This window comes from Mytilus californianus, unplaced genomic scaffold (assembly GCF_021869535.1).
Source record: "Mytilus californianus isolate M0D057914Y unplaced genomic scaffold, xbMytCali1.0.p SCAF_15, whole genome shotgun sequence".
In the NCBI taxonomy this organism is placed as follows: Eukaryota; Metazoa; Mollusca; class Bivalvia; order Mytilida; family Mytilidae; genus Mytilus; species Mytilus californianus.
In genome coordinates, this window is record NW_026262637.1 from 19,557,241 (window position 1) to 19,794,163 (window position 236,923).

At 32.5% G+C, this 236,923-nt stretch overlaps 5 protein-coding genes and 3 long non-coding RNA genes across 15 annotated transcripts; 4 read left to right on the plus strand and 4 right to left on the minus strand.

Moving 5' to 3' along the window:
• The first annotated feature begins 27,778 nt into the window (after positions 1-27,778).
• On the plus strand, positions 27,779-83,908 carry LOC127725586 (trithorax group protein osa-like). Of its 6 annotated transcripts, none has more exons than XM_052232663.1 (18): positions 27,779-28,855; positions 38,845-38,994; positions 40,301-40,597; positions 42,740-42,817; positions 53,360-53,483; positions 57,910-58,005; positions 58,276-58,413; positions 59,614-60,663; positions 61,742-61,923; positions 62,897-63,007; positions 69,304-69,498; positions 70,636-70,858; positions 71,325-72,615; positions 74,248-74,819; positions 75,191-75,268; positions 76,110-76,276; positions 78,233-78,359; positions 80,981-83,908. In XM_052232663.1, the coding sequence occupies exons 1-18, from the start codon at positions 28,124-28,126 to the stop codon at positions 83,002-83,004; spliced, it is 7,635 nt and encodes a 2,544-aa protein (XP_052088623.1). In that variant the 5' UTR covers positions 27,779-28,123; the 3' UTR covers positions 83,005-83,908. The 6 variants fall into 6 exon arrangements, with proteins under 6 accessions (XP_052088623.1, XP_052088626.1, XP_052088624.1 ...); XM_052232666.1 differs by having other exon boundaries at positions 27,780-28,855; positions 40,424-40,597; XM_052232664.1 differs by lacking the exon at positions 75,191-75,268 and having other exon boundaries at positions 27,780-28,855.
• LOC127725621 (uncharacterized) lies at positions 63,014-67,095 on the plus strand. Its single transcript, XR_007993043.1, has 2 exons — positions 63,014-64,608; positions 64,818-67,095. It is a non-coding gene; the product is annotated as an uncharacterized LOC127725621 (long non-coding RNA).
• Positions 83,909-99,489: 15,581 nt separating the features above from the next.
• Positions 99,490-126,627, minus strand: LOC127725590 (DNA helicase B-like). Its single transcript, XM_052232673.1, has 14 exons — positions 126,610-126,627; positions 115,881-116,090; positions 113,983-114,289; positions 113,025-113,152; positions 112,234-112,403; positions 110,624-111,009; positions 109,845-109,985; positions 108,581-109,326; positions 107,644-107,716; positions 106,304-106,549; positions 105,553-105,691; positions 104,509-104,667; positions 103,713-103,910; positions 99,490-101,688 (listed from the first exon to the last, which is right to left on the minus strand). Exons 2-14 carry the CDS (start codon positions 116,086-116,088, stop codon positions 100,963-100,965), a joined length of 3,627 nt encoding a protein of 1,208 aa, XP_052088633.1. The 5' UTR covers positions 116,089-116,090; positions 126,610-126,627; the 3' UTR covers positions 99,490-100,962.
• A 178-nt stretch (positions 126,628-126,805) lies between these two features.
• Positions 126,806-145,724, plus strand: LOC127725607 (cilia- and flagella-associated protein 298-like). The gene is made up of 8 exons (XM_052232694.1): positions 126,806-126,879; positions 133,329-133,510; positions 134,041-134,208; positions 134,805-134,872; positions 138,514-138,672; positions 139,480-139,611; positions 143,223-143,318; positions 144,134-145,724. The coding sequence occupies exons 2-8, from the start codon at positions 133,372-133,374 to the stop codon at positions 144,242-144,244; spliced, it is 873 nt and encodes a 290-aa protein (XP_052088654.1). The 5' UTR covers positions 126,806-126,879; positions 133,329-133,371; the 3' UTR covers positions 144,245-145,724.
• A 6,273-nt stretch (positions 145,725-151,997) lies between these two features.
• On the minus strand, positions 151,998-227,028 carry LOC127725880 (uncharacterized). Its single transcript, XR_007993250.1, has 2 exons — positions 226,524-227,028; positions 151,998-153,241 (listed from the first exon to the last, which is right to left on the minus strand). It is a non-coding gene; the product is annotated as an uncharacterized LOC127725880 (long non-coding RNA).
• LOC127725597 (protein eva-1-like) lies at positions 155,155-224,110 on the minus strand. Of its 2 annotated transcripts, XM_052232683.1 has the most exons (8): positions 223,851-224,110; positions 192,859-193,070; positions 171,751-171,874; positions 167,561-167,707; positions 164,533-164,676; positions 160,127-160,318; positions 159,042-159,248; positions 155,155-158,537 (listed from the first exon to the last, which is right to left on the minus strand). In XM_052232683.1, the coding sequence occupies exons 1-8, from the start codon at positions 223,930-223,932 to the stop codon at positions 158,131-158,133; spliced, it is 1,515 nt and encodes a 504-aa protein (XP_052088643.1). In that variant the 5' UTR covers positions 223,933-224,110; the 3' UTR covers positions 155,155-158,130. The 2 variants fall into 2 exon arrangements, with proteins under 2 accessions (XP_052088643.1, XP_052088644.1); XM_052232684.1 differs by lacking the exons at positions 192,859-193,070; positions 223,851-224,110 and adding an exon at positions 179,678-180,383.
• LOC127725877 (uncharacterized) lies at positions 185,741-189,958 on the plus strand. 2 transcript variants are annotated; one of them, XR_007993245.1, is made up of 3 exons: positions 185,741-186,126; positions 187,594-187,733; positions 188,833-189,958. It is a non-coding gene; the product is annotated as an uncharacterized LOC127725877 (long non-coding RNA). The 2 variants fall into 2 exon arrangements; XR_007993246.1 differs by having other exon boundaries at positions 185,741-186,032.
• Positions 227,029-228,440: 1,412 nt separating the features above from the next.
• On the minus strand, positions 228,441-230,468 carry LOC127725611 (uncharacterized). The gene is made up of 2 exons (XM_052232700.1): positions 230,202-230,468; positions 228,441-229,631 (listed from the first exon to the last, which is right to left on the minus strand). Exons 1-2 carry the CDS (start codon positions 230,284-230,286, stop codon positions 229,117-229,119), a joined length of 600 nt encoding a protein of 199 aa, XP_052088660.1. The 5' UTR covers positions 230,287-230,468; the 3' UTR covers positions 228,441-229,116.
• Between the last annotated feature and the right edge of the window lie 6,455 nt (positions 230,469-236,923).

The window sequence follows — 236,923 nt, forward strand, 5'->3', positions numbered from 1 at the left end:
CAAAAGAATACACCATCGGGATTTTGTTATTACATTAAATGCTTTGATGAAAGTGTCTTTACTAAAGAACTGGTACTTTACACCATGCAAATGGAAGGAGAAAATGTGGCACAAATTTTCGTTGAAAGACTTGAGAAAGAAATCAAAGCCATTTACTCCCAGAACGACTTCAAAAAACCGATGGTAATGACGATGGAGGACAAGAGTAATTACAAGGCTTCAACACAGTGTTGGCTTTGTGACAATGCTTTAGGAGAGGAAAAAGTCAGAGATCACTGTCACTTCACCGGTAAGTACAGGGGCGCAGCACACAACGAGTGTAACTTGAAGAACAAGGTACCCAAGTTCATACCCGTGTACTTTCATAATTTAGCTGGGTATGACAGTTATTTGTTCATTAAAAATTTGGGTGTAACAGAAGGACCAATTACATGTATTCCCAACACCGATCAGAAATACATTTCATTCACCAAAAGAATTAAAGTAGGTGAATACACATCAAAGAAGGACGGTGAAAAGAAACCACTGTACCAACATTTAAGATTTGTAGACAGCTTAAAATTTATGAGTACAACTTCAGAAAAATTAGTGAAAGCAACCCCTCGTGAAGGTTTTAAAAATATGGAAAACGTGTTTGGTGACCTACCGTTAGATCCTGAATTGTACAAGGTTAACCCATCTACCTCAGAAAACAATCGAGTCATTCAACTACGTGAAGTTATTGACAAACGTAAAATGGAATACATTGTGTCTCACCCTGATAATTTTGAATTGGGAAGTCGATGCATTAATGGGGGTTAACTTGGAAAAGAATGCACAATTAACATTAATGAAGGATTACTTTTCAAGGGTTAACAAGCAAGGTGAATGTGTGATGAAAAATTACCAAAGACATAATTTTGGTAGATACTGGACTAGTGAAAAACTAGGTATTCAAAACATGAGTCGAAAAATTAGGCACACCTTGTGTTCAGACATCATGTATGACATTGACATGAAGAATGCACATCCCATATTGTTATCATGGTATCGTCATGACAATGGTATTAAATGCGATGGGCTTGATGATTTCATTCAAAACTGGGAACAGTACATGGCAAATTGGATGACACGAACTAATGAAACACAGGATAAAGTTAAGGCACCTTTATTAGCTATTATTAACGGAAGACGTGTGCAACTAACACCTGATGATCCAAGTTGGTACAAAGAATTTTATAGTGGAATGAGACACATTATGCAGTCAATTGTTAAACTACGACCAGAATTGTATGCATTAGCCAAACAGTCAAAGGATAATAGAGGTACAAACTACAACATTGATGGTACTACGGTAAATTATGTGATGTGTAGTTTAGAAAACAAAGCATTGATGCTTGCTTTTGATTATGTAACTGAACAAGACATTGAAGTAGGCTCCTTTGTGTTTGATGGACTTATGATTTATAAAGACAACTGAACACCAGAAAACCTTCCAAAAATACTTAAGGGATGTTCACAAAAAGTGAAAGAGGTTATGGGATGTAACATTACATTTACCAACAAACCTATGGATGAAGGTTATGATATACCTGTAAACACCGTATCAACAACCCTTTTTGAAAACGAAGCATTGATGAGTGCTTTTGAATATTTAAGTGAAGAAGGTATTAAAGTGAATTCCCTTGTATACGAACCAACCGCATCTGTAAACATTGTGTTGCATTTACGAAAAGGTGTATATCCTTATGATTACATGGATGGGTTTAACAAACTTGAAATAACAGACTTGCCTTCAAGGGAAGATTTTTACAATACATTTAACGAAGAAGAAGTGAGTAAAGAAGATTATGAACATGCACAAAAACTATGGAATGCCATGAAAATGACTAGCATGAGGCAATACCATGATTTGTATTTAAAAATAGATGTATTACTACTATATATGTGATGTGTATGAAAATTTTAGAGATCTTTGTTTGAAGAATTACCAACTCGACCCTGCTTGGTACTTAACATCACCAGGACTTGCTTATGATGCAGCATTGAAGATTACTAATGTCAAGCTTGACCTTCTTACTGACCCAGACATGCTGTTGATGTTTGAGAAAGGAATTGGGAGAGAAATCACCGTCGCAACTCAACGCTATGCCAAAGCCAACAACCCCTACATGGAAGAGTATGATGCCAACAAACCAACAAGTCACTTGATGTATGTAGATGCCAACAACTTATATGGATGGGCTATGAGTAAGTCCTTACCTACCGATGGGTTTCCATGGATTACACCTGAAGAGATGCCAGCTTTGGATACACTTACAGCTGAAGACGTTCAAGGTTACGTGTTGGAAGTAGATTTGGAATATTCAAGAGAACTTCATGATTACTATAATGATTACCCCTTAGCACCCGAAACCTACTTATTAACAAGTGAAGAAGTTAGTGCCGAATCTTGGAAACAAAGAAAAGTATATCATTCACTATGTGAATTTGAAACAATACCTTGACCATGGACTTAAACTAAAGAAGGTTCAACGTGTTATTAAGTTCAATCAAAGACCATGGTTGAAAAAATACATCGGGTTGAACACCGCATTTCGAGCCAATGCCAAGACGGATTTGGAAAGGGATTTCTTCAAACTCATGAACAACTCGGTGTTTGGCAAGACAATGGAGAACATTAGAAGGAGGGTGGATGTTCGGTTGGTAAACAATGAAAAACAAGCGCTAAAACTCATTGCTAAGCCAAACTTTGATCGTCGGGTTATTTTTATCGAACACCTAGCAGCTTTTCACATGCGAAAAACAAAAATAGTATTTGACAAACCGATCTATTTAGGATTTTCGATTCTTGACTTATCGAAGATTTTAATGACAGACTTTGTTTACAAATACTTGAAACCTACCTACAAAGAAAAGGCAACCATTTGTTACAACGATACTGATAGCATCATTTGTAAAATAGAACACCTGATGCTTACAAGGACATGAATGAACATGAACAACAATGGTTTGACACCTCTAAAATTCCTAAAGATCATCCATCTGTAATAAGCACGGAATTAAACCCTGGTATTATTGGAATGTTTAAGGATGAAAACAAAGGTGAAATTATGACTGAATTTGTTGGGTTACGTGCAAAGTTGTATGCCTTTAAGATGGGTGACACCGAATCAAAGAGAGCTAAAGGGGTGAAAAGGAGTACTGTGAAAAATGGACTTACCTTTGCCGACTACAAGACATGTCTAGATACTTACAAAGATAGTTATCGAACCATGAATATGTTTAAAAGTCGTGGGCATCAAATCTATACGCTTGTAATGAGTGTCATAAGAAAGCTCTCTCAGCTGATGATGACAAACGTTACATCTTACCCGATGGAGTTAGTATTCTAGCACATGGAAATTAAAAAATTGAAAAATCACCTTTAAGACGTGTGTTGGTAAAGGTAAGAATGACTAGCCCACCTATAATATCGAAATGTCTTAAAACATCAACAGCTGTAGAACGACAGTACTTCAACGCATGTAAACATATGATGTAGGCTTCTGAAAGACGATTGCAACTTCGCGCTCGTTTGGAAGCTAGAATACTTAAAATAAATGATACGAGTACACAACATTCTACTTCCTAACACACACCTATCGAACGGAGAGTTGGAGAAAGCGGTCAAGACTCTTAAGATACCCCATTTTAGAGGTGTATTCATGCGGGATACCCTACCTTCCCAACCACACCATGAAGAGTGTGGTATTTTAAACCATGATACCTTAAGGGGACCGGAAACACATTGGACGTGTTGGTTTAAGAATACAACCACAAACTGTACTTTGATTCTTATGGATTACCACCCCCAAGGAAATGGTAAATTACTTAAAACCTAAGATCTACTACAACACCGATGAACTTCAGATAAGAGGAACAGTGGTCTGTGGACACTTTTGTTTGTATGTGTTGAAATTGTTGTCGGAAGGTCAACCTTTTGATGAGGTCGTGTTTTACATTGGATGCTATAAATAAATGACAGACAGATTTGGATTTTATGGGAAGAGAGACATAAATAGAGATCAATTGCTTGAAGACTTAAACATGAACGACAATCGTATTTATTTTACCAACTGAGTCTTTTGCAAATACATGTACAAAATCCAATCCTTGTATCTATGATGAGTTTATTGAAACATCCAAATCACGTTGCGGGTGCTACAACGAAACGATGGGTCATGCAACAAGTGAAAGACGCGACAAGTATAACCGAAGCATTACAATCCGAGTGTAAACGGGTAGAAATAGGATATGATGCAACAATCAAAGAACTCGAGAAAAAATGGTTAAAGTCTAAAACCACCCTGCAACAAGAACTTGTGAAAAAAGTGGATAAGATTAAAACCTCCACACAACAAAAAATCGATAAATTGGTAGATCGCATGATGGCGATGGAAGAGCAAACCAAAGAGGACTTGGATGGTATAAGGATGTTCATGCAATTGAAACATCCTGCTGGAAGATTAAACCATAAAACTGTGAGTGGTTCGGTATCTGGTAAAGACACAGCTCAGTTGTTTAAACATTCACCACCATGATATCAATAAAAATGACAGACAAATTTGGAATGTATGGACATGAAGACATCAATAGGGATAGTTTTCTCGAAGATCTGAACATGAACAACAATCGTATCACTAACTTAAAATCTCCGAGTCACGGTATGGATGCTGCAACGAAACAATGGGTCATGCAGCATGTGAAATACAATACGAGACAGTTACAATTACAATTACAATCCGAGTGTGAACGGTTATCAAACAAATGGAAAAAGAAATATGATGCAACCATCAAAAAACTTAAGAAGAAAGTGGATACTATTTAACCAGACTGCAACAAGAATTCAATGGAAAAGTAAATGAGTTTAAAAATATCTTACAACAAAAAGTCGATGCATTGGAAAAACGTTTGTTACTCGTGCAAAGTATTACCATGTCAAGAATCGATACATTGGTGGAACGTTCGTTGGTGATAGGAGAGAAAAACAAGAAAGATATACTAGTAAACGATTTAAGGATATACCTTCAATTGGTGAAACGTTCTTAAAGGGGAAGAGTTAACCTTTTTGTTCTTGGGACTCAAGAACAAAAAGATTACATATTCTTATTGCAATTCTGATTTTTTGATCCAAGAATTAAAGGACTTAGGGTACCCTTTCCATTGAACAAAGACTCCTTTCACACCACCCTTGGTTTGTTTTCGTAAGACATTTTCCATGCGGTACATGTCTTGATCCGTCTTTTTAAGTTCGGGTTCGTAGGAGGAACCTTGTATTTCCTCATCATTTAAATCCTTGATACGATACGTTTGAGGTTGAGTGTTTAACACGTGGGACACCGTAAAAACTTTTTCAGTCCTCCTAGGGGTGTATCCTTTTCCTAACACGCCTTTCTTTTAGTGATTCGAACTGTATTCCCTACTTTAAATTTACCCTATTTTAATGGAAGAAGGTTACCATACAAGTTCCAGTACACCTTGTTTTAATGTTCTGTTTGACTTGCAGCGATATGAGTCATTTTGATAGATCTATGTTTGGATGTATTGTACTGATGTACGAGACCATCCATGACATCGATGTAAGTGCGCGTATAATTAGCCGAAAGGTATTTAAACATTTTTTCTTTCATGGTACGGTCCCAACGTTCAACGACACTCGACTTTTCTTTGTTCTCGGTAGAGTAAAGTTCAATGTTGTGCTTTCGAAGTAACTCATTAATCTGTTTGTTGTAGAATTCAGTACCTTTATCTGTCCATAACTTTTGAGGAAGTCGTGATGATGATGTGAAGACCGTTTGAAAGGCATCTTTGACCGTCAACCCTTTCTTGTTTTTGAGAGGTATGAGCCATCCGTATTAAATCGTCTTTTAGTACCGATGAGAGGTTTAACGATACCACGATCCATTTTCTCTCTGATGGTTGGATGGTGGATGGAGTATAATTGTAAGAGCATATTTTTATCACACACGGAATTACGTGTCGGTGTATCTTTATGTCGAGCATAACAGATGTCATGACGATAGGCAGCTTCATCGACTCGATTGATAGGTTTAGACCAAGATTTAGGTTTTTATTTGCATTGAGTCGTTGATGTAACTTTGTTCCATGTCCCGTAAACTGATGTCCCGGAAGATGCATTTCTACGGGTAGATGTTTAATGAGTTTGTTCATAAACACCTTACCGGTAGACCTTACAAACTGGGATTTCTTTGATCTACACACGGTGCAGATTCCACCTTTTCGTCGTCGTCCGTTGCTAGTCGTCTCTTCGAAGAGACTTTTTGTTTCTGTCGTCTTTTACATTTCAAGCAATAGAGTGTCATTTATTTAAATGAATGGACGTTGAAGACATCTCATACAATGAAACGACTGTGAACAGAAAGAATCACTTCCTTCTTCCACAGCGTTCGATTCGAGGACTGATTATTGGCAAGTCAGTAAAGAGGACTGGTTAGATTACGATTGCTTGCACGTGTTTAGGAAATCACTTCATCAACCCATCTATCAACTGTTGCAACACGCATTGGAAAAGGGATACACAACAAAAGACATACGATCTTTGTTATCCGCGAAAGGAAAATGCCCTCACTCTTTAATCGATGTTGTAAAAGACTTACCCCCACCTCAATATCCTAGTAGTATCAAGGCCTTCTTTTATGAACAAGAACACGATGTACCAGACCCTCGACAACTGGATTCCCATCGTAAAAACTTAACGGTGTTTGATGATTTGATGTTGAGCAAACAGAATAAATGTGAGGATTATTTCGTTAGAGGTCGACATAACAACGTGGATTGTTTCTACCTATGTCAAAACTTCCACGTCAAACGATTCGGGCAAATAGTAACTTCATTTTGCTTATTTCCACAAGACGCTAAAATCATAGTCATCGTGATCATTGCTTAGACCTCACATTTCAAGAATTTAAAACATTCATTAATAATTGTTGGAAAGAGGCTTACGGATTTGTGACCCTCGACCTAACTAGCCCTAAGGAAAATGGTAAATACAGATCCAAATTAAGACTTCTATGTCGTTAAATAAAATGGACTCCATTAGGGATTTTGAACCTTACTTTGAACTGTTTAGTCATAGTAGTAGTAGTAGTAACAATGATGATGTGTGTGACCATAACTTTGTTCTGTTTGACGACAAGGTAAAACAATGTTTAACATGTGGTGTTGAACACATCTACAATCGATTTAGTAATGGTGATGACTTTGAGTGTTGGAATTAAGGTAAAACCTTCCACAAGTCAAAACGTCCATCTCAACAACCATAATGCACTTCAACAACGATCAGAGGACATCAATGCACTCGTCCATGTCAACCTAAAAAAAAATTTGTCTTAGACACTTGAATTTGAAGAAAAAGAATACTATAACTATGTATTACCTTCGTTGTTTCAATGACTATTTAAACGCTAAACAACGTTCGACGCTTAACAGCATTCAACGTTCAACGTTCAACAACGCTTAACTGCGTTCAACATTCAACGTTCAACGCTAAAGAGCGTTCAACGTTCAACGCTCTAAATAAATGACGTTTATTAACATTACCGATCCTAAACAACGTGAAGCTCTTGCTAAGGAGTTGCACGATATCAAACGTAGCATTCAAGCTAGCAACTTACACTCGGTCCTCTAGCCGAACATTATTTACACCTTATGACTACTCATAACGCTGACCATACCTTTGGTTTGCGTTCTGAACACAAACAATTCTTCATCGGGAACTCAGAGGTCATGATCGATGAAGATGATCTCCTTGTAGATGGAGTAAGGTACAAAAGAACCCCTGGTTTGTGGGAACTCATGGTGATGAAGGTACCCACGGATTATGAACCTGATGATTAGAGTACTATGGTGAGATCTTGAAAAACACTGCTGCCATGTACCATGGAAACTCAGTCCTTTCTAAAACTCCTAAAGCCATGTAAAGTAAAGCCATGACTGCTGTCACCAATGCAGCTCTTAAAGGTGTAGAAAAAGGAGCTACCAAAGTTGTGGATCATGTGGTTCGTAGGAAACCAAAATCAAGACTCCTCATCAACAAGCCCGTTTGAACAACATCATCTCATATAAAAGAAAAAATCAGCAGAAAACCCGTTTAAACAACATCATCTCAGGCAGTGGTATTGCAACCATTCTCGACTTCGTCAAACGTTATAAATAAATGAATGATGTACTTAGTATCACAGAAGGTTTGTCTTTTGATGAAAGTATTCAGGAGTATCAAGTCCATGAATACGAACCCCAAACTGGAGCATCCTTAAACAGTTCCGGTGCTGAAATACGAATCAACATCGAAACCCAGGATCGATCTGTTTGTTCATTTATCTGAAAGTTATCTCTTGGTGGAAGGACAACTTCTAAAAGCCGATAATAAAGCGTATGCCGATGCAGATCTGGTCTCCCTTGTCAACAATGGTATCATGTATCTCTTCAAAAGCATTGGATAAAAACTGTCCGATCAGCAGATTGAATACCTAAATGATTCAGGTATAGCGACTACACTCTTGGGGTTGTTGATGTATCCCGACGACTTTAGCAAACCACAAGGTCTCAACCAATTGTGGTATAAAGATTCTACGACTGACGCCAAGGCTGAAAACACCAGTTTTGCAGCTAGACATGGTTACATTATTACCAAATAGTTATTAAAGGTACCAGGATTATAATTTAATACGCCAGACGCGCGTTTCGTCTACATAAGACTCATCAGTGACGCTCAGATCAAAATAGTTATAAAGCCAAACAAGAACAAAGTTGAAGAGCATTGAACTAAAATTCCAAAAAGTTGTGCCAAATACGGCTAAGGTAACCTACCCCCAAAGGAACGTTTTCGTTTACCCTACCTTTAAAACATATCTTTGGTTTTGCAGTAGATTATACCAAAATCATATATGGGTTTAAACATGAACTCACATTGGTACGAGATTCTGATGAAAACGTGGTGTTCAGAGCAGCAGGAACAGATCGAGCAAAAATTGTATTAAGTAAACTATCCTGGTTCGTTCCTCATGTGATCCCATCCGATGACAACAAAATGACACTATACAAAACCATTCAAAGCAAGACTAAACTCGACTGTGGTTTCCGCATGAGACAGTGCGATTCCATATTCGTTTCCCAAAGTAGAGAATTCACTTGGCGACTCTCTGCTAAAAGTGGACGGGAAAAACCTAGATACATCATCATAGACTTCCAAACCGATAAAAGTAACGACCAAGTAGAAAACGCAGCACTATTCGATCACTGTTTTTTTAAGGAGCATTTATGTCACCTTAAATGCACAACGATATCCAGCTGTAGACGTTAACACCCAATTTAATCAGTGTAAAATATCTAGAATACAAAGAAGCCGCCGTTTTTCGTAACAAATTCTTCAAGATGGATCATCTCATAAGTAATAATAAAATCAACCCTTCCGACTTTACAGACCTCTATCCTTTGTTTGTAATCAATGTGAGTCACCAGTCTGAAAAGCTAAAAGAGTCAGTGGTTGACATTCAAGTTAGGGTAGAGTTTGAACTCAATGTACCAGCGAACACTGAAGCCTTTGCACTGGTGATCTCAGATAGAGTCCTACAGTTCGACTCTGATGGACAAAAGAGGAACGTTGTGTTTTAAAGATAAATGGATCATCACTTGTTACAACGCATCGTTGAAAATACTGCACCTAGGGAGGGTTTCTCTTTCATTGTGTCAGCCAATAACAACAAAATCGATACCAGGTTCAATACACCCATTCACTTAAAAAATGGAGAGTTATGAAATTGCTCTGGTCAAGATGGAGACTTACTACTCTTTCCCAAATATTCATGCAGGGAACAATACCTTTCGTTATTCTAATGATAATGGTGCATGATACCTGGTTTATCGTTGCGTTAAAAACTGGCTCTTACTCTATCGAAAACATCAACAACGTGTTACAAAGGAATCTACAACTCAACAAACACCTCACCAAAATCCAGATCGGTGCTAATCACAGTACACTAAGGGCAACACTTACTTTAGCTAGAAACTATCAAGTCGATTTTAATGTTGACAATAGCATCAATACAGTGCTGGGCTTTAACAAAGAAATCTACACGTAAGGTCGAGCAATACAAACGGTTTAACAGAGGGTGTGACCATTGTCAACATCATCAGCACCAACAGCATTCTTGTCAATCGTGATATCATCAGTGGTAGCTATGTCAATGGATCACAACAACCCACCATCTACAGTTTCTTCCCAAATGTATCCCCTGATATGAAAATCATTCAAACCCCTAAAAACTTAGTCTATTTACCAGTCACACCGAAAACCGTCAATCGCATGAGTACTACTCTGACGGGAATGCCATCGATCTGAGAGGTGAACATCTAAGCATACGTTTTCATCTTAGTGAGATATAAACCACCTTAAAGCTAAAAAGGTAATGACTTAATATGGAACACAACAAGAGATGTTATTGGTGTGTGTGTAAATTAAACTCTGATGTTGACTCAGTGTTTTGTCCCCTAGACAAACATTACCAATCCACATTTTGTAAGAATTGGAGTAACATTACAGTAAATGATTACACGTTACAGAATCAAAAGTATGTGGTGCTTTTTTACCCCTTTTGTTCGTTTGAATTTTATTTAGCCTTTATTGAAGACAATACGCATGATTACACGTTTGTTAGGAGTAAAGCGTTAGTGTAAGATATGTTTAAACAAGTCAGTAATGAACCCTTACCTTGTCGTGCTAGTCATCGGTCGGTGTTAAGTGTGTTTGGAGGACCTTATGGGGTATGATGAATTTAAAAAAACTGTTCGTAACTAAAACGTATTACATGCAACGTGCTTTACTTCTGAAACCCCTTCAACACGAGTATGCTGTAGTGGAAAAACCTAAGTAAAAAACGGTTTTGTTTTTTAGGGAGTTAAACCAGTTCCCTTAAAAAGAAATCCTCGTTAGGTATAAATAAATGAACTATCATACGCATGGTTTAAATTTGTCAAGCCCATAAATTACAAAAAGCAGTCAAGAATGGTTGTCTTGTTAGTATTCGTTTATCGCATGCTAATTTAACGGCGAACGATAAGATGTTGCTCACTCAGAGACAAATTCAAAAGATCGACAAGCTGTTAAAAAGTAGTAAAGGTGGTATGGTCTTGGAGTTGAGTGTAAAACAACTCAAACGAAACATGCAAAGGGAAGGTGTTTTTTTTGGGAATATATGTTAGCCAGATTAGCCATGCGAGCTCTTCGAATGTTAGCTAAAACAGTACTCCCCGCTTTAGGTGTAGGTACTTTGAGTGGTTTAGGTAGTGCTGCCACGAGTAAAGCCGTTGGTTCTGGTCTCTACCTTAAACGTGGAAGTAATGTTTGCATTTGTAAAAAACAAGGTAACGGTTTATACCTCACCCCAGGTCAACTCCCTAACACCTGGATGAGGATGGGTTGTATTTAAAACATGGAGGTACATTTTATAAAAATGATAATCAGGATAGTGTTTTGCTTTTAGATCCCAGTCAAGTTCCTCTTCTAGGTTGGTTGTTATACATAAATGGATGACGTAGACTCTATCTATCTATGACATCGGGAAGACATAATTATATCTGTTGAACACCTTCTAGAGGTAGAGATGCTTAAATACACCAATATTTTAAAAACATACAATAAAATAGACAAGGTGCTTTCTGTTGCATTAGAAACCTGTTCTGTTCTAAACGTTATTTGAACAACCAGTGCACTCAGCACTACTGCAACAGGAATCGGAGCCATTGCTTGCATTCCTTTAAGTTCAAAAGCGGTCATTAATGCGTTAGGAATGATGGGGTTAACGGTATTATCCAAACGTTTGGCTATTCATAAAAAATGTAAAAAACATAATGATACCGTATAACTCATTAGAACCTCTAAATCTAAGATTAAAGATGCAGTAAAGCTTTGGATGATGATGACATTAGTGACATATAGAGTTTACAGGTATTGTCACATGCTTAGACTCTTACTACACTGAAAAACAACACTTTATACGACTCCCTAAGAAAAACACAAACTAGTAACACACACACACCAATTTTTTTTTTAATCTAGTGATTGCTAGATTAAAAAATGAATTGGTATTCACTTAGGGGTGGGACTGTTTGCTAGGTCACAGTTACATTCTAACCAGGTCGTATGAAAAATACTCTTGTTTAGATTTTTTACTTATTTTAAGACCAGTACTTCTTACATAGGCTCCTTCCAAAATATCCTTCTCTTTGTTTAACCCACTACATGCCCTCAAGTTAGTATACAACACTGCTCACTTCTATAATTTGGTACACCACCCTAATGGGAAGGTCTCTCCATTTTATTTTCCACCAGAAATCTGTACAAAAAACTATACCTGATTACTTCAAAAATAAAGCTACACCTGTAATTTCATATACTTACACCAAGTCTATTGCATCAAAGATTTTCAACCATAAGAGGGTTTTAGATGCCTTTAACCTAAAAGATGTGAAATCCAAACCTCCGGATTGCTCATGTGCATTGTCAAAATACAGTTATAGTCCAGCTGGTCATGTTATTACTGGCGACCTTAGCATCGTTACCAATGAACAACTAAGAGGGTTGTTAGCAAAGGGACCAAAATATAGAACCCCAGCCCATCAACTGGAAAAAGAACTTCAGGTTACTGATGGATGCAGTTGAGGACTATGCTAGAAAATGGGTAAATCGCAAACCAGACGAACCAGAACTGGACACTTTGTCTGAATGGATCAAAGCTATTTGATCATGCATTCAGATGCGCATTCAGAAAATACGATGTACAATGAGCACAAGGGTTTCTAACCCATTCAAGAATCCGGGGGTTGTGGATGCTTTATCCTCTTTCCATGACAAATATGCCGTTGTTCCAGCAGATGAAGCCTCCAATGATATTGTCTTCGTATGTAAAAATCATTATTTGCAATGTCTCACAAAAGAAATTGGAATAAACAACTCAACTGGTAATCCTATATATTCTTTAACATCATTTACAAAGGATGAAATTTTACAAAATCACAAATCTGTCCTTCTTTCATTTGGTATTAACATCAAAGAAAATGACGAAAATCTACCGTCATTATACTGGATACCAAAACTTCACAAAACTCCGTATAAAGAAGGATACATAGCTGGATCATCAAGATGTTCGACTAAACATCCTTCTAAAGTGTTGACTACTATTCTTTCTACAGTAAAAGGTGGCCTTCAAAAATATTGTGACGAGATATATTCAACCAGTGGTGTCAATAAGATGCGGATTCTCAAAAATTCTAAATATCTACTGCTTAATCTTAGATCATAATCTCTGCAATTTTGTACCAAGACCTTTGATTTTTCTACGCTTTACACTACTATACCCCATGCTCAATTGAAAGATCGACTTCACCATCTCATTAAACAGAGCTTTGTCTATAAAAATGGGAATCGTAGATATAAATTTCTTGTTTTGGGTTATAGTAATTCTTATTTTGTGAAGAACCACACTGATTCTATCAGAAAATACAGTGAAGATGATATTATCAAAATGCTGGACTTTTTAATCGACAATATATTTGCCGACTTATTTTTGTACTCGTATGAAGCAGAATTCATTCAGAACCTTATAAAAGACAAAAAGAAAAAGCACCTTGCAAAATTCTTTAATTTTACTTTCAGATATATTGATGATGTTCTATCACTGAATAACCCATATTTCAGTCAGTACTTGCATCTCATATATCCCAGTGAACTTGAAATTAAAGATACTACTGATAAAAGAAGGACTGCTTCATACCTTGATCTTTTCCTCAATATTGACACAGATGGACGACTTCACACTAAAATCTATGACAAACGGGATGATTTGAACTTCCCAATTATCAATTTCCCATTTCTTAGCAGTAAAATACCCTCTGCTCCGTCGTATATGGTGTTTACATATCTCAATTGATACGTTATGCTCGTGCATGTTCACACTATACTGACTTCATATACAGGAGTGTGCTTCTTACGCAGAAACTGCTCTAACAGAGTTATGAGGAGGAAAGATTAAAAATGACACTCCGTTAATTTTATGGACACCATCACGAATTCGTTGGTCTATACGATGTGTCTGTGTCTAAACTAACTAATGACATTTTTTACCACGTCTTAGATTTTGGTTTAACATCTATGTCGTCTGTCTGCTAAGTACCGAACGTGACCTATTCCCGAATATGATTGTTATACCGAGTGTGAATTTGCATTGCTATAAGACGTTTCTCGGGATTTTGTATATCCAACGTTCATGTATTTATTTTTGATGTTTCCGTTATGGTTTCGGTTGGATAATGTGTTATGTCTTATCGTTTGTAGTCCAAATAATTATAAAATAGCCTTTCAATACCATCATTGTCATGAAAATTGATTGGACTGGTATTGTGAAAATAATTGTATAAAGTTCGAGATGGCATGTTTGTGATGTCCTGTGGTGTCTGTCGTTGATGGAAGACGTTCGTTGTTGTTCTGCAGTTTGCATGTTGTGTCGACTATTATATTATTTGTTTGTGCGTTTCTCTTTGATGAGTGTTCTTGCGTGTGTTTGTGTTGTATTTCTGTCACGTAGTGCTGTCATTTTAGCGATATTGTTTTAGCATTGTCATATAAGCGGGAAGTTTGGCTAGCCATAAAACCAGGTTCAACCCACCATTTTTTTCTTAAAATGTCCTGTACCAAGTCAGGAATATGGTAGTTGCTATCAAATAGTTCGTTTCTATGTATGTTGGAGTTTGTTTTTGTTGCACTTCAGTGTTACTGTTGTTCTTTTGTTTTCCTCTTATAGTTGATGTGTTTCCCTCGGTTTTAGTTTATAACCCGGATTTGTTTTCTCTCAATCGTTTAATGACTTTTGAACACCGGTAAACTACTGTTGCCTTTATTTATGGTTTGTTCATCTTGTTCTTCTACCTATGTGTCAAAGGCATTCAGATCAATGAAAGTAGCCATCGTATTCTTAGTACTTAACATACATACGTCTTTATGATGGTTTTTTTTTTTTTAATTTGACGTGCTTAAAAAATGTTTAAACGTGAATTATTAATTGTCGAACGATTTTCCGAATGAAATACCGTTCTAACCATGTGGTATAATTGCACATCTTCGATGTCCTCTTCTTCGTAATTACCCAACAACACGTTGACCATCTCATTCATGGCCGGAGCAGTAAACCGGCTTTGATATAAAATCTCATTCAGTTGGTGAACTCTGGGGCCTCGGTGGCCGAGTGGTCTAAGCAGTTACTACTGTAATCACTATCCAGTCAACACTGAGGTTGTGAGTTCGAACCCCGCTCATGCGGGTGCACTCGACTCCAATCTTAATTGACTAGGATTGTCAGTTTTCCTATCGAAGATCGGTGGTTTTCTCTGGGCACTCCGGCTTCCTCTACCAATAAAAACTGGCCGCCACGAAATAGCCCAAAGGCGGTGCTTAAAAGTGGCGTTAAAACACCAAAAATCAATCAAATCAAGTTGGTGAACTGCCATGTTAAGTTTCCAATTTTCAATCGTACACTCAATATCAAACCTAACGTCTTCTTCTAGATTAGACTTACTGACTTCAAAGGTATCAATGATTCTGTTACTTAGCGGACCTATAAAGTGTGTCTAATGTCATGCTGTATGTCGTCTACCATATTAGTTAATACTGATCCCAAATTAACCATCATTGCACCCACTACGGCGTATATATACTACGTTAGACATGACTATTAACCAAAACACACATCTTTCATGGTATGTTTTTTTTTCAATTTCAACACCTCTCACTCCTATTTGAAAAAACACCTAAATTTCTGTATAGTATGGCAGAACTGTCACTAGGGCAAGGACGTATAACTAACATCTAATATACGTCCTTGACTAGGGTTAAGGATGTTAGGGGTTAAGCTGGTTGGAACTGGATTCTTACTTATTCTATAAATAGATAGATGACCTACTTTCATTTTCAATTTTGTAGAAAAAATGGTCGAAAGTGAAAGTGTGACAGAACTGATAAAGTTGTGGTAGAAGTCATCCATTTGTACATGCACAATCTTTAAAGTATGTTACTCTCGTGTAGACGCCTGTTGTACACTTCTTCAAACTTCGAGATGTCAACAATGAATACTTATTTCAGATAATCTCAACAAATGAATAATAAAGACTTATTTCTGATACATGGAATATCCGAAAGATGGAAATTAAACACATATATACACAAGATCACATAGTCTTTTCAGTTCACTTCCCTCCGAAGAATTGAAATCGTGATCTTCTTTTATCAGCACTCCGAAACGCAATCGTAAATTGTGTGAAAAATACAGACAAACACCAGTGGCGGATCAAGAAATTTTCATAAGAGGGGGCCCGCTCCAGTCATGCTTCAGTGATTCCCTATATAATCAACAAAGTGAAGTAGCAGAATGAACAAGTGGTAAGCGTAACCGATAGTCAGAGTAGTGAAAGTTGTGAAATCGAATCAGAAAGAGATGACAATCAACTGATCGTAAATGTTATATTGAACTGTACAAAATCGATCTCGAGTATAGCTTTATCACCTACAATGAAAAAGCGCTGGAGACCAAAGGGAATTACACAAACTGTAATAGGATTACCCCAAAAATGGGCACGAAAGACAAAGTGCATTTTTTTTTACCGAAAAGCGTCTCAAGAGAATGACTTGATTATCTTAGCATGGTTTGTGGGAAAAGAAGTCAGCAGTTGATGACGGTCTGGTGATAGAGGAGGAACACGTAGAAACACGCCTTGAAATGGTATCAAGTTCATGTCTAGACAAACTAGTGAATATAAAGTTAATACAGAAATATTTTACAGACGATGCATGGCAATCTTTTGACAGCATTTATTCTGTAATGTATATATCTGCAATATTTGCAAAAGTGATGCAGACGCAAAAGAAACATCACAAATTGTCTATTCTTGACAAACGCAGCATTACACCCAACATTGACTCAGGATACAATTTGCATTTAAAGATGGTCTATGTCCATTGATTGCCTGGCAGTCTTATTATATCAGAATGTAAATGTGATCAGAAAAACAACAGCGCTTTATTTGGCTGCCGTTGATCGACCTTCGATGTAGTGCAGCATATAATACTACCTGATAAACTACTAGATAGGGATATCCACCAAGATCTGTGGCTAGTTACTACAGATCTGTATTCCAGTCAGGGCTTAATACCTAAGTCAAATGGCAAGAAGATCACAGTGATAGCATTGATATACTCATAGGAGTCGCAGAGCGGAATATTATCAACTCGTCTGTGTAAGCTATTTGTAGAGAGCCTGAATGGGTTTTTGTTCATTTCTGTATTAATTTTTTTTTCGACCATTTTGCTCTATATTCATAAATTTTGCCTGTTATTCTCTATTTCTCTATTCTTTATATTTTAGCACCCAATTTTTCTCTTTTCTTTAGTTTTTTGGCCTATTTTTCTCTATTCGGTATTTTTATTTTGCCCTTTATTCTGCACATCTTGACCATTATTCTCTATTCTGTAAACCCCATCCACATCCCAATTAAAGCAAACTTCAATAGGCTTTAATCTATAGGAAATAATGTGGAACTCCTACCTGTGATGATGACATTGCCCTATTAAGATCAAATCAAATCCATCAGAACTGAAAATAATAAATACGAAAAGAAGGTATGCAAGACATCATCATTACAATATCCATCCAACAAAATCTAAAGTCATCTGCTGTGGTTCCTCTAAGAACCATATGGAATTTATCAGACAACACAATTCATCAAGAAACAACCTATCTAGGACAGAAAAGATCAAACAAAAAAGAAAAAGAAGTCAATATAGAAGAAGGATAAAATCTGCACGAAAAATAAATTATTCATGAACTCAGGACTTCGCAATATAATTATCATTGTCAAAATATAATCTACCGGACATTCTATGCAAGAACAATAATATACCATCTAAAGTATCCTTGAACAAAAAACCAAGTATAAAATCTGAATTTTCACCATTCTGGACTTTGAAACTTAAAGTTGAAGCACAACATGTGTCTTAAAATATCTTACCCTTTTATTTTGGTACCACAAAAATTACACACCCTCTTTTGGATTCAGTAGGACAAAACCTTATGGGAGAAGACTTCATAAGTTTGATTAACTTGTGTCTCATCCCTTTTGCATATTTAAGCAAATTAAATATGTTTAAACTAACTAAACAAAACCTATTGGAAGTTAGAAAAGCGACAACGAAAGTAAAAATGCTGACAGGGACATATGTGGTGCAGGCTGACAAACACAAGTTGTGATCCAATCTGCGTGTTGTGCAACAGGGAAATAGGATATTTTACACATATAACAACCTGTCCTGCTCTTGGAAGTGCGAGGAAGGAATATTGCGTTCACATTAAACAGTCAGTTATGCAAAGAATCACCCCAACCGGAACGTGGAATATACTGTTTAACAAGAAGCTAGAAATTACAATACTTCTACTAGTCTATATAACATATACTAAACAACTAGGATTCGAAAAGGAAGTTATTCGTCAACTAGAAAAAATGTTCGTTATATGAAAGGGTATGAACAATCACTTGAAGATGTTATTCCTACAAATAGAACAACTGTTTCAAAACACTGAATTTTAGTATACTGGTTTATGTGATTGTCTTCATATGATATCCAGGGGCGGATTCAGTCGGGGGCGTGGCGGGCGTGCGCCCCCTTAAATTTGCAAAGCATGGGTTGTCCTCAGCTTAATAAAGAATATTTCGATAATTTTACCTCAAAAAATTTTTCGACTCGCTCCGCTCGGCGAACATTTAAGTTTGCGCCCCCCTAACCTAAAATCCTGGATCCGCCCCTGATATCTACTTTTTAAAAAAAGGTTATACTCCAAATTGTGTAAACAGCAAGACACAATATAGAAGTTTTAAAACTTTTGATGTTGAAAAATATATAAATGATCTTGGCAATATTAATTATTTACACGATTCAGATGAATGCATAGATGCTATTAACTTAGTATATAATGATTTTGAAACTAAAGTTTCTGAGGTGATAAAATGTCATGCCCCCGCATGATGATTAAGTACAGATATCCTCGTAAATAACTCAATACCATATATACATGATATATGAACAGAGATCCGAGAAAAGCTTTTTTTCACAAACAAATGTTGAGATCTAAATTTGAAAAATATAAAAAAAAACATGGGAAGCATATAAAGAAAACAAAGACATTTGGTAACAAAGTAGGAAGAAAATCTGTGAATATTCATTTTCAAGAAAGATGTGCTGGAGGGCAAAAATCAAAAACACTTTTATAGTACAGTTAAAACTTTTCTCTCTTACATGTATACCTTTTTTTCTTTTTAATATAACCCAATATATGAATGAATAATTTAATTTTGGATGTAACACGTCTTCTGATTGGCTGAAATTTTTTGGCTATCAGCTCATTGACATGATTTTGTCATATGACCGTGACGGCATCAACGTTTTTTAATGATTTACTCCTTTAAAATGGAACTTAGAATTTAATTATAAGGAATGACTGTAATATTTTTTCTGTCTATTCGAAATAACCTCAATAATGTGGAGCAAACTTCTAAATAACCCACTATGCGGGTTATTCAGTGTGCACCACATTTTTGATGTTATTTCTTCATAGACAGAAAAAAATATTACAATCATTCCTTAAATATGATATAGGTAAACAGCATTTCTACTTTATATATATACATCAGTTGTTCGACCTGCTAGTCAAATGCGTTTTGTTAAAATATACTTTTTCACTCATTTGGTCTTTTGGAAAATGTTGTTTGTGCTGTATTTAGACCCCTCTACCAAGAAATTTGTTTTGCATGCACACGTATAAAAATTGCGGTTTTTATCCAACGCAATCATAGGTTTAAACGTTGTTTTTTTTTAATTTAGACTTGTTTATTTTTTTCTCATTTGGGCTTGTATTATATTTGCCTTCGGGTTTATATGATCCGTTCATCCTATTTTGACTCTTTCAAAATTCAAGAGTCTATCCTAAATTGAGGTAAATCATATGGCCTTCAAAATACCGTTTCGATTCCTAACATCACTGAAGAGACATTAATTGTCGAAATCCGGATTTGGTGTACAAATTTTTGCACCTCATGTTTGCGGTATACCATCTTTTCCGCAAGTTTATTTTTTTCTGTTTGGAAATGAATTAATAATAAGATCTATTTTGTTACATCTTGTGATTCGTTTACTTGGCAATCGCCAATGGCAGTCAGCAGGGTTTAAGAACATCAGTTGTTCGACCTGCTAGTCAAATGTGTTTTTTTTAAATATACTTTTTCACTCATTTGGTCTTTTGGAAAATGTTGTTTGTGCTGTATTTAGACCCCTCTACCAAGAAATTTGTTTTGCATGCACACGTATAAAAATTGCGGTTTTTATCCAACGCAATCATAGGTTTGAACGTTGTTTTCAATTTAGACTTGTTTATTTTTTTCTCATTTGGGCTTGTATTATATTTGCCTTCGGGTTTATATGATCCGTTCATCCTATTTTGAATCTTTCAAAATTCAAGGGTCTATCCTAAATTGAGGTAAATCATATGGCCTTCCAAATACCGTTTCGATTCCCAACATCACTGAAGAGACATTAATTGTCGAAATCCGGATATGGTGTAAACATTTTTGCACCTCATGTTTGCGGTATACCATCTTTTCCGCAAGTTTATTGTTTTCTGTTTGGTAATGAATTAATAATAAGATCTATTTTGTTACATCTTGTGATCCGTTTATTTGGCAATCGCCAATGGCAGCCAGCAGGGTTTAAGAACATCAGTTGTTCGACCTGCTAGTCAAATGCGTTTTGTTAAAATATACTTTTTCACTCATTTTGTCTTTTGGAAAATGTTGTTTGTGCTGTATTTAGACCCCTCTACAAAGAAATTATTTTTGCATGCACACGTATAAAAATTGCAGTTTTTATCCAACGCAATCATAGGTTTGAACGTTGTTTTCAATTTAGACTTGTACCAGATGTAACAAAATGAATCTTAATATATAACTATCTAAAGAAAGAATCAGTAAAGAACAAACAAACTTAAATTTTTTTTGTAGCCTGTTGTTTGTCTTTAAGTCGTTTTTCGTTTTTGTTTTTTTTTTGCCATGGCGTTGTTGGTTCGTTTTCGACTTATGGTGTCCCTTTGTTTTCTTCTGTCTCTCTCGATCAGTGGACTAACACAATGTACATAAAACAACATACAATAAAAATCAGTTTTATAGGGAAAGCACTAAACTCTATACTATAGTAATAAAAAACACACGTTTAAAAAAGGAGCACACACACACACACACACACACACACACAAAAACCAATATTAAACAAATAGTATACCGTATTAAAGGATATTTTTGTTACTTACAGCATCATCAAAGTACTTAACCTGCTTGACATGAAATCAATTAAGTCGTCCTATACTCTAATATCGATAGCTGCATGTACTTAATAGAAAATTTCATACAGGAACGTCAGTACAGAACCATACGATCTTGTGTAATGTAAACTGTAGCAGAATTTCAATGCAAGAAATCAAAAGTAACATATCAATTAGTATTGATTCAAACTATAAATGAGAGATAACAATAGTTGACCGATGTTCAAATCTCATAAATCCATTAAGAAGATACGTGCAAATCAAGGGGGAAATAAAAACTGAGGGAATAGGCATATGGATGCTCATCCCACAAAATTACTAGACTTCTTAACAAGTTAACTGATCCTCACTGTTAAAATCCAGATTTAGTATGAAGCAGACCTACCTGTATCTGTTGGTATCCTTTATTTCAGATGGCATCAACAAAGTCCCTTAGCTTCAAAAAAATCAGTGAAAGGACTTCGTTTATATCACGAATCATTGAGTTAAGCGTATTGAGAGCTGCTTCTTATCATTTTCTCATGTTTGAGTCTGCCTTTTAACAGAGTAGGTTACCATGGGAAAGTCGACTGTTTGTCATCAAACACAACCTAAAATTGAGAATGGAAACGGGGAATGTGTCAAAGAGACAACAACCCGACCAAATAGGGAAAAAAAACAGCCCAAGGCCACCAATGGTTCTTCAACACAGTGAGCAAATCCCGCACCCGGAGACGAGCTTCAGCTGGCCCCTAAACAGTAATGTATACTAGTTCAGCAAAAATGGACGTCACACTAAACTCCGAAACATATAAATTGACCAAAATTTAAAAAAATATATACAAGATTAACAAAGGCCAGAGGTTCCTGACTTGGGACAAAAAAAGGCGTTGTGGGGTATATGTAAATGAAACAAACAAACAAACACAATGACATTAAAAATAAAAAAAAACATCTACAAGTTTATATACAATCATCAACAAAAAATACACAAGCAAGTGTTTTAACAATATGTCAAGTTCTAAAATCGCCACGATTATATTGATTAGAGATTTCTGATAATGACAGTTTGAGAAAATTCTTTGATAGAATCAGCGGTAAGCAATTTCTTGATATTAACAAAAAGGATATGTTGAGTTCAAACAACAATGAGGCAATCTGACTCTCGTTATGAAACGCAGCTTATTCAAGACTCTAAAAGAATCTTTAACACATAGGAAATAGTTATTCCGTGATTATTTTGGTTTGTTCGTCTTTTTCCTTGACTTTCAAATATTCAGCTTAGAGCGTTCCTGATGAAGGTAAATCCAGAAAATCGCTTCGAACGCATAACATTTATAAAGGCGGTTGTTTTCATATTTGTAGTTTCTGGTCACAGTTTTACCTTTGGTGATTTTGATTGTCTCATTGGTATCTTCTTTTTTATTTGGTCATGAAAGTATTATATTGCAATATAATACTTCCATGGTTTGATGTAAGTTTTGCCACAAAAACGAATGAGTTCCATTAATAATGACTGTATAGTATAAGAGCAAGTCAGCAGAACAGAACTGATAATTATTTCCGTACTCCATGTATACCTTACAACAAAATCATTTTTATTTACCTGTGTACGTTATTTTATTTGGCGGCATTTTGTCCAAGGTTATGGTTGTCTTTCTGATATTGTTTTATATCTAACCCCCTTGTTTTATTAGTTTTGTATTTACATTGTGTCATAGATCAAAATTTATTCCTTCAGTGTATGTTCACTTGTTTTTGTTAATATGTCTTTTGATTGAGTTAAGCCATTTCAATTGATATTTTATAGTGTGTCTTTCTATGTTGTGATGTTAAACTATTGTTTCAGGTAGGGTGAAGGTTGGCGCTTATTAAAACGTTTAAACCCGCTGCATTTGTTTGCACCTGTCCTAAGTCAGGAACCTGATGTTCAGTGGTTGTCGTTTGTTGATGTGGTTCATAAGTGTGTCTCGTTTCTCGTTTTTTATATAGATTACACCGTTGGTTTTTGTGTTTGAATAGTTTTACACTAGTCATTTTTGTTGCCCTTAATAGCTTGCTGATCGGTGTGAGCCAAGGCTCCGTGTTGAAGGCCATACTTTGACCTTTAATGGTTTACTTTTACAAATTGTGACTTGGATGGAGAGTTGTCTCATTGGCACGCATGCCACATCTTCTTATATCTAGTAAGTAAACGTTTATAATTGATGACAATATAATTCGTAATTACAAACATTCTTGTGTCATCTAGGAATAATAAAACATATATGTTACAGGGATTTTTTAAATTTAGGCATTTTCTAAAATGACTGAATTTTCAGGCAATTTACAAAATGCCTAACCTTGTATTTGTATTTCAGCTTGGACTTACTTTGTATTTCAGTTAGTAATATTATGATCTTCTTGTGATGGTGACAGAAAGACAAATTAGTCTTACAAAAACGAAATTTACAAACGATCTTTTGGAAAATATAGATTCAAAACAAAAGAGTGAAATATGAAACAAAGAAAAAGAAGGATGTTGTTTGTTTGACGATTGTTGTATGTTTGCGTTCAGTAGCAAATATTTCATGCTTATTTAGGACGAGCACAAATTGATCATAAATCAAAAAGGTAAGTTCTGCGATGAATTGATCGGATAAAGGACAAGAATTTGTTGACTGCCGCTTGAAAAGAAGGTATGTTGGATAGGGTAAGTTGAAACCTTCCAAACAGGCCACATTTGAAGAAGAGTTTGGCACTTTTCTTACATAAGGCATCATATTACAAAATGCTCCCATTCAGAAAGAATGCAAATTTATATGCTGCACGGCAAAACGAATTTCCCTGTAAAGCATAGGTTTCACAATACTATGTCGTGCTTGGTTGTGGAGTAAAGATACGAGTATCTTCATCGTCACTATTTAATGCACTAACCAAAGGACATGCTTAGGTCTTTACAATCTGGTGAATTAAGAGTACAGTAGTTTCCTGATGATAAAATTAAAAAAATCAATCACGAAGAGGCAATATAAATAAGAAAATGTGGTATGAGTGCTAATAAGACAACTATCCATCCAAGTCACAATGTGTAAAAAGTAAACAAGTACGGCCTTCAACACGGAGCCTTCGCTCACACCGAACAGCAAGCCCAGGTGAATCGAAAGGTTGAGCTGTCCTTTCTATACATGCATCACCTACTATGCGAATAACTGATTCAGTCTGGTGAATGCTCTAATAAACCAAAAGATGTAAGTCAACCTAATCATGCTAATAATGTATACTTGGAATCTTACGGAAACACATGAAAAAGAAGGTATTTATGTGAGTGCTGTTTGCGAAACCTCAATGAGTCATGTTTTCAAACGTTGTTAAGTGTTGACAGAGCTGCAGGTGTCATTGTCCAAGTTTCACCAAATGACCAGCTTTAACGCCATTTGCCAAAAAAAAAATTAGGACATATATGTGCAACGGAACATGCCATCCAATTATTTTATGAAATAACAAATAATTGTCAAGTTCAGTAATTTATTTTTGATAATTAAATCTCTTTAAATGCTAGCATGAAAATACACTTATGCCAATGAGACAACTCTCCACAATTAAGAGACCAAATGACACAGAAATTAACACTATATGTCACCGTACGGCCTTCAACAATGAGCAAAGCCACTACCGCATAGTCAGCTATAAAAGGTCCCGAAATGACAAATGTAAAACAATTCAAACGAACTAAAAACAAATATGATATACAGTAACAAACGACAACCACTGAATTACATGCAGGCTCCTGACTTGGGACAGGCACATACAGAATGTGGCGGGGTTAAACGCCTGTAACATATATATATATACTGGGAACCTTGCGATGTTTAGTAGATCTAATGCATCGTCAATGTATCATTGAGTCGTAATCTCAAAGTTAAAATTGGTGTCTCATATAAAGTCCCGATATCAGTATAGTACCCGCGTCAAACTACAACATTGTAGGCTTGTAAGCTAGTACAAACACGGTTCGTCTTCCGAAAAATCCAATTATGATACAACAGGACTATACAGACCTATAACTAAGTTCATTTCCGTCATATCAATAAACATCTAACTACAACGTCAAAGTCGACACACACAAGACAGTGTCGTGCGTTGTGTTTCATTTGCATAACCAGCAGTCCAGAACTACGAGTCAATGACTCAAATTGTTTCAAGCAAGAGATCAAATTTTCTATGAGAATACGTCAAGTCGAGTCTGCTGTGTCCAGTCGTGCTTTAATGTGATCACATGAAACGGGAAAACCAACTAGCCATGGTAAAATACCACACAACTAAAAAGAGTTTGAAGATACTACGGGGACATTTTAAACTCATAAATCGAGAGGAACTGACAATACTAAGGCGAAACACAACGAAAATACAAACAAGTTTACAAAACACTACATAGAAGACTTAAGATTGAGCAAAACGAACCCGATCAATAAAAAAAACTTGGGGTAATATCAGGAGCTCCGGAATGGTAAGCATATCCTGCTCCACTAGTGACGCCCGTCGAGTTGCTCATGGTAAATATAAATTTGATGATGAATTGGAAATATGATTATGGTCAACCTATACTCCGTTAAACTTTCGAAGGGATGACTGCAACTTTACCAATTTGAACCCGTTCAATAGCTTCCTCGTAAGCAGCAACCCTCTATCAAAGAAATCATGATAGGATACGCAAACTCTGGAATATCGTATCATCAGGGTGATATATAAACTCCATATACAAGCGCTGCTAGGATGTTGCATAATGAAAATGGAGTTTGAAGTCACAATTTGAAAGCTGAACTCATTCCTTTTGTTGTAATGTTTTGTTTTCAAACGACCCTCATTGTCAACTTCTAGATTTAAGTCAAGATATTAGACTGACTTACCTGTATCCGTGTTATCCTTTTTTATCAAGTTCGATGTGATAGATGCGTCAGTCAACACTCATCAACCGGCTTTTGAACGATTAAGTAAGAGGACATCACCTATATAGCGGAACGTGATGTGAAATGGTAATGCTAGCTTCTTTTCATTCTTCCTGAAGTCTACCTCATATGAATACAGGATCAACTTGGCTAGAAGAGGAGCGCAGTTTGTTCCCATAGTAATGCCGATTCTTTGTTGAAAACGCGTCTTCCAAACATTACAAAAACTTGTCATTTTGAAATCAAACATATAAAATTTTCTTGATCCCCCCATAATATTTCACTATTTTTATTTACCCCCTCTATTAAACATGCCAAAATTTTAACATGCAAAACACTTACCTTTGACACACATGATATGTAGGATATACTTGAAAATTCAAAAGTTCACAAATGTTTCATTAGAGATAAAATTGATCCCACTTTGAATTTAAAAAAAAACTTGAAACCCCCCTTTTCCACTTACAGAAAAAAAAGATCCCCCTACATTTTGACCAGAACCCTCCCAGGTAAAAAATGATAAGTCCCGAATATGTCTAATACAACTTTTTAATAACTTGTTTATTTCATTTGGACAGAATCAAGACATCTTTCATATAAATATTACTGTATACAGCTATACTTTTCTCAGAAAATCATATATCATCATGTAATGATAGGTCGTATATTTCTGCTAGAGTTATTTCCCGTGCAAAATAAATTTTGAGACGTAAATGCAGAGGGTGGACGTTTTATAACGGGAACAGCCTTGTTAAATATTGCAAATAGAATTTTATCTCTTAAAACTGCTCCAATTTTGCTTTGTTCGAAAATTCTGACATTTTACTTTATCTTCGTTAGTTTAACTTTAGTTTAAAATTTTCAAAGTCAATAAACTGCTACATGCGATCTATGCACCAATACTGTCAAGGAAAAAATGAAAACAGATACATTTGCATGCTCAATAATATCAGATTTTCCCGTCTGATTGACGTCAATAGAAAGCCTTCAGGCAATCAAATGCTGTTCTGTTCATCTCCCCAGAGTAAAGGTCAAATTTTTGTTTTTACAATATATAACCCATAGAAACGCCTCGAATATATAAGAAAAGATGTTATTCGGATTTTGAAGTCGGATTTGAATTACATTTGGTGCAAAATCAAGCCACTCCATCGTGAAATTGTCATTTTTTGTAACGACACGTGGGAGGTAAAGCGATCAGCTAATTGAACAAGCCGTGTTGAAAAGAAATGCCTCGGACGCTTCACAACTCAATATTAGTATATCTGCGCTCAGTGGACAATTTACGTAAAAGAATTCCCGAATTTGATAGAAGTCATGCTCCGTGTTCAAATTGTATATTTTGACACAGGAAATGATTGTTATTGTTTTTAAAGTATACATAGCACCCATAACCCATAATTTCACGATCCCTATAGAGGCGTATGAATCGCTATTCTCGTCCGATATTCCCGCTTATTGAAGAGAACAACATAATACACTGTTTGATAAGACCATGCTGCCATCTGACTAAGATTTACCCTATTGCAATCTGCCTCAGTTCGATACATGCGTGTTTATTGACAATCTAAGGACGCACCGCAATTCAAGAAAAGTATCCCGAAACATGTGAGTTGATTATTCATAGGTGTCACGGTCAATTTCTCGCTCTAGAAGGGTGGGTAAATAGAATAATGCTGAAGAAACTCTTCTGTGTATACAACAAAGACAGGAAACTGAAGCAACTGGAGTCGACCGGAGGGTCAGGAACTTTTCGGTAAGTGAAGTATGGAAAATGCTGGCCCTGGTAAAGGGCATAATAGACAAGTAAAGAGCAAAAAGCTCAAATCACCGAAGAATTTACGGGGAAACACAATGGACTCGTTTCAAGATGGAGGCCAACAAAACATGAGCAATGAACAAGGCGAATATTTTAATCAAATTGAAGGGCCTAACATGAACGTTGATATGAATAATTATCCCCCATCACCTAGGGAACAGATGATGGGGGTTGACAACTACGGAAGAATGAACCCAATGATGCATCCAGGGCAAATGCAAGGGTACAATCCGTATAATCGTGAAAACTTTAACCCAGGCGATCAACATGGCGGAATGGCAGGAAGTTCAGAAATTATTAATCAAAATACTTTTCAGGCTCAGTATATGCAGCCTGGAATGAAGAGTGGACATCCAGGCAAACCGAACATGATACCTATGAGGCCACAGATGGGCCCTGGTGGTCCAGGAATGCCACAATCCTATCCACAAGGGCAAAGATCAATGTTGTCAGGACAAAGCATTTCACAGCAGTCTGGACCAACACCAACACTAAATCAGCTTCTGCAGACACCAAACACGCCAGGGAGAATGCAGGGAAATAATTATGGTGAATATCACCAGAAAGTGCCACCCGAGATGACAGCGCAGGGAACACCATACAACATGCAGCAAGGTTGGGCTGGAAATAGACAACCAGCTAGTTTTCCACCAGGTCCAGGGACTCCTTACAGGGGTCAGGTAAGTTGTTTTTTTATCTACTTTCACTTTGACTAAAGGAAGTCATTAACTGCCATGTGACATTAATCTATTGATCATGTTTGTATTGCCCGCCAGAGTTGTAAATAATCTTATCAATCTAGTTACATAATTACTTTTTCTTCCAAGTGGTTATTGATAAGCTATACTCAATTATTAAAACATAAATTGAGAGAAATATTGCATTCATTATTACTAGGATTTATTGGTAATGCATTTTTATCACATGAATGAAAAATCAATTTTGAATTTGGAGGCAAGACTATTGTGACCTTTGTCTGATTGGCTGGGAAGCCCATAAAGCAATCAATTAATCTCAGTCCTGGGATAATCTATTTTCATTTGTGTAGATAATAAAAGCATAGATGTTGGAAATCCCCTAAATTATTGAATGACATCCAAGAAAATGAAAGTAAATTTATTATTGACAGATGCTTTGTAATTGTTTACCTTTCTGTATGCATGAGTAATTTTATGGAATTTGATATTTCATGCAATAAAATATTATTGATTTTGATATAAGAATTTAAAATGATTCAAAATTTACTGTGACATATATGTTTAGAAATTGAATTAGTATTTACATCTACCTTTGCGTTTTTTTATTGTTTGTATTATGGATATTTTAAGAGTTTGGTGCTTGTTTTGAACTCATTTTTACTAAACATTATCTTCTGTGCATCTTTTTACATATAGATTCTATTTGCCTGTAGTCGAAATTCACACACACCTGATCGCATGTTTACAAGCCTAGACTGTTGGGTCTGTGGCCAAGTGTAAAGATTGATAGAACAAATTTAAATCTAGTATATATAGTGTTCTGCCCAGAATTTTTAAATTAGGAGTGATTTTCCCTTAATGGACAAATTTTTCTTGCAAATCCTGTGTAAAAGGGTGATTGTTAAAGTTCTTAAACACTACTCTTGATGAAATAAATAATACAAGATATTATGATCAGGGGTCGCAACACCAGTGTATTGAGTGAAAAATTCTCCATCCAAATGCACATGATTCCGATATTTGACGAAATAAACATGTAATCATCTGAATTCAGTCTTGAAATGTGCAGTCATTTACTCTTAAATTAATATAGCCAGGCAACGGATTAGAGTACTACTCAAATGCTAAAGACCGCCTCAGTGGTAGCGTGTGCGCCTCTAGTGCGGGAGGTTGTTGGTTCGAACCCTGGCCCAGTTAAACCAAAAACTTTAAAATTGGTATTTGCTGCTTCTCCACTAAGCACACAGCATTAAGGAGTAAGAGCAAAGACTGGCTAGAAGTCAGATTAATGTGTCTGGGTAAGGTGTCTATCTGCAGACTGTTACCATGTGAACTAGCATGTTAAAAGCCTGGCTAAAACAGGGGTCTTACTAAGGCGAGTCCATGAGTCCTGGACTCATGAAAATCTGTCTGGACTCACCATTTTCAAAACTGGTGAGTCCAAAGATGTATCAAGATTAAAATATTTTGTATAAACTGAACACACATCATCATTTTATCGCAAAAGTTTAATAGAAATCTGAATTTAATGTCATTTCATTGCTCTATTAGGTCATGAAGACTAAGATGATAAATTATATTGCAATAAAATATCTTCTTCTTACTGTTGGACTCACCATGGCCAAAAATCCTCAGTGAGAACCCTGCTAAAAGTGTCGGTCTAGTACAAAGCAGGTTTAGTATTCATATTACATTAACATATTCTCGTCCTGAATATGCATATTAATTTGCTGCTGGACGTTAAGCAGCCATCCATCATCATCAAATGTTAAAGCAAGAAATAAGAGAAAAATTTGATTTTGCTGTGTTTGTTTAAATTCCACCATGTCTGTTAATGTTTTAAAGGGCGCCCTTAATTCAAAACTCTCATTCTGGTTACAAGGTTCGAACTAGGTATCATTGATAATTGTCTTTCTGACTTTCATTACCAAGGACTATACGAACATTGGCAAGATGGTTTAAAATGAAAAATTAAGATATTTGTACATCCAAGACTATTTAAAACACAATTGATTCTTCACGCTCAATAATTCATTTGGTTGTATATATATTAGCCAACAATTGCCTTAATCTTGGTTGTACAAAATGTCTAACAGCTATGATTGAATATACTGTGAACAATTACAGAATCAACTGGTAACCTATTGATAAAATTTTAAGTTATATTTAACTTTCGTTTACTTGTCGGATGCCTAAATATAGATGTGAATGTGGATACAATCAAATCCAACTATTGAAGAATAAATTAAACAAAATATGACATTATTTTTCAGACTTCTTTAAAAACTGTCGGTCCTGACTGCCAAAATTTCACCAGGTCAGCTTTTTTCAAGTGTGAGCCTGTCCGATTTTCTGATAGAGAAAAAATGGTTTCCAGCTTAACCTTTCTTTATTGTGGTCAAAAATCATAAATTTAGAACCAGTTAAAGTAATTTCAAATGTGGAGCTGCTGGTTAAGTTTGACGTAGGCATGAGAAAATGAAAACATCTTTGCATATATGATCATGTGTTCATGATTTCCTGACTGACCACATAGTATGGCTCCAACTTTAGTGTTTTTGTGAGGATTTTTTTTTCACAACCTTTTGGCAACAAATAATTTGTTGCAACCGCTAACATATTTAATAGAAATTCGTGACGGACTATTTGACCAAAAGTGCATTCATTTTGTTCATTGACAAGTTTAATGATTGAAAGAAAAGAAAGTAGAGTGTTGTCAGACCCTTGAAAACAAAGTGTGAGGAGTGCTGTTGCAGAAACAAGTGCACTTTTAAAATATTTCTACTGATACAATGCATAAAAAATGAATTTTTGTTTGCATAGTATTCAAACAGGGTTCACCTGACTTGGACCATATTTCATGGAACAGTGATTAACTTTCCTGGTTAAGTTAGTTTATTAAATACTATAAGCAATAGGTCAACTTTATTTTGTATGTTGAAGGGTTTAAAGTGTAAATGTCAGGCTCCCACTGACCTTGACCTCATTTTCAAGGTTCATTGGTCAAAGTTTAGTTTCCTGAAAAAGGCGGTTTCAATGAAATTAAAATAAGGTCAACTATATTTGATTATGGAATGATTGTAAGATTACATGTCTGTCTGGCAAGGTTCATCTGACCTTGGCCTTATTTTCATGGAACATTGATTATATTAAGTTTATAATGTGAAATGTTATAAAATCTAGACTCTAAATAAACTATCATGACAAACAGATCAACATATAATTCAAAGCAGGCAAGATGTGGAATGGTTTTAAGGTGTACATGTCTGCGGCAGGGTCCAGCTGACCTTGACCTCATTTTCATGATTCATTGGTCAAAGTTAAATTTTTGTCTCGCCTGTGACAAATATGAGACAGGGATAACTATCCAGTGGCGGCCTAAACTATTTGTATAAAGCTTTATATTTAGAAGATCTGGATGCTTCATATCTTGTTTGCAGATACCTTATATATGCTACAAAGTTTCCTTGACCTCATTTTCATAGTTCAGCTACTGCTTGAATTTTTTAAAAAGTTTTATGTGAAATTCTCACTTATTATGAGTCATATGATAACTGTATTTGGTAAGTGGGTTCATTGGAATGTCTACATGTCCGTCAGACAGGGTTCACCTGACCTTGACCCCATTTCATGGATCAGTGATCAAGGTTAAAGTTACATGATTAGGTACATTTCTCAGATACTATAAGCAGAAGGTCAACTATATGTGGTGTATGGAATGATGGAAAGTGGTTCATGTCAGTCTGGCAGGTTTCATCTAACTTTGACTTCATTTTCATGATTCATTGGTCAATATTATACTGACTTTTTTTCTAAACGCCTTCACATATTGACCTAAATTTTAGTATGTGAGTCAACTATGATGAGTTATAGATTGAGTTTAGGTTTGATAATGTTAAGTTTATTTGATACTTGTAGTAAAACCTTTATTTTTAATAGACTCAACATTAAATCAATCACGGTCAGTAAAGCAGGGGAGACATTTCAATGTGTGCACTTGCGTTTCATAAAAAAAACAAAACACAATAGGTCAGCTACAGTTGATTATGGATTTTAAGATAACATGTCTGTCTGGCAAGGTTCCTCTGACCTTGGCCTCATTTTTGTCGAGCCTTCGACTTTTGTCGAAAAAGCGAGACATATCGATCCAACATTCCGTCGGCGTCGTTGTCGTCGGCGGCGTCCACAAATATTCACTCTGTGGTTAAAGTTTTTGAAATTTTAATAACTTTCTTAATCTATCCTGGATTTCTACCAAACTTGGACAGAAGCTTGTTTATGATCATAAGATTATATTCAAAAGTAAATTTTGTAAAAAACAAATTCCATTTTTTCCGTATTTTACTTATAAATGGACTTAGTTTTTTTGCCAGGAAACATTACATTCACTCTGTGGTTAAAGTTTTTGAAATTTTAATAACTTTCTTAAACTATCCTAGATTTCTACCAAACTTGGAAAGAAGCTTGTTTATGATCATAAGATAGTATCCAGAGGTAAATTTTGTAAAAAAAAAAATCCATTTTTTCCGTATTTTACTTATAAATGGACTTAGTTTTTCTGCCAGGAAACATTACATTCACTCTGTGGTTAAAGTTTTTGAAATTTTAATAACTTTCTTAAACTATCCTAGATTTCTACCAAACTTGGAAAGAAGCTTGTTTATGATCATAAGATAGTATCCAGAGGTAAATTTTGTAAAAAACAAAATCCATTTTTTCCGTATTTTACTTATAAACGGACTTAGTTTTTCTGCCAGTTAACATTACATTCACTCTGTGGTTAAAGTTTTTAAAATATTAACAACCTTCTTAAACTATCCTGGATTTGTACCACACTTGGACAGAAGCTTGTTTATGATCAAAAGCTAGTATCTAGAAGGAAATTTTGATAAAATTTTGTTCCATTTTTTCCGTATTTTACTTATAAATGGACTTAGTTTTTCTTCCAGTTAACTTTACATACAGTCTGCAGTTAAAGTTTTAAAAACATTTATTAGATTCAAAAACCATCCTGGATTTTTACCAAACTTGGACAGAAGCTACTTACAATCAAAAGATAGTATAGAGAGGAATATTTTTATTAATTTTTTTTCCTCATTTTTGTTGAGCCTGCGATTAACAGCAAAAGTAGGCGAGACACTGGGTTCTGCGGAACCCTTACGAATTTTTATGGAACATTGATTATGTTAAGTTAATGTGAAATGTGTAGTGAACCTACTTAATCATATAGACTTTCAACATAAGATTCAATCATGATTGTTTGAGCAGGCTATATATTTTAGCTTGTACACAAGCACACTTGTTTGTATTGTTTATGGTCAGAAAAATGTTTTGTTAACCAAGTCCAGTCAATTGGAAAAGGATGATTGCTCTTTTTGTTCTTGAAAATAAAAATTAATTGTCTAGATCAGCTTTAAGTTGTTGTGGAGGAGTGTGAGAGCATGAATTTGCATCTCTTTTTTGTTAGATTTGTTTTGCTGCTGAATTTCTTGAAATTGTGTACCTTCTTTTCATGGCCATATTCGATGTCTGTTTTGAAAGGGTCAATGTTGATTTTTAACTTTTTTCAGTAATTTTTGTGGAGCAACACTTGATGGATCACTTGTGTTGTCTTACATTGTTGTGATTGTCAGGGTTACACCTTGTTATTCCCCAACTTATTGAAAACGCCTTCAGTGAATTCTACCAAACTACAATGTAATACAGATTCTGATACAAAGACACTCACTTGGCATTTGTTAATTAGCAATTTTTTTAAAACTGCTTGACAAAATTCAACCGAAGTTGCCCAGATACTTGACATTAAAGGGATAGTAGCTACAACTTTCATTTGTATGACAAAACAATGCTGATAATGTATACACGTATTTGTGAATTGAATTGGGGACATCTTGAAGGATACTCTGGAAGAAGAATATTTAATTGTAAGAAGTTGATTTTTAATTTCTGCTAAGTTGAGAGATCACTGCTCGTAAATTTATAAACATATTTTGGACCATAACGATTTGAGCATGTCACAATTTGTTTTCATATGATCTGGAATAGTTTAGAAATGTAAACATCTTGCAAACCTTCCTATTGCCTGCGTGACAGGTTTTTTAAGTGATTCTAATGACCGATCTCTTCGCCTTTATTTATTTTCAATTTTCAATAACTTGTCTGCACCTCTTTTCTGTTCCTTTTTCTCAAAGAAACTGTAAATACACGTTCCATTACTGCGATAACATTCCTCTGTTCGACATTTTCCCTTCAAGGGACAACGTGCAATTGCGCATTGAGAACTGCTGAGTTAAGGTCAACATAGGTCATATGAATAAGGGTTGGCTTAACATCGAATTTTTGTCTGGTAGACAAAAATTAAATTCAGTTATAAAACGTTAAAAAGCTTCTAAATGCTAAAAGGAAAGAAAACAGTGATGGTTTTATTTATACTTAATTAACTTTTTGTACAAAATCAGGCATATAGATTAAAAAAATATTTTAGTGAAAATCGTAGCTACTATACGTTTTAAGTTTTGGTCTGCTATTTGATTTTTTATCGGAGAATTTTTAGGGGGTTTACCATTCCAAAAGATGGACTGAACCATTTCTGCTTATGTTATCAAGATTTTGACTGCAGCCAACCATTCTAACTTGGAAGACTCATAGTTTTATCCAAACTTGCAAGTTTTATTATCTTAAGTTTTACTTAAACATGAAAAAAATTATTTCTACAGGTTGCATTTCTTTTAAAGCTTGAAACAAAACAGAAACCAATGAATATTTATTATGAGATTTGAAGGAATGCATAATGCAATACTTTGAACATGTTGGACAAAGATTCTCTTTGACAGGAAATTTATGTGAAGGGTCAATGGAATGATTCAAATGTTAATTTTTTTTTATTTAATTCAATTTTTTTGATGACCTCCAAATGTGTATCTTATATGTACATACGGACTAGTCAGAACTGTCTTTCAATAAGTACATTTTCCCACCTTAAAATTTAAGTTATTTTTAGCCAAATATATATTCTACACTTCAGTTCTGTTTCATTAGGTTATAAGGACCAAAAAAAAAAGTATGAAGATTTTCAAAAGATGCTAAAGTGACATGTTTCCATAATAAGCTTTATAATTTGCTTCTTTATCCGTCAGTGTTGTTCAGTATCCAAGATTTGTTTCATCACTAAGTAGAGTCAGATAATAATTGAGATTATATACAAGTTATTCACATCCCGTTTGCCTAGTCTTTAGTTTCTAAAACTGGTAGCAAATTTGGGATGACTTTCTTTGCATTAGAATAAAAAGCATTAGTTACAAGAAGACAAATCTTCAGATCTATTTTCCACTTGCCATGACATACTCATGTACAGGGTACTAACATATGTTAAACCTTACATTTATCTTTCTAAGATGAAAGGGAAAATACGATTAGGAGCCATAAATTATAAAAATCAGACATGAATGAATTAAAAGCTTGCATGATTGACTTGTAAATATTACTTTATTGTTGTACCTGGATGAACTTTGGCACTACAGATTATGCTGATTAGCCATGTGCTTTTGTCTAATTTTGATTGGCCATTGAAGGATGTCAACATACTCCAGTGTAAATACCTTGGGAGATTATTGTCATTGAAGATAATAGAAACTGATATGTTCCACTTTGATGAATGGCTTTGTTAACATATCCAATATATTATGACATTAAGGCAATAAGATTACATGCCCTTTGTATACAGTATAGTAAAAGCTTAATCTTTTGTAAATTTTGCAATTTAAACACAATATACAAGTTCATCTATTGGTACGATCCATCTTCAGTTTTTAAATTTTTTAAACAAAATGATTCTGCTCTGTATTTAACCGGGGATTCCCCATCTGAAAAAAAAGCAGTAATCCAAGGGTAAGTGGGTTTTCATAATTTGATTGTTTCTAATAAAGTCAGTAGTCCGATTTATTCATAAAATTTTACTACTGAAAGAAAATAAGAGAAAAGTAATAAAATGGTTCCATGCACATTAATGGCAATTTGTATGACTGGACATTAATGTAAGGAGACATATTTTAAACATTTTATACTTGAAATATCTAAGAAATAAAATTTTTGATTTTAAAAATATCTAAGAAATAAAATATTTGATTACACAACTGTTCATGTGGATTGTGCTTCTCCCTTGCCAATGTTGTCAGCCAACCAATGTCCTTGCAAGCATGTGCCCGGAATACAATTACTGGAACTGAAGTGAACTTGTTGTTTTTCCTGCAGGCTAATATACATTTTTAATAGTCCAAATTTAAAACTTTTATTTATAAATTTATATTTCAAACTTGTATTGACTATTAGTCACCAACCATGTTACATTTTAATCATGTGGAAGGGAGAGAATGGGTTTTTATATTGAGAAATATATTTTTGTGCAAGTGCATGTATAATGTTTATCCCTTTCAACAAAAACTGCTGCATTTTTTTTTTGTCTCATCTGTGACCCGCTAATCAGGTGGCAAAAGCATGATATATTTGTTCAAAGGTTTACATGTCAGAAGGTAGAAGACCTGGATGCTTCATACCTTGTAAATTGATGCCTTGTGTTACATTATTTCCATCCTTCCATTTTCATGGTACAGCAACTAGCTTAAAAATATATTGTTTTATAATCATGTGAATTTGTTATGAGTAATAAGATAGTATATTTAGTACATAGGATCATCTGACCTAGACTTTATTACATGAATCAGTGGTAAAGGTTAAGTTTTCATAATGAGGTCCTTAAAAACCAACAAAAAATTAAAGATGCATCATTATATATGCTGAAATGAAATTAGATAGGACTAAAACCCTAACGTCCAAACAACAAGGTACCTCAATGTAACTACATAAAATAAAATATGAACTGAGTCTATGACAAAAAGAATAAAAAGCAATTGTAATAATACACCATTGTACTTTTTGAGAACAATTCATCCGATTCTCAGAATTACTTAATTTATAAGTGGACATCATGAATACTGTAAAATCAGAAATTTTGACATGATTTTATTATTGCGAAAATTATAATAGGAAAGGTTTTGCAAGAAAGTCTCATTTTCGATTTTGATAATATTTCTATGCATTATTTCCTGATATCACAATAATTAGTTTTGCATTTGTGTCCATTGTTCAATAAAAAATAAATGCATGCAAAAATTTCTGAATTTATATTATTGAAGTTGACATATATATAATCCAATTAATATCCCTAATATTTTGATTTAATAAGAGGTAATCCAGGAGATATTGATAGTCATCATTAATTTACCGATCACCACCACTGAAGGTTGCACTTCTGTAAATATAGACAATGCGAATTCCCATAGGAACTCCCTTTGCGGCTAAAGCTGTGCCACTTTTACTATGAAGTTTCGTAAAAAAATTATATCCTAGTATGGAAAGTTGATATGCACTACTTTTTTATTCAAAGGTCAAAACATAGGGCTGTGTGGCATATTTTCAACGTTTATAACCCGAACTTATAAGAGTTTAAACTTAAACTAAAATTCTGTACTACCCCTACCTTCATTTTGGGTCTTTCTGAGAATTCAATGTGTTTTTATACTGGTAACATTCCCAAGTTATTTCTCTATGAGATGAAACATAGAGATCATATCTGGGAACCAGTACGTAAACAAATCAAAATATCTATGAATATTGTATATCTCCCCAAAAGAGGCGGGGCTTGTGAAACAGCTGTATTTCCAAAGTGTACCGTAACCTGAAACTATTACTTATTTAGGTTTGAAACTGTAGAACTGGGGCATTTCTTAGGGATGTTCACCAGTTAGTTAGCGTAACACCAATGTCAATTATTTGTTAGAAATAACTGGACAAGCTGAAAAGATGTAATGTCCAGCATAACTAGAAGTAAATGTTGTGTTGGACTTCATGTAGTGATGCCAGCAGACATTGTTATAGAGTTTACTTTTAATTTATGATTTAATTCTTTTATATAGGGTGGACCTGATGCAGGTCAACAAAGGTCAAGTTTTTCTCCGAATTATTCCATGATGCCTAACCAATATAGCCCAGGACAGTTTTCACCCAACTCCAGATTTGGTATGACAGGAACGCCAAACAGACAGAATGCTGGTTACAATAACCAGGTATGTATTGCGTATTTAGGTTGGCATGTCAACTGATTGTTTCTATTATTAGATTTACAGAATTGTCACACAATTTAGATAAATTTTATTTGACATGTATTTTTAAAGAAACAAATCATGTCCAAGTGAAAACAGATTTATGGAAAGCATTGAAAAATTCAGCTTCAACTGATAGAAAATTTGTACATGTAACTCAATTGACTGAATTTTATTTATTATTGATTTGTCATGTAGATCATGGAAGTACTATTTAATGTGTCTTGGTCATGTATGTTAGCTATGGTGACAACAGAGAATAACAAATGCCAAGTATCTCTTGAGGACTAGTACTTTAATTTTAATGTTAATTGACTGTCATGTGCAAGAACCAAAATAAAGTTCAGTCTCATTTTTATGCCCCACCTTGGGGCATTATGTTTTTCGGTCTGTGCGTCCGTCTGTCCCTCTTCAGGTTAAAGTTTTTGGTCAAGGTAGTTTTTGATGAAGTTGGAAGTCCAATCAACTTGAAACTTAGTACACATGTTCCCTATGATATGATCTTTCTAAATTTTAATGCCAAATTAGAGTTTTGACCCAAATTTCACGGTCCAATGAACATAGAAAATGATAGTGTGAGTGTGGCATCCCTGTTCTATGGACACATTCTTGTTAATATCAAAATTAGGATCAGTCTCTTCTTTATTATAAAAATTAGGCTCAGTCTTAATTTTACTATCAAAATAAATATTTTAATTTTCCTTTCTATAAGAGGCTGCATATGACTTGTATAGCAGATTTTCAAATGTGCCTGATACACTTCTGGGTTATTTTGTTGAAAAAAATCATATTATGCCCATATGAAAAAATTGAAATAATATTTATCCCTGCCCGGTTTGATTTGCAAAATTTTCTTGGTATATTTGTTATTCTCTGGTTACATGTGTCATGTCATTGATTTTAAATATGTCAGTGGACTCTACATATGAAAATCTAAAAAATACTAAAATGTTTTGAATTCTCGAGCAATACGAATTTCTTCAATCATTCCTGCAACTTTTCAATAAGCTCCTTTTGATGTAACCCATATATGCATATAAATTTTAAAGAAATAAAAGATCACATTTAAAAAAAAAATTTGGGTTGCTATTTCTAATGCAGTGATGACAATACTTAGGACACCTAACGAAAAATAATGATTAAACTCAAGCGTTACCATATCTGAGCATTAGGAGTAGAATAAGTGGCATGATTAGATGCACAAAAAACATAACATTTAAGAACAAAAAAAAAAAAAGAAACAAATTGATAAGGTTTTTGTTGTGCGTAGATGGGACCACAATATGGTCATCAGCAACCATCCTCCGACCAATACGGATATGCTTCTACGCCATCACAACAGTATCTTCCTCCGTCTTCTCAATCGTATATGCCTCATACTCCATCTCGACAGCATACTCCATCCGGACCCACACCACCACCATCATCAAGAATATCACCAGCACCATCAGACTCATCAAACTCTCAACCACCAGCTCTTTCACCAACTCCATCCAGACAACAGACCTCACAGACACCACCAAGTTCAGGGCTGCAACAACCCACCAGTCAACAACCTAGTCCAGCAGTAAGTTTTTTAAGTGTATTAATTAAGAACCTTAAGAAGTTGTAAGTTGTGACTTCTCATTTGGAGGGGGAATCTGGGTTTAAGGTGTTTTCTTCTGATATAATTAAAAACCATCATAAGAGACTAATACCATATCAAATAATGTATTGTATTTTCAGGCTGAAAAGTTACACATACTTAAACAGTTTCCCTGGCAAAAATAAATCCAGTAACCCCTAGAGATTTTCATAGTGAAATGTTCGCCTCTATTTATTTACATGCTTTACATTTAAAGATGTAGTTCATAAACTTTTAATTGATTGGATCTTTGATAATATAAATCCTACATATATCATTTTCTCACTATTCAGATGCAGCTCAACATTTTCTCACTATTCAGATGCAGCTCAATGAGTTCTTAATCATACCAAATTTCATAAAAATCAGAAATTTTACCCGATTGAATTATGTATACTTCGCCTTAATGACCAATATCACAGTGTATCATAGTTTAATGATGACTTGATATAAAATAGGCCATAGTTTGAAATTTTCACATCAGCATTCTTTTTATGTCAAAATTAGGGCTGTTCCACAAAAGACATACATGTACAGTTGACCCGTGGAAGGCATTTTAAAATCTCAAATATGGGTTGATTCTTTTTGTTCAGGTAAATTGCAAGTGATGTTCTAAAATTGCCTCTATAGGTGGTTATCTGATTTTGAAAGTGCCTTATCCTGGTAACATGTATGCTTTAATGGAACAGCCCATAGCACTTATTACACTTTTCCACCAATTTTAAGAAATAAGACAAATTCTCCTTGGTATATAAAAAAAAATGAAGCATGACTTCAAAAAAGATCTTTTTAAACAGTATGTTTGTTATAAAAAAAAATACCTATCTAATGTTTATTTTGGTGAACCCTGTGCTCTATATTTCCTAGGCCTAAATGTGGTTGAAATCCCAAAAAATTTTGTTCAACTTTTTCCAAAATGTCTATTTTTGGCATATTCCTGGGAGAATTGCAAAGCTCATGAAAATAATGACAAAAATTGTTCTTGCCTCACTTTTTCGCATGTTTATGCATCAACTTGAACTAATGGTCTTAATAAGGGCTCAGATTAGGGCCCATACTGCCCCTACACCTGTTTGGTTCTGTAGCAGTGTGAGCCTAGGTACTGTAAACCAACTTATTTTCTCAGATATTTTTATTTAAGAAATTTCATGCCATGCTCTGTGCTCATTTTAACTTGATAATATCTTTATACTGAGTGAGCGTCAGCGAGGTGTAAAATGTTCAAAAATATAATGCCTACTGATGTTACAGTTAAAACAAGCATTTAGCATGGCATGATAGATTTATTACAATTCTTCAAATGAAATAGGAAAATTCAGAACTCTAGTACTTGGAAGGGGACCTATAAACACATTCGAACGGCAGCCATTTTGATGTGATGGAAGCCTAAACAACTAGAAAACAAACTGTTTCATGATTTAAGAATGAATTGGAACATGAAAACTTATAAGAATGATATTATTTAATTTCCTACTTAGCAACACCAACAAAAATGTCCAATTTGATCTATAGCATTGTTCAAAATATGATTGTGGTTGCAATTTTTGTTGTGATGTCAAGCACATGCAACCTAAGTTCTATTGGAATGAGAACATGGCTTTGTTATCAAAGTGTAAGACTTTGCTACGATTAATTTCACGATTTTCCTAACAATGTTGATGTATTCTTACAAGAGAAGATCCTAATTTTCAATATTCTGTACAATTTGGTTAACAGTGATATAAATTGAGCCTGATTTTAATGAGTTTAGCAATTATCTTAACCTTTCTTATGAGTTACCAATATGCATGAGCATTTTGAGAGAATAATGGACTATTCTTTCCTTTTCTTATCATTTAAATTTTGATATATTGTTAATTTTAACACCATTTTCATTAAAAAGTGCTTTCCTCGGCAAACAACCAGATAAAGTATGAACAGCAGAAAAGTTGTCAAAATAGCTTACAATTTCCTAGATTTTGAACACCCCCTCCAAGTCAAGTGGTAGGAATAGTTTCTTTGTCCATCCTCTCAGACGAGTTAGTAATGTTCAAATGTCTGAAACCATCCAATGAATTCCAGGCTCACCGTTGTACACTATTTCAGGGGAGTAATTCAAGTTGGAGTGGAACTAACAACAGTAATACAAGTAAAAGAAATGGGGAAGACATTGAAATGACAGGGGTAAGTTCCTTAAAATCTCTTTACTAAAACATCTTAAAAGGCAGGTTGGTAAACTAGTTTTTCTTTTCTTATTTAAAAGCTTGCATGCAAAAAATGCTGCTTAGTTCACTAGGTCAACAGACATGTATGTATTTTACCTGAGAGCAGTAGATTGACTTCCCCTCTGCACTAAGACAAAAACAAATCTTCCTGACTGTCAAACTGAATTAAAAAAACACCGTTGGGTAGACAAAAGTCAGAGAGATGCAGAGTTTTGAAAACTGACTTCATGAAAGATGTATTTATATCTTAAAATGGTTGAATGACAGAGTATATGAATTGCAGATTAAACAATTGAAATACTGGCGAAAAATACTGAAAATAAAAATCCAAGTTGTAGAAAATCTTCGAGTCATATTTTGCTGACAATATGTTTTAAATGTAATCTATTGTTGTTAGCATATTGCCTCCTCATCAACTGTTGACAGTTGTATGGAACTTGAAGGTAAGAAAATATGAAAATAATTCCAAAATGTAAAATGGAGCTAGTAACTTGGAAGTGAAAAAAATTCATTGGTACGGAAGGCCACACAAAAAATAAATTTCCTGGTTCTTAAGGAAATATTTGATCATAATGGATCAGAACGTTTGTTTAAGTAAGACAATTTATGACTGAGGCATTGAAAATAACTCTTGTAGCCTCTGTTATGTGTTGGTTCAATAGATTTGTAAGTAACAAACCATTTATAGAAGAAAGTGCTCTTGATGCCCTTACCAAATGGTTCAAGCACCACTGTGGTGATCTTCATTATTACTTGAAAAAGTATTTATTACCATAAAAAAATATTGGCCAATTATGATAGATTTAAGACCTCTCTGGAGACAAATGATTAATCTGTAAAGTAATTTGGGCAAACCATCTCATTAGCATGATTGTTGGTTTGCAAGCCACTTTCAGCACTCTGGGTTGTATCATGTCCACCAGTTTTATTGGTGGAGGAAGCTGGATTACCCAGAGAAAACTTCCTACCTTCAGCATGATGAGCAATCTCATTCGATTTTACATAGGAGTCAAATCAGCTATACCACAAGTGGGATCTAACTCATAAGCTTAGTTTTGACTGGCTCGTAATCACTATAGATGAACAACTTGGATAACTCAGCCACTGAGACTCCCTTAGTCTCGTTACTTGTTAAAACCAATGCTTTGATATCCTGCAGTACACAGTGTCCCTGCTATTGTTTTTGTCCTAGGGTTTCTCTGGTAGTTCATCATTCCCATGGACTGCTTATCGATCAGATTTCTTTTTAAAAAAAATTATCAAAAGGTTAAGGTTGTTTTTTTGGTTGACACAAAAAACAAATATTGAATTTTGAAATTGCATATATTTTATAATCCATTGTACTCAGTTGACATCAAAATTTCCTCAGAGGACAAGATTTATTTTCAAGATGTCATTAAATTTATATTGTTATTGAAATGCACGCTGTAAATTGCATAACTAATAAAGCTGTAGTTGATATGATTAAATATAGTTTTAAGGTAGATGGGGGGTCTATATCAAAATCCATAACTTTTTTAATAGTTGGCCAAAATGTAGTTTATATCATGCTTTTTATGCCCCCGCCGAAGCGGAGGGGGCATCAAGTTTTACCCTTGTCCGTACATACGCCCAGAAATTGGTTTCCGTTCTCTAAGTTTAGTTTACCTCAACCAAATGTTATAAAACTTATACACAATGCTTATTACCACAAAACACAGATCAAGATTGAATTTTGGTGGCTTCACTTTAACCGTTCTAGAGTTATGCCCCTTTACAAATGGAAAAATTGCTGAATTTTTTGTTTCCGTTCTCTTACTTAAGTTTGCCTCAACCAAATGTTATGAAACTTGTACACAATACTTATTACCACAAAGCTCAGATCAAGTACAAATTTGGGTAGTGTCACTTTTACTGTTCTTCAGTTATGCCCCTTTATAACTTTATATGATATGCAAGCGGGGGCATCATCTGTGTCCCATGGACACTTTCCCCATTTATTTCAAAAAAATATAATGAAAAGTATGGTTCAAAGGGCTTTTATTCAAGCTACAAATTGGGCAAAATTGTCAGATTTTGTAAAGATTATACATGGCGAACCAAATTTTGTGTGATATAAAGAAAACCAAATGATAGAATTTAATCAATAAAATTATGAGAAGGTTGATCTTATTATGTGCTTGGGACTAGTTTTCCTGCTGTAAAACAAAATAGGTAAATTCATAAAACATTCCTTTATAAAAGTTACATTAGCTGAATTATCTCCCCTTATATGGCAAAGTTGAAAAGAATTGAATCAAAGGAAATATATCCTCGTCTCATGGGTTTTCCTGCTATTAAGAATGCATTGTGATGTCACAATTTCCATTGAAAAAGCATGCATAGTACGATTTCATATGAGGTACGAAAACATATGATCTGACCATATTCTGTATTTAAAAAAAAAATAATTTGATAAAAAAAGGTTGCACATAATTTTCATCTTTAAGATGAAATGTCTTACAAATTAATTACATTCATCTTTCAAAAATTTGCACATTTCATTAAAGATCTAGACCAATTGTTTTCTGCTATTTTACAATCCAAGGTGGCAGAAGACACCAGATCTACCTTAATTACACTTTCCTTTACCCAATATCAAGTTCTCAAAAAGTACCAACCTTTTGTCAAAAAATAGAAAACCTCATGCATCTAGTGTTTAAGGGAGTTAGAATTGAAAATTAAAGGCTTCTACTTACAAATCTAATGATGTTCCTTGTTGCCCATAGAAAAGTATTCTGAACCTTTCAATTTCTACCAGGCGCACTGACAAGCTAGTAATTACCCATCATGGTATGTCTTTAAATGACACTTTTAAACAGGATTTTACTGGAAATCTATACTACTAAAGGAAGAGAACGATTTCATTGAGCCGCAACTCCTCTGAAACCATACAAAGTCGGAAATTTTTGTGATATGACGTATAAATGTAGTATTTTGTACTTCCTAAATTTGTCTTTGAAACAATCTTTTTTCCACAGAAAACGCAAATTTTTGAGAAAATATCCAAATTCCGAGGACTGTTATCGATCTGTGTCTTATACGCTTTCGGGCATGCTCAGTCGACGTACTGCCCGTGAAATCCAAGTGAAAGTAAGAAGAAATGATAGAAAATAGGACAGTTAGGCCTATAAGGATCCTGTATTGTATTGTAAGGGCATCATTTTGCTAAATTAAACGACCAACCCTTTTTACTCAGGTGCAGAACTGTCCAAAAATGAAATGGGCGTTGAACATGTCGAAGTGATCCTCCCCCCTTTTTATGTGTAATCACAGGCCCCCGACATCCAGACCCCTCCCCCCTTTTTATGTGTAAGCACAGGCACCCTTGACACTCACTTGCTGAATTGTACCGTGATTTGGCGTGCATCTTCTAATACTTCTAAACTTGAGCACTTTGTGACTTGTATTTAAGACAACTGTTGTTAGTGCAGGTAGCTATATCCTGTGGATGTTGGCCTCTTCTTTGTTCCCTTGGGATGGTACTTCTTGAAAGTGTAAAAAGCATGTTTTTTACCTTTGTTATTTGTATGCCCCTACCGTCACAGGAGGGTGCATTAAGTGTTACCCCCGGGGTTTTTCTAGGTATTTTGGGAAAAAGGACCCAGGCCAGTTTTGGGAATTTTTTACATGATTTTCAATGAAATTGGGAAAAAACAAATATTCCAGATGTGAGTTTTAGTGTGCTTAGTTTATTAGAAATTATCTTTTTTTGAAAATAAAGTAAGAAACTACATGATTGCTGTTTATAATTTTATTTTCTGTTCTTCTTGTTTTTAAACTTGACAAGGCAATCAAGTTGATTTTAGTATCAAAATATGTAATTCTTAAAGCACACATATGATAAAAATTTACCGCCTTTTTTATCTTCAGAGGCAGTAACAGTTAATATAATAAATAATTCAGGGATAGAAATAAGATTTATTTAAATGGCCAAGCGGGCTAACACTTTTCTAAATTCACTTGCTCTTCCAGATTTTTATTTGTCCTTCAAAATTGAGAAGAAATTACCTCTTGGATCTGTATTTATATGTTTACGTTATAAAAACATCCAATATCAACATTTTTTAGTGATAAATAAAAGTAATGTCACATTTTATTGGATTTTGACATGAAAATTTTTGAACTAAAATAATTTTTGTGTTTCTGTATAGAATATTTCCTGTTTCTTCTTTTTCATATATCTTTTGGTTTTCAATTCTAGTGTTTATATTTTATAGCTATATTTTGTCACCTGCCTGGAATTTTTTTTTTTTATTTATTTATTGTATTTGATCGGCAAACCCAGAATTAGCCTAATCTGATCCGGTATTGTATTATCTACATTTCCGGTTTATGGCGGCCATTTGTCGCAGTTGTTGTTGTCAGTCAGATGTGTTTTTACTCAGTTTTACACATTACTTGTTGGCGATTTTCAGCATAAAGCTAGCGAACATCAGTCATGAATAATATAGATGAAAATGAATTTGAGATTGTTTGGGAATTTTTCCTCCCAAAATTGGGGAAAATATAGGGTTTTTGCTATTGGGAATAGGTCTGAATACCGGACCCTGTGGAATGCTAGAAAAATCCATGTACCTGTGTCGTCCCGAAATTGGTTTCCATTCTCTATAACTTAAGTTTGCCTCAACCAAATGTTATGAAACTTTTACACAATGCTGATTACGACAAAACACAGATCAAGTTGGAATTTGGGTGGCGTCACATTTGTCGTTCTCGAGTTGTACCCCTTCATAAAGTTATATGGAAGCGGGGGCATCATCTGTGTCCCATGGACACATTCTTTATTTATTTATTTTTTTAGAATAATCCCCATTTTGTTAATGAGCTAATAGGATGTCTGACAGCCTACAAATAATAATAATATGCCTGGATCTATAGCTTTTAAAACCTATTTTCAAATTTCATATCATACATCAATTGATTCAAGTTTCTGGTTCAAGAAATGCAAAAGTCTGACTGTAAAAGACTTTGTCTTTATTGTTATTGGTTGCCCTTAGTTTACTAAAAAAATGAATTCTGTTACAGTATTGTGAATTATTATCCCCTGGTATTTGACTCATTTTACTCAATAGGTTGCCAGAACAAAACCCACTTAAATCCAAAATGTTCATACATGTATATTTTTGGCTTCACATTATCTAGGTGTTTACACTTTTGTCCTTTGGTCTCATGTGGATAGTTGTCTCATTGGCAATCATACCACATTTCCATATTTTATATTATCTATATGTGTTAGTTAGAAGAATTTGAGACAAAAAAAATATTTTAAAAGAAACTTAGAATACTAATGTGGAAAAAAATGGATGAGTTGTTCTCCTTTATGCATTACTGAGAATGAAAATCACTGACCCATTTGCATACATTTGTATTTTTTATGGAATGTGAAAGTATACAAAGAAAGACCTGCAGATTAATAAAAAAAAACTTTCTCTTTGTTTGTTTTATGTCAGATGTCAGAACTGTAGGTTGACATAAAAAAAAATGTGAAAAGTATGTAATATAAGTATAATCATCAAATAAGAGAATAAAAAGATTCCATAACCTTAAATGTAAAACCTTTTTAAAAACTATTGTAATCATAATGATGTATCAGAAGAAAATTGACCTACAAATTGTCAAGGCTTTCATATGTACTGGTATATTTATGAAAGTGTATTAATTGAGAAGGTGTTAAATGATTAGTTTGTCAGTTCAGTTACCTTTAATAAGTTGAAAGAAAGAAAACCATGAAATTTAAGATTAAAATTATACTCCTAAAGATAAAAAGTTGTTTCTTCAGTATTTTCTATTATTAAGAACGGAGATTTCTCCCTGAGGCAATTTAATTACGTAGATCAATAATGTCAATTCATTAATTGCAATTGAACTTCAAATCAATTAGGTTGTAATTATTTTTGTCTACAATTTTATCCAGATTCACTTTGACTTCAAAAGAGACCAGAATTTACATTGGTAGGGGCAGAAATCTGCTTGTTTTCTCAGTTAAAACTGTAGCTATGGCGTTTAGTGTGTAGAGAATATTATTGAACACTACACAGCTAGCTGATAACCAAGCCTGGTATTCATACAACACCACACATTCGCCAAGCTGACTGAATTGCTATTGATTTTCTCCCCTTGAAGTTAAAGCTGTTGTTTATCTTTCTACCAATACAGAGTTTCATGTGTTTTTCTAAGTCTTTTCCACTTTTAGACTCTTGTTTAGAAAATTTGCTCAAATTTAAAAGATTTTATTGAAAAAATTAAGTTAATGAAATGTGAAAAGAAATTTTTGTATAAAAATATTTTAAAGAGGTATTGATTTCCTTTGTTTATTGAATTTGTAATTTGAAGAGCATTAGAAGATTTAAATTAAATTGATTTGGACCAATTTAAAAATTAACATCTTTTAATCTTCTTGCTAAGTTCTATTTCAAATAAGAATCTTATCAGGCAAAGGTAATTAAATTCTTCTTTTCATTTCCCTTTGTGTTGTACAAAGAAGATTACTTAAGATTTCTGAAATAGACTATAAACTTTAGCTGATCTGACACACCAGCCCTACAGGGCCGAGCCCATAATTGACAGAGGTTGATAAATGCTAGAAGATTCAAGATTGTATTATGTCCCTTGTTGCCTGTGTACTTGATTTTTGAAGTGAAGAGAAGTTGGACCAGTCCATTGTTAAAAAATAGGGGTAAGATGATTTATTTTTCCCATTAATTACACTAATATCAAAGTATATTTTACCTAAAATTAAAATCCATAGAAAATGTAAATTTTCTCAGATAAAACAGACTAGGTTTGTAAATATCCACTGAAGGAAATTAATATCTGATTACTTAAATTCCTTTTACCTTTTGGGCTATCATGTATTGAGCTGTGTAGGGGAGATATTTTTGGATTCTTTTATTCAGTTGTTAGTAGGCACACACAGCTGAATATACATAGCTCTGGTATACTGTAGTCTGAGGGGAAATACAGGTAATGTCTCTGTTGTGTTGTCTTTTAAAATTTGTTATATTGATTAACATATTTAAAACTTTGGTTACATTTGATTTAAATGCTTAAAAAGATATTTTATGAATTCATATTCAGAACAATAACCTTTTAAGATTTTCAACAAAATTTGTAACATAAGTCAAAAATTCTTTGTACATTTTTCATAATAAAAACAATTTTCTAATTTCAAGTTGACATTAGTTAAAAGTTTTTATAATTGGTATATCTATTTTGAATTTTAAAGATTAATTGAAGTAATTTAATAATTTAAATATTTTATGGTTACCTGTTATATGGGGAGACATGTGCTAATTATACCTGTGAGTCAAAGTGAAACTAGCCAGTGATGTCAGCTGTCTAATCACTCACACAGCTGTTTATTTCTGGCACAGCTAAACTTGTTGACATAAAACTGATCAGATATCTCATTAAACCAGAACATTTGGTGCATTAATCTCAGAAATCCATTAGTGGGAAAATATAAACAGATTTGTGACAAACACTTGATTTCTTATAATTGTAAATTTTAAAAAAATAGGATTATGATAAAAGGGAACCACATATATTTATTTCAATAAGAATTACTTACTTACTATAGAAAATTTTTTTCAATTCCTAATTAACTTTTCTTCATAAAGAAAGAAAAGGGTAAAAATGAGACACAATTACCAAACATCAAATATTCTTTGTATGGTATGGGTTTTGTGAACCATTTACTTGTCAAAAATGTTTTTTCTTTTTTCTTTTTATTTGTTGTTGTTCCGAGTGAAAGGTTAATCTGTTCTCTTAAGTTGGTTAACATGAAATAGATCAATTCAGTTAACTTTTGGTACAAAATGGCAAAGAGGAGACTAGATTTTAAGATATTATGCCGAAATCTTATTTAGGTAAGGTCAAAAGACTTGCATTCAATTCATTTTGTACAATTGTCAACTATCTGTATGTCCTTAAGTATATAAAAGTGTGTTTGATATCATGTGATAAAAATAAAAGCTATTTGTTGTGCTAGATTGTGACCATACAATGTTTCTGGGGGCTCTTAATTATTATAAAGAAAACGGCAGGATGTAAATAGTGGATTTCTAATAATGGGATTACATAATATATACTAACACATTATATGTTTCTTTTATATTGGAAGTAATGAATATGAATTATGATTAAACGATACAAAAATAAGAGAAAACAGGAATATTTCAAAGACTTGCTTGGAAAGAAAATTTATTATTCTGAAATATGTTATTCCAAATGTGTCAGAGGGCGAAAAGTGAAGTAAAAATTAAGACACTGCTCAGTTTTTGCCTTCTTGACATGAAAGAAATCTTAAATGTCCAGATCTGCATAAATTTCCTAGAATTTGTAATCTGACTAGCCTGCTGGTTTCCTGATGACTGACCATGGAACAGGGAACAGGTGTTGGAGCTTTCCAATCAATATCACTAGCTTTGTACAAAGGGCTTGATATAATCAAAAGTGGAAAACAGATGTGTAGAATGGTAGAAACAATATCTAATAATAAAGAAAATGAAGGGAGGTTTTGTAGTCAATGATCTTTACCTTTGCTTGTGAGATGATCAGAATAAGAATTTTATACATGAAAGAATGTCTCAAATAAATGCAAGATACTGCAGTTCTAAAAATTACTGACACCCTTGCACATAGCCTACACATGGAAAAGACAGTTTTATTTTAATTCTTTGAATTATTTAAGTTATAAATTAGATTTTGAAACTAAAATTTGTAAAAAAAAGTTTGAATGTACAACAGTGTTTGACTACGTGTAAAACAACAAAAAAAGAGAAAAAATAAGGAAGAAAGTGATGAAAATCCTTTATCAGAAATATTTCCTTATAAAATGATTTAAATCAAACCTTTTGATTATGTAATTACACAAGTTATTTCTAACCTGATATGTGATATTTTATTTGAAAAGATTTTTGTCATGTAGATAGTCTATAGTAAATGTTAAAAATAGTAACTTTTTCAGGTATATAAATAAGATATTTTCCCTGATATATTTATGTTTACATTTCTGATATCTAATATGTGATAAGTGGAGATCTTTCTTTATTGGCTAATGACTAATTAAAGAGAAAGAAATCAATACAATTAATGTAAATAATTAACTAGTCCCAATATTCAAAGCCATTAACATCAGCTGGCAAATAATTACTGAAATATCAATTTAATTTACTCTGAAAAATAAGTTGAAGACTGTTTATAGAACAGAAATGGGCTAGACATACAGGCCTTTTATGAAATACCTGGCATGTTCTACCTGACCAATCTTTGTACAGGTAAAAACTTCATAGCTAGAATACAAGTAGTGTGTGCTTCATATCAAGCCTTTGATAAGCCTGTATTATAGTCTGTTTCACATTTTATTATTAGTTTGAAAAACATCATTATTTTAATACTTTTCCTATGAAATAAATGCTTCTAAAGTTTATGAAACAAATTAGATATCTTCTGAGGAAAATAGTAAAATGTGGACTTTGTTTATCATCTGAAAAAGGGAATTTCTCATAATTGATTTTCAGCTTGCCTTTGTCTGAACCTGTTATACATTATTCATTGTTGACACATTGGGAAAAACACAGGTAACACATAGCCAAGTTGAGATATATTGGACTTGTAATTCCAGTACTTAGGTAAATTTTTGTCTTCTCGCATAAGGTTATTTGAAACTGTATTTAATTTAATGATGATTGGGAAGTTGTGACCTATAATCGAAGTAAAACTTTGTTAGTTAATATGTTGTTAAAAGTGGGAAAAAAGATGAACTGTGTGAACTACACAAATAAATTCAGCAGTTTTTTTTGTGTTTATCCATTTAGAGAGAAAATTAAAGAAAAAAATTTTGAAATGACAATATTCAGTAATTTAATAACATTTTTAATGAATTTTGTTAAACTTCATCTGGGGCTATCTGAGGGGGGAATTTTTTTTCTATTTTGATAAAGGGAGATTGTGGTTTTGATTTTAATGATTATATAATGACTTTGTAACATGTTAAGGGGACGATTAAAGCAATGAAGTAATTATTACTGTGCACTAATTTGTGAAATTTGATCTAGCAAATTATATGAATCACTAAAAAACGTAATGTAGGGAGAAATGTACATCCTGTTTACCTTTTGTTACCTGTTGTGCAAAGTTTAAATTGAGAAAAGCTTACTGCACTTTTTTTTAAAGGGTCTTCATAATTATGTTAGTTACATATTGAAAAGGGGGGGGAATCAAGTAATAAAATGTGATTGAAATTTTAAATTGTTAGAAAATAAATAAAAAGACAGAAGTAGTGGTTGTGATGTGTACAAGAGCAAATCTCTAGGGACAAATATTGTTGTAAAAAAACCTTGTTGGACAAATGAGTTGGAAAATTTAGATGTTGGATGTTTATACCACCAAGTAACCAAAGTGAACCTGCTATGAGAATCTTGTACCAAAATGATTTGTTGACAATAAATTTGTTCAGAGTCTTTTATTTTGATTTCAGGATTTACAGTCTGAAGAAACTTGTGTCGATGGTGTCCAACATCCAGCAGTATCAGCTTTGAGACCAATCCCATCACCTGTAGGGTCCTCAGGGTCAAGGTCAAATACCCCAGCTTCATTACCTGGTAAGTAACATACTTAAATACAGATACTTTTACCTATTCCTGCAAGTAAGCTGTATAACTGGGTAAGCAGTTAGTACTTTAAAAATGTTGTTTTTGAAAGAAATGATCCGTAATCCATGTGTTGTAAGTATGGAGATGTGAAATTAAACAGTTAATTTTTTTATGAAAGGTCTACATAATTATGTTAGTTACATATTGAAAAAGGGGGTGAACCAAGTTTTGTTAACATTAAACTCGAGCATGTTGTGAGAGACTGCTATGTTATTAGAAGGTAGGTTAATGATCTTAAATTTTTTTTGATTTAAATCAGGGTTATTCCTTAAGGTAAGTACTTATCAAATTGTACTGGTCTAGTACCAGTAATGGTAAGACATTTACAGTTTTTCTCCAGTACTTTTTTAACAGGAATTCCATTTTGAAATATTCTTGTAAGATTTAAAGGGTTTCCAAAATTAAGGTTATGTAACATATACTCCGACTAGGTTACTGTTGTGGTGAATTTACATGGAATTTTACAGATGAGAGGACCAGTTACTGTCACTTAATAATAGTAATACCCCCTTAATCTCAATAAGAATTTCATATTTTGCAATTTATGGCAAGAATAGGAGGAGGTATGTCAATTTAACAAAACATTGTAATTCTGTCAATAGTTTTCAAATCTTTTTTTCTAATGTCTCAATCGGAACTGATCATGAATTTATCTCACTTGAAATCAACAAGATACATTGTGTTGAAGAGGAACATAGAATTGGATATTAAATTGTATAAACCTTATAATTTCTTTTGAAAGAAATTTGAGTTTTAAAGCAAGTTTAGGTATTACTTTGTCTGAAAATGGTTTGTAAATTTTCTTAAATTCTGAACTTTTAACCTTTTATGGTAATAAATGCTACACTAATGCACCAGATTGATTTCAGACACACCCCCTCCTGATATTCCACAATTACTAGGTTTTGCCAAAAGTGAAAGTGGAGTTCCCATATTTAATGAATTTATGGATCCGCTTAAAACTTTTTTTATGCCCCATCTACAATAGTAGTAGGGGCATTATGTTTTCTGGTCTGTGCGTCCATTCGTTCGTCCGTCTGTGGGTCTTTCTGTCCCGCTTCAGGTTAAAGTTTTTGGTCAAGGTAGTTTTTGATGAAGTTGAAGTCCAATCAACTTGAAACTTAGTACATATGTTCCCTATGATATGATCTTTCTAATTTTAATGCCAAAGTAGAGTTTTGGCCCTAGTTTCACGGTCCACTGAACATAGAAAATGATAATGCAAGTGGGGCATCCATGTACTATGGACACATTCTTGTTTTTAAGTCTAACAGAAGAAGAAACTGTTTCATATAGCAGTTTTAGCAACAAAAAATATATGTACATTTACTTGTCTTAGGAGTCATATTGTTTTGTCATTTACCTGTTGGGCTTATTTGTCAAAAGATTTTGGTACAGACTTCATTGCACATGGACACCAAAAAAACATACAATATATGTAGTTCAATTTTTACCAAGGAAATCAGACAATATTACTGGAAAATCAAATGAAAAACAACCATTGGGTGAAGGAGAATTAACTGGATTGAAAGTTCATAAAAGCCATTTGATTGTATATTTGAATCCTGCAATTATTTAAAAGATGAAAGAGTTCTCTACCTCTTTCATCTTTTAAACAATTGCACAGTTGTGTAAAATGAAGAGAACTATGTTCATACAAATTTTTGTTTTGGTTGTCGATACATTTTACAAGTGAAGATGAGGGAAACTAAATAAGTTTTAAATATTTTTAGTTGGCCCAATAAAAACGGTTAAAACATGTGAAATTATGAATTCAAATACTGGTTTGGTTGAAGGGAAACAACTCTTGGTGTGAAAAAAATGCTTGCTTTTATGTACACATTCAGGTACAACAAACAGAAACTGTACTAAGTAAATGGATTATGACCCCAAAAAAATGTATCAAACTTTGTGTAAAAAATCGGAAGAATTTTTCATGTCAGAAAAACGGTTCTAATATATATATAAATACTTGTGTACAAAGAATAGTTGTGTTAAACTGTTAAGTCTTGCAAATGTTAATATACTGAAGTCTTGTAAATGTTGATATACTGCAAGGTGATTGCACTAGCTAAGAAGTAGATAGAGAAGGTTTTACAGAAAGTGCTGACAGATTTGTAGATAAGAATACAGTAAAATTATTTTTAATCATCAGGGATGTTTACATGTATTTATATTAAAAGGTATTTTTGAATGGAATTACTGCTTACCTTTAATGAACTCTGATCCTAATCTATAGGTTATTAGAGACATAATATATACATATTTATTGACACAATTTTTATTTTGTATTCAAGTCATTCACATTGCAACACCTGAAGCATGAATTAAAATAGGAAACAATATATACTTGTAACCAGACACTTATAAAAATTGTTTACGTTGGGGGCGTGTATTAGGTCATTAGGTTATCAGAACACATCTTTATTATGTCTTGTGAATCTCTTATTATTAATCCTGTGTTATCTTACAAAATTGATCTATTGAAATTGTCTACAAAAAGTCAAAGACATCAATTGAAAATGGAACAAAAGAAAGATTTTCTTCTGTGCCAATTTAAAAAAAAGAATAACACCATGACCTTTTCTAGATTCAAAAGTCAATCAGGTGTATATATTATGTGGTTTTCACAATAGAGAGCTATTGAAATCTTACATTGTAATTCATAAGTAGGAAACATCTGGTTTATTGTTTACTCAAGGTGATAAGTACTAAAAAAACAGTTATTTTAAAAGTCAGGGGATTTCCCACTGTTTATTATCATTAGATTAATGGTTTCTCCCTTCAGCTAATTATAGACAATAATGTGTTGCTAAGTAAAGCAAGGTCATGATCTGGCACCTGTTTGATGATTTATTGTTTATATACATACATTATGACATCACAGGACTAAAAGCTAAGACTCACTTGATAGTTCACCTGTGCATGGCATAGAGAGATAAAATTCAATTATAAAACCACAAATCCAATTTGTTACTGTCTTATTATTGCAATTAAATTAATTGTTATTGGATGACTGTTTTAGATATAAGTGCACCAGATGCAGAATAAAAAAATCAATAAGACCCATTTAATGATGAATGTAGTTATAATTACTGCAGATTTATTAGATCATTTCACTTTTTATGATTGTTTAATACAAAGTGCTTTAACAGGTCTCGTAAAAATACCATAATACAGTATCCTAGAGTGCAGATTGATCACATTATACTCAAGATGTAATGTTTCATTCACAAACAATTAAATCAGTGATAGTGAAATATAAACCATAACTTCTTGTGCAAGGAAAATTATTTGTTTGTACAGCATGAAATCAAAAGCAAAATATCTGATTTTTTTGTCATGATTAAAATCTTGATTTTAACTTTAACACCTACAATATCATACAAGTCTTTAAAACTAATATTTGTTATTTAAAGTTATTATTTAAATAGCAAGATTTTGTTTTCAAGAATGACTATGCATATTTAAATAGCACTGTGAAAGGTTTTTTTTAAAATTACATTCAACACAATCATAAAGCTTTTTCTAATAGAATTGGAAGTAAACACAGTAGAATCAACATGATCAAGTGTTTTCTATAGTTTTATGTTACAAATGATTGTAAACTATCATTAACATGCAGAGTAACCTTTTGAGTAGTAAATGTGCTTGCATAATACACATGCAGCCTTCTAAAATTAGTTCATATGAAAAATATCAGTATGCAGTACCCACAGACTTAAGTAAACAAATAAACTTGGATAATTCCTGATGTTGATGAGCTTGTAAGTTCTTATGAATCTGAGGTCACTGTTCATGAGCTTATGTCTAAGATTTTATGAATCTTATGTATAAGGTCTATGTATAGGACCATATGAAACTGAGGTTTACCATGATGATCTTGTTTTGTTCTTGATATTACATTAGATCTTTTTTACTTCTTCAAATTTTCGGTATTAAGTTCTCTTTCAGTCTCAATTATTTAGGTTTCTTTCATTTTGGAATTTTCATTAGTCTGTCTGTTTAATTGATCTCAGGTTTTTTTTCATTCCACCTTTCTACTGTATTTATTAGATAATTATGACAATGATCCATTGACTTCCAAAAAAGCCAATTATGCCACAATTGATGGTCTACTGAAAAAAGACCAGTATTCCTAAGCTAGCTGGTTAGTGCCAACCAACTCCACCAAGATTGATTGATGGTCTACAACATCGTCTACCTAACTTAGTGAGGTAATTCCTGTACACTCCATTGGTCATTAGCAACTTGAAGCTGTATGTGTCAAATGTGTTAATATGTTTTTCGATTTCTGTCATCAATGTATAAAAAACTTCTAAATATCTTTATGATATACACAAGGTAGAAATGTAGAAATTTATTATTCTTTCAGGTAATGCTGTTGGGAGTCCAATGCAGCCTCGTCCTTCATCACAACAGATAGATGGACAAAATACTCACATGAACCAATCACCTATGGCAACTCAAGGTTTGTTTAATGCTAAGCTTGTTGTATTTAAAAAAAAAAATGTTCTGTAAAAGTTTGCATTAACAATAAAAAAATGTATATTAAGCAATTAAAAATTTCTTAGGATGATTGAAAAAAGCTAGCAGTTTATATAATGCACTTGCAAACAAAACCTGTATCTTGACAACAAAATTATCTTCTCTAGGAAAAGAAAGATAACTCTTACTTTATTTTACAATAAATATTTATATTTTATAAGACCTGGCTTGATAAATGTGAGATATTTTGCAGGTTACAGTCAACAAATGATGCCACCCCCAATGGGGCCCAACCATATGAACTATGGCCCAGGTGGCAAGATGCCACCAAACAATATGTCTGGTCCTGCAGGAAATTACCAGCCATACAATAGTCAGTATCAACAGCCTGGTAAGATTACTTTTATAAACTTCACAAGTCAAGAAAGATTAAGTAATCTCATTGAAAGGCATAAACATGTAAAAATGTTTCTGACTCGTTTGTTTGTTTTTCAGTAGTCTTGTCAGTTAATCTATCATCCTTTTTATGTTATGATTGAAAGGAGATGTGTTGTAATTGCCAATGAGACAACCTCTCAAAGACGCAACTTAGTCTTGCCTTTTACACCTTCTTATATCACATATTAAAACTAGAGAAATTGCTAACAAAGCTCTCGAAACATTACCACTGCCTCTGCAAAGTCCATGATTTGCTTAGGGAAACCCAAAAAGTAATTTGCATCAAAAACAATATAGGAGATGCACAATGGTATTATATGGTGAAGATTTTAAGATAGTTTCAAAAACTTTGGATCTGAGTTTAGGAGGAGAAGCAGATACAAATGTTGACTGAAGTGTGCCAATATGCTCAAGTCCATGCGCCAAAGTAAACCTCAAAATTTATATCCCATTCATTCAAATTTGAATAGGTTGACAAAGGACTATTTCAGACAGCAAGAATAACTTTTCACAATTGACAAAAGAGTATTGCAATAAAAAATATGGTTCCCCAATTCTGTGGAAGGAACTTACTGTTTTGAGATTAAACCACCGTACAAAAAAGTTTAAAAATTATTTGTATAAGGGCTTTTACATTAAAATGGATGTGGGAGGGAGGAAAATACATCTTCCTTTCTTACCCATCCAAATTACATTTAGATGGAATAGCCTTAAATGAAGGATGGATTTTTCAATTAAGAAAGTATTGCAATGACAATATTACATAATGAAGGTTATCCCTTGTCTTTTGGAAGCACAAAAAATATTAATAATTTTAAATGTTTCTGTATAATTTCAGTTCAGTTTGAAATTTCTTGTGTAAATACTATTACACAATGGTTGTCCAACATGATAAGGACTGTTAAGACCGGTTTTGTAGTCAATATTCACTGCTGATGGATTTATTTGTTGTCTGGATATTATTGGATTTTGATGTGCTAGACTACTCTGTAATATGTCTATTTTAAATCCTAAAGGTATTTTGTAGGGGATTATTGATTTTGTTGATATGAGTATCTTGTATAAAAATGATGTTACAGATGCAAAAGAATTTTAAAAGCAAAATCAAAAAGGTGATAGAATATACATAAACATGATATATACGTTTTTGTAGGTTTTCCGAGTAGGCAAGGAATGGGAATGTCTCCCAATTCTGGTGGAATGCAGAATTATTCTCAAAATGTATATAATGGACCTTCACAGCCACCGATGAGTAGCAGTTCCAATATGTATAGTGGCAATATGCAGATGAATAGAAATATGAATAATTCAAATTTTATGTATGGCCAAGGGAATGCCATGAATAGTCAGTATGGAAACATTAATCATATAAACTCTACTGGACCACAGGCCCCTCCTGTAGCTCCTCCATCAAGTGCAATGAATTCTGCGTCTGGAGTTCAGTCCCCAGGAATGCAGAGTACAACGCCCGTTAAAGGTGCACATGCTGCGGCTCAGGCTGCACTTGCAGCAGCAGCTGCCGCTTCTGGTCGGCCACAGCCAATCAGATCTAATATGACATCACCACAAAGGATGTTTTCACCTCAGAATGTGAATCACAATGCCTATGGACCACAAGTGAACAATAGTATTCCAAATTCTACAAGTCCTCTTCCTAAATCTCAATCTCCAGTGCCTAGTTCGACATTTGGACCTCCGCATAATAGTATGCCAAATAATGGTGAAGACAGTAATCTTAGTGATTCTAGTAGATTGTCACAGCCAACAAACTCATCTCATATACCAACTTCATCAGAAAGTATGCCTTCATCACATAATGCGTCAGAAAAGCCTAGTATGCAACAAGATTCAAACTCGTGTAGCTCAACTTTGTCAAATACATCAATTCCTGGTGGTGATCACAATGTAGACATGTCAAATAGTGCTATTAACTCTGGAATATTACCAGATTCAAACTCGGACACAAATATGAGTGAACCAACACTTGAAAATGGACCTAGAAGTAGTACTCCTGATCAAAGCTCTCAAGCTTCTTCTAGTTCAGAACTGAAGAAACCAATTTCAGAATTAGCAGGTCTAATTGCTGATGATAGTGACAGCCATAGAAATAGAATGGTGTCAAGACCCTCAGAACAAAGGGGGTTTCCCCCATCACCAAAAAATGAAATGCCTATTACAACTACAGCTACTACAAATAATACAGGTAATTAATAAATAATACAGGTGATTAGTAAAATACTCTTTTTCAACAGTTTTTATGACCCCGCCGTAGCGGAGGAAGCATTAAGTTTTACCCTTGTACATCCGTACATACATCCCAAACTTGGTTTCCATTCTCTAACTTTAGTTTGCCTAAATCAATGCTTAATACCACAAAACACAGATCAAGTTTGAATTTTGGTGGTGTCACTTTAACGGTTCTAGAGTTATGCCCCTTTACAAATGGAAAAATTGCTGAATTTTTCGTTTCCATTCTCTTACTTTAGTTAAATGCCTCAACCAAATGCTATGAAACTTATACACGATGCTTATTACCACAAAATACAGATCAAGTTTGAATTTTGGTAGTGTCACTTTTATTGTTCTAGAGTTATGCCTTTAAACAAATGGAAAAATTGCTGAATTTTTTGTTTCCGTTCTCTAACTTAAGTTTGCCTCAACCAAATTTTATGAAACTTATACACAATACTTATTACCACAAAGCTCAGATCAAGTACAAAAATTGGTTAGCGTCACTTTCACTGTTCTTCAGTTATGTCCCTTTATAACTTTATATGATATGCAAGTGGGGGCATCATCTGTGTCCCATGGACAGGACACATTCCCCATTTATCTAAAAAAATATTTTGTTCAGTGTTCTACAATTGACATTTTTGAACATGTGATATTTTAACTGATATTTTCCATTATTTGGTGTTTAGAATTTGGTTTATCCAGATGTTTAACAGTAGGATGCTTTTTGAAAATTACACTTGTACCTGGATGGTATTTAATTTTTAGTGGGGCGAACATATATAAAAACTAAATTTAGTGTTAATAGTCTGTTTAGTTTGAATAAAAAAAGTGTTATGATTTGAACTAATCTCTCTGGAAGTTATTGCTTGATTTTTTGTAAATACTATAATCTTGTTTATATTTGTTTGTTTCACTCCTTCATTTGAGATAACTTTGATGACACATGAGAAATAAGCACATATATATATATAGAATAGAAGGTAAAAAAAAAAAGTCCCTGTTAAACTGAATTGAAATAAGAAAACATTAAATTGTTCTTAATACAGAAACAGAATTTACCCAAAGTATTACAAGTCCAGTAACAAGTATCTCACAACCAGGTCAGCCTATGATGGAAGGTCAACATAATCACATTCCTCCCCACAACTCTGCACCTATACCACACTTGATGTCACAGATTGAAGCTCAACAAAGTCAACCTCAGACTCCTGCTGAAAAGAAAAAGAAGGTTTGTAACGAACACAATACAATATTATCCATCTGTCAGTTGTCTTGTATTCTATAAACCAGGTTTCATGTGTTATGTTTATCTTTAGCGATGAAAATACTTTTCTTTACTAATTTATTCCTTTAGTGACCTATTTCAGTTATAAATCATCACTGGTTTGATTATGCTTGGCAGTTGTTGGCGGAAATTAATTCTGATGATATATTTCTGTGCTGCATTAAAACTTCATGGAAAAATGTTACCATGACTGATTAAATTCCACAATGTAAGAGGCACATGGTCGACCATCTGAAGAAAAAAAGTTACAGGAATATAAACATTATTCCTCTATTCTTGATTTTGATTGGATAGTTCACTTTCAAATCCTTTCAGATTTGAAAATTTCACATAATTTTTATGAAGTAAGATCAGTCCTATTCCAACAGATGAATTAAAAGAATCAAAATGTGCATTGTAAAAATGTTAAAGGTTTGACACATATCCATGAAAATTGGTTTAAAATGATTATGAGTGAAATGACAGAATGTATCTATTTATTACTATAATTCATTCATTACATGCAGTGCTTAATGTATTTTGTTCTTTTGATTTAGCTCCGTCCGTTTTCAAGCTGTACCAAAGAAAACATATTTTAACCTTTTATTTTTAAGTGTAAATGTAAAAAAATGTTTTGATACATATATATATATAGAATTGATTTAATTTTTTTTTGCACTTTTATTTCTTTTTTATTTGGTATATGAATTTAAAAGTTTACGATATAAGAAAAATGTATAAGCTACATTGATTGGATAGAACATTATGGAATAGTTTGATGATGTTCCTTGGTAAATTTAACAGTTTTGTACAGTAAATTCTACAAATGATTATAATTAATATTTTATCAGTGTTAAACAAAGGTTAATTTAAAAAAAACTAAAATTCGCCATTAAAATGAGATAAGTATATAGAGGTTTGTGTTCATTTTGTTCAGGAAGTTATAACATCGCAATCCTCAGCACCATCTCCAGGTGGAGCCAGTAACACCTCGTCATACCTGGACGATATAGATAATATCAACAGTCCTACGACGTGGACATCATCAGTAAGTCGGTCGCTGGGCGTGGTGTATAATGTGGGTTGTTATTTGTCTGTGTCAAATACCTGGTGTTATGGCGCTCCTTGTCAACCCTGCACCTCAGGTGACATCGGCACTTGTTTCTTGTTATATTGTATCGTTCTGCACTTAGAATCGCTTGTGACTTAGCTTCATATGGTTGCAACAAACAAAATCGGTATACGGAATTTTGTTAATATATCAGACTAGCTTGTTATGGGGTTGCTAAAAGGTCCTAGGGATTTTGTTATTATTTATATCTTCTGTTTTTAATTTAATCCTTCGTTTGTTTGTCTATATTTTAATTTTTCTTTTCAGTAGCATTTGGTTTGCTTTATGATGTACATACAACTCCTAATTTCTTGTCAAATCAGATATAAATTAATCACCTGAAATTTATTGTTATTAAATGTAGGAATGATTTGAGTATTATTGTATTATATATGTGTATTTATTCTCTGTTATTTATGTTGTACTTCCTTTGCATTTCCACTGTATTGAACATAGACGATGCATTTGATCAATGATTATTCTTCAGTTAGCGAATTCCGTTAGAAAAAGACGAAGCTTGAACGCCAAAATTTCATTTGATGTTAAAAACTAACTATTTTCATTGTTTTCTATCTTGTCCTTTAAATCCTGTAAAATACAACAAAAAGTTGTGTTCTAGCGATGGCCACTTAGACTAGAGTTTCAGACAAACAGATTTTTCATCTTTTTGAATCAGGCAGCATAAAACTCAGAATAACACATTTGTCTTTTGAATTGAATAAGTTTACACGTCATATTTGAAATCCATTTTAATATAGAAGATCAAGATTATAAAAACAAGAGCATAACATTTTAATACTTGCACATGAACAATTTGAATGTGAAACAACTTTTATTTGAATTGGTTTTAATGGTTTTCCTAGAAAAATTATTTTTTGTTTTTAATGGTCTAAAGTCTTGTTTTTGCAAAAGAGGGATAATGTCCAAAAACTTGTGACTTTTAAATCTAAAGTGTTTCAGTTGTCCTTTGAAATATTAGTGAGAAATTTATATCATAATATATGGTTATATACATCAGTCAACAAATTGATGAAAGTTGTTTTCAGAGAACATGAGATTTAGCAATGCACAGCATTAATCATCAATATAAAAACGATGTTTTTTCACGATGTTTTTCAGTATACTTGCTTATTAACCTTTGAAGTAAAACATCTTTGTTTGTGTGTATCTTTTCAATTGTGGAAGCAATTCATTCAGATTTGGATGGTTTCATGTGATGCCTACAATTATTGTAATAATGAAGTCCTTGTGTTTGTGATATTATATCATTTAACAAAAAAATGATAATAGAATAAGAAAAATCTTTTACTGCCATTGGAAAAGAATTCAAGGCAGGGAAGGGTGTTAGAAATTTTAACAGACTGGATGAGCATTTGAAATGGTTTTCCAATGTGCTGATATTGAAATTGTAATAATATGGAACTTAAAACATAAACAGTCTCAGTAAAACTAGATGTGGACAGAAAGGATCACAACACTAGGTAGACAGTTATGTGTTATAATGATGACCACTTTAGGCTAGAGTTTCAGACAAGCAGGTTCACCACCTTGTTTGAATGAGGTTTAATACCATTCTGAATGACACATTACATCAAGTCTACATAGGACTCTTAATTTCAGTAGTGAACCAATACTATATATCAGATATTATTTTGCTGAAGATGGAGTTGTGCTGCTGTATCTTTGAATCATTATGTTAATCATGTTATAATGATGACCACTTCAGGCTAGAGTTTCAGACAAGCAGGTTCACCACTTGTTTGAATGAGGTTTAATACCATTCCGTTTAACATACCATATATTAAGTCACCCTTCCTCTTTGGACACATTATTCTAACTCTGAGACAACCCGTCTTGTATACACTCGTCTATGCTGCATAGTTAGAGGAGAACCAGGTAATGCCAATTTTATAAAGTCTATGATTATATCTGGTCAAGACATTGTTTTGAATTGCTTTGTTATGTGTTATAATGATGACCACTTTAGGCTAGAGTTTCAGACAAACAGGTTCACCACCTTGTTTGCATGAGGTTTAATACCATTCTGAATGATACATTATATATCAAATCTACACAGGAATGTCCAATTCAATAGGATTCTTTGGAATTTTCTTGTACAGTTATGCTAATAATAAAATAAATCTTATAACTAGAGCTTATTCAGTTATCTTGGTTAAACAGCTGATCTTTGGTAAAAGAAAAATTTGATTGATTGATAGGTGGATGTTTAATGTCCAACAGCAAATATTGCATGAATTTCCAGGATGATAACACTGAGTATATGATATAAATATGAAATCTGCTTTGTACAAAACTGACACATTCAGCAATATTCTTTTTAGCATCCTTGTTCACAAGTTTACAATCCTAAGGAAGAAATGTGACATCATTCAGACTCGAATATAACCAATCTTTTCTCTCAATCCTATATGCTGCATGCTCAGCAGAGTAACAGCTAATACCAATTTTTATAAATGTGTGGTTTTATAGCTATGTTGTGTGTTATAATGATGACCACTTTAGGCTAGAGTTTCAGACAAGCAGGTTCACCACTTGTTTGAATGAGGTTTAATACCATTCTGAATAACACATTATATATCAAGTCTACACAGGAATCTCAATTTCAATAGTGAACCAATACTATATATCAGATATTATTTTGCTGAAGATGGATTTGTGCTGCTGTATCTTTGAATCATTATGTTATACATGTTATAATGATGACCACTTTAGGCTAGAGTTTCAGACAAGCAAGTTCACCACTTGTTTGAATGAGGTTTAATACCATTCTGAATAACATACCATATATTAAGTCACCCTCCCTCCAAGGGGACATTATTATGACTCTGAAACAACCCGTCTTATATCACACTCCTCGAGCTTTATGTTGCATGTTAAGTGGAGAACCCACTAATGCCAATTTTAAAAAGTCTATGATTATATCTGGTTAAGACATTGTCTTGAATGGCTTTACTATGTGTTATAATGATGACCATTTTAGGCTAGAGTTTCAGACAAGCAGGTTCACCACTTGTTTGAATGAGGTTTAATACCATTCTGAATGACATACCATATATTAAGTCACCCTCCCTCCAAGGGGACATTTTTATGACTCTGAAACAACCCGTCTCATATCACACTTTTCGAGCTTTATGCTGCATGTTAAGTGGGGAACCCACTAATGCCAATTTAATAAAGTCTATGGTTTTATCTAATCAAGACATTGTTTTGAATGGCTTTGTTATGTGTTATAATGATGACCACTTTAGGCTAGAGTTTCAGACAAACAGGTTCACCACCTTGTTTGAATGAGGTTTAATACCATTCTGAATGACACAATATATATCAAGTCTACACAAGACTCTTAATTTCAGTAGTGAACCAATACTATATATCAGATATTATTTTGCCGAAGATGGAGTTGTGCTGCTGTATCTTTGAATCATTATGTTAATCATGTTATAATGATGACCACTTCAGGCTAGAGTTTCAGACAAGCAGGTTTACCACTTGTTTGAATGAGGTTTAATACCATTCCGTATAACATACCATATATTAAGTCACCCTTCCTCTTAGGACACATTATTCTAACTCTGAGACAACCCGTCTTATATTACACTCGTCTATGTTGCATGGTTAGAGGAGAACCAGGTAAAGACCAATTTAATAAAGTCTATGGTTTTATCTGGTCAAGACATTGTTTTGAATTGCTTTGTTATGTGTTATAATGATGACCACTTTAGGCTAGAGTTTCAGACAAACAGGTTCACCACCTTGTTTGAATGAGGTTTAATACCATTCTGAATGACATATTATATCAAGTCTACACAGGAATCTCAATTTAAATAGTGAATCAATACTATTCAACAGATATTTTTTTCCCAGAGGTTGTATTTTTTGGTGCTGTTGTATCTTCTAATCATTATGTTAGTCATGCTATAATGATGACCACTTCAGGCTAGAGTTTCAGACAAGCAGGTTCACCACTTGTTTGAATGAGGTTTAATACCATTCTGAATAACATACCACATATTAAGTCACCCTCCCTCCAAGGGGACATTATTATGACTCTGAAACAACCCGTCTTATATCACACTCCTAGAGCTTTATGTTGCATGTTAAGTGGAGAACCCACTAATGCCAATTTTAAAAAGTCTATGATTATATCTGGTTAAGACATTGTCTTGAATGGCTTTGTTATGTGTTATAATGATGACCACTTTAGGCTAGAGTTTCAGACAAGCAGGTTCACCACTTGTTTGAATGAGGTTTAATACCATTCTGAATGACATACCATATATTAAGTCACCCTCCCTCCAAGGGGACATTTTTATGACTCTGAAACAACCCGTCTTATATCACACTCGTCGAGCTTTATGCTGCATGTTAAGTGGGGAACCCACTAATGCCAATTTTGAAAAGTCTATGATTATATCTGGTTAAGACATTGTCTTGAATGGCTTTGTTATGTGTTATAATGATGACCACTTTAGGCTAGAGTTTCAGACAAGCAGGTTCACCACCTTGTTTGAATGAGGTTTAATACCATTCTGAATGACACAATATATATCAAGTCTACACAGGACTCTTAATTTCAGTAGTGAACCAATACTATATATCAGATATTATTTTGCTGAAGATGGAGTTGTGCTGCTGTATCTTTGAATCATTATGTTAATCATGTTATAATGATGACCACTTCAGGCTAGAGTTTCAGACAAGCAGGTTTACCACTTGTTTGAATGAGGTTTAATACCATTCCGAATAACATACCGTATATTAAGTCACCCTTCCCCCAGGACACATTATTCTAACTCTGAGACAACCCGTCTTATATTACACTCGTCTATGCTGCATGGTTAGGGGAGAACCAGGTAATGCCAATTTAATAAAGTCTATGGTTTTATCTGGTCAAGACATTGTTTTGAATTGCTTTGTTATGTGTTATAATGATGACCACTTTAGGCTAGAGTTTCAGACAAACAGGTTCACCACCTTGTTTGAATGAGGTTTAATACCATTCTGAATGACACATTATATCAAGTCTACACAGGAATCTCAATTTAAATAGTGAATCAATACTATTCAACAGATATTTTTTTCCCAGAGGTTGTATTTTTTGGTGCTGTTGTATCTTCTAATCATTATGTTAATCATGTTATAATGATGACCACTTTAGGCTAGAGTTTCAGACAAGCAGGTTCACCACCTTGTTTGAATGAGGTTTATACCATTCTGAATAACATACCATATATTATTAAGTATGTAATTTAAAAGTCAAATAACTTACTAAAGGAATTCATCAAGATGCAGGTTTGGGTATTTATTTCCTGGGACAAATGATTGGAATTTATTAAGATTTGACATAAAAGTTATTAAAACCAGATCATTGTCACATTAGCAGGCAACAAAGGCAAATTTTGCTTTTTCAGCATCGATTCTAAAAGAGAATAATAAATTAATAATTTATTGAAATAATTTTCCAAAAATAGCAAAATATGTGCTTTCAGTATGACGCTTGCCTGTTATGGTTTCTTTTTAGATGAGTGTTGTACTCCTTAAGTGTCAGTTTTTATAAGGTGTTTATCTTTTATCAGTCAAAGAGGAACAATCTGTGAACTTAACTATAATTGAAGGAACTTGATCACCCATAAGTCTGTAAAAAATAAAGTTTAAAAAACAAACAGGTCATTCATTAAAAAAGAGAGAAAAATATAACCTTACAGCAATAAATTTTTTGTTACATGTATTTAACTATTAAATTAGAAGGTGCCTGCTTGGAGAATTTTATTTGAACCAATATTATAAACCTCATAAGCTATCATTCCACAAAATTTGTGAATTTGGAAAGCCTTCAGATAAATAATAGTCTTTTTATCTTTGTATATCATGAGCATTTGGAAAGTAAATCTTTTAAGCATGCAGTATATATGCAAGAAACTAAACAAACCTTTACTAATGCAGTCCATTTTGATGGGTGTTTTATTTTGTCAACATTTGCAATTTATTTCTATTCTTCTTTTCAATACAGCTGAAATTTTATATTATTTATTTTTGTTGAAGAAATTTTATTTAAATGTTTTAATTCAAACAAAGTTATTTATTTCATAAATTTAGAAAAAAGTATGTAATGTATTTAGCTCCATGGAATATAGAAGAAACAGAAATCAGACCTGGGATCTGGATGAATTATGGTCATTGACATTTACATGAAAACTGTTGTACTTTTTCAGAAGGGAGGCTATGGAGACATACAGAAAATGTATGAGATGGGAAATGAGCCAGATAGAAGATTTTTCCTTGACCGACTGTTCATGTTCCTGGACGATAAGAACACACCACTGACATCAACGCCCTCTATCAGTAAACAACCACTTGATCTCTACAAATTGTATTTCCACGTTAGGGAAAGAGGTGGTATGCAAGAGGTAACCAGATAATTATGTACCTGTAATCCTTTTAAAAGATGATTCATTTACAATTTGAGCATAAGAAAATGGGACTCTTGGATATAGTGAAGGGATTTTTTGAATGTTTAAAAGATTAGATGTGATTGATATATTTTACAACAACTTGAAAAATATTATGAAGACATGACAAAACAAAGCACACAACTTTTGTATTCCAAAATAACAGAATGAAGGACAAGGCTAGACTCCATTTTACCTCCCCCACTCCCTTTAAGTATGTCAAGAGTTTAAAAGGACGTCTTTCCAAGACCAAAAAATAAAAAAATATACGGATAGAACCTTTGTGGTAGTGGCATAGAAAATGTTGTCATGGATTTACAGTAAATAATCTTGATTATGTTGTTTTTTGTTTTTTTAAAAAATAATAGTGTGATTTTTATACGCCCGTTTACGGGATGTAATATGGTATACTGTTGTCTGTCCGTCGTCAACATGTCGGACAATAACTCAAAAATGCTTGAACCAATTTGTATGAAACTTTGGTGAATTGTTTATATCTACTAACATGAGCTCCCTTTCTTTTTTTATAAATTTTAGATTTTAAGTTTCCGAGTTGTGGTTTTTTTTTCATTCAAAAAAAGGGAAATTTCCAGTTTTCGGACAATAACTCAAAAATGCTTTCAGCAGTTTTCATGAAACTTATGTGAATTGTTTATATCTATTGACGTAAGCTCCCTTTTGATTTTTATAAATTTTAGATTTTACGTTTCCAAGTTCTGGGATTTTATTCATAAAAAAAGGGGGATTTTCCAGTTTTCGGATAATATCTTTAAAGTGCTTTTAGCAGTTTTTATGTAACTTTGATGACTAGTTTATATCTATTAAGATAACCTCCCTTCAGTTTTTCATAAATTTCTGATATGACATTGAGAAGTTATTGAACTTTATTCCTTGAAAACGTGACGGGCGTATCATGCGCTCATGGCGCAGCTGTTTATTTTTTACATTATGGACTTATTTGTTTGATAAAAGTTGGTTATACCATGATTGATGGCAGTCTTGTCACTTCCAATTGAGAAAAAGATGCTCTGAAATTTGAAGAAAGTTATAGAGCAAACAATAATTGAGACTTGAAAAACAATGTTATTATTACAGGTTACCAAGACAAAAAAGTGGAAGGAAATTTGTGGTGTTATTAGTATTGGCTCATCTGCGAGTGCTGCTTTTACATTGAAAAAGAACTACATCAAATACCTTTTTGCCTATGAATGTCAGTTTGATCGTGGAGGAATGGACCCTCAACCTGTACTTGCTCAAATAGAGGCCCAACTTCAGCAGAAACGAGAACAAAAGAACCGAGGTAGAGCACCTTCTCCAGGTAAGAAATAAAGCTTCTAACACGTTGAATGTAAATTTGTATGCAAATGAACTATTTTCATATTTATATGCAAAGTAAAAAATAAGAGATAAGCACATAATTCCTAAGGATAGTCTAAACAGGAAAGCCAAACTGATCAATCTTTTATGGAAACACATGCACACACACACATATCATTGATTTAGGCTATTAAGTAATGTCACATATTGATAAAAGAATGTTTAGTGCAATTTGACAGTTTTAAACATATTTTTGGAAAGGATGTGCAGAAAGATTTAAAAAAAATCTTTTTTTTTAATAAATATTTTGGACTCTAGCATCACAGAAGATACATTAATTGTTCAATTGTGCATCTGGTGCAGTAAAATTGGTACCGTGTATTTTATTAGTGAACAATTAAAACAATTTCAGAAATATTTCGAACATAAATATATTTTTCTTAGGAATTAATGTTTGTTTATTTTAGCAAATTCCCAGGGTTCTCAAGATGCATTCCGACCACCAAGTACACCAAACAGTAATCAAGGCATGGATGGATATCCCCATGGCATGAACCCAAACTACATGAATGACCCCCAGATGGGACCAATGGGAGGAGGAATGATGCCACCTAACAATATGATGAATAATATGATGCCTAATGCTATGGGTATGAATGCTGGAATGTCACATGGTCATGGTCCAATGCATGCCATGCAGGGTAATATGATGGCTGGCAACATGCCACAAGGAGGTGTGATGGGAAACAAGGCATATTCAATGATGCAGAACCCACCACATGGTCCTGGAATGATGGGAAACAGCATGATGCCACAGAATAGTATGATGCCACAACAAGGCATGGGAATGCAGGGTAACCCAAATATGATGCAGTCCATGCAGAATCCAATGTCATCTGGTGGTATGCCTAACAATCCAATGGTGTCTGGTGGCATGCCAAACAATCCTATGGTGTCTGGTGGCATGGTAAATAATCCTATGGCAAGTGGTGGCATGCCAAACAATCCTATGGTAACAGGAGGTATTCCAAACAATCCAATGGCAACTGGTGGAATGCCTAATAATCCTATGGCAACTGGTGGAATGCCTAATAATCCTATGGCAACTGGTGGAATGCCTAATAATCCAAACATGATGTCATCTGGATCCATTACAAATCCAAATATGATGTCTGGTGGGGCTATTATGCCACAGGGTTCCATGGGGAGTAACCCTAACATGATGTCTGGGCCAATGACTAGCAATCCAATGATGTCAGGGGGACCAAATACACCAGCTATGATATCTAAGCCTGGTAAAAATGACAGTGTTAGTTGCCAAGATCCATTTGCAGATGAACCAAGTTTTTCACGTCAACAGAGGGGATCAAACTCTCCTATGCCCAATTTCTCAGGAATGCCTCAACCACAAGCTGCTGGTATACCACCACAACCTGGAATGCCACCCAGCAGTAGCAGTAGTTCCTTCAACAGCTACAATCGTCCCAGTATGCCACCACAACAGAATTTCCCTATTGGAAGTCGGCCAAATGCATCCGAAACGCCAACACCACCCACATCCCAGCCAATCGATTCATTTGGTACAGAACCCATCAAGTCCAGCTCAGATACAACTGCTGCCTCAAGTTCACCACCAATAGAATCAATGATTTCATCTACAACAAGTACATTTACTTCTAGCCACTCAAATACAATGCCTCAGCTGTCAACGTCTGGAAAACAATTCCCGTTTGGTGACCAGTTTTCTCAGCCAGAAAGGTAAATAATATACTGGTACATAGATCTTTTTATGCCCCCACCGTAGCGGCGGGGGCATTAAGTTTTACCCTTGTCCGTCTGTACATCTGTCCGTTCGTCCATACGTCCCAAAGTTGGTTTCCGTTCTTTAACTTTAGTTTGCCTCAACCAAATGTTATGAAACTTATACACAATACTCATTACCATAAAATACTGATCAAATTTGAAATTGGGTGGCGTCACTTTTACCGTTCTTGAGTTATGCCCCTTTTTTCAATATATTGTAATTGTATTAACATCAGCTTCAAGTTACACATGTTCATTATGATGTAAACTTTTGAAATTATATACTGTAAATTCAGAAATTATTGCGTGCATTTATTATTGCGATTTTGTCATTTTAGACTAAAATGCGATTTTAATTTTTGTGATATTGAGAAAAATCCTGTTTAATTCATACAAAAAATTAAAAAATGCGTGTTTAAATTATTGCAATTATTACCCTGTCGCATTTTTCGCAATAATAAAAACATCGCAATAATTTCTGAATTTACAGTATCATATTAGGGTTTTGACCCAGATATTGTGGTTTACTGATCATGGAACTGTGATAGTGTGATTAAGGCATGGTCTCCTATGGATACATAATCTTGTATAGATATTATATGAGATTTAACAAGGGAGTTGAATGAAATACCAAAGTATTTGGCTACTCTTTATTTATTGGGTTTGATTCAACACAGGTTTTACATGTTATTTTGAAAATCTATTTTATATAATTATCACATACAATTGTCATGATAAACTACATAGGACAAGGGGTGGTTGGAATGTACTTCTTTTGTTCATACTATAAATAGATAATGTATGAGTGATAATAATTTACATAGCTTTCTAGAAAGCCAATATTTCTTATGAAAATTGCATGTTTTTATGCCCCGCCACACCAGAGGGGCATTAAGTGTTACCCTTGTCTGTCTGGACGTCCATTGGTTTCCGTTCTCTAACTTTAGTTTGCCTCAACCAAATGTTATGAAACTTATACACAATGCTTATTACCACAAAACATGGATCAAGTATGAAATTGGGTGGCGTCACTTTTACAGTTCTAGAGTTATGCTCCTTTACAAATGGAGAAATTGCTGAATTTTTCGTTTTCGTTCTCTACCTCAAGTTTGTCTCTACCAAATGTTATGAAACTTATACTCAATGCTTATTACCACAACACTCAGATCAAGTTCGAATTTGGGTGGTCTCACTTTTACCGTTCTTGAGTTATGTCCCTTTATAACTTAATATGCAAGCAGGGGCATCATCATCTTCGCTAGCCAAGGGTTACGATCCAGTCATCTCCTCTCTGATGTAGTAGGAATGAGTGTGACTTTTATCTACCGGGAGATGGCGCAACATTGTTATCACAAATGTTGGCTTAATCTGCCAAGGGTGGAGAGGAAGGGACTGGATCGTAACCCTTGGCTAACGAAGATGGGGCATCATCTGTGTCCCATGGACACATTTATTTTTTTAATTTAGTAGTGCCTTCCAATTTATTTATTTTATTTTAAGGTATGTATACACCTTTAATTATTCTTAAGGACTTTTAAAGTTTTTTTATATTGTAAATGAAAATATATTGAGGATTTTTTACTGCAGGTTTGAATCAACAAGTTCACCTTTGCTGACATCATGTTCTTCTCAGCCAGTGCCACCTATACAGCAACCACCATTGCCATCACACAACTCTATATCCCAACAGATGGAGTATTCTCAGAGTCCGAGCTTTAGTACCATGCAGTCTAAACCTGCCATGTCACAATCTATGGACCCCATGATGTCACAAAGATATATCGGCCAACAGTCACAGTCAACGCCAACTTCACAGAACATGGATACCATGTACTCACACCAAAGGATTGGTAATCAGCAGGCACCACCAACACAGTCATCAACACATCCTATGGATCCCATGTATAGTAATCGATATGGTAATCAACATTACCAACAGGGGGCGCCATACAGTGAACAACAGCCTCCAACTGCCCAGCAGCAACCAGGATTTGGTACAGGATATGTCCAGAAACCTATGATTGGCCAGGATTACCAGAACTTTCCAAATCAACAGGGTGCATATTCTGGTCCAAGACCACAGATGTCACAGGAAATAGGCAGTGTTCCTCAGATGTACAATACTCCAAACAAAAGATATCCAAATACCTATGATCAAGGTGAGTGTTGATATGAAAACGAGGACATGTGTATTTAATGTAGATTATGTTACCTGCATGAGGTATATCTTTAATTTTTTGGTATTGAAAAATATTTTATGAAAACTGCAAAATGAAAAATATCTTTTTTGCTTCCAAGTTGTAGATTGAAAAAAGAAAAATTGCATGAAGTTTAAAGAACTGTTGCTTATTTCTGACAATATGAAACCCAAATTATAGTTTGAGGTTTTAAGTCATTTAATGTTGTTAGCATCAATGTTATTGGTTAAAGTTAAAAGGTAGACTTTTAAGTAATAATAGGGCTTGTTTAAATTGACATTAAATATACAGAAATATACGCTTCATTTTGGAGTTGGTATTTTTTCTGTTAGGTGGTTATTACCCTGAGCGACCTTACCCTGGTCCTACGTATTATCAAGGAGAAGGGATGATGGACAACCAAACATTTGGTAGGTTGTCTCTTGAGTGTCAGTAGATATTATAGAAACTTTCTGTATATATCATATCTCTTTGTCTTCTTGTGTGTTGTGTTGTATATAGTCATGTTTTGTTACAGAGTCTACAGTCACTTGTTGCTGGGTTGATCACTTTTTAAAGTATTTTTATTTTAATGTTAAATGATGGACTAATTCAGAAGTTGAATTGTTATTATATGGGAATTTCGCTTGTTTGGACATTCTAAATTGTCCAGAATAATTTGGAAAGATTGAAGTTGAATTTCTGAATTGCTCCATCACCTAAGGTATTATGTAGGAATAGAAAATTCAGAAATGCTTAGTTGTATTTTGAAAATCAGACAATATACTTCATTTAAAGAAATGCTTTAATTAGATTTCAATGAACTTTGACAATAAAGAGGTTAAATATTGATTTGGTCCATGATAAATTGAATAGTGTATAAAGGTGTTCATCTTACATGTTTTAGTTTGTTACTGCTTTAAATAAAAAAAAACTCACTGCATTTGTATAATTATAAGCTTGTCACACCACAGTAATGGTATATATACTTTGATGAAAGTAGTTGGGCATTGCATATGCACTTGATATGAAACACATTTAAATTTTAGTGATTTGTAAAACCAATTAGAAGTTCCAGAGTCTATTGCATGTTTTTCAAACAGAAACAGTACATATAAAAAACCTGTATTATACAATCTATTATTCACAAAGTAGTAGCATGAAAATTTCTTATCTATTTGTAAGAACATTTTATATATCACTTCCAGATTTAATATAATATTTTGAACATGTATTGAATAAACTTTGTCTTAAATAACATGTTGATTTCAGAAAGTAAAGGTCATCCCCAGTGGTCACCAATGGGCCCTCGTTACCCTGCACAGCATCCTAACTACGGACCTGCTGGTGGAATGCATATGGCAAGTCCATACCAAAGAGTGGCCAGCATGAGAATGTCGCCAAACAGGGATAAACACATGTCTCCCCAAAGAATGCAGGTAAGAGTAATGGACCTTTCTTCGAGGTATCACAATATAACTCAATAGTTTGTCTTAACTGATGGCTCAATTTTTATGCCCCCGCCGTAGCGGACGAGGCATTACCGTAGAAAGGCTTGTATAGTTCGCAGTGGTACATAGTCCGCACCCCCTTCTCCCAACGAAATTTTAGGTAAAAAAACTTTTTGTAACTGTTAGAAAAGGTCTAATGAAACTCCGGTAATTTCAAATCCTGTGCGGTCGTTTGCGGTATTTTCTTGGAAAAACATGTTTTCCATCATCAAACAGAAGCTGAAACTGCTTGTAAATGATTCTAGAACGCTTCATGATTGTTAAAATAAGTTTAATTCACTTAAAAAACAATTTAGAAACTTGTGTATGTTTAAACAGGAAGTTTAAAAAGCATGTGTAAAAGAAGAAATTAACCGGTGAGAGTCGAAATCCGTACATACCACAGATATCACTATAATACGACTTTGAAAGTAAAACAGTTCCATCCTTTTGTAAAACAGTCTTTAATATATCTATCACATTAATGTTTGAAGGGTCTTAAGCTAATACAAACCATATTAGTCAGTATGAAACACCAAAACGGAACGAACAATAACCGATTACGTTTTGTAGTTTACAAATTCTAAGCTGGTTTACGGTTGTCTTTTTCACTATGTTTGTATCGTTTCAATCAAGCAGATACCAGTTTATTTCAACAAATGCATTGAAAAGAAACGAGAAATTTGTAATGAAAGGTTTAGTTTTTATATTTATCAGTATTAATTTGATATTGAATAGGAATAACTTATTAATATGGATGAGTTAAAATTATTAGTTTGAAAAATGATAAGAGCGCCCTCTACAATAGAAATAACAAAGATGGCGGAACGTAAACAAACCACCTCGACCGCGAAATTGAAATTTTTCTCTTATTTCTTGCTTATTGTACTCTATAGTCCGCACCCCGTCTGGAAGGTCAAATTTTGGAGAATAAAACCGCGGACTATACAAGCCTTTCTACGGTAAGTTTTACCCTTGTCCGTCTGTACGTACGTCCCAAAATTGGTTTCCGTTCTCTAACTTGAGTTTGCCTCAACCAAATGTTATGTAACTTATACAAAATGCTTATTACCACAAAACACAGATCAAGTTTGAATTTTGGTGGCGTCACTTTAACCGTTCTAGAGTTATGCCCCTTTATAAATGGAAAAATTGCAAAATTTTTAGTTTCCGTTCTCTAACTTAAGTTTGCCTCAACCAAATGTTATGAGACTTACACACAATGCTTATTACCACAAAACTCAGATCAAGTTCAAATTTGGGTAGCATCACTTTTACTGTTCTTCAGTTATGTCCCTTTATAGCTATATGATATGCAAGCGGGGGCATCATCTGTGTCCACATGTGGACACAATCCACATTTATTTTATATGGAAAAGGCAAAGCTTTGAATTATTGGGCATATCATGAGGTGATGGTCCATTGGTTTATTTCATTGTGGTACAAATACCTTAAGCTTATCTTTTTAGTCCCCTACTGGCAAAGCTGAAGGGGACTATAGGTTTTTCACTCTGTCCGTTCGTCAATCAGGCAAATCAGTTTTCCACACTTTTTTTCTTCGTGCTTGGAGATATTTAGTTTGATAGTTACTTCCTTGTTCACTGGACCTTGAAATGAAATATTACATTTGTTTATTACCTGTTGATAAAACAACAAGACAGTATCAAATCAATGAGCAGGTGTTTAGTTGATTGATTATTGGTTGTTTAACTAGCAGGTGTTTAAGGATGCAATGAAAACATTTTGTATGTAAACAACAGCTTCAAGGTTCACCTAACAAACACACAAACTGGAGTTTTAAAATTTAAAGAATAATTAGATGTTATATTATAAGGATGTTTAAAAAATTGTCTAGATATTTAACATCCAAGCAGAAGTTCATTATTGTATGATTGTCTTTTGTAGAAGTCTGTCAGCATGGGACAGAATTCAGCCTACCCACCAAAGAAAGAAATGATTTTCCCTCCAGAAAGCATAGAATCCATTAGTCCAGTTCTTACTAAAAGGAAACGTCTTTCAAAGGCTGATGTTGGTATGTGTTTTACACCATGTAAATAGCATAGAATGGTATTGGATATGCTTGTTAAAGGGAAGAAAGAAGTAATAACATGGTTTATTACATTGCACTGAGTTAAAGCTTGTATTTACATGGTCTACTTGTATGCTTTAGTAATATTATTTTGAATTTATTTTACCATATTGTTATAAATTGTTTTCTGTTGATATTATCAATTAATTGGAGATTTGCGAGGTTTATTTGGAAAGAAATGATATAATCTAGTTTGAATATTTTCTGTGACAATTGATTTCTCTGAAAAAAAGGAGAATTATCAAAATCGTAATGAAATAGAAATATTGAGATTTTTGTAATACAAGCTTAAACTTGGTCAATTTGATTATTTGCTGCATTAAATAATTACTTTGAGAGTAGTATTTTCTTGGGACCATTTTAGTACACCATTCATACACAAAAAGCATGGATAGAAATTGTTGTTTGCATAAAGATGGATTAGTGCACTCTTAGATTAATGTGTTATCATTTAGAATTGGAAAGTTAGAAAAATAAATGATCCAAAAAAGTGTGCAGGATAAATCTGAAACGCTATGATGTACTTTTGATTTTCCGTTACCTGTAGATTTATGTATTTGTCCTTTTCAAGTGCCTTTTAATGAAAGCCATAGATTGGATAGTACCAGTAAATAAAAACATATTCACATTTTAATACCTATATCTCCAGCTAAGCAACAGGACAATGTTAGATTTAATTTTTTGCATAACTTACAAAGAAGATGACAGCGAAACAACACTAGGAAAAAGAAAATATGTCCAATGTTTACATGAGAATATGTAATTTAATGATATCCAAATTAAAGATTATTACCTGGTAAATAAATATCAATGAATATACGGTTGACTATCCAAGAAGATTATCCGATCTATGGTTTGTTTATATGTATATACTAGTTATCATTTTCATATATAACATGTGTTTTTGCACTGTGTCTGGGTTTACATCTATAAGCCCCCTTACCTTGCCCTTCACATTCATTCTGTTGGCAAGTGTACTTGCTTGACGACCGTTATTTTTTTTCTTCAAAATTTTGACATTTTTAATGTACTTAATTTACAAAAAGATATTGATTATTAAGTAAATACAAGTACATATTTTTTATTAGAACAGTGTTTTGCTTATGAAGTACAAATTTGAAAAAGCAAAAAAATGTAAATAACAAATTAAATAAAGTATAATGCTTGCTTGAAAAACCCTGCAGTTGAAAGGGGGCTTTTAGGATGCAGTTGTTAACTATAAGTTTCTATTTTCTTCAAGCATTCCAAGATATATAATTTGGTCCTGGGAAACAAGCAAGTACACTTTAGAGGTATCACAAGTTCATTGTGGTAGTTAGTGGCTTCTGTCAGGACGCTTTTTTTTCAGGGCTTGAAATTATGATGGACACAGAAACTTTTGAGGCACTACAAAGTTTGGAAGAAGAAAATAATTAGATTTTTTTTAAAAGCAGAAAATTAAATTATAATGCATAGCTAAAAATTTATTAATATCATAAAAAGAATATATTATTTTGTAAAGTTAAAAATGTTGAAAGTAAGAAGAGGAAAAAATCCACAGTTGAAACCAAATTCCTATTTTTATGTACAAAACGATAATTTCTTTCAGCTGAAATATTTCATAAAAGGATGAAAAAAATGGAATCATAAATTAATTTTTTGAGTGTCATCAGTTTTAGCCCTTGCAATTCTATTTTCTCTATTTTTGCTTTGCCTTGTTGTAATCTGTCGATGTTGTAAAATTAACAAAATCATTCTTTAACATCTCATTATACACAGATTTTGTATTTAAATGTATATACACTAACACAGTAACTGTCTTTTCAACATATATCCATTAGTAAACTTTTTAATTATTCACCAAAACAGAGAAGCAAGTTAATTGCAGTTGATAAATAAGCATGAAACATGTTTTTGATCAGAAAGTTTGGCCAAATATATTATGATTTAAATAGAAATAGATATATGTAAATGATGTACTATTTCTTACCAGTGACCGTATTCTCTTTTTCTAGTATTTATTCAAAGGGTTAGTGATTTAAACATGGAATTAAATTGAAAGCTCTCATTTTAGATATAATAAATGGGATTCTCACATTAAAAACGTCAGATAAGTTTCAATAATTTTCAAATTGGATCATTAGCAAAAAAAGCTTAAGCAAATATTTTGAACGCCTTTTCCTTAAAAAATAGCAGGCAGCTTTAAGCTTTACACATTTTTATTTTTATGTATAATTTTCATTTCTATTATTTATTTTCAAAATTAAATGTCATTTGCAACAGAAAACTCTCAAAATTGTTGGTGCATTTCTTTTGTTGTTCAGTGTAGTTTTGTTGTCTTGTACAGCAGTGTTGTTTTTATTGTAAACTGTTGTATAGTCTTGTGTGCATTGTTTTTCTGTCGGTTTAATAATTCATTTGAAATTAAGACCTCACGAGTAAATATGCAGGAAAGAAAAGTATTTTTTCCAATTTTAAGTAAAATGTTTGTCTTGTTTTGTTTATAGGCATTATACAGTAGAAATAAATTGTTATACAGTTGATTTGCAGATTAAATATATTTAATCATTTCTGTCTACTTGCAGGTCAAGTAGAAGCTTGGAGGATAATGATGGCGTTAAAATCTGGTCTACTTGCTGAAAGTACATGGGCCATTGATACATTAAACATTCTATTATTTGATGACTCTACTATAAGTTACTTTAATTTAAGCCATTTACCAGGACTCTTGGAAGTTCTCCTTGAACACTTCAGGCGCTGTTTGATAGAAATGTTTGGAGAAATATTTGAAGAAAGTGAACGTGGAATGTGTGATCAATATAATGAATCATTTGATTCAATTAATTCTGAAAAAGACAAAAATGTTCTAAATGAAAATGGTGCTAAAGTGAAAGTAGAAGGAGTTTTCACAGACTATACTAATGTTACACGGAAAGGCAAAACTGTAAAATTCGAAGAAACTAATGATTTAGGACCTACTGATCAAAAACGGTGGGATGTATACTCTGGTTACAGTTGTAAATTTGGGCATTGGCAATTGGGAGGTGGCGACACAAGCATACACATAGTTCCACTTTTTAGTAATAAAAACGAAAATGAAATAAGTAAAAAAATGTTCCTTAGAAAACCCATGGAATTGAAAGAGGAATTTTCAGATGACAAGGAGAATTGTGATGAGAATGAAAACAATCTTGTTGACAGTAAAGATAACATTAAAGTTGAAATTTCTGAAGAATCAAACAATTGTCAATGTGAAAAGAGTGATCTCAAAATTGAGCATAACTGTGACATTCAGTATAACAAAGTGCTTGTAAAGACAGAACCGAATGATGAAGAGTGTGAAGAAAATTCCCGAATAAAAGATGAGGTGGATGAGGGTAGGAGTAACGGTTGTGATGAGCACAGTGATACTAGTGAGAAAGAAGGTGTTGAACATCTCAAAGAAGAAAAAATGGAATCTCAGAGTGAAGAGAAAATCAAAGAGGAACAATCAGAAGATTTACATGAGAAAAACAATACATCACTTTCGGAAAACTTTTACAATAGTCCTCAGACAAATACAAAACGCAAAATAATTGAACTTGAAGATGAGTCATATCAAAAAGATGAACATCCGTTAAATACTGCCTGTAATAGTAAAGATGAAATTGGACGCAAATGTGTTTGTCTTTCAAACGTTTTCCGTAGTCTGTCTTGTGTCACTGGAAATACAACCGAAATTTCTAGAAATGCAGGACTTATGTTCACTCTGGGAAAACTTTTGACATTACATCACTACCACCTACCTCGAAACACTACTCGTAGAAAATTTGATCGTGAGGATACTGAGTTGGAAGATCTAACAGACAGTCATTTACTTCAAAGTGAAGAGGAGTGGTGGTGGCAATACCTATCGCTAATACGGGAAAACGTTCTTGTCATATTTGCCAACATTGCAAGTCATTTAGAGCTTGCCATCTACCCTGAAGAAATATGTTTACCAATTTTAGATGGACTTGTACATTGGGCTGTCTGTCCATCAGCGTGTGCAACAGATCCATTTCCTTCATCAACCTCATCCGTCCTTTCACCGCAACGTTTAGTGTTTGAGGCCCTGTCAAAACTTTGTATACATGAATCCAATGTGGACTTGTTGCTTGCTACTCCTCCATTCAGTAGAATTATATCATTAGTAGGCCAATTAGTAAAGGCTTTAGCAAACAAGAGCGAGCCTGTCATGATGGAGTTTTCTATCGTGTTGTTAGCTGAACTAGTTCAAGGTGACACCAGTGCTGCCCGGGCAGTCGCAATGAAACATCCGTCAGTTTCATTGTTGTTAGACTTTTTAGAGATGGCAGAACACAAGGCCATGCAAGTTGCCAACATGCATGGGATAAATATGTTAAGAGACAATCCTGAAATGATGGGTACCAGCTTGGACATGTTGCGGCGGGCTGCGACTATCTTGTTACACATGGCTATGGTGCCAGATAATCGTCCAGTGTTCTCTCATCATCAACAAAGACTACTTTCTCTAGTGATGTCTCAAATCTTAGATCAATATGTGGCACAAATTCTTTCCGATGTTTTATTTCATTGCTTTAGAGAGGATGATTTGATATTGTCCTAGCATATTTTCATTTGTATCTATTGACTTCAACACAAAGTGTTCAGAATAACAGTAGCTGACCATGTTTCATTTATTGTATATTTATTTCATTAAAATTTGTTGTCATTCCTGTTTCAAGGAAATTTTTGTTTTGTGTATAATATTATATTTCACTTAAAGCATTATTGGGAGTTCAATTGTTTTCCTCCTAAAATGCTCCGCAATTTCATCACTTATTTTTTAATTCATAAAGAAAATTTTAACTGCCATTTGATGAAATCATTGAATTTAAAATTGTGATATATGGCAGCCTATTTAATAGAAATCACATTTCTATTTTTGTACATTATACAGTTTCATGTACCTGTATTTTAAGCATTTATTCATGTTTAATTGAATTTATCTCTCTGCAGCCTTTCCCAAAGTTTGAATGTAAATTTATATGAAGGTTTTTTAAATGCATTAAATAGATGAATTTCTTTGCATTGGCTTGAGGTATTAATGTTGAATTTTATTACTAATTTATTAAATGAAAATTAAAAAATATGTATTTGAAGAGAATAAAAACAAGTACAAAATGAACCTCAAAATTTTGAACTTTGTGAAAGGCTGTGTCTAATTAGTTAATTGTGCATGTGTGTAGTTGTGGTTTTTTCTTTGGAAGGTGTGTGTTGTTGTGAAATCATGAAATTTGTTAGTATCTTCCTCTCTATTATTTAACATTAATTAATATATCTATTCTGTATATAAAAGTTATGTAACAGTTGTTAATTTCAAAGGCACTTTGTCTGTGCCATAACTGCACACATATGTCAAACATTGTGTACATAGCACACTTATGTTAAAACATGTGTATAGTTCATCTTTCATTGTGCAGAAGCTTTATACATTTATGTCAACATGATCCAAATAAATGTAAATAATTTGTCGTCTTGTATAAAGGTTTCAAACACATTTACAAAATGAAAACAAAAGAATAGAAAGAGAAAAAGATTGCAGTTAACAACTTTCCCCTACTCTAAAAAACAAATGTCCTCTACTCTAAAAAAACAATGTCCCCTACTCTAAAAAACAATGTCCCCTACTCTAAAAAACAACTCTACTTTAAAAAAAAATAAATACTATGGATTGTGTAAAAAATATTAGTTCCTGTGGATTCATTTATTTTGATGGGTATTTGATTTCATGGTTATTGTTAAAGTCTACATATAAGCCTACAGAAAATTTGTATTTCATTTAAATTAGTGGTTTACCTTTACCCATGAAAATGAGTATCCCACAAATAATGATGAACCCACAGTGATACTCAATATAGTTTGAAACACGAATTACATATGGAAAACTAGAGAATAGAAAAAATTTGCAGCTTAGTAGATGTCCAACCACTTCTGATTGTTTGGTACACAAAAATGTTTGAAATCAATTTACAAAAGGAAAAACAAGAGAATAGAAGAAGATTCCAGTTAAACAGATGTCTTCTACTCATAGAACAAAAGGAAAACAAGAGTATAGAAGGAAATACAAATGTCCCCTCCTCATAATAATGAACAGTACTGGTTGTATACACAAAAAAGTTTGAAAGATTGAGAATAGGAGAAAAAGTTTGCAGTAAACCTGGTGTCGATTGTTTTAAGAAATCAATTTTACACATAAAGATTTGGCGCATAATAACGTTAGGAAAAAGAGGGAACAGAAAATTATTTTGCTGTAAACATGTTCCATTCATAGATGTAAGTCTACTTGTTGTTTTGGAAAATCAATACAAAAAATTATCTGAACAGTTGAAGCATAAAATTTTGGTTATTGAGATTCAAATCTTTGGGAGCTGGTTCAACCTATGCGAGAAAACCAGGAAGAGCAAGGTATTACTTAATGCTTGAATAAATGATAAAGGTACACAGATATATAAGGATGAAGAAAAACAGAAGCCAGCATAGTAGCATACTTTGTAAAAAAAGTGGTGCAGAACAAGTTGGGTTATAAGATTAAAATACAGAAAGTTCACCTCTTTACCCAGCCTATGATAGTAGAGTGATATTGCAAATTTTTGAACCTATGAAAAGTGATAGATTTATTAATGCTATTTCTGTACATGTGGTAGCAGAAAACTAAAATAAAACATTAAAAGAGCACTTTTTTCACATTTTTAAAACTAAACACTTATTTCTGAATAAGAAATGTAGAAAAAAACAAGAATCAATAAAAACTACCATTGTTTCTGAACATGTGGGATTGTATTATTGGGGGTTATAGGAGCAGGGTCTTAATTACATATGTGAAGGGGGATTTTTTCCAACCACAAAAGTTCTAACACGTATGTTGAAATTAATGGTTTACCAATAACGAGATGTATAGCTGGTAAATACTGAACAAGAACGTGTCAGAAGAAAAGTATTTCTGAAATGCACAAATAAAAACTGTTGTTCTCCTTTATCTATTTGCAAATGTATAGCCAACTGAATTGTTAAACATGCAGGTACTTAAAATGCAACAGCGGTCATGTAAATAAAAAAGTTGTCGAATAATGAGTGCACACAATGAAATGTCTTGCCTGCTTTACTGATCATGATAAAAAAAATTTGCTTAACAACTTTGAGATAAAACAAACTTAACATTATCATTGATCCAGGTCAGGATGAGCACTAGCAGATGTTCACCTTCTAATAATTCAAACACCGAATCCTAATATAGTTGACCTATAGGCTATGTACCTGAGAAACAAACGCCATAACAAAAACTAACTGACCACTAAAACATGAAAATGACGTCCAGTTCGGATGAACCACAACAGACAAACATGTACACCTAACAATCATTCAATAAACCAAATATATTTTTATCTGTTGCTTATAGGATCTAACACAAAAACTTTCTTGACCAATGAACCATAAAAATGAGGTCAAAGTATGACATGTACACTTAAAAATCAGGCCATTTATATACATGTTGCCTATAATATGAACGATACTGACCTCCTCATGAAAACTGATCGTATATCACTGATCTATGAGTATGAAATGATGTCAAGGTCAGGTTAATCCTGTCTGACTAGACTAAAAAAGTTTCTATGCGAGTGTTGGAACTAGAGAGGGTGTCACAATTTCTTTTCTGTATTTTGTAATCTTGAACTGAGTAGAAAATGTCAATTGAGTATGTTCATTCACAGACATGATTGATTGAGCTGGTTCAATAAACTGGCCTTCATTTGTTCAATACATGAGTCACTGCACACTACCAGGTACTTTCAAAATCAAATCAGAAAAAAAGCCCATTAAAATCATCATTAACTCTGGAAAAATGGTTTCCAGTTGTTATCTTGAGTCTTCATGGCTTGATTGGAATGAAATGAATACAGTTGAAATCTAGAGGGAGAGGAAAAAGGCCTATTGTTTTTCGGGCATAAGTTCAAGGTCCTTTACTGGTAACTAGTTTACTTTAACAATATATTGCTCACCCCAAGAGATTGTGTCTAACTTTAAGTTATAACACTATTGTGTTAGTTTTTCTTCCTAACTATATGCATCATAGGACTCCGAAAAGGAAAATTTAATAAGAGATTGGAGCATTATTGAAGGAACATTGAAACATTGTTACAATTAAGATTTCGAATGAATAAGATAATACTAGACTAAAACGTGCCCCCAAAAGACGTAGCACACTAAATAACTAAACACTAGAGCTAGCACATTGAAAAACAAAACACGAGCCAGATCACCCAACAACAACAAAACACTAGAAATAACACTCAATGATAACAAAATCCTATTACCAGCAGACTCAATAACAATAATGCACTAGAACTAACACACTCAATAGAAACAAAACACTAACAAGCACACTCAATAACAACAAAACAATAGAACTAGCACATCCAAGTCATAAAACACAAGAACCAGCACACTCAAACACAATACACGAACAAGTACACTCATTTAAAAATACTAGATCCAGCACATTCAATAACAAACACACTGAATAATAATCAAACACTAGCACCAGCTCACTTGATAACAACAAAACACTAGAACAAGCTCACTCAATCACAACAAAACACTAGAACCAGCTCACCCAATCACAACAAAACACTAGAACCAGCTCACCCAATCACAACAAAACAGTAGAAACATAACACTAACCAGCTCACTCAATCACAACAAAACACCTAAAACCAGCACACTCAATGAACACAAAACACAAGAACCAGTTCATTCAATAACAAAAAAACATTAGAACCAGCACACTCAAGAACAACAAACCCTTAGAAGCTGCTCATGCAATATTAAAACACTAGAACCAGCTTCCTTATTAAAAAACACACCTAATTACATCTAAACACTAGGACAAGTGACCTTAATGATAACTAAACACTTGAACCAACACCGTCAATAACAACAAAACACTAGAACCAGCACACCTAATTTCAGCAAAACACTAGGACCAACACTTTCTTTAAAAACAAAACACTAGAATCAACAAGCTTAATTACAACAAAACTCAAAGACCAGTTACCTCATTAACAAGTATGATCAACACTTGAACAAACTCACTTAAAAACATCAAAACACTAGAATCAGCACACTCAATAACAACAAAACACTAGAACAAGCACACTTAATTAAAATAAAAGAGCCAGCACATTCAATAACAACAAAACACTAGAACCAGCTCAATCAATAACAACAAAACACTAGAAAAGCACACTTAATTAAAATAAAAGATCCAGCACATTCAATAACAACAAAACATAAACAAACACTCAATAATTACAAAACACATCCAATAACAACAAAGCACTACGAAAACACCATAAATAACAACAAAACACTACAAAACAACTCGATAACAGCAAAACGCTAGAACTAACACACTCAATAACAACAAATCACTAGAACCAGCTCACTTAATCACAATAAAACACTAAAATCAGCACATTAAAAAACAACAAAAACACTAAAACCAGTGCAATTAATAACAACAAAACACTAGAAAATGCTCACTTAATAACAATAAAACACTGTAACCAGAATACCTAATTACAACATAGCACTTGAACTAGAACACTACAATAGTAACAAAACACTTGAACCAGCTTCCTTATTAAAAAACCCACAAAAACCAGCTCACTCAATAAAAAAAAACACTAGAACTAGCACACTCAATAACAACAAAACACTTGAACCAGCACACTCAATAAAAAAAACCACTAGAACTAGCTCACTCAATAAAAAAAACACGAACCAGCACACTCAATGACAACAAAACACTAGAACCAGAACATTCAATTAAACAAATAACTAGAACCAGCTCACTCAATAACAACAAAACATTAAAACTAGCACACCTAATAACAACAAAACATTAAAACCAGCACACCTAATAGCAACAAAACACTCGAACCACAACACTAAATTACAACAAAACACAACTACCAGTTACCTTAATAAAAACTAAACACAAGAATCAACATATTCAATAACAACATAACACTAGAACCAGCCCACTCAAAGATAATAAAATACTAGAACCAGCTCAACCAATAACAACAAAACACTAGAACCAGCCCATTCAATAATAATACTTAATTACAACAAAACACCAGGACCAGTTACCTAAATAACAACTAAACACAAGAATCAACATATTCAATAACAACAAAACACCAGAACCAGCCCACAAAATAACAATAAAACACCAGAATCAGCTTCCTCAATAAAAAAACCGCACTAAAACCAGCTCACTCATTAACAAAAAAAAAACACTAGAACCAGCACACTCAATAACAACAAAACACTTGGACCAGCACACTCAATAAAAAAACCCACTAGAACTAGCTCACTCAATAAAAAAACACTAGAACCAGAACATTCAATTAAACAAATAACTAGAACCAGCTCACTCAATAACAACAAAACATTAAAACTAGCCCACCTAATAACAACAAAACATTAAAACCAGCACACCTAATAACAACAAAACACTAGAACCACCACACTAAATAACAACAAAACACAACGACCAGTTACCTAAATAACAACTAAACACAAGAAACAACATATTCAATAACAACAAAACACTAGAACAAGAACTCTCAATAACAACAAAACACTACAACCAGCCCACTCAATAATAATAAAATACTAGAACCAGCTTCCTTAACAAAAAAGCACTAGAACCAGCAAACTCAAGAACAACAAATCATTAAAACCAGCACACCCAAGTACAACAAAACACCAGTACCAGTTACCCAAATAACAATTTGACACAAGAATCAACATATTTAATAACAACAAAACACTAGAACCAGCTTCATGAATAAAAAAAACCCAATAACTCAATAACTAAAAAAACTACTAGAACCAGCTCACTTAATAACAACAAAACATTCAAACCAGCACACCATATAACAACAAAACACTCAATAAAAAACCACTAGAACTAGCCCATTCAATAAAAAGCACTAGAACCAGCACACTCAATAACAACAAAACACTAGAACCAGCACACTAAATATAACATCATAACATTTGAACCAGCACACTAATTAAAAACCCACTAGAACTAGCTCACTCAATAAAAAAAAATTCGTAAGGGTTCCGCGGAACCCAGTGTCTCGCCTACTTTTTCTGTTAATCGCAGGCTCAACAAAAATGAGGAAGTAAATCAATAAAAATATTCCTCTTGATACTATCTTTTGATTGTAAGAAGCTTCTGTCCAAGTTTGGTAAAAATCCAGGATAGTTTATGAATCTAATAAATGTTTAAAAACTTTAACTGCAGACTGACTGTAATGTTAACTGGAAGAAAACAAAATTTCCTTCTAGATACTAGCATCTGATCATAAACAAGTTTCTGTCCAAGTTTGGTACAAATCCAAAATAGTATAAGAAAGTTATTAAAATTTTAAAAACTTTAACCACAGAGTGAATATGTTGTTTCCAGGCAGAAAATCTAAGTCCATTTTAAAGTAAAATACAAAAAAAATGGATTTATTTTTTTACAAAATTTCCTTCTAGATACTAGCTTTTGATCATAAACAAGCTTCTGTCCAAGTTTGGTACAAATCCAAAATAGTATAAGAAAGTTATTAAAATTTTAAAAACTTTAACCACAGAGTGAATGTGTTGTTTCCTGGCAGAAAATCTAAGTCCATTTAAAAGTAAAATAAGGAAAAAATGGATTTATTTTTTTACAAAATTTACTTCTAGATACTATCTTATGATCATAAACAAGCTTCTTTCCAAGTTTGGTACAAACCCAGGACAGTTTAAGAAAGTTATTAAAATTTTAAAAACTTTAACCACAGAGTGAATGTAATATTTCCCGGCAGAAAAACTAAGTCCATTTATAAGTAAAATATGGAAAAAATGGAATTTTATTTTTACAAAATTTACTTCTGGATACTATCTTATGATCATAAACAAGCTTCTGTCCAAGTTTGGTAGAAATCCAGGATAGTTTAAGAAAGTTATTAAAATTTTAAAAACTTTAACCACAGAGTGAATATTTGTGGACGCCGCCGCCGACGACGACGACGACGACGCCGACGGAATGTAGGATCGCTATGTCTCGCTTTTTCGACTAAAGTCGAAGGCTCGACAAAAACACTAGAACCAGCACACTCAATAACAAAACATTCAAACCAGCACACTCAATAACAACAAAACATTCAAACCAGCACACTAAATAACAACAAAACATTCAAACCAGCACACCATATAACAACAAAACACTCAATAAAAAACCCACTAGAACTAGCCCATTCAATAAAAAGCACTAGAACCAGCACACTCAATAACAACAAAACACTAGAACCAGCACACTTAATATAACATCATAACATTTGAACCAGCACACTAATTTAAAACCCACTAGAACTAGCTCACTCAATAAAAAAACACTAGAACCAGCACACTCAATAACAACAAAACATTCAAACAAGCACACTCAATAACAACAAAACATTCAAACCAGCACACTCAATAACAACAAAACATTCAAACCAGCACACCATATAACAACAAAACATTCAAACCAGCACACTCAATAACAAGAAAAACATTCAAACCAGCACACCATATAACAACAAAACACTCTCAATAAAAAACCAACTAGAACTAGCCAATTCAATAAAAAACACTAAAACCATCACACTCAATAACAACAAAACACTAGAACCAACACACTAAATAACATCATAACACTTGAACCAGCACACTCATTAAAAACCCGCTAGAACTAGCTCACTCAATAAAAAAACACTAGAACCAGCACACTCAATAAAATAAAACACTAAAACCAGCACATTAAATAACAACATAACACTTGAACCAGCACACTCAATGAAAAACCCACTAGAACTAGCTCACTCATGAAAAAAAACACTAGAACCAGCACACTCAATAACAACAAAACACTAGAACCAGCACACCCAATAACAACAAAACACTAGAACCAGCACACCCAATAACAACAAAACATTCAAACAAGCACACTCAATAACAACAAAACATTCAAACCAGCACACTCAATAACAACAAAACATTCAAACCAGCACACCATATAACAACAAAACATTCAAACCAGCACACTCAATAACAAGAAAAACATTCAAACCAGCACACCATATAACAACAAAACACTCTCAATAAAAAACCAACTAGAACTAGCCAATTCAATAAAAAACACTAAAACCATCACACTCAATAACAACAAAACACTAGAACCAACACACTAAATAACATCATAACACTTGAACCAGCACACTCATTAAAAACCCGCTAGAACTAGCTCACTCAATAAAAAAACACTAGAACCAGCACACTCAATAAAATAAAACACTAAAACCAGCACATTAAATAACAACATAACACTTGAACCAGCACACTCAATGAAAAACCCACTTGAACTAGCTCACTCATGAAAAAAAACACTAGAACCAGCACACTCAATAACAACAAAACACTAGAACCAGCACACCCAATAACAACAAAACACTAGAACCAGCACACCCAATAACAACAAAACACTAGAACCAGCACACTCGATAACAACAAAACACACTCAATAAAAAACCCCACTAGAACTAGCCCATTCAATAAAAAACACTAGAACCAGCACACTCAATAACAACAAAACACTAAAAACATCATAACACTTGAACCAGCATACTCAATAACAACAAGTCACTAGAACCAGCAAATTAAATAACAACATAACACTTGAACCAGCACACTCAATGAAAAACCAACTAGAACTAGCTCACTCACTAAAAAAACACTAGAACCAGCACACTCAATAACAACAAAACACTAGAAACAGCATACTCAATTACAATAAAACAACAGGATCAGGACATTCATGAACAACAAAAGTGCTAGCAAAAAGGCAAGGATGGGCAAACTCCAGACAATTAGCACACTAAATCATAATAATATGCATGCAACAATGCTAAAAAAGTGCTAGCAAAAAGGCAAGGATCGGCAAACTCCAGACAATTAGCACACTAAATCATAATAATATGCATACAACAATGCTAACACTGAAACTAGGACAATATGAACTATCATAAAACTCTGTGTTCTCGTGCTAGCCATAATTGCGTGAGATTGTAGGTAATAAACTGCTTCGCTGAGCGCAGCTAGATACGCCCCGCAGAGGTCCAACCCTGAACAGTTGGGGCAAAAATGGACACAATATTCAAGCTTGATTCAGGTCTGAATTTGGATTGTAATTAAATATTTGGCATGTTATAGGTTTCTGAATAAATGTATTCAAAGAACTTGAAATTGGTTATATGAATTGAATTTATGTTCAATTAAAGATTTCTTGCTGTTGTGCAATACTTAGTAAATCTGTTGTCAGACTATAAACAAATAAAGTTCAATTAATTCTCAATGTCATAATAGAAATTTATGAAAATAAAAAGGGAGCTTACATCAATAGATATAAACAATTCACCAAAGTTTCATGAGAATTGGTGACAACATTTTTGAGTTATTGTCCGAAAACTGGAAAATCCCCCCTTTTTTTATGAATAAAACCCTGTAACTCGGAAACGTAAAATCTAAAATTTATAAAAATCGAAAGGGAGATCATGTCAATAGATATAAACAATTCACCACAATTTCTTGCAAGTTGGTGAAAGCATTCTTGACTTATTGTCCGAAAACTGGAAAATCACCCTTTTTTTAATGAATAAAACCCCATAACTCGGAAACGTAAAATCTAAATTTTATAAAAAACGAAAGGGAGCTCACGTCAATAGATATAAACAATTCACCAAAGTTTTATGCAAATTGGTTAAAGCATTTTTGAGTTAATGTCCGACATGTTGACGACGGACGGACAGACGGACGGACGGACAGAGGTATACCATAATACGTCCCGTAAACGGGCGTATAAAAACCTGCTGGTTCAAACCAAAGATTTGAAAATTGGTATTTGCTGCTTCTTCCTTGGCAAGTGGCATTTAGGAGTTACAGCAGACTGGTAGTCTCAGATTCAGAATAATTCGTCCACGTAGGGTTACATGTTTTCCTGGGGAATGTTACCTTGTGAGCTAGCATTTAAAAAAGTGTGTCGGTCTAGTACAAAGTAGGGTTTATATTTCATATCACATAATCATGTTCTCGTCCTGAATATGCATATAATTTGCCACTGGACGTTAAACAACCGTCCATCCATAATAAAACTGTGAATATTGCATGCTTTTCTAGGACAGCATATCAAAATGTAAAATATTTTGGTAGATTGTCAGGTATAATATGCTCTAAATGACATTTCAAGGTCAACAAAGAGATCAAATCTTGTTAACACAATACAAATATAAACTGTTGACACAGAGATACGACTGTATGTATATTTCGATAAAATCATGCAAGCGTTGAAATTAAAATGGAATTACTTTAATATAAAATTGAGAATGGAAATGGGGAATGTGTCAAAGAGACAACAACCCGACCATAGAACAGACTACAGCAGAAGGTCACCAACAGGTCTTCAATGCAGCGAGAAATTCCCGCACCCGGAGGCGTCCTTCAGCTGGCCCCTAAACATACTAGTTCAGTGATAATGAACGCCATACTAAACTCCAAATTGTACACAAGAAACTAAAATTAAAAATAATACAAGACTAACAAAGGCTAGAGGCTCCTGACTTGGGACAGGCGCAAAAATGCGGCGGGGTTAAACATGTTTATGAGATCTCAACCCTCCCCCTATACCTCTAGCCAATGTAGAAAAGTAAACGCATAACAATACGCACATTAAAATTCAGTTCAAGAGAAGTCCGAGTCTGATGTCAGAAGATGTAACCAAAGAAAATAAACAAAATGACAATTATACATAAATAACAACAGACTACTAGCAGTTAACTGACATGCCAGCTCCAGACTTCAATTAAACTGATTGAAAGATTATGTCTTCATCATATGAATATCAGGCACAATCCTTCCCGTTAGGGGTTTAGTATCATACCATCATAACATATATGAGAAGAACATAACCCGACAACTGGTTTTTAAATAAATGTGTTTAGTGCCGATGAAAAGACCCTATAAGTGAATCAATATTAACGCCAAAATATGCAATCTTTAATGACCTGACAACAGTATCGTAACTATATCCCTTCTTAATAAGTCTATTTAAAGGTTTTGTTAGCTTCAGAGGTGAATACTGACATTTTTGTGCTTTATAAAGAATATTTCCATAAAAAATTGGATGTGACTGCACACTTTTAAAGTCAATAAACCATCAGTGAAGGTGCAGTGAAATAATTTCCATGAAAATGAGACATGCCAATGGTAAATACAACTGCATACCAAATATCATTGACTTACCATTTATGGTTCATCTTATACTGACCTTATAACAAACTTTAACATGCAAACTATGCATAAGTTTTAAAGTCAATAAACCATGACTGATGGAGTGTGCCAAATAATCTCCATGGATATGGAATGTGCATTGCTTATACAAATCAGACTTATCATTAGTGGTTCCCCTTAAACTGACCTTATCACAAACTTTAACATGTGAACTAAGAAAAAGTCAATAGACAATGACTGAAGGGGCAGGGCCAAATACTCTCCATGGAAATGACATGTGCCAATGCTAATACAACTGCAGACTAAATATTATTGACCTAACATTTGTGGTTCTTATTCAACTGACTGGTATTTTTCGCAAATATCCCTCCTGAACATGATAAAACTGTTCATTATATTGATATCATATATAAAATTGTTTGTAAAGTTTCTAATTTTCAGGCTTTTGCAAAACGAAAAGGTCCCAACATTTTTGAAAAAACAAGAAGAGCACCACTGGACAGCAACTTCCAGTTCTTGTTTCTATCCCATTATACAATGTGAAAATATATGCAAAACTGGTTGAATATCAACCAAGCAATCTAATCTGTATTAATTTTTGTAAGAACAGGTGGTTATGCACAGACAAAAAACTCATTTGGTCTCTTGTGGAGAGTTTGTCTCATTGGCAATCATACCACATCTTCTTATTTTTATATCTACAGAAATCCAGAATTATAGCTCTATGACTTCAAATCTATGAACTACTTAGTTAAAACCATATGATAAGAAATTTCAGCATTAAGAATACTATGTCCTTTTCAGATACTGTGGATTCATTATTATTCGTGGGATACCAATTTTTGTTGATTTTGGGAGAATAAGGAAGCCACAAATTTAAATGTTCAACAAATTATAAATATTCCATGAGCTTGTATACAGATTTTTGAAAAACCACAAAATTTAATATCTACAAAAAAATACATTTTTTCTGTGTCAATCCATGAAAATTGGTACCCAACTTATAAAAATAAATGAACTCACAGAAGGACAAATCTATATCCGACAGCCGTCTATACTTTAAAAGTACTAAGAGAAGTAGTCTTTTTTATTACTGATTGTGGCAGACATATTTATAGGCTTCTAATAAAACTGAAGACACTACATAATAAAACTTTATATTCTTGTAAATATTTGTGGCAGACATGTTTAAAGGCTTCTAATAAAATTGAAGACACTATGTAATAAAATTTTATATTCTTGTAAATATTTAACAATGTATATAAAAAGAAATCTGAACACATGCATTTTACTCACAACTTTTCAGAAGTTTACAACAGATCTTTTTTTTCGATAAAAATCTAATGCTACATTTGTATTTTTGAACTCGAATCTGAGACTTGGATAAAATACAGCAAAGGTAAAATTAATAGTACCTGACACTCTGAACATAGCTGTCAAAATCTACTAAGTTTTAGAATTGGAATGAACTGAAGCTTCATAAAACAAAACAACTATGTGGTAAACTGGATTACCTATATTTACTACCCTTTGAAATAATTTTTCACACAACTTGGGAATCTGTCATCAGAATACCAACTTCTGTCTTAAGCCACAATTGTTTAGTATACATTTCTTGCATTAAGATCATAAATAAACTGTTATCACAGAGATATGTCTCGCCTTTTTGTAATTTTGATAATGCAAATGTTGAAATTAAAATAGCAATACTTTAACATGTAAGTTATGCAAATATTCAAAGTCGATGAACCATGACTGAAGGTACATGGCTAAACAATCTCCATGGGAATGAGATGTGCCAATGCTAAAGCCAAATACCATTGACTTATTATAAGTTGTTCCCTTTAAACAAACCTAAACACAAACATTAACTTGTAAACTATTTAAAAGTTTCAAAGTCAATGAACCATGATGAGGGGGTGGGGCTATATAATCTCCATGGAAATGATACTTGCAAATGCCAATAAATTTGCATACCAAATATCATTGACTTAACATAAGCAGTTCATCTCAAACTGATCTAATCACAAACAAATACATGTAAACTAAGCAAAAGTTTCAAAGTCAATAGACCATGACTGAGGGGGCAGGGCCAAATATTCTCCATGGAAATAAGATGTGCTTATGCTTATACAACTGAATACCATTAACATTGGCCTACCACTAATAGTTCCCCTTGAACTGACCTAATCACAAACTAATACATGTAAACTAAGTAAAATTTTCAAAGTCAATAGACCATGACTAAGGGGGCGGAGCTAAATAATCTCCATGGAAATGACATGTGCCAATGCTAATACAACTGCACACCAAATATCATTGACCTACCACTTGTGGTTCACCATAAACTAGAACTAATCTCAAACTATACATACATTGTTGACGCTGCCGCCGCCACCGGAAACAGCATACCTATGTCTCGCTTTATGACTCCATCAAGGCGAGACAAAAACCTTTTACAGAATATTTAAGTCCCAAAATATACAATATCCCTCTTACAAAATTTTAATTTCATAGGTTATGTTAGATTTATATAGATTTCTGATACATTTATAAGAAAATATGTAAAAACATAAACACCCTCTGAAACATTAAATAAAAACAAAATGAAAATCACCAAAAATATATTCTTGACTTTTTTAAAAAGTCATATGCCAAAAAAAAAGAAGATTAAACCTTATTTTCAAAAATATTTTAAATATATATACAATATATGTATATTGTCTCAAAATATAAAATTTATTTGTACTAATTTTAGAAGCTGGAGGAAGAGTGATGCTTTCCAAAATTTTCTCCTGTTTTAGAGCAAGTACAAATAAAGTTATGTTTTCAACAATGAACATAAATGTTAACTTTTATGTCATTTGGTCTCTAGTGGAGAGTTGTCTCATTGGCAATCATACCACATCTTATTTTTATATATATTTATTTTTATCCTGGAATTTAATCCTGACACTTTTGTACAATATACAGTTGGCTGGATGCGGGATAACATAATTTAAAATCTTCATCAATATGTCATTGAAATAAAGAATATAATGACCATAAAAGTCACAAAATTCTGGATTCTCAATTTTATTCCCAAACTTCCCACTTATATACGAGTACCTACAGTTAACAATATGTATGTAATAATACCTAAACAACAATTTAACAATCATTGCATTTATTTTAGTACTGAACAAAAAAAATTTTCCCATGAAGGTAAATTTGAAGAAGGAATGAGCTTCAATATGAATCATGATAAGAAGATTTTACAATCATTTAATTACTTAACAAATATAAAAATCATTTTGATTATTGCACTACTTCTGATTTGATGATGATGCCCAAAATAAAAGATTTTGAAATCTTAAAAAAATTTGATATGGTTAGATTTTTTTTCATTCCAGTAATGTCTGTATGATAGTTACTAAAGAATATATAGAAAACCCTATAAGTAGTTTAAAAGAGCTATTTAGAAACCTTTGTTAATAAAATGCTCCGCAGGGCGCAGCTTGATACGACCGCAGAGGTCGAACCCTGAACAGTTGGGGCAAGTATGGACACAACATTCAAGCTTGATACAGCTCTGAATTTGGATTGTGATTAAATATTTGACACAGCATAGGTTTCTGACACAGAATGAATGTGGTCTAAGAACTTAAAAATTTTAAATTGGACATTCACCTATTATGGTCCAATATCCAAAATCTAAATACATGGTTAGATTCAGCATATCAAAGAACCCCAAGAATTCAATTTTTGATGAAATCAAACAAAGTTTAATTTTGGACCCTTTTGACCTCAATGTGGACAAAGTTGATAACGGGACCCAAAAATCTAAATACATGGTTAGATTCAGCATATCAAAGAACCCCATATATTCAATTTTTGTTGAAATCAAACAAAGTTTAATTTTGGACCCCGATTTGGACCAACTTGAAAACTGGGCCCATAATCAAAAATCTAAATACATGTTTAGATTCAGCATATCAAAGAACACTAAAAATTCAATTTTTGTTAAAATCAAACTAAGTTTAATTTTGGACCCTTTGGACCTTAATGTAGACCAATTTGAAAACGGTACCAAAAATTAAGAATCTAAATACACGGTTAGATTCGGCATATCAAAGAACCCCAATAATTCAATTTTTGATGAAATCAAACAAAGTTAAATTTTGGACCCTTTGGACCTCAATGTGGACCAATTTAAAAACAGGGCCCAAAATCCAAAAACTTAATACACGGTTATATTCAGCATATTAAAGAACCCCAAGAATTCAAGAATAAAACCCCATTGAAATTGATCAAGAAATAAGCAATTTATAAGAAGTATCTTCTTTTGCACAATACTGTGCAATTGAATATTTCTTGCTATTGCGCAATACTGTACAATTGACAATTTCTTGCTATTGCGCAATATTGTGCTATTGGATATTTCTTGCTATTGCGCAATACTGTGCAATTGAAGATTTCTTGCTATTGCGCAATACTGTGCAATTGAAGATTTCTTGCTATTGTGCAATACTGTGCAATTGAAAATTTCTTGCTATTGCACAATACTTATTATATAAAAATTTACACATCCTGTTTGGTGTGTATCTCCTACCATATCATTATTATTTACTTTTAAATATAAATCAGAAATAACCAACTTAAAATGGAAAATTTTAAAAGAAAAAAAAAGGAAAAATAGAAAAAAAAAAGGAAAAAAAAAAAATCCCCCACCCCAAATTTTTTGAACCCCCTTATGATTCATCACCCCCAAACTCAATCCCAGCCTTCCCTTTGTGGTATGGTACCTTGTAGTACAATTTCAGAGAGATCCATACACTTGAACACAAGTTATTGTCTTGAAACTAGAAAAATGCTTATTTTTGGCCCCTTTTTGGCCCCCAATTCCTAAACGTTTCAGGCAATTACCCCCGAACTCAATTCCAGCTTTCCCTTTGTGATATGAAACCTTGTAGTACAATTTCAGAAATATCCAAACACTTACACACAAGTTATTGTCATGAAACTAGAAAAATGCTTGTTTTTTGCCCCTTTTTTGGCCCCTAATTCCTAAAATTTTGAGGCAATTACCCCCAAAATCAATTACAGCCTTCCCTTTGTGATATGGAACCTTGTGGTACAATGTCAGAGAGATCCATACACTTACACACAAGTTATTGTCTGAAAGTTACAAAAATGCTTATTTTTGGCCCCTTTTTGGCCCCTAATTCCTTAACTGTTGGTACCATAACCCCCAAAATCAATCCCAACCTTCCTTTCGTGGTATTGAACCTTATGGTAATATTTCATGGAGATCCATTCACTTAAACTAACGTTAGAGTGCGAAAACCAATGTGTCTTCGGACGACGCCGGACGACGCCAGACGACGACGACGCCAACGTCATACCAATATACGACCAAAAAATTTTTAATTTTTGCGGTCGTATAAAAATTGTATTCTGGTGTAAAAATAGATAAGCCATAATTACAAAATTCATCTTGTTGTTATAGTAACAATATAAATAAACAGTTGTACCATGAGCGCATGCTACGCCCATCGCTTTTTCTATAGATATAAACCAGTCACCAAAGTTTCATGAAAACTGCTCAAAGCATTTTTGAGTAATTGTCCGAAAACTGGAAAATCCCCCTTTTTTTAACGAATAAAACCCCACAACTTGGAAAAACTGGAAAATCCCCCATTTTTAATGAATAAAACCCCATAACTCGGAAATGTAAAATTCAAAATTTATAAAAATCGAAAGGGAGCTCACATCAATAGATATAAACTATTCACCAAAGTTTCATGAAACCTGTTCAAAGCATTTTTGAGTTATTGTCTGAAAGCTGGAAAATGTCCCTTTTTTAATGAATAAAACCCCATAACTCAACACTATATTCAATAATGTGGTATATCATAACTTATTTTCATATCATTCAACAAATTGCAGTTACTTTGAATAAACTAGAATGGTTTCAGATCATATGTTCTAAAGTTTTTCAAAATCTTAGTAAACCAAACATCAGATAGATTCTCTCAATTATTACATACATTAATTGAGGCTTAACAACTGTATGAATTCTTCAGCATGCAGTAAACCTAAAGGTAGATAACAAAATGGCTGTAATATTCTTTTCCACAGAATTCATAAATACAGGACGTTAATTGACATTGATTCATTTGAATGCAAGCTGAGTCAGCATCTTCCTAGTTGGTGATACGTCTGGTTTTGTTGGTTTTTGTTTCTTTGGTGTAGTAAACAAATCCTCTCCATGAGATCTCTTTTTGGGTGATCCTGGTGACGAAAAACTGTCAAACTCCTCAATACTAAGAGAATCTGCAGATGAATTACTCTCCTTTTTAGAACCTTTTGTCTGATAGTTTGAAAAAGAGTCTTGAAGATCTGTATTATGAGCTTTTGACATGACTGATGTTATTTGACTGTTCTGGGCCATGGAGGCTTCTAACAAGTCACAGGCAGCAGTTAAGTCACCGTTTATTTCAGAATTTTCTGTCATGTCTAAGGAGTTCATCAGATCAAAACTGTTGTCATTTTCAGTACTACTTATGTTATTGTGATTATCCGTATTTAGACATCTTTTGTTGTCTTGGGTTGCTTCAATGTAAGTATCATCTCCATAATCAGACCACTGGCTGTCCGAAAGTGGTGACCGAGGTGCCACATCATCAGAATCCATTATACGGTCTAAATGTGGCTTCCTTAAGAAGTTTTGGAGTCCATTTCTTTGACATAAAGGTGTTGAAGTAGAAGGTTTTATGCTACTGATATTGAGTGATGTGCTAGGTCCAGCATATGCATTTTCTTTGTCTTTCAAAATGGTGAACTTTGGCTCTTTAGGGCTTTCCTCCATTGAAACTAATTCATCTAAAATTTCCTCCACCTACAAAAGACATGTGTCTTCTGAATAGAGATATACATAGTCAATGTTGTAGTTTATTATAAAACATTTGCTTTTGTAAAATAGGTAATTTTGTACTTATTTGTAACATATTTAGTCTCTAAAAAGAAATACTGTTGTACTAAATAATCTCCCATGAGGGCTCAAGTTGTACTAAATAATCTCGCTAGAGTACACATGTTGTTCTAACTGGTAACAAGTGTAGTCTCAAGAGAGGCACTGTTCAACTAACAGGTACTATGTCCTCAATGGAGAGGTACTGTTATACTATGTCCTTAATGGAGAGGTACTGTTATACTATGTCCTCAATTGAGGGGTACTGTTATACAAACTAGTAATAAGTCCTCAGTATACAGGTACTGTTCAACTTAAGGTAATTTTTGTCCGTAAAAGTGAAAAGTAATGTTTTACTTCCCACAAAGATCAATTATACTTACTAGTAACATGTGTATTCTTAAGACAAGTACTGTTCAACTTAATGGTAGTATGTCCTCAATGTAAAGGGTTGGACTTGCTGGCAATGAATATTAGAAACTAGAGGCTCCAAGGAGCCTGTGTCGCTCAATTGATATTTTTGTTTACAATTGATGCATGAAATAATGCAACCATCATACTTTTGCTTTAGTTTCAGAGATATAAGCCAAAAACTGCATTTTCCCCTATGTTTTTAGCCATGTCGGCCATGTTGGTTGGCAGGCGGGGTAATCGGACACATTTTTTAAACTAGATACTCTAATAATGATTGTGGCCAAGTTTGGTTAAATTTGTCTATGTAGTTTCAGAGGAGAAGATTTTTGTAAAAGATAACAAAAATTTACGAAAAAATTGTTAAAAATTTATTTTAAAGGGCAATAACTCCTTAAGGGGTCAATTAACAATTTTGGTCATGTTTGACTTATTTGTAGATCTTACAAAAATCAAACTTGATCTGTATTTTGTGGTAATAAGCATTGTGTATAATTTTCATAACATTTGGTTGAGGCAAACTTAAGTTAGAGAACGGAAACAAAAAATTCAGCAATTTTTCCTTTTGTAAAGGGGCATAACTCTAGAATGGTACAAGTGACACAACCAAAATTCAAACTTGATCTGTATTTTGTGGTAATTAGCATTGTGTATAAGTTTTATAACATTTGGTTGAGGCAAACTTAAGTTAGAGAAAGGAAACGAAAAATTCAGCAATTTTTCCATTTGTAAAGGGGCATAACTCTACAACAGTAAAAGTGACGCCACCAAAATTCAAACTTGATCTGTGTTTTTTGGTAATAAGCATTGTGTATAAGTTTCATAACATTTGGTTGAGGCAAACTATAGTTAGAGAACGGAAACGAAAAATTCAGCAATTTTTCCATTTGTAAAGGGGCATTACTCTACAACGGTTTAAGTGACGCCACCAAAATTCAAACTTGATCTGAGTTTTGTGGTAATAAGCATTGTGTATAAGTTTCATAACATTTGGTTGAGGCAAACTAAAGTTAGAGAACAGAAACCAACTTTGGGACGTACGGACGGACGTACAAGGGTAAAACTTAATGCCCCCTCCGCTACGGCGAGGCATAAAAACTGCAAAATTTCCTTAAAATTACCAATTCAGGGGCAGCAACCCAACAACAGGTTGTCTGATTTGTCTGAAAATTTCAGGGCAGGTAGATCTTGACCTGATGAACAATTTTACTTTGTGTCAGATTTGCTCTAAATGCTTTGGTTTCAGAGATAATAGCCAAAATCTACATTTTACTCCTATGTTCTATTTTTAGCCATGGTGGCCATCTTGGTTGGTGGGTCTGGTCATCCGACACATTTTTTAAACTAGATACCCCAATGATGATTGTGGCCAAGTTTTGTTAAATTTGGCCCAGTAGTTTCAGAGGAGAAGATTTTTGTAAAAGTTAACGATGACGAACAACGACGACTGACACCAAGTGACGAGAAAAGCAAAGGGCCAAGTGAGCTAAAAAACGGGGAAAAGTGATGTAATATGTCCCACAAAGAGCATCTACACTTACTGGTAACATGTTATGCAGCTGATGGTATAACGTTGTATTTCTTCTCTCTGGGTCTTTCTGTATAGCTTTTTGTAGATGATATTTTGTTCCTTCAATATGGACGGCTTTCTTTCCCCTTGTTACAGCAGTATACACATGCTGCCAGTTTTGATACTGATTGAACCCCAGTACATATACTAATGTCTCACACTCTGATCCCTATATAAAGAAATTCAAAGAGCGACTTATTTATTTCTGATAATGTTGAATAAAAAATAATAATGGCATACATACAACTGTCTCTTAGGTCTCTAATAATTATTTCAGCATTATTTTAACCTGTATCAGTTAAAACAATCCCAATTATGTAGTTACATTAATTATTTGAAGTGAGAATAAATGCCAATACATAGAACCTATAGATTTGTTATGCTTATCTATAATAGGTTATGTATATATAAATAAGATGATGTGGTTTGATTGTCAATGAGACAATTATCCACCAGAGACCAAATGAAGTAGATGTAAGCAACTATAGGTCACCATATGTTCAATGATGGGCATGTCGCTCAAATATCTCATAATTAAAGGTGTGCATCTATTTGCCTTAATTATTGTATGAAATCCTACAATTTCTCTTTTGTGAGGATTAATTCTGACTACACTCAATTCCTTACATTGTAAGGTGCACTCAATTAGGGTTTGTCAGTCCTAAGGTAAGTGGTTTATAAAATGGAACCCAGTTTCCATAGCTGATAAAACAAACTAGCAAAAAATTGCATAAACAAACTATGGTGTACATATTTTCTTTACCTACCTGAAACGTATGAATAGTACGAGCCCAGGAATGTTTCATTTTGCACTTCTGCATGACTTCTTTGTAATTTACCCATAATTCTCTAGGACATTCACGATCTTCATCAGAAAATTTTAAAAATCTGTCTGCTCTTCCTCTGTTGCTCACAGAATTGACTTCCTGATAAATAAAACAATCTGTTACATTTATACAGTATTCATATAACTGTTCTTTTCATATCAGTATGGCTATTTTATTTTTTTTATAAATCTTCAGTGAGGAGGGTAGCAAATTAAATCTCTGTGATACTGTACTGTAGAAAAATTTCCTGTATAACAGTGATTTCGATTCAAACTGCTTTTTATTTCAAACTTAAAATATTTTGTAAGCAGTATGTTTCTAAATTAGGCTGTCAGTTTTCTTGTTTTAATTGTTCACATTTTTCTTGTCGGGGCCTTTATAGCTGACTATTCAGTATGAGTTTTTCTCATTGTTGAAGGCTGTACAGTGACCTTTATTGAATACTGCCATGTCATTTAAACTCTGGCGGATAATTGTTTCATTGGCAATCATACCACATCTCCTCATTTTTATATTGATAGTTATATTGAAAAATAACGTTAATCAACAAAAATAAATGAAAATAAAAATAAGCTGTCCTTGACGTTAAGGAGAGGACCAGTAAATATTCTTCACTTCAAACACACAATTTCCAATGGAAACTTAGTTATAGAAATACGGTTACATGGACTAATCCCTTCTGACTGTAAGACCCATGGTGAGGCGACATATCAGTTTGGCTGTGGGCAATAAACAGATATGCAGCCAAGTATGGTCAGAATGGGGATGTTAATCTCCTTGCTAGTGTTGAGAATCATGCTATCAGCATATGTAAACTCTATGAAAAGTTAAATTTCTGTCCTATCCCACATTCCCTTTTTTGCCACCCTCCATTTCAGTTGGAGCAAAGGGTAGACCCTATTGGTATGCTTAATTGTTTTTATAACATCCTGAATATACATGAAATATTTATAAAACAAAATTCAATCAGTCAAATGCACATACATCTTTAATGAAGTAAATCTCTCCATTACAAAGTCTGATGGTGGCAGCAGTTTTCTTCTTCTTCTGTTTCTTGTTTGATTCATTTCTTTCTAGATTCCCTGTTGTGTTTGCTGCATTCATTGTTTCACATAGACTTGTTCTAAAATTTATACACAAAACTGATTCTCTTATTTTTTATTTTGTTAAATTTCCAAGAAATTTAAATAAAACACACCAAAGTTGCATTACAAAGTTTGAAAATACTTTTAAAAGTGAAACATCTGATCATTTGAAAGATACCATAAAATATAATTGCAATGTAAATCCTTCTTGAAAAATTCTCTTAAATACAAACAAGCATTTAATATTTACTGAATTTTTCTTATTTTTAATCAACATTGGCAATTGATGGAACAGATGTTAGTTATTAATTTAATGATGAAATCTTTTTCTGAATTAGGTAAAACTGTGTTCTATTAAGACACTGTAAAGTTGGTTTTTGTTTTTGCCACTAATTCATTAGATAGTGTTTGCAAAAAGAAAAATCGCATTTTAAATATAACAGTATTGTCTGTATGTAGAATAATGAAATCTAAATAATTTATCTCGCATACCTGTCAATTGGTCAACAATAGCAATAATAAAAAAATGCATGCAAAAATTTCTGAATAAACAATTAATCAGTTTTAAAATTTCTTTGTTTTTTCTGTGACCTCACTCAAAATCTAAAAAGATGAATACATCCTAACCAGAATATAATTACAAAACAAACCCATCAAGTGTTTGAGACATGAGTGTTATTTCCATTGCGTCTGCTGCTTGTTCAGGTTCTAAGTCTCCCTCTAAATATTTGACATCAATTTTACCACTTCCATCATCCTCATAAACCACAACCATACCATTCTTCTTCAGACAAATCTTATCACCAATTCGGAAATCCAGTTTATTTTTGTGATTCCTTGTGGTATGATTGTTGTACTTTTTACATGCATGTTCATTAATCATCTCACAATATTTACTGTAATGTAGAAATAAAGTAATTAAGTTTATATCCTGTAAAGATGAAAAGGTTTTGTTGGTGTCCATCTGTTTATCTGCCACAAATTTTCGAAATGAGTTTTTAATTTTTAATAATTTTTTAGTAATGTTGAAGAATGTACCAGATGAAGCTGACTACAGACATGGTGATATACAGTTAAAAATATAAATTTATCTAACATATGACCTCACAAAATGTTGCTACTTGTCCAATCAGAAAAAAAACCCACTGGATATTTTAATAGAAGGTATAATAAGGCCACTTTTTTGCCCATTGAATTTAATTGATTGATTGATTAATCGATTGATTGATTGGTGTTTAACGCCACTTTCAGAACTATTGTATTATTTCGTGGCGGTCAGGTTTTATTGGTGGAGGAAGTCAGAGTGCAGAGAGAACCTCCAACCATCGTTAGGAAAACTTACAATCCTAGTCAACTAAGATTAGTCAAGTGCACCTGCCACCTGTGGGATTCCAACTCACAACATCAGTGTTGACAGACTAGTGATACAGTAGTTCAACTACTTAGACCACTCGACCACCGAGGCCCCCCCTTGAATTTGAAAATGAAAACGTATTATAAACCTCCAAAATAAACCTACCAAATAACATCCTTCATATGTTGATAAGATATTAGTCTGACAGGTATCAGTATTGATAGTTTTCTATTTTATCTTACACATTTGCATTTAGGCTTTAAACTTCTTGAATTTAGTACAAAACTGCACAAAATGCCAAACAAGTCTCAATTTGAGATATTGTCATTAATATTTAGATATAAGCCAAGGCTTTACCCTAACAGATATTTTGCAATAAAATGTATTTTATAAAGATGTTAATATGTGTAAACTATCTTTTTGGGTAAAGCCTAGGCTCATATCTATTTTGTTTGAATATGTTAATCTCAACATGTTTATGACATCATAGGGGCATCACAAGTGACTCCACAATATTTTTTTGGAAAAAAATACTAGTATAAAATAATTATATGAAATATCAAGCAAAAAATTGTACCTGTAGATGATGAATACTTATGGCCATGCACTATATTTGTGTTCAAAAATAAGTCTTACTTTGTAAATGTAATAAACTGAGATCTGGTGTGGTCTTGAAGTGTGGGTTCATCTTTTAACATTCGTTGTACAACTGAAAAATACAAGAACTGACTGTAGTTACAGTTATTAAGACAAACAGATAGACAGAACTTATTTTTTTTTGTGGAAATCTCCCTTTTTAAATGAAAACTGAATACTCAAATTTTTCCAAAAAAATAGCGATGGTTGCTTTATATATTTCTTACATATGTGGCTTATTCATTCTTTTCCTGACAAGTTGTTAATTGTTTGATATACTGGTAATTAATCTGGGGTTCATAAATTTTAAGCTCTTCTTTGATCAAAACTCAATAGTGATGTCTTTTCTTACTGTCAACTATTATGACAGCATGAAAAGAGGCAGCCATGCCTGTCATTGAACTAAATGTTTTGCAATCACCAAAAAAATCGTTAAAGTTTGCCTACACATCAACTTAAATATTAAGAAAAACAGATTCTAACTTTGCTAAATGCTCATTATGACATTTCTACATTGCCATAAATTCAAGTCACACTTTGCTAGCCCCCTGTTTTAAAAACTTAATCTTTTTCTGTAGAAAAATTGGACATCTTATATATATATATATATATATTTGATTCAGTGTTACATGTTTTGCAGGTTATTTTAGTACAATGGGTTTGAAATTCATTGTTTTATGATCTTTTTGTGCTTGAGGCTTATTATTCATTGTGTTTTGTGCAAATGTGTAAAAAAGCAATGTGTAAGCTATGTTTTTTTTCTTCGTTCATTATGAAATGGACATTTTATTTCCTTTTGGTTTGTGCACTTAACTCCCCATTACAACCCTCCTTTATATATTGAAAAAAGGTACTTCACTTGGATAAATTTACTAAGAATTACTTTACAGATTTGTTATTAAAAGAAATAGGTATTTCCATAATTAATATATCTTACCTACATCATGCATATCATTACCCTCTTTGGGAACTTCATGTAAAGCAAAACTATGCTCCGCAGAAAAGATTGGGTATCTCTTTTCAGAAATGTATGTGGCATTTTGTATGATAAGGTTTGATTCAGCTCTGTGATTTGTCTTCAGTTCAACGGCAGATTTTATAGGATATGTTGACTTAAAGATGTCAGCAAGTAGATTTCCAGGTTCAATGGAAGGCAACTGTCTTACATCTCCTAAGAGAACAATTTTCCTTAGTTTTGAATTTTCCATCAGTGTTGTAAGAAGTGTTGAAAAAGTAGAAACTGCTACCATACTGCATTCATCAACAACAAGTGTCTTAACATGTCTGAACTTCCACTTAGCGTCTGGATCCTTCTGTGTTACATAAAACTTATAGCTCCATATAATCTGATGTAATGTATAACCATTTGTATTAGCTCGTCTGCCCAATAAATTAGCAGCTTTGCCTGTTGGAGCAGTGTATATGATGATAGGTTCAGAACTGTCCCTAGGATCTTCTTCCTTTGATTCTTGTGTGCCATCTTGAGGGCTACATAACATCTCAGAATCTGGTATCCTATCTTGAGGGCTACAGAACATCTCAGATTCAGGACAGTCAGGATCAATGATGTTTTCTCTAGTTTTCTGTGAGTATTTGAAGTCTTTCCAGTCCAATTCATCTCTTCCATCTATTTGTGACATTTCTTCTTTCCCATCTTCCTTCTTATCTTCTTCCTTTTTCTCTCTGTAAAACATCACTGATCATCAATACCAAAGACTAAAAAAACTTTGAAAAATGACCAAAGGTGCATGCAAAAATTTTGAGACTGTTTTATTGCTCAATTTGTCAATTAAAAATTGTTGTCCCAATTTAGAGCAAGTATATCACATCCTATTTGAATACTTTCAAATTTTCAGGTAGGGTTGATTTTATAAAATGTCTTACATTAATGCAACGTTCAGTTTTCAAGCATAGAATTATGAGATAACATATTGTTAAAATCAAAAGATTTTATGACTGGATTGTTCTGAATTCATCATGTGAGAATAAATCCTTGACATGGATTTCAAGACTTTCATAGAGCACAAGAATACAGTAATACTGACAAATAAATAATATCAAATCCTGAAAAATCTCTACGATACAAAGAGAGAATACCTCTTATCCCTAAACAAGGTCTATAAAACTGGCTATTTCCCATGTTTTCATTAGATTTTTTTCCATTATTTTCATCCCCTATCTTCAAAACATGTTCTACTTACCTTTGTAAAGACATAACTTTAGTGACAACTGTTGTTTTACCACAACCTCCTTTTCCTGATATGACAACTATCGGGTACTTTAGTAACATTTTAGCTGCTTCTAGTTGCTCTTTGTCTCCTCTAACTCTATCAAATTCTTCACTGAAAACAGTCAGATAAATGTAATCATTCTGAATTGATTTATTAATTGAGATACAAAAAGAAAAAAAATATAAGGATTGCATATTTAAATTCAGTGTGCCAAATTCCTCTTGAGATTCTTATGGGAAAATATGAACGTTTCACACAATCAATCCCATAAACTTAAAAATATCTTCAAGAATAGCGGAGGTCATGGGACTTGCTGACCATATCAAGTTTTCAGAGGATTACTATTTCTTCTCTCATAATGTTAACAAATACTTTAAGTGTCAGCTGATTTACATGAGTAAAATGTACAAAACCTTTAAAACAAAAGTAGTTTATTAGGTCTACTCTTTGTATATATAGTATTTTTTTATGAAAAATAAGCATATGTCAGTCAATGCTAAACTGTCCTGATTTTCCTTTAAGGTTTGGACTTTATATATTACTGTTAAAGATCTCCCAGTTACACTCTAGATGAAGAACAGCAATAGAAATTTGTTTCTTCAAGTTTGTCAAGAGATTGTTGTCTCATATGTACATCCATATCCTTCTTTTATTATATTATACAGACAGACACCAATGAATTATGTACACTGATTATTGGTCATAAGTTCACTGTTTTACTGATAACCAATTTATCTATTATAACAAACCTTTCCAGATCAACATCAAGTTCCCAAGGATCTTCTAACTGCTTTTTATACAGAGTATTAATTCCTTCACTTATTTTTCTTTCATAATTATATAACTGTTGTAAACACACTTTCAAGTCATTATCTATCTCAACCTCCTTGGTTATTTTGTGCCTTTTTAAGAATTTCAGTGCTTCATCAAATACTCTACACTCATTCTCCATTTTCTGTTTCAACTTGACCAATGAAATCTGTGTATGGCCATGTTGTCTGGAGTCAGTCTTCAGAAAGTCATAGATAATCAGAGCTTCTTTATTTACTTGGTCTAAGTCATCAAACAGGCCAGCTCTTTGTATTGACATCAAAGCGGCCTCACAGCCTACCAAATCATAATCTTTGTTCAGTAACTGAAAATAAATCAACAGAAAATGAAAAGATATTCCATTAAGTAAGACATATCAACTTTCTATGTGTTTGAACATCCCTGACTTTCAAATGATTAGGGTTGAGTTTTCCTGATGAAGGTAAATCCACAAACATGCTTCAGTTGCACAAAATTTATATATAAAGTGTTATTTTCATTTATCAGAACATAATATATCATAGTACCAAAACCAATAAAATGCTTATCTGAGCGCAGCCTGATAAGACTGCAGAGGTCGATCCCTGAACAGTTGGGGCAAGTTTGGACACAATATTCAAGCTTGATACTGTCTGAATTTGGATTGTGATCAAATTTTTGACATAATATAGGTTTCTGACACAAAATAAATATGGTCAAAGATCTTAAAAATTTATTGCACAATACTGTGCTATAGTGCAATACTTTCAATTGAAGATTTCTTCTTGAAACTTTTCAAAAAATTTGAAATTTCAAAAATTTTGAAGAAAAAAAATCCCCCACAATCTTTTTGACCCCCTCTTGGAGTAATTGCCCCAAACTCAATCCCAGCCTTTCCTTTGAGGTATGGAACCTTGTAGTACAATTTTAGAGAGATCCATACACTTAAGTTATTGTCTTGAAACTAGAAAAATGCTTGTTTTTGGCCCCTAATTCCTGCATGTTTGGGGCAATTACCCCCAAGCTCAATCCCAGTCTTCCCTTTGTGATATGGAACCTTGTGGTACAATTTCAGTGAGATCCATACACTTACACACGTTATTGTCGGGAAACTACAAAAATGTTTATTTTTGGCTCCTTTTTGGACCCTAATTCCTAAACTGTTGGTACCATAACCCCCAAAATTAATCCCGACCTTCCTTTTGTGGTATTGAACCTTCCTGTAAAATTTCATAGAGATCCATTCACTTAAACTAAAGTAATTGTCCAGAAACCAAATGTCTTCGGATGACGACAACGACGACGCAGACAACAACATCATAGCATTATACGAACTCAAAATTTTTTTTTGCGGTTGTATAAAAATGAAAGTATACAGATGGATGACTCCAATGAAGACTTGGACAACATTGAAAGCTTTTACATGAGTAATTGATGAGCATTGTAGTTGCACTGAAAAGCAGTATTTTTGCCTATTCATTTTCAAAGAAAACAAGAATATTGTTTAAGTTAAATTTTTCAGTATAATATGTGCCACAATATCTCACTTATGTTTTGATAGTTCACAAACCTTTTTGAATCCAAAAACCCATGGTTTAAGGTCTAAAGCCCTGCTGAGATCTTTAACAAGACTGTCATTTTCAGGGTTCTCCATGATGGCTTTGAACTGCATGGGCAGCAGTTGTGACAAATAAGATACTAACTTCGGATATTTTAAAGCCTTTGATATACATGCCCACTCTGAAAAAATATATATCTTATCATATTTTTCATACAGCATCAACAAGCAAAAATAAACGAGTGGGTCAAAAAATGCTAAAAAACTGGAATGCAGTTACAAAAGTAATATAATGACTTTTGCAATTTTTGGCAGTATAAAGGGGTATTTTTTAATGACAGATTTTTCACATTCCAAACACTGGATAACTCTTTTTCTTTACCCTAACATAGCTTCCTTCTTAAAAAGATAAGTATAGTGCAAACTTTTTATGACTGAAACTTATAGCTAAATGAGCTGTAGAATTTTATAAATTTATTGTACATTTACTTAGTGTTGTTACATCTGTACCTGATGGATAGTGTCATATCCTTATCCAAGTTCAAAAGGAAATTATTAGATATGAAAATTGGCATATCATTCAACGTTGTTTATGAAAAATCTATCCATCATAAAAATACCTTCAGAGATTGCTTCCATGGTTAATATTATGAGAATACATTTAATAACATTTTCCCTCTTTTTCAAAATATGTCTTTAGAACTCCAAATATTGTACTTACAACTATTTGCAGATTAAATCCCTCAAAAATTGCAGACTGACTAAACATTTAATATTCCTTGACTTATTCTAATAAAACGTACCAGTTGTCTTCAATGCTGTCAATACTTTTTCTGCTGATAACTTTCTATCTTCTGGCAGGAAGTTTTCGAATTCATATATTAACTCTTCAAGTTGTTCAAATTTCAATCTTCTGTTATTTCCACTGTGTCTGAAATAATTTTTACAAATAAGATGCATCTCACTATATTATTCTGATTCTGTTAGTTCTTCATCTTAAACTGTTCTTAACCAAACATTAACCTTAACCAAAACATGTATTCGAATTTTTCATCGCACAGATGCACTATACCCTTCTGTTAAAATGCTACATCGAGTAAAATATTATTACAATTCTTAAGCCTTGTTTTACAAGAGGAAATCTTTATACTCTCCAACAGTTAGCAGTTTTCATCTGAAATCAATCACTAAAACCATGGCATTTAATATTTTGTTGATAAAGAAAAATAAGCTTATTTAATTGTAATAATGTAGTTTATTGATTACCCCTTCACATGAAGTATCAATGAATATATGATGACTTCAATCTTTACAATGCTTGACATATTGAATAGACACTTCTTTATCATTGAAGACTTTCTTTAGACCTCTGTCTTTAGATTTTTGGGTTATTTCGGTTGCAGTCTCATTGACTTATACCCAACATCATTCATTCATAGAAACTTCCTAATGTAAGATTATTGTTCAAGACCTTTCAGAAACTGACAGAACAGAAGGGCCACAATAAAGATCTGTTCCTTAGATATATGTTATTTTTCATCAATTCATGAATTTTTTGTCTGGTTTAATTTCACACCCATTTAAATTTGTCTTCAAATTAGAAATGCATGACAAATATTCTTACCAAAATCTAATGAATAAATCTATAACTTGCTCAAGAGTTTCATTCATTTTTATCATCCCAAATTCATAAGTTTTTAAACTTCAAACTGACATTTTAACCATTCCTTTGCTATATAGCATTCTAACATGAAAACTTACTCTAAATATTGTAAAAATTCATCAATGTAAATATATGAATCATTGCCATTTTGTCGGTTTTCTTGGCCCTCTTCCGCTTTACTTAATGTTTTGCTTAGAAACATGTTGACTAGTTTATCTCTGACTACTTTATCGTCCTGTCTGATCTGGTATGTCAAACTTGTGCCATCTTTAGGATATCTTGTACGTTTGTCTCCAGTTAAAAACCTTGTGCGTAGTATAGAAATTTTCCACCATGGATCTATGAAGTGAAATGGAGCTGCAACTTTGTTGCTTATGTTAGGTCTGTCAAGATCTTTCAAAATTCCTGAAAGAATACAGATACTAAGCATTTTAACATTAATTTTACAGATATGACAAACGTGTATTAAAACTTAATCTAGTAACAGATTATATGCTAAAATAAATTGTTATGACTATCCATGAAGTTAGTTGCCCTTAGTTTCAAGTGTTCATAGAGGTTTCTGCACATAGAGCATAACCACCCTATTTTAAAAAGTAATCCTTGTTCTTCTTAGAAAGTTTTCAAGTCACAAAATTATTTACAAAACAAGGTTTTTTTCTTTTAAAATGTCAAGCATGCTGAAAAATATTCAATCTAAAATTCTGTTTAGTATTTACCCTATTATTTTATATTTAAACATGTACAATACATGTGCCCTACTTGTAGATAAAACTGAAGCAGTATGACAAGAACTTAAGAGGGTACAAACTGTGACAAGAACTTAAGAGGGTACAGACTGTGACAAGAACTTGAGGGTACAAACAGTGTGACAAGAACTAAAGAGGGTACACACAGTGTGACAAGAACTCAAGAGGGTACAAACAGTGTGACAAGAACTTAAGAGGGTACAAACAGTGTGACAAGAACTTAGAGGGTACAAACAGTGTGACAAGAACTTAAGAGGGTGCAAACAGTGTGACAAGAACTTAAGAGGGTACAAACAGTGTGACAAGAACTTAAGAGGGTACAAACAGTGTGACAAGAACTCAAGAGGGTACAAACAGTGTGACAAGAACTTAAGAGGGTACACACAGTGTGACAAGAACTTAAGAGGGTACAAACAGTGTGACAAGAACTTAAGAGGGTACAAACTGTGGCAAGAACTTAAGAGGGTATAAACAGTGTGACAAGAACTCAAGAGGGTACAAACAGTGTGACAAGAACTTAAGAGGGTACAAACAGTGTGACAAGAACTCAAGAGGGTACAAACAGTGTGACAAGAACTTAAGAGGGTACACACAGTGTGACAAGAACTTAAGAGGGTACAAACAGTGTGACAAGAACTTAAGAGGGTACAAACAGTGTGACAAGAACTTAGAGGGTACAAACAGTGTGACAAGAACTTAAGGGGGTACAAACAGTGTGACAAGAACCTAAGGGGGTACAAACAGTGTGACAAGAACTTAGAGGGTACAAACAGTGTGACAAACTTAAGAGGGTACAAACAGTGTGACAAGAACTTAGAGGGTACAAACAGTGTGACAAGAACTTAAGAGGGTACAAACAGTGTGACAAGAACTTAGAGGGTACAAACAGTGTGACAAGAACTTAGAGGGTACAAACAGTGTGACAAGAACTTAGAGGGTACAAACAGTGTGACAAGAACTTAAGAGGGTACAAACTGTGGCAAGAACTTAGAGGGTACAAACAGTGTGACAAGAACTCAAGAGGGTACAAACAGTGTGACAAGAACTTAGAGGGTGCAAACAGTGTGACAAGAACTTAGAGGGTACAAACAGTGTGACAAGAACTTAGAGGGTACAAACAGTGTGACAAGAACTTAGAGGGACAAGAAGGTACAATACAATACATATTTGTCCTTAGAAGAACCCTACTTATGAAATGATATGTAGCCTGATGACTGCAATGAAATGAAACTGACTAATTAACATACCCTGACAACTTTTCATCTTTCTTCCTTCATAGAGTTGTTTCCCTTGTCCAATACCATTCATCTCCTGATAGCTTAAGAACTGAATGTCCTCTTCTTCCTCTTCAAAATCGTCCTCATCATGTTCTGGTAAATCATCATCTTTCATGAAATACCCACAAACCATGTGACAGAAATGATCAGTATTTCTCTCCTTTCTTTTGTTGTACATATCTACAGAAAATAATAGTTTCTTTAAATACATTTGTATGGAGGACCTTAGAACATTTCTTCTTGTCATATCAGTTTAATGAAACAGTACCATAACATGTTTATCAATACTGTGAAATACAACATTTGAGGTATGTTGTATGTAAGTCAATGTTTACAACAGAACAACAAGTTTAAATACTTTTGCCAGAAAAAGTTTTGTCGGTCTGCAAAGAAAATGAAAATTATTACCATTTTTTACTAACATGCACTAACAACACTGAAATATACAAGCTACTACTTCATCTTCAAATAGACAGACACATACTAAGACTAGAAAGTTTAGGAACTGGCTATAAAATATCTGATATAACAAATTTGACATAAACAACTTAACAGTTAAATTCCTCTCTATATATAAGACATATTTTATTTCAAACAAAAAAGAAACAAAAATAGATGTTTTCAAAATTTTCAAATTGGAATTTAACAAAATCATAAAATGAAATGTGATCAGAAATATTGAAACTTTATTAAAAATATCAAAATATTTCAACTCATTGTAAGTTATATCTGTAGTGTGTAACAAACAAAACTTAACCCATGCTATTTTTCATGAATATAAATAGACCACAAGGTCTATTCACTATTGTGCCAAATATTCATTGCCTAAAAATATAACCTATTGATATGCAATTAGCATATTTTTAGACTTTTACCTTTGTATTTTATACCATTTAGCATGGTCAAACACTTTATAAAATAAACTGTTTATGTAATAAGAAGGGTAATCCTTGGTCAATAGGTATCCTGTGAAAAGTAAACATCCTTATATAATCACCCTAATTGTAATGGTGAAGATTTGTTTATGTAATTGTTCATATATATATATATATATATTCACTGTATCTTTGTTATTTGTAGTTAATGAGAAATAAAATTTATTCATTTATTCAGATTATCTAACTGTTAAAATTGTAACCAATTAAAAGAATTAACCTATTCATTGTTTTAAGGGCATGCAATACATAAAAAATCCCTCTATCATTTTCCCTAAAGATTTTGACACAAAGTCAATTTTGTTATGCACTTGTGACCAAGCTAAAAGTCACTTCTCATATTATTTTTTACTTTTACTTAAAATTAACAATTTTGGCATTTAGGACTTATATTATTTGTGTTTGATATTATATTTGATATTTTGGTTTCAATTTACATTTCTCACATATAACTTTTAATCAACATATTTTGATGTGTCAAATTTACTATGCACTCTTTTGATATGAAGTTTTCGTGATTAATTAGGATTGTATCAAATTATGGTGTTTAGAAGTTGTTCATTACAAATACATGCTATGTAAAAATGTATGATATATCTCTTTTGGGAATAATTAATATATGAACATCCAACTTAGTGTTTTATTGACTATCAACTGTATTGCCAAAGGAAGCTGGACTTAATGCTCTACCAACCCAAAGCTCTGAGTTAGTTCCGTGCAAAATAATATGATCAGAGCTGGGCCACAGAATGACATCTAGTACCCTTACCAATTGACTTGCCTGGTCATAGAGACCTGACAATCATGAAATATTTAAGGACTGTCCAATCAGATTTAGTCCTTCATCAAAAAACGTTGAACTATTTCCTTTTTTAATCCCACTATTAACAACATAAAATCTAGTGGGTTACTAAACATTAATTTGAAACACAACATTACATAATGGATCTCTTTTATTTAATCCTCAAACGAAATACAGCTTGCCTTAATTAAAAGGTGCTAATTCAGCTTATTTATCAATTAGTTTCAAACTTATTGATACAGACCAAATTTCTTGGATGATTACAATTTCAGAAAAAGATCTTAATCCTTAATCTCAGACAATAAACAAAATCTAATCTTGGCATGTTTGCAAAGAGAGTAAAAGCTGACACAAAGAATTCTGACTTTTAATTCTTAATAAAATGCTTCGCTGGGGCGCAGCTTGATACGACCGCAGAGGTCGAACCCTGAACAGTTGGGGCAAGTATGGACACAACATTCAAGCTTGATACAGCTCTGAATTTGGATTGTTATTAAATATTTGACACAGCATAGGTTTCTGACACAGAAAGAATGTGGTCTAAGAACTTGAATTTTTTTTAATTTACCTATTATGGTCCAATGTCCAAAATCAAAATACATGGTTAGATTCAGCATATCAAAGAACCCCATATATTCAATTTTTGTTAAAATCAAACAAAGTTTAATTTTGGACCCCAACTTGGACAAACTTGAAAACTGGGCCCATAATCAAAAATCTAAACACATGTTTAGATTCAGCATATCAAAGAACCCCAAGAATTCAATTTTTGCTAAAATCAAACTAAGTTTAATTTTGGACCCTTTGGACCTTAATGTAGACCAATTTAAAAAACGGGACTTAAAATTAAAAATCTAAATACACGGTTAGATTTGGAATATCAAAGAACCCCAATAATTCAATTTTTGATGAAATCAAACAAAGTTTAATTTTGGACCCTTTTGACCTCAATATGAACCAATTTGATAGCGGGGCCCACAAATAAAAAATCTAAATTCATGGTTAGATTCAGCATATCAAAGAACCCCATATATTCAATTTTTGTTGAAATTAAAAAAAGTTTAATTTTGGACCCCAACTTGGACCAACTTGAAAACTGGGCCCATAATAAAAAATCTAAACACATGTTTAGATTCAGCATATCAAAGAACCCCAAGAATTCATTTTTTGTTAAAATCAAACTAAGTTTAATTTTGGACCCTTTGGACCTCAATGAAGACCAATTTAAAAAACGGGACCCAAATTAAAAATCTAAAAACACGGTTAGATTTGGCATATCAAAGAACCCCAATAATTCAATTTCTGATGAAATCAAACAAAGTTTAATTTTGGACCCTTTTGACCTCAATATGAACCAATTTGATAGCGGGGCCTACAAATAAAAAATCTAAATACATGGTTAGATTCAGCATATCAATGAACCTCATATATTCAATTTTTGTTGAAATCAAACAAAGTTTAATTTTGGACCCCAATTTGGACCAACTTGAAAACTGGGCCCATAATCAAAAATCTAAATACATGTTTAGATTCAGCATATCAAAGAACCCCATATATTCAATTTTTGTTGAAATCAAACAAAGTTTAAATACTGGACCCTATCTTGGACCAACTTGAAAACTGGGCCCATAATCAAAAATCTAAACACATGTTTAGATTCAGCATATCAAAGAACCCCAAGAATTCAATTTTTGTTAAAATCAAACTAAGTTTAATTTTGGACCCTTTGGACCTTAATGTAGACCAATTTAAAAAACAGGACCCAAAATTAAAAATCTAAATACATGGTTAGATTTGGAATATCAAAGAACCCCAATAATTCAATTTTAGATGAAATCAAACAAAGTTTAATTTTGGACCCTTTTGACCTCAATATGAACCAATTTGATAACGGGGTCCACAAATAAAAAATCTAAATACATGGTTAGATTCAGCATATCAAAGAACCCCATATATTCAATTTTTGTTGAAATCAAACAAAGTTTAATTTTGGACCCCAATTTGGACCAACTTGAAAACTGGGCCAAAAATCAAAAATCTACATACATGTTTAGATTCAGCATATCAAAGAACCTCATATATTCAATTTTTGCTAAAATCAAACAAAGTTTAATTTTGGACCCTTTGGACCTTCATATGGATTTTTTTGTAAAAAAAAAAGATGCAACATTTGCAGATATTTTTACTGGTCTCCCTTCTTAAATATGCATTTCTTTAAACATAATTTAAAAGCAGTGTAAGGGAAGCAACCAAAACGTTGTATTTGGATTACCTCCCTTACACTGTTTTAAATTATCTTTATTGTTCATTAACCATTACTTTATACATAATTTAAAAGCAGTGTAAGGGAGATAATTTCAATGATGTATTTGATTTATCTCCCTTACACTGCTTTAAATTATGTTTTGTACTAAAGTATTTGTCCATTAACCAGGACAACTTGTTTTTCCCCCTTTTTTGCCCCTAATTCCTAAACGGTTTGAGCCATAACCCCCCAAAGCAAATCCTAACCATCCCTTTGTGGTATGGAAACTTGTAGTATAATTTCAGAGAGATCCATACACTGTTCCACAGTTATTGTCTGGAAACTATAAAAATGCTTATTTTTGGCCCCTTTTTGGCCCCTAATTCCTTAACTGTTGGTACCATAACCCCCAAAATCAATCCCAACCTTCCTTTTGTGGTATTTAACCTTATGGTCAAATTTCAAAAAGATCCATTCACTTATACTAAAGTTAGAGTGCGAAAACCAATGTGTATTCGGACGACGACGCCGGACGACGACGACGACGACGACGACGACGCCAACGTCATACCAATATACGACCACAAAATTTTTTTGCGGTCGTATAAAAATGACACTGAAATCTAAATCCTAAAAATATTTTGAATATCTTGAAATTATAACATAAATAAATAAATATGAATTTTTCTAAGGGAGACAATTATCATAAAAATATTGCAAGTGAAAAGGATGCCACTTTTCACTGGTGACACACTATCGAAATATGCAAAGTAAAATATACCATCATGACTTACTTTTCATGATTCATCTAAGAACACAAAATTTCATTTTTCAATAATTTTGAAAAAAAAAACACAACTTTCAATTTTTAGCTAGAAATAGAGCACCTATTTTTTTAAATGCTGGATATCCAATTTCCCTTTTTTTTGTGCAAAATTATGTTGCAGTGAATTTTTAATGCAACATAATCACTCAGTTTTTCCTGCCATACATAGAAACACAATGGGAATTACTGTCATATACGATTGTATTGATGATAGAATAGTAAACAATCTTTTATTTGCCTCAAATTTTATGCCCCTGCAGTAGATTTTGTGTGCTTAAATATATTAATGTTGGTTTTCCATTGCAAATACTTTCAAAGTCATGTAATTGATTTGATGACCTTAGATATTTTTCCCTGAGTTTTGTATTCTTATCATTAGCAACCTTGGTAAAACAACTTCCTAAATTTTGATACATAATTATCTGCCTTTACATTGCATTGTATCGTATGCCCTTACTGCACTTTGAACTTTGAATTTTCAAAAAACTAAGAATTTTCTACCTCAGGAATAGATTACCCTAGTTTTATTTGGCAAAACTTTTAGGAATTTTGGGGCCTCAATGCTCTTAAACTTCTAGTATATTTGGCCTTTTTAACTTTTTTTTATTTGAGCGTCATTGATGAGTCTTTTGTAGTCGAAACGTACGTCTGGCGTACAAAATTTCAATCCTGGTATCTATGATGATTTATTTACAACCACTGCGTCGCTGCCATTGCTGTTGGAGTTTTTCTCCCTGAGGGTATCACCAGCCAGGTAATCCGCACTAGTGTTGACATGAATTATCATTGATATGGTCATAATACTCTTGATTCCAATCGTAATCTTTCCGTCAGTGTTTTGTTTTAGGTGACGTTATTTGACGTCATTTGTGCGTTTGTTGGGCATAAAATCTACGTCAGTACGTTGAGCTAAGGGATGAATATTCTAATGGGGATAACTTCTTTATGACTGCTTTGATAACTGTTTTTAAACGATAAAATTAATATATTTCTTTAGGCAGGGTTGGATTATGTACATAATAAAGATATTTATTTTTAAAGGTATTTGGAAAATGTCAAGCATTTACTTTATCAGTTCAAAGATGCAGGGATCCAGTTAGCCCATAAAACAGTTAAATGATGTGAGAAATCAGAGAAAAGTAAAAGAGTAATTCTGGTAATGGAAATGATATGAATCAAACGTATTATAAATTAACTGTTTACAAAACTTTGAATTTTTGAAATTCTAAGGATTTTCTACCCCAGGAATAAATTACCTTAGCTGTATTTGGCAAAACTTTCAGGAATTTTAAGTCCTTAATACTCTTCAACTTTGTACTTTAATAGGCCTTTTTAACTTTTTTTTATTTGAGCTTCACTGATGAGTCTTTTGTAGACGAAACACTCATTTGGCATACAAAATTCTAATCTTGATATCTATGAAGAGTTTATTTGCATGTAAATTATTAATTAAAAATAGCAAGTACAATAAATTGCTTCGCCGAGCTCAGCTGGATACGACCGCAGAGGTCAAACCCTGAACAGTTGGGGCAAAAATGGAGGCAATATTCGCGCTTGATACATGTCTGAATTTGAATAGTAATTAAATATTTGACACATAAAAGGTTTCTGACACAGAATAACTGTAGTCAAAGAACTTAGAATTGGTTATATGATTTGAATTTATATTCAATTTTTAGCTTTTGTGCACTTTGCTGTTGCGAATTGACCCCCCCTCCCCCCACAAAAAAAAATAAAAAATTTACCCCCCCCTTTTTTTTTTGCTTTTGTGCAATACACTATGCTGTTGTGTATTAACCCCCCCCCCCCCCCCCCCCCCACACACACACACACACTTTTTTTTTGCAAAAAAATAATATTTGAAGAATTTTTCTTTTTAATTTCTGAAATCTGAAATGAGAAAAAATTGACTCCCCACAATTTCTTTTTTAAAATATGATCATATCTTTCATATGGATTTTTTTTGTATAAAAAAAAAGATGCAACATTTGCAGATATTTTTACTGGTCTTCCTTTATAAATATGCATTTCTTTAAACATAATTTAAAAGTAGAGTAAGGGAGGTAATCAAAACGTTGTATTTGGATTACCTCCCTTACACTGCTTTTAAATTGTCTTAATTGTTCATTAACAATTACTTTATACTAATTTAAATGCAGTGTAAGGGAGGTAATTCAAATGATGTATTTGAATTACCTCCCTTACACTGCTTTAAATTATGTTTTGTACTAAAGTATTTGTCCATTAACAAGGACACCCTTGTTTTTCCCCCTTTTCTGTCCCTTATTCCTAAACAGTTTGAGCCAAAACCTCCTAAAGCAAATCCTAACCATCCCTTTATGGTATGGAAGCTTGTGGTATAATTTCAGAGAGATCCATACACCGTTCCACAAGTTATTGTCTGGAAACTAGAAAAATGCTTATTTTTGGCCCCTAATTCCTTAACTGTTGGTACCATAACCCCCAAAATCAATCCCAACCTTCCTTTTGTGGTATGAAACCTTATGGTAAAATTTCATAGAGATCCATTCACTTTAACTAAAGTAATTGTGCGAAAACCAATGTGTCTTCAGACGACGACGACGCCAACGTCATACCAATATACGACCGCAAAATTTTATTTTGCGGACGTATTAAAATAACTTAAATTACATGACTTAAAGTGTGTATATCCGCTAACCGAGACCCTTTGGCTTAATTATGTGAAAGTTAGAAGTAATAAAATGCCAAACTTTGAGTTACTGACATCACTACCACATTGTCTGATGACGGCTATATAAAGTACATCATAGTAGTTCGACCAAGGTAAGAGACACTTGGTGTTAAAAATGTTCAGGTTGGCAGCACAGAACACGTTACAAAATTTTAACCCCCACCCTCCAGCAATTACATTAAGAAACATTATTCCCTTTTTCTCTATATTTCAGCACCTTATTAGATTAATCAATTGAATTTTAATGAATTACTATCTTTTGTGTAGTCAATTCAATTCAATACTGTTCATGCCGTTGTAGGATTTTTACTATCATATATATTCAATAAATTCACTTAGTCTATTTAATCAACCTATCATTCTAAGAGTTGATTAAATTGAGATCCTTTTAGAGTTGATCAGTTCAATAAACTGTTTCTTCTGGTTTTCAAGGGTCATGATTGTATCAATCCTATTCAATCGTTACTATCATTAAAGAGTTGGTCAATTCAATCAACTGTTTCATGTGGTTTTCAAAGGTTACAAGATTGTATCAATCATATTCAATCGTTACCATCATTTAACAGTTGATCAATTCGACATGTTCAATCAATTGTCTCCTCTCGTTTTCAAAGGTCACGATCATATCTATCGTATTTAATCATTTAGATTGTTCAGAATTGATCAATTAAATCAACTGTGTCACCTGGTTTTCAAGGGTTATGACTGAATCAATTGTATTCAATTGTTATGATCATGGAAGGTTTGAACAATTCAATCAACTGTGTCATCTGGTTTTCAAGAGTCTTGATCGTATCAATTGTATTCAATTGTTACAAAAGTTTAAGGGTTGATGTATTCAATCGACTGTCTCATCTGGTTTTTAAGGGTCACAATCATATCAATTGTTACAATCATTTTAGAGTTGATCAATTCAATCAACTGTCTTGTTTTGTTTTCAAGGGCACGATCGTATCGGTCAATTTCAATTTTTACGATCCTTTACGAGATGATCAATTGAATCAACTGTCATTTCTATTTTTCAAGGGTAAGATAAGAAAACTTTATTTTGATTCGGCATAAGTTAAAAGACACAACACAAGCTCTAAGGAGCTTTTGACTGAATATAAAAACATATACATAACATAAAAACAGTCTAATTTGACATATAAAACAACCTGTTATACGAAATTAAATCTCACTTACATAGCATGCAATAAAAATTTAGCAACAGAATGAAAATGAAATAAAACATGCTAGACCAGAGCAACCAAAAGCAACATAAATAATAAACATCTCAAGAATTATCTGCAAGCAGAACAGCGACATTCCAAACCGTTCCAGGACTGAACAAGACTTTTAAAATGTGAAAAACTATTTTCAGTCCTGAAATGGTTTGGAAGGCTGTTCCATAAAGTAGCGGCAGCAAATTTGAAAGATTTTTTACCGTAACGGGTTGACTTTACCTGTGGAACATCCAGAATATTTACATACCTGAAAGAATACTTAGATTTTTTGACACTCACCAAATTTTGTAAGCACACAGGAGCTATATTATTTATAATCTTAAAAGTTTCTAGAGCCATTGTTCTAATCCGTCTAATCTGCAAGGAGGGCACCTTCGCTTTAAGTAAGAGGTCCTCGTAGGGGCTGGTAAAATCCTCATATACAAAACGGAGTGCTCTTTCCTGCACCTTTTCTAATTTTTGGGAATTTTTCTCAGTGCAAAAATGCCATGCCAAAGGACAAAAATTAAAATTACTAAGAATAAAGGTATAAAAAATAGTAAGTTTACTAAGTCTATCCAAAACTGAGCCCAAACGTTTTAAAACATTTAATTGCTGTGAGGGTCATGATAGTATCAATCGTATTCAATCGTTAAGAATGTTTAAGAGTTAAATCAATTCAATTAGCATAACAATCAGTTTCAATACAAAGGTTATGTGAAGACAAACGATTACCTTGTGAAAAATTTTGCCAAAAAAGTACAGGGATAAATTTTGTAAGTGAAAAGAAACTATATTTGTTACCAAACATTTGTATTGAGTTGATTGAGGTGAAATCTGGTAATCAATTGTGTTCAATTTTATCTATCTTAACGATCAAAGGTTTGCAATTTTTCACTAGTTGATAGTTGTTAATCAATCGTAACGATCAAGCTGCAATTTTTATTGGGTTTACACATGGTAATCAATCCTGATTAAGCATATCTATCATAAAGATTCAGTGTTTGCAATTATTATCGAGTTTATATTTGGTGATCAATTGTGTTCAATCATACCTAATGATAAAATCAAGGGTTTGCACTTTTTACTGAATTGATTGAGTTGATATTTCTTAATCAATCGTGATCAATCCTATCTTAGGTTTTTTATGGATCACGATGACAGCTGATTATCAATAGACCATTTTCATATTACCGACTTTTACTCCGGTTTATATAAATTTTTTACTGGTTACAAATGTACCTACTTTATGGTAGGACATCCTGGTATTCGGTCAGGTAAGATCAACCAAAAGAAGTAAAATCAAATATATAATCTGTGCAATTTGGTGGGAAAATTTACCATTTCCGATGATTTTATCGTGTACAGAAAACATATAACAGTAAATTTTTCCCCAAAATTGTACCAATTGAAAGCTTAATTTAACTTCTACACAGTGCTCTTACTTGACGGAGTACAAGGATGTCCTACCACAGAGTAGTCAACGGTGGGACCTGTTGAAAAAATTATAAATTTGGGAGTCAAAGTTTGGTAATATGAAAAAAGTCTATTGTGATTAATCTTTACAATAGAGGTCTGGTGCCAATTTAACTAGGTGCTGAAGAGACTATTCAGGTGCCAATTTGACCAGGACTGGCAGGAGCCCAAGCGACTAAAGAATTCATCAGCATAGGTAGGGCTTCACTGTTAATATGTGCACAACAAAATTTCTCATGGTGGAGGGAGTACAACACTGTATACAAAGTGAGCACCTTTTCTACTTATGAAAATATGGTTCCTCTACAAAGTCAAAGGGGGGCTTAACTTTAAGAGAAATTAGATTAGATAATTGGCGTTCCTAGCGGATAATCTGTTAAAATATTTATCGTCCACATACTGGTTTAATTATTGCTATTCCAAAGGCAAGATGATTATTCTCAAATGGTCAAAGTACTATTTCTTCATTTGCTCAGACTTCTTTCTCGGTTTCTTACTTTCAATTTTCACCGGAAGTTTACAACTGCGGCACTGTTTTAAAATGAAAATAAAACAAAAATATAGAATAATTCAATTCTTAATAAAAATGAAATCTCTCTGAAATAATTACGTTAATGATTTGTATGAAAATTAAGAAAATTGATTACTTAATGATCCATAGAAACGGAAGTACCAAAAGTGCGTTCCTGTAATGTTTACATCTGGCAACGTGCTTGTTTGGATTTGTTTTTGTCCAGAAAATTCTTTACAGATTCGACAATCGTTTGGTAGGTCTGAATCAATTTTTTGATGAATAGGTTGTAATAAACCACTTTAATTAACGAATTCAAAATTAAGTAATTCAGAAACACAATGTTTTTTATAACTAATTTATTATTATTTAAACTCAATAATTTCATGCAGTTTAATTCGAATTCTAGACAGTTCGGCACACAGACAAATCGGCATCCGGACAAATCGGCACCCGAGAAAGACACTTCGGCCTCCAGACAAATCGGCACCTAACATAGACAAATCGGCACCTCAGAAAGATAAAATCAATTATTAAATTTTTGATCAAAATATATGAACCAAAAATTAAAGTTACCTGGCACTGATATAGGTATGTGGGCATGAACTAAATTTTCCACTTTTAGTGTTAATATAGCAATTATTTTCGACTGTTTTTACAAATTACCTATTTGATTCCTGCACTATTTATGACATTATTGTATATGGTATCTTCGAATAAGTATCTTATGAAGTGGTTTATTCTTTTTGTTGTTTATTTGTGAAGACTGTATTGCAGCTTAGTCATTTGGGTAGCTGTCTTATTTGTGTGTATTCTTTTTCCTGATGCATGAAAATTGATTTTATAGATTTCACCATTCATGTACTAGTTTTAATTTATGCATAGTTCTATTCTGATAGTATTCTAAATCAATAAAACACATGTAGCATACTTATAATATTTATTTTATTAATATTTATTATAATTATATTCAACAGTTTATAGATGCATTAACAGCACTAGATTTGCATAAAAGGTGAACATATGATAGTAATGAAATATTCAAAATACTGTAAATATAACATATAGCATATATACAGGCAGCACTATAAGTTCTAACAAAGTCACTTTGGTGGTGGTCCGTACACACTGGCACATTCCTTTAGCACAGCAGTCTGATCTAGGATTATACTATTACTGTAACAATTCTTTTATTTTAAAATTTTAAAATGAGGTGCCGAATTGTCTTGGTCCCGAAACGTCCTCGAAATGTCCAAAACGGATGCCGAAATGTCTTCAGACCTGGGTGCCGATTTGTCTGGGTGCCGAAATGTCTTGTAACCATTTATCCTTAAAATCCACTTCTTATATATAGAGGATGTCCTCTTACTAAACAATCGAAAGTTTGGTGTTTGTTGATTGGATCTATCTATACACCTTTAAACTACTTTGGATTCTGTAGCACTTTACCCCAGATCAGCACTAGAAATTCTGACAACCAATACACTTTATCGCTATTTGGAAATCTGTCCTGGTTGACCCGAGAACCTGTCCCGCTTGAACTATTGACGTCATACAACAATCACTTTTCAATTGTGGCCTCAGATATTTTGTATTATGACGTCAAAATTTTAAGGAACTTTGTGATATCCAGTAATGGCGGACAAATAGCAATAAGGTGTATTCAATAGGCCACTTCATGGTTATTGCAGCCATATTGTATTGTATGTACGAAGATCCCTCCGTGAATGGAGCACCCCTCGATTTCTGTGAGGGTACAGTGGAATCCATGTACACTCCCTATCAGGATTAATGGAGATGTGTCACTAACTTATATACAACCCACCACCAGTTCAATCCCCAACCCAACACAGAGGGAGTGTTAGGAGACACAGAGAAGTCTGTTATTATGGTGGAGGAAGCCGAAGTACTCGGATAGAATCACCGGGCTTCTCGTGGGAACAGACAAACCGAAGAGATTTCTATAGATTGATCTCTTTGGCCAACTGAGGCCCCCAAAGTACCCATTGTAGTTTAATCTCCGGTCTAGGTACCAGGTACCTTATTGAATAAGAAATCTGGGTCTGTTCGTCCTGATTCACGTTCGTTATAGTACATGTTCACTATGATTTTTGTCGAGCCTGCGACTTTTGTCGCAAAAGAGAGACATAGCGATCCTACATTCCGTCGTCGTCGGCGTCCACAAATATTCACTCTGTGGTTTTTCAAATTTTGATAACTTTCTTAAACTATCCTGCATTTCAACCAAACTTGGACAGAAGCTTGTTTATGATCATAAGATAGTATCCAGAAGTAAATTATGTAAAAAAAAAAATCCTATTCATCCGTATTTTACTCATAAATGGACTTTGTTTTTCTGCCAGTTAACATTACATTCACTCTGTGGTTAAAGTTTTTCAAATTTTAATAACTTTCTTAAACTATCCTAGATTTGTACCAAACTTGGACAGAAGCTTGTTTATAATCATAAGATAGTATCCAGAAGGAAATTTTGTAAAAAAAAAAATCCTGTTTTTCCGTATATTACTTATAAATGGACTTAGTTTTTCTTCCAGTTAACATTACATACCGTCTGCAGTTAAAGTTTTTAAAACATTTATTAGATTCATGAACCATCCTTGATTCTTACCAAACTTGAACAGAAGCTTCTTACAATCAAAAGATAGTATTTGGAGGAAAATTTTTAATAATTATTGCCCCACTTTTGTTGAGCCTGCTACTAACAGCAAAAGTAGGCGAGACACTGGGTTCTGTGGAACCCTTACAAATTTTTAATATAACCACAGAAAACAAGTGTACCAACACTGAATGAAATTCATATTCTTACTACAATAACTACAGACACATGCATGATTCGATCACCTGACAGGAGAAGACTCGATCAGCTGATAGGAGAAAAATGTACCCAGATGTGAAAAATACACTTTCAACACACAATAAATAGACAGTTGGTTAGAATCCCTAAATTTCCTAAGCAGGCAGTGTTCTCCCCAGGAATTTTGGATAGCATCACATTTGTCGTAAAAAAAAATTGTATTTATTTTTCAATGTCATTTGTTGCATTGCGGCGATGCTCTCTTTCTTTTAAGTTATGTTGATTTTTTTCAATTCATAACTGAGAATACAATTAAAGTATAACTGTTCTTTTAGTTTATTTTTTTAATATTCATTTATAGTTACAGAATTATATTTTTCTTGTTAGAAACTACCAACTAAAAATCTAGTACAAAAGAGAACTTCTTTTATATCAAAAAGGAAAAGAAAGTATCATATAGTAATACCATTTCAATTAAAAACTATTCTGTTTATCATGTTTACGAAATTCATTATTTCCTGGGACTCAATGTATCAGTCCCAGTTGTTTCAAACAGATATATGTTTTAAACATTGTTAAACTACTTTAATCAGTAAATTAATTGAAACAATGCGTTTACATAGAAATAAATACATTTTGCAAGGAGATCTAACAAATAGTCTGTAAATTCGTGTGGAATGAGTAGCTTTCCCTATTGGGATCATTATTATTCTGTCAGCTGTGCCGTTTCTGCGTCTGTAGTTATTACCGTAAAAATGCGGATTTTTATCATAGCTGGTCCGCTTCCGATCCGTAATTAGTACAAATATATCAATGGCGGAGTATACGTTCTACCAAGGCTACTTTACAGCCTGGAAGTTCTGCCACTAAATAATGGGGACATTAAGTTGCTAAGAGATTTCCACGTGAATTTTTTGAGACAAATACAAGCTCTTCCCTCACGGACAGCAATTTCAGCAGTATACTTACTCTTGGGTGCGCTCCCCATAGAGGCAGAAATTCACAAAAGAGTTCTTAGCCTGTTCCACTCCATCTTTTCATCTAATAACGAGAATCTAAAAAAGGCTCTAGAGAGGCAATATGTCCTGCAAACACATGAACTAACTTTCCTTAACAGAGTAGCAGATCTTTTATACATGTATAATCTTCCTCCATGGACTTATCTGAAAGATCAATTGCCATCAAAGTTATCATGGAAATGCAAGGCAAGAGAAGCAATAAACAACTACTGGAAAGTGAATCTTCAAAGGGACGCCAATAGCAAAACAACACTAAAATTTCTCTGTATCCCTAATTTAGACATTGGAAAACCTCATACTATCTGGAATAGTCTACCACCAAATATTGGCGAACTCAGGAAAGCAACAATAAAAGCAAGGCTATGCACAGGGACATATATATTTCAATCACAGAAAGCTCGTTTCTCAAATATTAACCTTGATGCAACTTGCCCAATTTGTCAACTGGAAGAAGAAGATATCATCCATTTTCTCACTCGCTGTCCCGTTCTGGAAGGCATACGCAGAGAATCTCTAAGTGTTATCAAAAGAATTACCATCAGTAAAATTGGGCTAGGAAACTGGAATTCCAACTTTCACGAGAGAACTTGTATTGCCCAACTAATTTTGGATTGTCAGCAACTGGCTCTAAACAATATTCTCCCTCATGATAACCTTTTTCTTAATTCAATAGAAGAATTAAGCAGGAACTTATGTTATAGACTCCATCTAAAAAGAGTGTCTTCTCTTAATGTCTAGTTGTCATAAGGTCAGTGTGGTTGTACCGCGCTAAACCTTAAACAACTATCTTCAACTTCATAAAATAAAATATGGCTTTTTTCTCCAATCTAAGGAATAATCATTTATGCTTCTTCGACAGTACAACTAGGTCAGTGTGGTTATTCCGCGCTAAACCTAACATCAATCTTTTACACAGAATTAAATGCTGCGAAAATCTAAATGTTCAAATCTTCATTTAATTTAGGTTAATATGGCTGTTCCACGCTATACCTTCAATTGCTTTCTTTAACTCCGTAAAATGAAACAACTGAAACAACGTTTATCTTTAATCTAAAGTCATCATAAAGGTTTTTGGACAGAGCAACTAGGTCAGTGTGGGTGTTCCGCGCTAAACCTATCAATCCTTTACGTAAAATTAAATGCTGAGAAAATCCATGAAATTTTAGAATAACTGGTCAGTGTGGTTGTGCCGCGCTATACCTATAGTTGGAATAAATGTACATGTTTATCGTTAGCTTTAATACCCAGTAGCTTCACATATATATATATATAACAGATAGATAATGGCTATGCATAATTAGATCGCTTAGGACATATAAGCTTATATGCATGATTTTGTTGATTTTATATCGCCTAGTAGTGCTCATAGACAGATGTAGAAACTCCAGCATGTAGCAGGCAGGAAGCTGAAAACTCGTTATTTTTTACCTTTAAGTAACATTGTTTAGTAAATGTAAAGATTTTTTACTATAATGCATGCCCTGTAAATAATATTCAAAACTTTTTTATTTTTAAAAATTTTATTAATAACTTTTAAACTGTGACCCATTTTTAATGTACATAGAAGTTATTATTAGTATCTTTGCAGGGATTTAACCATGTTAACTGTACATAATGTTATTTTTAAATAGTTAGGTATTCACTTAATATTTTTATAAGGATTAACCAACCTGAATTCAGTAAGGTTGGTGTACTCCAACTATTGGAGGAAGATATAGAGGAAAGAAGAAGGCGGTCGAAGAAAAATTTACGAAAATAAACAATGTTTGAGAAGAGAATTGGATGAATATATCACGATTTTACTGTAATAAATAGATGAAACATTACCTAAAGGCAATTTTCATCACGTTCTAATGAAGTATAGAACTTATTTTGCCCAGAATCGAAATGTTTTATGTACGCTCTCGAGTACCGGAATGGAAAGAAAACACTTCTTTACAAGTTGTTAGTTTGAAATAACAAACGACCAGCGTGTTAAGTTCGCTCATTTTTTTTTGTTTTTTCTTCTCTTAGGAGACGAATTTGCCTTGATTCAAACGTAGATTTTGAATTGTTTATGATTTTCTCGATGTCAAAATTATCAGTCGTGTCATAAGTGTCAGCTTGGGGTATTCGTATCCAAACAGTTATCATCCAAATGGCAATTAACACTTATTTAATCGCCTCTTATGTCCGATTTGAAGGGATTACAATTAAAGGTGATATAATTTTTATGATCACAAGCCGCAATGCGATGAAAGTTCGAAATTTAGGACATCGATATTGCGGCAATTTAAGAGCAGACAAGAAAAAAATAGCGTCCTCAAAACAATTATAGCGTCGCGGATATTATTATAGCGTCACGGTAAAAAATTATAGCATCGCGGGGCCGCGACGCTAAAACGGCCTGGGGAGATCACTGAGCAGGGTCTAATTTTGCTGCTGAAAAGAGGATTTAAGTCCCTAGAAAATCTAGAAAATCACTTAAACTTGCTCTCACTTCATAGAGAAATCATGTCACCATCAAATTTGGTATAAGGCAGACAACTTATAATTTACAAGTTGCACAGGAAAACAAAAATGACTACTGACAAGGAAAATTGAGCATTTGAAGTGGCTTAGGACTAAAATTATAGTTTCATTCGTGAAAAACATTTTTTTTTACATAAACCATACATTGATCAGATTAAATTTTTAGAGCATTAATTTAGTGGGTGATAGATCATTTTTTTAAATAACGTTTTTCCATTTGGCATGTTTGGAGTTTATAAGCATACATGTTTATTTGTACATAAACTTCTACTTTAACAAGTTACATGTAACTATTATCTATTATCTTTAAAAAAAGTTGTCTTCTATAATAAGTTCTATTATAGAATTTTTATTTTACAGGAAGTTCATTAAATACTTTTTCATCCCAGAAACGACATTCAGAATGGTAAAGTTACACATTAAGAAAGGAGATGAGAGCCAGTTTCTTTATGAAACAACAGTGGAGATGCCTGTAGATGATTTGGTAAAGGATGTCTCAGCTATATACAATGGCAGACTTAAAGTTCAGAGACTCTGTGCAGGTATATAGACATCACCTTTTTATTAGAAGTTTGCACATATATGTGTAAATGTATTAATTTTGTCACGAATCTTTTAGTTTTTTGTTGAATTTACTTGTCAAAAGTACTTAAAATATCTTATAAATAACTTCTGAGCAATTATTTATAATATATTAAGCATTTATTTTTTATAGAAACAAAAAAGGTGTATTTTTTTCTATTAGTAAGAGGTATAAGAGTCATTATCCTGTCCCTGAAAAAATAAGAAAATTCTTTGGTCCTTTAAGAGTTATGTTATTTTATTGATAAATGAACAGAATAATTTGATTTGAATGCTTCAGTGCAGAGATGTCAGGTGTGATGTCACTATGATGTCATAAACTTCTTGAAATTGACCAATTTTATCTAAAATGTCAATTTTACGCACAGGTTTTGTCATAATTAAATATTAGCCGCAACCTTTCCAAAAATAACAGTTTTTTTTCACATAGATGTCTTAGTACAAGACATACTTCAAAATTATGATAATACATCTTTAAAAATTATTCCAGAAATGGAAGAACTTGCTAAGCATGGAGTTACATTACCTCCAAACATGCAAGGTTTAACAGAAGAACAAATTGTGGATTTAAAACTTAAGGATGACTGGGGAGAGAAATGTATACCTAGTGGAGGATGGGTAGAATGTAAAGACACACTGACTATTAGAAATGGAAGAGGTAGGTGTATAGCCAAAATATGATAATAATAATATTGTCACAAGTCAGGAACCTCGTCAGTAGTTGCTGTATGCGATATCTAAATGTTTTTGTATATTCTGAGAATAGGATATATGACCTTTAATTGTTCTTTTTAATTCAATCACAACTTTTATATACACAGGACAATTAAGAGCTTGGCATAATGTAAAGACATCTATCTGTTGTTGAAGATTGAATGTTGCTCTCTAGATTTCTTTTGGTTTTTTTTATGTGGATTGTCTGCTGTCTCACTGGTATATATCCTGAATCTCCTTTTATTCAAACTAAATATAGAAATTTCTAATTATTCTGGATATTAATGTTATATTTTACTTTAGGCTAGCAGAAATGAACCAAAAACATTGTTATTCCATCCATAAATTAAATTTTGTTTTCCTTCTCGAAATATGAACTTAAAGTGAGGATGTTATTGTATTTCCCTGCTTGAGTATCTTGACATGACATATTTAAAAAAAAAAACCCAGAAAACTCAGCATTTCCCTGAATTAATCTGATCCATGTTTAACCTGTAAAGAGACTATATCATTATTAGAATACAATTTTGAATATTTTAGCACCACAGAAGAACATGGCAGATTTGATAAACAAGACAATACAAGAAGCCAAAGACATGATATCAAAGGTAATTTACAAAAAAGATATTTGATGAGAATTATAGTCATTTCGTACCCTAACCATTTCGTACCCTGGCAAAAACCATTTCGTACCCTGACAATTTCGTACCTTGACCATTTCGTACCTCATGGAATATTTATATGTATACCATTTCGTACCTCATGGAAGATTTGTATGTATAACATTTCGTACCTCATGGAAGATTTATTAGTGTTTCATTCCTTGGTAAAAATTGATTACCAATTTGATGTGTGCCATTTCGTACCTTATGGAAGATTTATATGTATACCATTTCGTACATGTGTACCTCATGGAAGATTTGTATGTATGCCATTTCGTACCTCATGGAAGATTTGTATGTTTACCATTTCGTACCTCATGGAAGATTTGTATGTATACCATTTCGTACCTCATGGAAGGTTTGTATGTATGCCATTTCGTACCTCGTGGAAGATTTATATGTGTTTTATTTCTTGGTTAAAACAGTCTCATTGACCTTTTACTGTAAGACGGTAGAGGTCACGAGAAATGTCTAAAATTTAAAATTAAAGCACCTTTGAGTCATATACATATAGGAAAAAAGTCAATAAACGAAATTCTTTGAAATCTGTAAAACTTTGTATTTAAAATATTTATTTCAAATATTTAGTAACAGTTCACTTTTCTGCCGATAAGATTGATTTTGTTACTTTTGTATACACTAGAAAATATGCAATACACACGAAAAAAAGATATTTACCAAACGTTTTTGAAATTTAGAAGGTCAGATATAAGGATACAAAATAAATGAATATGTAATTTCTCAAATTGAAAAAGCCATAGCAAGTTCTTTGATTGGTCACAAAAAGTGCAAATTCTTATGCACACATTTTTATTCATGGCTTCCTTCTTTGGTGAATATCAGCTTGTGTCCCTTTTCACTGCATTTCCCGACAAAAACAACTGGTAATAACTATAAAAACATTTGAAGATAATTATTCCTTTGTTGGTTAATTAACTTCATATTTTTAGAGTTGAAAAATTAATTTAGGATAAATCCTGCAAACAAACAAAGCGTAATTAAAACTATTAAAGTTTCCAAGTGCTGCTTAATCAAACCAATCATCGGTCTTTATAACATTTCTATGGCTGGATGCATTTTATTTATGTTATATTTAAAAAAAATCAAAATCATCTCAAAATGTTTTATATCTTAAAAAAAGATAACTTTTACAAATATATGATACGAAATAGTAAACATATATCTAGTCCATGAGGTATGAAATGGTAGATGAATTTGGCCCATAGGGTACGAAATGGTTTCTATAGTGGGTATGAAATGGTAAATGTTGGGTACGAAATGGTAATTTTGGGTACGAAAAGGCAGAAGTACGAAATGGTCAAGGTACAAAATGACTTGCTACCGATGAAAGTGAAGATGGAAACAGAAATGTGTCTAAATGTGTTTAGATTGAATCAATTAGAGCCAGACTTCAAAGTACTTTTGTTTTCTGAAGCCTTACTGATGCTTGAAATTTTTGGTCGGTCAGCAAAATATGTTTCATTTCTTAAAACTGATTTGATGAATATTTCAAGAAACAAAACCCCAAAGATGCCTTGCTGGTTTTATGGATGAAAATATAAAACTTTTAACAAATGTACTTCAAATGTATGTACATTATTTAAAGATGTGGAAAAGGGAGATAATTCTGATTTAATTTAGTTTTTATGCACTTGCCTAAGAGGAGCCTGTTGTTCAGTGGTTGTCGTTTGTTGGTGTGGTTCATAAGTGTGTCTCGTTTTTTAGCTCACCTAGCCCAAAAGGGCCAAGTGAGCTTTTCTCATCACTTGGCGTCCGTCGTCGTCGTCTTTCGTTGTCGTTGTCCATTAACTTTTACAAAAATCTTCTCCTCTGAAACTCCTGGGCCAAATAAAACCAAACTTAACCTAAATCATCCTTAGGGTATCTAGTTTAAAAATGTATCTGACAACCCCGCCCATCAACCAAGATGGCCGCCATGGCTAAAAATAGAACATGGGGGTAAAATGCAGTTTTTGGCTTATATCTCAAAAACTAAAGCATCAGGTCAAGATCTATCTGCCCTGAAATTTTCAGACATATCAGACAACCCGTTGTTGGGTTGCTGAATTGGTAATTTTAAGGAAATTTTGCTGTTTTTGGTTATTATCTTGAATATTATAATAGATAGAGATAAACTGTACACAGCAAAATTGTTCAACAAAGTAAGATCTACAAATAAGTCAAAATGACCAAAATTGTCAATTGACCCCATAAGGAGTTATTGCCCTTTAAAGTAAATTTTTGACAATTTTTCGTAAATTTTTGTAATCTTTTACAAAAATCTTCTCCTCTGAAACTACTGAGACAAATTTAACCAAACTTGGCCACAATCATCCTTAGGGTATCTAGTTTAAAAAATGTGTCTGATGAACCCGCCTGCCAACCAACATGGCCGACATGGCTAAAAATAGAATAGAGGTAAAATGCAAGTTTTGAAAACTGTTATGAACAGAGAAAATCTGACAAGGGCAAAAATGTTCAGAATGTTGAGCTCTACCAACTGTCAATTTACTTCAAAATTGTCAGAAGACTTCTTATAGGAGTTATTGCCCTAAAATGACAAATTTTACCATTTTTTTTCATTTTTGCCTATTATCTTGAAAACTATAATAGATACAGAGAAACATTAAATTGCAAAAATGATCAGCAAGACAAGTTCTAGAAATAAGTTCCCCCATTGTCGAATTCGTCAGCCTACTCCTTATGAGAGTTATTGTCCTTTGATGATGATTTTTTAAATTTTTTGCATTTTTGCCTTATTTCTTAAAAATTATAATAGATAGATAGAAACTTAAATTTGCAAAAATGATCAGCAAGAAAGATCTACAATTAAGACAATATAGAGAAAATCGTCCGAACTACTAACAAGTCAGATTTTGCTGATAAAGATAGTAGGCTGTCACTCTTTATAGGAGTGATTGCCCAGCCCCTTAAATAAGGATTTCTTTTACCCTCTTTTGTGTTTTGAGCAAAAACTAAAGAAGATAGATTGAAACTAAACAGACTAAATGATCAGCAATACAAGATCAACAAAACAGAGATTTTTCTTATGAATTCTATTCTTGTCTTCAATGTTGGAGAGTGTCCTTTGTTGAATATGCACATAGACCAAGGTGAGCGACACAGGCTCTTTAGAGCCTCTAGTTATATAGATTAGACCGTTGGTTTTCCTGTTTGAATTGTTTTACTTTAGTCATTTTGGGGCCCTTTATAGCTTGCTGTTCGGTGTGAGCCAAGGCTCTGTGTTGAAGGCCGTACTTTGACCTGTAATTGTTAACTTTTTATACATTTTGACTTGGACAGAGAGTTGTCTCATTGGCACTCATACCACATATTCTTATTTATATTAAAAAGACTCTATTTTTTTCTCAGACAGTAAGGAGTATGAATATATCAAAAGGGTTTTCATATAACCTATGTTAAAGAGTATAATAATCCTATATAGTCACTCAGTTAGCTTATTTTTCCTGGGTTCTTGACACGTTTTTCTGTCCAACAGTTCATTGTAATGAACAAGAAGACCTTTATTTTAATCAAAAGCTTCATTTGTTGTAATTGATGAAAACATTTTTCTGCACATATTTCAGAAAAAGGTACAAGCAGACTCTTTAGTTACACAAGTCACAGTCAAGGAAGCACTGGACATATTACGTGGTGCTGTGATGATTGTATATCCAATGGGATTGCCACCTCATGACAAAATAAAACAGGAGATAGAAAATGAGGAGGATTTGTCTGGAACACAGGTATACATTTGAGAAATTTTGTTTTAAAAATTGTCAAGGTACAAAACTTAAACATACAGTAGTCCAACCTGTCATTCCTTAGTAAAACTATTATGCAGTATCTGTTATTATACAAGTTTCATAAAAGACACCATTCCTGCACAAAAATTATATTACTACTGTACAAGCTAGTTAATATTTAAGACTCAGCATATAAATCCATGTCATTTTTTATCTGCAAGCTGAAAACTTGGCAAATGAGAAGAGAAAATGAGAATCACACACTAAAATTATAAAACACCAGAAGTTCTGGAAATGAAATGAATAGCACTATTATAAGTTTCTTTAAGGTTTTCAACATGACTGTCTCTAATATATTGAAAAAGCTTACCAACTTATGGAAAACTAGAAATGTAGGGTTTGAGTTAAGTGTTAGTGTTCTGTTGTACTGTCCAATATTTTTGGTGACTCCCGTTTTCCTTTTATGTACAATAATATCATACAAAATAAAAGATTGAAACTTAACAACAGAAAAAAAACAGAAAAAAAATTGTTTAATTCTTGAAATTCTATAAATGGTTGTGTTTCTTGCTTCTGATAATATAATAATATTTTCGTATACGTACATTATATATGTATTTCCTTGAAACTGTATATGATTGGTTAAGATGTTGCCACATGTTTTTAAGAGGATGGTTCATATTTACTACTCACAATTACTCAAATAATCTGTTTTCTCTTCTTTAATCTTGTAAGAATGTTAAATTTGAAGGAAATAAGTTGGTGACATTTAGATTGTTACTTACAAATGTGTTATGTTTCTTGAAGGCATCTTTAGAAATAATTGAAGAGGAAAATGCATCTATTTGGTTCTCAGGAAAAGAAATGTTAAGAGGAAAGAAACTGAGAGATTTTGTAGGAAAGAATGAAAAAACAAAAATTATAGCAAAAATCCAAAAGGTAAGTTGAAGTTGAACATAGAAAGAAAGTGTAATAACTGACTGGTTTTTGTCGAGATTGGACTTTTGTCGCAGAAAGCTCGACATAGGGATAGTGATCCGGCGGTGGCGGCAGTGGCGTAAGCTAACTTCTTAAAAGCTTTAAATTTTAGAAGCTAAAAGACCTGGATACTTCATACTTTGTATATAGATGCCTTATGTTACGAAGTTTCCGTTTGTCATATGTCCATTGTCCTTGACCTCATTTTCATGGTTCAGTAACTACTTGAAAAAAAAGTCAACATTATTTGTAATGTTAATTTCTTTCTTGTTATGAGTAATAGGATAACTTTAGTATGTGCGTACCTTGCAAGGTCCTCATGCTCTTCAGACCTCATTTCATGGATCAGTGAACAAGGTTAAGTTTTCGTGGTCAAGTCCATATATCAGATACTATAAGCAGTAGGTCTACTGTATTTGGTATATGGAATGATTGTAAGGTGTACATGTCCAACTGGTAGGTGTCATCTGACCTTGACCTCATTTTCATGGTTCAGTGGTCAAAGTTAAGTTTTTGAGTTTTGGTCTTAGTTCTAATACTATATGCAATAGGTCAACTATATTTGGTGTATTGAAATATTTTATGATGTACATGTCAGTCTTGCAGGCTTTATTTGACCTTGACCTCATTTTCACGGTTCATTTCTCAGTGTTAAGTTTTTGTGTTTTGGTCTGTTTTTCTTCAACTATAAACAATAGATCAACTATATTTGTTGTATGGAAGGATTGTAAGGTGTATATGTCTGTCTGGCAGGTATCATCTGACCTTGACCTCATTTTCATGGTTCATTGGTCAATGTTAAGTTTTCATGGTTAAGTTTGTTTCTTAGATACTATAAACAATAGGTCAACTATATTTAATGCATACATTGATTGTAAGGTGTACATGTCTGTCTGGCATGGTTCATCTGACCTTGACCTCATTTTCATGGTTCATTGGTCAATGTTAACTTTTCTTGGTTAAGACTGTTTCTTAGAAACTATAAGCAATAGGTCAACTATGTTTGGTTTATTGAATGATTGTAAGGTGTACATGTATTTCTCATTTGGTTTATCTGACCTTGACCTCATTTTCTTGGATCATGTTAAGGTTATGTGTTACTTGTAGTAAAGCTTTATATTTAGGACTATCAACATAAAATCAATGGTTAGTAAAGAAGGCGAGACATTTCAGCGTGTGCACTCTTGTCTTATTAACCTGAGCATTGAGCTCTCCAGTAAGGAAATGTAGGAAACTTTCTTGTCTGCTATTGTAAAGTGGTTATTAGAATAAAATACAAAACATAAAGTATGGTAATTGATATATCCACCAAAGTTAAAAGCTAAATAAATTTCTCAACATTAACTGAAACAAGGAATATGTTATGTTTCATTTGATAACATGCTCAACTATATTGTTTTGGTTGTTAGGTTTGTTCTGATTTTGATTGACCTTTTATCCTTGGTGTTTCTATCCTTTACCATAATTAGTTTATTAAAATTTTATTCTATTAGCCATCTTGCATTGGTCCTTTTTTCAAATTTTACACAACAGTTGTATATCTCTGTCTGTCCCATATCCACACATTGTAAAACAACTAGAGGATACTTTGACCAAATAAAGCTCCCTTACGATTGTTTTTTACAATATTTACCTAAAAAGGGAATTATTTTAAATCCTGCCCATTCAATTGAAATGAAAATGATGGGTATTTGTTTGTTAGAATGTCATCTGAACCAGAACCATACATCAGAGTTAAGTCATCTGAACCAGAACCATACATCAGAGTTAACATCATTTTTGATAATATCCTCAGTGAGGATTCATGTTTTAATTACAATTACTATAATATTACCTGTTATTTGATGAAGAAGTTGATTTCCCTTATTTTGCTTTTTAGTTAATTTAAAAAAAAAAAATCACTTTCAAAATTCTTTAAGTTATTATTTTGGTACTAAATTACTGTCTCTGCATAAAAGGTACGGCTTGTATGTTTACTTCCCAGCTTCAAAATTGCTGGATTGGTTGTTGACAGGGTTTTGCCATCACTTTCACCAAAATAAACAAATTCTTTGCTACTTCTTTTTTAAAGGCTTATGATTTTATGTAATCTGTCTGTCTTGACCTGCGCAGCTAATGCAATTGATAAAAGTCTAATACATTTTTAATGTAAAAAATGAGGTCTTCTGAATGACAACTAAGCAATCCAGTTTCGTGTTCCAAATTCATAAATTTTGTTGCCATATTTATACAGAAGAACCTCTTCAATGGTGACTTTGTTCTTGAATATGCAAGTAAACAAAAGCAGTAAATTTTTAGCTCACCTGGCCCAAAGGGCCAAGAGAGCTTTTCTCATCACTTGGCCTCCGTCGTCCATTGTCGTCGTCGTCCGTCGTCGTTAACTTTTACAAAAATCTTCTCCTCTGAAACTACTTGGCCACAATCATCATTGGGGTATTTAGTCTAAAAGATGTGTCCGGTGACCCGGTTAACCAACCAAGATGGCCGCCATGGCTAAAAATAGAACATAGGGGTAAAATGTAGATTTTGGCTTATATCTCTGAAACCAAAGCATTTAGAGCAAATCTGACATGGGGTAAAATTGTTTATCAGATCAAGATTTATCTGCCCTGAAATTTTCAGATGAATCCGACAACCCGTTGTTGGGTTGCTGCCCCTGAATTGGTAATTTAAAGGAAATTTTGCCGTTTTTGGTTATTATCTTGAATATTATTATAGATAGAGATAAACTGTAAACAGCAATAATGTACAGCAAAGTAAGATCTACAAATAAGTCAACATGACCAAAATTGTCAATTGACCCCTTAAGGAGTTATTGCCCTTTATAGTCAATTTTTTACAATTTTCATAAATTTTGTAAATTTTTGTAAATATTTACAAAATATTTCCCACTGTAACTACTGGGCCAAGTTCATTATAGATAGAGATAATTGTAAGCAGCAAGAATGTTCAGTAAAGTAAGATCTACAAACACATCACCATCACCAAAACACAATTTTGTCATGAATCCATCTGTGTCCTTTGTTTAATATGCACATAGACCAAGGTGAGCGACACAGGCTCTTTAGAGCCTCTAGTTACATATTGCAAATTCAGAAATTATCGTGAGGTTTTTATCAGTTCGATTATTGCAACTGGGTGAGTATGGCAATAATAAGAACTCACATTCTGATATCTGATACATATATCTGTATGCAGCGTTTCCTGAAATTGCAATAATTTATCTCACATTTGTTGTCCATTCTTTAAAAATCACAATAATAAATGCACATAATAATTTCTGAATTTGCATAAATTTGTCAGTGAGTTTGGGTCTTATATATCCAGTAACTGGTAGTCCCCATCTAGAATCAGAATGATATTTCTATTGAAAGACCATTTTTCCTTTTTGAGAATGAGGGAAATAATGACAGTGTTAACTGTCAGCAGAAACCAAATAGATTTTGTTTCTAAAAATACTTTAAGCTTAAATTTCATAGTATTTGACACACAGTAGGATAACATTTGTCCAGAGGGGGATAACATTTTTGTAATTAAAAGTTTATTGACTGCTATTTCTTTAATCTTTACAGAGAGGACAAGGAGCTCCTGGCAGGGAACCAGTTGTTAGTGAAGCTGAACAGAAACAGATGATGGCATATTACTACAAGAAACAGGAAGAAATGAAGGTTTGTATGTTACAGAATCTAAAAAATCCATCAAAATCTTGGGTTTACTAAAACAGTCTTATTGTTTAAGACCACACTAGACCTAAAGATTTATTATTTCCATTATATTGATAAACAGGATTTTCTTTTTAATAACATCTACTACTGTGAATTCATTTATTTTCGTGGGTACCAATTTTCATGGATTGAGGAAACATGTACTTCCATGAATATTTGATTTTGTTGTTTTGGAACATTAAAATTCATGGTTTACCAATACCCACAAATTCCACAAAAATTGGTATCCCAGGAATACTAATGAATCCATGTAGCATATATATATGTTGGTTTAAACAATATTTATTCAATAAATCAGATCATGATAATATGTTAAAGATAATACATTATAAACAACTGGATCCAGAAATAAGCAACATTGCTTATTTTAATCTATCTACAAAATAAATGTATATTTTAATAAAACAATTGCAAAAATTTATGAATTTACAGAAATAAATTTATATAAAAATAAGGAGATGTGGTATAACTGTCAATGAGACAGCTATCCACTATAGTTCTAATGAATCGGATGTAAGCAATTATAGGCAACCGAAGGCCTTCAACAATGAGAAAAACCCATACCGTATAGTTGGCTATAAAAGACCCCGACATGAAAGATATGAAACAATTCAATTGAGAAAATAAACGGCTTAATTTATAACAAAACAATTTATGAAAACAAAGATATAACGAACAAACGACAACCTCTGAACTACAGGCTCCTGTTTGTTCATGATCATAACATCAAACTTAATGCTTATCATTTCCCTTTACAGAAACTTGAAGCAGAAAGTGAGGAAGCCTACTTAGATTCAGATTGGGCTGACAATGCACAACTCAAGAGAAATTTCCATGGACTCAATAACATCAAATGGGGACCTAAATAAGGCTGTTTTGTTTGTAACAACCATCCGTATGTGTTCAAATTAATTATGGAAGATATATCTGTATTACATATTCTTCTGTTTGAAATTTTCATATGTACCGGTACTGGCTCTGTTTTTACGATTATATACTGTATATTCAGAAATTGGAATGGAAATATGTCAGCAGCATTGCTGCTTAAACTGGATACAAAATAGACCATTTGGCTATCTGAAGATACAACAGAGATCATAGTTTTGATTCAGTTTGCATCCTTTTTAGGTGAAATGATGATGTGACCTTTGATGCATTGATTATGAAATGTATGTCTTTAAATTAATCTTATTTGGTGCATTTGTTTACAAATGATAACATTTTCTAAGCGAGCCTTGAAAAGGTTCATGTTGACATTTTAACTATTAGACATTGTTTTGACTCTCTCATTATGTTTCCATTATATTCATTATTTCATTTACCTTTTTGTAATGTCCTGTTTTTTTGTGATAGTTGTTTTGCATAGTTTTAACTCCCATGGCAAACTCTTAGAATTAGCATTAAAGGTACCAAAACACCTTTTGTATTGTGTTTTCTCAAAGCTGTGAGAGGGCTTGTTTTAATCTAAATATTTATATTTGCATGAATGAAAAGAAAGGCAGAATATACTTAAAGGAGGCAGCAACCCATAAAACCTAAAAAAAAATCATTGTGGTCTACCTGAAACAAAATGTTATATTTTCCCTTACATACAGTATATCAAGAATTCCATAGCATATTGGTGATTGTTAATTCACTCACCAATATATTCCTATTGCTGTATATCATTAATCATTCACAAAAATCTGAGGAAAATAAGTAATACATGCAAAAATCACTGCTTATCACATATGGTCAGCAAAACATGACCATGATTTATTATGTATTAAAACTAATAACAGTAAGTTTCCTGGATTTTTATTGGATAATAGCTGGTGTATTTTTCATGCATTTTCTTTTTAATACCATCAAGTATAGTTGTCATGAACAATGGGCATCAAATTATTGTTGTTTCATACTCAAACAAAAGTGATTTTTCTTGAATATTTATAGTGGAGTTTGATGTGATTTTAATTTTGTTGATTTTTCTCATGTCCCAAATAAATAGAAATAATCCACAGATAATTCTTTTTGCTTGCATAAGTGATATGAAATTTGTCATTATATACAGGACTCTTTTAGCTTATACTTTGTGGTATCTGTAGAGTTCATAAAACTGACTAACATTACTTTTGTTCAAATAAAGAATAATTTTGGACTTATCAAACATTGCTCCCATCCACTCAGAATGTCTTAGTGAGAAGTTTGACTAAGTTCATTGAGTTTGACATTTTATGAAATAAATTGTATTTTAAAACAAATGTTATTACTTGATATTGTTCTGCATTATTTATTTATTGTATTGTGAAATTAAAATATTAATGATGTATTTCTTACATTAATGAAAGAATTAAACAGTATTTTTATGGCTTTATTCTCCTTTTTATATGATACTTATAAATGTTTTGATTGATGGTCAATATTATACAATTACTGTCTTTTGATGAGGCAAATATGTGGTTATATTGAATTTAAAAAAAATTGATATTCACTGAGGCCAACAGTAAATATCTCTCTTCTTCAGGGTTATCCTGTTTTATGCCAAATCAAGTTTGTATAGAAAATCAACTAAGATAATATCAAAATGGAAAAACATCCTATAAAAATCACATTGCTGTAGTCTTATATCATTGCTAAGGTAGAGGTACAAGTCTAGCTTAGTCATTTAGTGAAGTGGTATGGTTCACTTGATTTGCCAGTTTATGATATGGTTTGTCTGACAGTAACATGTCAATGATCAATGTTATGCGTAGATGACGTTCACTTTAATGCATTTTTCGTACATTTCAGTCACAATCCTTATGTTATTATTTCACAGTAAATTTAATAGTTCATTGATGTTATTTACACCGACTGACCGGAAGAGTCGTGTATTGTAACCACTAACAAAGAAAACTTACCATCATCAAATTGTGCAAATGATAGAAACCGGTGATCATTTGGTTTTCTAATGTTGATTTAGAAAGGAATTATACTTTGAGCATTCCTTTCAATAACTGGTCAAAACTGAGTTAGTTGTGCAACAGGACTTAATTTAAGATATAATAATTTGTATGCCCCACCCAGGGGTATTATGTTTTTCGGTCTGTGCATCCATTCGTCTGTCTGTCTGTTCATCCATCCATCCGTTCGTCCGTCTGTCCCTTTTCAGGTTAGAGTTTTTGGTCAAGGTAGTTTTTGATGAAGTTGAAGTCCAATCAACTTGAAACTTAGTACACATGTTCCTTATGATATGATCATGCCAAATTAGAGTTTTGACCCCAAAATCACAGTCCACTGAACATAGAAAATGATAGTGCGAGTGGGGCATCCGTGTACTATGGACACATTCTTGTTTCCTATAATTTCTATTTATCATGATCTTCTATACTTCCTTGCAAACAAAGTCTAGGGGTATATAGGAATCACCATTTCTGTCTGACCGTCTGTCTATCTGTTCTGCTTCATGTACGGGGCATAACTTTTGTACCATAAAAGTTAGGTTGACCAAACTTGGTATGCAGTTGCATCATGAGCCAGGGGTGTGTCATATACCAAAGTCAGGTCACTCTTACCTTGACTTTGAAATATGACCCCTATGATAGTAAAACCTCTTGATTTATGTGCATAACTTTTGAAAAATAGAACTTAGGTTGACCAAACTTTGTATGGTGATGCATCAGGGGATGGGTGTGTGTCATATATCAAAGTCAATTCACTCTGACCTTGAATTTGAAATTTGACCCCTAAAATAGTTAATCATTGTCTTCTTTGTGTTTGTAATTAATTTTTGTACTGTAGCACTTGGATTGAAAAACCTTTGTATGTAAAAGCATACTGATCTTGATTTTACATTTATCATTTTCAATTGTGGTATCTATTAAAGTTTTCATCATAATAGGCAAAATCTCTATAATTGATTAAAATGCATCATTTAATGGTATAAATACTATTAGAAGTCATCTAACAAGTATGGAAAAAATAGAAAAAAAGGTAGATCTTGACATTCTGCCACATTTACTCAGCCACATTTTCTCCATATGATATCCCCTGGACGTTAAGGGCATACGATACATTTACAGGGGAGGTTATGACGGTGCTAATGTAAAACAAATGAAATATCAGAAAAAGATGCATTTTATGACTGATTTTAATCATTAGCTTGAAAACAAGTACCGGTACATGGATCCCTCTTTTTTAAAATGGCATTTGGCTTGAATATGTATGAAGATTATTTTTAACAATTTTTATGAAAAAATCACTGATGAATTTTTTTTTTAATTAGATAAATGTACTGCAAAATAGGCCGTTTTATTTCTAAAATCATGAAAATTTAGTATAATTTGATATTACCAAAAAAATTATTTCACAAATTTAGGGCTTACTTATGTAAAGAAGATATTCCAAATGTTTTTACAAAAGTCTGCTTGTGTTTATCTTTGAAATAAAAAAGTTAGGTATGTCTGCCTGAAGAATAAAAATGTCCAAGAAACCGAAGTTTTGAGTAAATGTCTAAAATTTCGACCCCATTTATCTCTAAAAGTAGATCATGAAAGTATATTTTTTATTACATATTTGAATTGACTAGGTGAAAAGTAGCTTGTATGCAAATTTTCGTAAAAAAATAACCATGGGATCAAAACTGTATCTTATGCCCTTAAGCATCAAACAATTAATCAATCAATATACATGTATTATCATTTTCAAGATAGTATACTGTTACTTGCATTTAACCTGTATGTTCTAATTTTATCCATGACACGCAAAGTTGGTTAATGAACTGAAATATAATTTACATTTATTGTTTGATACACCCTTAAGGATCAATCATGCAGAGTTTTTTTAGGATTGGTTCTGTAGTTTTGGATAAGAAGATTGTAGAAAAAGTTCATGACAGCTGATGACACGATAACCAAGTGAAAACAAAATCCAACAACACCAAAGTAAACAAAACAAGACCAATCCTGTGTCTGGACCTGTGTTTTTAAACAACCGACTCCATCACCATAAAAATTGGAAATTCTCATTTGAATTAAAAAATCAAAATGCATGAATATGGTTGTGAAGAAAATTATAAAATCAAAAGGTCAAGATCTTCAAGATGCAAGTTCTTTTAATAAGCCTTGGTAAATATTTTTCTCTCTTGAGACCAGGTTCTGGCTTTTTAAAAACATTTGACAGCAGTAAGATTTCATCACCTGTTTTCAGGAAATGAGTCAAGAAAATGTATGTATATGGTTGTGAAAAAAACAATGAAATCAAAAGGTCAAGATGCAAGTCCTTTTAATAAGCCTTGAGAAATATTTTTTCTCTCTTGAGACCAGGTTCTGGCTTTTTAAAAACATTTGACAACAGTAAGATTTCATCACCTGTTTTCAGTAAATGATTTAAGAAAATTATCAACTAGATATGAACGATGCCCCCTCTACTCTGGCATATGCATGAGTATAGTTCCACATACCGTAGATTTCACAAACAGTGATGTTGAAGTACACCTTGAATTTGTTGCGCTGTCTGTAAGACAAATGATGCACCCGCCTGACCATAAGAAATTATAAATTTAACACTATGTATGATGATCTATCTTTTATTTTTATTCTGAATGTCTACACTTGAAGGACTGAATGTCCAGCCAAAAGGTTTCAACTATCCAGTTTTAGTAGTCACCAAGTTCAACTTACTATTTCCAGTGGTCACCAAGTTCAACTTCCCAGTATTGATTAAATATTTGAAATACTAAAAAATCTTATTTATTGCATTAGGGACATTAAACTGTAGTAGCACAAACCATGTTTTCAATTATATAGCAAATGAGAAGGAAATGAAGTCCAACTACCGGTTTTTGTGAATATCTAACATAGATAAAAGAAGATGTGGTATGAGTGCCAATGAGACAACTCTCCTTCCAATTTCACAATTTGTAAAAGTAAACCATTATAGGTCAAAGTACGGCCTTCAACACGGATCCTTGGCTCACACAGAACAGCAAGATATAAAGGGCCTCAATAATGACTAATATAAACCATTCAAACAGGAAAACCAATGCCCCCTTTCTGATTTTTAGTACAAAAAAATTACTAAGTCCAAATACCTAGCATTTTGAGAATATTAAAAAAAATCAAAATCCTGTGGACATGCACACTTCCATTATGTGTACAAACAATCTACAAAATATTAAAGCTGTACCTCAAAAACTGTAGGAGCAGATAGCCGGACAACTATGACCTCTTTATGTAGCTAGTACCAAAAAATGACTAAGTCCAAATACCTGGCATATTGAGAATATTTGAAAAAAAATCAAAATCCTGTGGACATGCACACCTCTATTATGTGTTGAAATGTTCTAAAAAATATTAGAGCTGTAGCTTAAAAACTAGGATGAGACAGCTGGACAAACCATATATCAATATCTAGACAGACAAACGGATGGACAGACTGACAGGGGTAGATTAATATGCCCTCGACATTTTTTTTGGGGGCATAAAAAAACAGGTAAAGAATGATGTTACCTTTATACCACTTACACCAGATAAAAGTAACTATAATACCACATGAGTGCACACGCTGAAATGTCTCGCCTGCTTTACTGACCATTGATTTTATGCTGATAGTCCTAAATATCAAGTTTTACTTCAAGCATCACATTAAAAGTTATGATCCAAGAAAATGAGGTCATGGTCAGATAAACCAAGCCGGAAATACATGTACACATTTAATACAATCATTCCATACAACGAATATAGATCACCATTTGCATATAGTATAAAAGAAACAGACCATCTCATGGAAATTTGATATTGACCAGTGAACCATGAAAATGAGGTCAAGATCAGATGAATCCTGCCAGACAGACATATACACATTAAAATTATTCCATGCATCAAATATAGTTGACCTATTGCTTATAGTATCTAAGAAACAAAGTTAACCAGGAAAACTTAACATTGACCAATGAACCATGAAAATGAGGTCAAGGTCAGAATATACCTGCCAGACATACATATACACCTTACAATCATTCAATGCAGCAAATATAGTTGACCTATTTCTTAAAGTTTAAGAAAAAAAACGACCAAAACACAAAAACTTTACATTGAGCAATGAACCGTGAAAATGAGGTCAAGTCAAATAAAACCTGCCATCTTAAAATATTTCCATACACCAAATATAGTTGACCAATTGCATACAGTATTAGAAAAACAGACCAAAACAAGAGACCAATCTAACAAGCAAAATTAACCAGGAAAACTTAACTTTAACCACTGAACCATGAAAATGAGGTCAAGGTCAGATGACACCTGTCAGTTGGACATGTACACAATACAATCGTTACATACACCAATAATAGTAGACCTATTGGTTATAGTATCTAAGATATGGACTTGACCATGAAAACTTAACCATGTTCACTGATCCATAAAATGAGGTCAAGGTCAAGTGGAAACTGTCGGACAGGGATGAGGACCTTGCAAGGTACGCACATACCAAATATAGTTATCTTATTACTCATAATAAGAGAGAAATTAACATAACAAAAAATCTTAACTTTTTTACAAGTAGTCACTGAACCATGAAAATGAGATCAAGGTCAATGGACATATGACAGACGTAAACTTCATATCATAAGGCATCTTAGTATATACAAAATATGAAGCATCCAGGTCTTCCACCTTCTGAAATATTAAACTTTTAAGAAATTAGTTAACGCCGCCGCCACTGGAGGAACACTATACCTATGTAGAGCTTTCTGCGACAGAAGTCGCAGGCTCAACAAAAACTGAATTTTATGATAAGCACTATATTTCTGCATTGCACTGTTTATAATTGTAGGGCACCTGTCAAGTTTTCAAATCTAGGTCTGTTTGTCACTATTTGTTGCTGACTCTGAAGCAAGTCAAGAAGGTACATCTACTGCATAGAGCTTGGTTGTTGGTGTATTATAGAACCATTGCCTTTTTTTTCAAAAGGTCAACATCTTCAAGACGCAAGTTCTTTTAATAAGCCTTGGTGAATATTTTTTTTCTGTGACCAGGTTCTGGTTTTTTTTTTAAATATTTTACAGCAGTAAGATTTCATCACATGGTTTCAGTTATTCAGTTAATGAATGTTGAAAAGAACACTTTAAAATTTTGTGCATCTGAAGCACTTTCCTGGATTAACCTTTATCTGGATTTCTCAAACCCAAAATTTTGAAGGGCAAGGAAGTATAAGTACCTAAGCACTTGAAGATCTATATGATAATAAAAGAAGAATGTGTGTGAGGACAGAAATGTCCCCCCCTCAAGCTTGCTTATAATATGTGAAAATACATTTGGGACAGACCTAAGGACGGACTAAAAGATGAACAGAGGGATGGACGGACAGACGGTCAAGGGTAACACTTAATGCCCCTTCGTCTATTGGTGGGGGCATAAAAAAGAGTCATAAAAAGAACCACTAAATTCGTGAAATGTCAACTTTGCATGGGGGAGTTGTAACTTAATTATCTTAGTAATTCCTTAATTTATCAAAGGACAATTTAAGAAAACTTAGTAATAAATCATGCCAGTACAGAAGCACCGACTACTGAGCTAATGATATCCTCTGGGACTAACGGTCCACCTGCAGTGGTATAGTAGATACTTTCAGTTTGATTTAACTTTTTCAAAGTAAGAAAACAACATGTTGTGCAAAGTATATCATTTTTAATTAATGCATAACAACTTTCATACATATACAACATGAAATATAAAATGGCCCTAGTTTTCAAATGTCCTTATGTAAATGCAAAATACAAAACTTCAAAGCCATTAAAAAGTAACATGCATGTAAAATATTACATTTTAAGTCACTTTGATGTAAAATGTTACATTGAAAGTAACATGCAATTAAAAATGTTACATATAAAGTTACTTTCAAGTAAAATATGATATTTCATGTCACTCTGCTGTAAAATGTTACATTGAAAGTAACATGCCAGTAAAAATGTTACATTTGAAGTAATATGCAAGTAAAAAAGTTATATTTAACGTAAAATGCAAGTAAAAATGTTACATTGAACGTAACATACATGTATAACATTACATTTTAAGTTATTTTTATGTAAAATGTTACATTGGAAGTACCATGCCAGTAAAAATGTTACATTGAAAATAACATGCCAGTAAAAATGTTACATTGAAAATAACATGCCAGTAAAAATGTTACATTGAAAATAACATGCCAGTAAAAATGTTACATTGAAAATAACATTCATGTATAATATAACATTTAAAGCAGATCATATGAACTTGTTAATAGTTCACTAAAAACAAAATGAAATGCATACAATACATACATTCTTCAACATAATAAAGTAAAAATAACAATTGACAGCACTTGTTATATTGATTCTTTTCAAATGGAGGTATCTTGTTTTTTTTTATGTTTCTCTGAAGAAAAAACTAATTAATGTATAATTTGATTGTATTACTATAAAATGTTCAACAAATGTACCAAACCTTCATAATCTAATCTGTAGCAGTGAAAAAAAGATTGACAAAAAAATGCCAAGAGTTATATTGTCTTTGGAATTTTTTAGCTTGTTCATTGAAATTAATAATGCACAGGCCATCTAATTGAACAATTTTCTTCAGCTCCTTTGAGACACAAAGTCGTAAAAATGATAAAAAATTATCACATCAAGCACTCTTCTTCCTCTACCTGAACTACAATGGAACATGATGGTAAAATTATTTCAGAGTGACCTATTTTTGACCAAAAAACAGACAAAAACACAAAAACTTAACATTGACCAATGAACCATGAAAATGGGGTCAAGGTCTGATTGTACTTGCCAGACAGGCATGTACACATTACAGTTATTCCATTCACCAAATATAGCTGACCTATTACTATTAGTATTTGAAAAACAGACCAAAACACAAAACCTAACATTGACCAATGAACCATGAAAATGAAGTCAAGGTCAGACGATACCTGCCAGACAGACATGTACACCTTACAATTATTCCATACACCAAATATAGTTGACCTATTGCTTATAGTATTTGAAAAACAGACCAAAACACAAGTACATAAGATTGACCAATGAACCATGAAAATGAGGTCAAGGTCATATGAACCTGCCAACTGACATGTACCCATTACAATCATTCCATACACCACATACAGTTGACCTACAGCTTATAGTATTTGTGAAAAGGACCTAATCACGTAACTTTAACCTTGAACACTGATCCATGAAACGAGGTCAAGGTAAGGTGACCCTGTCTGGCTGACATGTAGATGTTGCAAGGAACCCAAATACCAAATATAATTATCCTATTACTCATAATAAATGAGAAGTTCACATGACAAAAAAAAATATTTTTTTTCCAAGCAATCATTGAACCATGAAAATGAGGTCAAGGACAATGGACATATGACAGACGGAAATTTCGTAACATAAGGTATCTGTATACAAGATATGAAGCATCCAGGTCTTCTACCTTCTGGAATTTAAAGCTTTATACAAATAGTATACTCCACCGCTGCCACCGCCTGATAGTAATACCAAAGTTTTGCATACTGCAACTTTCGTCACAGGCGAGACAAAATTAAATGAAAGGTTCAATACAAATACAAAAAGATGTGTGCATTGTTTTCTATGCATGTCCCAGAAACAAAATCAACTAATGGTTCCAAGGAGGTTGAATTGACCCAATTCAATTTGTTCCTTGAATGTTAGAGGAATCATTCAGATTAATTTGGTCTATGAATGGACCATTATATCATATAGACGATGCTTGCATTTATTTCCCACAGGGTCCTCATCAATAATTTTAGTTCCCTGGTGGTGGCTATGTTTTATTATATACTATAAGAATAACAATCAAATTATCCTCAATGAATTATATTTAATTCCTCTGTGAAGGAGTTTCCATAAAATAACTCCTTAGTAATAGCACAAAATTTATCCTAAACCACTATTTGTCATCCATGATAAATGTTCATTCAGTCTATTGACACTTTCTACCAACATTCTGTTTACAAAGTCCACTCCTACCAACCAGTTTCAAGATCAAAGGTCAGTTATCTAGAATAATGCTAACAAATCCCTAAGAAAGAAAGTATTTTATCGTGTTGTAAATGATATCGTTGAAGCCCCATTACTAGTGATTTAAGTAAGCAAAGGCCTGAGAAGCAATATAATATATCTATTTAGCTGAGAATATGATACCCGTGATTTTCTAACTGAACACATTGTATAAAACACCCAATACAAGCATAGAACAAGACATGCCATCATCTATGTGGAAGACCTAATTTGCAATAGCATGAAAGGAATCTTATTTGTAAATCATTGTACTATGAAATTGTTTTGGTGGGAAAGAAGTTAAGAAGCTATGAAAAAAAGTTGGTTTTGAGACTAAGTTGAACAAGAATATTTGTTTGCGAGTTAACTAAGATATCTTTTCTTCTAACTTATAAATATTAGGATATAATTAAATTTGATCTCCCTTTTTATTACCGGGCTACGATAGTAGAGGGGAATTATTTTCTGGTCTGTGTGTTTGTCCGTCAGTTCTGTATCAGTTAAAAGTTGGGTTTAAGATAGGTTCAAGTTTTTTTTAAGTTATTTTTGTGGTCACATCAACTCAAAACTGAGTACTTATGTTCATCATGATGTTAATTTTAAAATAATATGCTAAATCAGTTTTTATATGCAAGATTTCACGGTTCTCTGAACATGCAAATGTGATAGTGTGAGCAGGACATGGTATCCTTTAGTTTAAAATTGGTGCATGATTAAATCATTCATACTCAGAAATAAACATTGGCATTTTTTCAACTGGAAATACTCATTAACAGAATTTTAATTCAAAATACACAAAAATATATATATATTGCATCCTTGTATATATAAATATAAATTAATGGGCTGTACAATATATACATAACAAAAATGATTTCATAAAATGGGCAGGTAACTCTTCATAGACCTGACTAGTAGATAGATGAATAGGTGCCCTGGTGTGAAAATTAGTGTATTTACAATAAGCTACCATTACATAACATATAGGCATTTTTTATCTTAAGAAAGTTCTAATATAAGAGTTAAATACATAGTGTTTTACAACAATGATGATAATGACCAAATCTGCAGTAATGCAAATTTCCCCCTTTTATGAATTCAAAAATTGCATCCTGTTTACAAAATGCATGACAACATTGATGATGACCGAATCAGCAGTAAAAAAAATTATCCTGTTTCATTAATTCAAAAATATTTTCAGATATTGCTCCATCTATATAATTTGTAAATTTTTTAACATTCTTTCTATCCTAAATGATTGATTGAATGACTGTTGTATGTCCAGTGACAAATATTTCATGCATATCTAGGACAACTCTCTACCCTTATCATTTCTTACTAAAACTCAAACATTTTTTTTTCTATTCATGTTTTTCAAATATTTCAACTGTAAAAAAAAACCAAGCAAACCAATTTACCTTTATTTTTACTAATTTATATCAATTTCAAATAATAAGTTTTCATAAATATGTTTTTTTTAATATATAATAAAATCTTCGTAAAAAGTAACCTCATTTATGAATAGCTTTTATTTCAAATTTATACATGAACAACCTTATATTTAAACAAACTGTGAAATTATGAACTAGTTATGCTAATTATTTTTACGTCCCAACTAAGAACATAACTTTAATAAAATCTAAAATATGAAATTTAGTCAACATTACAAATAGTTTAAAGTTATGTATTTTTTTCATGATTTAAACTGCAAGAGAAACTGCTCAGTGACATCATTAAAGTATGAAAAAAATTATTGTGTAGAATATTTTATAAAATAGCTTTGGTAAAAAAACATCATGAAATGAAAATAGAAATACATTGCAAAAACTGTAAACATAAAATAAAATTTAATGTACTTAAAAACTTTCTTTCATAATTCATAACAAATAAGCTAAAATGATCTTAATATATAAAGTTTAAAAGCAGTGAGATATGTATAAAAATGCTGCCATAACTAAATGTAAAATGGAAGAATTTGTTCATTCACATATATAAATAACATACATGCATATAACAACATACACAAAATAGAATTTCATATTATAAAACACAAAATGAGATGTTACATCAAACTTAATCTTTTTTATCTGTTTTACAGTAGAATGATTTCACCACCATTTGCTTTAGCAAAATGAAACGAAATTTGATAAGACTGACATTATTTCAAGCGTTATTGCTGTAACCTTAACCAACTAATTTGACCTTGGTTCTTAAACTTTACTCACCGAGGTTTTATTTGGATCTAAGAACATAGTACACAAATATTGCCCTAACCGGATTCTTTTTTTTTATCTGACCTTGGCCTTACAGATATGACATTGTATCAAGGTCAAAACACAAACTTTGATCATGGGTAACAGTTGTGTGAAGCTTTACACAGATCAAAATCTGTACTACAAAACTTTAGACTTGGAAGCCATTTCAATATGAGATACTTTAGTCAAGGCCAGAACATCATATTTGTGTCACAGGTACTTAAATTATGGTATGTGAAGAATATACTAAATCCTAGAATGCAGTACAAATAAAGGGTATTGACCTATCTTTTATGCATGTATCAGCTATGAATCTGCTCTTAAAGATGTGATGTTGAAGTGATGTTGCAACATGGCCAAAACAACTTTAGGAAATGGGCAATAAATTGTGAATGTATGACATGGAAACAAGAAGGCAGAACAAATTAATAGTTTTGACAAAAAGAAGAGGGTAGACATGATCCCTTTGTAAACCCAAAAATAATTCTATTTAGAAACACAGCAGCAGGGGTCAAATATGTTTCTAACTAAGAAAGAGACTCACAAAGTCCAAAACACATTGTATTCAAATACACTGCCCTATTTCAAATTATATGGAATTATTTCCATATCTACTCTAGATCTAAATGCAAAATACATAGTATGTAGTTCAAACATTGAACTTTGGTTGTACATGTATATTTATTAAATAGTTTTAAAAGAACGGAATTAACAGTTTGCCCTTTATTTGATACAGCCATTGACAGTATGGTGAATATAGATTATAAAACATTCTTTCAATCAGACATTTTCATTTGAGGTATAGAGTTCTTGTATTCGTTGTCACATATATTTCATGGTATCTTTTAACTAATGTATAAAATATTGACATTTATTGCCTCATGTTAACTTCATGGTCATACCTACATGAATAAATAAGAACTACTCTCTATGAAAAAAACTTCTGACAAAATTAATGCTAAAATTTAAGTTTAAGGTTTCTTGATACTAAACTCATGTATTGAAAAAAAAATCTGAATTAACAGTTTTAAGAATGTCTTGAATGAACTAAAAAACTTCAACTAGATCTGAATTGTCTTGCATACTTGTAATGATAAATAACAAAAGAATATTTTTTGAAAAGTACAAAATTTGAAGACAGAAAATGTAGATACACAACAACAAAAAATTTAAGATGCTTCTCAAATACATGTAAACTTTCTTTGTTACCCTAAAATAAATGTATATTATTGCAATTTGTTAAAAATATTTCCAAACACACAGTAACAAACAAAACATGAAATATCCATCAATGCATACACAAACTCCAAATTTGAACTTTTAGTCACTTGTACAAATAAAGTTTTGATCAAGCTACAACCATCAAATATTCAGATATAGTTTTCACATCAGATCATTGCACACATTTACTATAACATTCCAATCACTACATTACAATCTGAACTGTTACACAGATTAAAAAAAGAGCACCTTAATATCATGTGACTTAGCCATAATAGTTGTTTATCACTCTGTCATTCTGATCAAGACTTAATAATGTCCCTCGTCGCTGAAAAGGATCTCCATGATCTACATGGGGAGAATCAAATGGATCGTCACTATCGAGATTTCTAATGCTACGTGGTCTGTAACGTTCACCATTTCTAAAAGTTCCACGAGGTTCAAACCTAACAACTTCTATCCTGTCTACAGAGTCAGTCCGAGACATAGTTGGAACCTCGGTATGATTTGGTGGGGGAGGTGGATTACTATGTACTGGGTCCGTTACGTCCAGCTTTGATTTACGTTGACGTTTGTTTCTGATTATCAGTTTTATCACAACCACAATTAAGAGACAAATTATTCCAAAACAAACACCAATCACAAGATAAAGAATTGCTTTTTCTTCATTTTCTGTAAATAGAACACACAAGTTAATGTTTTGGTAATTTCAATAAATTGTAAAATCACTTTTTTATTTTTCACACAAAAAATTGTTTCTTTTCTTTTTACAGTTTAATTAATTAAATATTATGCTATTAGGGAAAAAAAAAAAAGAGAACTAAGTAGATTGCTATGTGGTATGTTTTTTGCTCATCGATGAAGGCTGTATGTTGACCTATAGTTGCTAACTTTTACATCATTTGGTTTCTGGTGGAGGGTTGTCTTATTGGCAATCTTACCACATCTCCTTATTTTTATTTAGATATTTATCCTTACTTTGAACCATAAATCTTTACATACTTTTACGGAATTCGTTCGTTGCTCTATATTCTTTTAACTATAAGTTCTTATAAAGTGTTAATGTCTATCTTCTATTACTATTAAAATTCTTGTGATGTATTAATGTTTATTTTAACCAATCAACTCCATTTTCAAATCTTAGAGACATAAAAATCATACAACATAGTTACTTACTAGAGATGAAGTAAAAAGAATTGAACCAGTCCGTTACCAGTCCAATAGCACCATTGTTTCCCTGACTAACTGTAGATTTGATTGTAGTATTTATACATAGCACTGTAGAGATATTGGATTTCTCCTCCTCCTCCTGAGTCTTGGAGGATTTGTTTGGATTTACTTGCAACTCTCCCTTCCTCACAAGGTCTTGTTGCTGTGCATCATCTGGAAGACAAATTTGATTTTTTAAATTTATTCCAGTGTTCTTTTTTATTATCTCCCCTTAATTACTTTCCTGAATATTACTAAAATGCATTTATAATCACTTCATAGCATGCCTAATTTGGAACATTTATAAACCATAGGATAAATGGACTGATGGTAGGATAAATGAATTGGTGCTGAATAACAAATTTGAAAGACATTTAAAATTTACTCCAGTTTTCTCTTTTTATTATCTCCCCTTAATTACACATCTTCAATATCACTACAAATGCATGTAAATAGTTGGTAAAATATATGGATGAAAGGATAAATGGCTGATGGTTGGATGAACAAATTCATGCTGTATGTCAAGTTATCATTCAACTTTATTCGAAGTTATAGATAAGACAAAAATAGTATAATATATACAAAGTTATGTTGTGTTATGTGTAAGGAGAGCATCCCACTAAAGACTTTTAATGGAGGTAACTAATGAATGGTAAATATTGTTATGATATTTACTTGGATTTATATACAATAAAATTGCTTATGCTAACATCTTCTTATAAATAAACAGAAGACAGATGGAGGAAAATGTGCTAGAAACCTCTCATGTGCCACCTATGAATGTTTCACCTTCACAGTGGTATCAGCTTGGCCACTGTTCCCTTTTTTCCTTTGAGTAGTGTCTACAGTTTATTGGCAATGGAGTTGTCAGTCCTTTTCAAATATCTAATATTGGCTATTTGGATGGTTGAGTGTGGTTTGCAAAATGCCTAGTGGCAAATATTTCATGCATATTCAGAATGAGACATTGGCATCCATGGGAGCGAGACATAGAGACCCTACATTCTTTTTGTTTTTTTGTGTGTATATCAATAAATTAAAGAAAAATTTACCTGCTGGATACATATTATTATTATTATTTACAGGGGCCTCAGTATTTAGCACTTTTTCTATAAAGGTAACAGTTTCTGGAATGCTTGAACTTGTTTCTTTTTTATCTGGCTTTTTCTTCTTTCTTTTTTTCTTTCTGTGAAAACCATTTTTTCCATGGTGTCTTAATCTGTCCTTTAAAATCTTCTTTGGCACTGAAAAGAAAACATTTTTTAAAACTACATGGATATTACACAGAAGCTGTGCTCACTACATTACAACTACATTTCTTGAACCACTCTTCTCACTTGATGAATTACTAATAGTGCACATGCTGAAATGTCTCTCCTCCTTTTTCTGATTATGTTGAAATTTATGATGAAAGTCTTTAAGTTAAATCTTATTACAAGTATCCAGTTCTTCTTAGTTGTGAAATATAAAGCTTTAAACAAATAGTTTACGCAATTCCAGGATAAGCATCCCAATGTTTCCCATTCTGTGGCTATCCTAGCAGGCAAGACAATAAAAAATACAAGAAACACCATGGATCAATAAGCCAAGTTGCAATCTTTATGAGTTTGGAGAAGAACAGATTTTTAGTTAAGTCTGTTGACAATTTATGTCAAACTAGAGAAAACAATAAAAAATGGCAAAATTTCAGTCTATTTAATGCTGCTGTAAACTTTAACCTTCAATCTATTGATTTAAAATTAAGTGTCTATTCAATGACATAGGTTCTGTGATTTTAATCTTGGAACTACTGAACTGAAACATCAATGTTGGTCTTTCTCAGTTCATGGGGCACTACCAAACTTGGATATTGCTAATGGCTTGAAAGATTTTGTCAGGTCTTGGTTGGCAGGCAGGGTCATTGGACACATTTTTTAAAATAAATACCCCAATGATGATTGTGGCCAAGTTTGATTAAATTTGGCCTAGTTGTTTCAGAGAAGAAGATTGTTGTAAAAGTTGACGACAACGGACGATGAGGAATGACGGACGCCAAGTGATGAGAAAAGCTCATTTGGCCCTTCGGGTCAGGTGAGCTAAAATGGAGACGAGAGGGATCTGGAGGATTTCGGAAATGAATATCCTGGTCTTGTAAGAAATTGAAAAAAAAAAAATCTTGCTCTAGATATATTCTGCTCAATATCAAAATGAAGGAAATATTTGTGTATAAACATGAAAATAAATTTTAACGCATCAAATAAATAAGCCAACATTTTTCAGATACTTTGGATCTGTTCTTATTCATTCAATTTACACAAAAAATGTAAAAAAAATATCAGCAATGGTTCATTACACAATGTCACATCAAATTCATAAAAACTAAATTGCCTGTTATGCTATACATATAATTACACAACATAGCCTTGAAACCACTTCCTTCTTTTTGTTCATTTCTTCATGAAATTCAGAAAATAAAACAAGTGCAAAGCAATTTAAAAAAAGATGAAGATTAAAATTGTCTCTTTCTTACAAAATTTGATCCAGGGCAATTTATTTCAACACTGTTGATGCACACCCGGTGGTCTATATCTCCCATTAAAACATTTTTCTATCAATAGCCATCTTAACCAGTTATCCTGGTATACATATTGAATTAGAAATCTGATGTTTAAACATCATTCCATTATTAATATACACTGTCATGTCATCAAAGGAAATAATTTCATTGAAAAAGAAGATAGGATGATAATCACAATAGAATGGGATTCCCGTTCAAACAGTAAAACAGATTAACCCTTACTCAAGGCAAAACACACACACAAAGATTCTTTTCTCTAGAGATGAAGGTAATGTAAAGGATTAACTACTTGAAATATTACACCTTTTAAAGATGTCAAGACATATGTACACTGTCTGATTGTATCAGTGCTTGTTGATAGCCATCTTTCATTAAGCTCGACAGATCATGTGCATCACTCTGCAGGCAGTGTAACTCCATCTTGTTAAATGCATGTCTGCCATAAAAGTGTCAGATGAAGTAAATAGTTGTTTACTAAACAACTGTAGGTTATATGATGAAGCTAGCAGATGTGGGATCAGCTTGTTAACACTTCAATGTTGTTTGACCACTGAAAACCTCCCTGATGAATTGTCAAAACATAAAGCCTGTTTTTTTTTCATTGAGAAGTTTTTTAAAATATATATTTAGAAAAAATAAAACTTAACCCTAATTATTTAATTTTCCAAAAATATGAATAATTGAAGTCGAAAGCTTCAGAAAATCCAGTTTTTGGTGGGGTTCGTGTTGCTTAGTCTTTAGTTTTCTATGTTGTGTCATCTGTACTATTATTTGTCTGTTTGTCTTTTTATTTTTGACCATGGCGTTGTCAGTATATTTTTGATCTGTGAGTTTGACTGTCCCTCTGGTATCTTTCGTCCCTCTTTTTTAACATATGCCAAGGGTATAACTCTTCAAAAATAGTTACAGGATCATGAATTTTTGGGGAGTTCTTTATGTCAGTTTTCTGTGTTTTCTCTACAATTTCTACAAGCTCCTTACAAGTACTATGTAAAGACATTTTTAGCTTGCATCACATGCTTTGTCATGAGTTATGACATATATTACAACATGTGACAACTACCCCTTTCAGTCATGTACCTGTTGCCATGGTTAATGATGACTCCTGATAATACCTATTTTGTTAAAACTGTTTCAACATCAAACTTAACTTTTTCAGATCAGTTTATATTCAAATATAGAAATAAAAAACTAAAGTTCAAGCTCTATACTATAAAGTAACATGGTCAATCCATCATAAATGAATAAAAGTACTTCTAATAAGTGTATTTATTATACATGTATACAAACTATTTAATATCAATTTGGTGCAAATGTCAAAATGCCCATTTTGCTGGCACCAGTTTGATTTGAAAAATTTCATATCAGATACTTATGATATAATCACATGAATCAAGTAAAGTTATATTTTTAGTGACCTATTCCAGTGGTTCGTCCCTACTACTCAATTCCTAGTCATTATCCCCTTGTCTTTTGCTTAAAACCTTTTGAGACCTTTAGATGTCAATTTGTTGTTGTTGTGTTGTTTGGTAGTCTCATTCACCCACACCCTATTTCTGTTTATTTTTAAATTCGTGGGAGTATCATTTTAGAAGGTTATTCCAGTTTTTCGTAATTGTGAATCACACTTTTCAGGCTGTACTTTAATATTTGTTTTCCATTCTGAATCATACAAATAAACATTGTATTCTGATAAATTATGATGAAATGCATTGTAAAGTACAAAATGATACTTCTCATTCTTTATGTACTTTGAGTTAAAATATTTTTTAATTCATCAACAACAATCTCAAACTTCTCAACAAAAATTTAACTCCAATCAATCAACTACGATTCACATTTCTCACATACAAATCATGTTTGCTTTGATGTTGTTGGAATTTTAATATAAAACTTTAAATCAGGTAATACGGTACAAGTACAAAATATTTCATAATCCCTCCATTGGTTTTACCTGAGGTGTTTTTTTATGTAAGGAAATTATCATCTTGAGGGTATTCTTTTTACATATTCATGTATTCTGAAGATCATCAGGAAATACTTGTATAGATGGATGCTAATTAACTTCATTTTACATATGCTCAATCAAATTTTTGGATATTAAATCTAATATATTCAACAGCATGATTTTAAATGAATGTATAACATTGTATAAGTAAAGAATATCAGCGTTGTATCTGTACAATATGCAAATTGTATTATAAGTGCAAAAGAAAAGATATTACTTTTTGTGAACTATGTCATATTTTACTATCTAGACTTTTGTGTTGTATGAAATGCCTAAATTTTATGTTTGAGGCAACACCTAATGTTAAGTTTTCTGATTAAGATCACTTCAGAATAAGTTTAACGTTCCTGTTTGCATTTTAATTTACCAGTAATTGAAGTCAGATATGTGTCTTTTCCTTCTTTAGACTTTGATTTAAATGGAAATGTTGTATGGAGACTACAACTTTTTCTTCACAATATAAAATCACTGGACAGTTACATATTGGGTCAACTTTTCTAAAGAAATCCAGGATCTGCCATATACTATAAATGGAATATTTTTACGATATCAATGCCTAAACTTTTAAAAGAGAGTTATATCTCACTTCACACAATATGTGCACCCTTCAGATCAAAATCGTCGACTTGTTCCAACTTTTCATGGTGGTGGGGTATTTTTGCACATTTTACCTAATGTAATGAAAAACTCAGCAAAAATAACCCTTGCATGTAATTTATATATTTACACTAATGGTCACAAATCTAATTTATCATGAAAACAGGAATTTCCCACATGAAAGTCAGCTGTGTTCACATTCAGCAAATGCATCTAAAATAAAACTAATTAATTGAGTTATTGAATAATAATGTACAATGATTAACAGTATCTTATATTATATATGTATAACATACCACATGTATAAGATATGGAAAGGTATTTTTGTACACCCGGAGGACATGGGTTACCAAACACATACTCCTCAGCTTCTATCACGCAGTGATTACGACCATGACATCTTTTCATTACTTCTTCTGTGGCAGTAGCTGATTTACAATCTACAAACATATAAAAAAAGTTTTTTAAAAGTGGTTTATTTTTACAGACTATATATAGATTGTAAATATTGTCCTTAAATCTAACCTTTGTTTTATGGGTTTTGCTCATTGTTGAAGGCAGTTGTGAACTTGTCTCATTGCCAATCATATCACATCTCCCTGTTTTATATTAGAAGGATAAGGAAGAGGAAAATTGACCCTAAATAACGGTTAAGGCGTTTTCATGTTTGTGAGTTGAAGGACAAATTGAGTTTGGCTGTGTGCCGATATTTCATATTCAATAAAAATAATGTAGACAGTATTAGTCAAGATCACAAATATATTTCCTCATAAAACTTCTTCATGAGAAACAAAAAAAGTGACTTCAATAAGCATTTGATAAATGATTATTGCCACTTAACTATATATATTATATCCATTCACAGCAAGATAAGCTACCACAAATTCATTAATTGGACATTTTGTGGATAATTTATTAATAGTAAAAGCAAACAAATATATCAACACTATATCATGAATGCAAGAAAATGTCTTTTTATTAAAAGCTATTTACTGCACTGAAAAATGATAACCTTTTTATATAAAACTGACGATAATTTAACCCTCCATGATTTAAACTGTCAACAAGATTGACCTTGCAGTGTGACATCTTAAGAAATTAGCTATGAACATACTGAGATAATATCAAAACACATATCTAAATTGCTATGAAGTGATAAAATAAAAATGTCAACAATTTGACTGATCATATTATTTTTTGATTACATACACTTAGGCTCAGTATCAGACTTCACAGTATTTAGTTATCAGGCACCAGATGAATTAGTTTAAGGGGGCAGTTTTTTATACGATTACATGAACATTACAAACAGAGTATTCTTCTACTTTTGCTTGGTTAGTTGAAGATAAAATTTATTTATATTGTTGGAAAATTTATACTTGTTTGTATGACCTTCAAAAAATCTTGAGACTTTATAGGCTCCAATTAGACTGATTTGCTCACCTGACAATCACCCATCACAAAATGTATTTGAATAGCTAAAAAAAAAAGATTCTTCAGGGGCTCTTTTCACAAAATATCTTACAAAAAAAAATTGGTCGTAAGTTATACTGAAATGTTCTTGACTTACAAGTTTTAAGTTATACTGAAATGTTCTTGACTTACAAGTTTTAAGTTATACTGAAATGTTCTTGACTTACAAGAACTATTTCTCGAAATATTTTTTGTGAAATGAGTCACAGTTAAAAAAACTGGCCAAAAAGAGATGTTGAAAGTTAGCATTGGTTTGCAAATCACAAATTGTAGGAAGGACTATCTTATCCTCAATGAAAAATATGTACCCCAGTGTATAAAAGGGCAGTTTACATAAATTTTCAATTTAGTACTTTGTAAATCTATGTGTTATGGTAGTTGCCAGGTGGCCTTTTAGATATAAAAAAACAAAACCATTGCTAATGAATTTAGATTTAAAAACATGTGGACACAGATGATGCCCCCGCTTGCATATCATATAGTTATAAAGGGACATAACTGAAGAACGGTAAAGTGACGCTACCCAAATTTGAACTTGATTTGAGTTTTGTGGTAATAAGCATTGTGTGTAAGTCTCATAACATTTGGTTGAGACAAACTAAAGTCAGAGAACGGAAACGAAAAAATTCAGCAATTTTTATGTTTATAAAGGGACATAACTCAAGAATGGTAAAAGTGTCACCACCAAATTTCGTACTTAATCTGTATTATGTAGTAATAAGCATTGTGTATAAGTTTCATAACATTTGGTTGAGGCAAACTAAAGTTAGAAAACGGAAACAAAAAATTTGTACTTGATCTTAGTTTTGTGGTAATGAATATTGTGTATAAGTTTCATAATGTTTGGTTGGAGCAAACTTAAATTACAGAATGGAAATTAAAAATTTTGAAATTTTTCAATTTATAAAGGGGCATAACTCAATAATGGTTAAAGTGACACTACCCAAATTCAACTTGATCTGTGTTTTATCAGTGGAAGTCAAAATTAAACATTGCATTGTATAAAGCATTGCTTGTAGTTGATTCAACTATAGTCATGGACAAAGGAAGATAACTCTAATTTTAAAAATTACTTGATATTTAGAAGAAAATAAAAATTTTGCAATTTTTCCATGTTTTGTGGTAATAAGCATTGTGTATAAGTTTCATAACATTTGGTTGAGGCAAACTAAAATTAGAGAATGGAAACGAAAAATTCAGCAATTTTTCCATTTGTGAAGGGGCATAACTATAGAACGGTAAAAGTGACGCCACCAAAATTCAAACTTGATCTGTGTTTTGTGGTAATTAGCATTGTGTATAAGTTTCATAACATTTGGTTGAGGCAAACTAAAGTTAGAGAACGGAAACCAATTTTGGGACGTACGTACGTACAGATGGACAAGGGTAAAACTTAATGCCCCCTCCGCTACGGCGGGTGCATAAAAAACATTCTGTTGCTCTGACGGATAAATTACCGGGATGTTTTATTTGGAATTTTGGGCATTTTTAATTGTTTTAAGTATTTTCATGCTAGTAACAAAGAAAGAGTTTGTAAGATATTAGCTGAGTTCAGGCCTTGTGGTCATAAAAATCTGGAGTACGATTATTGTACTCAGACTCATACTTCAACCAATCAAAATACTGAATTGGTGATTCAAGCTAACATTTTGTTCTCTAAGCACTGAGTACACTTTCATGAACGGTATAAGGCTCTGATATCAGATAGTTAGGTTGTTTATGAAGCAAGTCAACACCAAGACATTTTGTGACCTTTATGAAGGTTAATTCTTGTTTGTGGGGCGACTTCAACAATGTACTTCTGTTAATTTACACCAACCATTCTTTTTGAAAAGAAATATTGATAATTACCTGCATAGCCAATACCATTTGTTAAGCACTTTGGTGTATTTGTTGTAGCTCTACCAAATAACACTGAGTAAATTGCAATTCTTTGAGATCTTTCACAACGAATATTTATCTGTTGGTTTTCACACACTGTTGTGTTCTTAAAATCACCTGAAAATTAAAAAGGTTTTGAAAATTTCTGAAACATCTATATATATTTTATACAGCTTTTTCCAACTAGACATAAATAAATAATTGCAAATCAAATAATCCATATAGATTCAAATGATACGGCTGCAATACTTATGGTTTGTTATTTCACAGACAGTATTTGATATGTTACAGGGAACCAGCATTTTATAATATTCTTTTTCTGACAAAAAAGTTATTTAAGAATTATGAAATTCTAGTCACCATTCTGGATAACCTTTAAACGACAAAACTTTCATTTTCCACAAATTTCAGTGAGCTTTGTCATTCACACATACATGCATAATTCCAATGGAATATATTGAATTTTAATAAAATGTTTCTTTGACCTGTAGTTGTTTACATCCTTGACCTTTGGTCTTTGGTGGGTAGTTGTCACATTGACAATCGTCTCATTAACAATCAGACCACATCTCCTTATTTTCATATTTTCTTGATATTTTAAAGGATTAGACAACCAGTATTTTATACAGTTATAAATTCCACAGTAATGCTTATCTTTCCTGAACGAAAATGATTGGTAAGTGAAAAGGTTATTTGCTGATAAGTAGTATGTACTTTTATGTGGATACATAATAAGCTTTTTGTCAGAACAGTGAATCTGCAAGTTTAAAAAGTATGCTGAAATGTAATACGCCCTACGGAACATCTTCTTGAATGCTATTATGAAAATTGATATCTCTTAATATTTGCAAATAAGCAAAAGTAAAACTTCAGTCACCAAAGCGATATTAGCTAAAACAAATCAAATCGTAAAAAAAATGTATCAGTATACTGAGTATAGGTATTCTCCTTCATAAAGGCTGCTTAGAATTGACGGTGTCGCCATCTGTAAAAATTCTTAGTGGGAGTACAAAAATTGAGATGCCCATTCAATGTACTTAACACCAGTCTCAAAAGTTTGAAAGATATGGGTTGAAAACTGTAGGAAGAGGTGACAACAAAAAAATAGATGTCCTCTTTTCCCTGAACCTTCAGTTCTTTTGGTATTCAATGGAACACAGAGAAAGCTCTAGTATTATTGTGGTTCTTCATCAAATAGCGTATGTGCTAATTTGGTGAAGATTTTTCAATAACTACAGTAAAAGTTCAGACACATTTAGGTTGTTCCCTTTGAAAGTAATTACTTTTCAATTATATATGAAAACCTGTCCAGCAGACCACCTGTGTAAAGAAAACCTGCCACAATAATCCACTTTAAAAATACTTCTTCAAGAATTATCAACATGTTACCAGCACCCCTCTTTGTATAGTGGCTTGATAAGTGGTTCTTAAAATTGACAGATCTTAAAATACAAACAATTTAATGAAGAACACAATTTGTCTAATTCTGGAGAGAGAAAATAGATTTTTTTTCATTTAGAGGGTAAGACACCTGTAACAGCTTGTAAGGAGTTAACTCCCCCTGAAATTAATTCATGTAACATTGTTATCCTCAACAAAGAACCAGCATATAACAGTCCCTAATGACTGTTGATGAATTCATCCATTACTGTTAATTACACAGTAATTATTGACTGCAATTAGTATCAACATCATAACTAGGGATTTCAAGCTTTTCAATATTCTAAAAATAAACTAGATTTTTTTTCCCATCAGTTTGGACCTTTCATGTCCAGTGTGAACTGATCATTGAGCATCTGCATATGTACCAATTCCATATCATTAAAATTGATTTTCCATCTTTCCTGTTCAAAATGAAATTATCTTCTGTGAAGTGGTCGACAGATGGTAGAAGATTCATCAAATGATTGTATTATGCAATAAAATATTTTACAATCATTCTACCACTAAAAGATCAAATATATTCAAATTTGATGATTCCTCTGTTAACTCTTTAAATCACTTATAACAGAATACTGTTTGCTGTTTGTAATTCAAAGGATTGCATGTTATAAGCTAAGAAATAGTTGAAGAATATCAAGATGGTATACAGTCAATACACTTTGATGGTCAAATGAAAATGCAAGAGAAGTGAAAAAGATCCATTTTTTCTTAAGCTCAGAATAATAATATAAATAAGAAGATGTGGTATGAGTGCCAATGAGACAACTCTCCATCCAAGTCACAATCTAGAAAAAGTTAACAATTATAGGTCAAAGTACGGCCTTCAACACAGAACCTTGGCTCACACCGAACAGCAAGCTATAAAGGGCCCCAAAATGACTAGTGTAAAACAATTCAAACAGGAAAACCAACGGTCTTATCTATATAAAAAACGAGAAATGAGAAACGAAAAACACCTATGAACCACACCAACAAATGACAACCACTGAACAACATAACTTCACTTAATTTCTACATATAGATATCAAAAAGTGAAATAAATTTAGTTATTTTCAGATAGGATACATTATTCAAAATATATAGAAAATGCTTTCAAGAAAAATAAAAAAAAAACATCTTCCATGTTTTATCATGTTAAAAGTGCTGACTGTAGTAAGTGTTTGTACAATAATGTGTTTTCGATCAATGATTTCACAACCTTATATTCCTATATCTACCATGTCTACATTACATGTCTAGAATCTATTGAACTGAAAGTAATTAGTAATGGACACTAACAATAATGTTTTGAATATTCCATACTTATCTTAGCATTTATTAGTGACAGATATAAGTCAGAACTTAATTTATATGATAATATTAAGCATATAACTTTACTCTGTCAATGGTGATGTATGAAACTTTACTGCACAAATCTTTCATAAAAATATCCTACTTGAAATCAGTTTGTGAAATGTGTGTGATTGGAAATGTTCAAATTCCAAAATACAGACCTATTTTATAGTGTGTCTTTCTATGTTGTGATGTTACACTATTGTTTCAGATAAGGATGAAGGTTTGGTACCATTAAAACGTTTAAACCCGCTGCAATTGTTTGCACCTGTCCTAAGTCAGGAATCTGATGTTCAGTAGTTGTCGTTTGTTGATGTGGTTCATAAGTGTTTCTCGTTTCTCGTTTTTTATATAGATTAGACCGTTGGTTTTCCCGTTTGAATGGTTTTACACTAGTAATTTTTGGGGCCCTTTATAGCTTGCTGTTCGGTGTGAGCCAAGGCTCCGTGTTGAAGACCATACTTTGACCTATAATGGTTTACTTTTATAAATTTTGACTTGGATGGAGTCATTGTCTCATTGGCACTCATACCACATCTTCTTATATCTACTAACTAATCACCAGGAGTCGGTTTCACAAAAAAACTTATGACTAAGATTGATCGTAAGTCATGAACAATTCAGTATACTTACGATCAATCTTCATCGTAAGTTTTTTTGTGAAACTGACTCCAGAACTTCATGTTGATCATTCAACCATGAAAATGAAGTCAAGGTCAAACAAACCTTGAAAGACCTACAGCTATTCCCTACATCCTCAAGTTTTTTTTAACTTCCATGATTAAAAGAAATTAATAGTCTTTTAATGTGTTGAAATGTTTCGCCTGTGTAACTTATGATTGAACTCAAGTTGAAAATCATTAAATAGATCAAGGTTTAATACAAGTATCACATAAACTTAACATTATCAATCATCCATGAAAATAAGGTCATATACACCTTACAATGATCTTCCCTAATTTTCATTCTGATCATGAAAACTTAATATTAACCTAAGAACAATGGAAATGAGGTCAATGTCAGATTAAACCATGTACATGTATACCTTACAGTCATTCTATACATCCATTATACAATCTGAGAAATGGCCTAATCACTAAACATTTAGATGAACCCTGTCAATCCAAAATACACACCTTACAATCAGTCTAAATAAAAAATGCAGCTGAACCATTCCTTAAAGCATCTGAAAAATGGATCTAATCACAGAAACTTAACGTTGATCACTGAACCATGAAACTGCAGTCAAGGACAATGGATATGCACCAGACAGTAACTTAAGACCATAAGGCATCTGTATAGCAGATATGAATTATCCAGCTTTTCTACCTTATGAAATATGGAGCTTTATACACTGATCTAATACTGCACCTATATATACTTACTAGGACTACACTTGTATTTGACCTTTAAATACTTAGAGGTGAAAGCACATGGATCTTGGCGAAAAGTTGAGGTACTGGCTAGAACTTGGCAACTCTGTTTGTTCTGACAGGCATCAAACAAAACCTGGAAAAAGAAAAAAGTGTTAAGACATACAACTAGATAAATTATATAAAACAAGAACAGAAACGTAAAGGGACATAACTATAGAACGGTAAAAGTGACGACACCAAAAATTCAAATTGATCTGTGTTTTGTGGTAACAGAAGCATTGTGTACGGTGTATAAGTTTCTTACCATTTGGTTGAGGCAAACTAAAGTTTGAGAACAGAAACCAAATTCGGGACGTACGGATGGATGGACATACAGATGGACAAGGGTAAAACTTAATGCCCCTTCTACTACGGTGGGGACATAAAAATGTATTTGTGGGGTATATACATCAATGAGGCAGCAACATGACAACAAAAGTAAGCAAAAGAAATCTGGAGGACAACATATTACTTTACAACAGCACTGATAATGTACATACATATTGAGGGACCTTGGTGGCCAAGTGGTCTCATTAGTTTATCTAAAAGTATCACTAGCATGTCAACACTGCAGTTGTGAGTTCGAATCCTGCATGTGGCAGGTGCGTTTGACTCCAATCTTAATTGACTAGGAATGTAATTTTCCAAGCACTCAAGCTTCCTCCACCAATAAAAACTGACTGCAACAATATAACAAATAGTGCTGAAAGTGGCGTTATACAAGAACAACCAGTGCTGAAAGTGGCATTAAACACTAACAAACAATCAATCCATATAATATGTCAAGCTTTAAATTGTCCCTAAAAGTTGTGAATAAATTAAATAGAAAGTATCAAAGAACATCCATTGTCACCAGTTTCCCCCATAAAAAAAATACAAAAAAAATACCATTAAGATATGACATTAACCTATAGTCTATATTCTTTATTTCCAATGCAATTGTGTTGATGCATACCAAAGATCCCTCAGTTCTTACTAAATAACTACAAAACTACAGGGAACAAAACTATAAGAGTTTACTACCTAATTAGGACATCAAAGTCAATGTTACACCTGGTGGTATACCTTATTGAATAATTGACATACCTAGGGGACAGATCAGATGATTGATCTTTAGGACTGTTGTAATACTTTACACTTAACTAGGGAGCCTTCATTTATAATAGGTCTACTTTATCTTTACTGATAATAGCTACAGCTCATTTCTCCACAGTCTAATTTTCCCTCTCATCCATAAAACCCTGATTATGGTTAAAATTATTGCTGCAAAAACCTGTGGTAAATTCAGTAACATATAAAATCAATTCTTGTCACTTCTTGGAATTATCTATATAACATGTATAAAAGGCCCTTGATGACTGCATTTCATCTCTTTTTTTTTACAATAGAACACTTTTCACTAGGCATTAAAAAAAAGTAAAAATAAACACATCCACCCCCCCCCCCCCCCCCAAAAAAAAACTAAACAAAATTCAACATCATATTTGAAGGTGCCTATAAGATATGTTAAATTGTCCAAGATGTAATCTAGGTAACACTTTTATCTTTTACATCAGTCAATTCTATTGAGTGTCTCCACCCATTCCAAAAATGTACACAAACTTGAGCCACAAATATTTGGCCAATAAAAGGACAAACAGACTTTTTTCTTAGAGATAAAAGGAATATTTTGTAGTTTAGGAGAAAATTATCTTTGTTTATTCATTCAGTGTTCTACTAACAATCATTTTAACTAGTACAAAAATTATAGAAACAGCATCCAAGTCCAGCACGAAATTCAAGCATTTTGATATTTAAGTAGGTGTCATTTCTATAATGACAGAGGTGAATCTACAATACCTGACATCCTCACAACCACATTCAACAAATAAAATTGCAACCCCTTCTTTATCTATTATTGCATATTTCATCTTTTATTTGAAGCCCTGCCTAATTATTTACATCTTACCTACCCTCTCTTGGAGAGGAGGGGACTGGATCGTAACCCTTGGCTAGGGAAGATGAATTATTTATAGGTATATGATTTTTGTTTGTTATTCCCTAAACCTGCAAACCCGAAGGGCTTTGACTCTGTCTATTAATAGCCCATCAGTCTGACTCCTTGTTTTGTTATTTTATTTTGACCTGGCAGGTTTCAGTATGATTGCCAATGAGACAACTATCCACCAGAGTTCAAATAAAGTGTATGTAAGCAATTTTAGGTCATGTATGGCCTTCAACAAAGAGTAATAAAATGCTTCGCTGGGCGCAGCTTGATACGACCGCAGAGGTCGAACCCTGAACAGTTGGGGCAAGTATGGACACAACATGCAAGCTTGATACAGCTCTGAATTTGGATTGTGATTAAATATTTGACACAGCATAGATTTCTGACACAGAAAGAATGTGGTCTAAGAACTTGATTTTTTTAAATTTACCTATTATGGTCCAATGTCCAAAATCAAAATACATGGTTAGATTCAGCATATCAAAGAACCCCATATATTCAATTTTTGTTGAAATCAAACAAAGTTTAATTTTGGACCCCAACTTGGACAAACTTGAAAACTGGGCCCATAATCAAAAATCTAAACACATGTTTAGATTCAGCATATCAAAGAACCCCAAGAATTCAATTTTTGTTAAAATCAAACTAAGTTTAATTTTCGACCCTTTGGACCTTAAAGTAGACCAATTTAAAAAACGGGACCCAAAATTAAAAATCTAAATACACAGTTAGATTTGGAATATCAAAGAACCCCAATAATTCAATTTTTGATGAAATCAAACAAAGTTTAATTTTGGACCCTTTTGACCTCAATATGAACCAATTCGATAGCAGGGCCCACAAATAAAAAATCTAAATACATGGTTAGATTCAGCATATCAAAGAACCCCATATATTCAATTTTTGTTGAAATAAAAAAAAGTTTAATTTTGGACCCCAACTTGGACAAACTTGAAAACTGGGCCCATAATCAAAAATCTAAACACATGTTTAGATTCAGCATATCAAACAACCCCAAGAATTCAATTTTTGTTTAAAATCAAACCAAGTTTAATTTTGGACCCTTTGGACCTTAATGTAGACCAATTTAAAAAACGGGACCCAAAATTAAAAATCTAAAAACACGGTTAGATTTGGCATATCAAAGAACCCCATATATTCAATTTTTGTTGAAATCAAACAAATTTTAATTTTGGACCCCAATTTGGACCAACTTGAAAACTGGGCCAAAAATCAAAAATCTAAATACATGTTTAGATTCAGCATATCAAAGAACCCCATATATTCAATTTTTGTTAAAAACAAACAAAGTTTAATTTTGGACCCTTTGGACCTTAATGTAGACCAATTTGAAAACTGGACCCAAAATTAAAAATCTAAATACACGGTTAGATTTGGCATAACAAATAAACAAATGAGGTCAAAGATTTTACAAATCTAATGCGCCATACTGTGCAATTAAAGATTACTTCTTGAAATTTTTCAATATTTGAAATTTGAAAAAAAAAAATTTTTGAAGAATAATTCTTTTTAATTTCTGAAATCTGAAATGAGAAAAAAATGACCCCCCACAATTTTTTTTTACCCCCCCCCCCTTTTTTCCCCAAAAAAATTCTTTCCCTCAAGATATGGTCATAATCTCAATTCAAATTTCCAATGGAGTTTGCAACCATCATTACCCATTTAAATTTACCATAGTGCTAACTTAATCTATTTTATAATAGAATTTAAAATATAATGTCAAATCTTTCATCGTCCTGAATATGCATGAAATATTTGCCACTGGACGTTAAGCAACCAACAATCAATCAATCAATCAAATCTTTCATATGGATTTTTTTGTAAAAAAAAAGATGCAACATTTGCAGATATTTTTACTGGTCTTCCTTTATAAATATGCATTTCTTTAAACATAATTTAAAAGCAGTGTAAGGGAAGTAACCAAAACGTTGTATTTGGATTACCTCCCTTACACTGTTTTAAATTATCTTAATTGTTCATTAACCATTACTTTATACATAATTTAAAAGCAGTGTAAGGGAGATAATTTCAATGATGTATTTGATTTATCTCCCTTACACTGCTTTAATTATCTTTTGTACTAAAGATTTGTCCATTAAGCAGGACAACCTTGTTTTTCCCCCTTTTTTGCCCCTAATTCCTAAACGGTTTGAGCCATAAGCCCCCAAAGCAAATCCTAACCATCCCTTTGTGGTATGGAAACTTGTAGTATAATTTCAGAGAGATCCATACACCACTCCACAGTTATTGTCTGGAAACTAGAAAATGCTTATTTTTGGCCCCTTTTTGGCCCCTAATTCCTTAACTGTTGGTACCATAACCCCCAAAATCAATCCCTACCTTCCTTTTGTGGTATTGAACCTTATGGTATAATTTCAAAGAGATCCATTCACTTAAACTAAAGTTAGAGTGCGAAAACCAATGTGTCTTCGGACGACGACGAAGACGCCAACGTCATACCAATATACGACCGCAAAAAGTATTTGCGGTCGTATAAAAACTGTATAGTCGGCTAAAATTTCAAAAAAACTTACATAAAACTTCCATAAAACTTCCTTTACCTTCAAAGTACACCTTCTTTTTCAACATATTCAAGAATTTGTGTAAAGTTGTATATAGAATTACAGATGCAAGTGACTACACTTCACCAATTAGAATGCAATATAGGAAGTGCAATTAAAAGCTAATTGTAAATAAATCATGTAATAACATCTGGATAAGACATCCCTTTATTGACTATTATGCAAGTATTCTTACCAATTCACAGCTTCTAGATATCTAAGATCAATCGCATTAAATACTTTACGATGCGACTAATATTTAAATTTCTGCAACAATACCAGATGAGTCTACATATATGTACCTGCATTTCAGATATGTACATAAATTAGGTTTGATGATAATTTATCTTATATTTTTTTTCAGTCAAATTCTTTCGCTGCCTGCTCTCATTTAAAAGTATAATTGAAATATTTTATTCAAATACAGGTTCAGTCTGAATCACTGATATAATATTTGGATAATCTGATAATAATTTGATGGAAAACTGCATTGAATGATTGACAAGTTGAAACTATATACCAGTGAAAAAATACCTGCTTATAGGTTTAAACTGGACAAGCTTTTTAGAGAAGGAAGACATCATGTAAGGCCCTTTTATTACCGTAAAGAAGAAGATAATATTATTTTGCATAGTATCTATTCTACTTTCATCAACTATTTACAACGAGACATATAGAAACCATGACATATATAGAATGCATCATGTTGGTGTGCATAGTAGTATTCCTTAACTTGTGAACAAGACCTTCATTTCTCCACAACATATGTTAAAACTATATTGGTCAAGACAGTGGAAGGCCATCACAATAACAGCAGAGAAAAATGACCACAATGTGTGTTTAACTCAAAGAAATAAACTGGTGATCTGATGTTGGATGCTTAATTGGCACTAGAAATGATTTCAAGAATATTGTTTAAAATATGCCATAAAGTTTTGCTGAAGATCATTTTAAAAAGTTGCCAGACTTGTCAATGTATATTTGTTCCACCTAACAGAAGTTCCTCTGGAAACATTGTTATAAGCAATGTTATAGTATCTGTTCCTGTTATTCTATAGACAATACCAGGCACGGATCCAGGATTAAATGTAAAAAGGGGGTTACAGATCTCGGATTTAATGTAAAAGGGGGGGGGGGGGCACTCCTGAGAATTTGGAATAAGAAGACCATTTTGACAAAAAATAAGCTGTAAATTAATTTAATTTACCTTTATCTCTTTTTTTTTTCTTTTTCTAGGGTAGGGAGGGGAAGAGCCGGGTGTGTCCCCTCTAAATATGTGCCTGTATACACCAAAAAATGTCAGGTGGTAGCATATCCACACTGCCTCTTTATGCCAAATGATCTATAAGTGATTATTTTTATCTATAGGAAAATATGTAACATAAGTATTAAAAAGCCATACAATTTAGCGCTTGACATATTGTATAGACAACTGTCCATTGTTGATGACTGTATGTTGACCACTAGATATCTTTTGGTTGTTCTTGTCATTGTGTTGCTGTCTCATTGACACATACACCACATGTCCATTTATTCATACTTTTATCAAATTCAAAAGTTAATCTGCCATTAAATGAAGTTTACCAATTAAGCATGAAATGCACTCTTTGCATTAAATGCATCCACCCCAGGCTGAAAAAATGTGCTTCTTAAATAATCTTAACACAGCCTCATGTCTATGATTAAATCAAATATAAACAAGCACTAAAAATATAAATATCTTATTAGCATGAAAATGGCATAACACAATTTCTAAAAGATGGCAGACACAGTTAAACTGTCAAACATGTTAAAATTGTGACCCTGACTGTGTTTGTACTATAATATGCATTTTAATAAGGAAGAAGACTCTATCAAGCTGTTTCATGAGATATCCTGTCGACTTAAATAAACAGAAATTTGACTTAGTTGTGAGAAACTTTCAAACTTTGCCATGGGCCCATTTCAAGAAATAACAAGTAATTTCAGTTTCGTTTCTTGATATGATAAACTTAAAAGATCAAATTTATGTTTTAAATCTTGTTTTTGATTTGAATAAAATATTGTCATTTTGATCTTCTAAACAATTTCTAAAGGTTTAAAGTAAGAAACATTTCTCCCATTACAGGACATGGTTACCATTCTTTATAACTGATTGATTGATTGAAACATTAGCAAATATATCAAAAAGGTCCAATAAGTCAATATAATACTTCCATGGTATTACTAATAAATGTAATGTGTCTGGACAAGAACATAATGCCATACTGTATTGGTCCTAATAAAAGCCCCAACTAGTGGTCTCAGAGAATGGATTTATAAGGTAAGTAATTGGAACTCCAAGGTAACGAAATGATTACCAATATTGAAAATTTTGCAAATTAGCCTAGAATCACCTTTATAAGTTATAAATAACCTTTTTGCACTTTTTACAAATTGCTCTTCCTAGTACATGATTCCTGACATATCATCAATCATGAGTACATAAGAAATGGACATTCTAATGTCAGAAACAATAGAACCTGACAGAGAGCAGACAATTATTGTATTAATGAAAAATACAGACTACTTACTATCACCCCTAGCTGATAAACTGAGGCACAGTGCAATATAGGGTCAATTTCTAAATTACAATTATCATTTCATTACTGATAATACTTTCACTGTCAAAAGAATTCTTAAAAGAGATCCTGTGGATACTAACTGACCCATATACGTGGTAGATATATGGGTCAGTTAGTATCCACAGGATCTCTTTTAAGGAATTCTTTTGACAGTGAAAGTATTATCACTTCCTTATTTGAAGATATAACAGCTCAATTATAATTCTCGACATTTTTGTCCGTACAAGTACATTTGTAAACCACTGATAACAATAACCAACATGAGAACAAAAAGATACCACGTGTTGGTTAATATTGTCATTAGCTTGACCCTTTTTAAGATATGGCTATAAAAGGGAGGTAATACAAATAACAGTAATTAGCAGGTGAGGGGAAACAATAACAGGAAATTTGAAAGCCAGTTATACTTGTGCAGTGAATATTCATCTAACTCTAATTATTTTAACTTTGATTTTAAACACACACCTGTTAAACAGTAAAAACTAAAGTGCTAGCTCTGATTGTTGCCTTCAAAAACATGGCCAGAATCTATAACCAAGTGTGAAATCATTAAATTGGTATAAATTTCATTTTCTGTAAAGAAATTTTTTCATGAATAGACAAGAAGAGATTAGATATTATTAATCATATCCTTACAGAAATGACTTAAAATCTGAAGTTAACTTGAACATACAACAAGCAAAGTTCTCAAGTCAATATTTACAATCCATAAGAGTTATACATACCTGTATTATCAAGGTAAACACAAGTGATTTGAGGACATAATCGCAGATAACATTAACCATCCTTCTCCAACCACTCAACACCCTGGTGTCACTTTGATTATACAAAATTCATTTACATGTTGTTTTCAAATCTACTCTCTAATTATAGTAACGTTCTATAAAAAGCAATGGGATACCATCCAAAAAATCCAAGTTGACTTAACATTATTTAACAGTGTCTCATTGTGCTGCTTGTTGATGAGTAGATAATAGGTGTTTATAATCTTGCACAACTTGAAGTTATCATATAGTAACTAAATCAGCACTCTACTATAAACATTTACTATAGAAAGGTTCCTCAGTTTATTTACACTTTGTTCAGGTTATTCAGATCAGTGGATTTTCCCTTTGTCACAGAATCAATGACTTGTGTGCATACACCTTATAATTTTAAATCCAAACAAACTATTACAGAATTTTTAATGTTATGCCATTTATTGACTAGGATGCCTTTTCCACAATGAAAATAATCAATTAATGAATAATTTTGTTACCTAGGATACCAAAGGTGAACAATTGTTTAGAGATTGAAGAATTATACATTCTGCACGTGAAAATCCATAATCAATGATGAAAGATAAAAGACAAACTCCAATAATCAAATAAATAATGTATATAATTGATACGTTGTATCCTCCAAAATGATCGATTCCAAATTCCAATAATGTTCCTAATTTAAAATACCAAAGATAGCTTCAGTCAAGTTTCGCAATTCAACTTTTGATATTTCAAATTCCCAAACTGCAACATTTAATTTGCTGTCTTCACGATGAGACACAATGGAATTGGCTTTCTCAATGAAATCTATGTGTAGAATGCTAATATAGCGGAATTTCTCCAGACCCTAGTTGAGTCATAAAATTGTCACTTTTACTCGCTCCTTCAAACTCTGATTAATCTTTCTCTAAAACATTACATTTATTGATAGCTTGCATGCACAAGAAACTGTAAATGACTTGTGTAATTTGTCTAGTTTCCTGATCAAAAGCATTACATTGAGCAAGCAGTCAATTCCATTACAATTCTATACCAAGAAAAAACCTAATTGCAGTGTAATATCCGAATGGATGATTCCAAGAATGTAGAAACTGTCAATAATTTCCACAAAAAGAGATCTGAGTTACACAACTCTGAAAATGATTAAATCCAAATATCAACCTATCATATGGTTTCATGATGATCATTGCTGTCGATAGTATTTAATTTCCATGTTAATTATCAAGTTATATACAACTGATAAGTACATCAAATTTAAACACAAGTGATTTATACACTGCAAATTATGATTAAATAAAATTTGCCTTAAAGCAATATATCTAATTGTCTTGCTAATATGTCTACAATAGAAACTTCCATTCAAAATGTCTAGTATTTTTATCAATAACTCAATCCTCTTTTTAAATTACTAAGTTGTTTGTCTTTTGAACAGCTTGTCACATATCCTAAAGGTTTTGGCTATAATTATGTATATAGTACATCAACTTAGTCTTCTGTAATGCTTTTAATAGCCTAAGACACAATCAATTCATTCAAAACACTGATTTTCCAAAAATATGATATTCCCTGTTAATTAATATCCCATGTACACAGTCTAGATAAGGTTAATCTGTAAAGTACATACAATTACACATGGACACTATGTCCTAACACACACTCTAATCACACCCGTCTCTAATGATAATTGGTTTCTCACATTTATTAGATTAACATTGACCCATTGGTCTGTCCAGCCCATATGACTTCCTGTCTATTCAAAAATCAATGTAGATCCATTCATAAAAACGATCAAAGCATTTAAATAACTATTTTGTGTTCTATAGTGACAAAACTATCTGCTCCAAAAACAGTACAACGTAGGCGTGATATGTGGACTGGATATCATATGAACAAAAATCACTGAGAAAACTGTACAAGGTTGTGTGGAATTACTTCAACCAAGTGTCATAATAAGCTCAAAATTTAGTTAAATGGCTCCATTTGTGAAAAATATTTGTTTTTTTGTGGTCACTTTCAGTGGGATAGTCATGTAAACCTTGGAAATACAATACAAAAACAGCTACTATTTGTATAAACCACAAAGGTCGTATTATTAAAAACACTTGCATAAATTTAAATCAATAAACCAAAACCACTCACAAAATATATCCCATACAAAAATAAATATATGTCAATTAAATTGAATTCCTTCATAAATAACGTTTTTTCTTCCTTTAATATAACATCTTCAGTCTTCAGACATAATCTAAATATATGTTACATTTAATCACTTAATACCAGTAAGCTTATAATCAGAAGTGTTGAATAAACTTTAAATTGCAGGTGTTTGGGGGATTTTTAATTGATCCATTTTAAAAGTCACTATTTAGAGCCAAAGATATGAAGAATATGATATTTTTGTTTACATGGTTTTTTGTATCAATATCCTGGTTTATCCTAGGATAAATCAATTCTTTATCTCTTGTTTTTAAAAACAAAAGCTGCACTAAATAACATTTGAAGCTCCTTCCTATTAGCTTTGATCATAGTGGGTTAATCTTTGCCCCATCCTTTACCATGTGGGTTTTCCAAAAGTCCAAATTGTCAATCCTAATTATTCCTTCTAATCTCTCCTGCCAATTCAAATGTTAGTTTTCCAAATGATTAGGATTCTGGTCAGCATGTAGAATTTCTCACTAATTCTTTTTTCCCTCCATCAATCAGTTGTTTGACAGGAACTGATTAATTACAAGTAATCAAATCTTAGATATATGTGTGGCAAGTACAATAAAGCATGTTCTAATTAAAACAAAAACCAAGGCTCATAAAAAGCATCTCATCAATGGAGTTGGCAAGTACAATAAAGCATGTTCTAATTAAAACAAAAACCAAGGTTCATAAAAAGTATTTTATCAATGGAATTGAGAGCTTCCATTGGATTTCAATATAATACTAGTGCAACTTGAATTTCCAAGATAAAAAGGAGGTGTCTAAGAAAGCCACATTTTGCAGTACCCAGCTCACAAGTTTGACCATTAGCATTACTATTCTTATTACTTTATACGTTGGAGTGGTTAACTAAGTAGATCCAGAATTGACCATAGAAGGTGGACCAGAACAATAATGTTTACTGGTCACAGATTGGCAAAACAGGATAAAAAAATCAAATCTAATTTTTTATTCAATTTATTGTGGGTATCATTATTGTAATGACATGTATAAGTCCTATGGGACTTTTAAGGAAAAGTTATGCAATTGCAATATTCTCTGATATAATTAAACAGGTCACAGAGTTCATCTTCCAACCTTCAGGTGAAAACATTGTACATAACTCAATCAAACAGAAGCCAAACACATGGCTTTAGTACTTAAAACTCCTATCTAACCTTGTCCCTCCCTTTGGTAAACAGGATATCTTAATTTTTATAACTAAGTGACCCCAAGGACCTTATCCAGGTCACCTTGTATCTACCTTAATCAATCTATATCTCACCAATAATCAAAATTAATGAACATATCAAAATTGATGTAGGTAATTAACAGCTTTATCACACTCCCTGTCATGTTATATCAAAACAACTGATAAATTATTTTTTGGCATTATAACTTGCAGACAGAATAACCAACTTTTTTTACTGATTCATATTCAAATATAAAAGATTAGCAAAATTAATATTCTAAAAGATATTTTTAAAATTTTTATTTGCAGGTTTTGCTTAATAGAATCTCTAAAATTGTTTTATAGTTCATCTTAGTCAAGTTATGCTTCAGGATTATTTGATTTTGATCCTTGTTAAACAAGATCCTCTCATTCATCTAAAGTTACGGCTTTTATTTGTTGTCCCTGCCTTATTTCTTATTTATAATGCAATATGAATGAAAGGAGACATGACATATAGATTAACCAGACAGCAATCAAATGACATAAAAAACTTTAATACATCAAAAGGTCAACATATTCATGTCTTCAGCAATAAAGACATGTGTCTATTCAATATGTCAAGCTGTTAGTCACTGCAAGTCAATATGACATGTCAGACACAACATATACTTGAAATAACCTTGTGGTATCATGTATAGTTGCTGTGGAATAAACATAGCCTGTAAACTTATTTTGACCACTGGACCATGAAAATTAGGTCAAGATATTGTGAAATATATAAGACAGACATAAATATGGCTGTAACAAATGGTTACTGGATCACTGATGTCTGAAAATGAGGTCAAGGTCAAATGACATATACCAGGTGGACATATACTAGCTGTGAAGAATTCAAATATCAAATAATGATCACCTGTCATACATATACATGGCTAGTTTCTGATAATAAAGAATATCAACTGTACTAAACTTCAAGTCCTATCTAAATAAAAAAAAGACAATGTCCCTCATAATAAATTGCTTGTTTTGACAAAATTTCCTTCTAATTGGTGTTTGACTGAAATAGTCCTGATTATTTATAGCCACTTTCTAAACTAAATAAAAGGATTTACAAATCATCAAGCCCCCAGTTTCAATACATTTCACCTTGTAGTTTCAAGAGATAAAAACATCAAAATAGATCAGCTTAGAACCTTGATCAAAGTAAAAAGGTACATGCTTTCTATTGTTAACATAGCCATTCTGTCTTCAATGAATCTCATACAGGCAAAATATAATGATGAATTAAAATGAAAATCCTCTTGCAGAATGTAGTTAAATTCTTTGATGTTAAGATATTGATAAATTCTGAATTAAAAAAAAAATACAGAAATAAACCTTATGATTTAAGTTGTAACTAAATAACATGCATCTAATTAACTGAAGTGTGGGAAAAATTTAATTCACACTTTGACTATTTAAATACTTTACATACTGACATTTATAAAAACACTCCCACATAACCCTGTTTACAAATACTAAAATTTCAATGTAACGTTGAACAAGATAGTCGTATAAATAATTAAAAAAAAAATCGGTCCCCAAAATTTTTTAAACAATGTTTATGGTGTAGGTGTTTGAAATGCTTTAACACTAAACTAGCTACCCGATATTCTGAAGTATTCATTATAATCATTTTATTTAAGGTAAACAATTTTTCATGAAGCAATTTCACAGATGACCATATATTTGGTCTCCATTCCTTCTTCACAACTTATCACAGAATAAATACTTTTGACCAAATTCTTAACTTCTCATCAGTAACATAACACATACAACTAATGAAGTAAAAGTTAAGATTTTAATAGGGTAAATATTGCTCATTCTAAGTTTTCTGTGTATAGATAGAGTTTGATTGATGCAATACAAGAAAGAGTTATTTCCCTTTGTCACCATGTGCACAAATCAGATATAAATGTATCGATCTCTTTTATTGTCTGAAATATAATTGAATGAATTCTTACAATATATATGTTTATTTGTATAAAAAGCACATTAAATCACAAAAAAAGTTCTTAAATTTGTCATAAAATCTTCAAATTTCCAATTACCAATGTATATTTGTTTTTGGGTACACATTAGACAAAGTGGTGTTCTAAGTGAAAAAATACCACAAAATGTCGACATGTCCATAACATCATCGAGTTGTAAGCCCGTTTAACATCGATTTTGACATTTTTGCCACCAACTAAATAGCAAATTGTTAAATACACACAAAACACAGTTGGTCACCTTTTGGCTATCTTATTTCAATCAAATGGAAATGTTATAATCAACAACATAGCAATTTTTTAATAAAATCTATGCATTGCTTTAAAAGATGAACATTATTTCACCTATTTTATGTGCTTTCTATACAAATGTTCACTTATTTTGTAATATTTGATTTATTGATACTTCAGAAATAATAGAGATAAATAATTAATTTTTTGGATTTCAGTTCAAGTTTAACATTCCACAGCTGTATTCAAAATTTGACAAAATCTGTGAATGATTTTTTTTCTCAGTAACTTGACCTTTAACCTTTCTTAATTCTTCACTATGATCTAGTTAAGGATTTAATTCTTATCAAACTTGTTTGTACCACATGTTGCAAGTTTCTCTGTCAAATAAGAAAAAATCAACCAGTTGGCCCAAGACCACAATTAATGACCCCACTTTTCGTTGTTCACGAATATAGTTCCCTTTAATTAAAGTGTATTTTTTCTTAATTTTTTTTCTTTGCCTTTCTCATTGATTTCTTAGTTTTTATGGGGTGGAAGTGAAAGAAGAGAGGTAAAATAAATTTTTGGATGTTGTATTTAAACTGATTTTGATATGGAAAGAGTGATTAGGCCAAGTGCAAAAAGGTAATATTTACAGTTTTCGGAACATCTCTTGACTTGTCGATAGGGGTATGGCTGTGTAGTGGCTAAATTTGTAAGAGTCATTGGTTCAATCTTTCTGAATTTTGGATATATTTTTGGACTAGTACTATACATTACACACACAAAAGATTTGACAAAAATGCAAGGTGCAATTTTTTTAATGAGACAAAACGTTATAAAGAACTAATAGAGGAATTAATTGTGGTCTGTGGCCTAAGAGGCTGATACCCAAATTCTTGAAAATAAAGAAAGGACCAACTTTTTTGGCAGAAAGTCACTTGAAATGATAAATATTATTGGTTTATTGTAATTTTATTCAATATTAATCTTTAAACCGGTTATAATATGCCATTTTTGGCATTTTTGGCCATTTTGATGCACTGAAAGCCCTTTGACCCCAGTTTCAGCCCTTTCTGTCAATAATGTTGGACCCTTTTTATATTTTAGAATATATTACTACTCTATTGTCTTACAAAACATCACATCTTCAAAATGGATGCTTTTTATCTAAAATATAGTCAAAAATTAAGAGATAGCTCTGCACCTGGCTATAATGGGCAGTGTCAAATTTGGACAGGTTTATGTACACCTAATGGCAAATATGGAGTTATTAATTGTAAATTTCCAGATGCCAGGGGGTGGAGACAAATGCATGTGCACAGGCTTGCCTACATGGTGCATCATCAGAATATTTTTATTGATAAAACTGATGATGTTTCGCACCTGTGCCACAATTCGAAATGCATTACTGTCGAACATCTGTCGTTGGAACCTCATGGTTTCAACAACAGCCGGCAGTCATGCGTTTCAACCGGTTCCTGCTTAGGCCACCCAGATCCCCTCCCTCCCTGCAGAGTGGAGTTAAAAATGGACAATAATAATTTGGGTAAAATAATTATCGGGTACTTTTTTATTTTCATTTTACTTCTTTTTTTTTCTGGGGCAGGCCAAAATTTTATATTTTTATCAGAATGGGAGAAAAAAAGGGAAAAAAATTGGAAGCTAATGTACAACAACTTTAGATTCTTTTTTTGATATTTGGGTGGTCCTGAAAAGGACCTTTTATGGTTTTGTTTGCTGGTGGCTCTGGTATCTCAGTCTGCAGCAGGTCTTGGAAGCTTTGGTTTGCAGTAGCTGTCATGGTCCTGGAACTGTAAGGCAGGCTGTGGATCTAGTTGACCTTTGCAGTAATAGTCATGCTTTTTGTTCATTTCTCTCCATGTCTTGTGCTCTGCAAGCTTTTCTGCATTCTGCTTTAATCTCCTTTCTTGAACTGCTGGTCTTAGTATGTAATCTTGGTTGTATTGAAAGTCAGTGTCCATTTTCTTCAGGTGAAGTTTACTTCGTTCTGAAAGGTCTACCCCTAGATTTGTACATTTCAGTTGTGTCGAGGTTCCCGGCATGTTGTTATTTCTATGTACTCCTGAAGCAAGTCGTCCTTCCATATTTTTGGAGTAAATTACATTCTTGGGCAAATTAAGACTCAGTGCTCTATGTACTCCTTCATTTTTGTTTGTATTGTCATAAAGTTTCATACTTTCAATAGCTGCTGAAGTTAATTTCATTTTCAGGATTTCTTGAAGTAAAAATTTATCTGTTTTATCCATTTGCAGGGCAGTGATCTGGTATGTGGACAAGTACGATGAACGACTCCACCAGTTAAGTGCAGCATCACCTTTGCAGACAATGGAATATTCCGGACACAGGGTGCAGTCACTATCATAGCAGCGAAGAGTTGCCTCGAGCACTTTTGGTAAGTCTTTGCTTATTTCATCAATGTTTTTGTCATATTTCTCCATCAGTTTCTTTAATATCATGGAGCATCTGCACTTTAGATCTTTGCTAAACACAGTCCTCAGTTGTTTATTTTCCTCTTTTGTTTTTCCATGGAACATTCCGGCACTGTATTGAGCTCGCAAAGAGGCCCTGAATTGAGACTGTCCCAAATGTACATGATCTGCCAGTCTTTCTACTTTCCACATTGGTTCGAGAGCTGTAAGGGCGTCTTCAATACCTCTAGCTGAACGTCCATCTCCATCTGTGGTCACATACCGTACAAGACATTTCTGGAGTCCTAGCTGATTTCCTATCTCTTTTCCCAGCTCGTACTCTGACAGGGCAGCAGCTCTGTATAAATTTGCTGTACATTCTTCATGGCCAGGACATTCTATTGGAAAGCCTTTTCCTCTAAGCCAAGCCCCTTTCCAACACATCTTATTCTGCGCAACTGCAGCTACTATATACTTTTTATCTGTCATTGTTTCTATTGCAAGGGCAAATGCTTGAGTGGCATTCTGACCGGGTTTCTTTTTACTAACAATTGTGTTGCTGTTGTATCGAGCATCCACAGTTATGTTAATTTCATCTTCTGGGACACCTCGCTTTCTGTTGTCTTCTTTTACTAGTTCCAGTTTCTGTGCCATGTCTGTTTTGTTCAGTTTGACCATTTCAGCTGCTACTCTACTGGATGTGCGTTGCATACTGCTTCGACATGGTGGTGGTGTGTCCATTCCTGCAAGGAGTTGCTGCACTGTTGTATTTCCAATTGGGCAGTCCTGTAAAGCAGATGCAAGGGCTACATTTGGTTGTCCTGGGTTGGGTCCTGGTTTGCCATTAGCTATTTCTTTGTACATCTTTATTCTGTCTCCAATAAAACCACAGGTTATGCATTTCAGGGTATACTGCCAGCAAGTTCCCCACTTTTTCTGTTCATGATAGTCAACATTAAATTTAGGACAGGATGGTGAGTCCACTTGGTGTTTATCATAAGTAGTGTTGTACAAGCTGAGTGTCAGTTGACTGTCTATCCACCTCATACCAAAATGTAATGCTTTATTTTCTTCTCTTTTCAGGTCAGCTTGCGAGCGAAGAGTACAGATGTTACCAGTCGTCTCTATTTTGCAGTCAGAAGATTGAAAAGTTTGCCGCACATGGGAAGTACGTGCACTACCTGATTGAGGGATCGGTATTGATGTCTGGCTTCGGCTTCTACCACTGGGTTTTCCAGCTTGGAACCATCCAGGATTTCTTGGAGAGTTGTCTTTCTTTGACCTGTTCTTGGTATAGCCTTTAGTGAACATTTTGAAAATTTAACTGGATCCTTAATATCCCAACTTGGACTGATAGCATAAACTTTGGACATCCTTATATTTATAATCAAGCATTGTATGGTATCTGCTTTGATGTACATTTTTTCCTTTGATGCAGTCTGTGGTGTAGATTTCAAGAGACCACCTTCAGAGGCAACTCTGAATTAACAGAGTTTTCTTAGCAGTATCCAACTAAGCCAATTAATCTATTATTAGGGGTCCAGATTAAGATTGTTTCATCCAAATCTATTGAAAAATGTTACTTTATCATTTATTGAGAGATTAATTTAACAAAGAAGCACATTTTTTTTTTTTTATTAATTTTTTTATAATTTTTTTTATCAAAATGCAATATATTTTTTAATAACTATTTTTCTTACAGAAATCTGTTATAAAATTAAAATCTATTTATCTATAAAAATAAACATAACAGAAAACTTCACTAAAAAGTTTATTTCAGAGTAATATTTCAAGGAATAAAGAAATTACACTAGTTTGAAATTTTCATTACATGTAATCTGACCTGATGTTACACATGAATATTGGTACCTCAGGTAAACAGGCCAAGTACCTGTGAAATTTGTCTGATTAGTGTTAATGTTATATTTTATTTATTACAGATAAGATAAGCAATTTTTTAAGATAAGTTTTGAAAGTTAATTTTCTTTTTAAATATTTTTAATGGAATTTTATTTATGTTCAGTGTTGGTATATTCACTAAATTTACAAGAATTTTAGAAAAAAAATAATTTCAATTTAAAAAACACAATTTTTGATAAATTTTCTTTCAGATTCTAGAAATTTAACCATTTAGCTACTATAGACATTTTACTTTTTGAAGATATCATGTTTAACAAGAAAGTTATTAAACTTTTACTTTTCCTAGTAGTTACATGTTTTGAAAGTTTCATGCCAGAAAACAACTAGAATTATCAACATGAGGGTAGTGTTATTAAAACTATCAGAACTGCCATAAAACTTGTCGGATTGATTTGATATATGGTATGCTAGTTCGATATAGAATAAGCTTAATGCGTGCCTTTTTTTGGGGTATTATATTGAAAAAAAAGGGTCTAATAGGCCCAAGACCACAATTAATGACCCCACTTTTCGTTGTTCACGAATATAGTTCCCTTTAATTAAAGTGTATTTTTTCTTAATTTTTTTTCTTTGCCTTTCTCATTGATTTCTTAGTTTTTATGGGGTGGAAGTGAAAGAAGAGAGGTAAAATAAATTTTTGGATGTTGTATTTAAACTGATTTTGATATGGAAAGAGTGATTAGGCCAAGTGCAAAAAGGTAATATTTACAGTTTTCGGAACATCTCTTGACTTGTCGATAGGGGTATGGCTGTGTAGTGGCTAAATTTGTAAGAGTCATTGGTTCAATCTTTCTGAATTTTGGATATATTTTTGGACTAGTACTATACATTACACACACAAAAGATTTGACAAAAATGCAAGGTGCAATTTTTTTAATGAGACAAAACGTTATAAAGAACTAATAGAGGAATTAATTGTGGTCTGTGGCCAGTTACACCTCCATTATGATGGTCAAGGGAAATAACCCAAACACAAATTACGGCATAACGAAACATATCTATTGTTTTTGTTTTTTGACTGCTGTTTGTATTTGTCTTTTTCTGTTGGCCATGGTGTTGTTTCCTCTTTTTTGAATCACAACCTTCTATCTTTTTGAGTAAACCATGAACACACAATTCCTGATTATTGCAAGAGTAGCTGAAAAAATGGGTGAATTTTCATTGTGAGTTATGCTTAATGGCTATTTGTCACAGTAATGTAAATATTCCTATATTGTACAATCGATCACCATATGGCTATGAATTACTTTGACCTGACCTATTTCCAGAAATGGAATTAACTTCTATATGGTAGTATATACCCCTGAAATAAGTGAATATTAACTCATTTCTCAGTTTTGATCTTAGGTCAAAGCAAGAAAATTAAACCCTGAAGAATGCCTATTAAATTTATGATTTAAATTTCTTCAATACAAAGTGTTGTTGGAGAGCTTTTAAACAAGATATCAGTTTAATTTCAATTTATGATTTCCACAGATACTCTGTGGAATTTTATAGATATTAGAATGTTTATTTGCCCTCGAAATTAACTCAATAAAATCTTTTAATTTCCTTATATATTCACAGGTGGAAGTTCGTCTGTTCTTTTGATCATGGCTATATAAAATACTGTTTAATTGTCAAGCATGAACCTTTCTATTCACCTTTTGCTAATTAGCATTCAAACAAAGATGTTCAAAAGTTTTTAATCTTTATATTTACATTTTCATTAAGTTTTTATCTTTTTACAGTTGAGAATATTACCTTACAAGCTGCACCTTACAGGCGAGATATCATTTTGTTCATAACATGTTATGACAACCTAATTTCACAAATCGTTGAATAATTCCAAAAAATGCAATGACCCTCAAAATTTTGTATTGAAATAAACATGACAAGAAGTTTACCTTGTGAGGCAGGTACGAAAAGCTTCATTCAAGAGAACTTAACCCCCTGATCTAATCTTTCTTCATAAATAATTTTATATGACAATTGTCAAAAATGGATTCTTTATTAAAGGATCATTGTCACCCGTCAACAGAGTACTAAGGTCTGCTAATGAGACTTTAACATCTATAATGTGACATGTGACGAGAACAAACATCCTCTTTTGAATAAGACTATTTCATCTTGACAAAATACAAAATACGGTAAATAGCTATATTTATCCAGTCAATTTTAACTTATATGTGATTTAGTGAGTATAAACTTTCAAATATAAAATAATCATTCCAAATTTGCAGCAAGAAAACCTTCCCTATGAAAAAATTCCATGGAAGAACTAAAACTTCAGTTTTGGTGACAATATGGTTTTTGAAAGAATTAATTAAAGCATTTGTATGTCAAATATGACATGAATGTATTTCTGATTTTATTTGTTTGAGAAAAAAGGTTTTTGTTTTGGCTTGATTTGCATGATTTTCAAATAGTAAAGTGTAAGTAATGCCTTTTAATTTTAACAGTTGTTCAAGCTTTGTTAAAAGGGTTATTACATGAATATTGGTGAATATTATCCATCATATGCTCATGCAATATGAAAATCATTAACCAATATTCAACAATAACTTTATATTATAAACTGCTGAGATTTATTCCAGAATCATTTCTTTTTATATAGTCACCAGTTCAAAATGAAATTCACTCGAGATTGAATAATTAACATTTAAAACTACTCTGTTCTCATTACCCAGTAAACTTTGATCAAACTACTCTTACTGTAGACCTGGTAAATCTGTATTAACTGTAGCTACATCATGATCTATTTTACCTCACTTTAATATCATCACTTAACCATGAAATTGAATTAAATCATTTCATATCTTGATGTTTTCTGTGGTGAACATAAATTGACATGAAATATTTTCTTCACATTGATTACTTTAAAATTAAACTTTACCAAAATATTAACCACGATTACTGAACCATGAAATTGAGGTCATTTCATACTTTGAGTGACATTTCTGTGATATCAAGCATACTTATTTAGGGTAGTAAAGATCCTTGCTGATAGGAATATCTTGATATTTTCTGTAGTGAAATGACATTATGATATTAATATTATTCCTCAAAACAAATCACCTTCAACCTGAAACTTAACCAAGATTACTCAACCATGAAATCGAGGTCACCTTAACCTTAGGGCCATTCTATGATGAAGTTAATTCATGATGTTTCATTTCTGTTTCACCATTTCTGTGTTTTCATACTTACCCTTAATGAGGTAGAAGCAAGGCAATTAGTATTTTCTGGTTCCCACAGATTACTGTCTGTTGATTCTGTTGGACACAGTTGAGTACTGGGAACTTGTCGGCCATATTGAGAGAACTGAATGCTGATCATCGTGTTATAGGGACACTTAATTTTTAATGTTTCTCCGTCACAGGCATACACATCAAATGTATTTAATGTACTTGTTAAGAGACCTGAAATTAAAATATTCACAATTTAATCCATTGAATAATTAATTTTCGTTGATTGATGTTTATAACTACTCCTCACGAATGTACACAATTACTCTTAATTTTTGTCATACATTAAATACAAGTTTCAAATAGATAACAGATAGATAACTGATAGATAATAAATAGATAACAGATAGATAACAGGACTAACTAATAATATTGTACAGTACAACTGACCACACCAACACCTGACTCCTCCGAAAAAAAAATAGACGGACAAAACAAAGGTAATCAATAACAAACAACAAAATGGTCCCAATAACCTGATTTGTAAAGGCACAAAACGTGGTGGCATTTATTGGTTTCAGGTGTGCACAAACCATTCTAGACTAATTATATGTCATTAAAGTAAAACAAAAAACAAGAAAAAACCCTGCACTGAGTCAATTTAAAACAATGAAAACATGCATTCAACATGACAAGTTATACAGTATAGTTTACCAGTACACAGATGAATCTTTGTTCTATTACATGTACCATGAAGATGCAATTAGCAATTGTTACGAAATATTATTGACAGAAATATCGAGTAAATGTATACACCATAAACCATTCACCAGTATATATTAGAATTGATGCAATTTTTCTTTATTTGTGGGAAAAAGCCAATTTAAGGGGAGATAACCATTATTTTTTTTTTTTAAAGCACTTTTTTCATTCACCTTCCATGTTTTCACTTGATTTTTCAATATTTGCCTTTTCATCTTGGGAAAGGTATGTTTTATCTGTATGTTATTAAAGAAGACACTTGAGCAAATATTTCAACACATTCATTATAATCTGTGAAATCTAACTTGATATATGTGATATTTAATAGCAATTAATATTCAATCTTTTATCTGTTACTTCTTTTGAATTGCTGAGGAATTTTGTTCCGATTGTCTCCAACATAATTGGAAGATCCCAGTACAAAATTGACCTTGGATGTGCTAATCTATTTACTCACACAAATAAATAGTTAGGATGAAATTTGAACCTATCATTTGCCAAGGAAGGCTCATCTTACCAGATGTAATCACTTTTGGGGTTTTTTAAATTGTCACAGATTTTTTCCTAAAGCAGATTTTTTCTTCTTCATGTACTCCACATTTAAAAGTTTCCATCATATATGCAACAGAAGGCAGAAGATTCTATTCAGATATTTTTTTTATTACTTTTAACCTCTTTTTGCATTTTTATTACTTTGAATACCCTCTTCAATAGTTCTGAGATGTGAAGTATTATTTCTAAAATTCCAGCTTAACAATGTTGTGTTATAACAATCATTAATATGGACAACGGTTTGATTTTGGAATGACAAATGGACAGACATGAGTAAAACTGTAATATTATCTACAATGGAAAAGAAAACACATATGCCCTTATATTTTACAATTATGGGTTGTTTGCCTGTGAGAGAACTTTCACATGTTTATTATATTTTTGTTCTTTATTGTTAATTTATTATATCTATATATAACATGATACATATCTATTATAAGGTTAAATCCTAACTATCCTACTGCCTGTCGATACTTTTATTTTGGCATTGCACGTCATGTCTTCTTTGACTGTCCATGGCGTTAAAACACTAAATCCCTGGGATGTGTTTTAATTGATTTCAGTCTCTGATACATGATTTTTTATTATTAATTGTTTTTGGCTTTTATCTAGCTTTCAGTAACTGCCAGTACTCTGGCAAATCATACTTTCATGTTAATTTGACCTGTTGACACAATTTGTAATGGATTTTTGTTATTCAATTTTTACTTTTTTGTGTTATATCTCATCTCACTATTTTTAATGTACCACCTTTGAAAAGTATTTAGCATGATGATAAATTTTTTACTTCTGTACTCGTACTATGAACAACAAATTTATTTATTTTGTAAAAAATATTTCCGTACTAACAACAAAATTATTATATTTAAATTTACCTGCGTACGTTATTTTATTTAACACCATTTTGTCCCAGGTTATAGTTGTCTTTTTATTTGTTCAGTGTATGTTTACTTGTTTTTGTTAATATGACTTTTTGATCGAGTTAAGCCATTTCAACTGATATTTTATAGTGTGTCTTTCTATGCTGTAATGTTACACTACTGTTTCAGGTTAGGGTGAAAGATGGCGCCTGTTAAAACATTTAAACCCACTGCATTTGTTTGCACCTGTCCTAAGTCAGGAACCTGTTGTTCAGTGGTTGTCGTTTAATGATGTGGTTTATAAGTGTTTCTCGTTTCTAGTTTTTTATATAGATTAGACCCTTGGTTTTCCTGTTTGAATTGTTTTGCACTAGTTTTTTTGGGGCCCTTAATAGCTTGCTTTTCGGTGTGAGCCAAGGCTCCGTGTTGAAGGCCATACTTGACCTATAATTGTTCACTTTTTACACATTGTGACTTGGATGGAGTGTTGTCTCATTGGCTCTCATACCACATCTTCTTATTTTTATATATGTACAGGAAGACTTAACTACTATATATGTTGGTATTACTGTGGATTCATTTATTTTCCTGGATATTTATTATTGTGGAGTTCAGCAATGATTGTATTTTCATGGATATTTGATTTCGTGGTTTTACCAAAGTCAAAATAGATCTAACAGAAAAATTTTATTCCGTGGAACACAAATAAATAAACCCATTTAAATTTGTGGTCAACACTAATAACTATGAATCCATAGTATTTATATATGTTCCTATTTGTTCCAAATTTAATTACCTTTTTATATCTGTTTCTATGTTTTCTAAATTACCTTTTTACATCGCGATGACCTTGAGGTCACTCCGATGTATTGCTATCGCCTAGATTTCCATTATGTAAATTAGTTTTGGGTTTGTAACCGATCTATAAACATGATAAATATGCGCACATAAACGAGTGCAAAATAACATTCCTTGTCATTTGATATAAATACATCTCTTCAATGAATACTGATAAAAATATTTTTGTTTACAACATAAATTAATAATGTGAAAATGTTTTGTAGTTAGATATATATATATAAGTAAAAAATCATTGATAATATCAATGCACACGTACCGAAAAATTGTGTTAAAGCATGCGGAAGAATATCTCAAAGAACGTTTTGCGACAGGACCGGTAACTCTGTAATTGTTTTTGCGGGAAAATATGAATGCCTACTCGTATCCAATCTTAGAAAAATCGAATTTTTACAGAAAAGTGTCCACCATGCACTTGCATTGCACTATTATTAGAACAGTAGAATAGAATGATATACAAACGGATGCAAATCATATATATATGTTACTGTTATTTTAATATAATATATAACAACAAATCAGTGTATACTGATTTGTATCACTACAATATAATAGTTATTACGGTGAAGTTGAATTTCCTGTCATTTATTCATCATACTCGCACGCACTTGTCTAGAAAAAAATATATCTCTGTACATTAACCTCAGTTTCAGGTAAAGAGATATGTTGTTTTTTTTCTGAGACAAGTGCTTTTGACCATCCTCAAGAACTTGTGGTCATCCGATGTTCAGTACTTCAGTACTTTGATTATATCTGTTCCTATCTTTTCTAAATTACCTTTTTATATCTGTTCCTATCTTTTCCAAATTATCATTTACATATGTTTCTATATTTTCCAGATTACATATAATCTTCAATGATAGAATAAAGTGTGATTGAAAGATGTATAAAAATGTTTCAATTTCTAAAAAAGGTTGAAACCATCATGAATTTAAGGGGAATTGGGATATATTACAGGTAGTATCCCCAAGTTCTTTACTTATCTTAGTCATTCCTCACAAAATTTTGATTTTCCCTACTTTCATCTTTCAATTATTCTTCATTTAGGGGTTCATTGTCTTTCTCTCTTCAACCAACAAATCATCTTTATACCTTTTTGATACAGATATTTCTGAGGCAATGAATAATCCATTAAAAGCTTAAAAGGAACACTTGTGATCATACCACATACGTATCTACCAGTATTCAGAATTATAAATTATATTCTATTTTCACTTTACGGTAAACTTGATCCACTTAATTAAGAATAAATTGCTACCTACAACAATAGTAAACATGAAACTGATCATTTTAAGAGAAAAAAAAAATTGGATAATTTCCATATAATATTGCTTTACTTATACGTCCCTAGTATTTAAACGAGAAAGAAGGGAAACCGAATGTCACAGCTTGGTGTAAACTTATTTAATTGTGATCAATTAGAGAAAACCCATTCAAACTTCTGAATAAATTTAACTAAAGATTTATCTGTTTTGAAATTTCGACTGTGTAAACATACAATTTTCCACATAATCTTTTCACAGAAAATTACAGATATGCTGGTGTCAATTGCGTGTCAAAGTCTACAAGTGACGAAAAAAGACAACCTTATGTAACAGAAAATCTGTTGTACTTGTCCAATAATTAAAGGGGATGCTAAAACATGACAGTTTTATTCAATAGATGGAATGTTTATTTTGAATTTTAACATCAGTTCCTTAGATGAAATGCAATAGTATGAAATTTAAATAAACAACTGTAGTTTTTTGACACATCAAACCTGTTATTTTCTGTTGAAAAAAAGAAAACCCAAATAACATACAGTCACACAGTCCTTTTCCAATTAAGTGCAGCTAACAACTGTAATATTTAATCGTAACTGAAATTTGGACACAACAAGCATGTGTCCATAGTATATGGATGCTCCACTCGCACTATCATTTTGTATGTTCAGTGGACCATGAAATTGGGGTCAAAACTCTAATTTGGCATTAAAATTAGAAAGATCATATCATAGGGAACATGTGTACTTAGTTTCAAGTTGATTGGACTTCAACTTCATCAAAATCTACCTTGACCAAAATCTTTAACCTGAAGCGGGACAGACGGACGAACGGACGACGGAGGGAAGAAGGGACTCACAGACCGAAAAACATAATGCCCCTAGGTGGGGCATAAAAAATATTTTTAAAGCATTATAAATGCTATTGTACGTAAATTAGCTTCAACTTTGCAAAAACTTTAACTTCAGTATATCTTCTAGCTTTTATTCATTTCAATATCAAGAACAAAAATCATCATTAATAATGTATTCACTGAGCAGGGATTGCAGGATATATACCATATATATACTAAACATCCAAATAAAAAATTAACTCGAGACTCACTATCATTCGTGGGGAAATTATTTTCATGGATTTCGTTGGTACATGTATAGGTGAAATTCCAATTAAAAAATATAAGATTTCTTTCGACTTGTAAAGCAGAATTTTTCAAAGCCATGAAATCAATCATTCCTGAAAACAGAATTTTTTCTTCGATCAACGAAAAATTTATACCAATGAAAATATGTAAATTCACAATAAATAGTGTACTTAGTAATAGAAAGGAAACAATGGACTATATTTTATAAATTTATAATATTTCAATATTGCCTTTTAAATGTTATAAATTTAGAGAAAATACATTAATCATATTAAACAATTGCCATCTGAATGACAACAAAACTGAATAACATTTGACTGTGACCTCATGGCAAAGGTCATAATGACACCTACAAATGTCCTTTATTGTAATGCGATCATGATTTATGCACATACCATATGAACAATAGTTTACAAAGAGTATTATTTAAATGGAAAACTTAGGGGAAGACCATTTTATATTCGGGGGGTATTTCATTTACTAGAAATGATTATAACCTTTTCTCCTGAACCCTCTGCTCTGCCCAAGACCCCCTACCACAATTTATTCCTACAGATCATTTAATGTCTAGCTACGCCCCTGGTTACATTGTTCTCAGTTACTGGTAGGACAGACTTTGTGTTACTTTGTTCTCAGTTACAAGTAGAACAGACTTTGTTACATTGTTCTCAGTAACCAGTAGAACAGACTTTGTTACATTGTTCTCAGTTACTGGTGGAATAGACTTTGTTACATTGTTCTCAGTTACCAGTAGAACAGACTTTGTTACATTGTTCTCAGTAACCAGTAGAACAGACTTTGTTACATTGTTCTCAGTAACTAGTAGAAAAAACTTTGTTACATTGTTCTTAGTTACTGGTAGAACAGACTTTGTTACATTGTTTCCAGTTACCAGTAGAACAGACTTTGTTACATTGTTCTCAGTTACTGGTAAAAACAGACTTTCTTACATTGTTCTCAGTTACTGGTAAAACAGACTTTGTTACATTGTTCTCAGTTACTGGTAGAACAGACTTTGTTACATTGTTCTCAGTTACTGGTAAAAACAGACTTTGTTACATTGTTCTCAGTTACTGGTAAAACAGACTTTGTTACATTGTTCTCAGATATTGGTAAAACAGATTTTGTGTTACATTGTTCTCAGTTTCTGTTAGACATTGTGTGATAATGTTCTAAATTACTTGTAGATAAACTCATCATAGATACCAGGGTAGATGAGACTTTGTGTTTCAGTGTTCCCAGTGAAAACTAGTGTTGCAGATTTCTCTTTTTAATTATGACTTAGCATTGTCTAGTATGAAATATACATGTATTATATTGCCATGTTCCTAGTTCAATGGCATCACTTTTATTGTTGAAATGTCCTCATTTGTATTGCAATGTCCTCTTTAAATTCTGTTTACTCAATCAAAGTTGATTTTGTGCTGAAGTATCAGGGTTACCAAAGAAATTTGTATCCAAGTTTCTTCTGTAGAATGTGAATTTTTTTATTCAGTGTCCTCAGAGAAATCTGAAACTATCTTCATGTAAACTATACAAATTTTTTAGTTTACTTATTTGCTGTCATTTCCTCTTTATTTTTAATTTGAACAACTAGCTTTTGGACAATAAAATTAATTCATACAGACAATCAGTTAAGTAGAATTCTTTCAAATAGTTGGTCACACAATTACCGAAATAGCACGGAAATAAGACATTTATTTCCTTCAATTAGTAAACAACTTTAATGAATCGTAACACATTTTATTCTTCCACCCTGTCTATTTATATCTTGAAATCAATTTAAACTTTAAAATTTATTTTAAGCATTTTAATTACTGCATGAATAAATCACATTAAAATTCCTACATAAATCTCTACACAGTAAAAACATTTACTACATTCTATACTTTCTCAAAATTTGACACAACAAGACTATTAAGGCACTATATAAACGCCAACCAACTTTCAAGCTAGATTACATACTTGGACATTTCTGGACCTTAGTCATGTTAGTTTTGCTATTACCAGTGAAAAATTCTAAAAATCAAAAATACAGAAAATACATTTGTATATAGTTTTTTAGAAGGCAAATCTTCCAAACCAACAGCTATGCATGGCAGTACAGTTTAAATGAATACACGCAATCTCTGTACATGTTGGCAAAATATTACTAGCAATATTAAAAAGAGAATTTAATTATCGTTAAATGATAACTTGTTGCAGGTCCATTATCCTGAAATCATAAAAAACAAACCAACTTGGATATCAATTTAGGTCTTCAGTGGAGTAGGGTAGTCGTAGAACTACCAGGTACCAAAGGACAACATCAAATTCATCATCTAACAGATTTTTAAGATATGTGAGAAAATCACTTATACTAAAATTTCATACCAAATATGTCAACTGGACTAGAAAGTGTAATTTTTAACTTAGAGGCATAGGAGACTGAGGTATTTAGGAGACTTTTTTATAGACCTAAAATATGTTTGAATACAGTCAATGTCAACAGGACTTAATACAGTATACAGATTGGTAACATATGTACTGAAATGTTTTGTCTTTATTTTATGTACTATTTAAATATTATCATTACGGTCATGTTTTGACTAAATACATTAATTCTGACATAACAAAGTAAAATGATTTATAAGTAAGAACGAATAAATTCAAATTAAATTTGTTGGAATTATTATGTCTAAAAAATCAGTACTTCTATATACAGAACTTTATGTATTTGTTAGGTTTTGTGAGAGATTGACTACCGTAAATGCAGTAATTTATGCAGGAAACTAGTTTTTTTTCATTTTTTCAAAAGCAAAAGCTCAAAATAAGATCACACTTTCACAAATGAAAACTTATTACAATCAAATCAAGTAAAATATTTCATAAAACCAATTATAATCTATTACAGGGTGCAATTACAAAGTCCTTCAATATGATAGCATTTCCATGAGCTAACTCACTCAGATCAATTTCTCATTAACATTTAAATCGGAGAAATTAATACATGATGTAGCATTATATAAGTACCGTCTGTCAGTATTATATTTTTAACTTTAAAAATGCACATTTCATTTTTACCTTATATACATAATTCACTCACTTGACCATGAATGGAGGAGATAACTATGGCATCCTTTGTTTCTATTAGTATTTTACATATTAATGCCATTAAATGTCATTGCATATATCCTGCATTTCTCATGCTATATTGACATAATATTAGATCAAATTGCTGTAAACCCCCCTTCTAAATTATTGAAGGCTATCATTAAGCATTAACCATAATATCACAGTACATATAGATACTAACACCCTCAGGGAAGTATCTAATACTGGTAAAATGTAAGAAGAAATTTTGCACGCAGTCAAACTATGATAAAGAGCTATATGCATAGCACAGTTTTAGGACTGCATCTTTAGTCATACAGCATTGACGTGTCAGTTTTGTGCATCTCCTCATAATATTTATAAAAGTCTGAAAATTTGCACAACAGTACTAAGATAAGAATTTTATTAATCTAATCAAGAACCCATAAAGGGCATCATTTACAACAATATTAAGCACAATATGATTGGAAAAAAGAAAAACTATATCCTAATATAATACTATCATATATTGGACAGGATCAGAGCCTAACACATCATGTGTCTTACATAACATTAACAATAATTGCATAATAATTTTATATATTTTGTATCCACCTGGATCTTATTTCTAAACACTTAATTATATAATTGCCTAGGCACATAAGAGTTGGTAAATGCTCATTTGTGAACAGCCAGAAATATTTTTTATCCTTGGGTAATTCTTTAAAATTATTACAAAAACTGTTTACTTTATCCCATAATAATTTTCTCTGTTCGTTATATAAAGGACAACTTACTGTGAAATGGGTCTCATCTTCAATAGAATTTGATCCATGTGATAGGCAGTGATGACATAGACGCTGACTTCTCTCTATGTATTTTTTACTATACCTATCTTTCTCAATTTTAAGATCATGTGCACTTATTCTCAATTTACATATAGCTCTTCTTATATTAAAATCTTTAATTGATAAATAAGCCTCCTTTACGAAGTCAGTCTTGAGGTTGAAATAATTTTCTAATTTACTATTACCTTGTGATAAGGTATCAGATCTTTTGACCCCCCAAAATGTTTTAAAACTGTTACAAAGTTTACATTTTACAAATTTAATTAATCTATTGAGCTTTGTATTCAAATTTTGTATATCAAGTGATTGAAGGACATATCTCATAGATGAATACCAACAATTAATGTTTCCTGCATCTAAAATTTTATTACAAACATAAGCATCATAAAGTAACCCATCGTCCAATTTGTTAAGCCTGTGTACATATTTTACCATAGATATAATGACAGAAAAATAAAGAGGAAATCTTGCAACCTCTGATAACACTGCCAAATTTGAGGCTTTTTTATTTACACCAAGAATATATTTTAGATACCTGAAATGTGATTTTTCCAAATAATCATTTATGTAAATTAATTCAAATAGATAATCACTTTTTTTCTTGCAAGCAGCAGAGTTAATCTTAAAGGTACCCCAGATTTCACTACAATATAATAAAATTGGTTTTATTGTGTGATCATATAAATGGATTGCAGTATCAATACTTGGATTACAAGCTGACATGGATTTTTGTAGTTTAAATTTTGCCTTTAAGGACTTTTTGAATAGCTCTTCTTTCCCCTGCTGAAAAAGACCACTGGAAGTAAAGACTATCCCTAAATATTTATATCTGTTAACACATTCTATAGCCTCATTATCTAAACAAAGTGATTCCTTCAAAAATTTTCCAGACTTGTTAAAAATTAAAACTTTTGTTTTGGACAAGTTAACATCTAGACACCAATCAATACAATAAGTTTGCAGGTTATCAAGTCGGGTTTGCAGACCCTGTTTAGTGTTTGATAATATAATAATGTCATCGGCGTACATAAGACAATCAATTCTACGCCCATTGATATAAACAGCATCTGGACTCGACTCAAATCTTGGAGGCAGATCGTTAATGAAAAGCTTAAATAAATTTGGGCTTAGAACATCCCCTTGCCTAACCCCAACTAGCGAGCTGAAAGATGGCGTTAGTACATTACCCACTTTCACCGACATTTCATTTTTTCTGTACATGTCTTTTAAAATAGTATAAAATTTTCCAGATATGTTATTTTCCAATAATTTGTATCTAATATAAGATGGTAATATAAGAAGATGATGTTATAAAACCATGTTGACAAATATTTTGGCTGAACAAATAGCCTTCTTCAGAGTCAATGTTTTTTATCAAGTGTAGTATACCCTTCTCTTTGTAGTATATTTGATAACTGTTGTTTTTTTTGTTGTTGTCTAAAATAATTCCAATATTGTAAAATACTCTTTGTGAACACATTAAATGGAAATAAACAATTTTGGTACAGCATTTTATATCAATTTCAAGTAGATGTTTAGAAACATCTGTGACATTTGCCCATAGAACAGTGTATGACAGAAGTTGAAGATAAGATTGTATTCACTTTTTATCAGCTAATGTCATCACCTGAAATCAAACATTTGACCATATAAGTGTTCTGGAAACAATAGAAATAGATTAACTTATGACCAAGTCAAGTCAGAGTGTAATGACTGCTTGATAAATATTTATATCCAAAAGAGTGTAGTACAGTCTGTTACCTACAGGACCTGGTAAACACTATTGTTTTCATATCCCATTTTTGGAAAAAATCTTAGTCATTTATATAAGAAAGGAAATTAATAACATTTGACCATGTTTGCAAATAGGTATGAAACTAAAAACAATGGACAATGAAAGCACTGAGATATCTTAAGATTCATTTATATGATCTAAATAAAATGAAGCAAAACAGATTTTTATTTTCCTTTGATTTTTGGTTGCCCAATGGTATCTCAAAGCAATCAACAATCACTTTTCTTGTTAATTTCAATCTAGATTTGGCTACACCATAAAATGTTTGGGAATTACACCAAAATTTTTTCATTTTACTCAAATATGCATTGATCTGTATGCATATGACAAATAGTAAGAACCAAGAAAGGACATTTATGAACATAACAGTGATACCTGTTACCATTGGTTTATTTCAATTCTTTTTTGGACTAACAAAAAGTCGATATTAGAATACTAGATCATTTATAAGAGTATAGCTGAACATAAGCTCTGAAGGTGGTAGATCATTTTTACTGACCCAAATTAATACAGATTGATTGTTGGAGTTTAACACTTATTTTCAGGACTCTTGGCTAATTTATCATAGGTCAGTTCTTTTTTTGGTAGAGGAAGACGGAGTGGTTGGAGAAAACCACCGATCTTCAGCAGGAAAACTGTCAGAGTGGTTGGAGAGAAATACCAATCTTCAGCAGGAAAACTGTCAGAGTGGTTGGAGAGAACCACCGATCTTCAGTAGGAAAACTGTCAGAGTGGTTGGAGAGAACCACCGATCTTCAGCAGGAAAACTGTCAGAGTGGTTGGAGAGAAACACCGATCTTCAGCAGGAAAACTGTCAAAGTGATTGGAGAGAACCACCGATCTTCAGCAGGAAAACTGCCAAAGTGATTGGAGAGAACCACCAATCTTCAGCAGGAAAACTGTCTGAGTGGTTGGAGAGAACCACCGATCTTCAGCAGGAAAACTGTCCGAGTGGTTGGAGAGAACTACCAATCTTCAGCAGGAAAACTGCCAGAGTGGTTGGAGAGAACCACTGATCCTCAGCAGGAAAACTGTCAAGATCAGAATGTTAGTCACCTGCCAAATTTTAAGATAGAATAATAATTCTTGCTCTATCTTATCCTTCACTATGACACTGCAATATTTACCTTAGGATAAGTTGTCATCTATTACATAATATTCACACTTCCTTTTCAGTTTAATAACAGCAGTATTTATCATAGGAATTTATAGTGTCAAGTTCTTATGGGTCTGTAGCCTGTAATTCTTTATCTTAGGTAATCCTTTTGCTCAGTAACAGGTTAAAGTGTCACTGGCAAAAGAATCCTTTTTTAACTGAAGCAGTCATGGATCCTTGCATCTCCACCACCAAACTGTATATGTTTCAGGCTGCTGGTATTTTACAGGTTATTTTTTGCCTCTTTTGCAATTTATATAAAAATCATTCCTGCCTTCAGAAAAAAGTTTCATTATTGAATAGAAAGCAAAAACATATCACTGTTTAAAGAGATGGAACAGAAGATGAGGGGTTTAAGTCAAATGAGACATCTCCCCAACAACACAAAAAACCACAAACAACAAAGTTAAGTTTTGAAGCTCACAGCTAATACAATTATATTTTTGGTCTCTTTGCACTTAATTAACTTGAACATTTAAACGGTCTCTATAAATGCATACTGAAGCTCAATTCCTTAAAAAAGCATTTTGAGCAAATAATGGTGATAGCTATAACTAACTGTTCATAGAGTCTTTTTGTTTATTTGCAGTCAAATTGCATTAAGGTCTACACAGAATTAAACAAGAATTATATAGATGCTCTTGCATTTTAATAAACCAGCATTTGTCCTGAATACACCAATCTCAAGTTTTTTTTTATGAATGAGTTACACCCATTACCCAAGGTCAATCAGCGTTAACAAAGTTATCCAACAATGGCTTCTTACAGTGACGTAATAACATAAGCATTGTGACATGGGAAGTTTATGGGAAAATGCATGAATTTGAAAGTCTTCTATATGCATGAACTATTTGCCACTGGATGTTAAGCAAGCAACAATCAGTTATAAGCCAAAAAAATACTTGACCAAACTATTCAGATTTTTACTTGGCATTTGTCAAGTGACAATCACTTCTTTACTTATGATCAAGAACCCACATTTAACAGGCAGCTCAGTTATTTGACTAATAATCCTAAAAATAGAATTTTGAGACATAAAACATAACTTATAATTGTTAATTTATTTACATCCAATGGTTTTCATTTATTTATCATTGAAATAATCTATTAACTAATAACGATTTTCAATATGTTAATTAAATATGTTCCACCTGGCTGGCAGAATGACCATTGCACCTGTGTATAGGATTGGCAGCTGCTGCTTATTTACATTTTAGATAATCTAACAAAAGGGTAGTTGGACCAATGCTTGTCTGGTCAAATATAATTTGAAATATTTATTGAAAATCAATTATCATACAAGAAAATTATTTTGATAATGTATTTAAAACAGTAATATTATGTAGGTGCAATATTTTACAACTGAATATCATTTCAATCGGAAAAGTTTTTGCTCTGTCATTTGATGCCATTTTTGTTATATAAATTATCTTTTTTTCAATTATTTATAATTTCCCTGTGAAGTTTCAGGGGTCTGGATTAAAAACTGTAGGAGGAGTTGACTACAAAAACTAGGTACACACTTTTTCCCCGTCCACCTGCCTGCTCGCCTGTCCAAAAATCACCATACTATACGCCAGTTTTGGACTTCTCCAACCCGGCAAAAAAACCAGAAGATTTTAATTTGTTTAGACATAAATTCATCTTACTGGGTCATTTTAGATCAGATGTGCCAATATCCAAAGTTGGATCATGACATCATAATGACATCACCAGTGAAATTTCTGCACAATATGTCCAGATAATATCATCATATTCATTTACTAATATAATTAAATAATTTTGAAAGACACGAAGAATTTTACTATTTTTGCAATTTCAGAGGCCAGATATAAAAAAGACTCTTGAAATCTCTATTCTCGGTCAGTTTTATACTGTTTCAAACTTCGTTCAACTGTATTATTCATTTTCTATTCTTCTAAAAAAACAAAAAAATCATATCTATATATGTATTCTTAGTCTCTAGTAAACATATTTAATGTAAAAATCATGTATAATCATACAAGACAAATATTTTGATAATAAATTAAAAAGATCCATGTTAAAATGTTATAGTAAAGTTATCAATCTGTATAAGTACTTGATTAAGTTAAAACATGAGAGGGATAACTTAACGAGCTAATTAAAGCACTGGTATATTTGCAGGTGTGGATTCAGACATTTTGAGTGCCCCCCTTTCCCCCCCCCCCCCCCCCCCCCCCCCAATTTTTTTTTATTTTTTAAATATTGTAATTTATAGGTAAAATTAAAGTCAATTCTTTTGTCAAAATATGGTCCTCTAACTCCTAATTCTCAGAAGCCCTAAGTATACAAATTTGTATAATATATATATACATGTTGAAGACCATACTTTGACCTATAATGGTTTACTTTTATAAAGTGTGACTTGGATGGACAGTTGTCTCATTGGCACTCATACCACATCTTCTTATATCTATGTATATATGAGACCTTTAAGCTTGAAATGTCCAGTGTATATCAAAGAATTCCATTCAATTATGATACCTTTCAATCTTCATACATAAAGCCAATTTAATCTTTTCTAAAAAGCCATTATCCATATTTTTATATTATATAGATCTTAAGAAAAATAATACATTAAACTTCTTGGACATATGACTTTCTTATTGAAAATGAAAAGTTAAATCTTGAAATTTAATTGAATTCCTTGAAAACAGAGTACCCAAATTATCTTCAAAGACGTCCAAATGGTCAGATCTTAATCCTGGCATTTAACCTTATGGCATAAGCCCTCTCTAAAATGTAAACAGTGGAAATTTATGCTCTGCCGTTAAATTATAACTATAATTAAGTTCAAATTTAGAGATCAACTTAATGAGTTTAAAGTTTGATCAAGCTTTGATATATTTGGTCATTATGACTTTAGATTGTTGACCAGCAGCTAATTTTAAATACAGTGGCTACCCAAATCCTCATGCTGATCTACTTTTAAATGAATGGTAAATAAAATTATATAATATTTAATGTTATCCACCCGTGGGACTGACTATGGGATTTATATTATTATAAACTTAAAGGTATTATTATCTAAGAAATGACCAGTCATTTACATAAATAAGTACCATGTCAAAATTTAATTTCAAACAAAATTAAATCTTGAAACATGATTTCAGGTACAACTTGATTGTAATGAAACTGTAAATTATCTTTTTCAATCATTTGACCAGAAATCTCACTTGAAAAATTCCTTCAATCATAAACTCTTTCCACATCCACAAATACGAAAAAAGAGGAAGAAAGTTATATCATCATATCATTACTGGGATCCAAGATAAGTCTTTTTCAGTGAATAATTTTTTTTTTAATTTGTGTGCATAAATTATAATTTTTACTTAATTTTTCTTATACACGTTAGCATTGTACCAAATAATAAAAGCAATGCCTTCAAAGCAAATGCAACAATTAAGTTGGTTGACCGTTATGGAATATCTGTTTCACGACGGATATGTTAATCCACCATTTTCTACATAAGGAATTTGCCTGTACCAAGTCAGGAATATGACAGTTGTATTCCATTTGTTTGATGTGTGTGAGCTTTTGATTTTGCCACTTGATAAAGGACTTTCCCTTTTGAATTTTCCTTGGAGTTCTGTATTTTTGTTATTTTACTTTTTTCCAAATGTCATAAACACAATCCCATCCCCTTTTCCCCAAATGTGACCTACTGAATTAGACTTATCACCAGGTTTGTATTTACATGAGCAAGACGAGTGCCACATGTGGAGCAGGATCTGCTTACCTTCGAGGGCACCTGAGATCACACCTGGTTTTTGGTTGGGATCGTGTTGCTCATTCTTTAGTTTTCTATGTTGTGTTTTGTTTAAAGTAATTTGTCTTTTGGTCTTTTTCTTTTTTTACCATGGCGTTGTCAGTTTATTTTCGACTTGTGACTTTTGGTATCTTTGGCCCCTCTTTTGAGCCCTGAAACTACAACTATCATGGACCTTAAGCAAAATGACAAATACCTCAAACATCTGAACACTTTGGTGACATAAGATGAACCTTGGGGGGAAATTATACAGCCTTAAACTTGATGAAACCCGTTTCTAAAGACATCAAGGAATAAAACCACTAATTTTAAGCCCATTGCTTTCTAGGTTAAATTCTCAAGTTTCAAACATTTATAGCTATTTTTTTCTTACAGCAGATTCCATTGAGTGTGTAGCCAAAGGTAATATCTTTGGTTAGCTTGCTTGTTAGCTGAACCGTGATGTCATTGTTAGGTTAGGTAAACTACCCTACTTTAAGAATAGACTTGTCCGACAGAAAACCAATCGATCTGTCTGTTGGACTATGCTACTTCGAAAGGAGGGTAGTATACCTGACCTAATAATGACTTCACGGTTCAGCTAACAAGCAAGCTAACCAAAGATATTACCTTTGGCTACACACTCAATGGAATCTGCTGTAAAGTCATATGAAACAAGTTTCTTGTAATTACAATGTTATCGAAATTATTAAACCAATGCATGCATATATACTAATTTAAGTCCTATATGCACATTTTTATACATTTATTACAAATCTATTAACGTATTTTCGACAATTTTTATTTCATACAGTGATTGTTGATCACAAGCTAATTAACTTACAAATTTTGCTGAAGTTTACCAGATCATGACCATGTGGAGCACGTGAAAAATAAGTGGATTGATAGAGCCATGATATTTATTTTCATATTTTTCATGCATTCCCATTTGTTAATAAGACTTTTCCTGAACATTTGTTAAATGATTTGGTGTCTTTAATTTGTTCTTTAAGAATCAGTTATTACTGTTTACCTTCCACTGCATATAAATATAAGGAGATGTGGTACGATTGCTAACATTCATTGTTTACATGTTTTCATGTTTTTTTACATTCTTTCACCAAAGTTTTCCCCTCACACTTGCACTGTGCGATGGCTGGAGTTCTAAGAAGAGGTCTTGTAGTTAAGGTCACTGCACCCAGACAAATATCAGCGAATTAAGAGTACGGGAAGACAATATATCAATAGCAGTTACATTTATGAAGATTTTGATAATAGAAAGGATTTTTTTATAAGAATGTTCACGTACTCTTGTTTTCAACTTAGCCATTCAAGTATATGAAAGATATCCAACTTTTTTTTTAAATTTAAAGTTTCATATGACTTTAAGTTCAAATAAATTGACAGTCATTTCATGTCACAACTATACCTTATCCTGGGTTGTACTGAATAATTCAACATACCTTTAATTGCAAATTAGAGGGAACTGGTTCCTGGAAGTTTGGTAGTACAAAAACAGGTACTTCTACCGACAAATGTGCCCTCCTGTTTTTAAGATTTCTATATATTTTTATAATTACTCAAAAGAAATTTTCAACAAGGGTTCTACAGTGGTACCAAATCCTTTAGCTTTCATTTGATACAAAAATTACCTGAATATTTTACTGATAGACAAAGTTACAGCGATGTGAAGGAACTATTTTTTTTAAAATATATACTACTTTCTGTTTTTTATGTTCTTTTTGAATTGGTGGTTCTATATATCTCAAGGCAAAAACTGTAATGCCTATATATCAGTCACATTTTTACATCACTTCTAATAACATATTTTAATTTTTTCCTTTTTTATTTTTCAAAGATTATAAAGATCATAGTATAAAATGATTAGTGAAAATCTTTAAGCCTCCCACACTGCCTAAAGACCCACATCTGACCACAAACATTCTTGTGGTTATATTAGCTTATTATATAGTATTACAGACCGACTACTTATAGTAAATTTATAATAATAAAACTACAACTATACCAATGAATAGTGTATCAATGTATTAGACAGCCCGTCGACTATTTCAGTGTCAGTGTCTTTAACTTGATGGGTTTCTCAAAGCAATGGTTTTAATTCTAAGACCTCCTGAAAACCAACTTTATTATAGATTGCAAGTGATATCAAGAATTCATTTCAATTTTTTCCAGTTTATATAATTACTGTCAAGTGTTTTAATAAACTGTATGTAGTTTTAAATATACAGCATTAGTGGAACAAGAAACTCTGACTTCAAGAACCCCAAGGTCTGGACTACAATGTAAACAACCGTTATCAAGGCATTAGTAAGTCATATATGATTATGTGATCAGAAATTATTCCTTTTTAACAAGATATAGTAAGGTTTAAAGGAGATTCTGACTTCCCTCACCCAAGGTCAATCAGTGTTTACTATATGTCCTCCAATGTAAATTAATAACACCCAAATGAAATGAAGCAATAGTACATCATTTTCTCTATATCCTTTTTTCATTGATCTTTTTTTTAATTATGAAGCCAAAATTGTGTCAAATGAAAGAATTCAAACATGGAAATGTTAATATCCTCCATCATAAACAAGAGCAATATAAAATATAAATACAGAAAACCTAACACTGATATACTCCAAAAGAAATTTTTATATTTGGCCATATAATGAACCCCTTAGTGGCTTCAAAACCTACTTGACCATATGATTATCACAACTTATATATACCTGGCATCAAAACATGTATCTATAATTGGAGGTCAAACATTTCAAAATAAATTTCACTGTAATCAAACTAAGTTAAAAGTTCACTTGAGGCCTAATAATGCTATCATTTTCACATTTTCAACAATAAAATTCCAATAAAACAGGTTTATTTCACCCTGAGCTTATAAGGTTTATATTTTAAATGAGGAAGAATGCTAATAGGCTAGTATTTTGTGCCTGTCCATCACGACTGTGCCCTGCAGCTATCGTCTCCATTACAGCTCAATTTCTATGAAGTAATTGTAAAACATGTGATCTCCAATTGTAAACATGATACTGTAACATTTATTTTCACAAAGTTAGACCATGTATGTCGTTATTTTCCTGTAAAGGTATTGACTTTGTGACCAAAAAATTATTCTTGTTTTTTATGCTTTTTATAGTGGATGTCCTTGGATTATTTGTGAGAATCGTGAAAGGAAAGGACATTTATGTGTATATGAAGAGTTAAGGCTAGTCAGAAAGTATTATACAGTACTCAATAAAAATAGTCACTTCTTTAACTTGGAAGTTGTATAATTTATCCTTATTTCACCACTGTTTCATTTGCGATTCAAACAATTGAGGGAAATAAATGATGCAAGAATAATTATATCCCCACCCCATTTTTAAAATCATTATACGTCAAATGAAATTTCTGAGAAAAGGCTACATGAACTTATGAAAGACAACGTCCTGGATCTTTAAATTTTCCCCTTTTGCCCTTTCTTCCCTTTTTCAACATCTTCTGGATTTAAAACTGCCATACAGTTATGATATACTCACGAACAGCCTATTAGTACTAGTTGGTACTGGTATTACAAACAATAAAAGTATTTTCTGTTACTGCTTAAAGCTAATTAACAAAGATAAATTGTGCACATCATGACATTTTCTATTCATCAGTACATGTACCTGAAGGATATTAGATTGCTTTAAACAAAGATGCTTAATCAATTAATCTGTTGAACATTCCAGGTAAAATATCATGTGAAACTTTCCTTTTGAGTTGTATCAACACATTGTGAACAGTTACTTTTTGAACAGATACTATCTTTAACTCGTCACCTTTTAACTACTTTCTTACATAATCCTGAACAGTTCTTCATCTATTTGACTTTGATCAAGTACACTGATATATCAGGTATACATTTCAAGTAAAAAAACAACTCATAAATTATTTAATCAAAAGGCAATAAAATGTGCAGGTAATAATTAGACCTTTTAAAGGTGTGCATATTTTTTTATTAATAAAATCAAACACCTGTAAAACATTGCAAATGTGACATCTTATAGACTGTAGGTATCTTAAATGAATATTTAATTGGCTTTTTTTCTCTATCTAATGAACTTCATGACAACAACAGGTGTTTTATAACAGTATATTGTAGTATGAAGAGAAGTGTTGATTCTTTTACAAGTGTAAACAGGGTCTAAGAGTTGAAGGATCAACAAACTTTGAAAACGATGTCTTTTACTACCTTTTACTACATAACCATTATAAAAATAAGGAGGCAACCTTACAGCCTTCAACAATGAGAATAAATTGCTTCGCCAAGCGCAGCTGGATACGACCGCAGAGGTCCAACCCTGAACAGTTGGGGCAAAAATGGACACAATATTTGCGCTTGATACAGGTCTGAATTTGGATTGTAATTAAATATTTGACACATAATAGGTTTCTGACACAGAATAACTGGTCAAAGAACTTAGAATTGGTTATTTTATTTGATTTGAATTTGTATTCAATTTTTTGTGCAATACATTATGCCCCCCCCCCCCCCCCCCCCCAAAAAAAAAATAAAATGTTTTTGCCCCTAATTCCTAAACTGTTTGAGCCATATCCCCCAAAGCCAATCCTAAACATCCCTTTGTGGTATAATTTCAGAGAGATCCATACACCGTTCCACAAGTTATTGTCTGGAAACTAGAAAAATGCTTATTTAGGCCCCTTTTTGGCCCCTAATTCCTAAACTGTTAGGACTTTAACCCCCAAAATCAATCCCAACCTTCCTTTTGTGGTTATAAACCTTGTGTTTAAATTTCATAGATTTCTATTTACATTTACTAAAGTTATTGTCCTGAAACCAAATGTCTTCAAACGACGTTGACGACGACGTGATACCAATATTTTGCGGTTGTATAAAAACCCATTCCGTATAGTCAGCTATAAAAGGCCCCGACATAAAAAATATGAATGACTTTTCTCAGAAATCGTCCATGTCAACAAAACAAAATACAAGATATTATAACCATAAAATATACATGTAATATAAAAATTTTGGTATAATTTTCATACAATGTATAAATTTTGGTACATATACTCTCAACAACTAGATCTCAGGGTTCAAATTAGTGTGGGGCGATTACACAATATATTATAATACTTACCACACACAATAACAATCATGATAGATTTAATAAAATTTTCTTAGTCAAATGTGAAATGATTCTGGGTCCTTCAAAAGAAAGTCAACTAATGGGATATGTGGCTTCTTAATTCATATCTTAATATCAGCCAGCTAGCGGAATTATAACCCAAAAAAACCTGGCAAATTTGTAATATTGTAGATGCCGGTACAGAAGAAATCTAACAGAAGAAATCTAACGACAAGCACCAGTCACTTAGACAAAGAGGCTCACTTCAAACAAATTATGAACATATCATAAAATTATGGTTGTGCATAAAATTCCATGTTTAGACATAAATGAATGACAAGTCACTCAGCAACAGGTGACAGTGATCTGTGGATTTTGTCAACAAGTCCATTTGTTCTTATCCATTACCATATACCACACATGAGTCTACCTTCTAACAAACTTCTTATTCTCTTTCATAGAGTACAATATACCAGGGAATACCAGGGAATACTATTAGAAGAAAAGCATTTCATTACTGCAAATTCAGAAATTATTCCAATGTTTTACAAATGTGAAAAAATGAGACAGTATCAGGTTCGCAAATATAAAAACTTACATTCATAATTTCAGAAGTGATTTTCCTTTATAAAATTTTTTAATCGTATCAATTAGGTTTTCCATTTTAGCCAGATGTCATGGATTCACAATAATAAATAGACTCATTAATTTCTGAATTAACAGTATATGAAACAAAATACATTGTATGTTCTGCCATAATCCACACAGTATTCACAGAACTTTAGACAGCAGTATTTATGGCGTTAAGATGACTAAACTTCTTAGTTAAATTTTAATTGTTAGTAATTCATTCTATGACAGTACATGCAGTTAAGAATGTACTTTGAACTTTTTAATGAATTATCTCATTTTACTTTCAATTATTAAAGGGCATTAACTCTCTTCATGCCCCAGTTTTCAATTTGAATACAATAGATACACGAGATGGAATTTGTACTTAACAATACCAAGAAAATAATTAATCTAGTGCAGAGAACCAATTAAGATAATTAAAATGCAGATAGCAACATAATAACGCATAATGAATTCAAAAATAACAATGGATGCCCCCATTCTCAATAAAGACCATCCCCATACCTTTTTTACTTCATACAAACTTGGATTGGATAAGATTTCAGGATCATTTTTCACAGATCACAATCAAAGTTACCCACAAACGCTTTGATCTCTACTCAAGTAAAATATTGCTTTATCAAGATAAATATTTTCCTATTCAAAAAAGAGACACTTATGGCCTTAAATCTCAAGTAAAATGAGAATATGCTAATATCAAGTTTTTAAATCTTGATGTTACAGAAAAAGATCTGTAAGTTAGAAAGCTATATGGATACATGGAACAAATAAATGTATCTTGTATTTGTGAATCTTTTTTAATTGTTACAAAGTGTTTATACATTGTTTCATATTTTAAAGCATGAAGATTTTGTAACAGTAAACGAAAATAACTGTAATAACTCAGACATGTATAAAATAACTGAATATATTATATTTATCACACTTTATCATCAAAAACGGCTTCATGTTACCACTGGATATATTAATGTGCATCTGTTGCTGTTTTGGGGTTTTAACAGCCATTTTTGATTTCAAATCAGCATACAATCAAAATATTTTAATATGTTATTTTCATGCATTATTCAATCAACAATGAATTTCCCATTTGGTATAAACTTTTAAACTATTGTGATAAATATCTTGGATTTTCCAATTTTCAAAACTACAAAAAAATCTTAAAAGTCCATTCAGCTATTGTACACTGAAGATACACTGAAAGATTCATTGGAATTCACTCAAAGGTCAAGCCATCTAGGAGATGTTTTGGCTACAAGATAAGGCAAGAAATAAAATAATAGGATCTTAATTTTCTATACACCAGTTGTACATGTACTAATACAAATGTATGTTAATAATGAATGATTTATTCATATGTACTATACTAAAATTCCTACATATAATTTATAATGATCAATTATGGTAAATTATTACTGTCTAACATTTTGGCTAGGTTAAAAAATAATCGATGTTTTAATTTGTAGATGGAATGTGCCACAATGTTAATAGAAACAGAAACAGTTACAGACATTTCAGAATTTGAAACAGCACCAAACAAAAACTTTATTGAGGATCCAATATCATTTGACTACTAACATTTTAAATACTTAGTCTTATGCAAGTTTCTTTGGTAAAGGCCACCAAAGGATCAATGACATTCTATTAAGTTAAATAATTCCATATAAACTGAAACATGACCCCCTCAGAGAAAATATCATTTGAGGGATTCTAAATTACTTGTTGAACATTTTCAAGTTAAAAAAAATCGTGGATCCTTGTATTTCAAGGTGCTTTACTTTGTCAGTCTCCAATCATACTAGACCTACTCACATTGGGTATCCCTAACAGAAACCATGGAGTGATTAGAATCCTTGTAGGAGCAGTAAATGAAAAGTTTGTAACAGTGGGTAAGTAAAATCTGGATCTTATTCATATGGAAGAATTACACTCTGTGGGAATTAGGACCCAGATTTTACCTCGGATTTGAATCCCTCCACGGATTTTGGATCCAACGTGCTACTTGTCTGTTGGTTGATTGATAGATGACTGCTTCACTATTGACATACAGCAACATAAATATTACATGCATATTCAGAACAATAACATGTAAATGAGATTCTAATTACTAGTTTACTCCTTTTTTGTAGCTGACATACTTGTCAGAGTCAGTTTATAAAGACATATGACTGATACTTTGGAAAAGGCTTAACAGTTATATTCAAACCAGTAACCAATGCTACTCAGGGGCTGCAATTAAAACTAAATATCATAGAAAAATAAAGAGAGGCCTATTGTTTGGATGATGATTACCAGAAATTATTTCCAGTATAACAAAATTAATTTACATCATAATGTATGCAAAAAGTCTGTATAAACTTATAAATTCTTAGTCTTGACATTTATATATTGTGCGTGTTTAGATGTTTCCTAAAAATGTAGCGTATGTTACTTAGCATGCTTAGATATGACTTTTTTTTTCATATATTGTTCTTTTTTTTTTCATATATTGTTTTTTTTTCTTCTAATGCAGTATATGGGGATATCTTCAACTTTATCAAGATTCTAAAGTGTCACTAAAATTTTAAGGGCTTAATGTCTAAATTAGCAACAACAAAAATAGGGCAATAGGGTAACCAGAATTTGGCCTTATAAATATTAAACAATTTTCTTCAGGCTGAAGCAGTTTTTCAGGTAAAAACAGGTGTGTGGCAAGTTAATCAGTTTTGTGTCATTAATTTTACACTATACATACTTAAGTAACAAGATACTTCATCACTTTTCATTATCTCCTTTTAACCTAATGACCATATGATGAATTGTCCTTTCAGATTATCTTGTTAAACTGGGATGTATTCAGTGCTGTTTTTACACAAGGGCAAGAATATATATATTTCAATTTGTCTTTTTGAACTATTTTCAGATATTCATCTCTAATTTTTAACTCACTATGAAGGATATAATCTTCTTTCAATATTCATATTGGTATTTACTGTTCTTCTCTAGCTCATTATTTTGATTCCCTACCCCAAACCCCTCTGCATTATCATGTTTTCTTTTTATACCACGTGTGGGCAAATGTGAACATAATGCATCAAATTTTGAAAAGTTATTTGGATGTTGAGTCCGTTCTTAGTGAGTCCAAGATTGCTTTGAGGTCTGAAGGCCTTTTTTAGGACTTGTTGCCTGGGCACCTTATTTTTGGTTTGGTAAAATTGAATGAAACTGCCTAAACATTGTACATGACTGCTTCATTAAAAATATTTCAGGTAGCTGTAATTTGTAAAGGGTTCCTAGAAACCCTACATTTGGCCTGCAATTGATTCTGTCAGTGTAAAAGTGTAACGTTGATTGCCAAAACTAAGTCCATTTAACAGTAAAATAAGAAAATAAAGTTTTTTCTTCAGATTAAATTTCTTGGACATGAAGCAGCTTCTATCCAAGTTTTGTATCATTTCATGAAGGTTTGACAATTACTGATGTCTTCAAAAAAAATCACCACATATTGAACCAATATGTTGATGACAACAGACTGTAGGATATCTATGTCTATATTGATTTCATTTTCTCACCCTTTAAGTTGAATGTAATGCAACATAATTGTTGTTATAAACCTGTAAATTATTGTTGCAGAATTCCCTACTCCCTTTTTCAACGGGGAGTTGTATTTTATTCTATTTCAGCTAGCAAGTATCATTATAAGTTTAAATCAACTCTTGATTTCTTTAATTTTTCTTGCCTTACAGTGTTGTTGGATTGCTGTCTCAATGGCATACATCTTGCATCTATCTACCTTTAGCAAAAAATAATGTGCAGTTATACTACAGTAACAGGACATGTTTTTTGTGGGAATCATATGACTCAATTACACCCACTATCTTGTAAAAAAAATTGACCAAAGTTTTACAGTTTGTTTATTCATTCTTAAACAAATCATGATTTTCAATTTTACAAAAACCCTAATAAAGTAATGTTATAAGATCTAAAGGTGTCAAAATCTAACAGATCTGTGTCAACAATGAAAATAACTGAGCATAGATATTTTCATACACATTTATCTCACCAACAGATTTAAAATTTGCCTATTTAAGAAAAGTCAATAAACAGGTGTCGCCATATACTTCTGCATAACTAAGAAAAGTACTTAGAAAAATATCAATTTCAAGATCTATTTTCTCTTGACATTCTACCACTTTAAAAACAAAAATGATCTAGACCATTTTTGCTGAGAACTCTTATACCATGATATTCAAGATTTGTTTTCTTTCAATTTTAAGAGTTTGAAAAATATTTGTAAAACCGAAGGATTTTTAAAAGTATACAATGCATACTTTAAGTAAGAATAATCACAGTGTTATTGTAAACGTTCAGATTTATTTGTATGAACATGGACTTTCAAACCCAAAATATAAGATAAATTTACAAATGTTTAAAATCTTTTTTTATGTTTATGAGGGAGATTTGCCATGATAAAATTATACCTCATATCCCGTACATAAAGCCGATTACTGAAAGCAAGGACATAAGATGAATGATGGGAAGTCTGAACAGCAAAGGCAAATATTTTGGGATTCTATCTTCAACTAAGACAAAAATGTATATAACGCAATGTTACAAATCATTGGTAAGACCCCTCTTTGTTTTAAAACCTTGCAAACTATAAAACCCCTTAAAGGGACATTTTTCAAAGGTACTAATGTATCTGATAGGATCATACAAGGTTGTTTTACTTAAAACATCAATATGTGTCACAGCCGAGTTGTGATAATACTTTTCTATTTGATGTTGTATAATTAATGCAAAGCTTCCCTCTGATGCTTATCTACAAACAATTGTATTATATAGGATAAATAAAAATTGCAAGTTAGTTATTTATTTCAACCACAAAGATACAAAACTTAGCCTGGTACCTGTAAGGGTTGAATTTTCAAGTCCAGATTCCTATTTGAAAGACAATGAACAATTTGTCTATCTAAATCATAACTCTAAATTGTCATGGTCTCTGAGTTGGGGAGGTGGGGTACATTTACCGTACATATTTGGTGTAATATGTCAAAGTTTGGTCATTTCACATGAATGCATTGAGAGCTTGTATATAAACTTGATTTTGACACTTGGGTTGTATTTTTGTTAAACTTGATATGTTGGTTTGTACCGTCTCAGTACCCCCCCCCCCCCTTTAAAAAAAAATATAAATATTAAAGTAATGGAAATAAATTCACAAATTTATCCAAATTTAAAGGAAATAGAAAACCACTACCTGTTATTTTTTAACAAGACAGAATTATAGTTCTAAAACTCTTTTCCAATTTTTTTTTAATCTTTGATTTTATGTTTTATTATTCATCTATGTAAAGGAAATTTATAATTCAGTCATGAGCACTTTGAAGAGATCCATTAATGTAAGTTAAATACTATACTAATTAAAAACTAATTATTTAAGTCTGGGGTTTATAAAGCATTAGAATGGTTCCTAAAAGTCTCATGGAACTCCCTGTACATACAACTGGTCCAGTCTGGGGGCAAGTTTTCATATTAATCTGCCTGAGTATTTTTCATTCATACCTACATGTCCACTATCAAATGACCACATGTCTACATTTGTTTACAATGGTCACTTTATCTGTTTTATCCAATAAATACACAACATTCCATACCTTTTAATCTGGACTCAATACACATTAGATGATATTGTCAATAAATATTGATTCCTTGGACATTTTGATTATAACATTTCAGTTATGTATTGAGTTTTAATTATTAAGAACCATTAACATGATTAAGTAAGTTTGCAAATGGAGCTTTAAAACTTTTAGCATTTTCTTGTTATATACATGTAGAAATATATATATATATGACACTTAAAAAGTATTTTTTCCTTTTAGTGTGGGAAAACATTTAGGTTTTGATGTTAGGTCTGAGACTCAACTCTTGCAGGGGCAGATCCAGGATTTTTGAAAAGGGGGCATAATTCCATAAAAGTGAAGGAATAGCACCAACAATTTTTGAACAATTTTATGCTAAAAAATGATAATATACATATATCTTTCAATCAAATGGGGTCACTCCCTCTACCCCTTTTTCCCCACACCATGGCATCTTCCACTGTCTTGTTATCAGAAAAATTCCATTTAATGCAAATTATTGATATGCATGTACTGAGATTTCCATAGATGCACATGCACATATAAATCAAAATATTACATGGGGCAAATGTCAAAAAGTGACAGCAATTAATTCATCAATACATGCCAAAAATTAAATAAATATTTCTACATGTAACACAGATGTCCTAGACCTTAAAACAAGTTTATGACAAATGTGGTGTACACATGAAAAAGGGTAACAAAGTCAAATGTGGCATGCACATGAAAATGGGTAACAAAGTCAAATGTGGTGTGCACATGAAAAAGGGTAACAAAGTCAAATGTGGTGTCACTGGTGTGCACATGAAAATGGGTAACAAAGTCAAATGTGGCGTGCACATGAAAAAGGGTAACAAAGTCAAATGTGGTGTGCACATGAAAATGGTAGCACAGTCAAATGTGGTGTGCACATGAAAAAGGGTAAAAAAGTCAAATGTGGCGTGCACATGAAAATGGTAGCAAAGTCAAATGTGGTGTGCACATGAAAATGGGTAACAAAGTCAAATGTGGTGTGCACATGAAAATGGGTAATACAGTCAAATGTGGTGTGCATGCACATGAAAATGGGTAACAGAGGCGGATTTAGTGGGGGGTGTCTAGTCCCCCCCTCCCCCCCCCCCCTTTTTGTGGGAAAAATTTGGTTGATTATTTTGGGAATCACTGAAGCATAACTGGAGTGGGTCCCCTCTTTGGCAGTCAGTGGGCCCCCCTTATAAAAATTTCTGGATCCGCCACTAGGTAATATAGTCAAATGTGGTGTGCACATGAAAATGGTAACATAGTCAAATGTGGTGTGCACATGAAAATGGTAACATACATGTAGTCAAATGTGGTGTGCACATGAAAATGGTAACATACATGTAGTCAAATGTGGTGTGCACATGAAAATGGTAACAAAGTCAAATGTGGTGTGCACTTGAAAATGGTAACATAGTCAAATGTTGTGTGCACATGAAAATGGTAACATAGTCAAATGTTGTGTGCACATGAAAATGGTAACACAGTCAAATGTGGTGTGCACATGAAAATGGTAACATAGTCAAATGTTGTGTGCACATGAAAATGGTAACATAATCAAATGTGGTTTGTACATGAAAATGGTAACATAGTCAAATGTGGTGTGTACAACAATATGGTAACATAGTCATATGGGGTGTGCACATGAAAATGGTAAAATAGTCAAATGTGGAGCATCATAGGTTCCAATATCAATTAGAGGCTATAAAGAGCAGGTGTCACTCACCTCGGTCTATGTGTATCTTTAACAATGGAGTTTTCCAACAATTTTTTTAAAAGTATTTCCATTAAAATGAAGGGTTTGCCTCCAAATTTTATATCCTTTCTTTTTCCTGACATCATCTCAAAAGTATGTTTTACCTTTTGTGAAGCATCTAGATCATTAATATCTAAAAGATTTTATTGTTATTGTGTAATTTGACTTTCATATAAAATTATTAGTTTATAATTTGTATTAAAATAATATGATTCAAATAAGTTCAAAGATTTCAGGTTAATTTTAATTTCAAATTTTTTATCACTGAATTCTGTTTTAATATGAATACAAACAAACATGATATTCACACCTCGACAGCGTTTTACAACCGTGAGCACAATAAAAGCCAAAGAAAAAAATTCAATAAACCCAGGTTTATTTCAGTACAAAGTATAAAGTTAAGAATATATCTTCATATTAAAATAACATTAGCATTACAAGAAAGGGCAATAATACATGCCCCTTCACATGTTTACGCATGACATAACACCGTAAATTTTCATGAATTTATTACACAAAAATTATAAAAGGTTACATAAATAGTCTGAATCAAGTTGTATATATACATGTTGTATACAGATTTTACAAATGTCAAGTCTTAAAGTCATCTGACATAATGGGATTTTCTTGGGATCAAAGGATTAGGACACTTATAAGTACATTAAGCAAATCATTAAACAAGGTGTTTATATCTCTTAGTCTAGTCGAAAATAATAAATATAAGACTAACACTGCCTATTTTGAAAGCAGGAACTGATTATACAGTACTTGTGAATTTGAAAAATCTAAATTCTTCAAATGTCAGTATACTCACCTTTTACAACCCATAATAAATTATCGGTCAAATATTTTGCAAGATTGAATTTCCTATGTATAATGTGAGAAAAATGACACAAAATCCCACACCACCAATTCACCCCAACATAAACTATACAATTCTTCCTATCTCATTGTCCAGTAAATTGCCTCAATTATAATGAAATGACCAGTAAATTAATTTTCTAATTGAAAACTTGAAATATTTTTGACAGTATGTTAAAGGGATACTTTTATAACTATATCAAATTATAATGAAATGACCAGTAAATTAATTTTCTAATTGAAAACTTGAAATATTTTTGACAGCATGTTAAAGGGATACTTTTATAACTATATCAAAATAGAAATAAATCAATATTTTGAATATAATGGTCAATATTAATGTCCAATGGTCTTTTGTCATCAGATGAACTTAATAATTAATGATAATTTAATGTTTCTTAAAAGTCAAATTTGACAGATGTAACTTAATTAACTGGGAATATTTAAAAGTTGGTGACAGGTAGGGAATTAATCCAATAGCAATTATTACAAGGATGTTTTTAGGTTAAAAAATAATTACAGTGATATCTTCAAACAATGATCAATGTTAAAATTATCTGAGACTACTATAACACATATGTGTTATAGTAGTCTCAGAAATTATGAAGGTGTTTCAAGATGTATTAAAGTCAATTTAGCTATGTAACAAATGTGTAAAATAGTTTATTTAATCTGATAAAGAAATGTGTACATTGTGAAAACGCATATTTAGGCAAACAATTTCGTTTACCATTTTTTTTTTCAGTAGTTGATCCATGTTTACCTGAGTCCTTTGATCTTTTAACCGCAAAATACTTTTATCTTCTATGTGATTTCAAGTGAAAAGTAGTAAAACTGTGTAACTAATTCCGTTTGATCAACTAATCAATAATTGGTAAACAAATAAACTTAATTTAAACGTAAACATTATCTTACCTGAATAAGATTCCACGCAGCTGAAGAAAATAAACAGTGTTGTAAAAAATATTTGATATAAATTCCTGTGTATTGGGGTCATGTTTACCCGGCAGTTGTAACACTGTAAAACCACTTTAACCACAGAATTTCATCTTTTGTAATATTTTTTTGCGTATCAAAATTATAGAATTTAATCCAAAACATATTGAAAATCCCTGTCATACTGTTAATTTTGTTAAATTCATCTTTTCACATCTTACATTTATTCCAACTTGACCATGCTTTTCATATTTGTGAAATTGACAAACTGACGTCACAGTAAAAACCACATGTGGTCATCCTAGTGGGCGGGTCTTCAAAATAAAAGGAAGCGAAACGTATTTGAAGCACGCAGGTAAAGCCGAAAATACCTGTTATCGTAACAGTTGTAAACTTCTGTAACTCATAACTGTTTACTATTTTACAATGATTTACATGACCTTTCAGTTTAACTTTGGAAACATTTTACAAAAAAAGATTAATTATTGTAGGTTCACTGTAGTAAAGTGATTAAAATGTAGATTTGCTGTTTAAAACTCGAGGCCCATAGCAGCCTGCACAAATATATTTCATTTTGATAATATTTTTTTTTAAATTTTATCCAGAAACAAGTTAGTTCTTTTAAAGTAAGTAAACAGTTTTCCAGGTACTTTTTAGTATAAAGTATATATGTCTCTGTTTACAGTGAGTGCCTATTTATAGTTTTAAAGGAATTAGGCAAGACTTTTAAATTGGTCATTTGTCCAGTAATAATTCTGATGAGGAGCCAATTTAAATATGATAGCAGATGCGGATGCAGGATTTTGAAAAGGGTGGGGGGAGGAGGCGAATGGTCAAAGATGTCATTTAAGAGAGGTAACTCGTATAAGATTGAATGAGCTTAACATCCAGTGGCAAATATTTCAAGCATATTTAGGACAAGAACAGATTATCGGTATCAATAAATCCAGTAAGTAGGTTTTGCAGTGTGGGTCAACCATGATAAAGGGTATAGAGTGACAGGAGTAAAAGATAAGGGCATAAATTTGAGTTGGTAGAGGCCACCTATCAGAACACCTCAGAGTTGTTGCTACTGGGTTCTTTTACTTGCAGAGTGGCACTCTTCCTACAAAGGCATCAGATATAATGTTTGTATATCTTATATTGCTGGTCATTTCCACTGTTTGGGTACAGTTTCAATCTATTATAGTTAACTATAACAGTTTTCAAAATAATAGTCAAAATGCTTATATTGGTCAAAAATCTTCATCAAAGGGCAATAACTCCTTTATTACTTCAATTGATGGTTTCGGTTATATAAAGAAATTTAAATCTCCTGAATTGCTGATTAATTTTTCTGTTTCCATTGCCTGCCTTTCTTTTATAGTTTTCAAGAAAATAGGCAAAATACAAATGTACTTCAACAATTGCCAATCAGGAGCAATAACTCCAATAATTATGGTAGAGATTGAAAATCAAAGCGCGAAAGCGCTGTAAAGGCAGTTAATTACAGGTTGTGTGTATTTTAAGTCCAGTTATATCATTATCTTGCATAGTACAGTGTACTTATCAGAGGTGGCTTTCAGTATTTAAGATTTAGAGTTCTCTAATGATATTGAACAAGTTATATGAATGTCATATTCTGAGCACTATATGAAGGTGATTGTTCTCACTTGTTTATGAACTAGTGCATTATGTCCAGTTTGTACCTTTTTTATCTATGTTTATAGTCAAATTAGTTATCAAAGGTACCAGGATTATAATTTAATACGCCAGACGCACGTTTCGTCTACATAAGACTCATCAGTGACGCTCAGATCAAAATAGTTATAAAGTCAAACAAGTACAAAGTTGAAGAGCATTGAGGACCCAAAATTCCAAAAAGTTGTGCCAAATACGGCTAAGGTAATCTATTCCTTGGATAAGAAAATCCTTAGTTTTTCGAAAAATTCAAAAGTTTTGTAACAGGAAGTTTATAAAAATGACCATATAATTGATATTCAAATACTGTTTAGAATAAATGTACATTGCAACATGTCAACTCTTTCAATGACAATACTTTTTTAAGAAACTATAACTCCAAGCAAAATTATATTTCCAAGTTTAAAGTAATTTATGAATGAAAAAAGGAGTTCTTAATTAAGAAATAAAGTGATTCGCTGAGCGCAGCTGGATACACCCGCAGAGGTCCAACCCTGAACAGTTGGGGCAAAAATGGACACAATATTCAAGCTTGATACAGGTCTGAATTTGGATTGTAATTAAATATTTGACATATTATAGTTTCTGAATAAATGTAGTCAAAGAACTTGAAATCGGTTATATGAATTGAATTCATATTCAATTAAAGATTTCTTGCTGTTGTGCAATACACTGTGCTGTTGCGCAATACTTAATAAATCTGTTGCCAGACTATAAACAAATAAAGTTCAATTTCTTCTCAATGTCATATTTGAAATTTATGAAAATCTATAGGGAGATTACATCAATAGCTATAAATAATTCACCAAAGTTTCATGCGAACTGCTTAAAGCATTTTTGAGTTGTTGTCCAACAAGAGTGCACACGCTGAAATGTCTCGCCTTCTTTACTAATCACTGATATTATGTTGATAGTCCTTAATATAAAGCTTTATTACAACTGTCACATAAACTTAACATTAACCAAGAAAACTAAACATTGACCAATGAACCATGAAAATGAGGTCAAGGTCAGATGAACCATGCCAGGCAGGCATGTACAGCTAACAATTCTTCCATACAACAAATATAGTTGACCTATTGCTTATAGTTTAAGAAAAACAGACCAAAACACAAAAACTTAACACTGAGCAATGAACTGTGAAAATGAGGTCAAGGTCAAATAAAACCTGCACGACTGACATATAGATCATAAAATATTTCCATACACCAAATATAGTTGACCTATTGCATATAGTATTAGAAAAAAAGACCAAAACTCAAAATCTTAACTTTGACCACTGAACCATGAAAATGAGGTCAAGGTCAAATGAGACCTGCCAGCTAGACATGTACACCTTACAATCATTCCATACACCAAATATAGTAGACCTATTGCATACAGTATAAGAAACACAGACCAAAACACAAAAACTTAACTATAACCACTGAACCATGAAAATGAGGTCAAGGTCAGATGACACCTGCCAGTTGGACATGTACGCCTTAAGGTCCTTCCATACATCGAATATACTTGACCTATTGCTTATAGTATCTGAGATATGGACTTGACCACCAAAACTTAACCTTGTTCACTGATCCATGAAATGAGGTCGAGGTCAAGTGAAAACTGTCTGACGGGCATGAGGACCTTGCAAGGTACGCACATACCAAATATAGTTATCCTACTACTTATAATAAGAGAGAATTTAACATTACAAAAAATGTTAACTTTTTTTTCAAGTAGTCACTGAACCATGAAAATGAGGTCAAGGACATTGGACATGTGGCTGACGGAAACTTCGTAATATGAGGCATCCATATACAAAGTATGAAGCATCCAGGTCTTCCACCTTCTAAAATATAAAGCTTTTAAGAAGTTAGCTAACGCCGCCGCCACATCACTATCCCTATGTCGAGCTTTCTGCGACAAAAGTCGCAGGCTCGACAAAAACTGGAAAATCCCCCCTTTTTTAATGAATAAAACCCCATAACTCAGAAATGTAAAATCTAAAATTTATAAAATTCTAAAGGGAGCTTACGGATTGATAATTTAGTCTTAGATGCAAGATTTTTTTATCAGTTGCTAGTGGCTTTGAACTAGCTGTCAGTAACTTTGAGTACTCTCAGATCTGTACTTAAGTGTCTTTTTGTTGTTTGGATGTACAACTACCCGACCACATCCACTTGTATTTATCCATCTGATGAGTTAAGCCTCTTTCAACTGATTTTTATAGTTCGTTCTTATATTGTACTGTTACACCACTGTCCCAGGTTAGGGGGAGGGTTGGGATCCCGCTAACATGTTTAACCCGACACATTCTGTATGTACATGTATGTGCCTGTCCCAAGTCAGGAGCCTGTAATTCAGTGGTTGTTGTTTGTTTATTTATGTGTTGCATATTTGTTATATTCGTTCATTTTTTGTACATAAATTAGGCCGTTAGTTTTCTTGTTTAAATTTTTTACATTGGAATTGTCATTTTGGGGCCTTTTATAGAGCTCTGACTGTGCGGTATGGGCTTTGTTCATTGTTGAAGGCCGTACTGTGACCTATAGCTGTTAATTTCTGTGTCATTTGGTCTCTTGTGGAGAGTTGTCTCATTGGCAATCATACCACATCTTCTTTTTTATATTTACATCAACAGATATAAACAATTCACCAAAGTCAAGGTGAGACAACAAAACTTAGTGGTAAGATCTCTGAAATGTTTTACACGGTACAAGTTTTTCTCATTGTTGGAGATTGTACGGTGACAGTAACACCTGTAACTGCTTAAACCCATTAATTTCTTATGCACTTTAGTTGGATAAACTCACTGAATATCATACCACATCTCCTTATTTTTATATGCATTACAATTTACATGTGCATGTAATTATAAATATATATATATATATCAGAACAAAATTCATTGCGTCACTTTTATTTATGCATCCTTTGGCACAATACAAGTTCTAAAATTACACAACATAGTACAACTAAATGTTATTTCAGATGAAAGTTTTGTTTCAGTTCCATTCATAGGATTTATTAGAATTTTGTATGTTTTGCCTAGTCTAATAATTCGCTCTACATTGTGTATGTGCACATGTTAATTGGAGACTTTTCTATCCCGTATAAGAGTTTTGGAACTAATTCGGTTTCTTTTTTTGAAAAAAGTTAGCAAACAAATCTTGCACATTTAAACCTTTGTCTGCCATCACACTGTCACCTGGATCACATAATTGAACTATTCTACATCTTTCAACTATTTCATAGTCACTGGTAGAACCAACATATGCATTAGAGACATAGTTGACTAAACCACCAGGTGTCGAACATACAAGTATTTTCAGTGTTTCTGTTTTTATATGATGAAAAGGTTACCTGAGCTCTAGGAGCTTTAGGTTTTATCACGGGATATTCTGTGCTGTCAATAATAATCCAAGTCGTAGGAACTTTTAATTTGAAGTTGGATGGTGAAAAATACCTGACTAAACCACTAGATGGCCAAGTGTTAGCCTCACACCACTGTTTAGACATAAAAACAATCCATGTATACACAATATTCTTAACACTAGATTCAATCTAGAATCTAGAAAGTTCAAAGTTGGTAGTATAATGCCTCAATTTCATCAAAGTCATAAAAAAACTGATTTTCAACTGACACCCTATCAATTTGAAAATATATGTATCTCAAACAATGTGCTGCTGGACCAAGTGTGGTCAAAACAAATAAAAATTTAGTATACAACTCTAAACCGGTATAAAAATGCATGGCTGTGTCACTTGTCTTCATTTCAAAATTCTCTGCTGAAAACATAGGCATTGATGGTGTTTGCATAATTCCATCTGTGAAGCTCAACATTAGCTCGGCAGTTGGTGGTGGACAGTCATAAATCCTTTCTGCAGTATGAATGAATTCTTCAGGAAAACCAACTTTACAATCAAAACTTTCCTCTAGATTTCTACTACAATATTCATCAAGTTTAGTTCTTTTGTTTTCACAGGAAACTGCCCTGATTTTTCTTTTTGCGGACGATTCAGTCTCTTGTTTGGTCCAGGAAAATAGGCTGGGAATGGCAGTAGACTTAAGTCTCTGAATGGTGGGTTTGCGCCCTGAAAAAGGTTATAAAACATTAGTTTTTTGATAATTAAATGAACTTCCATTAGCAATGTATAATTTGTATTACCTGGCGAAATATTAACTAGATTTATTCATTACAATCTGGATAAAACTATGTTTGCCTGATTCAATGTATGTTATGTAAATCCAAAGGACAAACAATGAGAGGCTTATGCAACAAACGTACATTGTTTGTACCTAAATAACTATAACATAGATGAGAGCATGTCATTGTTTTGTTCCTGTTAACATTGTCATTGATATTTTTCAAGAAAGTCTATGAGGCATAGCTTATGCATTCCTGTCATTACTACATTAGCATAATTACTGCTAAAATAATTCTCAGTATGATATACCTCTTGTAAGAAATCTTTATAATTGTAGCAATCACCAAAAAATCTCAAACAGATCACATTGAATCGTAATCCAAAAAATTATGACGTCTTGAATTAACCACCCCCTTTTATTCTAAAACGATAATTGCGGTTGTAAACAGACTTTGGTTTATTCGCATGGCGATTACATATATAATTATATATTTCAAAAAGAAAATAGAGTTTTACCATGAATAGTTTCCTGCACGTAGTCTTTTTCAGTAAAATGTGCCTTGCAAACAACAGCTGATCGAGATGGACTCCACGATTTCATCGTGTTCTCGTCCAATCTGCGTATGGGCCATGGCGTTGATCCAACTTTTCCTTCTTTTTAAGTCATTTGGAAATGCATGTCCTCCTCTTAAATGACATCCAGGTACACAACAACAAGTACTTGGCATCGTTAATTAAAAATGTAACTGAAATAGTTGCACAGCGCAGAAACCGGAAGTTGAGGAACAGGATCGGCTACCACGGCGCCACCTATTCAGGGACGATAATTTGCTACTTTACATAACTGCGAAATAACAATAACGTTAGACGGGTTCACGTGCATAAACAGAAACGCGCTTTAAATTGTATAATATAATTCATGTTGAGTCGACCTTTAATTATTATATCAACGACTGAAATGATTTATAAACATATAGATTGCAGATAACACTCGAAATTAACCCGAGCTCTTTCCACACGGAATTCAAATAATTCTAGTTTGTCAATCGGTTGACTGCTTATAATGCAAAATACAAATATATCAAAAGTTTTTAAAACTAACAAAACACAATGATCGTTTCTCTATTTCCCAATGTAAATGAAATGAAACAAAAACATTTTATATCACAAAAAGAAGAGGAGAGAATTCAACATTTCCGGATCTACTTGGAGGCTAACGACCCCCACGTAGATAAGTTGGATATCGCGGAAGGAAGGATTAACCCGGCAACTAGAAAGGCATTAAAGCACTGCCTTTAAAAAAGTAGATCTTAACATAATGAGAAATTTTTTCCCTGTTTAGAGAAATACTAGTACTAGCATTTTATTTATTTATAGCCATAATAATTTTTGATACATAAATCGTAGAGTAATATTATAATATCTTGAATATTTCATGACTTAGGCTATTTTACTGAATAAAGATTTTGAATTCTTCTTCAAATTTTTCTCTTTTGTCAATACTTATCAAGTCACAGTGCATATTCAAAATATGATGATAGTAGATTGGTGTTTAACATCCAGTGGCAGTTATTACATGCATATCAGAAGATCATGTTAATGTGATATAAATTTGAACTTTGCTTTGTACTTGACCAACATCATCATTAAATTGGATTTTTAACGTGCTAGTTCACAAGATAACAGTACGCAGGAAGACATACCATTCCTGTGTGGGACACATTATTCTTACGTCGAGGCAACAAGTCTCTAACTCCTAAATGCTGCATGTTAAGTATTGAAGCAGCAAATACATTTTTTTTTCTCTAAGGGATCTAACCAATGATGAACCAACAAATGACCTCCCGCAAGTTCTACAACAAGTCATTCAAAATAAATGGACAGACTGATATCTTGATTCTTGTCTCTCTCTAGGCTGTCACTTCTCTTTGTACACTTTCTTAACCAGGCTCCTCCACATGTTTTTAGGTTTTCCCCATTTATTTTTCTTTCAACATTCAATCAAGGAACAACATTTCCTAATCAGTTTTCATTCATACTCATATCTCTGTCTTTGTCATTACATATTTGGCTATTTCCTCCTCAAAGGTATCTGCTACTTCATAACTGACTTATCAATTATTGTTTTTTTATTTGAAAAAACACACATTGTGGTTAGGTTTTATATTTGAAAAAAACTTACATTATAGGTTCATTTGAAATTGTAAAGATGTATGAAAATGGTATCTGAAAGGGTAAGGGTAACATCATATTAACTAATACAGGAAGAGTATTGTTAGTATGATCAGCGACATTAGTAGGAACATATTTACTAATTGATATCTCTTTTATGAGTCACTTAAATTAAGCTGTAAGCCTACCCAAAAGTTAACATACTTATTTCAAACCTGAATCTAAGGATTGGTAAAACAGTATCTTAATTCATACAAGTGAAAATATCATCAATTGTTTCTTTGTCAACACTGTGAATACAAATGAAAGAATTTCATAAAAAAATAAAGCAATTTTAAATTGTATGACTCGTGTCACGCATGATAGTTAATCTTGCATGTATGCAAGGAGTATCAAATGGTATTATATGGTATAAGTTAGCTATACTTACAAGGCTGTTGATGTTTTTATTGAGAAAAAAAAAATATGACTGTTTCAATTGAAATGGACATTGATTTGCTTCACAAGCATTTTTGACATTATTTAAGGGTTTCTTTGTTCCTAGTTTACATTCTGGAAAAAAAGATTACTTTTTCTATAACTGTTTCATTTTGAATGGAAATTTATTGGCAAGCATTTTTGGAATTGTTCAAGGGTTTCCTTCTTCCAGGTTTACCTTATCTGTAGTAATGTATACATAAACAGATTACAATTACCAGTAATGCAATTACATCATAGAGATCATTTCATATAATGTTTTGCATAAAAAAAATGAAAAAAGAATGTAAAGAGAAGAAAGGTTCATGAACAAAAACCTTAGACAATAAATTATAAAAATATCTTCAGAATAAAAAACACTGTAATCAGATAACACAGGGGAGAGAAAGATTATGAAAAAAAGAATAACTGCATTAAACAATCTCTACAGGGCATTTTTTTTTTTTCTAATAATTTAAATAACATTAAACTTTGAAGATCCTCTTACTTAAAGATCTTCAAATGTAATACTTACAAATTTAAAATAAAAAAACAAAGACCTGTAACATCCACTGATATGATCTGACATGATTATACTATTATATCATAATACTTCAAAGAAATAAGAAAACGATCTTTCATTCAAATATAACTCAAGTGTTTGTAAAATCTGACAAAGATTTGATATTATTAGATTTGATATTAAATGATATTAAAATTTTCGTCTATTCTGTATTTTCTTAAGCTTTTAGTTCAAAATCTCCAAAGTGTTATGTATATATCATGCAGTCTAAGTTCAGAATAAATATGTACAGTAGAATAAATATTATTCTACTGTACTTGAAATATTTAAGATTTTGAATTGGCATAAAAAAAGTATGCATGAAAGGGTGTTCAAGAGTTATTTTCAAAACTTCCAAGGCAATTCTTTTTTTTAAACAGCCCTTAGGAGTAAAAAGTATAAATATATATATGTACTGCACTTACTTTGTTTCTGCTCAGCACAGTCACAGTTTCAGTCCTAAAATTAATTTTTCTCTATAACACTGACTGATTTCCAAAGTTATGGAAGGGCGTGGTATTTGACCTACTTTGGTACAGGGATGCCAATTGGAACTCCCAAACAGCTTTTCAGTTAAATACCCATTTAGACATTTTTGATTTTAGATTTGCTCATGTATCTGATATTTAGGGAGCAGGATCAAATTAATTGAATGAATATTACTTATAGAATAGAGAATGTAAACAGGGAATGTGTCAAAGAGACAACAACCCAACCAAAGAGTAGAAAACAGTCCAAGGCCACCAATTGGTCTTCAATGCAGCTAGAAAATTCAGCAGCTGGCCCCTAAACAATAATGTATACTAATTCAGCAAAATGGACGCCATACAAAATTGAAACATACAAATGAACAAATTAAAAAAACACACAAAACTAACAAAGGCTAGGATTTTCTGACTTGGGACAGGTAAACAAATGTGGCAGGGTTTAACATGTTTTGTGAGATCTCAACCCTCCCCCTATACCTCTAGCAACATACTTATTGACATCTCATTTTTATTTTCTTGCTGTCAGAGGTTCTGATGATTATATTAATGGATCCAATAGCTCTTCTTAAAGAAGTTTCCTTACAGAATAACAATAGATAAGAAAAAGATTATTTAGTACTACGCTGTAGCGAATTGTATTCCCCTGCTGTCTAAATGATGACTAAACATGAATATTGTTCCTTCAAATAAAATTCATACCACACTTTAAAATACCTTTTGAGGAGTATATTACACAGGGAAATTACACTCACATGAATTTCACGTGAATTTAAATTCATGTGAAATTCACATGAATTTCACCTCAAACGAGCTTATACATTTACATGAAACTCACATGAAAGCAGTTCATGTGAGTTTCACGTGAATCTCATGTAAAAACTCATGTGAATTTCACATGAAAATCACATGAAGGCCATGTGAATTTAAAACAGTTATTCAAATAACATCTGAACTTTCAAATTCAATTAAAATCATGAAAAATACCAGTCTTTTTTTTTTGGTAAAGTTCACACGAAATTGACATGAAAAATTTCACATGAGATTCTCAATTCACGTAAAATTCATATGAAAATTACCACGTGAGTTTCATGTATAAGCTCTTTTGAGGTGAATCTCATGTGAAATTTTTGACGTGAGATTCATGTGAAATTCATGTTCTAGAGCACCTGAGCTCATCCTCGGTTTTTAATAGGGTTTGTGTTGCTTAATCTTCAATTTTCTGTGAAGTGTTTTGTAAACTTTTGTTTGTTTTTTTTCTTTTGGTCATGGTAGTGTCTTTCTTACAAGATCTGGTTTTTGATTACCTCTTGGTACATATTTTTTCAAATCTTTGTCCTTTGGTCTTTATGAACAGTTGTCTCATTGGCAATTACACCACAGCACTTTATTTTTATAGAAAGTGCTCTTAATATTACTAGGTAGTATCATTGTTTTTTAATTTTAACCACCTCTGAACTTTGACAGACTGCTGAATAACCAGTCTGAAACTAATATCAAACTGAAAAAAATACTTTACCTTGCTATCAAAGGTGGGGCATAAAAATAAATAAATAAAATATTTTTTAATGATAACAAATGTGACATTTTCCCTACTGACCTGGATTTCTAACAGAAACATTCTATATTCAATCAGTTCTATCCATACATACAGGTTTTCTTACAAATATCAGTAACTTTTCATTTCAATACTAATAATTTCATCCAAATCTACAGACTTTGAAGTACATCCATTGCCTGAATAAAAGGTTTTTTACCAATTTTCTCTCTATTTTAGCTCTAATTGTTTTGTGTTTTCAAGTTTTGATGTGTTGGGTTTTACACATAATGGATGTACCTTTGACAATTTCTTTATTCTTTTGTCTTTCATTCATGTAGCCACATTGAAACATTTTATTGTCATGAAATCATATAGATTTCATTCTCTTCCATAAGATTTTCAATAAAAAAACTTTACAAAAAAAAATGACTGAATGCAGAATTGGATGAAATCTTGGAAACAGCTTTCTATTTCAGACATGATTAAAAATTTAAATAAAATTTGAAAACTTCACAACACAATTCTAAACAGTAAACTATCACAAGGAGGAGTGCGTAAATTACAACATGGTTTACTGTAGAAATAATCACAGCTTTGGTAATGAATAATATTCACTTAGCAACACTTTTACCAAAACTTTTTCTCAAACAAAATTCAATAGTTTTTTTTCTCTAACATACACACACATATGTACAACGAGAAAGAGTTTATATAACTTCCCTTTAGTAATCCTCTGAATCAAATGACTATTTAAGTTGCCAAATTTGTATATATTGATTCCACAAAATGACCGAATTTTTAGATCAAATTATAATTTGCAAATTTCAGATTCAATATACTAGTAGTGTTATTGCTTTTGAAACAATAAAATTATTTTAGCTTTTTAACATGAAACCAGAATTTCATTTTAATATATTTATTGAATTTGAAATCATAATAGTATTTGTTTATTTTCATATTGCAAACAAAGCTATGAATGCTTTTTGATAGATAACAGAGAAATTTATCAGTACTTTTGGTAAAATATTCAACCAGCAAAAAAAGTTGAAATGGACAAATTTTCCATAGAAACAACTACTATTAATCTTGCCCCTTCTGAATTTTAAACCAAAAGCTTTCTCTCATTTGCTATAGAGATGTTTACTACGGTGGATTGGCTTTTATTCGTAGGATACCAATGATTGTGGATTTCGTGGGTAAAGCGGAACCATGACTGTTCAAAGAAGTACAAACTTTCTATGGATTATATTCACACTTTGGCAAAAACTAAATCAAATATCCAAGATAAAATAAGTTTTCCTCAATCCCAAAAAATTGGTACCCACAAAAATTCATGAATCCACAGTATTTCTATAAGCAGAGTTAGCCAAGATATATTTCTGAATGAGTTTCACAATTACTACATCCATGTCACGGGTAAAGAAATGGACACAGGGATGAAATGATAAGTCATCAAATATGACCTGTTTACATGATATACAACCTTTTCTTATACAACATTATATCAAAAATAATCTGAAATAATATACTTTAGTAATGTTTTGGATATAGTGATACAATTTTACATGGAATCATTTTCTGACTCAAATGAACAGAACCTTTCACACACAATTTTGTATAGTCCTAAATGAACAGAACCTTTCACACACAATTTTGTATAGTCCTAAATGAACAGAACCTTTCACACACAATTTTGTATAGTCCTAAATGAACAGAACCTTTCACACACAATTTTGTATAGTCCTAAATGAACAGAACCTTTCACACACAATTTTGTATAGTCCTAAATGAACAGAACCTTTCACACACAATTTTGTATAGTCCTAAATGAACAGAACCTTTCACACACAATTTTGTATAGTCCTAAATGAACAGAACCTTTCACACACAATTTTGTATAGTCCTAAATGAACAGAACCTTTCACACACAATTTTGTATAGTCCTAAGTATCATGTAAAACACTATACTACAATAACTTAATAGGCACACGAACTTGGATTACAAAACACTCTCTCTATCTCC

Bases quoted from the DNA above. Each gene is read 5' to 3' on its own strand.
- LOC127725590 (XM_052232673.1), bottom strand. From the start codon at position 116,088: ATGTACAACAAAAGAAAGGAGAGAAATACTGATCATTTCTGTCACATG. The intron at 113,153-113,982 runs GTAAGTTTTCAT...AAATTATTTCAG, and splicing joins GAATTTTTACAATATTTAGA to ACACAGTGGAAATAACAGAA. The intron at 109,986-110,623 runs GTTTGTTATAAT...GACTGTTTTCAG, and splicing joins CTTGATGTTGATCTGGAAAG to TGAAGAATTTGATAGAGTTA.
- LOC127725586 (XM_052232663.1), top strand. From the start codon at position 28,124: ATGGAAAATGCTGGCCCTGGTAAAGGGCATAATAGACAAGTAAAGAGC. The intron at 69,499-70,635 runs GTAACCAGATAA...TTATTATTACAG, and splicing joins AAAGAGGTGGTATGCAAGAG to GTTACCAAGACAAAAAAGTG. The intron at 72,616-74,247 runs GTAAATAATATA...TTTTTACTGCAG, and splicing joins CAGTTTTCTCAGCCAGAAAG to GTTTGAATCAACAAGTTCAC.
- LOC127725597 (XM_052232683.1), bottom strand. From the start codon at position 223,932: ATGACCCCAATACACAGGAATTTATATCAAATATTTTTTACAACACTG. The intron at 164,677-167,560 runs GTAATTATCAAT...ATATGTTTGTAG, and splicing joins AAATGGTATTGGCTATGCAG to ATTGTAAATCAGCTACTGCC. The intron at 158,538-159,041 runs GTAAGTAACTAT...TTCTATTTACAG, and splicing joins TTCTTTTTACTTCATCTCTA to AAAATGAAGAAAAAGCAATT.
- LOC127725607 (XM_052232694.1), top strand. From the start codon at position 133,372: ATGGTAAAGTTACACATTAAGAAAGGAGATGAGAGCCAGTTTCTTTAT. The intron at 133,511-134,040 runs GTATATAGACAT...AAATTATTCCAG, and splicing joins AGTTCAGAGACTCTGTGCAG to AAATGGAAGAACTTGCTAAG. The intron at 134,209-134,804 runs GTAGGTGTATAG...TGAATATTTTAG, and splicing joins GACTATTAGAAATGGAAGAG to CACCACAGAAGAACATGGCA.
- LOC127725611 (XM_052232700.1), bottom strand. From the start codon at position 230,286: ATGAAATCGTGGAGTCCATCTCGATCAGCTGTTGTTTGCAAGGCACAT. The intron at 229,632-230,201 runs GTAAAACTCTAT...AACCTTTTTCAG, and splicing joins CGTGCAGGAAACTATTCATG to GGCGCAAACCCACCATTCAG.